Source organism: Catharus ustulatus, chromosome Z (genome assembly GCF_009819885.2).
Source record: "Catharus ustulatus isolate bCatUst1 chromosome Z, bCatUst1.pri.v2, whole genome shotgun sequence".
Classification (NCBI taxonomy): Eukaryota; Metazoa; Chordata; class Aves; order Passeriformes; family Turdidae; genus Catharus; species Catharus ustulatus.
This window is the reverse complement of record NC_046262.2, coordinates 10,290,499-10,578,856: the sequence shown is the minus strand read 5'-3', so window position 1 is coordinate 10,578,856 and position 288,358 is coordinate 10,290,499. Positions and strand designations below refer to the sequence as shown.

At 41.1% G+C, this 288,358-nt stretch overlaps 4 protein-coding genes, 1 long non-coding RNA gene and 1 other non-coding gene across 8 annotated transcripts; 5 read left to right on the top strand and 1 right to left on the bottom strand.

Annotated features, from left to right (window-relative positions):
• Positions 1 to 127,697: 127,697 nt before the first annotated feature.
• Positions 127,698 to 139,521, bottom strand: SUB1 (SUB1 regulator of transcription). Its single transcript, XM_033085637.2, has 5 exons — positions 139,415 to 139,521; positions 137,442 to 137,514; positions 136,086 to 136,205; positions 130,308 to 130,416; positions 127,698 to 128,031 (listed from the first exon to the last, which is right to left on the bottom strand). Exons 2-5 carry the CDS (start codon positions 137,511 to 137,513, stop codon positions 127,952 to 127,954), a joined length of 381 nt encoding a protein of 126 aa, XP_032941528.1. The 5' UTR covers position 137,514; positions 139,415 to 139,521; the 3' UTR covers positions 127,698 to 127,951.
• On the top strand, positions 137,521 to 144,072 carry LOC117010728. The gene is made up of 3 exons (XR_004420753.1): positions 137,521 to 138,877; positions 140,578 to 140,683; positions 142,933 to 144,072. It is a non-coding gene; the product is annotated as an uncharacterized LOC117010728 (long non-coding RNA).
• Positions 144,073 to 148,114: 4,042 nt separating this feature from the next.
• On the top strand, positions 148,115 to 194,467 carry ZFR (zinc finger RNA binding protein). Of its 2 annotated transcripts, XM_033085580.1 has the most exons (20): positions 148,115 to 148,225; positions 148,438 to 148,522; positions 164,758 to 165,040; positions 167,371 to 167,515; positions 168,293 to 168,511; positions 169,536 to 169,786; positions 171,901 to 172,092; positions 174,130 to 174,418; positions 175,301 to 175,494; positions 176,802 to 176,921; positions 177,353 to 177,498; positions 178,338 to 178,500; positions 179,761 to 179,966; positions 180,179 to 180,329; positions 181,706 to 181,847; positions 186,772 to 186,869; positions 187,691 to 187,786; positions 191,123 to 191,234; positions 191,326 to 191,423; positions 192,104 to 194,467. In XM_033085580.1, the coding sequence occupies exons 1-20, from the start codon at positions 148,189 to 148,191 to the stop codon at positions 192,281 to 192,283; spliced, it is 3,207 nt and encodes a 1,068-aa protein (XP_032941471.1). In that variant the 5' UTR covers positions 148,115 to 148,188; the 3' UTR covers positions 192,284 to 194,467. The 2 variants fall into 2 exon arrangements, with proteins under 2 accessions (XP_032941471.1, XP_032941472.1); XM_033085581.1 differs by lacking the exons at positions 186,772 to 186,869; positions 191,123 to 191,234; positions 191,326 to 191,423; positions 192,104 to 194,467 and having other exon boundaries at positions 187,691 to 187,781.
• LOC117011126 lies at positions 162,114 to 162,251 on the top strand. Its single transcript, XR_004420866.1, has one exon. It is a non-coding gene; the product is annotated as a small nucleolar RNA SNORA66 (small nucleolar RNA).
• An 11,068-nt stretch (positions 194,468 to 205,535) lies between the features above and the next one.
• On the top strand, positions 205,536 to 238,072 carry MTMR12 (myotubularin related protein 12). Of its 2 annotated transcripts, none has more exons than XM_033085834.2 (16): positions 205,536 to 205,676; positions 213,554 to 213,608; positions 214,166 to 214,305; positions 215,984 to 216,056; positions 217,239 to 217,369; positions 217,961 to 218,054; positions 220,499 to 220,622; positions 221,775 to 221,850; positions 224,778 to 224,884; positions 226,998 to 227,122; positions 229,656 to 229,734; positions 231,317 to 231,387; positions 232,362 to 232,534; positions 233,224 to 233,391; positions 234,188 to 234,349; positions 235,345 to 238,072. In XM_033085834.2, exons 1-16 carry the CDS (start codon positions 205,599 to 205,601, stop codon positions 235,918 to 235,920), a joined length of 2,232 nt encoding a protein of 743 aa, XP_032941725.1. In that variant the 5' UTR covers positions 205,536 to 205,598; the 3' UTR covers positions 235,921 to 238,072. The 2 variants fall into 2 exon arrangements, with proteins under 2 accessions (XP_032941725.1, XP_032941726.1); XM_033085835.2 differs by lacking the exon at positions 205,536 to 205,676 and adding an exon at positions 205,979 to 206,093.
• Positions 238,073 to 254,484: 16,412 nt separating this feature from the next.
• GOLPH3 (golgi phosphoprotein 3) lies at positions 254,485 to 286,385 on the top strand. The gene is made up of 4 exons (XM_033085868.2): positions 254,485 to 254,776; positions 274,489 to 274,620; positions 278,973 to 279,087; positions 282,524 to 286,385. Exons 1-4 carry the CDS (start codon positions 254,561 to 254,563, stop codon positions 282,946 to 282,948), a joined length of 888 nt encoding a protein of 295 aa, XP_032941759.1. The 5' UTR covers positions 254,485 to 254,560; the 3' UTR covers positions 282,949 to 286,385.
• The last annotated feature ends 1,973 nt before the right edge of the window (positions 286,386 to 288,358 follow it).

The following is a 288,358-nucleotide window of genomic DNA, read 5'->3' as shown; positions in this document are numbered from 1 at the left end:
GATATGATTTTTGTGCAAGTTGGAAGTCATCTGAATAGGTCAAGGACAGTAGATTTCTTATTTATTCACTCCTGCAATACAGGATCAAGGGCACATCTAACAAAATTGAAAGGCAAGTAACTCAGAACTGTTGAAGGTGAGAAATACATAAAAATAAGCTCTTTTTTTCAAGAATAATCCCTTAAGTATTACTAACCTGTTACAGGAGAAAGTGAAGGGGAAAGCCACTATAGGACTCATAAAAAGGTTAAGCATTATGTGAATTATGTAAGTACCTTCTCTTGCACAAAACAGGATTAAATTTTGGGTCCTTGTTCCTCAAATAAGCAACCAGTAAGAAGTACAATTTGGAAGTTGCCCTTCGGGCATGCTTTACAATAATTTTCCATTCATGATTTTCCTGTCGATTCTCTAGATATTGCTCATGGATATCGCTGGAGCTAAGATACAGGATTACGTAAATTTTTTGTGTGTTCTAAGAGACTCCTGCCAAAAAATCCTTAACAAATTATTCAGGTTCTTATCAACTATGAACTCGATTTGACACTTGTAAAGACTGTTAAAAATGTCATGGCAGTCTTCCAAAGATAACTGAATTCAATCCAAAGGAGAAAAAGTACTATTGAAGTAAATACTAAAAGCTATGTGAAAGGTGGTAAAAAATTAAAAGACAAATTTTTCACTTGCTTTTCTATATCATTCCTAACTGTATTAGAAACTATCTAATTAGACTATACAATTTGTGTGAATAATTTGATCTTTAAGACCTATTTCTATGCAAAAGAAGCTCTTAAATTTAACTCACTAGCAAGACAAGACAAAATTTTAGAATTTACTCAGTATTAATTAGAATAAGTCAAAACACATCCAAGAGAACATGAAATAAACTAAATTAAGTTCAAGAAGCAGTACATTCAAAATAACACAGAGCTGAATGACACCTTCTTTAAGGGGACTGGGAAGCCTGAAATGGTATTCTGAAAAAACTGGTCCAACTGAAAAAACAAAAACATAAAACAACAATACTTTTGAAAGATATGAACTAGCTGGATGTTGTATCCCAGAAAATTGGGATTTTTGAGCTTTCCGTGCTTTCTGGCACTGACTCCCTGGGGAGCACTGCTTTTGACCTGAGGCCTTGGAGAAGGCTTCCAAATTTGAGGGACAGAGTTTGAGTCACTGGTGTGTAGTTAAATAAGAGTGTGTGATTTCACATGGTGAAGGGTTTTGAATTTGAGGTTTTTATAATGTAGTAATAGATATGGGACTAGATGGAGTATTTTAGGTGTTGTTTCTTTCTGTGTTCATCTTCCTTCTTCCTTGTGGTTTCAGGTAGTTTCTGGCAGGACAGTTAGTGCTGCACTGCAGATCACAGGAGTTTGATTATTGGGCCAAAGTATAAATAATATAGGTGTTAATTCTCTCTTGGACTGTTAAACTTTAAGAGACCTTGTAACTAGCTAGGTTCATCTCCATTTTGCTTGCTTTTAGCAGGTGGCTAGAAGTGCTGCAGAACTCTTTGTCCTTTAGATAAGATTTAATAAACAACCAAGCCCAAACACAAGAAAATCTACCTCCTTTGTGTTTTTTAATCCTGGTTCTGAGTGAAGACAGAAGAAACTTCAGACAAGCCACTAATTAAGAAGTACAAATACCACCATTACACCTGGGAGAATAGAATAAAGAGTATAAAAAAAAGAAATGCTACAAATGAGCTTGAGGACTTAACTTTCTTTAGAAGAAGGGTGACCAAGAAGGACATGATTGCAGCCCTCCAATACCTAGGAGATTCACAGGATCATAGAATCACAAAATGGTTTGGGTTAGAAGGCACCTTAAAGCTCCCTGTGTTCCAAACCCCTGCCATGGGCAGGGACACCTTCCATAGACCAGGCTGCTCCAAGCCCCATCCAACCGGGCCTTGGACAGTGCCAGGAATGGGAGGGACAGCCATAGATTCTCTGGGCAACCTGTGCCATGCTCTGAGTAAAAAACTTCTTCCTAATATCTAATCAAAGTCTCTTTCAAATAGAATGATGCCTCATTGTTCCCTATAGCCCTGCACTTTTATCATTTTGTGGTACATTCCTAGGCGGAATCTCAAGGGAAGACTCCTTGTTCTTAGTGGGAAATCCCAGTAGGCACTGCCAAGGAGGACAAAAGAGAATTTAAGACATGAAAAGATCAAGTGCTTGTCGGTACACTGGAAAAATTGTAGCATACCACACAAGCAGCTTTTGTAATTCCCAAACCTGGTATGTATTCTTCGTTCAAAACTAACATGACACAGACGCCAAAACCTACATTGTTTTCTGTGCTGATTTATATTGTGGTTAAAATAGAGAAAGTGCCTACATTTTCATACAAAATACTGAATTCATATACAAAACCTCATTTTTTAGTCTTTTTAGTTAGTGAAAAGCAAGGCCTTTTGAGATGTTTTAAAGTTGTAATCCAGCCACTTCAGGGACAGACAGTAAGGGCCTCTCAGCTGTCTTACGGAAAAATAAATGGAAAGGCTTAAAAGATAAAGGATGAAAATTCAGTGGCAGAAGTTGCTGCATTATCATAGGCTAATTTCAATGTTTAACATCACATTATGTTACCTTTCAAAATACTAAGATTTAAATAATTTGATTTTATAAAGAAAACTTAGTTTCCCCATAATTTCTCAGTTGATTTAACTCTCAAATCTGGCTCTTCTTCTCATATGCTTCTATTAAAACTGCATCAAAATCAGATCCATCTGAATTTCATAAAAAATATATTCTAAATCTTACTGACTTAAGCAAGAATCTCTGCTATTTCATAATAATGTGTAAGGAAAGACTGATGAGAAGAACATTTTTTATCTCATTCATTTTAATTCAGATTCTTCCAACAGTAACAGGGAAAAGCACTTCCCTTGGACTATTAAAGAAATAATAGTGAACTGAATTCTTTCCATGTCAGCCTTATTAAGAATTATTATTAAGATAATGATTTTTCAAGGAGAGACACAATGCTGTAAAGACATCATATTAAGGCAAGACAAGCCACTGCTCATCTAAGAAAACCAGCTGTTCATTTGTTCTATGACGGCTATGTCACTTTTTGGGTGTTTAGCTCCTTACCATCTTGATGATGCACTTCAGGTAAGATCTGGACACAGGAGCAGCTCTGCAAATGATCTGTATAAAGGTGAAGGTATCAATCACATTGCAGACAACAAAAGCTGAGGAGCTGGGCAATGATTTCATGTAGCAGGAATAAATATAATTGCAAAAACGTCATGCAAGCAGATAAGAGAGGGTCGGAGAGAAGTGTGAAAGGTGTATACACAAGTTATATTTATATAATTTGAAGATTAAGTTGAAAATTGTTGCAAAAAACTCAGAGACTCTTTCAGTTGGAAGGGACCTATGGAGACCACCTGCAGTCCAACTGCCTGACCAGGCTGATAGAAGTTAAAGTTTGCTATTCAAGGCATTGTCCAAATGCCTCTGAACACTGACAGACTGGGAATATTGACCATCTCTCTAGGAAGCCTCTTCCAGTATTTCAGCACATCATTTTCAGTGAAGCTGCTTTATTTGCCAGTATCTATATTTATTTGCCAGCACCAGTAGTGCACCAGAAGTCATGTTCTCTTTGGTATATTTCATCTCTTTGGCATATTTCATCAACTTCCCAATGTGTTCATTGTACATATACATCATTAATAAATGGTCAATAAATAAAGTAGGACATACAGCATGCCTAAACTCTGACTTACAGAAGAATTTAAAATGTAACAAAACAACTACTTTTGGTACTTGACTGAAATTCTTAAACTTTACACATCCTTCAATATCCCTTCTCCAGGCACATTAATATTGAGTACCTTGAAAATTGGCAAACTATGGAATGGAGTGTTCATGGAGCTTTGTAGGGCACAATCAACTCTTTAAGCTTTCTGCCTCACATGCACAGCCAAGTCAGGGGCAACTTACATCCTGGTTTTGCACTAAAATATCTGTTTTAGAATACTTGTAACTACATCCCCCTTTTCTACATAGACTGAACAGCAATAGAACTAAGAGGTGGCCACTCCATGTAATTCTGTGATTTTGAAATGGCGGTTGGAAGATAAAGAAGTCTAGTCAAAATAAAAAAAAATATTATTTTCAGAGGTGAAGCAAATGAATTAATTAACTTGTAATGGTTCTCTAGGGTTCCTCTGAATTTCATCAGTTCTCTGTTCGGCGGTTATGGTAAGGGCATTCAACTCTTCACAGTCAGTAGGCAAGGAAGGTACTAAGGGCTTGATCCTGCAAAGGCTAAGTTTTTAAATTATGCATGTTTTTGGAATCCCAGGAATGTGCAAAGATTTAGAATTTATACTTCTTGGATTACATTTTTTAACCCAATTAAATCTGACAGTGCCAGATGCAGTAGCTGAAATTATAGATTTGGAACAGCTATTTGGAGAATGTTCCAAAGTAGATGTAAATCAAGCACCATGATTATTTTTAAATGAACCAAGAAGCAATTTGTTTTGTTTAACAGAAGTCTTTTAATACCACAAATTCTTGCATATTTGCATGTGTGTTAGCTGGGGTCCAGATTACATCTACATTGCAAAATAAAGGACCCAGGAAGGAGCAGAAGCAGTGAGAGATCACTGCTGTTCCCCTATCACAGGATAGGCAAGGAAGGCAGTAGGAATTGTACAGCATGTGCAGATGTGTAGCTGAAGTTCATTCAGACTATTCAAAACCTGTGGAAATCTGAGGTTGATAATATGTATTTTGAACAACTCTACTTCTGCAAGACCTAGCATACTTCACCAAGCTCAGTCCTGGTTCCTAACTCCAGCACACTAATTCACTAATCCTGCGAAAGTCAGAAGGCAAAAACAAGAGTGAATGTGTTAAGATTATTTTCATACTTAGCACTGTTGACAAAACTGGGCTATCTTATCACTGTGGTAACCACTTTCCTAACAGAACCAGGAGTTACGCTCTGTCACTTAGGTAAACACATTCAGAGCCTTCAGCAAGACTCAGTGTGTGGAAAACACAGTTTGTCCCTATTTTTGTTATCCCGAGCTTGAAAAAGCAGAGAACATGCTGGATAATGCCAAAAGACATTTTAAATTAATTGCAAACTTGTTCTGTATCAGCTTAAGTGGTATTTTCATTGTAATTCTGGATAGGAGATAATTCACTAAGAAGGCAAGTTGTGAAAGAATTTGTTGGTTTTATTTGTCATAAGTTTGCATCTTCTTTCAGCAGTAGAATAAAAAATTCTGACAAGTGAATTAGTCAGGTAAAAAAGCTACCTCAGTCAATGACTTAATCTTTCTATATAGTTTTGGGAGAAACAGCAAGAGTCAAGTAGAAACAATATTACCAGACTTTTAACAACCTACTCACTGCACTGATGGGTTGAGACGGATGCATTAGGAGACCAGAACCCCCAAGGAAATCAAGGATTTTCCATGATGCCATTATTGCACAGTTTCAGTTTCCAGTTGACAATCCCTTGAAGTCGTCCTTACAGCCGGCAGAACTTGTTCTCAGGCACAGCCTATCACTATGCATTCGTGTTAGTCACAAATCCAAAACACTGGACCCTGTATCTTCCCATGCCTTCCCTGTGGACTTTGTTCTGTACATACCACAACAATAAATAAAACTAAAAAAACACCAACGACAACAACAATTAAAAAAATCTTTATAAAAAGAACCCCTCCCCACCTAAATTAAAACAAACAAACCAACCCCCACCCCCCCACCAAGAAAACAAAATCAAATCACCCACCCAAGAAACACCCAGGAAGGGAGATGTAAATATCTTCTTTTTCCAAAGCCAATGTTATTACTACAGTCATGTTGGAGATGGAGATCCTAGGGGCACATATATCAGCAAACGTGTTAGGATTGTTCAAGTGGGGAGAAAACAAACAAAGAAAACTAAGTATGGGTGCCATCCAGCTGCCTTACAGAACTGCACAAAGTATGGGAAAGGGGATGGCTTGAAGCAAAGATTTCCTTATTAATTTATTTAGCTTTTACAGATAATGCTCCTGCTCTTCTTTTTCCAAACTCTCTGAAGTAGATCAGAATGAAAAAGAAAAATTACAATTTTATTCCTGGCATGAGCTTTTCCATCAGTTCTAAGACTAGAAGCTGTTCAGATTTAGTTTCCAAAACACTGCATCCAACAACTCCTTTACTTAGACTTCTAGGCAGCCTATTTGTTCTCATATGCAAAGAACAAATTTGTTCCCAAATGGAAAGACTTATGTTAACAGATAAATATGTCCAGGGGAACTGTAGAAACTAAGAAGACAGAGGGCCATGACTGACTTCTCTTGATGCAGCTACAACTTGCCAAAAAATTATTTTACTCAATCGCAGAATTGTTGAGGTTGGAAGGAACCTCTCAAAACCATCAGAGTTCCTCAGAGCTCGTATCAAAGAAAATTCACTGAAAATGCTTACAGAGTCAGTTCTAGACAACCCCCTATGGTGACCCATCCAACACAGACGTGAGCAGGTAAAAGTTTTCACAGGAGCTAGCCAGAAGGACAATTCCTCAAAAAAACCCCAGTATTTGTTGCAGGAAAGAGCTGACTCTGATGACTCTACCTGGTAAGTCATGCTGCTTTCTGTAGAGCCTGACACACAGCTAAAAGCCCATAAAATCTTCAGGATTTTCATAAAATCTTAGAATGGTTTGGGTTGGAATGGGATCTCTAAAGGTCATCTAGTCCAACCCTCTGCAATCAGCTGGGACATCTTCGATTCAATCAGGTTGTTCATAGACCCAGGCAACGTAGCCTTGAACATTTTCATGGATGTGACATCCACATCTCCTCTGGGCAACGTGTGCCAGTGTTACATCACATCATAATAAAACAACTCCTCCCTACTTCTAGTCTCAAGCTACCCTCTTTCAGTTTAAAAATCATTATCCTTTGCCATATTGCGATTGGCTCTGCTAAAATGTTTGTCCCTATCTTTCAGTTAACTCCCTTTAAGCACTGAAAGGCTGCAATAAATTCTCCCTGGAGCCTTCTCCTCCCAGCTGCACAATCCCAATTCTCAGCCTTTCCTCATAGGATATGTGCTCCAGCCCTCTGATCATCTTGGTGCCTCCTCTGGGCTCACTCCAGCAGGTCCCTGTCCCTCCTGTGCAGGACCCCAGCTCTGGGTGCAGTGCTCCAGGTGGGTCTCAGCAGAGCAGAGCAGAGGGGCAGAATCCCCTCCCTGCCCTGCTCTGGTGGCTGCCCACAGGGCTCTGGGCAATTTAGAGAGAAAGTTTTACAAGGAAGACATATCTTGCTCCTACACAGACGTTTCTGTGTAATATTTCAAAACCAGCACTCCCAGGATTGGTAGAGCTCAGTCCAAACTGAAAATACCATCTATGGAATAGTGCTGAACAGCCATATCCTCACAATGATGTACATCCCACACACACTCATTCTGGTACAGGTGTTAGTGCTCTTGAATTATGTCAGAAATGGTGTTTGGGAGGTGGCTCCACAAAAATGCTTGTTATCTCAGCTACTGAAGTTGGCAACTAGTCAAAGATGGATGGAAAGAGAAATGGACCTTGAACCTCACCTCTGCATCTTATTGGCAATTAGATTGGCAATTAGGATTCTCATCCTCATGTGACAGCATTCCAGTTGTGGGCCCATCAAAATAAAGAGAAAGGGAGGCTGTTTGCTTTAGAACTAGTTTAATCCCCAGCCTGCTTTATTACCAGGGAGCTGATCTAGTACATTTAATGTAAAAATGACAAAAAAACAACCCCAAAAACTCTTTGGAATGACTGATACACCTCTGAGCAGATTATTACCCATTTTCTTTTGCAGCTGGCTATTGAAAGAAGTGAAATATCAAGTCCACAATCCAGCTGTGAGAGTTGGCAACAATCAAGACATTCCAGCATAAATAGAGACAAAAATGCATAATGTCTAATTTCTTATTGAATTTACTGAGATTCTTGATGTCAGTGGCATGATGAGATTCAGAACTGAGTCCACTAGTATTTCAGAAGTAAGCCAGAAAACTGAGAAAAAGTATCTACTTTTTTCACTGAAGCTTGATGTATACAAAGATACTGAACTTTATTCAGATGTCTGAAAGATTAGATTTCTGATATTCAGTGGCATTCTGAATGACCATGAAGAATGTTCCTTTCATCCAGTAATATGCATTCATACCATCCTCAGGAAAAACAGATAGCCCCATCCATATCAGAACATGGACACTGTGCCTAAAAATTAATTGGAATGCTTTGCAGAAATTGGCAAAAAGCCAGTAAAGAAAATAATTTGGTTGCTCATTGAATAATCCTTTTCTTAAATTTTAGTAAATACGAGCCTAGAAGGTGGGTGGTAATGTGTGGTTCTAAATCTCAGTAGCCGGTTATGTGCAAAGGTAAAGAAAACATGAAAAGAAGGCTGAAAAACACAGCAATTCACTATTGTATTTTATCACTGGATCATATTTTACTTAAATGCGCACAAAATGTTTCAAATTCTGAAGTTTAAAAAAATACTGCAGGAATCCCAGTGGGTGGGGGGGTTTCATAATAAGCTTATATAAGTGGCATTTTCTAATTTGGCAGCTATTTACCCACTGACCTCTCTCTGTGCTTTTTTCCATGTTGCCTGGAATGCCCCTGAGAGAAATACTTGTCTGCAAAATCTACCTGTGCTCTGAAGACTGAAAAAATGCACATCTTGGTATACACTTATTTTGTATGTATTACTAGAGGAAGACGAGAAGCATTGAGCTTCACATGCATCACTACAGGAGGCAGCTTCAAGTATCTCATGTATCCAGTTTTACTGATAGCTGACTGTTAGTCTTATTTTCCTTCTTTCTTGTTCTTTGCAAATGGTAGCTCTGTTCCATCCTATGCCTTGCCCCCATGCAGCTAAATTAATTTAAATTGTTCTGAACGCGATAAAGTGGAAATTGCTGTGATCCTAGCAAATTCAGCTTCAAAATCTCCTTGTTAAAATGAGCAGTGAGCTGAGTTTAGTATTCATCTCGACTTTTGGTGTCACCATGTTTTAATCATCTTTTAGAAGCAGCATTTATAACACCTTATATATCATTAGGGTATTTTTTATCATCACCCAGAGAGTAGCAACAACTGAAGAAAAAAAACCAAAACATATTTCCTTAATACAGGGGAGCATCCCAGACAACTTTTATATGAGAGTCTTTAAAGCACAGCCAGATATGTTTCATGCCAAGACACAATGGAAAATTCACCTGAAATACTGTGTGCCATTCCCATCTCCCATGTCTCATCCATAAGAGCTTTGGTGAATTGCTATCAGGAGGACACATGGGAACTAGGATATTTGTTTTGTTAAGTCTGAAAGGAGAGTATTACTCTCTTCAAACACTCAGATAGACATCAGTGATGGAGAAAAGATATTTAAACTGAAATACAACCTTTGCGATATTTATTCCATGACATATCAAAAGCATTAGCTGGTAAGAATCAGTAGTGAATGACTAAATCTAAACATTCCTCTTTAAAAGAGCTTTTGGAGATGGCTTTCAGATGAATCAGACAACAAAATTCACTTAGTTTCCAGACAGGGTTTAATCTGCTTTCTCTGCCTTTCTCTATCATATCTAGGAAACTACATTTCATGGTTCCTTCCTGAAGTGTCTTCCTACACAGCACAGCCATGATTCACCCATTTAAAACCTTGGAATAGATGTAACATTTTCAGATAGTTTATTGATTTGATTTTACAAGTTGGAACTTGGGAAAGATTCCTTTGAATATTTTAACCCACCATATCTTTCTGTTATTGGAAGCATCAGAAGATATTCTTTGTTATTAATATAAAATGAGCATTCTCACCTCTTCATATATGTTAATTATATACCAGAAATTACATACAGGACTCTCTACATCATACAAAGGCAAATAAAAAGTACAGGAAGAGATTAGGAGACTCTTCAGAGAAGGTCAAGCATATGACAGATTTTCTCTAATGACCATTTACATGCCAAGGTAGATGCCACAGTTCTCTGAGTTCATGCAAAATTCTTCAACCAAACTGGATCTCTGCTACACACTAGTCTCTACAACAAAATGCCAAGCCAAAACATCAGTTAAAATCTTATGTCTTGTTTTCAAAACCTATGTTTCACATCCAACTATCCTATGAAAATACTGATCTGAGCAGGAACTTACACCTGCCTCGCTGTGATTTATTTTCAAAAACACCATGCTGCCAGTACACAGTAGTACAACGCTTGTATAACAAAGTTCTTCCCAGAGAACATATTTTGGCAATTACTAGTTCACCCATGACTGGGAGACACAGGTACTGCACAAATCACTAATGCTGTAGCTGTGTAATGGAGAGATTTGTCCCTCTGTGACTTGAATTTCAATAGAGGAATCAAGATAAAAATGAAACCCTGAAAATTAGTTCAGCTTTGGTGCTCCTTCTCTCAATACAGTTTTCAAAGGTATGCCTCTTGATGATTTAGACCAGTGTTCCAGTTGCATAGTTCAAAATTTAGAAAAAATATTATGATTAGATGCTCAGGCATTTCTGTAGTGCAAGATAAACTTCACTTAATAATTCATACCCTAAGACCTCAATTTGTGATGAAACCAGAGCATTTGTTCCAGGAAGGACTCCTATATTTTTTTCAAGAGTCAGGAATTAAGAATATCACAGTTAGTTACCCTCACAGGGAAAATGAGACCAAATCTCTGCATTTTGTCATGCCTATACTAAAGTTAATTTTGTGAAGACTTGTTTTATTTCTGAAATTCCTTTGTGAATTGTGCTGTCTGCAAAGAAGTGTAGAGCAGTAATTCCATTCTTTCACATTGCACCACTTGGATTTTTGCTCTGCTTTAGTAATAAAGACTGTGGGGAAAGTAAATTGGAATAAATTAATTTAGAGACTACACTTCATTTGGGAAGAGATGGACAAGATGACAGGGTTTGTGGGTCTGGACAGATTTTATTACTTCCTTGTTATTTATGTCTAAAACCAGTTTCAACTTTCCTGCACACAGCTTTGGTGAGCAACTGGATACATTACAGTATCTCAGAATCTTAGTCTATTTCTGAGAAAATCTAGGTGTTGGAGGAGATGAGATAAAGTAAATTAGCATGGCTTCTGCATGACAAAATTGAATGACCAGTCCAGTGGAGCAATGAGGAATCAGAGCTTCACAACTATTGAGAAGTTAACTGGAAAGGACACTCAAACACTTATGCACACAAGTGTCTCAAAAGATGGTCCTGCATGACATTATTTTTTCACAGCAATCTCAAATACCACAGATCTGTGTACTACAGTATATAAATTTACTACAGTAAATGTAGAAAATAATTTAGCTGTGAAAATCGAGAAAAAAATTAATCTTATCCCCTTTCCCTGAAAGCCTTCCTTATGTTGCTAAGATAATTATACTTTTTGTAGTAGTAGTAGTTAAAAGAAAAAGCTCTGACCTCTGTGGAATCTGTGAGTTCCCTGAAGCAGAAAATGTAGGCTTTATTTTACAAAATTGAGGGCACTTATGTTGGGGTTGACAAGCCAAGTACAATTAATTTGCAGAAACAGGATTCAAAAGCGGGCATCAGTCCAGGAGAAGGAAGAGTTCCCAATGGGAACATTTGCAACCTGATGCTTTTGCACATAACAAAAATTAACTTAGCTACCAGTAAATCCACTACCGGTTCTCAGCTTTGAGGAGCAGAGGAAAAAAATTCTTCCTCTCCAGACACTTCCCCTAGAGATGCAGTCAAAGCATGCAGGAAATGCAGAAACACCAACGTGACTCATCAACACCATTCCTTCAAACCTCAGCTCTCACGCTAATGTGAAGGATTTCGAAGCACTTGGAAAATTTCTGTACAAATTACTGACATGGAAGTCATGTCTAGGATAGGTAAGACTGAAAAAGGTGCCATGAATCCCCTTATTGATGTCTTATTTTCTGCTGCTCTCATCAGCACTGTTACTCTGTTACAACAGAGGACAGTTCAACCTAAAGAAATGGACATTCTTAGTCACTGTTTTATGAAATCATCATACTCAGAGGTAAGAAGAAACTAGTAGGCTTTCTTTTGTAATACTGGGCAGTCAGTACAAGGGAACTTTGGTGGTCTGGCACCTTGACATTGATTACACAGGTCACATTCATACCCAAACAGATAACACACTGTGGCACCTCCAAGAAGTGTAAGACAAAAGGCTTGCACTGACAAAGTCATGAAATGTAACCTCTTCCACACCTTCCCCCAAAGTGCACAAAATGAGGAGTCTTATCACCGCTTTTGCCCGAGCTGGTTTAATGAAGTGAAGGCAATGCTACTAAGATTAGATAGGCTGTGTGCTTTGGTTGCAACGAGTATCATACTCAGTGAAAATACATGATGGAAAATCATTAACTCTGAAGAGTGAGGGAAGATAGTTAACACAGTCACTGTTGAACAGAGATATAAGGTCTACTAACTGAGAAAAATTTCCAAATGTGGACCCTAAAGTAGAGTGAGTAGTTGAAGTGATCCTGTGAGATATGGATGTACAAGCCAATTTAACAGACTTCTCAGAATAACAGATTCACATACTGAATAAAACAGTCCTTTATAGTGTAGTAAGCTATACAATACAAACTAACATTTTGGGTGATTTTGTAATCACAAGAGAGAGGACAAAACAGGAGGATTTATTTCATTCTAAATAATGGCAATGCTACATAATTTAGTTATACTATTTCTGCATTAAATTGATGCTTTTCAATAATAAGTGAATGTTATGCTTTGCCTAGGTGCCCATATTATTTTTTACAGTAAATTCTACAAACTGTAATATCATGGAGCATTACAGGGATTCACTTGGGAAACCTGAAAAATAAAGGAATATTCTCTGCTGGCAACAGCAGTTCAAAGGACGAAGATGGGTTATAGTGATAGACAGCAGATTTAATTCCCATGGTTATGAATCCATAATCGACGGTGGGATGACAATACTCTGCAAAATGTTCCAAATAAGGAAATCTTGCCTTTGATGTTATTCTAGATAAAGCTAACTGCATGAGAAAGAGTTTTTTATGAAAACCTCCCTGCTTCCAGTTTCTTGGAAACTTAGCACAAAATGCCTTTTGCCCTCACAGGGAGTGAGGCAGGGCTTGCAGAACAGAATTCACGGTGCACCAAGGGAGGGCTCAAGGCACTCTGTGACAAGTGGTAAGAGCCATTATTAGGCCCAGGGCTGTGTGAAAAAATCACCCACTGGAAGTGCACTGATGGTAAAGAAATGGAAGGTTGAGTCACCTATGTTATAACAAAAAATTACAGTTATTGGTATAGTTACCTCTGAAATCACCATTCAAGATCAACTTTACAGACAACCGACAAAGTAAAAACTTCATAAAAAGAAATGCTATTTAAGAGGGGGAGGAAAAAAAAAGGAAGAGGGATTTCTGTCTATTATTTACATGAGGAAATCTACTGATTTTTTCCTGGAAGACTATGGATGGCTGGAGAACAGGTGGGATTATCACCCCGGTAGTGTATAAGTAAAGCCTAAGTAATAGAGAGGGGAAGTGGTTTATTATTCGGACTGTTTAATGCTTTGAGTTATTTTTATTAACACCTACTTAGCTCAAACACTGAGAGACACCTGGAAGAAATATCTGATTCATTTGCAGTTCAGTGGAGGACTGAGAAACCTCATAAAACACCTACAGGATTTCCAAAGAGCCTTTCATGGAAAGCAGGAGAGATCTGATTTAATATAGCTAGCTGATACTTTTAAAAGGAATGGAATCCATTATTACAATACCCTACAGGCATATAAAAGACATCACAGCTTCTTTCCCCTTATTTTTCACTAGTTTGGCTGAAGTTCATAATGCAGGAGGAACCAAGGAACCAATGCCCTCTGATGTTATCTCACAGGGTAAGGATAGAGCAGTCTGCTACACCACGCCTACACACCAACAACTTCAGACCTTCATTTTGCCACACCAAGACTTCTGTTTTGTTTCACAGAAGCCCAACCTAATCACTGAAGGTTGTCAACCAGTTAGATTTCCCCTAGTAGTTTCTAAACTGGCATGAGCATTTTGATTGTACTTTGGAAGTGTTTTGTGGAAGGCCAGGATCAGGAGAGATCAGGAGATCACAGGGGAGAAAAGAGTACTAAATAGATACCTTAACTAACTTAACCTTAGTTAAAAGAGTTAAAAATAAACACAGTTAAATTACTTTTAGTTGTAAATAATTATAATTAAAAGAGTTTAACTCACAGTTTGCATTGAAGGAAAAATCTTTTAATAGGAACAAAGTAATTTGGCAAAAAGAGATAGAGAAAAGACAACAGTTTAAATAATGCAATGGAAATAATGATACTGAAAAATACTGAACTAGGGACTAAATCTTTTGGGGAAAAAGGGAAAATACATAAACAAAATAGCATTCAAGACCTAGACTAACAAATACCATATCACAAACACATTCTCACTTAAAGGCGCCTTCAGATATGAGATTAAACAAAGTCATGTACCCATTTTAATATTTAGTCTCAATTAAAAAAATAGGCACAGGTTAGAAGCTAAAATCTGAAATTTGTCTACATCTGGGATAGACAGACACTGACAACTAAGTAGGAGGTAACACATCTCTAGAGACATTATGGTTAACTGTATTCTTTCCCCTTGACTGGGAGTACCTGTTTGAAACAAGACACAAAATAAAATAACCTTTCAGATATCAGGACTGCTTGCTTCTCCAAATCACAGCTCAAGACAGTGTGAGGTATAAAAGCCAAACAACACTAGAAGAATAAACTTATGGTATTCCTGTCACCAGTAGTATTTTGCAGTTTAAATGCTGCAACTTATGGATTAACTTCCTTTACAGCAAGTAAAGTTGAGCTTTATTTGCACTGCAAATATGTTAGGCCAAGGGTGCAGAGTATCTAATAAAAAAACCTGGATAATCAAAAGAAAGTGTTAAAAACAATCCTAACACCAAACCAAACACAGAGATTTATTTACTGGTTACCTCAATAGGACTGGCAAGCAAGTGGGTTTTTTCCCCCAAAGCACACAAGTTGTTTTGGTAACACAAACCGTGTTCTCTAGTTATTCATATCCAGTTTACAGGATGTCTGGTGCCTACCAATATTCAGTTTTCCCAACCTTTGTTTATACCAAATTCCTTGAATTAGCTCCAGAAAGGTGAATGGGTTTAGGCTAAAACAGCCACAGAGCATTTCAGTTCTCTCTGTCAGAGTAACAGCATTTCCTAATCAATGCCCACCATTAAGGTAGATATGAGAGCTAGCGTTTTCAAGTGTCATATTTTGCAAATTTTTCACTCTGGAAATACTTAGTGAAAGAAATATAGCAGTCTATTCATGTCTTAAGAACTTTGCATTGTTTATCTTTCACAAAGAAGCCATAGGGACAATGTATTGACAGAAAACCAAAACACACATATGCACACAGAAAGCTCACAAATACAAGAAAAGTTTACAACAGATCTACAGTGGAGCCTTAATAAATTTTGTATGCTGGTGGAATTTCAATGTTTCTTACCTGAAATCTTAATGTGATCTTATTTTCATACCACTACAATCTTACCAATTTCATTACATGACTAATGTAAGTAGCTGACTAGCAGCACAGCCTTCAGGTGGATCAGCCACTCCTCACAGATCCATATTACCAGCAAACTTTCTGAGGATGCATTCTACCCCTTCATCCAGGTTGTTGATAAACAGGTTTAATAACCTGAGGCTGGACTCAGTATTAATCCCTGGGGAGCACCATCGGCCTCTAACTGGATTCTTCTCCACCGATGACAACTCTCTGAGCTCTGCCACCTCTTGATGCACCTCAGGGTCCCTTCATAAAACCCGTATTACCTACAAGGATGTTATGGGAGAGCCAGTGTCGAGACAGAAAACATCCACTGCTCCCTGCTCATCAACCCATTCTGCCATGCCATCATGGAAGGCTCTCAGATTGACCACAAGCATGACTTCCCCATGGTGAATCCATGCTGATGGTCATGGTGATGCCTCTTACCTCCCTCTAGGGAACCGGGGTGCTTTACTGCCTCTCTGAGGTGCCTGCATACAAACACAACATGGAGAATATAAAAGAACTAGCAATCCCTGTGTGTTCACGGAGCAATGATCTTATTGGAATTACTGAGACAGTGGGACCACTCACATGACCAGAATGTTGTCATGGATGGCAGTGTACTTTTCAGAAAGGACAGGTCAGAGAGGCAAGGAGGTGGAGTTGCTCTTTATCTGAGAAAGCAACCAGAATGTCTCAAGCTCTACTCAGGGACAGAAAAACGCGTTGAGACCTTATGGGTGAGAATTAAGGGCCAGGCTAAAATGGATGACACTGTTGTGGGTGTTCAGAAATCTGATCAGATGGAGGAAATCAACCAGACTTTCTCTTTTAAATCCCTTGCAGATGCTCCTGGTGATGCCCCCTCTGTGCCTGACTGGAAGAAGAAAATGGGAGGAAAAGAGCAATTACATCTTCAGGAATAGTGTTATGGAAGACACAAAAGGAGGACAAAGCAAGGTAACTAATAAATTCCTTGGTGCTTAGATTGACCTCTACACACTAGAAGAGGCAGAGCGCAGAAGAGGGGAGAAAAAACTCCAAATGAAAAAATGGTACCTGATCACGTATGTAGAGAATGTCACACAAATAATGCTCTCAAGAGCACCAGCCTCAGGTTTCATAGGCTTTTCTAATCTCAGTATCTGACTTCACAGCTTTACTGATGTATTTCACTGGAAACATCTGTGTGAACCAGCTATGTGACTGGAAATACACATAATGCTAGACAATAAGAGGGAACTTCAATTATCCTCTTATGCAGTTCTAGTTTTTGACACAGCCCAGTTTAATCAGTTTTTCAACCTGACTGCATTTCACATTCACAGCAATTCATATTTTTACTGATGAGCAGAACAAGACTGTGCAATAATGTATACCTATAGTACAGAATCTACTTTGAAACAATGACAGAGCTTCTAATCCAATTGTGTCTATTTCCTGCTTTTTCCCCCATCCAACTTCTTTGGTTTTACAATCAGACAATGGCCACAAAAGTACGTCTGTGAATCCATGCAGAAAGTAATAACTAAGACTTCAGATCTACATTTAGTAAGCCATAGTCTTGGGAAAACCGGACGTGAAGTAGAAACTCATCAAGAAAAAGATTAATTGAACCTAGTCCTCTACAGCTCTCTTCCCCAGAATGTAACACCTGAATTACTGCATAAAGAGCATTTTATTACTTTGGCAGAAAGAAGCTGTTGCATTTTGTGGAGTTGAAATGCTCTGAGAAGACTTACATGATCAGGAAAGAGATAAACACCTTCTGGTGCAATTCCAAGTAAACTGAGATGTGGTTATTGGTATTTCTAGTATTAATATTTTTGGCTCCTACAGATTTAGGCACCTTCAGGATTAGGCAACAACTCAATAAGGATTTTGGGAATCTAACTGTTGGGTTTAGTCACCCAAATCCCACACCAGCATCTAAGGGCTTTTGTAGATCTAGGCCTTGATCCAATAGCATCTATTGCCGGGAAACAGAGCAATGTCCTTTGTTAGTAATAACAGGGAGGAGAGTTATTGCAAAGGAAAGATGCTGTTTTTCACAAGACACAAGATGTAGAGAAAAACAAATATATTTTCCAATCAGGTAAATAGAGATTAATCACAATCTTTAGACGATTGGTTGTGCATTACTTACTATTTTCTCAGGCCAACTAAAACAGAACAGAGAACTCCTCCAATGGGTTTCGCAACCAACTTAACAGAATAGTCCTTCTTCTTCACATTAGCAAAATTCTTACAGCCTCTGTTAAAACTAGTTTGTTGTTTCTTTAATTTTGTGTGCGTCAGAAACACAAAAAGTCAGTCCCTAAACAACTCTCAGAAACTATTAAAAACAAAGAAAGTTCAGAGAGAGAGCACTCATAAAACACCAGACAGAACAAACAGGTAGAATTATTTTTTGCATGAGGTGAGCCAGATGGAAAGTTATTAAAACTTAGCCATAAAGCTTGGAGGCATTCCCCTTAAATTAATTTTTAGTGAAATGGAGAAGGAACAGAGAAGCACCTTAATAGGATGACAAATTGCTACATTGCATTTATCCCATGTTTTTATTGTTCTTTTTCTGAAGAGTCCTCTCCCGTTCTCCTGTTTATCAGTACTTGAGCAATTAAAACAAGTACGGCAACTTAATGAAAGGTAGTGCTAGCCCTCTCTCTAGCTCTTATCTGAGTTCCCCAGCCTCCAAGACCCAAATGACTAAATAACCACTTCAAGTGCATTTGGAAAAGTGTTCATTAGGGCTCACACAAAACAGTTTCTTTGCTGGGATTAATAAATGAAGATCTAAAATATTTCAGCATTCAACTGCATTTTGAAAATAAGATTTGAAAATAAATTGTGTTCATGTGCTAAAAATCCTCCTGCATTCTTTTACATAAGAAGGAACACTTCAGGAAGTCTGAGATGGGACATCATAAAAAGATCCTAGAGAGTTGCCCCTAAAACTAAATAAGCCTATCACAACCTGGGACACCAACCCAGGAAGTTGAAGTTCAATGGGATGTTTTCTTTTCACCTGCTTCTGTTCTCAATGAACACAGGACACAAAAGCTGTAGAGCTATTCCTGTCCTCCTCTGAATGACAGAAATAATTTTCTACTAAATCTACTAAAATAATTTTTACAGATATTTATTTAGATTCCTATTATTTCTGAGAAAATTATCTTTTTTACTGCTTCAAAGTCATGAACTTTCTCAAAAAGATTTTCAATTTCAAGATAAAGCTGTTACTTGGGAAATAAGTAGCTTCTGTGTAAGCTGATTTTTCCTTCCTGAGAAATAAATTTATTGCAATAGAGAAGTACAGACTCTTTCAATGAACACCACACCACAGCTAAAAAATCTCCTCTATTTTTAAACATTCTGGAAAATTAATTCTTTATGATGCTCTTTTTCAAAAACTTGTGCAATAATTCTGTCCTGAAGATCCTTTTTTCTTCTGTTTTAACAGACCAGATAAAACGGAAAAGGGTAATGCTAGCTTAGTCAAATGGTATAAATTGTTTCAATAAAATCTTTCACGAAATGGCTTTTAAACAGTTGTATTAGTTGACAAACTTCATGGACTTTGCTCTGTTTCCCTTGTTCTATCCAGAACTCCTCTTCTGCAAACTACACTGTGATCTTCTTTCTCTGAGGTTAAAATGCACCTTTCATTGGCAGGGGAAAAAAAATATGAAGGATTACAAGAAAGAAAAAAAACCCAAAACAAACTATTTTTTTTTCTGGAAATGTTGGACATATATACTTGTGATCACATTCCTGATATTTTCCCCCAGGTACTTGCCAAGTCTTAAAGCCAAGAAGTGCCTTTCACTCTTTTCTGGCATTTCCAAATAGTAGGCATTTGTCATGTCTTATAACTCTCCACCTCCACTGAACTGTCATGCTGGAAAAAAAAACACATTAAAAGATGCATCTGTTCAAGTTAACTTTAAAACAACTTCTAAGCCCACAGTTATGAAAATGGAAAATACATTTCTCTGTAAAGAAAACCTGCATGTTAGCTAATCAAGATTTAGCCTCAGGGGTTCAGACTGGTGTCACTAAGGGGTTTTAACATTGCACACATAAAATCAGCCTGTAAAAATAATAGAGACCTAAGCCATACACCATAGTGTGACTCATTTCCACTTTGTCCAGCTGCATGTTCAGGGTGGTACTCCAGACTCCAGCACAGCGTAGAAATACTCGAGCCAGCTTTAAATACACTGATTCAGGGAACCAAATCATACTAGGCTCAGCAGTACTGTGCTTGGCAAAATTTGATTTGCACAGGTAGACAGAAGGCGGCCAAGGTAATTTTAATAGTTTCAGACTCTTCCCCTTCCATCCGTGTCATCATTTATTTTCTTTGTCAAAGAAACACCAGTACAACTGGGAGGTGTTTTCTTCTCCATCCATTGGAGAGCTGGAAAAAAACATACTGCTGAAGTTTGGCAACAACAGTTTTTAACCTTGTTTCTCCCTGTCTTAAATTTGAAGCTGACTTTTCATTTTTGGGTCAAATTGCTGAAGCAGATCCATATCTAATTTCAAAACAAGTATGGAGGGTCTGTTTCACTGGTCATGCAGGGACTTTTTTCACATCAGTTTAGACAGTTCAGGGTTACACTGCCTTTTACAAGCCATCACAGAAGTGCTGGAACTTCTGGGCACTTCATCCCTGGCTTCTCACTCAGGAGGAGGTAAATCAGCATCTGCAGATGGTGAGAAAATTAGCCTGGTGTGATTCCTTCAGAGGAAGATCCTGTACTGAACTCTGCAGAGCACACAGGCTTCCCCCGCTGAATGCAGGCAGTGTGGCAGAAAGTTGCTTCACCATGGGGAAAGTAGGGGCTGGCCCACCATGACAAAAATGAGAAGCTTCTGAGAAGGAATGAAAAACAAAAATTATTGGAAGATGCAAGATGGGTTGAGATTGTAAAACCCAAACACTGCTGCTGTCTTTGCAAATTCACCCAGCAAATGAGACCTTGGCATATTTTGGTTGTGACTTACCTTTCCTTTGCAATGAAACCAGACACCATTCCCTCACTGAACAAAGCCATTTTAACTGAAAAAAAAAAAAAAAAAAAAAAAAAAAGGCAAAAAAGTTCTTTATTTCCCTCCCACGCCCCTCAATTTGCCATCTGACCATGTGTTTTAAATGTTTAGAAGCATGAAACAGTAAATGTCAGGAATCAGGTTTTTCATATGTTTATACTGGAGGCAAATCCCAGGGCTTCCAAATAGCATGTCCAAATTCAGGTTGCAAGTATAAAGAACCTAACTGTAAATCGAAGTGTTCACTTTATTTAAAAGGCTCTGTGACTACAAACACACAGTTTCAGCATACATTATTTTATTAAACTGAATTAGAAAATTTTTATGATCTTAAAAGAAAAGGCATTCAAAAAGAATATTGATGTGGTTTAAATTTTGAAGAAATGCAATACAGTAAGCAAAATTTCTTTATGTGGGGTTTTTATGTTTAGGGTTTTTTTCACCAGACACCTGCTTCCAAGTATGTGGACTAACATATTCAAGGAATACCTTTATATGTTTTGAGGCCATTGAAAAGATAACACTGGTCATTGAATGAATGGCTCATTATTAAACTGAATGATTGCTCATGGTGAAACTGGTTTTCTTATGGAACAGGTAACATTCAGAAGCTGATTCACCTATAGTCAACATTAAAGCAAACCAACAAGGCCACTGCCAGTCCTTTTGAGTCATCAGGCTGATGACAGCTTACACCAGGGTCTGTAATCTTGTTCTGAGTACAAAAACCAAAATGGTGACACCTGTTTCATGTCTAGCTTTCCTATTTCTTTTTTATTGCCCGCAGTGAAAGAGATTAATGTATCCGATTTTGCTAAAAGTCTGATCACAGTTTGCATAACCATGCATTTTAATGTGCTGCTCATTTCATGGCAATACTACCAATTCTTACATTATTTGTCCAAAATCTTTAGGCTAAGTTGCCTTTCAGCATCTAATATAACAATAGGCAATTATATTTAACTCATTCTTTCTGATTAAATACTTCAGATTGTTATACTATTTATAACAGTTTAAGCATGCTTTCAAAAGGATCAGTATGAACTATAAAGATATGTATTATCAGTTTTTCATTTTTAGGGTAAAATCCACAATAAATAGATGACTCACAATAAACTGAGAATTAATAATACTGATTCCTAAACTATCTGAATAGGATGAATGCAGTAACTGTGTGTTAGTTGAAGTGTATTCATCATGGTTTTTCAGCAAGTCACCACCATATAACATGCAGATATAGACAGAAGAAGCATAAAAATCTGTTTGTGTTGGTGTAAAGTTGGTGAGGAGTAATTATTTAGAGAGAAATCATCTTTCTATTGTGTACATTTATTGTGTCCAGACCAAAAGGCCTTAAATTGTGTTTGGAGATTCTAGACATCATCACAGAAATTCAAATAGTATCACTGCCACAGGTTCTGTGTCTGTAAACTGCAATACTTACAGCCTGATAAAAGATATAGTTTAAAACAGGGGTGAAAGTTTACTTGCAAAATGGTTGTAATGCTTTTATTTTTTAATCTACCATAAAAAAGTATTACTGTGACAAAGGTTACTCCTACATTTATGTGGGAAAAAAAAATAATTATCCCTCACTTTAAGAACCTAAACTACAGTACCTATCACCCATCCTCTCTTGTGTTTCTAACAGGAGACAAATAAATTTCCTGTAGATTGTTTCAACCTAATTCGTTCTTTTCTAATTTTTTCACTGAACTCCCAGATGGAGTTTGCTCACGGCTGTCCACGGGTAAGGGCTATGCTAACAGTTTTAACCCCCAGACCTATCAAACAGAGAGGTGAGTAGCAATCTACAGGGATGAAATCAAGAGTCACACACACTTCCTGCCATCTCATGAGCCCACACATTAGAATCACATTGCAAACAGGTGAATGGTACCACTGCTGACATGTAAGACACGCAGAACAGGAGAGAAGACTCCATTCCACACACCCCAAAGACCCTGCTCACTGGCACATCTGCTCCTGCTGGTGGAACCCCAGAAAGGCTGAAACAGGAGACAAGTTATGTGTGCACCCTCCAAAGAGAGACAATGCTATGCACTATGGCAAGCACTGCTTCCAAATTAAAGAACATTTGTTCTGTGCTCACTCAATGTCAGAACATACAGTGTTCCTTCAGTCCAGCTCACTCAGCCTTAAGCAGAGGGTTTAGGGCTTAGGTCTAAATGAGTTATTCACATGAAGGGGTAGGGTGTGGGTCAGGTTTTCAACAACAGGCATTAGAATACTCAGTACAAGACTACCACAAGATTGAATAAATCCAAACATTACCATATTTTCTGGGAAGAAAATAAACACCACCCAAGAGAAAAAGTGGTCAGAAATCAGAGACGTGTCTGACCTGAGTTGTACATACCACAGTGTTGTTGCTCAGGTTGACATTCCCACTGAATCACTGGCCAGATCAACACTGCTGCTGGGTTCAGTCGCCGCACTGTGAACCCAACTCTTAAATACTGGGAACTCAAACAATAACCTTTCTAATGCACTGAGATAGTTTTATTCCCACCCAACTTTCCTATCTGCCCTTTCACTTTATTATTTAAGGATCTATTACCATGAGTTTGCACAGCAATTTAATCATACAAGGCCTGATCTTGTGAGGTGCTGAATACCTTCAGCTAGCACCACACATCACTAGAGGAATGTTTTGTCTTTGGCTGCATTTTCAGCCTGGCTGTTTCCCCTGTCTTTTCCACATAGTGGTGCTACATGATCCATGTAAAGGGTATTGTCAGTCTTCTTTGTATGTCTGATACACAGAACTTTTAAAGTAATTAATTTAGGCAAGCGATTATTGTAAGAAGTAATGAAACATGTTTTTCCAAGTTTACAAGTAGAAAGTATTTTCACTGACTTCAGGGAAACTACTCATGCATTTGATTTTGTTAATTAAGGCAGATCTATTAATTGATGGGACATTATTTGCATAGCAGTAAATAGATGTAATGGAGATCAAGATTTGCTGGGGGAGAGCACCTATCCATCCCAACCCTGCCAGTCAGATGCCAACACCTGTAATGGATGTCTGGAACAGTGTAAAGGCATTCCAGGTACTCCAGCCAGTGAGTCAGCTTTATTTAGGGCCTGGCTCAGATGCCTATCCACAAATGCACATAGTATGGAGAACAAACAGGAGTAACCAGAGATGCGTGTGGATGATACTACTGGTATAATGGACACATGGTGGGATGGTTCCTAACACTGAACTATTGGAATGGGACGTTTCAGGCTTTTTAGGAAAGACAGGCTTGAGAGGTGGGGATGGCATGTAGCCCTCATGTCAATGATCAGCTGGAGTGTATGGAACTCTGCCTGGAGGATGATGAGGGGCCATCCCAGAGTTTGTGACTGAAGTCTGAGGGGAGGGGAGGGCAGGGACAGGAGTTGTTAAGAGTGGGAATCTGCTACAGGCCACCCAGTTGGGAGGATGGTGTGGATGAGGCCTCTGCAGACAGCGAGAGTGTCTTCATGCTCACAGGCCCTGATCCTCATGGGGGACTGCAACCATCCTGACGCATGCTGGAGGGACAACATGGCTATACACAGGCAACTCAGGAGGTTCCATGAATGTGTCAACTACAACTTTCTTACCCAAGTGACTGAGGAGCCAACAAGGAGAGATGCCATGCTGGACCGTGTGCTCATCAACAGGGAGGAGCTGGGGATGCTCCAAGGCAGCCTTGGCTGCAGTGGCCAGGAGATCCTCAGGGCAGTTAAAGATCCTCAGGGCACTGAGGAGAGCACATGGACATGAGGGGTGCAGACTTTGGCCTCCTCAAGGATCTTCTTGGAGAGTCCCATGGCATGGAGCCCTAGAGGGCAGAGGGACCCAAGAATGCTGGCTGAATTTCAGGGATCGCCTCCTCCAAGCTTGGCAGTAATGCTTCCCGACAAGGACAAAATTGGACAAGAAAGCCAGGAGGCCTCCATGGATGCATAACAAACTGCTGAGCAAAGTCAGAATGGAAAGAAGCAGCTTTCAGGGTTTGGAAACGAAGACATGTAGCCTGTGAGGAACACAGGGAAATTGTCTGGGAAGCTAGGGATAAAGTTAGTTCCGTACCTTTGCAGTGACATGGACAGTGGGATCAAGGGCACCCTTCACAAATTCGCTGATGTTACCAAGCTCTGCAGTGTGGTCAATACACTGGAGGGAAGGGATGTCATCCAGAGGGACCTGGACATGCTTGAGAGGTCTGTCTGTGCAAACCTCATGAAGTCCAGCAAGGCCAAGTGCAAGGTCCTGCACCTGGATCATGGCAATCCCATACTAAAACCTATCAATGTGAGCAGTGTTTACACCTATTCATATCTCCTCTTGAAAACATGAAGAACCAAAACCAATCATTATTAAAATCACTGCTGGGAGGTTGCCTGTACATTAGAGTGTTCTGGTCTCAGGTTCAGGGAAATGCCAAGCTACTCTTTAATTAAAATAAATTAATTTTGTTTTTCTAGCCTGTATGAAATACCAAATGCTCATATGGGTATTGTAACAATGTTTGATCACTAGCTAATTGCAGTGTCTGAAATTAAAAAAAAAAAAAAAAAAAAAGGTAAAAATCTTCCAGATTAATTTCTGAAGTGGACATTTATTTTCCTGGATACAGTTAAGAAAACAAGATTTAACATTTACCAAGTCATTGACAAAATACAGTTTAGCACAGAATCACATTTTCCATGAATATTTTTGATAAATGATTGATCGTTTATGTTATTACTATAGGCAGTAGCTACATATTTTTAAAAAATAAACCTTACGAAGAAAGAACGTAGAATATTTATCTCTAATGAGAAGAGGTTATGAATTTTCAGATGAAAGTGGTCTGTATGTGGAATGAGTAGATCATGTCAATGGGATTTAAATGGTTTGAGTGGTTGTGTAACACATCTAAAAACTACCTAAAACTGTTGCAGAGCAGAATAAGTTAAATGACATGAACAGTACACTTGAATTGCGAAAGACTGTACAGCAAGAACTATGAGAAAAAGTTGTGCAAAAAATCTGCAGAAACTAAGAAAGATACATGAAGAACTTCAAAAACCGTGTCCCCTCTCTGAAAAAACGAAACAAGCTGCTATGCAGTAATTTCACAATTATAAGCCGCACTGAGTATAAACCGCACTTCCCGGTGCCAGCAATTTTTCATTCTTTGTCCATATATAAGCCACATCTGATTATAAGCCGCACGTTACAATACAGAGTGTGATAAAAGGTATCTATTCTATCACCATCTGGTGAAGGTGGGGGCAGTGATCCTTATCTCAACGGCAGATATTCTGCTAATGGGCCATCCATTGAAACCAGGCAGGGCATTGTTCTTTATCTTTTCACAACCCATCCTTCCTCCAGCCAGTCATTTTCTGCTAATGGCCATTGAGTCCCACTGTGGGACTGATAAAATTACTGCATCCCATTGGAAGTTGCTCCAGCCAGGGGGAAGAGCGCAACATTTCTTACCAAGATAAAAACAGAGGTTTTGGGACACTAAGGGAGCCCCTTTCTCCCCTGGACTCCAGAGGAAAACCGGATTTCTCCACATCACCACTGGACCTCCGGAGGGAAACTGCACCTTCTGCAGGAGCACTGCTCCAACTGAATCACATCTGTCACTGCAAGGGGACTACAGCCACCATTTAATGGGACTGCTACCAACACCCTGCCTGACGGGGTGTCAGGCTGTACTCTGACTTTGTCAGGGTTTGGTTGTAGTACTGTATTTCTATTTTAATTTCCCTAGAAAAGAACTGTTATTCCTAATTCCCATATTTTTGCCTGAAAGCCTCTTGATTTCAAAATTATAATAATTTGGAGGGAGGAGGTTTACATTTTCCATTTCAAAGAGAAGTTCCTGCCTTTCTTAGCAGACACTTGTCCTCCAAACTAAAACAGCAACTTCTTGTTCATTGTCCATATATAAGCCACACCTGATTATAAGCCGCACTTCAGCTTTGAACCAAAATTTTAGTCAAAATGGTGCGGCTTGTAATCGTGAAATTACTGTAATTGCACAAAAAAAAAAAAAATAAAAAAAAAAAAGGTGTACATTATGGCATGCTATGTACTAAATAGAAATTGTTATGCAGAAGCTAAAACAATATAAATATCTGTGCCTTTTGATGTGCCTTTTGTCAATAAACATCCTTGCAGAATCACACTGCTCAGTTCATCTTTCAATTGCCATTACAAAGCAATTAACATTCTTTGAAACTGAAGTGCTCCTCAATTGTACAAAGATTGGAAACAATAAAATGGCATTGCAAGTACAGGCAGAAAATACTTTAATACACTTCCAAAATCCAGACAGAAAACAAAATGTTGTTACCTGCAACAGTGAGTTTTATGCAGAAAGAAGTGTACAAATAGTTTATCTTTTCCTTAAACTGTACTCTTTCCGAAACTGGATTCGACACAAACTTACAGTAATTTCACGACCATAAGGCGCACCGGACTATAAGGCGCACCCCCAGGAGTCGGCAAAATTCGCAACTTTGTAGATCAGATAAGGCGCACCGGACTATAGGGCGCACTTTTTTTTTTTTGCAGCGAGGCTCCGCCCCCAGCCCCCCCCGCGTGTTTGCTGGACGAGGCCCCGCCTCCATCCGGCTGCCGCGGCACCGTGGCCCCGCCTCCACCTGGCAAGCCCGACCCCGCCTCCAGCCAGGAGCCCCGACCTCGCAGCCCCGCAGGCACCCAGCAGCCCCAGTCCCGCGGGCACCAGGAAGCCCCGGCCTTGCCCCCACCCAGCAGCCCCTGTCCCGTGGCCCCGCGGGCACCCAGCAGTCCCGGTCCCGCAGGCACCCGGCAGCCCCGGTCCCGTGGTCCCGCAGGCACCTGGAAGCTCCTGTCCCGCAGCCCCGCGGGCAGCCAGCAGCCCCTGTCGGGCAGGCACCCAGCAGCCCCGGTCCCATGGCCCCATGGGCACCCAGCAGCCCCGACCCCGCCTCCAGCCAGGAGCCCCGGCCTCGCAGCCCCGCAGGCATCCAGCGGCCCGGGTCCTGCAGGCACCCAGCGGCCGCAGCCCCGCAGGCACCCGAAAGCCCCGGCCTTGCCTCCACCCAGCAGCCCCGGTGCTGCCGGCACCTGGAAGCCCCGGTCCCGCGGCCCCGCGGGCACTCAGTAGCCCCAGTCCTGCAGGCACCCAGCAGCCTCGGTCCTGCGGCCCCACAGGCACCCAGCAGCCCCGGTCCCATGGCCCCGCGGGCACCCAGCAGCCCCGACCCCGCCTCCAGCCAGGAGCCCCGGCCTCGCAGCCCCGCGGGCACCCAGCAGCCCCGGTCCCACGGCCCCGCAGGCACCTGGAAGCCCTGGTCCCGCAGGCACCTGGAAGCCCCTGTCCTACAGCCCCGCGGGCACCCAGCAGCCCCGGTCCCGCAGGCACCTGGAAGCCCCGGTGTGCGGCCCTGCGGGCACCCAGCAGCCCCGGTCCCATGGCCCCGCGGGCACGCAGCAGCCCCGGTCCCACAGCCCCGCGGGCACCCAGCAGCCCCGGTCCCATGGCCCCGCGGGCACCCAGCAGCCCCGACCCCGCCTCCAGCCAGGAGCCCCAGCGTCGCAGCCCCGCGGGCACCCAGCAGCCCCGACCCCGCCTCCAGCCAGGAGCCCCGGCCTCGCAGCCCCGCGGGCACCCAGCAGCCCCGGTCCTCCAGGCACCTGGAAGCCGCGGCCCCGTGGGCACCCAGCAGCCCCGGTCCCATGGCCCCGTGGGCACCCAGCAGCCTCGGTGCTGCCGGAACGTGGAAGCCCCGGCCCCGCAGGCACCCAGCAGCCCCGGTGCTGCCGGAACCTGGAAGCCCCGGCCCCGCAGGCACCCAGCAGCCCCGGCCCCGCAGGCACCCAGCAGCCTCGGTGCTGCCGGAACCTGGAAGCCGCGGCTCCACGGGCACCCAGCAGCCCCAGTCGGGCAGGCACCTGGAAGCCCCGCTCCCACGGGCACCCAGCAGCTCCGGTCCCACGGCCCTGCGGGCACCCAGCAGCCCCGACCCCGCCTCCAGCCAGGAGCCCCGGCCTCGCAGCCCCGCGGGCACCCAGCAGCCCCGGTCCTCCAGGCACCTGGAAGCCGCGGCCCCGTGGGCACCCAGCAGCCCCGGTCCCATGGCCCCGTGGGCACCCAGCAGCCTCGGTGCTGCCGGAACGTGGAAGCCCCGGCCCCGCAGGCACCCAGCAGCCCCGGTGCTGCCGGAACCTGGAAGCCCCGGCCCCGCAGGCACCCAGCAGCCCTGGCCCCGCAGGCACCTGGAAGCCCTGGTCCCGCAGGCACCTGGAAGCCCCTGTCCTACAGCCCCACGGGCACCCAGCAGCCCCGGTCCCGCAGGCACCTGGAAGCCCCGGTGTGCGGCCCCGCGGGCACCCAGCAGCCCCGGTCCCATGGCCCCGCGGGCACGCAGCAGCCCCGGTCCCATGGCCCCGCGGGCACCCAGCAGCCCCGACCCCGCCTCCAGCCAGGAGCCCCAGCGTCGCAGCCCCGCGGGCACCCAGCAGCCCCGACCCCGCCTCCAGCCAGGAGCCCCGGCCTCGCAGCCCCGCGGGCACCCAGCAGCCCCGGTCCTCCAGGCACCTGGAAGCCGCGGCCCCGTGGGCACCCAGCAGCCCCGGTCCCATGGCCCCGTGGGCACCCAGCAGCCTCGGTGCTGCCGGAACGTGGAAGCCCCGGCCCCGCAGGCACCCAGCAGCCCCGGTGCTGCCGGAACCTGGAAGCCGCGGCTCCGCGGGCACCCAGCAGCCCCAGTCGGGCAGGCACCTGGAAGCCCCGCTCCCACGGGCACCCAGCAGCTCCGGTCCCACGGCCCTGCGGGCACCCAGCAGCCGCGACCCCGCCTCCAGCCAGGAGCCCTGGCCTCGCAGCCCCGTGGGCACCCAGCAGCCCCGGTCCCACGGCCCCGCAGGCACCTGGAAGCCCTGGTCCCGCAGGCACCTGGAAGCCCCTGTCCTACAGCCCCGCGGGCACCCAGCAGCCCCGGTCCCGCAGGCACCTGGAAGCCCCGGTGTGCGGCCCCGCGGGCACCCAGCAGCCCCGGTCCTCCAGGCACCTGGAAGCCGCGGCCCCGTGGGCACCCAGCAGCCCCGGTCCCATGGCCCCGCGGGCACCTAGCAGCCCCGGTCCTGCAGGCACCCAGCAGCCCTGGCCCCGCGGGCACCCAGCAGTCCCGGTGCCGCCGGCACCTGGAAGCCCTGGTCCCGCGGCCCCGCGGGCACCCAGCAGCCCCGGTCAGGCAGGCACCCAGTAGCCTCAGCCCTGCAGGCACCCGGAAGCCCCGCTCCCACGGACACCCAGCGGCCCCAGTCCCGCGGCCCCGCAGGCACCCGGAAGCCCCGGTCCCGAAGGCACCCAGCAGCCCCAGCCTCGCCTCCACCCAGTGGCCCCGGTCCCGTGGCCCCGCCTCCAGTCAACAGCCCCAGCCCCGCAGGCAGCCGGCAGTCCTGGCCCCGTGGGCACCCGGCAGTCCCGGCCCTTCGGCCCCGCCTCCACCCGGCAGCTGCAGCCCCGTGGCCCCGCCTCCACCCAGCAGCCGCAGCCCTGCCGGCTCGCCCCGCGGCTCGCAGCTCTCACTTCCGGGTTTGCAAATTTCCGAACTTTGCACATCAGATAAGGCGCACCGGACTATAAGGCGCACTTCCGGGTTCAGGGGAAAATTTTAGTCAAAAGGGTGCGCCTTATAGTCGTGAAATTACTGTATTTTAAAACCTATAGGAAAAATTCCTTTAGATTACACTTTGATCTTCAACATATCAGGTCAAGAGATTTAAATAAGAATTAAACCTTCTTCAAAAGACATCAAATCATGAAAATTAGTGAAATTTCTGTCCACAATTAAATTAATTTCCCAATCAGAAAAGGCAGAATTTGTGCTTTATACTATTTAGACAAGAAATAAGATGCGACTTTCGCTGCTGAATGAAGTACACTAGTAATATGCTCAACTACAAATTTAACAGTCTTGAGTAAACTCACTGGTCTTGAATTAGGTGCATCTTTAGGAGTGTTGCATGATTGAAATGGAAGGTTAACAAGAATTTTTCTATTTTATTTCCTTTGTCTTTGTATTAAAAAATAATAATTATAAAATCATACTTTACTAATTTCAAAGTAAATTTCTTTCCACATTCAGCATATAACACTATATGCCAGTACAACTGCTGTCAGGTATCTAAAAGAAACTACTTAGAAGAAACAGAATAACATGCAGAAGGAAACTCCAAAAGAGACTGGGATTTGCAGACCTTACAAGAAAGCAAGGTAATAAAACCAGAGCTCCTAAACAACTACTCATAACTGAAACTACTCAGCACCCATTTTTCCTGGAGCAGAACCTAACACTGCTCAGCACTCAAAGCCAGTTTGAACCCAAACTGCACCTTTCAAACCCTGCCTTTTCCTCTGTAAGTATCTTCAAAAATAATTGCAACAGTGGGATAAGCCTGATTTACAGAACTACTGCCAGCCTCAGCATCTCCAAAAACTTTCAGCTGACTTATTTTGAAATTAACAATTTAATGTAGTAACTCAACCTTCCCTTGAGAACATCTCCATGGTATCTATGTGTATAAAGTTAATTTCTGCAACAAATTGCTGTTTCACTGCTAACCTCTCATCTTTCAGGACCCTTTACTTAAATTCCACTTCTGAACTGACGGTGAGAAATCCATATTGAATGCAAATTATTATTTTTTCCCCAATCTAGTAACCTGATCCAATATTTGTGAGGAAGTTTCTTTCTGATCAATGTTATATTACTGCCACTTTTGAAAGAAAATAGTGCGTAGAAATGAAAAACTTACATTTTGATCTACAAAACAGTTTGAAATAATATTGTCAGTCCAGCTGTGGGATTTTTAACATATACATTTCTGTCTGATTTTCTCTATAAAACTAGCACCACTAAAATCAGCCCTTTTTTAAAGATATATTGAAAATTCCCCTGAAACAATAAATCATCCTCTCCTAAAATGTTTCACCTGTAATCAGCAGTGTGGAAGGAGGTAGTGTCTCAAGGCTGTTGAAAGGCACAATGATTGTTAAAAAGCCCATCAAGTTTTAAATCATTGCCATAATGGATGGGTTTCAGTAGATGCTATTTTGATTGCCCTCATCTCCCATTTCTAACTGCCCTACTCTCACTTTCCTAGTAAAAAGGGTAAGCAGGAAGCCTGCTCTATCTGATCTTTTTCTTTGCAAACTATTATACCATACTTCAAAATTCCAGGAAGGTGATTTCAAAACTTTTCAGCTGTTCAGGAACCCAGACTAACCCACTGAAATCTACTGATCTCACATATGGAAAATAACCAAGTAGGAACTGGTGTGTACATCCTCTTTGAACTTCCTCTTACACATTTCAGACTTAAGAAAAGGGCTGTAAAGGAAAAACATTATTTCCTATAAACATTAAGCTTTACAATACCATTTGCTTTCTGTTCTCAAATTAAACCAGAGCCCATATTTTGTTATGATTATAAATTGTCTGCAGTAATAACACCTTGCTCCCTTCTAAAATTTAGAAGGCAAGCATATCCAGGATCATGATGTTGGGAGTTTTTAAACCATATAGGAAGTCTGCAGAAACAGCACTCCAACAACTGCTTTCAAAGCCTTAGGAATTTAGTTTGTATATTTTTAATATATTTGTAATCCTGCAGTTCTTTAGTGTATTACTCTAAACTCCTTATACAGTGCTAGCTACTGTCTTCACATTTTGGTCAGACAAAACAATTCCTCTCTAGGCCTGGGAATCAAGGACACCTTACTGTCTCAGGCCACAAGAAGTGTAAACAAAATGAGTCGGAGGGGAGAAAACTTGGGGTGAAATTACAGTAATTTCACGAATACAAGCCGCAGCAATTTGACAAAAATTTTGGTGGAAACCTGGAAGTGCGGCTAATACTCGGGGGCGGCTAATATGTGAATAATTTTCTGACATTTACAACCCCAGACGTGCCAGCTAGGGCGCCGAGCCAAGCACCTGCCAGTAAAAGCCGGCATTCCGCGATTGTTACAGTGTTACTCTGTTGCCCTGGCTCCCTGCAGACAGCACGGGGGGCGGGGAGAGAGGCAGGAGAGCTCTCTGCTTCCCTCCTCTGCCGCAGCCCAGGGGAGAGACGGGGGAGGTCCTGCGCCACCATTGCCGCGGCTCGGGGGGGGGGGGGGCCCTGCCCCCGCCCTCTGCTGCCGCGGTATGAGCGGGACGCGCTCTCCGTGCCCGGCCGGCACCGCGGCGGGAGCGGGGCCGGGGCGAGCGAACCCAGAGGCAGCAGCCGGCCCCAAGCAGCACCACCGAGCTGGGCCACCTGGCCCCGTCAGCAGCCCCTAGCGGGCCGAGCCTGCACAGCCTTAGCTGAGCCAGTAAACCCCGCCCTGCCGCGGTTCTGTTACTAATTGGCAACTTTGTTGCACGCGGGTCCTCGCTGCGAACGACAGAGTGGCTTATATTCAGGTGCGGCTTATTTATGGACAAAAAATGAAATGTTTGCCAACACCCAGAGATGCGGTTTATACTCAGTGTGGCTTGTATTCGTGAATTTACTGTACTTCATTATCTGAAGCTGTAATTGGAAGATTAACCCTCAATATGCAAATGGAGTAAACTTACAAAAGTGTGAAAACTCATGACCTGCCGTCCATTTTGGATGTAGTCCCAGGGGATGCTTCCTCTGCCTGAAATGTACCTGAAGGCCCTTCAATAAATATACCCACTTTTTATTCCCTTAACTCTGTCTGGTCTCTGTTGTAGGTAGCCCCAGAAAAGGCATCACTTTGCGCTGGGAGGAAAATAGGTTCCCAAAAACAATAAGAAGTCTTTGTTTTAAATTGTTTAAGATGCAAAACAAAGGAAATTCTTTGATAACAAACAAGGTTCAACAGGCCTTCAAAACAACCAGAGAAGAAAAACTCCAAACCTTTCCCTTGCAATAGAAGAAAGAAACAATTTCTTAAGTTTTCTACGTTTTTTCAAGAGGCACTACCTGAGATATTCCCAAAGCTACAAAGGACTCCCCTCCTAAAAAATGTGTGCATTCAGTGCCTGTCCACTGCACCGTATCTCTTAGGAAGTGCTCAGAGAATTGCACACACATTGCCAAAGTTCAGCTTCCTGGATATTGGTGCACTGCTAATTCTCAGCAGACAGTTTTTCTTCCCTAAGTGCGCAGCTTTCTCCTGGTAAGTGTGATATCTTTGGCTGAATGCAGCCTTTTCCAAACAGACTCTTTTTCCTGAAAGATCAAGTCTTCATTTGTTGTTTTTGTTCCATTCACTGAGAGACCAGCTGAGTGTCCTGATACTTCTCTTCATCATACTTCCATTATTTTGCAAAAGATTTTTGGTGCTCTCTTGCCTTTACAGTTGGTTCTACATGATTTAAATGTCTGGGAGTTTTTCTACTGCAATGCATGGGAGCAAAAAGAGGTCCTCAAAGCAAGGTAAGCTAGTCAAAACCCAGCTCAGTCGCCCTTCTGACCAAAAAATGCATTTACTCTTTGTATTTACTGGTTTTGTTTACAGCATGCATTCTGGCCTCTAGTAAGGATGTTCTGAAACAACAGAAGACATAGAAACCCCATAGATATTTCAAACTCAGTTAAACTCATAAATTACAGTAGTGAATTTTACAAAGCTTTTCTTGACTTCCAGCTCCAGAACAGTATTTCAAGCAAGTGAAGAAACCAAACATTCACATTTGAAGTCTGAACTAACAGAAGGGTTTCATGCATTAATTCATCCCCAACGCAATACAAAATTCACCACTACATCACCTGTGCCTTCTCCCTCTTTTTACAGGAACCAAACAATATGTTGTAAGTAGATGCAACTCAGATGAGTGTATTGGAGCATTGAAAGCACCATTTCCCTCACTACAGTCCTGACATGAGTCAGTACAAATGCATATGCACAATATCTCCAGTGAGTTTAAGTTAGCAATGCTCTTCAGACCCCACAAAGGGATGATATTCTTGACCTCCTCACCTCCTCAGCAAAAACAACAACAAAAAGCTTAATTTCAGCATATGATTCAAAAGGCAAATTAATGCCTTTCCTCCAGGATCTGGAGAGGCAGTCCCAAGAGGGACTCAAGGGCTTTGGTTGCATCCAACCCTTACAGACGCTCCTTTTTCCATTCATAATGACAAATAAGGAAATATCTATTCATGTGTTTCTTTTGAACAATCTGTGGTATTGATGGGATAATGAGATAAGACCATCAGGAAAAGGCATATCTTCCATACTCTTGTCATGACTTAGGAATGGTACTCCCCAATTTAGTCCTCCCACAGAAACCCCAAACCATGCTGCCATCTTCCTGTTCCCAGTTCCCTTCTCCCTTCCCCCACCAGTGGGGTGGAGAGAAATATTGAGACACAAAAGGTGAGGATCAAGGACTCAGAAACAATTTACTGCAAACAGCAGTGAAAGACAAAAACTACCAGTAACAACAATACTACAGAGAGATGGTACAAGAAAAAAAACCATTATTGCTCACCTCGGAAATTGCTGGCAAGACACAATGCCCAACTGTCCCCTCCAGCTCCAGGGCCAACCCACCAGTCCCCTGACCATGCTTACAGGATGGGAAGAAACCCCTTACCCTTGGAAAAGAACTTTCCCCTTCTCCCATGCAATGACTTGGGTGGTACAGACTCGCCTCTGGGTCTAAGCCAAGCTCCTCCTGGCTACTGCAAAAATTAATGCTCCCCTGGCTGCAACAAGGACAGCACCTTGATATACAGTACAGGACAATGGCTTGAATTTACAAGACAATCACTGAAGGGAATGTAAGAGGAATGGTGCCACAGCTGCCACTTCTGTCTCCTGGACTATCCAAATGTCAGGAGCAGTCTCCATGAAAAACACAAGTCAACACATAACTGGCAAGGATGGCCTGATGACATATTTTGGTTCTATGAACTAAACAAGATGAAATGAAGCCATCTAACATTTTAGCACGCAAGGCATGTCTTTAAAAAGCTGCGTCAATGGCTGTTATATGCAACCAGCTTCCCCAGCATGAAAAGGCAGCATGGCTAAGGTGATGGAGGCAGCAGCAGAGCAGCAGGGGCAGAGAGCCCAGAAAAACACCCCACACAGCCCATGGCTGATGACCTGTCTGTGCTGGCCACGGCAGAACACATCAGCTGTGAGGTCATGGGCAGGGCTCTAATAGTGATCCAGGGACCCACGGAGCAGGCACAACAACAGAGGGACCTGGAGCAAGGCTCCAATTAAATGGTAAGAGCAACAGACCTGTCCAGGGTTTGATAGGTCTGAAAATTCCAGTAGACCCATTCTGTGGCCAATAAAAGTTGATTAAAGAGTCACAAAGGGCCGATTGAAGCGGGGTGGGATGGGTGGCAGTGATGGGCGAGGTGGAGAGGGGAAGATCCCATCTGGTCCCTCGCTGATTGGAAAAGCAGGACACGGGGGAGTCCCCTCAGGCCTTGGCTGGGGCAGAGCGGGAGCGGCTCCCGCCTCAGCAGAGCCGCCCTCGGTCACCGGCTGGGCCGAGGAGCGGCGCGGAGCCGGGAAGGGCCTTTGTGAAAGCCATGGGCTGCCACGAGAGATGGAAAACACAAGTGTGCCCACTGTGTGGAAAGGGAGAGGGAAAGAGAAGGGAACAAGCAGAGGACTCCTCAGTGCTGGCAGGGGAAACGTGCTGTGCTCCAGAGGACCCTGAGGCTTTGCAGAGGCAAACAAACATAGTTTACTTGCTCGTGAGTTCTGCTGGGCTCAGCACTGAGTTCAGTCCCCCCTCTCTTCCTCTGATGTTGCAAGCAGTTGCTGAGGTTCCAGGCAGGTCTTTGAGACAGATGGCAGCTGGCTCTCTTCTGCTCCAACAGCCTACTGCGTCTTAGAGACAAGATGGTTCCATGCTTTTAAAACAACAAAAAAGCTGCCCCTCAGTAGTGTCCATCTCTGGAAGCACCCTCTAAGCACAGCAGTGCAGCTGCTGTTTAGGCATCACTATGAGGACTGTAAAACCCCTTCACCTGACAGGAGTTGAACACGAGCAGCATTAGACACTCCTGTCAGCAGGCTAGGGACCTGTTAAGACAAGGAGCAGAGAAGACAAAATGAAGCAGGGAGGAACTGCTGCTGTTGGAAAATTAACTTCTATTAGCCCCAAACTTACCTGTATCAAATCCTAGGTAAGTATGTTGCTCTTGTCACCTAATCTGAGCTTTGTTCCAAGTCCCTTCTGCCTGTCCTTGGGTCCTTGGATCACTTATTACAGCCTTCCCCACGACCTCACACCTCAGGTACTCAGAAGCGTCCAGCTGAGCCAGACCATGGGCTGTGGGGTCACGTGGAGCAGGTCCCTGGTTCTCTGCCCCTGCTGCTCTTGTTGCCTCCATGGGAGCAGAAGAAGCTGGTGGCTCGAGGGCAGAAGAAGCTGGTGGCTCTGCCTCCTCATGTTTAAAAGGCGTATGGTGCTCCTCTTCCTTGGGAAGTACGGCAGGTAGGGCAGAATCAGCCAGCTGGGCATCTGCAGGATGCACTGGGGCAGGAGATGCTCTCAGCAGTTTGTCAGCTGCCTCTCCTGCAGCCTCTCTGCCCACACTGCTGCAGCAGCTGGGAGCCTCCCTGGGACCAGTGTGAGAGCCTTTGCTGTTCTCCAGGTCCGAGGAACTGACCCAGTGATGGACAGGAGGTGACCCAATGGCATCTGTCCGTTGAGACAGCTCTGTATCTATTCTGTGCTCCTATTCCTCTTACAGCCCAGTGTCAAGGGGATCTTCCCATTCCTCTTCCTCAGATATCTCTCCATTAATGATGCCACTGATGAACAGATTCCCATCTGGGGTGTGTCCTCCCCATCCTGTAAGTGACTGGGGCAGCATATAACGTCATCCTGTTTGCCAACACCCAGTTCCTGTCCCTGGCAGCCTGCCTCCATATACAGCCCAGCAGTCCTTGGACTCTGAGTCTGATGAGTCCAAGCCACTCTCCTCTGCAGAGGAGGATTTAGGTGGGGACCAGATATGGGGTTTCCAGTACACTGGAATTGTCTGACGTGGAGTGGCAGTGGACACCAAGATGGTGTCCTTCAGGTGGCCAGCATGACCACCGCCGTCACCAGAGGCGTGGGAACCCAAAGTGGGTAGGCTGTAAAGGGCAGGGCTTCCGGTAGATGAGGTAGGCTTAAAGGATAGGGAGGCGGAGTCCATGACCTGAAAGGGATTCCTGATGGAGAGGGGAGGTCCCAACATGAACACACCTCCCAGCACAAGAGGGGAAGTGTGGGGCACAATGATATGCACAGGAAAGGGAGGAGAGCCAATGGCGTCACATCCAGTGGGGAAATTAACTTTGTGGCCATTTTGGGAAGCATGGGTGGAAAAACTCGAGGGAGAAGGGGACAAAATGGCAGGGCACCATCTTGGATAGTAACTGGCGTGGAAGAAACTGGGTAAGTGGGTCTAGGAAGAAGGGTTAGGGGAGAGTCCAGATCAGTGTGCACACCTCTGACTTAGCAAGGGTGCAGAGGGGATAGGGAGATGCCAGGAGATGGTAGCAGCCCTGTGCCTGTTGATAGGATCTGTCTCCCAGTCATCCCTGAGATGGGGGAAGGGGCTCAGGAACACCAGGGGAGGAATGCAGGGAAGGGGATTTCAGTAATGATCTGTCCTAGTTTGGAGGACAGGTGTCTGCTGAGAAAGGCAGGAGCCTCTCTCTGAAATGGAGAATGTAAACCCCCTCCCTCCAAATTATTATAATTTTGAAATCAAGCAGCTCTTAGGCAAAGATATGGAAATTAGAAATAACAGTTCTTTACTAGGGAAATTAAAATAGAAATACAGTACTACAAAGAAACAAACTTCAAACCTTGACAAAGTCAGAGTACAACCTGACACCCCGTCAGGCAGGGTGTTGGTAGCAGTCCCATTAAATGATGACTGCAGTCCTCTTGTAGTGACAGATGTGGTTCAGCTGAATCAGTGCTCCTGTAGAAGGTGCAGTTTGTCTCCAGAGGTCCAGCGGTGATGTGGAGGAGTCCCGTTTCCCTCTGGAGTCCAGTGGAAACAGGGGCTACCTCAGTGTCCCAAAACCTCTGTTTTATCTTGTTAAGAAATGTTGGGCTCTTCCCCCTGGCTGGAGCAACTTCCAATGGGATGAAGTAATTTTATCAGTCCCACAGTGGGACTCAAGGGACCATTAGCAGAAAATGACTCACTGGAGGAAGGATGGGTTGTGAAAGGTAAAGATCAATGCCTCACCTGGTTTCAATGGATGGCCCATTAGCAGAATATCTCCCATGGAGATAAGGATCACTGCCTCCACCCTCAACAGATGGTGATAGAATAGATACCTTTTATCACATCCTGTATTGCAACCCCAGACTTGATCCCAACAGCTTCCCCAAATTGTCAACTGATTTAACAATAAATTAAATAAAGGGTAGAATTTAGCAACTGGAAAGCCTCCAGTAGCTTCTAAATTATACAACTTTCATCCCACTAGATCCCAGAACTCATTGGACAGAACTGACCTCTGAGAAGCATTACAAAAATGTTTAAAGAAAAAATTTTAAAAATGTTTTAACTCCCCTTTTGAAAAGCAAAAATTTTCCCCAAGGGGGGCATTCCAAACCTGGATCTAAACTTCCCTTTATGATAGGGTCAGTTTGACACCCATCTCCAACCTTCACCCAAACACCCAAGAGGAAATATAAAACAGAAGGACAAAGGGTGACCTTGGGGGAAAGATGCCCCAAAATACTCAAAGAGTCCAGTGGGTCAATGGAAAGCTCTCAGGCTGGTGTGTCGAGTCCCACCAATCTTCTCCCAGGAAGAAAGTTTCCAGTGGCCCCTTGGGTTCTCATGACAAAATTCAGAAGTCCCCTCAGGGATCTGATGACGCTGACTGCGATTACGTCCAGTGACAGGAGTCGCTGGAGATGCTTTCAGGGAACCTGCAGAAGAGGTCCATGTTTGGGTGCCAGATATCACAGTCCACAGTTGCTCAGTGGTTGGAAAAGGCATGAGGGGCAGCGGTGCCATGACCTTCCCAAAAGCATCTTTATAAAGTTGCTTTGGGTGGCACAGGCACTCTCACACACTTGCATACAATTAGCTGAAGTTGAAGAAGAGGAAAGGGTCTTCGATTGGGGTTCCAAGGAGGTTTATTGGCATCCACACTCAAAGGGGTCCAGGGATGGAGATCGGGAATAAAGGAGGGTACAGGAGCACGGGAGGGCGGGGCAGAGCATTAGGGCATTGGATGAGAGCTCAGGGGAAGTACAGTGGGCAGGGCCAAGGGTAGGAATCAGTAGGAAAGAGGGGGCAGGGGCACTGCACCAAAATGGGACCAATGGGTGAGCAAGGAAGGGAGAACTTTCTAGGGTGGATACATACAAGGTTACATTAGAACATGAACCAAGGAATCCTGGAAGACGCACATTTTTGTCACTACTAAAAAAGGTATCTTTCTCACCTAGGGACGACAGCTCTCTCCATGGGACAATGGCTAAGCTTTGTATGGTGGGCTCATCAGTCCCCACACCTACCTTTTTCGGTATCCATACCTGTTTCCTACATTCTGTGCAATCCAATAAATTTGCATTCCTTGCTGACATTTGGCAGGTTTACTAGAATAGCACACTGCAGGGATATGGAGGTGGTGAACAAGGGCCTTAACACTCTGTTCAGCAATTTCCAGAGTCTTTGAACATTGAGGAGTACAAGGATCAATGAAGACAGAGTTACTCATCATTAGGATTTCAATCCCAATTATAAAAAATCAGATTCTTCATTTTTTATTCCTCTTTTTGTCAAGATCTGCAACTTGAGGGGTTGCAGCAGTTCTAAATCGGTAATAGTGTTAGAGGTAAACATTTAATCCATGATAATATGGGTTCAATCATTAATTTGGTGATATGGTTCTTAAGGATACTATTCATTCTCTCTGTGGCAGTTTGATGTGCTGCCACCTTGGCACATCAGCCGAGGCTAATGTGGCTTTGAAATAAAAGGACAGAATCAATGGATTCTCCTAACAGCAAAATGGTTTTATGATAAAAATCACAAACAGGATGATGTGAACAGCTCTATGGGAAGGCTCCAAAAAGCAGGGTCCAGGCTGCATACAGAGTATATAAAGGGTAGGTTGGGGCAGAATCTGAGGGTGAAGATCCAATGGGAAACAGTGATTACAAATATGTAAAATACTGCAGCAAAGTACAACCAATCAGGGAAAGAACTGGGAACCTTCCAGAAGAGCAACCTTATATGCGCAGGCCTGTCAGCATACTATATTATATACTATAGCATATCCACTTCCTTCGGTCCTTGCTCCTCTAACTTTGCCCGTCACAACTAAAAGGATTTCTGCCATGGCCTTAAGTCTATGGTTACTTCACATTGGTCAACTCCCATATCTCTCCTCGTATCTGGAGATTTGAGGGTGTCACAGGGTATGAAATTTCCAATTTATGTCTAATGCAAGACATACAGTATGTAAAATCTTTGAAGTAAAATGCATTCTTTTGTCTGAGTCTATTCTTTCAATTTTCCCATATGTGGGGATGATTTGTTGTGACATGGTGCTGAAGTTCACCAGCTAGCTCCCAACCCCACACCAAGAGTGGCTGCTCCCTGACAGACTGGTCTGGATAGCAGCAGAGCAAGGTTTGCTCTCTACAGCACAGTGATACACCGAAGCACTGAGGCCAGAGGCAAAGATGAGAGAGGGATCTTTCTCCTGTAGAAACCAAGGCAGCTCATTCCAAGGAGGGTCCAGGGAAGAAAGACAGAGAACACAAGTGTACAGGAGTATATATATGGGGAGGTCTCAGGGGGAGGGTGCAATCTTTAACCAGTAGGGAAGACACGAGGGAGGACAATAGATCAAACAAACCAATGGGGCTTCAAAGATAGGGCATTTCCAAAGCAGGGTGTTGGCACAAGGAGGGATTGACAGGTAGGGGGAAGGGCAAAGAACATTCCACAACAAGAGGCGGGGCTTTGTGTATGACAGGCAGCTGGGTAGGAGGGCACAACTTAGGCTAAACTAGCAACATAGGGGGGGAACAGGAGAAAACTATTAAAGAAAAAGCACGCTACAATATTGTTCGAGCAGAATTTTAGGTGGTAGCAGTTGCAATGGGAAAAGCCTCTAAGTAGTGGGTAAGATTACTATTACCAGTAAGTATCTCCATTGCTGCACCTCGGAGAGTTCAGTACAATCTACCTGTATACCCTGGAAAGGTCTAAGACCCAAGTTCTTCCACCATTAGGGGTTTTTCTTATCACTTTCTTGTTTATCTTTTGAGAAATCAAGCATTGTTCAGTCACAACAATAAGTTCTTAAAAATTGATTACACAGCGCTTGTGTTCTCCAGTGGGATCCTTAGTGTAGTTTAATTAATATTTTTCTAGTAATGGCTTTATTCAATATTTGCCTTCCATCTGATATTAACCACTTTCCTTCCTGAGTCTTTACACCTCCCATCTTTTGTAAGAATTCCTTTTCAATCTTAGTAAACATCAGGAATTTTATATCATTTTTTCACTTCACTGTTAGGTATTAAAGCAAGCACTTTGTTTTCTTTTTCCATCACAGCTTCCTTAACTAGCTCATCAGCCAACTGATTTCCCCTTATTTTCCAGAGTCCCTCCTTTTTGATGTCCCATTACATGAATTACAGCAATCTCCTCTGGCAAATCAAGAACTTCCAAAACATCTAAGAACATGTACTTATTCCTTCCCTCTAGAGGAAATTAATCCATGCTCTTTCCAGATTTTCCCAAAACTTTTATTTGGTTAACCATGGGGAAAAGGAATCCTTCCCCTCCAACTCCAATTATTTTGGCCTGTTCTGTTCTTGCTTCATATCCTTGTGGGATTTTAATTATACTCAATGTCTCAGCCCCTAAAAGTGATCTATTTCTGATGGTGATCCCCAGGGGTCTTCTGACGTGTTACTCATTTCTCTTTCAAATTCTCAAACTTGGGTACTCATCAGTGGTCCATTAACAAATTCTTTTCCCCCTTCTGCTCTCTGCATGGGTACCTCTCTCTGAGGAAACATGGACCCATATGTATTAGCATCTGAGGTGGTACTTGAAGAAGGAAAAATGGGACATTTTGGACATGTCTCTTTAACTGTGCTAGCTCCTGTAATCCTTGTCCTCTGTGACAATTGATCTGTCTTATTATAAAATTTTACCATCTCAGTAAAACCAGACAGGCCATGTGGGCCCACCATTTCTGGGGACCAGCCCCACCACAAAGATCCATGATTTCATTGGGACCAGCCCCAAATTATCATTCCTTTGCCGCTCAGCTGTCTCTTCCTCCGAATTTGGATCATCTGGTCTCCTGTCAGGCATGTAGGGAGGGGGGTTGGTGTTCTAGAGAGTCCCATTTTTCCCCCTTTCTCTTCCCCCTAAGCTAACCCTGACCCTAACCCTTCTTGGTTACAAATACATATGAATATTTTTCCAACAAACAGCATAGTCCCTCTGTTCCATATTGCAAGGTGCTTTGTTTTAACATAGACATTTAAATCCTGACATACCCAGTCTTCCAAAGAGCTGTATCTTGGCCAGTACAATGGATCTGGTCTAATGGGCTCTTTAGTTCGCTCAAACATAAAATTTTGGATCATTTTTCCCTGATCCTTCCCCTCAGTACAAGTCAGCTGCTTTTGTCCCCAGTCTCTGAGCATCCTCCCCAAAGGACTGTCTGGAGGTATGTTCGAAGTGGAGTCCTTAAGTTCCTTCTCACAGCAGCTGTTTCCCATCTCAGAGTATTCCTTCCCATGATTCCTTTTTTTCAGGAATGACTCACTTCATCCCTTCACTGGCTTCATCCCTTGCAGAACAACAGAACTGCTGCTAGAAGCACTCCACAGGCAATTCTGCATCTCTAGCACACACAGAAGTCCTGCTCCTCCCAGCTGCCCAGGTAATATTTAACAGTCACTTTCTTAGCTGGGTGCTGTGCACAGGTGTTACCAGCTGACGCACATAAACTCTACTCTCCCCCTACCTTCCTTTCCTTTGTTTTTGATTCTAGAGTCCCCTCTCTGTGGCTCACCTGCAAGCCCTCATGGGCCACGACAACAGGGTTGCTGAAATCAGCAGGGCATGCCTCCCCCTACTCCGTTGTCCTGTTCTGCAGGGTCAGAGGTCAAGGATCCCGGATGAGTCCCCAAATTGTTGGAAACAAACTCATTTTTTGATACAATTAAGTGGGGACAAAGCCTTTGAAACAAAAGAAAACTGTTTATTTGTACTGAATCAGCTGAGTTAGGAGCATGCTCTCCCTCAACAGGTGAACGCAGACACCCTCCAACAAAATGGCAACTTTTTATATCCTCTCCTAGCTGGGGCAGTCCCTGTCCCCTTTCCCATTGGTTGGGCACTCGGGGACTTATTCTTATACTCTCTCCGAGCTGCCTACTCTTCTGTCCCCTCCCCTGTCATTTTTATCCTTTTTTGGTTATGTCTTCAACCTCACTTCCCTGTTGTTTCCCAACAACACTTAATTGGTGCAAGGAACAGATTAAACAAACCACATCTAAACCAAGCATGAAACAGAATTAACACTTTTCCTTCTTTTATTCCATAGTCCCTTTCGGGCTGAAGCAAAATGCTATTTCCTCTCTCATAGCCCAATACGTCGCAAGTGAGACTTGAGCATGGCTGTAAGTGTGATCCAGAGATCTGAGGAGCACACAGAGTAACAGAGAGACCTGGAACAAGGCACGGATGAGGAACTGAGAGTAACATCCCCAGCAGAAGGACGGAAAGCCCAGGACATGCCTTGCACAGTCCCACAGCCATAATGCTGATGGGCACAGAGCAGTATATCAGGTATGACATCCCAGGCAAGGAAGCACTCCAGGGATCTGTCAGAAGAAGAGTGGGAGCAGGAAAAGAGCATGGACAAGGTGACAGCAGCAACAGCCAGAGCAGCAGGAGCAGAGAGCCCAGTACATACCCTACACAGCCTCATAGTCAATAACCCACCTTTGCTGGACACTTCTGAGTACATCAGGCATGCAGTGTTGGGCAAAGGTGCCATAGTGATCCAGGGACCCAGAGAGCAGGCAGAAGAACAGAGGAACCTGGGAAAAGGCACAGATTAGATGACAAGAGCAACAAACATGTCTAGGATTTGATACAGGCCCATTATGAGGCTGATAAAAGTTAGTTTTCCAACAGTGCCTCTTGGTTTTGTTTTGCCTTCTCTGCCCTTCCTCGTCTTCTGAAGTCCTCAGGGTGCTGACATGATGTGTCATGGTGTCTTCGTGGGGTTCATGTTCAGCTTCTGCCAGATGAAGTAGCTGAGGTTTGATCCTAAAACTCAAATTGTCCTTCTTGCCTGCATTTAGGAGAAAGCAGAGGAGATATTACTCCCACTGCAGCACTGAGATCCCCCAGGACATGGCAGGGCTGCAGCCAGCCTCCAAACAGCCCTTCTGCCCTGCCCAGCCCATGAAGAGCCTCTCTGCATAGGAATTCTTCCAACATCTATCTCTAACCTCTTGGCAGTGAAAACCCAGAAACCTTTAAAGAAAGTGTCATCTTCTCAGTTCCTTGTGAGGGTAACAAGAAGCAGTGGGAGCACACGACCTTTGCTACTGAGCCATAATGGCTTGACTTATTTCAGAGCAGTGACTGATAGTGACATTACAATGCACACTTTGCCACATCTTCTTTTCATCTTCTATAGAAAATTTCACTGCATAGTATTTTACTTACATAAAATTTTGCAAAACTTACCTTTATGTCTGAAGAGAGGAGCTGTGTTCCCATGCCAAACCTAACAAACTCTTTCTGAGAACTGGAATAATTTAATTTAATATATAGAATCATGGAATATGCTGAGTTGGAAAGGACTCAAAAGAATCATAAAGTGCAACTCCTGGCCCTGCACAGCGCACCCAAAAATCACACCATGTGCCTGGGAGGATTGTCCAGATTCTTCTTTAGCTCTGTCAGGCTGATGCTGTGACCACTGCTCTGGGAAGCCTGCTCCAGTGCCTAATCACCATCTGGGGAAGAACCTTCTCCTGATATCCAACCTAAACTTCCCCTGACACAGCTTCAGGCTGTTCCCTTGGATCCTGTCCGTGGTCACGAGGAGAGCAGAGATCAGTGTCTGCCCCTTTGCTTCCACTTCTGAGGGAGCTGTAACTGCAATGAGGTGTCCCCTCAGTCTCACCCTCTCCTCACACAGCTTCTCCTCCAGACCCTTCACCATCCTCACTGCCCTCCTTTGGACACTCTCTAAGGGTTTAATGCCTTTCTTACACTGTGGCACCCAAAGCTGCCCCAGCCCTGGAAGTGAGGCTGCCCCAGCTCAGAGCAGAGCAGGACAATCCCCTCCCTTGTCCAGCTGGTGATGCTGTGTCTGATGCCCCCAGGACAGGGTTGGCCCTCCTGGCTGCCAGGGCACTGCTGGCTCATGTTCAACTTGCCATGGACCAGAACCCCAGGGTCCTTTCCATGGCACTGCTCCCCAGCATCTCCTTCCACAGTCTGTACACACAACCAGGGTTGCTCTGGCCCAGGTTCAGAATCCTGCACTTCCCCTTTCTAAATTTCATGTGGTTGGTGATTGCCTAGCCTTCTAATTTGTCACTGTCTCTCTGCAGGGCCTTTCTGCCACCCATTCTCCTGACAAACAAGAACCCCCTGTGAACATGCTTATCACAATCCATCAAACAGAAGCTAGAAGAGCCTCTAAAAGTGCCCAAGCCCAAGCTCACAATGACCACAAAGTCATGCCATTACTCTGAAAGAGACAAGCTACCTTTTACCTCTGAGACGATGAAGTGATAAAGATTTTTGCAAATGTAGCCAGATATTTTTTAGTGTTTTGTTAAATCTTAGTATATAAATGACACTTAAAATACTTTTTATTGCAGTTGACATTTTACCTAAGGTCATAACAAGTTAGCTGCACTGGTAAAACATTGATTTTTCCTAACAACAAGGATATAATTGAGACTTTCTAGTTTCTTTAACCAGGAGTTAAAGTGTTAAAGCAAATTGCCTATTGAAGAGAAATCAATCACTTCTGTGTAGTGATCTGGCAGGACACCAGGGCTGGTAGTACTTCCTAGAGACAACTTTTCAAAACAACTTTTGAAAGCAAGACCCATTTTTTAACCCATTGAGGTCATCTATGATAACATCAAACTGTAAACAAAAGGAAAACAAACCAAAGGAAGTGTCTCTGCTGAGACATAGGGTGGCCCGTTATGTACTGGCAATGAGAAAAACTAAGAATGCAGCACACAATGGTGTCCAGGCAGACAGAAGCTCTCTATGGTGCAGAGTAACAGCTGTAGCCAGAACTGATTCCCATTAAGATTTCCACAATGGTGTGGAGGAAGAAGTGGAATTTGTTTTGAGCAATTGGACCAGAATCCTTGTAATAGCAAGCTGAGTTTTATCTGTAAATAGAAAATCACTGTAGAAATTAGCCGGTTGCAGTCTGACTGCTTGCTTAGAATCATTTTCTGAATGGGGCTCTCTCCCTGCCACCAAAATCAGATTATGAATCTCAGTCTGTTTTTGCAATTACTCTCTATACCTTATAGATCTTCCTCTTTTCAGGTCTTACCTAGGCTTTTGCATTTCTAATGCAAGTTTCTAGCAAAGCGTAGCCACTAATTAGCAAGTCACAGAATATATAGAGGTATAACTGAACTTTGCACTCTTTCCTGCATGTATTTTATATATCATTCTCTCAACTGCACCTGTTTGATGCTGCAAATTCTGCCCGGGTATTGATGTAGTTTGAACAACAGCATGTACACTCAGGATACTCTTTCCTACTGTATATAGGTCTTTAAAAGCTCTGTGGCCCGTAGAGCAAAGGTAATTGAGGAAGCCAGTTGGGTTTTAGGCATCTGGCCAACATCATCACCCTTGAAATCCCAGAAGGTGTTTATCTACAACCTGCAGCTTCTAAACACTTTTGCAATCTGACAGTATTTATGCCAAAGAGAATATTTTGCCAAAACACTGCAAATATTCTGTTTTTTCATAAAGGTAATGTACATACTGTGTTTTATACCTGTTGTGTAGCTATGTGAGTTAAAATGGTACAAAACTACTCCTACTGAAGTGACAGGTTACAAAGATTTAGCTTACAAATGTGCAGTGGTGGCTATACTGAGCATCCGTGGCAGCACACATCCATGCTCTACCACTGTCCTCACTCTCCCTTGCCAGGGAAAAGCTGAATTTCATGCAACCACATTTTATAAGAGCAGCTATTCCTCAGGCACCCAGATGCAGTGCACTGTTATATATTAAGGCATTTTGGGCTTTCTGAATCCTCTGCAGGCAGTCACTGAGACAATGCGCATACTCTGTCCAGCTCCTGTTCGGAAAATTGCCACATGAATGAAAGCAGATGAACTGCATCCATCCTGTCCTTGAGACATACTTAAGGAAAGGAGGACTCCTAATGAACTTCCCCTTACCCTCTTTGCAAAGGCCAAAAACATGTTTCCCATGCCTTTATAAGAGGTTATTTCTAACCCAGCAATTATAGAATAAAATTACAAATTCCAGATTGGATCAAAAACAATCAGGGAACTGTCCTTGCCAGTATTGTCCAAATAAGAAAATAATTAGCTGCCTATACAGCACAAGCTGAAAACAATCTCTCCTATTAACATTTTTGATGCAATGCCCACTTGGAATCAGGAAGATGCTGTATAATTCTCCGGATGGAGAAACCACAGTCAGTTGACTCTGAGTCCTTCTTCCTGGTGTTCTTGTGTACATTTTTTAGCCCATATCCCTGTAAGTTTTTGGTTTTATTTTCAATTCCTACATTCTCCTTTACCTGCCTACCATCCTTATATACTAAAGTTTTTTCTTTTCTAAATTTCCTCCTAGAGGGTGGTGCCAAAAATGTACTCGGTGCAAAATTTGTATTGGCTTTTGTTTTCCTTCTAGTTTGTTTGGCTGGTTTTTTAAATCTTATATGGCTATACATTCCAGTTATATACATTTTTACACTCCCTCATTATTTATACTGAGTCCTAGTTATTACTTAGCATTCCTTTAATTCCCTTCCATAGGTTCATATCTTTCTGCTCTACTGTGGAAAAAGTGAGTGAGCTCTTCAGAGCAGTTCCTCTAGGTGGTTTGGATGCCTTCTATTCTCTTCCAAAATCACATTGGAATTGTATCTTTCAATCTTTTGCTGCTGAAGCTTCACTTTTCTTGGCACATCACGGTGCGGTAGGATGTCTGGTGTGGAAGTTCATCTTCTGAAGATCACCTCTGAAGCTTCAGAATGATTTCTGCTTGCCCCAGGATGCTTCAATTCAACCTGCACTTCTGAAAGCTTTTAGTCAGTAGGAAATACAGTAATTTCACAACTAAGAGGCGCACTGGATTATAAGGTGCACTTCCAGTTGTCGGCAAATTTCCAGACTTTGTCCATATGAAAGGCGCACCGGACTATAAGGCGCACTTTTTTTTGCAGCAAGGATCCGCGCGCAACAAAGTAATGAATTAGTAATGGAAATGCATGATCGTGGGGCTTACTGGCAGGTGCTCAATTTGCAAACATTTTTCACAAATTGGTGTAGCCTTTAAACGCAGCCCCGGGTGCCCTCCCTGTGCGCACTCCCGCCCGCCCCTGGCACTGGCTGGCGCGGCACAGCTTGTGCTGCGGCTTGGGGCTCCCACGGTGCTGCAGCGGCTCACACTTCTGGGTTGGCAAATTTCCCAACTTTGTCCATATATAAGATGCATCAGATTATAAGGTACACTTCCGGGTTTCCATGAAACTTCTAGTCGAAAGGGTGTACCTTGTAGTCATGAAATTACTGTAATATCTATGCTTTACCTGTAACTTACCGTAAGTCTTGCATATACATACACTGTTCTTCATGGAGTTCAATACTGGTGATTTCTTTAAAATACGGTGGTGAGGCACTGGTACAAGTTGCCCAGAGAAGTTGTAGATGTCCCATCCCTGGAGGTTGGATGGGGCTTTGGACCATGTGGTTTAGTAGAAAGTGTCTCCGCCCATGGCAGGAGAGTGGAAGTAGATGATCTTTAAAGTCTCTTCCAAACCAAGCCATTCAGTATTTATTTCTATTATATATTTTATACCCAAGCCATTCAGTGATATATTTGTATGTTTTTTGTCTAACAGAAATAGTTCAAATTTAAAACCTCTGTTGACAGGAGAAGTGCCAGCAAACCTTCAGGCCTGGACATGAATATAAACAGTAAATAGAGTCCCCTGGGAAAGTGCTGGTGCAGATGCTGGGGTCCATCAGTGCTGTCATTTTTTAAGCATCACCTCCTAAGGGAACATGAGCAGACAATTCCCAAGTGTTGAAAGTAAAGCAGATGAGGCAGAAGGCCAGTTTGGCTGAGCAGGGATCTTCTGTTAGAAATAAAAGGAAAAAGGAAGGTGTATGCCCAGTGGAAGGAGGGTCAAGTAGCATGGGAAGAATACAGAGATGCTGCTTGCCACTGCAGGGAGGAAATTCGTTGGGCCAAAGTTCAATTGGAGTTGAAGCAGGACTACAACAGTGGGGGATGATAGGAAGAGTTATTTTAAATACAGTCAAGAACTGAACATGGTAAATAAAGGGTATAACCTTACCCTTAAATATGGTAATTTCCCATATTGGCTAAAGTACCAGAACAGGATGCTGTAAGGGGAATGCCCTGTTTATTTCTGTAGTGTGTATTCATCCCTCCTTTTTTACTCAATGGGGACTGCTTTTTTTATTTAGGGTCTTGTGGCAGAGGTAGCTGGATAGAAACTCAAAAGAGCTACCAGTGACTTTTGCTTGCATGCACTGAAGCTTTCCTTCATCACTTTCCTTCCTTTGCACTGGGAAGGATTTTGTAACTTAGGAAGCCACCCTTAAGGTCACCTGTAAAGGTCACTTGCACAGAGGGACAGAATCACAAAAAGAGCTTAAAGCACTTTTCCTACTGAAGAGATCAAGAGTGTTCAGGTCAGCTGGAACATCAGAAAAGCTGGACCACAGAAAATGTGTTTTTGAGTACCAGTAGCAGTAAGCTGATGGTCTTAGCAGAAAATACAGACTGTCAGATAGAATAGAAACATACATACAGAATCATTTAGCTTAGAAAGTATATATACTGCCCTTATTGAAACCTTGGTGTTTAGCACAAAAACACCTCTTAAAAATACTGAGGTGCCTCAAAACATTTTTATAAACCAGCAGAAAAATCAGGGTTGTGTGTTCCCAACATTATAGATGGAAAAACCTCCCAGAACAAAGCCCCAGACCTTATCACAATTGCTTCCTGAAAGGAAGTGAAGCTGAACAGTGCCTAAAGCCAATTGAAGTCTGCTTGGAAACCTTGTCTCTTGTTGCTCTAGGTATCAAAATAGGAAGTAAACAACTTAGAAACAGTGCTGAGAATGGTTTGGAGGAAGTACAACTTCCTCTCCCTGCACTTGTTAAGTTTGCTTATCTTCCTTTCTCTCAGCATAACCCCTTCACTCATCCAGCCAGAAAATGGCAGAGACCTTGAAGAAATGGCCTAGAAAAATAATGTTCATGCAAAAAATCTATCACCAGCTCACAACTCTGAGAAGCCTTGCAATACTCTGCCTAAGAAAAGAGCTTGAGGATATACTTCACATGACTCAGACCCTCTCCATTCAAACACCAAAATTTTCACCAAAGATACACCTCAAGCAGCAGGTGGTCTTAGATCTTTGCTAAAGAAGCAACTTGATTCTGATTTGCACTGTGTTTACATACATGTGACAGCAATGGCTAAAACACTTTGAAGTACTTTACTGGGTTTACATAAAGGGAAAGCGTTTCAGTTTTCTCTGGATCTTTGTTGGATTTGGGGAAAAAAACAATCCCAAATCTGCTCAAGCTCGTAATGCACAAAGACAACCAGAGAATTCAATGCTCTTTTCATCAAATCTAGAGGTATTTATGAAAGACATGATGACAGGAGACCTTCAAATGGGAAAGGATGAAGGGCCATACAAGTCAGCAAGGCATCAACCCTACAGGCAGAGATCAAAGCAGAACTGGCAGAACAGTGTCACTGGTCTCTGTGGTCCACTGACCCAACTTATTAGTGCATTAGGGGGGTTAAAGTTATTTTTTTGTTAGGGTAAGGAGTAAATACATGATTTTTAAAAGCACCATTCTGGTGAAATTCACATGAGGTAGTGATGTGTTTCAGCTGCTGAGCTGCTAACAGTTCTGGCATGAAATGATGGACAGAAAGGTATCCCCAAAAGCTGCAAAAAGCAGAAATGCAGTATTTTAGCAGAGAGGAAAATGAAAAAGGAGAAGAAAAAAAAAATTGACCTGGTCAGCTTCATTCTAGTTACTAAGAAATATAAGGATAAAAAAACAACTCTCCCCAAGATAAGGAGGTAATAGATTAAAGGACACATAGATTTGTTGAAAACAAATTACATTAAACCACTCCAGTTTTCTTTGTGGCCAAACCAGGCATTGGGTGAAGAGAAGCTGAAAATATCATTTATATTGATTTACACAAACCCTTATTAGACTTTCTCAGAAGTTAATAAAAGAAACATTTTCTAGGTGGATCAACAATTAAATGGGTGCTAAAGAGGTAGAAACCAGATAAGGTAAATTACAGTTTTTCACTGAAAGGCAAAATCTAACAGGAAAGCTGGTCAATTTTCCCTAAATGGGGACCGATTTGGAATTTTCGATATTACTATTAATAAATAGCTGCTGGCTGGGAGGAGGTGTGGCCGTAAGGAATTCCAATATAGAGAGTAAATGAGCACACAAAGAAGGGAAAAAGGTTGCTTGTCCAGAGGAAAGGAACACCGGCTGAAACATGGCAACTGCCTTCAAATACATGAAATGTACAGTACTTTCATGACTATAAGGCGCATTGGACTATAAGGCGCACATTTTTTTTGCAGTGAGGATCTGCGCACAACAAAGTAACGAATTAGTAATGGAATCGCGCCATCACGGGGTTTACTGGCAGGTGTTCAATTTGCAAACATTTTTCACAGATTGGCGTAGCTTTTAAACAGCACAGCCCCAGGTACCCTCCTCATGCTGCGGGTCCCAGCACTCCCACCGGCGCCGGCACTGGCCGGCATGGCTCGCGGCTCGGGGCTCCTGCCGCACAGCCGTGGCTCGGGACACGGAGCTCCCAGCTCCCACCGCGAGGCTGTGGCTCAGGTCTCCCACGGTGCGGTCCCGCCTCACGGCTTGGCTCACAGCTCGCACTTCCGGGTTGGCAAATTTCAGAACTTTGTCCATATATGAGGCGCATCAGATTATAAGGCGCACTTCCGGGTTTCAATCAAAATTTTAGTCAAAACGGTGCACCTCACAGTGGTGAAATTACTGCAAATGCAAAGCAGGAGGGCAGAGCCTGTTCTCCCTAAATTTCAGCACAGGCAAAGCTGGCTGTGGCTCTAGGGCATCTAGGTCAAAGGAGCTTCTGTTGGCAGTTGATACTGTCTGGGGCTAGCACAACACTCACCTCCCTCTTGCTCTGTAGTTTCTGATTTAGTTGCGATGGAATATTTCTCTAAGCTATTAAAAAAAAAAAAAAGTTAAAATCTGAGGTAAATATGTAGGTTGAACAGACCCAGTGACCTCAGCCTCTCCTCACACAGCTTCTCCTCCAGACCCTTCACCATCCTCACTGCCCTCCTTTGGACACTATCTAAAGGTTTAATGCCTTTCTTACACTGTGGCACCCAAAGCTGCCCCAGCCCTGGAGGTGAGGCTGCCCCAGCTCAGAGCAGAGCAGGACAATCCCCTCCCTTGCCCAGCTGGTGATGCTGTGCCTGATGCCCCCAGGACAGGGTTGGCCCTCCTGGCTGCCAGGGCACTGCTGGCTCGTGTTCTACTCACCACTGACCAGGAGCCCCTGGTCCCTTTCTTCAACACACCTGGTCCAGCCCAGATAGTCTGGAATGTGTGCTACCTCGGGAAGCCTGCTCAGAGTCCCAAAAGTGGGAAATAAAATGAGGGACATGCGCAATTTGGTGACCCAAAGAATAAAATAGCTTTTAATATCAAAACAACAAGCAGCATAAGCCAAGCTCAACATGGAGATGCACCAGAAAAGGCGAGGGTCAGGGTAGGATGCAAACTTATATAGGGGAGGTTAGGGGAGGAGTCTGAAAGGAAGAATCAAATGAGAACTGGCAATTATGAATATGTAAACCAACGCTCCATTATTTTAACCTATGGTAACAGGAAGAGCAAAGAACTTACTAGAAACGTTAACATAACAGTTCCCAGGAGGCAATGCAGGTAAGTTTCTACTCACCGTGACTACAGGGATTTTTCCCACAGCCTTAGGCAGAACTCTTCATCCTGCTCAACCCCAACACCTTACTGTGGCACTGCTTTCCCAGCAACTCCTTCTGCAGTCTATACACACACCAAGGGCTGCCCCATCCCTGGGTGCTGCAGAAGCCAGCACCTATCTTTGTTGAATTTCATACACTTTGTGATTTCCCATCTCTCTAATTTGTCAAGGTGTCTTTCCAGGAACTCTCTGCCTTGGAGGGAGTCGCCAGCTCCTCACAGTTTTGTATCATTTGTGACTTTACTTAGCATCCTTTCCAGTCCTAAATACAAGTGATTTATGAAGATATTGAGGAACATAAGGCTAAGGATGGAGCCCTGCGGAGCCCCACTGGTGATAAGTCACTATTCACTGTAACTCTTTGTGCCCCACCCATGAGCCAACTGCTCACACATCACATGATGTATTTGTCCAACTGTGAACTGGACATTTTGTGCAGAAAGATCCTGTGAGAGACAGCACCAAAAAAATTGCTGAAATGCAAAAAGATTAAAATAACATCCACTGGCTTCCCTTGATCAACTAGGTGGGTTACCTTGTCATGAAAGGAAGTTAGGTTTGACAAGCAGGGCTTTCCCCACATGAAGCCATGCTGGCTGTGATCAGTGACTCCATTGTCCTCCAGGTGTTTTTCTGCACCTCCCAGAACCTTTTCTGTGTTTTTACCAGGCAATGAAGTGAGTTTGACAGGCCTGTAATTTCCTTCTCACCCTTCTTGAAAATCAGGACTTCTCCAGATTCCCAAAACTGCTCAAAAATCATCCAGAGAGGTTTTGCAATTACATCAGCCAGCTCTCTGGGCATTTTCTGATGAATCCCTCAACAGATGTGTAGGGATCCAGATAGAGCAGCAGATCCCACACATGTTCAGAGTCAAAGGGCAGTTGATCATTCTCACAGCTGTGGTCCTGCAGCTCAGGCCACTGAGACCCTCTTGGCTAGTTTCCATGGGGAAGATGGAAAGACTGCAGTCAACACACCTGCCTCGTCTGTGTCCCTGTTGGTGAGCTGACCACCATCTTCCTATTACAAAAAGTAGAAGTCTTTAAAAATGAGAGTTCAGTAGTTTAAAACTGATTTGCTGGTTCTGCTTCAGGCTGAGATTAGGAGCAGAAAACTGGAAGGGGCAACTTCTGACTTCTTTGACACTTGTGTGATTACATTAACACACACAGGAATGTGCAATGAGAATTGGGAATGCCACAAGGTAAAGAAAGGCTTTTAAAACATACATCATAGATCCTTGGATTGTTATGATGTAGCTGAGTGTTTTCTGAACATTCCTCATGTAAGGTTGTAAGGCTCACTGCCAATATGCAGTCACTGAAGGGAATATAAGAGGAATGGTGCCACAGCTGCCACTTCTGTCTCCTGGACTATCCAAATGTCAGGAGGAGCCTCCTTGAAAAATGCAAGTGATGGCAGAAGTGGCAAGGATGGCCTGATGACACATTTTGGTTCTATGAACCTGAAGAGAAATGAAGCTATCCAACATTTTGGCATGCAAGGCATGATTCCAAAAGGCTGCATCAGATGACTGTGGTATGCAACCAGCATTCCTCAGGATGAAAAGGCAGTATCCGAGAGTCTTTGTGGCCCTCAATCCAAGACAAGGAAAAACCAGGAGCTAGGCAAAACACATTCCTCAGGAAGCCATATAGTTGTGCACATCTCTATATTTTTTTCTGTGGCATACACTGTTCGCTCACCAACTCACCAACTGCCTGTTGCATTTTTAGGAGCATCCAATCAAGTCATCCTGTATGAGGCAGTAACTACACTTGATACTCTGGTTGTCATTGAGATTGTTGCTTTATGTGATCTCATGTAATCACCTGCACTGCCTCTGGTCAGAGATTTGCTAACAAGGAGCAGCTTCAACACATTTTTTCTGTTCAGTGAAGGAACAGGAACTTTGTGGCTATGAGAAATGTAAGACTGGCCATGTTTGTGATGTCATGAGACAAAATCTCCTTGAATTCATGCCAATATTGGTAAATTGATCCATTTCAAAAGGAGTAGGAACCTTCTAGCCAGCCAGAGCCAGGGAGTCCTACAAATACCCTGCTTTTTGGAATACTGCATTTCTCTGGTCAGCATCTCAGAGCAGCAAGTTCAGCCCAATGCAATATCCAGTCCAACCAGGGCATAGTACTACTCCTCAAAGGCTCAGTTCCCAAATTCATCTCTTTCTCTAATCATCATATGAGATTTTAAATACTAAAAGCTATGGCCTCTGAACAAACTTTTCCATCTCTGCCCTGCCCAGACCTGACAACAGTGCCCAATGACAAAGGTCTGGAGCTTGACCTTCCCTGACTTTCTGGGGGATACAACCCAGACCGGGCTCTCAGGCAGGGAAAGCAACAATCTGGCTTCCCCCTTTTACCTTCCCTTGTGCCATGACTCAGGCAGTGGCAGTTCACAGGACCCAGCCAGCATCACAGAGATCTGTTCTGCCCTCGAGGGTGATGCCAGGGCATGGCCCTTTGTGACAGTGGCCTATTGTGACAGTGGCTGTTTGTGATGCAGTTACCTAGAAGAGCACCTCCCTCAGGAAGCAGCAGCTGCCCAGGGCAATACTAACAAGTCTGGAGCAGACAATGCCAAAGACAACCATGGACAAGAGGGAGCAGCTGGCAGCATGGCCAGCACAGGCACTTGGCTCGGCTTTATCGGCATTCCTGAGCAGGGATGGAAGAGCGGGGACAGGCCACCAGCAACAAGCAGCGCAGCAGGAGCCACCAGGGCTGTCAGTGTGCATTGAGTGCTACCAAAGCGCTGCATGGCTGTGGGGGCACAAGAAGCAGGGGCCCTTTGTGAGGGAGGTCGTCGTGTCCTTTAGGAGGAGACCTCCCAAGGACGTGGATGGGAGCTGTCCAGCCAAAAGCACATGCAGACAGGGCCCCCTCTGGAAAGCCACTGTGTCCCAGCAGGATGGCCTGCAGGACAGGGCGCTCCAGCAGCCAGAGAGCCAAGGACAGAGTTTCTCCCTGAGGTGCTCTGGGGGACTCGATGTCACACCTGGGCAGGTGAGTGCCGAGGATAGAATGGGATGGCCTGAGATGGGACTGGACAGGGGCACAAGCCTCTCATGGGTGGCTGGCTGTGCCACACCACAGGTGACAGGGAAGTTCACAAAGGGTATCTTGGATAAGCAGGTGATACTGGAGCAGCTGGGAGCCCAAGCTCCAATCATCGAGCCAGTGGCCTTGACCAGGGAACAGGAGTGTGAAGATGCCATTGATGCAGAGCTGTCCGAGGAAGAGGAGTGGGCAGATGCCATCTACGCAGAGCTCTCAGAAGAAGAGGAATGGGAAGATGCCTTTGACACTGGGTTGTCAGAGGAGGAGGAATGGCAAGATGCAACAGACACAGAGCTGTCCCGAGGGACAGATGTTGTTGCATCACCTCTTGAGTGTTGGGTCCACTACTGTGTCAATTCCTCTGACCTGGAGGGCAGCAAAGGCTCTCACACTGGTCCCAGGGAGGCTCCCAGCTGCCGCAGCAGTGTGGGCAGAGAGGCTGCAGGAGAGGCAGCTGACAAACTGCTGAGAGAGTCTCCTGCCCCAGTGCATCCTGCAGATGCCCAGCTGGCTGATTCTGCCCTATTTGCCGTACTTCCCAAGGAAGAGGAGCACCATACACCTTTTAAACATGAGGAGGCAGAGCCACCAGCTTCTTCTACCCTCGAGCCACCAGCTTCTTCTGCTCCCATGGAGGCAGCAAGAGCAGCAGGGGCAGAGAACCAGGGACCTGCTCCACATGACCCCACAGCCCATGGTCTGGCTCAGCTGGACACAATCCAAACCATGGGGGCTGAGGACCTGGACAAGGCTGTGCTTGTGGTCCAGGGACTTGACAAGGCATCAAGAGAAATGTGGGGTCAGGAACAAAGCAAGGACAAGGTGACAAGAGCCACGGTCACAACAGAAGGGGCAGAGAACCTGGAAGTTAGCCTGCACAGTCCCATATCCAGTGCTGTGTTACTGCTGGACTCAACTGATTACATCAGAACTGAGCCTGTTCAGAGGGCCTGGCTTATGATCCAGGAACCTGTCCATCAGCCAGAAGAAGAACGGCAGCAGGAAAAAAGCATGGATGATGTGACAGCAGCAACTGCCAGAGCAGAGGGGCCAGAGAGCCCGGCAGATGCCCCGCACAGCCCCACAGTCTATACCCCACCTCTGCTGGACATGGCTGACTACATCAGGACTGAGGTTGTTAAGAGGGCCTGGCTTATGGTGCAGGAACCTGTCCAGGAGCCAGAAGAAGAGTGGGAGCAGGAAGGAAGGGGGGACAAGGTGAGGACAGCAACATCCAGAGCAGCAGGAGCAGAGAGCCCAGCACGTGCCCCGCACAGCCCCACAGTCGATAACCCAGCTCTGCTGGACATGGCCGACTGCATCAGAACTGGGATTGTAAAGAAGGTCCCTTCCAAGAGACCCTTCCAAGAGATGAAGGAGGAGCAGGACTGGAAAAAAAGGCCAGTTGAAGCAATTGGCATACCTGCAGGATGTGGCTACAGTCTCCTTGCCACTACTGTCCTCAACACCTCAGCTCGAGAGAGATGGCTGAGCCGTGCCCTCAGCCTGCGGCTCAGGAGAGAGGCAGAAGCAGGAACTTAGAGGTGATTCCACAGATCTGCTGGACACAGCCCAGGAGATCAGAAGTGAGATACTGCACAAGGGTATGCTTGTGGTCCAAGGATTCCAGCCTGTGAAACAGCAAAATCTGTGGAACTATAGGAGCAAAGCAGCAGGCAGAAGAACAGAACAGAGGGACCTGGAAAAGGGCCCAGATTAGGAGAATTACAGACCCATTTAGGGTTTGATGTTGATGCTAATAAAAGTTGTTACATTACCAGTAGTGCACCTCTGCTTCTTTTTGCCTTCTCTGCCCCTCGTTGTCTTCACAGGTCCCCAGGATGCTGACATGAGGTCGTTATGCTGCTTATGCTCAGCTTCTGTCAGATGAAGTAGCTGAGGTTTGATCCTAAAACTCAATTTGTCCTTCTTGTCTGGATTTAGCAGAAAGCAGAGGAGAAATTACTCCCACTGCTAGCACTGAGATCCCACAGGACATGGCGGGGCTGCAGCCAGCCTCCAAACAGCCCTTCTGCCCTGCCCAGCCCATGAAGAGTCTCTCCAGAATTCTTTGAACATTTATCTCTACCTCTTGGCAGTGAAAACCCAGAAACCTTTAAAGAAAGTCTCATCTTCTCAGTTCCTTGTGAGGGTAACAAGAAGCAGTGGGAGCACACGACCTTTGCTACTGAGCCATAGTGGCTTGACTTATTTCAGAGCAGTGACTGCAGTTCAGTAAACACACCTGCCTCATCTCTGTCCCTCTTAGTGAGGTGACCACTCTCATCCTGTAACAGGTTGATGATATTTCGTCACAGCCTTTTGCTATCTGTGTATGTGAAGAAACCTTTTATTTCCCCCCACATTTCTGGTCAACTTCACTTCAAACTGGGCTTTGACTGCACAAATTTTTTCCCTACAGCAGCAGGCAGCCTCTCTATGTTCTTCTCTGTGGTGCTTCCTCTGTCCATAAACCTTTCTTTTCCACCTGAATTCCAAGAGAAGGACCCTGTTCGGCCAAGCTGCCTTTTGCCTCATCTCCTTGATTTATGACACTCAGGATTTGTTTGCTCCTTCGGAAATCTGAACTACCTCCATCATAACCTCTCTGTGACTAAGAATAATTATCATCTTTGTTCATTTTATAAGGGACAAAACTGAAATGGGCCAAATTATTCAAAAAATGAAATGGGAAAATTATCCAGATGACAATTTGCTGGAAAAATGAGACCATTTTGAGTATGTCAGGCTTTTGAGAAGGTCCTGACATATTGAGCAGGCTGATGTCAGTTGAATACTAAATATTGAAATCATATAAAAAGCATTACACATTTTCCCCACACAGACAGCATCTCTAAAGACCTGCTGGAAGCAGAGACCAGTTATTTCTAAGTGGGACATTCTCACATGTGTCTTCAGATTTCACTAGGAACTGGTAAATACCCAAAGAGCCATCCCTGGAGTTTGGAACTTTCTGTCCAGACATAAAGTGTGAGAAATTTCCTGAGAAAAATGGTGGAGCAAAACTCCATTTCCTCTTTTGAAAATGTAGTTGCTCTTCTCCAGACATGGCTTTGTCCAGAAGAGAAGAAGCATCCTACAAGCAAGAGGATCCGTAAGCTGCAGCATGGAACAAGTATGGAATGTTTTCTTCTTACTCTCGAAAAGGCTTCAAATGGTCTTGTTTTCATCCTGCTGCAGGAAAGTAGTACGTTGAAATATTTAAAAATAAAAGGAGACAGCAGAACAGTTTCTTTCCAAGCTTCAATTTAGAGGCTATTAAGGCAAACCTTTCTGACCTTATTGTTTAAATTTCATATTTGCTTGGCCAGACCCTGGTCTTTTGGATGGGAATTACTTACCTGTGGAAGCAACAAACTGCAAAGCCTCTCCCCAGGAGTCGCAATGGCACCTAGAAACAGACCTTGAACTGGATCAGTGCTCACAGCACATAAGGAATTCTTCAAACACACATTTTGCTTGCAGTCTAACATTGTCTTCTCTTTTCTAGGCCCTGTGGTCACCTTGTTGGAACTTACCTTATGCATCTTTATTTGGAATTCTTTTATATGCAAGGGAAGTTCTTACAGGAAAGTAATAATTCCTGTGCAAGTCACAAGTTTTGTGCTGGAAATATGGACATCATTTCAGGATTTTGGCTATGTAACAGTTTTCATCACAATTTCTGATGATAAAATAACTCTTGCTACAGAATGGAAGTTGCCCAAAGTAAAATAAATTATATTTGCATTATGTAAAGCATTTTGTGATGTGACTATATAAATATATACACATACTTCTATTAAAATGAAAGAAAAATCTCTTTTAATTAATGTTTGGAAGTTTGAGTTAAGTGCCCAGCTTTGATTGAAGGGAAAGCTTAATCTGAACACCTGAACCAACAATGGATATTTCAAAATCCATCCATACATATTGCATGGCTTTTATATGAAAGTTCAGAAAATAATGGTGGTAAGAATTTAAGTACCATGTTAAATCTTCAGCCAGTCTTTTCACTCAATATATTTGTTAAAATAATGTGCTGAAGCAGCAGGAATTTATTATTGGGCTTTTCCACACAAGACACACCTTGGATTTTTCCATTCTAAATCTTTTAACAGATGCATAAAGTAGTAAAGGGCTTTAAAGAAAAAGCTTCATGTATGATGTAAGTTCAAACAGCAATGTAATGAAGATATGAAATATCTACTCTTTACCTGTATCATAATTAGTTGCAGATTTTTAGAACAATACTTTTAGGTGGTTTTGATATCAACAATTGTATAAACTGAAATCTGCAACAGACATTACACTATGGAGAGAAGTCAGTTATCATTAGCATATATTTGGAGTAAGTTTCTGGATTAAATTTTTTTAACTAGCTGGGTTTAAGTATGACTTTTATAAATTCAAAACACTGGTATACCAAGCATTTGTCCTACACAATTGTGAGCTAACATCGCACTGTTGCTGTTGGATTTATTGACAGACTGAGTAGTATCTGAGACACAGAAATCATTACTGTGTCACAAGAAGTAACTAAAAATGCCTATTTTGTCTGGATAGATGAAATCAGATGATAATACAGAGAGCCTGCAAACCTAATACCTTACACACTGTGCCTTTAATTTCCAAAATGTACATGCAAAACATTAGAACAAACATAGAGGAATCAGACACTTACACAGCAAATACACAGGTACAGGGGGAGGTGCAGCTTGCAGGTTCCACTGGCACCACTGGCACAGTGCAGCTGTGGCACAGCTGGCACAGCACAGGAGCTGCAGAGATGGGTTAGAGCAGATTTCCTCCTTTCCCTGTTGACTGCAGCACAGACATTGGCTTCTTGCTCATGGGCCCCTTGCATGTCACCCTCTTTATAAGACACAAACCTCTCCTGATGACCATATGTGTCAACTTTGACTTTAAAAAGGATGGCATTGTGTTACACAAAGAAACAGCCGAGCTTTCCTGAAATTACACTACAATTTAAAAATTTAAGTTTTCTTGATTTTTCAGTGTAAGAATTAATTTTCTTACCTTACTTATTTTTAATCCTACCTCTCCTCTAGTAGCATCCTAACATTCCTTCTCGGAAAATCACATGGAGAGCATGTTATTAAGTCCACATCTACACAAATCAGCTTCCAGACTCAAATCTGGAAAAGGCAGACCTCTGTGAAGCTTGCAAGATTTCAGTCATAAGTCCTAAGTTTTAAGATATGTCTGATGGCTCTTTTTTTCATCTCCTAAGGGGTATAAAACTGCTGTTTGTACGGATACTGAAACAGAAGTCATTGCACACTGAGATCAAACAACTGTTGAACCAGTAAAGCCAGAATTAACCCAAAGACTTGCAATCAGGTTTGCATTTTTCAGAGCCTCTCATGTTGCGCATCAGCTGGGCTGTGTGAGGTAAGCCGTGGTATTTAATCAGATTTCCAACACAGCTTCTTGGGCAGTGAGTGAGCTCCTGGCAAAGAAATTATGTAAATAAATTAAACTTCTATAGTGTTTGTGCAATACTGGAAGAGTTCTTTTTGTGGAAAGAATAGAATGAAACATTTTATAGGGAAATAAGCAACACAGGCAGCAAAATATGGGAATTTCAGTAATTATGTCACTATCATAGAGTGCTTCTGGAAGTAAATCACTTTTTTTTTTCTCCAGCAGGCTACTTATTGCTGGGTAGAAGCCACTGCCTGTGGGCAAACAGGAAAAATTCCTGTCAGCTCAGGGCCCAGTTTGCCATTTCATTTAACTCACTATTTGGAAAAGAGAAACCAGCTGTTGAGAAAGGCAGAATAATGCCTCCAACAAGATTAGCCTTGCTTATTTTTATGTTTTGAAGTTGTCAAAGAATTTGTGCTTGAGCAATTAAAGCTTTGGTAAGGACTTGGAGCTCAAAGGGTGTTTAGAAAATGGCTTGAACAACTTCTGAAGTATTTTGTGGCAAGAATAATTAGGCAGTGAGGTCAGCACATGTAAAAACAAAACAAAACTGCAGTTTCATAACTGCTCCTAAAAATCCCCAACCTGCAAAGCTTGTATAAAGTTTTCATCAATCTCATAAATTTTGGTAACCATTAGAAGATCTGTGCTATCAATATTTGGTAGCACTGAGGGCAGATTAAGCTTTCATAGGCTGCTCAGTGAAGAATTGAATTCTGATCAACAACAGGGAGACAGGATACTCTGGAATGCAGCTAGCTACATTCAAAATTACTGAAAAGATGAAAATGTGATCAGTGAAAATATTGATCTGGTTTAGCATCTTAGAGGAACATTTGAAGGGGAAATGGAAAAGAAGGACTTATTAGTTAATACCAGAGCTGAATCTCTTGGCAAGAAGATGGTTCTGTTCACAACAGATGTTGAAACTACATGTATGAGAAATGTCATCTCTTCATTGCATTTGTATTTAAATATCAAAGTGTTTCATCTTTTGGGGATGAAGTAGTAGATCTATAAATACATGTTTTATAAGATATGTCCTCTGCCCCAAACATGGCATGTGGATTGCAAGTCAAATTGACCATCTTCAAAGAACCTGGCAACCAGAAAATAGTCACTGATCAAGGGGCCAGAAGGCCTAGAAGAAAGCACAGCTGTTTGATTATATCATCTGGGCAGATTTAACCCCTAAAATACGATCATTTCCTGGCAGAGCACACATAGTCAAAGAGGGTGATTTTTAGCTGGGTTGTCACTCCTGTCACAGCTTCGAGCCGCTGTGCAAGACACTTGGGAATGTGTGATGTCTGCACTCACTCTGGCCCCAGTGAACTGCTTCTTCCTTTCTCAGAAGCTGCACAAATTTGGCCTTTTCTTAAAATTACTCCCAAGCTATAAGCCAGTATCCTAGTTTTAAGAAAGATGACTTGCTGCTTAGGAATGTAAATCACTTTTCATCCTAGTCTTTGAGAAACGTGAGTCAGCCCATGGAGTGGGAGAATGATCCTCCTTGTTCTGCCCCATCCTGGGGGTCATGGGGTGGGTGACCTCACAGAAAGCTCCGGGCACAGGAGCAGGCAGGAAACCAGGGCAGGTCATTTTGAGCTGAATGTGTTTCATTATGGTGGTGAGGGCATGCACTCCAGCAGGCTGCAGCAGGGAGAAGGTGGAGGTTGAGATGGCAGACAGAGCATTTCAGTGCCTTTCAAAAAAGGACATTTGAAGATCTCTTCAGGGCTTTTCCCTGCCTTTTATTTCATATACATAGGCATTACATGTGTAGAGGACTGACTTGCTGGAAACTCCTGGGGTAGGCAGAAACATTGCACAAGAGAAGGAAGCAGAGGCTCTGCTGAAATGTTTTTAAAATGTTTTGTCAAAAGTTTTAACCTACTAGTATGAACAGATTATCACAGCTTTTAAACAAAGAGCACATCAGAGGGTTAGGGCAGCTACCGGCAAAGTACCACAGCAGGAAAGGATGGCATTGCTCTGAATCCACAGGAATACCCTTCAGCCCCTGTAGATCAGCAAGAGCTGAAACAAACCAGGCAGTGCTTTCTAATCTTCTCCCCCAGGCACACACTTCTTTCCTGTGACTGTGAGGCCTTTACAGTAGAATCTCTACTGTGACAGCATATCTAGGAGCAACAGAATATTTCACAAAGATGTTGAGGATCACTTTATGTGATTCAAACTGCTGAAACAAAATTTTAATGTTCATAGTCAGATTTAAATAACTGCCCCTCTCCTACAAGGGAAACCTTAAGTAAACAACGGACTTATCAATAGTTACCACAAAACAAAATTCACATTCTTACTTTGCCCTTTCATACATTTGAGAACTGCCAAAGTATTTATTTATTTTTAACTAGATGCCTTACTGATTCCAGCAAAGCCAGTAAAACGTATGCTGAGTTATGCAGATAAACAAAGGGAAACAATTGAATAATGTGTTTAAAAATATTTTTGATTGTGTACAACTCTACTATCGTATTTTGGCAATAACTACCAGCCAGCAATATCAGAGTCTTCAGTGAGGACAGTAAATAGTAGTTAGTTGCTTAGAGCCCAAAATCTAATTCACATATTTATGAATTAACTGAAGTAGACTAATCATAAAGTCATTTATCGTGAGTACTAACAGGCTTAATTGGTAAATGTGATTGTGAAATTTTGCCAAAGAACTACAAGGAATTTCAAGTAAAATTCAACTCCATTAGAGGCAAATCAGATGTAATTTCATATTCAGATCTCTTAGAATAACGAAAAAACTCAAATTCTTAAATAGATATGATGTCAATTGCTTAAAATCTCAATATTGCTATTATTATATAACTAAAAACAGCTTTTAGGGCTCCTCTAAGGAAATCCTTTCCTAAGGCTAATGCTAGGAATACTAAGATAGTGTCGTATAAAAATTGCTGCTCAAGGCTATAGAGTACTTCTGTTTACCGCTGTAGCTGAACATTTTCTCATTGTAAAAGTTCAAATACAGTAATTTCACTACTATAAGGTGCACCCTTTCTACTAAAATTTTCCCCCGAACCCGGAAGTGCGCATTATAGTCCGGTGCACCTTATATGATGTACAAAGTTGCGACATTTGCCACCCCAGAAGTGCGAGCTGCAATGGGGGGGTGGTGCCGCGGGAGCGTCGAGTTGCGAGGGTGGGGCGGGAGCGGGCGGCCACGGCCGGCAGGAGCTGCGCAGGGAGGGAGGGAGCCAGCGCCGGCCCCGGCTGCCGTGCAGAGAGAGAGGCAGGCGGTGCCAGCCCCGGAGGCAGCACGGGGAGAGAAGGAGGTAGCGCCAGTCCTGTATGAGCTGCTCAGGGAGAGAGCGGAGCGGCGCTGCCCCGGCCCCGTACATGCCGCGCAGGGAGAGAGCGGCGCTGCCCCAACCCTATGCATGCTGCGTGGGTAGACAGTGGAGCTCCACCGCCCTGTACGTGCTGCACGGGTAGAGAGCAGCACTACCCTGGCCCCGTATGTGCTGCGCGGGTTGAGAGCGGCACTGCCCCGGCCCTGTATGAGCCATGCAGGGAGAGAGTGGAGCGGCGCCGGCCCCGACCGTCATGCGGGGAGAGAGGGAAGCGCCACCGCTGGCACAGTGTGAGCCGTGCAGGGAAGGCGGGAGCGGGCGGCCACAGAAACCACGAGTTGTGGCCACCCCAAGCCAACCCAGACCACAAGTAGCCCCGAGCCACCCCAGACCGCCGCGAGCCATGACCGCCCCAAGCCCTGTCTCGCCAACCGGTGCCATGGGCAGGCAGAAGTGCCGAGGCTTACGGCACGGGAGGGCGCCTGGGACTGCATTTAAAGGCTACGCCAATCTGTGAAAAATGTTTGCAAATTGAGCACCTGCCAGTAAACCTGTGATGGCAAGATTCTGTTACTAATTTGTTACTTTGTTGTGCGCCGCGCGGCTCCTCGCTGCAAAAAAAAAAGTGCGCCTTATAGTCTGGTGCGCCTTATATGATCTACAAAGTTGCGAATTTCGCTGACTCCCAGGGGGTGTGCCTTATAGTCCGGTGCGCCTTATGGTCATGAAATTACTGTAATGTAACTTCATCCAAAGAGATCAGTACAATAACATTACAAAATAGAAGAGAAATAGTATTGCTTACATTGGATTTATTGCACACACAGGTCCTGGACAAAGCTTGGAATTTAATCTTATCTTTATTTTAAAAAGCTAAGTTTTTCCCATCAAGAACACGTATGTATTACTTTTGAAACTCAGGGGATCCCTTATGGAATCTGAAGCAAGAAGTGTTGATTTATCTGATTTCTCTGATGCTGAGCCAGCTGGGTGGACTCCATTACCACACCAGTTCCCCAAGTGACCATGGGGGGCTGGTCAGAAGAATAGTAGGAAAGTTCTTGGAGAATGAGAGGTTCCTGATCACTCTGATGTTTGAAAAGTTAATACTTTTCCAGAATTTCTGACAACTTAAAGGACTCTTAGGAGAATCATAATCTTTAGCTGGGGAATTCACTCCCTTCTTCACATCCTACTTGAGAAGAAATTTTGCTGTGAGTGGATGTCAAACTGTTTAAGCCAAGCTCTGGTCTTTAGCATTTCTCTGATTCCAGTTTTTTGTTTTTGAATCTGAAGAATATCAGAAGGGATCAAGAGAGGAAATGTACTGTTGCAGTTGCTGCCCAGGAGCAGGTCTCTTCTTCAAACACAGGAGGACTGTATTCCTCTTTTGTTAAACAAGCCTCATATTAATTTTAAAGTATCATAACCATAAACTGTATGCCCTAAATAGAAGATTTCATTTGGAGGGTCTAACAGCCTAGAGAAGTCAAAATGTAGGCTGCTAAAAGTATGGTCTTTGACTGGTAGCACCTCCTGTGGTTACTTCTCTCAAGAGAGAAAATAGGTACTTTGATTTTTTTATGATTTGTATGTGGGGGGGGGGGGGGGGGGGGGTTGGTGTTTTTTGTTGTGGTTGGTTGGTTGGTTGGTTGGTTGGTTGGTTGGTTGGTTGGTTGGTTGGTTGGTGGGTTGGTTGGTGGGTTGGTTGGTTTTCTGTTGGGGTTTTTTTTGTTTGTTTGTTTTTCTGTTTTTCTGTTTTTGCATTACTGCCTGAATAGGAACTCCCAAGCAGAAAAAATATCCCATAGAGACAATAGGTGCAAAAAGAAAAAAAATTAGCTGTGTGTTCATTTGGAGTTTCAAGCTTTCTGGTAAGAAATAACTGATTTACACTGTTTCAGAGTAATTGTTCACTCATAGAAAATTTCTGTTTCTGAATAAGAATTTCTTAGTATGTAATTGTCTGGTTAAGTTTGAGTTACTTATTTAGGAGCTCTTCTATATATTCACCCCTTTCATAGGAAACTTTACAAACAATAAACATGGCACCAAACTTTCTGATTCCTCAGTAAGGAAGGATTTTCAAATGCTAAGCTTCAGTATTCCAGTAATAACAATAAATTCTTGATTGTAGCCTTCCTGAGAGAATCATAAATAATTTTGTCAGTGTACAGCTCTACCATTTGCTACACGATGCAATGTTTGTGGTAGTATCAAAAGTCCAAATCATGATATCTTGCCAGGAAGCTTTCAAGCAGCTCTTGGGCTGCTCTAAGGTTTCTGTTTGGTGTCAAGCAAACATAATATCAGCATTTTCCCTGTTGACTACTATTTAGTGACATGATTTTTTGGATGGCACAACAAAAGATACAACTTACAGAACATACTATTATGAAAGAAAGCAGAAACAAATGGAAGTGTTATTTATTTGGTAGTTTAAATTATTTTATGCCTAAAGAAAGAAAGGACATCCCTGCACACAAAATAGGGAACAAATTCCTGGGGAGAGGAAGAAGCCCCAGAAGCCCAGCAAAGGATTTACTGCAACATTAATTCCCTGTGTATGCTCTGTGCATGTCTGCACAGCTATGACGAAAAGCAGGGTGTGATCCTGGCAGAAATTAATTGTAGGTTGAGTTTTTAATTTGAAGCTGCAAATTTAAAGAAAAGTGTGCTGAGAACATTCATGCATTTGATGCTACAGAATTATGCATGAGTTGGCTGCTACATATCCTCCATAAGCACAATCCTCCTTTATATATAACCCCAAAATATTGAAAGGTTGATACATTTAACTAATTCCCATTAGTTGTTAATCTTTGTGTGACATATGTCATAAAACTCACTGATTTATAGTACAGCTCTTCTTTCTCAAATCAAAATTAGCCATAAACTTGAGTTTAAATGTTTGATTTCAGATGTGGTTTTATTTATCCTATTCATTATTTTCTACACAACAAATTTTCCATTAATCAGTAATGCGTGTTGTGGAAGAGATCAGAAGTGTGCAATAAAGTGTGAGAACTAATAATTAATAATAACTTTATTGAAAATATTGCTTCTCCATCATTTCTTTTCTCAGAGGACAAACTGAAAGACATAAAATTAATCCTCTCTGCCAAAATTAAGCAACGAAACTTCCAAGGGGAATTTTCAGTGAAAGCAAAGCCAAGCAGGAAAGTTGAGTGTTTTTGTGGTTCTCTAACCATCTGTGAAGCTGTCATATAAAGTTTTATGGCCCTTTTTCTGAGATGCTATAATTCTCTCATAAGTGCATTGGAGATAAACCAAACTCTTGAAAGTATTTTTTAGGTACCATGAACATCAGTGCCCTCTGTGCTAGCATGAGTTGTGTAGAAATACAGCAGATACTTTCCCTCTCTTTAGACAAAAAAGGGGCTCTTTCTTCACATGTAAATGGGACCCTTCTTGAGTACTGTGTGTATTTTTTAAGCATTTTAATATGGGCAATTAGTTCCTTTGTGAAAATCTGACTTCTATGTTGTGAAGCAGAAGCTCTTGAAATGTACAAAGTTGGATATTTAGTAAAATTTGTCCACTCTTGGTGGAACAATTAGGAGTTCCTGCAGCTCTCAGAGCTCCCCTCTCTCAAGTTAGTGTTTCATCTTCTGCAAAACTAGGTCTTTGAAAAGATGTGAAGTGGGGAGGGAGGGAGTGAGGGAGGGAGGGAGTGAGGGAAGGAAGGAAGGAAGGAAGGAAGGAAGGAAGGAAGGAAGGAAGGAAGGAAGGAAGGAAGGAAGGAAGGAAGGAAGGAAGGAAGGAAGGAAGGAAGGAAGGAAGGAAGGAAGGAAGGAAGGAAGGAAGGAAGGAAGGAAGGAAGGAAGGAAGGAAGGAAGGAAGGAAGGAAGGAAGGAAGGAAGGAAGGAAGGAAGGAAGGAAGGAAGGAAGGAAGGAAGGAAGGAAGGAAGGAAGGAAGGAAGGGAGGGAGGAAGGGAGGAAGGAAGGGAGGGAGGAAGGGAGGAAGGAAGGGAGGGAGGAAGGGAGGAAGGAAGGAAGGGAACTTTCTAACAAAGTAAAGATAATCATGTTTATTAGAAAGGCCTGCCAGTCTGTCAAATCAGTGACTAGACCTTCTACATCTCATTTCTTTGTTCCTAGACCATGGCTAGATCATGAAAAGACTAGTCAAGGGTAAGGAAAGGATCTTTAATTAGCCATTGCCCTCTGCAGATGGGGTGACCAAGGCCATGAGCTTACTCAGCGTCCACCAGCAAAATGTTTTGGTAAGAAGTCAAGCCATAACCACATGCCAGGCTCTCTCTAGCCCCAGCCACACCTCTCCCAGAGGGACGGCAGCTTCCAAGAGTGTTTTCCTTGGCAGGGTTAGCTCTGAGTCATCCTCCAGCCTCCAGGTCCCTATGATAGCCTTAGTTTTGGGTGCAAGGAATAACAATAGCCAAAGAGAGAAGTTTACACTGGTCTTAACTGTACTGTGCACCCTTCTGGGTGTTTTGTCTTTACAGTCTAGCTCTGCTCTGTTCCCAGGGACCAAATCCCCACTTGTGTCTCTAGCTGTCCTGAGGTACTTCCATCCTTGTAGCATCAAAAAGAGAGCCCAGTTCATACACCCTGACACTGCTCCATGATGCAAAACAAAACCTGGGAACCGAGAACAGGACATTGTCTTCAAAAGCACTCTGCCAATCCACATACCATGCCTGAAGGTCAGAGTCAGCCTCTCCCAACAAGTGCACCCACTACCCTGCTGGGGCAGCCATTCCTGGAAAGGCTCTCTCACCTTCTAATTTCTTTTCTAAGCTACACAAATACCAGTAATTAGCAGGAGGAGACGACTTGACCCCATGGCACCTCATGATTTTTTTTCTGTTCCTCATGGACTTTTCTTCTCTCATCCCATTGGAAGATCAAAGCCCAAAGATAAGCAGAAAAAATATTTCCAATCCACTTTTCATTATGCATCTGGAAGAGGTAGGGATCAGAATTAGGAAGCAGTTAATTTACTATGTATTGTTTTATCCCTTCCATCTAGTGGGAAGAATTTTTTGTGTGAAGGAAAGAAGCACTTCTCTTCGGTTTTGTAGCCAGCATCTTCCAGCAACCAGTGGATGATCTCAGTACATCTGTTTTGGAGTTCTCTATGTAGAAAAAAAATATTGGCAATTACTTACACTGCTTTCAATTTCTGCCTTTCACTTTAATTATTGTATTAGGTATTGGTATTGCAAACTCTTGGTGACCACAGTCACAGTGGGATGAGAGCAAGACCCCACGGTGCTACGGCAGGACCAGAGGGGAAGGAAGTGTCACAAAATGCAGCATTACACAATTGTACCTTTCTCATATCCCCAGTGCCCAAGACACATCATCCTTTAAAACAGAATTATTTTCAATGGGGAGGGTAAACAAAGGTATGGTCTTTAAAGGAAAATAATTTGCTTCATAATATTTTGGAGCCTTAAAAGAAGACTGGCCTAAAGCCTCTGGGCAGCAGTCTGACTGGCTACTGTAAGCCAGCAAAACAGCCAAAATGCATTTCACTGAAAGTAAACAAAACCACAAACGTAAGCATTCAAAATAAATTTTGAGAGCATAAAATAAACTTCTGCCAACAATACGGTGTCTATTTCAATGAAAGTCTTGAACCACTTTATTATTTTAAGGAGAAGGTTTTCATGATGTGCAGTGATATAATCCAAATACTGCAGTAAGCCTTGCTTCAATTAGGAACTCTGAAATTCTCCCTTCTGAAGGGAAAAACAAAGGTCACTTTATGCTTTAGCAGAGGTGAGGAGCAGAGGAAGCGTTTCTGTCCCAGGGAATTTGCTCTTTTTTGTCCTGGAATGTACAGCCTGTGTGACTAACCTTCCTTTGATTCTGAAATACCTCAATGACTTGAATGGGAATGCCCTTCTTTCCTCCATGGACCATCCTGATACCATTTCCTTATGCATGGTCTTTGACATTTCCATGCAATTCCTAGAAATCTCCCAGAAAGCTGCCTGCAATATGCTTCTCCTTGAGGAGTTTCTCCACTCCAGGTGCAACACATCTGCCTTGAACTATCCAGCCTGAAAACATTAAAGTCCCTTCCACACTCATGTCTCCTTTCTCTGTTTTCCTCCTCTTTCAGCCACGGGTGCAGTGCAGCCAGCCCAGAGCTGCTCTGATGGACCCCAACAGACTGACCCTCTGCAGATGGCATGAAAAGAGTTCCACTGTGAAAATGGAGGGCAGCTTTAATTCTTTAAAAGTGGAAAGTGTAAAGTTCCCTGTAACTCATCCTGTTCCTCTGGCATCAAATCTGGTAGTACCAATGGCTCTGGAGCAGATGATTGAAATCAAGAGCATTCCCTGCACTCAGTGGACATGGAGCTATAGCCAATATCCTACCATATTCCCATTCCTTTCCCAACCTGTTTAGCCCCCAAGTTAGCCTAAGAAATCTGTTTACCTATTTCTCTTCATTACCAAGGAAATTGAGTGCAGCAGTGCAAACATTCAGGTTCAAAATGAGGAAAAGTACAACAGAAAAGCACATTCTACAACAGATTCATCTTGGAAACAATTGGTTAGAAATATTACGAAATGCTTTTGTTCAATCTGCATTTGTGTTAGAAATAAAAAAAAAAATAATAAATTTTTTAAAAGCAGCCGTCTCTCCCCTTCTCCACAAGTTCTTATCCACTACTTCTGAATCAGGCCAACGTCTCTTCAACAAGTTTACAAAATTCTTGTTTGTTTCAGTCTATCCATTTTCCTCTATTGCCCCACAGCAAGGTTTGCTTGCTTTTCTGAAGAATACTGTTAAATACCCATTTGCAATATATGCAAAAAATTGGGAAAAAAAAAAACAACAAAACAAAAGACAATGACCCACAGGAGGCCTCAGCAAGGTTTCGCTGATGACTTTTCCACAGAAAAATGCTGCCCTGTCATTCTGAATCTTGTGGTTCCATCCAGGGGTGCTGAGACCTCCAAAGTCAGTTCTGGAATTTTAGTGCCCATACCCAGCCATGCTTGAGGGTTTCCTCATTAGGGCTCCATCCTCTGTGGTGCTGGTCACCTCACTACCACCAAACTGCAATTCCTACACCTCAGAGGGCCTGGGACAAGCAGAGTACATTCATAACCATTTCCCCTCCATGCTCTTCCTTTTGGCTCTTTGGTGAGGATTAAGGAGGTGAAGGGAAAGGTGAGCATCTCAGTGAATGTGATGAGTTACTACTCAGATGAGAGGACTTCTTGTTTTGTTGAGTTTTTTAAAACATGATCAGCACTGGTAGCATCTGGGAAAGGACTGAGAGGCAAAATGTCATTTGAGCAAACAAAAAATGGCTTATTTACAAAAAATCTCTACAAACAAACCAAAACCAAAACCAGCAAACAACAAAAAACCAAACGTAAACAAAACAAAAAAGCCCCACAAAAACATTTAATAGAACTGTCAGAATGGCACAGTGAAGCAGAATTATAAGTTAAACAACTGTGGGTTCTTCCTCAGGCTGGTCACAGTTGAATGCAATAGACATGGTTTAGTCAACACCAAAAACAAATTCAGGGTTTTGTTGCCATGGTTTCAGCATGGTGTAATTTCTATACAGGCTGATGGGAGAAAGAGAGACATTGCCTTTCTTCCCAACAGTATGAAAAGTAAGGAAATCATAGTGAGAGGCAAAGAGTTATAACTAATAAAGTATATGTGCACATTTATCCCTTTTCTTCTCTGAGGGATGTCATAGTGATTTTATGATGCTGCTAAGGAGAACCTTTGGCTTGGATTGATTTGGAAACACAAATTCTTTGCATATCATAGTCATTAAATAGTTTAAAATTACACAATGTTAACCCTGACCTACATGCATTGGAAACAGTTACCCCTTGATATTAAGAGATATTTCATTCAATAACCAAAGAAAGCTATTTTCCACCCTGGACCCACACTTAAATAAATAAATAAATAGAACAAAAGCCAGCCCAAATGCTAAATGCAAAAATTAACATTTACACTAGAAGCAATTTGTCTAAACTGATGCAACATATTTTCTTATATTAAATTTGGAGCTATTTCAACAATTGCTGGAGAAAAACAGTGAGCCTTGGAGCTCAGAGTGCTTAAGGGCTGCTGTGGCAAGTTTCACCATCTCACTGCTGTGCGTGGAGAGTGTTGTGTCATCAGAGTGAGGCACAGCTGCAATGTTGGAGGGCTGAGTACGTAGATTTGGGTTTGGCTACAGTCCTTGCTGCCCCCAGCACGGCACAGATGTGCACCCTTTTCCCCTTGTAGTAAATGCTTGAGCCACTGCCAGCAGTAGGGAGTTCCCCTTCTCGAGGGGAATTTGTTCAATGTCTCTCTGGCCTAGTTAACAAAATGACCAAGGAGTCCAGGGTTTAAGTATTTCTGTAAAGAGATTATCACTACAAGAGTTTGTTTGCAGAAACAGAGGTTTCAAACAACCAATTTTAAGTAATGAGTCAAGGTGCAAGATGAGGAAATAGTTGCTACTTGTGTTGTTCCAAAAATTGCTTATTCACATCCTCATGCAAAACTGCCTATTCCACATCTCTTGGGTATTTTAAAATGAACGGGTTTTTTGCCCATCAACCAACAGTGATAAAAGTTTCCTACGATTTAAGTATGTAATAGGAGCATGACACACAGGTTTCTGGTAAGAAGCCGTGTTCTGGTCTCCAGCCCAAACCACAGGATGTAGTTCTGGGCTAAGGACGTCACTGCATGGCAGGTGTCACCCACTGGGGCTGGTAGGACAAGAGGTTGAGGGGTCAGTCCTGGCTGGGGGCATATGAACACTGCTGGGGCTGCAGCCATGGGCAGGGATACAGAAACCCTGCAGGATGGCCTGCTGAGCCAAGGGTTTGAGTTTGTATACAGCCAGGAGCAAGAAAGGATTTTAGCCTAGATTAGAGGATGTTTTTTAGCCTGTGCAGGAGAGTTTCTTGTCCTTCCATAAAGAATGGTTGAGTTGGAGGACAGACACAGGGGAGGAAAATTAGCTGTGGTAAACTGCAGAGACACTGAGGGAAATGTTTCTGATGTCTCTTCTGTGTAGAGAGGGAACATGAATCAGGGTGAAAGACAGAGCAAGTTGGTGAGGTGAACTGGTCACATGTGCAGCAAGAGTCAGAGCAACAACACTGCCTGCTCTTTGGATTTCACACAGCTTACACAGCTCCCTCCAAATGTGAGGTAGCCACAGCAAGTAAAACATCAGGAGCAAAAGATCCACTGCAGAGATATTTTACCATCTCCATTTGAGATTAATTTCTTGGATGTTTTTTTGTTTTAAAATGACATTGTTTTCTGGCTCACAACTCGTCATTAATTTTGCCTGGAAGCTGCAGGGAAAAGCAAGAGAGACTTGACAAGGAATGTGACAGTTGCAAAGCTTCTCCAAGTTTCCTGAGCAGAGCTGTGCTCCTCTGCGTTCGCTGCCCCTGTGGTGCTTCTGTGGCTGATGAATCTGGGCTTGTTCAGAGGCCGTGTGGGGGCACATACAAGGATCTCCCACAGAAGACAAAAAAGTCTTCCACAGATTTGAGTCACAATGTGACTCCTTCCCACAGGCTGCAGCTCTCCATGAACTGTTCACCCTAGGTCCCCTCTACAGGGTACAGTCCTTCAGGAACAGGGTGCTCCAGCGTGGGCCCCCCTCAGGGTCATAGGCCCTATCAGCAAACCTGCTCCAGCATGGGCTTCTCTCCACAGGTCACAGGTCCTGCCAGGAGGGCTCCCCATGGGCTCACAGCCTCCTTCAGGCACCCACCTGCTCTGCTGTGGGCTCCTCCAGGGGCTGCAGGTGATCTCTGCTCCCCCAGACCTCCCTGGGCTGTGGGGGCACAGCTCCTCACCAGGGGCTGCACCAGGGGCTGCAGGGGATTCTCTGCTCTGGCAGCTGGAGCAGCTCCTGCCCCTGCTCCTGCACTGACCTGCTGCCTGCAGAGCTGCTCCTCTCTGTGTTCGGGTTTCTTCTCCCTTCTTAAGTCTGATCTCACAGAGGTGTTGTCAGTGTCACTGGCTCGGCCTTGGCAGCAGCGGGGCCATCTCGGAGCCGTCTGGCACTGGCTCTGTTGGACACAAGAGGAAGCTGCTGGCAGCCTCTCACAGGAGCCCCTCTGTTAGCAAAACCTCACCCTGCAAGCTCAATACAATAAGAAATCATTAGTTGTGTGGTATTGGACCAGATTACATGCAGATTTTTCCTCTGTTGGAGCTCAGTTGTATTTTGTTCCGCTTGGGTAACAGCCCTGGGCCTGTCTTGGAGGGGTGGGTTTGCATTTTGGATCATTGCATGATAGCTGGCAGAGCAGGACCCCTCCTGCAGAGCAGGTAGCTTGTAGCACAGGGGCTCTTCCAAGGGCATGAGTTGTGAGAGAGGGAGAATGTTACATTTTTTTTCACAATACTTGATGTATAGTGACTCGGAAACCATTGGGGTCTCATTTTGCTTCATTCAGCCCATCCTTAACTTTTTATCCCTTTCTCTAAAAGTCAAGGGTAGGTGACACATCAGTTGGCTCTGCAACTCGTGCTGTGGCTGGAATTGAACAAAGTAAGTCTAACTGGTTCAAGTTTGAATTGAACAGAGAGAGTCCCGAAAGCAAAACTGGCTTGAGGGTTTGTGGGTTGGTTTAGTGGTTAATGGTTTGTTTGGGGAGCTTTAGGGGGTTTAGTTTTTTGTAGGTTTTTTGCTCCCATTTGTCCATGTGGGTATTTTGCTTCTGCTAAGATCTGTAGGCAGGAGCTGACACTTTAAAGATGCAATCAAGGTCCTGAGAGTCCCTGACCAACATCCCACAGGGCCTCCCTGACACACACAGCACCCTGAGACTAGTCAGTGGATGGATGAAGACAAGGATGGGACCATTCCTCTGCCCTCATCTTGCTTAGCTCACTGCCAAAAATGCATGCAGAGGATGAGTGAGAACTGGCGGGAAAAGTAACCAGAAGAAATTAATTGAGAGATTTGTAGGGAATGTAAAAGCACAGCAAACTGATGTTTTCTGATTATTGTGAATGCAACATGCCACAGAAATCCTCTATTTTCTTCTGATTCCAGTAGAATTTACTTAATAAGCTGTCATGTCACAGACGGGGTCAGGACATGACCTGGGAAAGCTCCCAGATCTCAGGTCTGTAGCTCATAGGGATTAAAGGAGTGTCTGAGTGGAAAGCAGCATTAAGATGTTCACCAGCAACAAACTGCATGCAGTTGTGAGGACTGTGACTGCACCCACCCCAGTGGGACAAGGCAGGAATTTAATGGCCAGAAGGGTCACCTGGTGCTGTTACTCTGCTGATAGTAACTCTGAACCTCCTCCAGGCAAAAAAGAAATATTTGGCTTTATATACAGCAGCACAAGGGAAAGAAAAGTAAAACCAAAATATTTTTCACAATGGCACTGTCTCTTTTTAAATGCTTTAACTCTTCCACAAAAACATGTGTGGTTCAGAGAGCCCTGAAATATATTACTCAGCAAAGCCTGGAAACGCAGACCTGTCTGTGGGCTCTCAGGTATCACTGGGTGATTGGGAGTTTATTCCTGATGAACCTTCTGCGCAAAATGTACCTCATTGATTTTCCAGTCTGCAGCAGGGCTCCCAGCAGCAACTCCCATTCCACGGCCGGCGGTGCCCTCTGCTGCCGGGGACGCTCCTGATCCCGCCAACCTGCTCTGAAACAGCGTCTGCCTGGTACCCCTTCCCCTGGAAAACGCCTTGTTTTCCACTCGAGCCATAAGATAAAAGCCTAGTGTTTCTGCGCAAGATGTGTTCTGCTGCATTTTCATTCCGCTCATATTTTATTCATCCTACTTCTTGCCTTTCTTCTGATTTCCATCAGTTCCGATTTTAGTCAGATGCTGTTGTGATTGACTCTAAACCTTTCTACAAGCACTAGAAATATTCCTCCCTCTCCTCCACCTGCAAATTATCATCAGATCCTCTCTAATGTCCCAGTAAGCTGACAATAAAGAAGATATTATCTATTCAGGGTTTTATATTTCTGTACCACCATTCAGGGGAAAAAAATAAAAATTAAAAAATTTTTTAAAAATTGAAAAAAAACCCAACATATGGACAATAAGAAAACCTTTTTATGCAGATGAGTACTGTTACTCATGAAAGTGTCAGCAGTTCTAAACAGGATTTCATTGTGAATGTGTTCACCTCCCAGCAGACTCCATGAGTCACAGAAGACCTCCTGGACACTCCGATCATCAATGGATCCAGGCTCCAAAACCATCCAACACCTGTGCAAACAGCTGGTGTTACACAGGCAGTGTGCCCTGCCATAACATCCCTGTGCTCACATCTTTCCAAGGGGAGCCAGTGCACTGCTCCCCAGGGATGACAGTGCACCTACACAGTGAAAAACTGACATTAATTGATCTCAGGTCTTACAGCAGCATCAGAGGATCAGCATGTTTCTACCATGGCTTATTTGTCCTGAGGTACTCTGAGCTGCCAGCCAGCTGGCCATGGGGGAAGGTCCCATATTCTGAGTCATACAGGGCAGATGTGAAATTCCTGTAGCTCAGCTGGTGCACGTTAGCCACTCATTACCCCTTCTGCCAATTCCAGGAACCAATCTATGCCTGCAGAGTATGGCCCATGCACCTGCCATGGTGTGAGAAATGCAGACAAAAATTCAGGGACTGTGCTTGACACTCAAAAGGATCCACTGGGAAGGGGCTGAAAAATCCCAAGATATGCAACATTATCAGCCAGCTGCTCTAATTTTGCTCGAGTATTGTCTGTACCTGTGCATTCATTGCTCCAGAGCATGACAAGGCAGAGGTGTGTGAGAAAAGAAGGAAATGGATGGCTGAGTTAAGGACAGATCAAGTTGATTGAGCTGAAAACAGGACTATGTGAATTAGCTGTTGCTAACACATTTGTCAGAAAACTGGAAACCTCATTTATATGAAGTGTATTAATGAAAGTAGACAAGTCCTTCAGACTTGCAGAACTCAGAGAGGGGGTCTGTAACCCCTGCTGTCCAAAGCTCCTCTATGCTAGAAATTCCTGTGTATTACCAAATGTTCATCCTAACCAGTTTCTTCACTATCAATCCCAGCAATTTCCTTCTGGATAGGATGGAAAGCCACCCCCCATGTGCATCCCTGCTCTGTTTGCAGCACAGGTGATGAGGCAAAATGTTGGGCTGTGACTGCAGGTAGGACCAGAGGCCCAGCCTTTCACACTACAATGAAAGCTTGATCCTTTGGACTGTAAGAGCCTATTTTCAAGCACTTACAACACTGCCAAACTATAACCATTTGGAATGAAATTTTCCATGCCAGGTATCTGCCTCAGGCTGAAGTTTTTGGAAAATGTCCACAAACTTAGCCGTTTCCAATAATGAGGGTAAGGAAAAATTCAATATTTTGTCCAAGTTAAAAAGCAATTGTGACCTTTCCTTTGAAAAGCTCTGGCATCTCTCTTCCTTGGAGAGGGTTTCCTTTCATCGGAGACATCCCCTTGGCCCTCCTGAAAACCTGCCCAAGTCTGGCTATGTTATATGCCTTTAGGAAGCTGAATTTGGACATGCTCAGGGGATAACTATGAGATTCCTTTCATTTTAGCAACTGAACTCCTAAAGTTTTCATCCTCTCTGAGCAGGCTCCAACCACAGTTCAAGTAGGACTTCCCTTGCAGTTTCAACTGTAGACTTTCCCAGCCCATGGCTCGGCCAAGCACCTGAAGAAGGAGAGCCAGGAGTCTGTCTCTTGCACTTTCGGTGATGTTCATTGGGGTGAGACAACGTGGAGGAGAAAAAATTCCTGGATTCAAATGCAGAAAGGAAGAACAAGAGCCAGACATGTGGGTGGTGATGGGGGAGGGAAAACTCAGGATTCCTCCCAACAAGAGGAGCAGAAGGACAAAGCTGGGGATGGCACATAGATGTGACCAGCAGTGTGGGGTGCAGGGCAGGATAGTGGTGGGAGGCAGAAGGATGTGGTAGCTGTGGAGAATGGAGGAAATTAAGCCAGAGGGGAAAGGAGGAGCCCAGACAAGTTTTTTCTCACCTGGGACCTTGGTTGCCTGGAACAAACCACAGAGCCTGGAGTCAGAATTTTTGCCTGCCACATCTAATATGTGAAATGCACAGCCTCAGCCCAGACACCAAAATTAGTACGTGTTCTTTCCATTAATCTTCACTAGTGAGTGAAAAGAGACTAATTTCCTTCACATTTGAATGATGCTGTAGAAATTAATAATTTCTGAGAGCTTGACTATAAAGGCAGAATATCGTGGGAAGAAAAATACATTTGAAATCAATAACTATTTAGGGAAAAGCATGAATAGCAAGACATAATGAAAATGTGTTTTACAGCAGAGGACAGAGTTGAAATTACACAGCTAACTTTAATTCCAGTGTTTCCTTAGCTGTTTGCTATTGAGATATCAAAGTCATGTGATATGTTTGTAATGTTGCCTTTCTTTTACTGTCTGATTTTGTTGTCAGTGCTGCCATTGTCCACAGGTAGTGGCTGCCAGCTTCTGCTTCAAAATGTGGAGCAAAAATGAGCATCGATAGCAATGCAAGCTGGGATCTGGTGTTGGGATGGGTTATTCAGAGATGAAAAATTTGTGGCACAAGTTGTCCAGAAGGGCAGGCAAGACTGCATCATATCTTCTGGAAGGCTGATTTGGACTGAAGAAAAGAGATCATTATTTCAGAAGAGGAAGTGATTGTGGGAAACTCTCCTTCTCTACATTGCATTTTCTTCTAAGATTTTTTCCAAGGATACTTAGAAAGGTACATTTGAAAGATGCACATCTACACCAAATAATTAAATTCACTACATAGGAGTTTTAATTTCCACTAGAAAATGTCCAGACTCCTGCAAACTAAAAACGTTTTGAAAACTCCAACTAACAATTTTGGAAAAAAAGTTTTGATGCATTGACAGGTTTGTGCTGACAAAAGGAAGTATTACAGCCCTCAGCATGTTTGCCTGAAGTTTTTTGTACTATATTCAATGAATGCTTAGAGCTCTACCACAGGCACCCACTCTATTTCCTAAAACAGGGACTGGGGATGCTAAGGACAAGCTCATGACCCACACTTCTGGAGACTGGGCTAATGGCAAGAACTTGTTAGCATTAAAGTGCTGATAGCACAGTAAATGTTTGGTACTGAAGGATTGATTACATAACAAAGGGGAACCTGGACTTTCACTGTTGTCGAAGTCATGTGAAGGAGACTTCCTCACTGCGTGACTGCAGGGAGGTTTGTGTGTCCTGCTCAATGGCAGGACATAAAACCCCTGTCTGGGAGAGTGACCTCCATCAAGCCCTGCTACCTCCATCAACTTTCCATGCAGCAATAATACTCTCAGCTCCTTGCTGCTGTGATGGGAAGTGCATAGGGCTGAATGGGATACATTTTTTCTTGTGGGAGATATGTCTTGTATGTGCAGTAGTGGCAGTAATTATTAGGTAATTTTTACCTTAAACCTTCACCACCAAAGCAGCCTCTATAACTATTATTTCCCAAGGGATCTCTGGACTTGGGGAGTGTTGTGGGTTGGCGAGGTTTAGAAATTTTTCCCATTATTATATTAAGCTAGCCGGGATGGCTCTCCTATTAGCCGTTAAGAGCTGGAGACAAAGGACTAGCTGAAGCAACCTGATGGCTCCATTAGGGAAAGGTGGAGCCCTGCTTTTTTTTTTTTCGGCAAGTAAGAGGACACTGGGGGTAGGAGAACTCTTACAGCTCGCCAGCCGAACTCGAGGAGAGAGGTTCCTTTTCTCCTGTTGGGATCAGGCTTCTTGGATTTGGACTGCTAAAGCTTCCTGCTTCCTCTGAACAACTGGGAACTGGGACGCCCACGGTGAGCAGAGTTCCTTCCTCACCTTTTCTTCCACCTGGGGCAGTGAGGCCACCTCGCCCCCCTGCTCCTGCAGCAGCCGCGACTGAGAGACCGCCTGCCCTGCTCCATCGGAGAGCCATCGGTGACTGAAAAAAAGGGACTGGGACTGAGTTCCGTTCTGTTCTGTCACTGTTTTTTTTCTTTCATATAGCTGATGCTGGTTTTGTTTGCCTTATAAATATATCAGTAAAGAACTGTTATTCCCAACCTATACCTTTTTTGTGCCTGAGAGTTCCTGAATTTCTTTTTCCTGGTAATACTGTTCCTTTAAACCGGGACAGGGAGTTTTCACAGTCACTTATTTACACGTCACAGGGGAGAAGGCATTGACCATGCTGAATTTATCCCATCCTTCAGCCTTTGTGCAACAAAATGTACTTCTCTTTATCCAATATACTAACTATAAAGGGGTAACAGGTTGTTCATTTGGTTTTTTTCTCACTGCCTTCATGCTTCTAGAATCAGTAAAATTTTTTCAAGCATCAGAAGCTCAGAAATACAGGAAACTATTCACACCACTGTCTGGAGTGTGGGTTCAGCTTGAGTGAGTATTCAAATGCTTCTCCAAAGCTTATCTGGCCTAGCCAAAACCTCCTGAATTTACAAAATTGGGCTGGGCATTTTATGAGAACAGGACGTCTTACAAGATTTTCAGAATTTCCTCTGCTAACAGAAAATACCGTGAGATCAGCTTGGAAACCAGAATAATTTATTTTGATTCAAAGTGGACCGTAATGTTTCCAGATCCTAAAAAAATTCAAATTGGCTTGTAGAAATTAATTGAGAGTGGAGGAGAATGACTCCTTTTATTTTACCTTCCTTAATCCAGTTTGCTCTTCTCCAAAGACATCCAAAATAACTCCACTCTTGGCAGATGTGTTTCCCATTTCAAACCCAGCCCTCCCCTTGCTCCAACATTGCCTTGCTGCTGGAGCACCTTCTCTAGAAACAAGTTTTTAACTTTAAATTCTAAGCCAGTAATTAGTTCTCTTAAAGGTCAGGCAGATCAAATTACTTCCACATCAGCTCAAAGCTCCTCCATCAAAAATGAGATGAAAGCACTGGTGTTCCTGATCCTGATTCCAGTCCTGCATCCCAGGTTTCAAAGGCTGCCCTTTGGTTTGGAGGCTGAGGATGGGCAGCTGGATATCTGGAGGGGTTTTGCTGTGGTGCTGATGATCTCTCTGCTCATTGAGCACATAGGTCAGATCTTTAGCATTTGTGCTCTTTAAGGTGGCCTTTCTGTTTGGTGTGTCCACAACTGAGCTGTGTTTATCTGGAGCAAAAACTGAAATGCCACCTCCCAGCAAAGCCCAGGTGAATCTGTGCTGAGAGATGTGGCTGGCAGGGTTCTGCTGAAGGGGAGGCACGGCAGCTACATCACAGCGCCCATTACACCTGCACCTGGCATGCATCACCCAGGCTCCTGGGGCATGTTCAACAGCACAAACGGGTACTTGCAGTTCTTACAGACTTTCCCTAGAATAGACTGCTTTCCTGTTCTTGCCTGTAAGAAGGAATGCAGACATTCTGGTGGCTGCAAACACATAAATGTAGATGCCAAGTGTGGTAGAGCTCAATCTTGCTGTGACCCACTGGATAGGGCTGGGAAATATGTGGTGGCTCCTCACACCTGCTCTGCCTTTCTGTTTTCAGTTTGCTTTTATTATTTGCTTATTCTCTGGTGGTTAGTTGATTTTGGTGATCCAGTTGTCCCTTTGATGCCCCAGAACACTGTCAGCCCTAATTGTCTGCTTTGTACAGACTGCCCGTTCCCCTCTCTGTGCCAGGGGGATAACAAAGGTGACCAGAATGGGGCTGCTCTTCTCCTGCAGTGCCAGTTGAGAAAAACGTGGGTGTATGCACCTCTCCTGAGTGGCAGTAGCTGCAGCATTAGAGCTTTTTTCACACTCCAAGAAAAGCCAAAGCCAACTTGAAAGAATAAAACACAGTGACTGTGACTATCTCAGTCAACAGAGAGAACTGGCCATGCCTGGACTGCATCCATGCATCACAGCAAGAGAAGCTGCAGCCCTGCCATGACGACAAGAAGCAGTCACTGATCCCACAGAATAAATCTGTAAAAGGCCACTTTAATGTCCTGCTTTGAACTACAGCTTTTTATTTTAAAAAACTTGCTCAGTGTCAGAACTTGGTGAAGTTAAAGAACTTGAGAGGTAGAGTCCTGCAGCTGCAAACAGATGAGAGAGTGAGTTCACTGGTCACTGAAATGGGAACAGTAGAGAATAATGTACAGCAGCACTGTAGGTGATCTGCAGTGCTTTTTCCAGTGATTTAATTTGTACAGCCTGGTTTCCTAATAGTGATGTGCTGAAACCCAAAGTTGTACAAAACCAAGTCCTTGGGAAAGCATTTTGGAGGGGATGGTGTTTGGCCTGGTGATTTCAGATGAACAAGTTGCCATGGATTTAATTTTACTCCAACATAAATAAGTCATCCTTTCAGGACATCAGAGATATATATTTGCAAATGTCTGTCTTTCTATCAATATATATTTCTACCAATATATAAACTCTTCTGACAAGAAACTACTTAAAACAAAAAGGGAAGCTCCCTTTAGCCAATAGACCAATTATTTCTCCCAGTACAAATCTGAGATCAATGAGACTGACTTGTTGGATTTATAAACTAAAACAATGGCATCATACTGACCTATTTCCACTTACTGAAAACAGGTGTTAAATTACTTAACTGGAAATTGAAATAAAGATGTAATGATAAACAGAACTATTTACCAAAGCAGTGTATTTGTGAGGTGGATACTGTGTTACTGGAAATGCAAATCAAAATTCTCTTTAAAAATATCCTCTAACTCAGGAACACATTTTCAAAACAGTGGTTAACACAGGGAATTCTAAACAGATCAAGCTAAATCATGCCTAAGACTTTCTGGTGTTAGAAATTTGTAACAAATATGCAGCAGCAGAGAGGCTCTTCTTGGGTTTAAGTGGCCTGTTAGTTCCTAGTGCTTGAAGCTGAAGTAGCATCTTTGAAGCTGCAGCTTAGGTGTTAAGAAATCATGCAGGTGCAAAAGGGAGGGTTTATTCAAATTCCTTTCTTCTGTCACACCCTGGTGTGGCCCAGGCTGCTGGAGAGGTACAACACTCCCTGTACATGGTGGTGCCACCGCTCAGCAAATACTTGCTGACCAAAACAGAGCCTGGGATCAGATAGGGCTGAGCACAGCAAAGAGCCTTCTGAAAGGTGAGATGTGAGTCCTTTGAATAGCTGTGTCTATCCTGCAGTCATCCCCTTAAAACACAAAGAACTGCCTCCCTCCAATGCAGTCTAGGTAGGGAAAAGGCAAGAAAAGACCACTCAAAATGCAAGTCTTTATAAGAAGGCATTTCCTAGTGTCTCCCTTTCCATCAGTCCCTGAAAATGTCTTTCAGCAAAACAGAAAGCCCATCTGTAACCTGAGACTGCACAGGGCACCCTGGCAGTAAGTGGAGTTCAGAGGACACAAGGGAGCTATTGTAGGGCAGCTCATAAGGAGATTTCTCCTTAAACAAGCTGTATTTCTCCTTGTTCCTAATTATAGTGGAATTAGGGAAAATTAAAAAAAAATTGCCAGAAAAAAATCAGGAAAATGCTGAGGGCAAGGGAACAAAAAAATGAACACAAGCTGGACCTGTGTCACCCTCACTGCCTGATGTCTGTCCTGTGTCCCCTCTCCTGCACACAGCAAGGTTCATGTTTCTTCTTCTTGCCAGAAAACCTTGGCAACCAGTTGAATGATCCAGGTTAATTTTCAGGAAATGGCATCTTCCGTGTCCTCAGATAGCACACAAGCCTCACAGCTCTTGTGGTAATGTTTAACTGAGACCTTTTCACTGTGAGCTGATTGTTAACACCGATTTCACACCCCTGAAAGAATGTTCGAAGCCTACAAAGGAAGACATTGTCTGCTTTGTTTAACAAATGACACTCTTTCCCTTCTGCCTAGCCTGAGGATTTGTAACAGGGAGCAAGTAGGGTGAGCAGGACAGAGCAACTTAAACTAGTAAATAAATCTCATCCCTTCATTGCATGAGCTAGTAATAAGATAAAAAAGCATGTCTCTCTCAATCCAATAACTGTAAAATAACTCCAGAAACTCGGATGCTTACCAATCCATCAGAACTGTAAGAAAATACAGTTTCCAACACCATTTCAAAATACATTTTTTAAAAGATTGAGTGCTTTGCATATATTTCAGTGCAGACTATATGACCATCACTTTATCCTGCCCTTAATTTCCACGAGTGAGAACTAATAATGTAACACTGACACTGTAAACATCAACAGATCCCTAATTCTCTGGCATTTCTCTCATGTCTTCAAAGTCATTATTCTCTTTACATCTCTGATATACTGAAACTGAAAGTGTATATGCCCTTTAAAACTTCCCTATTTTATGCCTAGAAGTGATTAAACTTGTTCACAGCCAAGTTGTATGAGTCAGGCTGTGCCATTCACACAGAGGATGCAGTGGATGAAGGAAAGAGTCTGCCAAGGACTGAAACTGTCAGTTTGACCAGCTGCTGATGTGTTGTAGCTGCCTTAGAGCTGGGGAGGAGAAGGGGAGACACTACTGCAATATACCTAGATTCGTTTGTCAATCCAGAAAGACATGACAACTTGATAATGCACTGGGGAGACCACAAGGCATGCCAGGAAATAGCAGGAGCAGGATGCTCTGCAGGGTACAGCAAGCCAGAGCCAAGGGTGACAGCAAGGCCATGAGGGAGGTGACACCAAAAGCCCCATTTCTCAAGTCCATGAATGCTCAGACAGGGTCAGCCACAGCCCTTTTCACGGGGGCATATAGTGACAAGACAAGGGGGAATGGCTTTAAATTGAAATAGAGTAGGCTTAGATTAGAACTTTGGGAGAAGTTCTTTACTCTGAGGGTGGTGAGGCACTGACACAGGTTGCCCAGAGAAGCTGTGGATGTCCCATCCCTGGCAGTGTTCAAGGACAGGCTTCATGGGGCTCTGAGCAACCTGGTCTAGAGGAAAGTGTCCCTGCCTACAGCAGAGGGACTGGAACAGGATGGTCTTTAAGGTCCCCTTCCAAGCCAAACTATTCTATGGCTTTATGATTGTCAGACAGGTCCACAGTGATAAAGCAGAGCAGAGGCCAAGCTACAAAGGTGAGCCAGTGTTTTTTGGCGTCATGAGCAAGGTGCAAAGCTGAACACTGTCATTTCCACAAAACAGCTCAGAATGGCACCAGTGGTCTGCGCTTGACTGGAGCAGGTGGGCAGAGCAGAGGATCCTTAGCCAGGATTCCCACTGCTCTTTCACAATGACTGTTTTCTCAGTATCCTGGGAAAGTGTCCATTTGCATCAAGGATCGCTGGCCAGGAGCCTGTGCAGCACAAACCACAGACCCCTGGGTGTGCACAGGGCGTGTGCAAAATGTGTGACTTGACACCTTCCCAGCTTCTTCTTGAGATGGAAGGAACTGAGAAGTATCGACTGTGTTCACAAAAGGTCTCTTTGGGTCATTAAAGACCTCAGAATCTCCTGCCAGCAGGGCTTGAAACACCCACGTGGAGGGCAGCACTTGGTGTCCTCACCAGCAGATGCTGTGACAATTGTGAAATGTAGCTCAGCTAGAGGGGAGGTCAGGCTAGTACTTAGAAGAGAAATCTGTTGAGGGTTAATAAGTGCACAGAAAACCCAAGCAGCTGAAGAAATTCCCAAGCTGAAGGCAGAGGCTGGGAGGATGCTCCAGGGAAGCATCCCATTTGCTTTTCCTGGCTTCGCTTCTCAGTATTTATCACAGTTTATCACTGCTGGAGACAGGATACTGAATTGGAGGAGACCTTGGTCTGACCCAAGACAGCTGCTTTGATGAGCACACAAGTCACACTAAAGGACCAACTCCATCCCTTTTAGATTAAGAGTGATTCAGACTCCCAACACAGAATAACCTCAGTGAAAGACTCAGCCTAAACTAATTTTCCTTCATTCATCATGCAAAGACCATTCCCTCAGAATCCTGTGGCTATGTAGGATGAATTCTGGTCTTAATGTTGTTTCCAATCCTACTGCAAATAGAAGACAATAAAAAATAATTTGCCAAGTTCTTATCCCTTCAAGAACTGCAGATGAATTTTTAAATATCTTATTTTCTCAAATAATTGCAAAACTGGACAAGTAATTTGACTCCTGCTATGAATTATACAGTATTGTAAAAAGCTCCTTTGAGGATACATGGAGTGGTATTCATAAAAGCAATCCTTAGATATGTAAAAAACTTATCATTTGTACAGATAAATGTTCTGGTTTGTTGTATAAGTTGTCAGGCCAGATGAGAATTTTTTTGCAGATATATTTTTCTATGCTGTTACATTATCTCCTGTATATGACAGGTAAGTTCTAAACAGGCATGGCCCTATGAATGATCTCCATTTGCTGTTTTTTATTGCTCTGCCTGAAAAGGCAGGTATCTGTGCCCAAATAAACAAACTTCATTAGGGACAAGCTAAACAAAACCCAAAAAAATTCAAAAATGTCTGCTAGTGGCCTAGCACAGCATGCCCCAGCTGGAGCTGTCTGCACTCGGTCAGCCAGAAGACATCAGAAGGTATCTGCAAAATAGCTGGAAAAAAGCAATGGCACAAGCAGGCTCTCAGAGCCACACAGGCAAGGGACAAAAATGAGGGGAAATGTAAGCTTCAAGTGAATGTTCAAAGCTTAGCCCAACTTCCATTTAATTTTAAGTGAAAGTCATTATTGCAGTACAGCACAAGATGGCCTTGAATTTTCCTTTCCCCAAACTTAGGATGGTTCTGCAAGCTTTTGAGCACTACGATAAAACTTAAACCCAAAAATACTCACTGTGTGTGGGTTCTCTTTCATAAACCAGGATTTAGAGTTTAGATTAAGAGCTAAGCAAGTAGTGCAACCCCAGGTACTGGATAATTAAGCAATATATTTACTTTTGTTTCATTGGTAATTCATCTATATAGAGGGGTGCACACACGTGTGCAAAGTAGCAGTGAACTTCATTTTTGTCACCCACATGCCACGGATTCTGTGATTATTTTAACAGCAACATTTGTTTTTCCTTATTCCCATTGTTTAATTGGAACAAAAACAACCCGCAGTCCCACTCACAAACAGCATAAATCTCCCAGTTCAGTAATCTGTTCAGTCGAATTGTGTTCAGCTCTGGGGCAGTATGAGAACTCAGGCAGACCAGGAAGTGTTTATAGAGATAAGAGATTTGCAGAGGCAGGAGGGGTGTGGGGTGAAGAGAACGATTCTTGTGGGATTTCAGTGCTCTGGTGGTGCGAAGAGGCTGCAGGACCACACAGCCTCGGTCCCCTGGAGGGGCTTTCTCCTGCCTTGAGGTACCCGGGGGATGCACCGAGCACCAGGCTGGAAAGGTTTGGTCAGATCTGCCTGTCCGAATTGAGGGGCTGCTGGCAGAGTGCTTCACCTGCAGGCAGCCCGACAGCAGCATCCCACCAGGAATCGCACACAGGCGCTTGGGGAGACGTGAGCGCCTTCCACAAACCCGGAAAGCTTGTGATGGGAGAGTTAAAGAAACGCAGAGCGCATTGCGTGGCTTACAAACAAAGGCCAAAGTAAACAAAAAGCAATCACTTATCCCTCAGTAGTCATCGATTTCCCCTATTCTCACAGTGGAGTGCTGCAGCGTCAGGAATCTCTGTCCGCAGCCAGCACCAGGAAATCCTGACTCCCGCGGTCCAGGGCTCTACGGGATCATTAACTGTGCAGATCAGCGCACAGCTGGGAATGAGACATGCGGGAGCCTCCTGTGGGCAGAAACAACCCTAGAAAAATGACAGTGAATGGAAAAGGGCGTCAGGCTGTGTCCTTTGCTGCTTTCACACCGGGAGAGTGAGCCACAGGTTCAGAGGGCGGTGGGCAGGGAGAAGTGTGAAACATGTCAAGGTGCTGAGAGTTTGAACTCGGCACGTTGGTGTCATGCAGTTATATGCAGCAGGGAAACAGGGCTCTTTCTAAATTGCAAAAATAATCAAGGACAACTTAATATTAAATGCTTATTAACTAATTTAAGATGTATACAACCAGTTTCCAAATGAATTTGCTCTGGAAAGTTTGGGAACTCTTGGAAGTTGTTGAATCCCAGGTCAGAAGAGCGCAGGAGTACAGCGACAGGGTCTGCCTTCCTATTTGCATACAGTGAGCAAGTAATTTAATTTAATGCAAGTAATACAGGAAGTTTCCTGAACCCAGCCAGGGGACACATTGTGATCCTGGAAAGGAAGGTGTTGAAGAGTCGCAAAAATTGAATAAATTACAAATTTCATGGTCTCTGTAAAAGTTGTTGAGAACTAGGTAAACAAACTCATTTTCCCAGTAACTTTAATGTAGTGGGAAATTAAGGGATTAGTTTGATTTAACTTGGGACAGAGTGCTTATAAACCATGCTAAGGGCTTATGCCTTGCAGATGGGGTGTTTTTAAAAGCATACCCTTCTAGCTGGGTTGCCGTGGCTCTTCAAAGCTGAAAATTTCTAAAGACATTTCAGGGAATCTGGTTTAAATGCTTGCCTGGAGATGTGGAGCTGTCACACAAGTAAGGCTGCCTTGAAGCTTTTCAAGAGTAAAGGCAGAAATCAATGTTCCTTAAATTATGTAGATTATCAGAGAGGATGAAACAAAAGTACCAAAGGGTACTACAGAACCACTAGGATGTCCTGGTTTCTTAATTTGTGTAACTAAACGGAACAAATGTTAAAGCAAGGTTTCCAGGTTTGCTGTTTGGACTTGGCAAATCTCTGCTCAGATAAAAAAGGATGTAAAAGCCTATCCAAGTATTTGGAACAAGCAGCTATCAAACATAATCCAGAAGAGATAACTGAGGGACAATAAGGCTGGAAGCAAAAATTCACAACAGGAAATACATGTTTAAAATGCAGGTGCTGTATCTGATTGACCAGGGACATAAGATTGAGTTATTACAGATGAAGTCCTTAACTCAATGTACAGCTGCAGACAAGAGCTGCTTTTGAGGTGATAGCAAACACACTGCACTTCAAATTTAAAGAGACAGGCTTTTAAATTATCAATTCAAGATACACCTTTAGCGGTGAATTCCATCTTATTGCTTTCCCAGTGTTTTCTCACAGTGGTTGGCTCTTTCGTTTATACAGCCAAAATGGAATTGCTGGGCACCCAAGACACCCTCATAAGGTTCACTGCCATCATCTCCTGGCTTCCTTTGGATCCCCCTGTGGTTTTGACACAACAGTTTACAGAGCCATCTAGATACAGGTGGACATGATTTTTCATTATGAGATAGAAAGGGTGATACAAAGCTCTTACTTGGACAGTTTATAACAGACCTCATATTCTCTAGAGGAGCTGCTGAACACAGGCAAATACACATGGATCTTTTAATTACACATCTACATTCTTCACATGGCCCAGCAGCAAGGCAGAGTGCTGGTGGTTTTACTGTGCCACCAGATTGTCCCAGGATTTGCTTTGCTGTGTCAAGGAACCAGGTGTACTGGGACTAGCAGGCATGATGTCTTGTCTGCCAGTTGTGTGCAACAGGGCACACAAACCCCACCCTTATCTTTACCCATTTCTCCTATTCCAATTCAATTCAAGCTGGCATTTTACCTCCAAAGCTCCTCAACTAAGTCCTGACAAAACTAGGAGTCAGCTCCTCAGCTGAATTGCAGATACCTCTAATTCAGCTGAATTGCAGATACCTCTAATGTCCTGATCACCTCAGGCCAGGTTTCCTCTGGTGCTTTCTGTCTGGGAGGTCTCCACTTCAGCACAGGGACAGTTACAAGAAACACATGCCTTAGGTTCCATAGCCTGTGACCTGCTGTGGCACAGCTGCTGACTTCCCACTGCTCATCCTGGATACTTTATCCTATGTCCACCTTGAAGCTGCTGGGATTCTTTTGGGGTGTTTTGCTCTGCTCACAGAGCAGCCAGCCTAGCTGTGCTTCCTTGGCACACCTGCAGAACAGGAAATGGCCCAGCATCTCACAGAAGAGAGGGCAGAGGCCACTGTTGGTGCAGTGCATAGAGGAGGACCAACACCACAGCTCTTCCATGGTGCTCTGAATAAAACCAGAGCCTGGTGGCTGGGCCCAGCAGAACAACCCATGTCATTTTTGTGTGGAAGAGCCTTCAGCTTGACTATCCAGTCAGCAATGGCCTGCTCCTACCACATCGCCCTGCAAACTGCTGTGTTCATTGGCATGCTCCCCTGTTTATTTAGGTGTGACAGGTTTCCGTTGTTATTTGGATCAAACCTGCCTCATTATGTTCATTCCAAGCACTGCTTGTGTGCTGTTTTGTTGACATCTCCTAGGCATGCAGGGCACCAAGGAGATTAATAACATTCATCCAAATGTTTTCACAGAGGTCGGTACAAGAAAGAAATACTGATTCTGACCTTGCAGACATGAGATATAGATAAGAGGCATTTGGAATGTGAAGGGACTTAAGTCTTATTGCGGCAGAGGCAGAATGTTATGATCCAGGGGATTTCAAGCTGGTTTTCTTTTCTGGAGGCTCAGTGCTTCTCCCTGCAATGCAGGACCTCAGGGCAGAACTGCTCTGTGCAGTTGCAGCCTACAAAGGAGGGTAGTTGAGAACTGCAGAAGAAGCCTCATGCAGTGAGTCTTCTCAGAGTATCACCTCACCATCATCTTCAGCACACAGACTGTCCAGTTCTGTTCATTTTTAATCTATGCCTTTCTTGCAATAATCTGGGACACTGGCACACACAGTAGTACTTTTGGATCTCAGTGTTCAAAAGCTTGCAGGAGGTATAGCAGGAACAACCACAGCAGATTTTAACTCTCTGAAGCCAGAAAAGACATCATTTACATGCTCCCTAAGAAGAACCTGTGCTGGCACTCACAATAATGTAAATTAAAAAAAAAAAAAGCAATCTAACTTTGGAGAATAGAATTGAAAAGGAGGAAGATGTATATGCAAGGCTTCGGATGGGTTTCCAGCATCATCAAGACCTCCCAGGAGTTTTTGTATTTCAGGATTCAACTTTTAGAAGTGCACTTATATGTGCAGTTACATGTACACAGATTTCACAAACACACAGTGGGGCCCCATCCTCAAATATCAGCCCTTCCATTGGCTCTGCTCCCAAATGCCAAGGGGAGTCCAGCCTGCCTGACCCTGAGCATACATGGCACAGCACTCGCAGGACTGAGGCCTCTGACTGACCCCACGATGGCCACCTTTGGGGATCTCCTGAGGGTAAGGTCTGAGTTTTGCACAGCTGTGTACCTGGCTCAAGGAGTGACCTGCTGCTGGGAACATAGGAAGGCTTGCTGCTTCTCTGCCTTCTGCAGGTACAGCAGCCCTGTGACATCACATCTGATCACCTGATGGCAAAGCCACCACTCCTATAGAGCCACTCGTAGCTTCAGAGCCGTGGAATTGCCACCAATGTGTGCCACCAAGGCTGTTTCCAAGCAGTGACTCAGTTACAGACTCCTTTCACCTGACTTGCTTCCTCTTTCCCTGCTTCCCTTAAAGCCAAATTTGCCTCCTGCATTAGAAGAACTAAAGAGAGATTTCTTCCTGCTGCCAAAGTGGGATTCATTGTCTTTCACCATGCTATTCTGGCCCTTGACACCTTCTTGTGCATCCTGTTCTCCCTCAGATGCATCCATGTAAAACCAGGCTCAGCATTCAGTAAATTTCCAGGTAAGAAATACCTGACTTTCAACATGTTACCCATGGTTCAGTACCTGGGGTCCCTGCATCTGAATGATGTTTGTCCCCTTGGCCCTTGGTGCTAGCTTTGCCATCTATGCCAGAAACTGCAGTTTCTCAGCAGCTCCTGCCCAAGGTTCTCGTTCTTGATTAGTTTGAGCACTTCAGCTGAGGAGGTATCCCCTTGTCCTTTCCACCCTCCAAGATTTGCCTACTCGTGTCGCTAACAACCTGATCTAATTAGATTGGCTTAGAATGGAGGTTGGATCAAGTGGCCTTTGGAGGCACCTTCAAGTTTAAATCACTCCTCAATTTTGGCGCCTGCAACAGAGATACAAGAAGACTAGCAGTAAATTGGATGATCAAGGATGAGGTTAAACATGCAGCAGAGGTGTGTGAGACACTCCTGAGGTGATGAAAGCAAGACTGAGAGGCCTGGCAGCTGGGCAATGGAGCCACTTGAGAAAGGCTCAGCAAGCCATTTGGTGCCAAGAAGGTTGAAGGACAATCTATGATGTGGAGCCCCTCAGTACCAGGCAGGAAGCTGATAAAGCAATCTGAGCATTTAAAAAATCACTTGAGCAGTATTTGGGAAAAGAAATATAAAACCATAGTAAGGGCCCATTACATGATCAGGATGGGTTAGAAAATTGACACTGCAGTTATAAAGATCAGGGATGTCTCTGCTTTTCTTGAATGAAAACAAAACAGCAGTTCCATGGAGAAGCTAAAAGTTTATATGCATTAAATACAATACAGTCTGTGCATACACAGCACTCCATCAATACAGGAGAAAATGAGGTAGACATGTGTAAGGACTTCAATACGGTTGACTTAATTATTTTATATTTTGACCAGCACAGATTTTAAAGGTATTTGTTTCCTTTCCTTACCAAGTACAAACCCAGATCTACCATTATCAAGTCCAGAAGAGAAGGAAATATTAAGGTAAGGTAAGGTTCATGCTGGTTTTGGATGAAAAAACAAGAAAAACCCATGAGTGACTTCATTAAGAAAATAAAGATTTGCAAAAGAATTTACCAACACACAGGCAACAAGTGGAAGAGTGCAGAGTTACACTTCCAGGGCCAGTTGGGCATGAGACATACGGAGATTTTAGGCTTTGTTTTCTTTCTAACAAGATGTGATTCCACGAGTGGAAATCATGTTTATGATCTTTTTCATAAGGCATTAAAGCCACTTGTTAGTGTTGGACACTAAGTAGGATCTTGGCAAAGAAGTAACAAAAGAAGAACTCTAACAATCATTGAATCATCCCACAAGAATAGAGTAAAACATATATGCCTTGTGACAATTATTACCCAGAAAAAATTAATTCCTCTTTGAGGGATACGAGTGAGGTGCAGTGATCTGCGCTGTCAGTGAGGGTAGGGAATGGAGAGCCACAGAGCAGCAAAGACCCAAGGGTTATTGATTTGTTAGAAACCACAGGAGCACCTGAGACTGGTCCCACAGGAATTAGAGCTTCTTGCCACAAAAAGGCTGTAGGATCAATGTCCCAACTTAATACTTTTACACCAATGCACGCAGTGTGAGCAAAAAAATGGGGGCAGCTGGAAGCCCAGCAAAGTTGGATATCTAGCAAGGAGGAAATCCTAAAGGTACAGAAATATCCCCATGTGCCAAAAGTTGAGCCAGCAGGGGAGAAGATTGGCTTGGCTGGACAAAGAATTTTGGCTGATAGTCATGGAAAAAAGGGAGTTCGGATCATCCTGAATGCCGTAATGGATGCACTCAGGAAACCAGGGGATTTGTGAAAGGTCCTGTCTGACCCAGCTGACCTCCTTCTGTGGCAAGGTGACCAGGCAGTGGGTGAGGGAAGGGCTGGGAATGTGTCTGCTTGGACTTCAGCAAAGCCTTTGACACTTTCCCACAGCATCTCCTGGGATAAACTGCTGCTGGTGGGTGCACTGTTCACAGGGTGGGAGCTGGCTGGGTGGCCAAGCCCAGGGAGTGGTGGTGAGTGGTGCTGCATCCAGCTGGTCACCAGAGGTGTCCCCAGGGCTCAGAGCTGGGCCCAGCCCTTTTTATCTTTATTGATGATCTGGGTGAGAGGGAATCAAGAACACCCTCACCAGTTTGCAGAAGGCACCAAGTTGAGTGGAGTGCTGATGCTGGAGGGCAGGAAGGCTCTGCAGAGGGCTCTGCACAGGCTGGATCCATGGGCTGAGGCCAATTGTGTGAGGTTCAACAAGGCCAAGTGCTGGGTCCTGTCCCTGGGTCACAACAACCCCTGCAGCTCCAGGCTGGGACAGAGTGCCTGGAAAGCTGCTGAGAGGGAAAAGCCCTGGGGATGCTGATCAACAGTGGGTGAACAAGAGCCAGGGTGTGCCCAGCTGGCCAAGAAGGCCAAGGACATCCTGAATGTATCAGCAATGGTGTGGCCAGCAGGACCAGAGCAGTGACTGGGAGCTGGGGAGGCCACACCCAAATCTTGGGCTTAATTCTGGGCCCCTCACAAAAAGACTGGAGGTACTGGAGTGAGTCCAGGGAAGGGCAACACAGCAGGAGAAGGGCACAGGTCCTGTCTGGAGCAGCTGAGGGAGCGGGGGGTGTTTATCTTGGACAAAAGGAGACTTAGGAGGGACCTTGTCACGCTCTACAAATGAACTGAAAGGAGGATGTAGACAGATGGGGGTCGGTCTCTTCTCCCGGGAAAACAAGCAAAGGAACAAAAGCAAATGGCCTCAATTTCTGTCAGGGGTTGTTTACATCAGATATTAGGAAAAGGTTTTTCTCTGATATGCTTGCCAAGCACTAGAACAGGCAGCTCAGGGAAGTGGCTGGAGGAATTTAAAAGTTGTGTAGAAGTGACACTTAGGGACATGGCTAAGTGGTGGAGTTGGCAGTGCTGGGCTAATGGTTGCACTTCATGATCTGAAGTTCTTTTCCAACCTAAACGACTCTGTGACTCCATGATTCTAAGCAACAATCCCAAGCAGTAACCATCTGCACTGACAGCTATATTAATTCATCTGAACTTGGATGGATAGAGGGACATCAGACCTTTAACTTCAATTCAAGTTACTTTCCAAAATCAACATTCACCAAAGTCTCGTTGAAATGAGCAGGCACAGAGCCAGGATTGCACATTCATACCACTATGCTCAGCTCCTATTGAAGCTAACACAAGATCTGCTATTAGCTGGAGTTGAGTTTTTTTGCACACAGCTGATGTCTGGTGAGATTTGGGAATGTTATTTGAAACGTGATGACTCTGAATCTGGTTGATTTATTATATCATTAACTTGTGTTTTTCATGCTTTTAAGATCTAGTTGTGATAGCTGACAAATCTGTTTTGCTTCCCAATTTCACATCCAGCTTTTAGATGCCTAATTTTACTCTAGTAGAATCACACTGTGTATTAACTGAGACAGTCTCATGCTTAAAATTCATTCTGGACCTCGACCTTCCCAGAAAAGGCGTGTGATGGACTGGTTTCTTCGTTGTTTTCTTACATCACGCTGCACAAACTGGGCATGGGGCTCTGAAACCAGGTACCTCTTTGTTGTTGGATCTGTATCAGCAAGACTGTTCTTGTGGACATCCAGCTGGCACGTGCTCCTACAGGTCTCTCCTGTTCCAGCACTCTCTTATCCAGACTGGGGTTCTGGGCTGTACCTTGGCAGTCTTTGCACCTTGCTTGCTGACATCTCACCAGCCTTGCCAGAAGTTGTTTCAGGGAACATAAAGCAAGACTGGTGTGTCTGTCCACCCCAAAAGTGGCACGAGCATCCCAGCCCTTCCAAAGCCTCGTGTGCTGCTCACAGGGAACCACAGTGCATATTCCACCACCTTGTGACCACTGTACTTTCCACTGCTTTCATAGGATTATAAGCAACTGAACCTTCATTAAAAGCTCATAATTGAGCTTCCTATTTCTTTTCTGTTTTCCTCTACGGCTCATATATTTCAATGCATTTTGATCACAGACTGTAAAGGACTGGGGTGAGAAGGAGGGTGGAGTAAGATACTTTCCTCCTTTCCCAAAACTGCAACCACATCAAAACATACCATATTTTCTATGGCAGAAATTGCATTTGTCACAGGAAAAATGCATGCTGCTGTTTCGCCTCGTGGTAACACTGTTGAAAGCCTCTTCTCCACACTGTGGCTCTGTGTTTCACTTTCCTCCCCTCTGAAAAACACTATGGGTCTATCTCAAACCACACCCCTTGGTCATCACCCCTGTTTTGCTCCAGCAGGGCAGATGCACCATGCAGATCAGGACAACTTGTCTGACTGTCCTGCTCCAGACTGCAGTGTTCATTCACACATCCAAATGATGGGGATGTCCCTGCACGGCCCTCATCTGCTGATTTGCTTTGCCTGAGTTATTTTCTCTCACTCCCAAGTAAGCAATCCATCCTGTTTTAGTCACCTGGGATCCTAGCTTTGCTTCTTTTATACCCTTATTTTTCACTTTGTCCTTGGTTAGCAACTCCATTCTGCATCATTCAAGTAATGACTCCTTTCACATCTTTTGTCTGTAAGTTTCACCCAATTCTTTAAGTAGTTTAACCCTGCGTTGGGTTGGTTATGTGCTTTTCCTAATGCCCAGCAGTTTCTCTCACTGCTACTTTGTTAGTTGCCCTCCAGTGGATTCTCCAGCTACAGAGATTCAGGCAGATGCATTGAATTAATATTCAGTGTTCAGGCAACAGTTCTGACCTAAGCAGGAGGCTGGACTGGATCACTGATTACATAGGATTCTCTACACCATTATTTCTATGATTCCTGCAGGACACAGCACCTGCAAGGGTGCCCTCTGTCACTCTGTGTTTGGGATCGCTGAACAATTACTCATATAGTCCTTGAATTACAACTTTGTGCAGAGTCTCTGCTTTGTTAGGCCTACTTGCTCATGCTCAGAAAAGGACCTTCACAGGAGCTAAAATAGTGTAGGATTTCAATGAAAAAGGATGTTCTGCTAAAACTCAGCCACACTGACAACCTGTCTGCCAGGGAATAGATTTAACAACACTCCTCCATCACTTGATCACGCGATGTAAAACTTCCAGCAAGCTGTGTCCTTTCCTGCCATCACATAGTTATTTTGTTGTTGGTTCCAAGCTGGAGAGCCAGTGGAATGCATTCTTGCAAATCCTAATCTTAAAACCATTGAGATTTGTACAAAGTATTGGATCAGTTCTGCATCCTAATTCCAGAAATGGGCAGATGGCAGAGAGCAGAGCATATTCTAAGAGAACATATTGGAATGTCATAAGAAGCAATAATGAGTAAAATTTGTTTTCATAGTGAAACATTTAATATGCATGACATACACTGCACAATTACTCACATTCTTAAAATGAAATGGATAAATGTTTCCAGCAGGCATCATCTTCCAACAATTCTTTCAAGTTGATGCCAAAGGAAAAAAAAGTAAAAAAGCAGCTAGTAAAATTTCTGTACAGAACATACCAATATTGTCTCCAAAGCTATCAGACATGTTTTCATGAAGATTAAAGTCAGGTTAGAAGAGAGGCATCCAAAATATATTTTTTCTAAGGGTGGGGATTAGTAAGTGACTCACGTAGGGCCACTGTTTCACGTAACATATTCTGTTTCCATTAGAAAAGGGCCATGGATGAGTTCAAGTTCCAAACCATATTTGTCTTTATTTGCAATTCTAATTTGGCTTAAGCTAGGTCCAGATCTGATTAAATGTCCCACTAAATGTGACTCCCAAATGAGTGAATGTTTGCAGAAGAGAGTAAAACACTGTTGGTCTCTCCTGTTAGTGTAGCTGGCAACACCAAAATCTGTCTATGTTTAAACAAGGTGCTTCCATCCCAGGTTTGCAGAACCAAAAGCAAAGAAGCTGATAAAATACTTTCTGAATGCCTTTATGTTAGTAGTCCTGTCCTTCTTGCACACACAGTACTCAAAGCAATCCCAAACACTGTCTAGTTAATGTCTATCCATCTTTCAAATTCCTTTATCTATCTTTTCAGCTGCTATCTGTGCAACTCTTTCCAAGCAGTTTTAGAAAGTGTGCTCCAATTTTTTTGCTTTAATAGGTTGGTGCTAACTTTACACTGAAATAATATGTTGTTATTGCCTCACCCCTGCATGTCTGCTGCTCTGTCTAACCAATATTTTATAATTTCTTGCTTGTCTATAAAAGGCCCAGCACATGCCAGATGCTGACACAAATAAATAATAATGTTCAGTTTGCAGGCTGGGATCATATCTAGGTTTTACAAGTGAAAACAAGATTTTAGCTACTGCCCACAATTACTGATCTGCTTCTGAGCAGTGATTTCAGGTGGCACCTTGGCAACATTGCAAATACCTCAACCAGGAACCTTTAAAATATGGGCCTGTGGTTGCTGAAGTGGTGAGTGCAGGGCAACAATCAGCAGCCAAGATTGAAACAGGCTCTCTAACAAACCAGCTGCCCTGGATACACACACAGCTATGCAAAACCAGCAGGGAGATCCAGCCTCAGGACTGGCAGGGATTGTTGCAATTTCAGCTCTCGGGTTCATGCATACAAAACATGCACAGATTCTTTGTTATTCTCACTTTTCACAGCTTTTTCAAGACTTCTGCTTGAAGCTGGTAGTGTTCTTGCTTATTTCAGTCGTTGTTTTTCCTCTCTCAGATGCTCTATCACTCTGTGTATTTTTTCCAAGATGCTTTCCTCTCCTTTTCCGTCTCTTCCTCTTACATATTTTTAATTTGCTCAGTCTTCTTATCATTAGATGTATCAGTCACGGTTGCTACCTATTGTTTGCAGCAGTAACGTAGTGCTTGCCTACACTTGTAGCTGGACACAGGTAAACACTGAGGAATTTAACCCTCTTTGCTCCATCCACTGACTTTTTCCATTTCAAAGGCACGGACACCGACACAGCTGCAGATTCAATTGCTTTGTCCTACTTTTCTTTCCTTGAGGAAGCACCTGTGGTGGGTACCAACTGGTTTACAGCCTGCCCTGTGGGACAGGCGTAAGTGATCTGGGCAGTAAGATGTCTGGTTCTGTCACACACAAATGGATGCTGATACCACCCACATGTGTCATGCTCAGGGCCTCATATCCCACATCAAATCCAATTTAGGAGAAATTATTAAGTTAATAAATTGCTGAGATCAATAGTTAAAAGGTAGATATTGCCTGTGATTTTAAAGCACGGCAAAACAAAACATTATCTCATGCTATAAACTGTTGGGTCAGACAATCCACCAGCCTTATTAGACAATTCTAAATGTGACTAATGATGTGCCAAAAGTATCAGAGGGAATGAATAGCCTATAATTTTCCTTCAGTTTTTCTCTCTCTAAAAATGATCTGTAACATTTCTGCAGTGTTTTCTGGTGATTATTCATTGGGTTACTCATTATGCACTAAACTGCCAGGTAAGTAACTCCCTGTCAAATGCTGGCCCACTCTGTTCTCATGGCATGTCACCCAGCCATGTACCCATAAGGAGCTAGAGCCATAACATCTCCCTGACCTACCCTGTTCATGATGAACAATGCCCTGTGCTGCAGCATTCATCCCTAATGCTCCCAGAAAGAGCAGCAAAATATTTAGAATCAAGTGGCAATTGACAGTCTCTGCTGAATTCAAGGTCACTACTTCATCATTAAAAGATTCTGAGTAACTTCACACAAGAAGGACCAAAAAAGCTAAGAATTTTATTTTCAGGCACTTATGGTCAACTTATTTCAGACTTCTTCATCTTCTTCTGGATTCTTAACTCTCTTAACTCTTCTTTTCTGCATATTTTCTCCTTTACACAGTCCAAAATTCTTCAGACAGGGATTGTCTTTTTTTCCATGTAAGGAATGTACCTACTGTGCCCTCAGCTCTCCATCCTGAGGCCTCTAAACATAAAGAAATAAAAATATTATTACTTAGGATAATAGAATAATGAATTGTCCCTAGAAACCTCATTAATTCCATGTGCCCCACTGTGTGTCCTGTTTTTGTCCCCTCTTTTTGACCAATGACAGCGCATATGAAAGAAGAAGCTTGATTCAGGGTTACCCTGCAGAGACTGGTTTGCTATTCTAACCAAGTTCTGGGAATAACAGCACATTTTTCATCTTGAAGAAACAAGATACAATAATAAAGAATATTAATTAAATATTGTATTGTGTTCTCCTCCTTGGTGAGCCTGAAACTATTCTCCACACTAAAAGAAAATAAATAATTAATAAAGAAAGCTCTTTTGTAGAGGAACACAAGCTGAAAAACATCCTATAAAGTTACAAAGTAAAATGCAGGGTGTTTTTATAATGGCCCATGAAATGCTTATAAATATTGTTTATTTTCAGTACCATGGACCTCTGAACATGCAATAGATGACAATGAAGTATCTGATTCATTTTTATAGATATTTTTCTCTACAGAGCCTGGTTGCATATTTATTGAAGCACACCACACGCCAATTCTTCTCTGTTTGTCATTGTAACCACAGCCAAATGCCATCTCAGCTGAAAAAAAAAGTGTCCTACAAAGACTGGAATGCATCACTCAACTCAAAAAAATAAGGGGTTGTAATGCCTGTGTGTTCACTGTTTTTGAAAGGAAAAACATCATGTTTTAAAGAATTCAATATATGCAGGAAGCATACTTCAGAATACCTCTCCTGGTGTTTTTCTTCCCTTGCTGCACTGCAGACAACCCCATGTTGTTATTTCCCCTTTTTCCCATATCCTAAGTGTAGTTTCCCCACTCCAGATACATTTAAGCACAATGGGAAATATATTTTGTCCTGTGCAGTGTGTAGCAATTTCCTCTGAAATGCCCTCTCACTGGAGAAAAAGAGCCTGAGTCTGCCTGGCAGCACCAAGTCCCATTTTCCAGTGGTCATGCACAGCTCACAGGGTCCTGCTTGGTTCAGAGACCATTCTCCCAGGAGGAAAACTGGTCTTACCATGGGAAGGTTGCCTCAGGAAGGACAGAGGAGCCCTTGTGTCCCACCCCAGCCAGAGGGAATCCTGCAAGTTTGAGTGTTTAACACCCTGGTTACACAGCTCTGGTTCAATTACTCTGCATGAGACAGTACACAAATACACAGATAAATTAGAAACTCTTACTAGTATGACTCTGGCTTCAGGGAGGCTGAGCCCCAAACCAGCCCAAATAATCAGACTTTTTGGCCCTTGTCTTTAGGAACATTTTAAAGCCTAGCTCTTCATCTTTTGATACATTAAGAGCCTGTTCATTGATGAGCCTTAGGTGGGTTCAGATGGGTTAATTTATTTATCTGATCTCCCAAAAAGCAAGAGCAGAGCCATTCTCCAGGGGTTTACAGCACATTATAGTGAACATTTACGTAAAAGATTTTAACAGCTATACAAAATACATGGTAATTGGTTATCTTCTCCTAAACCTCAGGTTTTTTGGCTTCTTGTATCTATGTATTTGGCATAGGCTTCAAGGAAAAGAGTTTTGCTTCTCCTGATGCATTTCTGACATATTTTGTTAATAGGTTCTTAACAGTTCATTGAATTCTGTGGAATACTCTAATTTCCTGTTTTTATTATGTTCTTAACAGTTCATCGAATTCTGTGGAATTCTCTAATTTCCTGTTTTTATTTGTTGTTTGCTGCATAACAGAGGCACGTGGTATGAAGGGATTTAGCTGCAATCTTAACATCAGCCTGCTCTTCTGAGGAAGAAGAACCTGGGCTGTTCTGGAGTGCCTTGGCCAAACTTTTTATTGGAGGGTGGGAATGACCATTAAGGTAAAGTGGCAGACTAACTGAAATAGTGTTACAAAGTAAAAAGGTTAACTCAGATGGAATGCGTAGATGGTACCAGATTTATCAAAATAAATGAGGAGATGTAGCCCTTACATTAACCACAAATGATTATCAAGTGGCGTGCCATGACAGCTGCTGAATTGTCTTTTGGAGACATTTTTGTCTTGGTGGCTTTCTCAGGATGTCTCCTCAAAGCTGATCTGGGTCTCAAGACCCTCAGTGTGGCTGTGACCCCCCTCACACAAGTCCCAGTTGGCCACTGAGCCGTGTGAGCTGGAAGCCCTCCAGTGACTATGGGCACAGGAGAGGGCTCTGTGGCTTGAGCAAGTAAAAAGGGCAGAGGACACCTTGTTTGGGAGGTGATGAACCCTGCTGCAGCAGAACTGAGGACAGGGATCCCTGGAGGGTGATTTTCACAGTGAGTTTCACTGTTTGCACCGGCAGGGTGTAGAACAGAGCTGCATCCTCGAAGGGTGGGTGAGCCCTGCACTGATCCAAGCTGCAGGCAGTAGCAGTTATAACCAGGTACACGAGAGTTGTGCTAGCGTAACATCACAGATCCAGTAAAATTCACACCATCTGACTGAGTTTGGATTGAAGGAGATGGCAGGACAAGGGAGCCAGCCATCTGTAAGGCTCTCACCTTCAACTGTAGCTAAGACACCTGCAGGGTGTCTGCAAACCCAGGGGAGTTGTTGGCAATGATTCCAGGGTCTCTGCAGCTGGCAGGTGGGTGGGCTACCATTAGCCAGGATTGCTGTGCATGCATTGCTGATCTCATCTAAGTCTCATCCGCCCCTCTCCAGGCAAATGGGGCAGCCTATGCAGGAGCAAGTGGTGGAGAGTGCATTTAAACATGTCTCAGTTTTCTGGTTTCTTGGTTCATCAAGACAGATCTGTCTGGAGCATTCAGGTTTTGGTCACAAAATTTGGACCTTGCCCTGTGCAGATTTCAGATGTGACAAACGTGCACACTTACGTGTCAGAGTTCAAAAATGCTTCTGCATTCCTTGAGCTAATCACAACCTGAGAGCCTGGTGCCCCAAGAAGAATCAGGAAATATACTGAAGCCTGAGCTCAGGAATAAAAGGAAATTAGACCTGTCTGGTTACTTGCATGGGAATGCAGTGCAATTCCAGTGCATTAGCTCTAGTCCCATCTACAAGGAAATGGTACACACTAAGGAGAGCCAAGAAAATGCTCCCAGCAACAGCAATGTGAGTCTGAAGTTTAGTATTTACATTCTTCTGACAACTCAGATTACTCAGTATTTCAGTTAATGTCCCTGTGGTCTAATGATGACTCTCTTAACGGGGTTAGCATGTATATGAGAACAAAGTACATTTTATTGCATGTTCATAATGTGAAGTAGTTCACATGCTGGGCCTAAAAGCTACCAAGCACAATATCAAGTACCAAAGAGTTATAGTCTCTCAGTAATTTATGTTAAATAGGAAGAATATAACTATGTTTTGAAGACAGTTTGGTAGAATATGAAAGGCATATCAAAGGAAAGACAGCATTCAGGAGTTCTGGCCCCTATCAGTGAGGAGTTACTCTCTCATACATTTTTAGCACTCGTATTTTTTAAATAATTAGACATGTGCCACATAGCTAGTTATCTCCACATCAGACAGGTACAAAACAGCCATTACTTCAGCAAGCATAACATTTTATCATGTAAATGTGAGCCAAAGAAAGGGGAAGAAATAAGTTTAACTTCTGATTAGGTCTCAGACTCCAGAATAAAAATCCTTCTTGAGTCTTTTCAGATAGGAGAAAAAAAAATTTACACAGTCTGGACATGTTTAAAGTTCAGTGTAACCTTTCCTAAGGAAAGCTGAAAGCCACTAGAACAGCACTGCAGACAACCTTGTACCCTTGCAAACATTTTTCCAAAGAGCCTGGTTTACTGTGCCCAAAGCAGCACTGAAGTCCAGAGAAAATAAAGTAACAACCCACGTGAGACACCATCAGTCACTGACTCCAGAAGATTCATGTAGCCCATAGAGATTACACTAAAAACTGCTGCAACTGAGAAAACAAGGTTTTGTTTCAAGAGTGTTTGATGGAATAAATGATCAGTCACTGGCTTTGGCCTTTCCCCCTGGAATTGGAGCAGATTTTTTTGGTTTTGTGCTTGTATAAAGCAATAGGCTGAAATAGGACCTATTTTCAGAAGGAGTAACATAACACTTGTTGCCAGAAGATGAACAAACATCTTTGATTGCTGAGGAGCTGCTGCAGCAATGCAGTGTGGATCATTTGGGTAGTGAGGAATTGGGTGTGTTCAATGCAGCACTCCTGTGCACTGACTTTGCTGATTTATATTAAGGGATAATATGATGAGCATCAGCAGAATAGCAAGCAATTGAAGATTCATTTTTAGCAATGGGAAAATCTCTGATCCCAACAATTTTTACTTCGGAAAAAATTAAGAAAACTAATTGCCTTTCTTTGCAGAGCAGTGAGTGGGACAGATCCTTCCACTAGGATAAACACTCTGAACATAAAAAGCTGCCAAAATTGTTCCTAATTCCTGTTTGCAATGATGAACCAGATTTAAGTAGCCAATATCTAGGACTCAAAAAAGGCAAAACTAATCATATGTGAGTCAGTTACTTCACCAAATGTAATAGCAAATGAGGGTTGTGATTTTCAAACCTGACTGTGAATTGGATGCTGGTTTCCCAGTGAGTGCCAGAAGGATTTGGGTGAAAAGGATCATGTGGTAAGAGAGATGAAGATTAGCATTTTAGTCTCTGTGAATTATCTCGTTGACCTAAGGAACACCCTTTTAAAAAAGGGTAGATGGTATTATGTGGCTCATATCACACCAAAGTAATCCTCCTGAAAAAGTTTTCTTCTTTTTCTTCCCCACTTGAACCCCCACACGCAAGGTGTGCTGGGGGTCACTTACCCACTGTGTAGAAGAGGCAGTAAAAGAAAGCACTCTGTTCTTTCTCTGTGGGTTTGGTTTGTATTTTTTTTATATTTCACAGGCATAAATACATGACAAAAGATTATGAGATATCAAAATGCACATTTTTGTGGGGACAACAGAGCTTTAATCAGACACAAACAGTCCCAAGACTTTACTTTCCAGGTTACCCTGCTCCTTCCAATGGAATTCAGTCCCCTAACTATTCAAAACATGCAAGGATAAAAAAGATTTTACCCCTCATTCATATTTTTTAAACTGGTTGAATGTCAGGGTGTAGTTTTAAAAGCCAGATAGAGCTGAACTATGCCTAAACCACTAACAAAAAGAATGAGCTCACTCTCTACCCCATCCCAGGTCCAACCTCCTACTCTTTCCTCACAGCCTCCATGGCCACACGCACTAAAATACCTGAATACTAGCCCATATCACCCCCAAAACCTAAAAAAAAAAAAAAAAATCATCTGAAGCTGATCTTAACACATTGTCCTTTATTTGTCTCTGGTCACCCCTGCAGCCTGGGAGCCCACTGTTGTTCCTGTGGGACCAGCACTCCCAGAGACAAGGGCAGAGAACACACAAGAGGTGAAAATCAATGAGAATATTTATCACACCAGATTCAGAGAGCTAAGAAAGAATGCAAGATCATGATGGAAATTGAAAGCTGTGCAGGAGACAGCAAGAACAGGTGAGGACAGGAACACAAAATAAAGGGAAATAATCTGCCCTGAGGAAGGAGGCAGGGAGCTATATGCTGCATGCACAGAAATGCAGTTTGCTGGAGGCACAAGAAGCAGAAATGAAGAAAAGCAGCCAGCAAAGCTCCCCACAACAGAAGAGGTGAGGAAGAGCCAGAAAAAGCCATTTGCAACAGATACAATTTACCAGTTAATTAAAAAAAATTAGAACGCGCTAAACATTGAGTAATGCACTCTGTACCTGTTAAATTTATTAATAGATGGAGAATTATATTCTCTGTGCTTCCTCAAAAGAATACACTGAAACATACATGGCTTAGTGCTCAATGTAATGTAAACTAAGCAAGGCTTAGTGCTCAAATTTTCAGTTTTGTCCAGAAGAAAAGATGGTCCTGGGTATTCTGCTAATTAAGATTATGGCCTGACTGAGCCAGTAAGATTGAAGTCAACAGGATTTTTGCCATTGAATACTCCTCATTGTTTGCTTCTGCTTTTGAAGACTGATAGCCAACAAAACCTGTTCAAGAAATATAGAAATATAGATAAAGTGGTGCTGAAAGAAGAGATTCTACCTCCAGGTTGATTGATTTTAGAAAAGAAGAGAAAATAATTTGTATTATTAAGAGATAATAAAGATACTGCCACTTGGACTAAATTCTTTCTCCTTTTCCCTTAATTAAAGTTCACCAACTGGGGCAAGTAACTTCATAGCTAAGAAAGAAGTCTCTTACTCAGCACACTCAAGAGTGAAAGATGTTGTCGGATCATACCTCCTGTGGAAAACAGAGGTAGCAGAACAGTTGTAGAAAGGCTGAAAAATTTTTTAAAAATGTCTCTGCTAGGCCTTGGAAGAAAGATTTTTCTGTGAATTTATTTCCCCCATGAACAGACTTGTTTGTACCATGTGTGTGATACTATGAAAGGGCACATAATGTATGGTCAGTAACATTCAAATCTGGAAGATAATTGACTGTGCCATTGACACATTACATCCGTGTTTCCTGAAAAAAAAATATCATTTTTTAAGATGTCGCAAGGCCTCCTTACCTTGCATTTTATTAATGCAATCACTTATTCTCAAATTAGAATGTATTATTTCATTCCTTTTGGGGCTTTTTTTTCCCCTCTGGCTATGAAAAGAAATTGCATTAACAGCAAAGTAAGTGTAGTCTGTAGGATTCCAAGCTGGAACATAGAAAATCATAATGAGTTAGAAGCCTATACCTAAATGCTTGCTTTTCACTGTGACACTCAAGGATCCAGATTATTTAACAAGGTATTTTGCAAAACTGAAGAGAGGAAGTAATTGCTGTAAAAATGGATACCAAAGATCCACATGGATCAGGTGGATAGAACAAGTAATAACTTATTGAGAAAACATCTAAGCAAAATCACAAATTAGGAATGATCAAATTTTATAGGGTCTGTGAATCAGCTCTGCACAGGAAGCAGACTAAAAGGAGTTGGACAAACTTGGACAAATGAAAATGAAATTTAACCTGCAACCAAGTTAAGGAGAGCCACAGAAAGGCACATGTACATCTAAACATTATTCCATCTACATATTTAAGATAGATATTGATACTTGTTCAATAATATGAACTAAGAAATTGCTCTGTAGCTACAGTCACTTTTTATCAGTCAAATGTTGCTTAATTTGTCAATCTTCCAAAAATAAGAAAAATATTATTAAAAGCTGAAATAAAATATTTTAGAATTATATTTCAATAAGCTAAGAAGAGATACCCAGGGCCAAATCAATCTCTGTTGCCATCACACTGACCACAACAGAATCACATTTGGAAACTTCTGCGTCAGTCTTGCCAGCCATGTATCCACATCTTGCAAAACCAGGAACTAATCCAACAAGCCACATTTCTGCTGCTATTCACTATCCTGAAAGTTCATGTGCTGTCACAGCTACTCAGAAGGAAACTTTAGATTTCAGTTCTGTCACTGCATAGGTGAGAACTGCCAGCAGAGCAGGGGAAGGGTCTGGAGCTCAAGTCCTGTGCGGAGCAGCTGAGGGAGCTGGGGGTGTTTATCCTGGAGAAAAACAGGCTCAGAGGGACCTTATCACTCTCTGCAACTGACTGACAGGAGGGTGTAGCCAGGTGGGGGTCAACCTCTTCTCTCAGGGAATAAGTGACAGGACAAGGGGAAATGGCCTTGAGTTGCACCAGGGGAGGTTTAGATTGAACATCAGGAAAAGTTTCTCCACAGAAAGAGTTGCCAAACACTGGAACTGGCTGCCTGCAGAAATGGTTGAGTCACCATCCCAGAAGGTATTTAAAAGATATGGCACTTAGGGACACGATTTAGTGGTGGGTTTGGCATTGCTGGATTAATGGTTGGTCTTAGAGATTTTTTCCAGTCTTAACAATTCCATGATTCTTACACATGAGGACCTTGTCTCTCTGCTTCATTAATGAGTGAAAATGTGCGACAGGATCTGTAAGAGTTCTGACTCTGTTATGAAACTACCCTTGAGTCAGACCAATGGTCCATTTAGTCCATTATTACCTATCTGGCAGTAGTAAATGAGATGCATGGCCTCATGAGAATGGTACTTTCTGCTCCCCATCCCCCTATCCTTTACCAGCATCCAGGATCAGGGATTTAGTGAGTACAATTCTTTGTTTCTTCCAGATCCCCATTATGCATATGCTTTTGTCACATCCTTTTGAACCTACCTCCACCATCCCCTCTTACAATAGGCTCCCGAAGTGTTTTCCTTTTCCTAAAACTGGCTCAAACTATCTTCATCCAGTGCCACCTACTTCTGTGTCATGGGAGTTGTGAGGACAGCAAGCCTCTATTCAATTTACCCACCGCCTTCTCTGTTTCCTAAATTTATTTGTAAATCTTCTCAGCCACCTCCCCACGGACTGGGCAGTTACAGTGTTTGCTGGGGCCTCACACAGGTACAGATCTGTCTAGCTGTCCGAGAGTGTCTGCCTCTGAATTAAACTAGTGAACGTCTCAGTTTATGGCAAAAAGAAATAGGCAAGAATTGCCATTTATTCTGTAAATATATATTCACAGTGAGTAAGGTTTAAAAGGCAAATATTCAAGATTCCATTTAGACCTTGAAATACTTTCTTCTGCTAGCATACAAAGGAATTCATCACTCATAATTAGGGACTCATACTAAAGGTACCAGTATTGTTTTTAGGAACAGACAAAATGGATTTAGCTAAAATAGGAAGTTAAAGCACCTCCCATAGAAACTCTGTGAAACCTGTGACCACAAAACAGCCAGCAGTGGTAGATTAGAATGCCTACATGGAGCTGAATTATGCTGTCAAAGAAGATGAAGCCCAAATAATAGCCTTGCCCTGGGAACACTGAAATTGCACTAAAGATCTCTGTCATCACCTTGTCACATTAGCCCTTTGGAGCTGAGTCTAACAAGGCACTCAGAGCAGTCCGGCTCTGCTAGGTAAAGCAGTCATAGTAAAATGAAATGTTTAAAGATCCTCTAACTGCAATTACAGTAATTTCACGAATACAAGCCGCACTGTTTTGACCAAAATTTTGCTCTCATACCGGGAATGCGGCTAATATTCAGGTGCGGCCAATATGTGAATAATTTTCTGACATTTTCAACCCTGGGAGTGCAAACCAAGTCAGTGCAAACTGCAAAGTCGAGCTCCTGCCAGTAAAACCCTGCATTCACGCGATTGTTACAAATTGTTACTCTGTTGTGTGGCGGGTGGAGCTGCTCCGTGCAGGCAGCACAGGGGGTGGGGAAGGCGAGGCAGCTCTCTCCTGCTGGCCCCGCGGCTCAGGGGAGGCAGGGGCAGCTCTCTCCTGCTTGGCCCTGCGGCTTGGGGGAAGCAGGGGCTCTCTCCTGCTTGGCCCCACGGCTCAGGGGGCTCCTGTCCCCGCGTGCCGCCGCCGCAGGAGCAGGCAGGCTACATCCCCACATCCCATCGCCGCCGCAGGTGCCGGTGGGCTCTGTGCCCCCCTGCCGCCGCGGGGCAGCGTCGGGCTGGGGTGACCGAGCCCAGCCGTGGCGGCGGCTGGCCCCGAGCGGCCCCGCCGAGTGGCAGCGCCAAGCTGGGCCACCCAGCCCTGTCGGCAGCCCTGAGCCCTCATGGCCCGAGCCGAGCCAGTAAACCCCGCCCTGCCGCGATTCTGTTACTATTTGGCAACTTTGTTGCATGCGAGTCCTCACTGCGAAGGACAGAGCGGCTTATACTCAGGTGCAGCTTATTTATGGACAAAGAACAAAATGTTTGCCAACACCCGGCGATGCGGCTTATACTCAGTGCGGCTTGTAATCGTGAATTTACTGTACTATTTAGAAATTGTCAGTGAGATTCATATATACATTATAGGGACTGCCAAGGAATGAAGTCCACAGTAATTCTGAAACATCACAAATGTTCTGATAGGCTCAGTGGTAAGCAAAAATCACATTTATCTTATTGACAAGCCTAAACAACATTCTCCACATCACCTAACTTTTCTAGCATGACATACTACTTTGTAAAACAAATGGAAAACCAGCTGATATTTTTTCCCCTTCCAGCTGCCTGCAAAGCCAAGCATCTAAACCAATTGCACTCACCTTTCAGAAGTCACCAGCCTTCCAGGCTGAGCTCTCATCTGCCAGATTTTAGACTGAAAGATATTGGGGGGTGGGGGAAAAGATACCAAATGTAAATTCCACTGGGGGTTGTAACAGAAGCACTGGGAACACAACAACATAAACGTAACTCTGTCATCTTGGATGCCCCACAGGACCAGCTCACTCTCTCAATTCCTGATTCTAAATTGGGGTCTGCTGAGATGTGTCATTTCCAACTATTCCTTGTGTTACTTGCACTCAGTGTAAACTCCTCCTGAGGGCTCGGGGCCCCATTCCTGCAAGTTGATTCTTGTGAGCCTGCACAAAATCCTATTATCTTCAACAGGGCTTTGCGTGGGTGTAAGGGTTTGCCTGAACAGATCAGTTTGCAGAATTGAAGCCTAAGAGACTGCACTTAAGTGCATTTTCATCTCTCCCTCCTCCCTGCACCTGGGCCTTACTTATCTCTCCTCCTAAGACATCCCTTCTCTCCAACACGGTGAGTCAAAGCTCAGATCCCAAGTTTCTTTGTGCTGAAGTCCAGACACTCCATCTTTTTGCACCGAGGGCAATATACTTCATTCACCATTTTTAAAATTTTCCTCATTACAAGCCACTTCTTTACTCCCCATTAAAACAGACCAGCCTAGAGTCAGCCTCAGCTCCTGATAACCTTCAGTCACAAAGACAGGTCTGAATCATAGCTGACATTTTCTTGAACAGAGCAGACTAACAATAAGAGATTTGACTCTTCAAAGACATGTATTTATGGTGAAATTCTATTCCAGAATACACTTTTGGAGTTAGTTTTGAACCTTAAAAATATTTGTTTGTACTAAATCCTATAAAATGCATTTCTAAAGAAAAGCTATTTGGTTTCCTGTTCTTGAAGCATTGTATATTAGACTTAATCTTGAATATGTTATCCCAAGACCAAACATGAAAAACTACTGGCAATACCAACACTGAGGTTGATGAGTCTCCATGGTTTCTGAGTCTAGTTTTCATTCCATTTGTTGTTGATTGTGATGGTTAGATTCAGGTTGGTTTGCTCTGATTCAGAAGATCTTTTGCTGGAAATTATTTATTATACAGAAATTTGTATTTGTTTAATCTTCCATAAGGATCAAAATTTTCTGAAACCTTATATTGCATGTGAGATCTCACTTTGTCTTGCCAAATTCTGTACAGGGGGGAAAGCCTAAAGCATTCCACAGTCACTGGGTTTTGAATGTGAGGAGAGTCTGTTTTATTTCTTCATATTTCACTGTAAAAAGATGAACATCTTTTTTGAGCTAGAACTCTCTGTTGGTCAGTATTAGCACAGTTATTCTCAGCAATTACTACATCTGAAACTCCTAACTGCACAGAATACTCGCTCACTGAAATGCATCTTTGACATAATCCCACATAGAATAGGCAGTTGAAGTTTTCTGTGAGTGTATATGGTAAGAAGTACATTGATTAAGGCAGACTCTTAGAGGCACTTTTTAACAAATTCAAACACCAAAACAATCCTTTTTGCTCATTTTTCCTGTCTTCATTCCTACAAAACCCAAGAATCACTGTAACTCCAGTAAACCAGTGTGCTGGCTTTGGTAGGGGCAGTTAAGTTTTCTTCACACTGGCTGACAGGGCTGTGTTTTAGCTCTGTACCAAGCACATCGATGGTAACACAGAGATGTTTCAGTTACTGCTGAGCTGAGCTTACAGAGAGCCGAGACCTTTTCTGCTTCTCAGACTGCCACGCTGGCAGGGAAACTGGGGGTGCTTGGCACAGTGGGAGGAGACACAGCCAGGAGAGGTGACCCCAACTGACCAAAGGCCACTGTCCACACCATGTGACATCATGTTCAGGATAGAAAGGGGAGGGAAGAAGAGGCAAGGGAGCATGTTTGGCATGATGACATTTGTCTCCCCAAGTGACACTTAGATGTGATGGGCACTCCTCTCCTGGAGATGGTTGAACTCCTGCCTGCCCACAGGAAGTGATGAACTAACTCCTTGTTTTGTTCTGCTTGCATGTGTGGCTTCTGCTTTCCCTATGAAACTCTTTATCTCAACCTTTGAGTTTTCCAGCTTTTACCCTTCCAATTCTCTCCCAGTCCCACTGGTGGGGTTGTGAGTGAGTGGCTGCCTGGGGCTTGGCTGCTGGCTGGGGTTAAGCCAAGACAACCATTTATAAATCACTCACCAAACAGAGGTACTTTAGACCCTACAAACAAAGAGGACCTGGCCATAATTCACCTAAAGAGAGGCCCAACCTGGAGCATCCCAAGTCCCTTCTGTCCATTTGCTGTGCCCAGGAACATGGTGCACACGCACCTACCACAAAAAATGGAATAGCTCACTATTACCATTCTTTGATTCTATGTAATCCTGCACCCCAGACATAGTTATTCTGCATCATAGCTTCTGAGACACATAAGAGATATAACAAAGTCAGGGGCAGTGGCACTTTGAGATTGACAGGATTTAAAGTTCAGAGCAGAGTGGGCACTCTCAGCTTTTGATACATGCTGAAGGGATAGTACCTGCACACCCTACATGCAGGGGTAGGCATTAGATTCATCCCTTCATGCATATTCAGACGTGTTTCTCTTCCTCTTTACACCTAACTGATAAAACTATAAACAACTGAAGTGTATTACAACTTAACAAAATGAAGAAATTCTGATTTTTTCCATCATTTAGTTGGTCAAAGTTGAACAAATTTTAGTGCACACTGTACCATTCTTTACCACTAATTTTTTTTATTCTTTCTTCTACTCCCACAATAACACATATTACATTGAAAGAAAATGTTGGTGTTTTTTTAATTACTTCTGGGCTAAGACCAAGTTTCTAAGTGGAAGCAAATTTTCATGTCCAAGTTATAACCTCTAAAAACAACTTATAATGAGAATGCTGACACAATTATAAGTGGAGTGACATGAGTGGCGCCAATATAATGTAGTCAAAACATGTGGGAAATAAAGTATTTTGTTCCAGAAGGATATGAAATTCCCAACTCGGAATAAAGTATACGTCTGGTATTTACTGGATTCTAGCAAACATAACAATTTTGCAAACATGCAAGTGCTTTGGGGAGTATAGGATTCAATCAAATTGAATCTAAACCTCTGCATATCGGGTACATTTGAGACAAAGGGATTCGTAAGCCATGGGGACTAACTTCTTTCCTTCCTCCAGAAAGTCAAGTGGGATTTACCCTGAGTGAATAATGGTAACAGGTAAAATAAGAGTTCAGCTAAAGATCTACCTAGAAGAAGTGTTCAAAATCTTACAGAAAATCAAAAATGTTGTAGAGCACCAAAAAGGATGCACTGTGTAGTAACATGGGAACCATAGGAACACACCAAAAAGGATGAGAATGGGAGTTTATATGTCCTTTGTGAGTCAGCAAACGTAGTTTCAATGCTGACATGAAGCAGAGCCTGAAATGAGCTATTACTATGTTATTCTTTATTAGTTGTTAAGCACTGACATTTTATTCAGCCCTTCACCAGAGAACCTTTGTCCTATTGGATTTACAATTGCAGGCCCTCTGCCATTTGTTCCAGCCAACTCTTAACTCCTCTCAAACTCCTAATGTCAAGATGGATAAAGAGATCTGCCAAGACAAACCCAATGACTGCACAAAAAACTACATTGAAGCACTGATACAAGGCTTGAAATAGAGAAAGAGTTAACTGCACTTCTACAAATTACTTACTGTGGGAAATAGAGAAAAAGGAAATGTTTAAGAGGGATGTGAATGGGAAGAGATGGATTAGTAAAACAATGGATTAGTCCTCTCTTGAGGACAGGAAAATTGGCACAGAGAACTGCAGAGAACACTCAAGCTCTACCCAGGAAATAGGAAGGAATAGCTGTCAAAGTAAAAGGAGTAAGAGGATAGAAATCAAGTCTACAGTACAGGTAGATACTGTGCCTCCCAGGCAAAGAATGCAAACACAAAATAGGAAAAACCTAGTGGGTCACATTTGTTACAGGGTTGTCCCTCTGCCTTTCTTTAGTCTTGCCCTCAGCTGCAGTCTCACCCTTGGGCTGACACAGGCACTCGTCTGATGAGAGAGGGACCATCTTCCCAAAAGAAAACTCATTGCTTGTTCCTGTTGGCTTATTTTCTATCAAATTAACCACTTGAGGAGCAATTGACAGAATATATGAAAGACTGTATCTTGCCTACACCATCACTAAACCAGTTTAGCTAGTTTCCCCCCTAAAAGTAGCCTTAATGAGCACAATAAAATTCTGCCTTCCTCAGGGGCTCCCTGATGTAAAAGCATTTTTTTTTCTGACAGGGAGCTGCCTCATTCACTCCATTAACAGACTCACACTTGAATGCAAGCACAATTGAGCTTCAGAAGTCTAGATATGAAATCCTACTTTGCTCTCAGCCATTTTAGCAGGTACTGGTGTCTTTTTCGCCATGTCTAAAAATGTGGGAAGTTATCAGCATAATAACTGGTATAATAGTGTAATAAGTTGACTCTGGTATGCTGCTAGCCACACAGGTGTCACTGAGTATCTCATAAATACGAAAGCCTGTAGCCTCTAGGCACAAGTTAACAAGTCTCACAGACTTCATGTCAGAACATTTTAAGCAGGAGCGGCCAAAAGGTAGCGCAGCTGTTTATTTTTAAAATAATGCTGACATCTAGTGGCTGGATGCACTCACAGAGGTCTGTGCCGGTCTGAAAGTTTCATATGAGTCGTTAGCTACCCTTCACCCTTTGGAGGCAAGAGGCTCTAGCTGGAAATGTCACATCTATTCCAACTATTCAAATTGTGCACTATTCAAACAAAAAAATGCATAGTTCTGCAGAGAACACGAGCTAAATTAAAAAAAAAAAAAAAGAAAAAAATATATACAGGCAGGGAAAAAAAATCCCCTCTTTTGTAGTTGGAAATCACTGTGTGATAAAAGAAATTAGAGGCCAAAAGGTTTAAAGATGATGGGGTCAAAACTGTTGCCAGGTGGAACTGAAGAAAAATTAAGAATAGTTCAGATTTTCCCACAATTATCAGATACCTGAAAGCAGTGAGATTTGTTGATCTAGAGCAAGGCACATTGAATACTAACCCTACCCCAAATCCTCCTTACTGTCAGCTAAGAGCACTGCTGCTCCTGGGCTGACCACGGAGGACACTTCCTGGGTTAAAGTGTCTGAAGTGACTCCCATACAAAGAGAACACACACAGAAGAAGCCAGACCTTGAGAAACCCCAAATACAGACAAAGAGGAGCCTGAATCATGGCCAGGGCAAAGATTAACAGTGTCTTGTCCTGTCCTATCTGAACAGCGAGCTTTCTGTTGAGACACCTATAGGCTACAAATGAAATAAAATTATATAAAGTTGGCCCTCTTTCTTATAAAATTCTGCAAAGAAAAACTGTACATATTTCATTTTGGCCCCATACTGCATCTCTGCTCACTTGAACTGCCAAAAAACTGGAAAAATATTATAGATACATCTCCTACAAATGATGACAACTGTTCATACACCTGTTTCTCACTGATGTATCAGAAAGCGAGAAGAGACCTCTTGCTTATGCAGTACTTTCAGGTTTTCCACAATAACAGAAACATCTGGTCCTTGAAGAAAAGACTGGAAATATTTGTATATCCACATGCCAACTAAACTGCGCGACAGTTCTCTTTCTTCAGAGTTAAGCAAAGCACGTCTGAGATTTTCACAAAATGTTGATTGTTAAGAAGAGCATGGGAAGATCCTGCCTCTCTCTTGGTGCAGGAGTAAACAGACAACCCAGAGATGAGCAAGCCAGCATTTCTCATTCCCAAACTGCAATTGTGCCATTTTCTCATTACAGGAAGTGCATGTTCATCTGCAAATGAGTTACTGGAGTAGGAAATGGACTCCTATCTGGCGTACTGTGCCCAGCTCTGAGGTGCCCAACATAAGATCTTGGATCTGTTGGAGTCCAAAGGAGGGACATGAAGCTCAAGAAAGCTGAGGTACCCCTCCTATGAAGACCAACTGAGAGAGCTGAGGTGGTTTAGGCTGAAGAAAAGAAGGCACCAGGGAGACATTATAGCACCTTACAGTACCTAAATGGGCTACAAGAGAGCCTGAAACGGACTTTTCACCAGGGCATAGAGTGATAGAACAAGGGTTAATGGCTTTAAACTGAAAGATGGCAGGTTTAGATTAGATATTAGGAAGAAGCTGTTTACTCTGAGGGTGGTAAGACAGTGGAACTGGTTTGTCCAGTGAAGCTGTGGATTCCCCATCCCTGGAAATGTGCAAGGCCAGGCTGGGCAGGGCTCTGAGTAACCTGGTCTAGTGGAAGCTGTGGCAGGGGAGTTGGAATTAGGTGATCTTTAACGTTCCTTCCAAGCCAAATTATTCTATGATTCTATGAAACACACTTCATACACCTATTGCATTACTTTTTTCCCCATCAAGAAAGGTCCAAAGTGACTGTTACTGTACTTTGCAACAGTACCTGCTTTCCTTTCAGATCAGACTTTGCTGGAGGAAGGCTAGTGTCTACTTCTTCCAGGTGCCAGGAGTGCAGGAGAGAACAGGGAGCAAAACAGAAAACAGGATCTCACAGGTGCCATTGCTCCTGCTATCCCAGGAAGCACACAGACTGGCACTGAAAAGCTGACAGGGACGGAAGTTTAGGGAGAATCATAAAGAGTAAGACCATACCAAGGTTACTGAGCATTCAGGAAAACCAGCATGTAGTTGAGAAACGAATTCACACTTCACGTCACAAAAAATATTGTATTTCAGTACCAGAATAACAGATAAGAGTTGAACCCATCTCACTAGATGACAAACCAAGAAGTCCAGATGTAGCAATCCATCTTCATCAAAATTGTAATTTTCATATATAGCAAAGTCCTGAGGCAATAGAGGCACTATGCTACCCATGTGATCTGTGCTTTTCATCTCATTGCTCTGGCAGCCTTCCTACAGGTTGAAACAGAATTCTTAGCCACAGTAGACATATTATTCTAAATATCTTGAACAATGAACATTGTCTTAACATATTGCATAGCAAGACAAAAAATATATCTGCAAAACACTGGGCAATTAACTCAAAAAAAGCAATTGACACAGGAACTTTTTTCCTAAGCACTAGCAAGGTTTGTTCTCTAAATTCCCAGTCCCATCATTAACACAGTAAGAGGGTGTTATTTAAGACAATGTTTTTAATTTCAACACTCTCTTACTTTGAAAACAATTACAGTAATTTCACTACTATAAGCCACATCCTTTTGACGAAAATTTTGGTCCCAATCCGGAAGTGCGGCTTATACTCCAGAGCGGCCAATATATGAACAAAGTTCGGGAAATTTGCCAACCAGGAGGTGCAAGCCGCGGGCTGAGCCGAGCCCACGAATTGAGAACCTGCCAGTAAAACCCGCAATCGCGCAATTGTTACAAACTGGTTACTCTGTTGTGCGGCAGGGGGACTGGGCTCCCGCTGGCACCGTGGGGCAGTGCCAGGCCAGGGCGAGCCCGGCAACCGGCCCTGCTGAGCACCAGCAGGCCAGGGCAGTACCAACCACCCCTCCCCGCCGACCCTGCCAAGCGGCAGCAGCAGCAGTAGCACCGCCTGGCCAGCCCCGAGCCGAGCCAGTAAACCCCGCGATCACACGATTCTGTTACTAATTTGTTACCTTGTTGCGCGCAGATCCTCACTGTGAAGGAAAGTGTGGCTTATAATCCGGTGCGGCTTATATATGGATGAAGAACAAAACGTTGCTAACACCCTGGAAGTGCAGCTTACAATCAGGTGTGGCGTATAATCGTGAAATTACTGTACTCAAATCCCCGTCCAACCAAATTCAAAGTATCTAGTATTCATGTGTCAAGAAGTGGGAAAAAACCCTCCCACAGATGTTTCATTTTCGAGCGCTGCAAACGCCTCAGCACTATTGCCAGCCAGCAGTACACAGAATTAAACTAGCATTATTCACAACTATTTGCCATCCTTACCCAACATTCCCTGTGAGGTGACTATAATGTCTTCCCAACAGAGTCCTCCACAGAACAGGAGGAGGCTGACTCTAAAAGAAAGTATCTATAATGTTTAGAAACACTTTCAGAATGAAGGACTCCTACACAGTAATGCGGTGTAATGCCATACACAAATCGCTGTCCAGTTCTACAATAAATACTTGCAATGACCTTTTCTACTCTACAACAGCCAAGAAATCCAAGTGCGTGGATTGACACCTGGGTATCACTGGTGATTTATCAAGTCATTGTTCGGTTGTTAACTAAAAGAATTTGATTAATGATTTAATTATGATCAAATTATAAGTAATTGATAATCAGCTAGGAATTAAATGGTAATCAAATGGTGATTAAGTGATCATTGAAGGATAATTAATGAGTGATCTGACAAATGATGACTTAGTAATTCAGACGCACTGTGCTGTCACACTCGTAATAAATAAGAGGATATTGTAATAAATAAACATATGTGTGTGTATATATATATATATATATATGTGTGTATATATATATATAAATGTCACTAGCACAATATACCTTTAGGCTGAAAGGTAAAACGCTCCTTACCTCACTGTAGAGCTCAGACACTGGTAAAGCGTCTCTCAGCCCAGAGGAGTGACCAGGAGAGCTGTCCCTGCTGCCAGGGAGGTCAGGCCCGGCAGCAGGAGAGGAGCAGAGCTCAGTGGCTCACCAACCAGTACACATTTGCTACATTAACTTATTACTTCATGTCTTAGGTTGCAATACAGGATGCGACCAAAAGTATGTATTCTATCACCATCTGTTGAAACCAGGTGGGGCAGTGATCCTTATCTCAATAGGAGATATGCTCTGCTAAGGGGTCATCTGTTAAAACCAGATAGGGTAGTCATCTTCATCTTTTCCACAACCCATCCTTCCTCCAGAAAGATATCGTCTGCTAATGGCCCATTGAGTCCCAGTGTATGACTGATAATCATCCCACTGAGAGATGCTCCAGCCAGCGGGAGGAGCCAAGCCTTTCCAACCTAGATAAAAACTGAGATTTGGAACATCAGAGCAGCCTTCTTTCCACTGGACCTTCAAAGGAAAACTGCACCTTCTACAGGAGCACTGCTACAACTGAGCCACATCTCTCACTGCAGGAGGATGCAGCCACCATTTAATCAGACTGCTACCAACACCCTGCCTGACGGGGTGTCAGATTGTACTCTGACTCTGTCAGTGTTTGGGGTTTGTTCTTTGTAATACTGGATTTCTATTTTAACTTTCTTAGTAAAGAACTGTTATTACTATTTCCCATATCTTTGCCTGAGGGCCCCTTAATTTCAAAATTATAATTTGGAAGGAGGGGGTTTACATTCTTCATTTCAAACAGAGGCTCCTGCTTTTCTTAGCAGACACCTGTCCTCCAAACCAGGGACTTCCATATTGCTGCCACCACAAAACTTGAATTTAGTAGCCCCTTATACGGATGTTTGTCTGAATATTTGTTAGGGAAAATAGAAGTTATTCAAAAGTCATTGAGATTTATCCAGGTAAAAGGAAAAAATCTCACTTCTCTGAACTGTTACATACACTGTGAAGATTTGCCAACAGGTTGTTGTGCTCTTTTACGGGAAGGTTTTCAATTAAGATCTTGCACACACTGAAGTGAAAAGCAGTTATATGAGTTATTTCATTCCACTTCTCTATGCTTTCCATACATCTGCATTCAAAAGATCCATAATAAAAAAAAAGAGATGTCTGGAAACAGAAAAGTACCTTGCACAAGGACTCCCATCCTAAATGCTATACTGATCAACGATTCCTATGAAAGTACAATAGCTATGACTCAAGCAGAAATAAAATGTAAAACAAATCTGAACATTATCTAAACTGTATTATCAACTGCAGAATTAGAAATTTGACTAGGTGCTAGTCTCAATCCTCTTGAAGACAAAACCACATTAAAAATGCTAAATATCCATGCAAATTTTACTTCAGTGGAATACACAAAAAATTCTTAAAAGTAGTCCGTTGTACCCGTCATTTGATACGTCAGACCAATGGTATCAAGGCTTTGAGGTGATACGTGACCTAACACACACCAAACTCATGGCACAGAGGACTGAGCAACCTATTTGTCCTAAAAGTTCTACACACGACGTTAACAGCCTTCTTCCTTAAACCAAGGAAATAACCTCCACATGTGGAAAGCTTCAAAGTCCTCACAAAGCTTCCTTGAAATTCACCTATTTAGTTAATTGTTGCAAAGTGTCAAAACCACAAAGTCAGTTAAAAAATATAAACTGGTGCAAATTCACTTAGCTTTAAGAATGTCTTGGTAAATGTTTATCTATGAAGATTTCTTTATAAAATTCCAAACATTGCTATTAAGTTTTTCAAAAACATTTCATAAAAAGGACATTTGATGAACTTGTGTTTGAACAGCAGCTTCAAATTTAAGTGCAATGCTTTTCAGTGGTTTTGTGGTTAGTTTTTGCCTTCAAAAGGCAAACATACAGCTTCTGGATTATGTTCTGAACAGGTTCTGAAAAATAACTTATTTCTTTATCTGTGCATTTCTCTCACCTCACCTTCTCCCATGGCACTACCACAAACTTGCAGTTTAACAGACCTTTCAACAGTTGCTCAGACTACAAAGCAAACAGTCTCAGCCAGATAACAATCTAGTCATCTAACAGAAATGCATCCAAGCATGACCTCTGAAGGTTAATTTTCAAAATCCGAAACTGCAGCACGTTAAAAACAAGGATTTTCATAGCTCCTTAAGGATCACAAGGCAAAAAGTTGAGTTTGCTGAAAAAAATGCCACAAAACTAAAACACCAAGGCACTAACATATTTATAGGATTGACGGAAATACCTAGATAACTTGTCTACAAAATTTTCCCCAAACCCCAAAATGTTTGTTCCTGAACAATTTAACAGATAAGCCACAAATACTCTGCTACAATGAATTGTTTGGATAGATTAACAGCACACTACTATTAAATATTAACAAAATAACCACCTGTGTGAAAATAAGGTAGTACACCTTCCCCCTCCAGTTGCACAGGAATGACTCAGTCAGGGTTACTAGTTCTACTGAAAGGGGACTATACAACATACACTGACACATCTCTGAAGGAAAAAAAAAAAAAAGATAACAATCAGGTTATACAGAAACAGGCTTATGGCAAATTAATACTGTTCAAAGGTTTCTTTGGACAGGAGGGCAGTCTTTACATCATCATAAAAGATACTCATGTACTACAGGTCACTTTAGGAACTTTTCAGGTAGCCCACACAAAGTTTTCTTTCCATTAACCAAACTATTGCAGTTACAATCACCCTCACTTATGGCAAGGATATCCATTCATGTGATAGCTCTTTTCACTTTTCCCCCAGGAACTATCTCACTGGTATTCTCCAAGCTGTTCACGATCATTTCAGGGGGAAAAGCCTTTGTCCAGTACTTCCACTGTAGACAATAATCCAAGTATGAAGAAAATTGCTTCCTTTGGGAAGTATGCACATTGGTATGAGTAATTCAACTATTTTAAGCACACTTTTATCACAGTGCTAAAATATATACACACTCATATTATTTGACCTTTTTTAGCAATAGCAGTTCTATCTGCCAAGTACGACTAGGATACAATCTTTGAGATATTCCTGGTCTTGTGATAGCATGAGCTTAGCCAGATATATCTGTGCTCCAAGAGGCAGATGGATGCTTCCAGTCAGAATACAAACAGTACAGGAAATACAAAAGGAGCTGCAGATCTCAGTATGGGATTGCAAATGTAAAGCAGAGGAAACAGCAAAGCCATTTCACACTGAAACAGCTAGCAAAAACCTTTAAATGTTACAGAAAATCAACGTCACAAACACACCGCAAAGTGTTACTGCTAACTTTCATTTCAAAGCAGCTAATAATGTTAGGGACATGCCAATCTCAAATTTATTCTTAATAGACCCTCATTCACCTCTCTCTTAGATCTAGGCTGTGAGAGTATTTTAGTGGATAAACTGAGGTTTAAGATGAACGAAGATGAAATGAGCTTTGTTTTCAACAGTGTAAAAATCACTCTGACACATTAGCCTATTAGCAAAAGTACAAAGCATTTAATTTCTTAAGGTGTGAAACAGCTCTTCTTTAAATAACACAAGTAACAGTTATGTAGAATCTCACCATTTCTTTACTTCAGCAGTTTTCAGCTCATTAATTCCTGCTCAAGTGAGTAAGTGCTACCTAACAGCAGTCTATTAGGCACAGCTGACCAAGCAGGCACATTTTCTTATTTAGCTTTATCAAATACAGCTAGAGATTTCCTAGAACAGTCTTAATTGCACCAGCTTTCAGCAAGCCCCTTTAACCTTCAGGATTGAGAGCCCACCTCCTTGTGATAGGTGACTCAAAAACCTGAGTCCTCAGCACAACCTCAGTCTGTATTCATTTCACATCTGATCATGGATGAGCATACGAAATCATGAAATCAAAATGAAAGTGCAATACAAAGCAAATCAGGCAGATCTTATAAAAATATTACATGTCTGTTAAATCAAGTGCAATACCAAGGGCACAGGTGCCAGGCTCTTAAAGTACCTCTATGACTGGTAGCCATTCCTTCTGCTCACATAATAGCAGAATTAAGCTTCCCTGATAAACCATCATTAAGCCAAGGACCATTTACTTCAGTTCCTCATCAAATGCTTTCACACTCCTATGTTAACGGCGAGCAGGGGGACATGCAGCCTTGATTCACCACAGGACAAACAGTACCTATTGGAAAGCTCTTCCATGCAGTCACCAGATCTACATCAGCAGGGGGAGGGCAGTGAATGAAGATCAGGGAGGACATGATGACCCTCCATCAACCCCTCAGGCCACTTCTTCCCTTTGAGTCAGAGGAACTTCTGTTTCTGTGATTAGACTATGCAAAATTACTTGAAGAATAGTCTCTTTGGTTCAAGGCTACAATCTGCTAATTAATCCACTCCCTACAGATCAGCCACATGAAGTATATGAAAAATAAATAACCTTCCTGAAGCAGCTATGCAGACATAACTGATCAATAATAAACACGAGATTTTTCTATCTCATCTGTGATAACAATTACAATCAAAGAGAAACTCTACTGAAAAAAGAGAATCAGCCAATCTCGTGACAGTAACAACTTAACAGGCACTTTCTTCCTACGTGATGTTTGAAAATGTGTTTCTATCTGCTGTTTCCATATTTACATGATCGTTCTTTTTATTCTAGCAAAAAATTTCTTATCCCTCTGGGCTACACAATCAGTTTCCCACCCGCAAACACAGACCAAATTAAGAGAATTAAGTTTTCAAATTTCCAAATTACAACAGCTGCAAGAAACAAACAGCAGGTACCATAACATTATAGTGCAGCTAAATTTCTATTATAAATAACACTATGTTAACAGAAGTCTTTTTTTATTTCCAAACACATATGCCATTTAACCATTTTTTATTTTAACATTAAGGTAATTACAGTTGAAGGGCTTGTATTTCCAGTGTTCTCTCCACACTGGACACCACCAGCGCAAAACATGAAACATGCCACATGGCTAACAATAAGACATTTGAGTTACCAGAATTACAATCATTAACTTTTTTTTTGCTAACAGATCACATATGTACATAACCAGGACCATTTCCCTTAGAAGAAATACCAAAATTAGTACTGCATTTGCTTATTTTTAATATGAACATCTCTACATATGAGCAACATGATACATGACAGTTTGATTATCACACATACAGTACTTTGGCAGCTCATTGATGTTTTTTCCCCTAAGCTCCACAATAGGCTTAATTTATAAAACATATTGCTAATATGCCCTGCAAAAATACCAAGAATCAAATGTATCTTTCATCATCTAAATGGAAGAGGGAGTAGTGCTTTTATCTTGCATTAGACAGCCTCATCATACATGTACAATTTTCTTCCATGGGTACTTCTACACATATCCTAGCTAACACTGTCTGCAAAAAATAACCTTTATTCAAAAAAGATTGCATTTTCTTCTCAAATTAGAGAAGCTACAGATTATTACATTACAAATCACTATCATTTATTTAAAAATAATACTGAATGTGTCACACTTTTATCAAGGTTACTTGCATATTACCATCTTACAAGCACATCAGTCATCTGATCAAGTCATCCCATTTTGAGTTCATTTGTGAAACTGACTTGTCTCTTTTGATACCTACTGATAACTCATACTTCATGGTTAACAAATACTAATTTTTTTTATACCTCTACCATCAATTTCCACATGAAAACTAATCACTATATTAAACCTTTTCACTTACTCTCCCCAAATGAATGATTTTAATTTCCCACCTTCTGAACACAAATGATCTATTAGCACAGTAATCTAAGTGAGAACAATCTTCCCTCTAATATAACCATGCACTTTTAAGTAGCCATTTCAAAGTTCTGAGGTAAAATGCATGAAATCTGGTTGCAAAATTTCACACTTAAAAGGAACAAAATCATGTTATACATACTGCAATAAAAAACACCTAAAACCTGTCTAGTGATCTGAAGCAATTTATGTCACTCACACATCGGTGAAATTTTAACAGCTATTTCATATTTGTTCTATTTGGTCCACAAATAGCCCTATATGTTTTAAGAGTCACTCAAAAACCAATGTTCTGCCCAAAACCACATCTGCTACCACAAACATCTCTTAACCCTTTTATTCACCCTCAAGCAATTCTTAAAAACTTAGAGATTTCTTATACAAAAATGGATCTTAATTTTCTCTGCAATGTCAACAACAGGTAAGTTAAAAAGGTGAAGATATGTGACGTATTTAAACTAAGTAACATGCACTTAATTTGATGAAATCTCTCCTCCTCAGATTTAATGCTTATTTGCATTGAATTATGAACTCTGTAACACATAAACAGCGTATGGCACTTACAATAATGTCTGCAATATAAACAACTATATCAAAGTGTTCTGTAACTAAACAAACAGTAAATCTTGTTTATGTATACAAAATTTAGAGACTGTTATCATTAAATGGGAAAATTACACAAATGAATTAAGTCAGACATCCACTAATCTTGAAATGTCCTTTTTCATGAAGTTGTTTTATCTTCTTGCTTGGCTTAATTATGTCAGAAAATGAGCTTCTCCAATTCTGCTTCCATTTCTTCACTGTAGTTATTCTGTGCCAGTAATCTTTGATCTCGCACCATTAACTTCCACTCTGGTGTGCCCCTTACATCTTCAAGCTCTCCATCACATTCTCCCTTCTCCCTTCCATTGTCTGTGTCACCCAAAGCCCTTCTTCTAGGGCAGCATCTTGGGTGACAGAGATCCACGGGACTTTTCTGCCCAGGAGGTACCAGGGCTGACCAGCCAAGCTCGCTGGGTCATGGTCTGCCATGTACCGGGTAAGCTCCCTGGAAGCGCTAAGCACCTTCTGCTCAAAGATAAGCCAGCTGTGCACACGTGAGCCACCCAAAGCAACCTGAGGGTCAGTGGCCTGGGCAGGCAGCATGGATGGGGCAGAAACATGACACAGATATTTTGGCTGCAGCAGTTTTGACCCTGTTTGATTGTTTTATCTGTGTTACAGTCCAATTTAAGCATCACTGTTTATGCAACAATTTCAAAGTAACAAAAAGCCTACAGACAGGTAAATCACTCCTTTTCTATAGAATAACTGGTTACTATGTGTTCCAGAAATAATTTAATGCAAACCATGAAGAGTGTACTAACTAATAAGCACATCTGGAACCTTTAAATACTGTTTTACTCTGAGGTATACGTCTATTACTGTAAATGTTTACTCTTCACATCTGAAGTCCAAAAAAAAGGCTACTTGCATTTTCTAGGTCAAGCAAGCTTTAGAAAAACGGGGAGAGCATGTGTTTTTGTGTTCAAGAGTTATTGTTTAGCATAATCTTTCATGCAAGTGGTGCAAAAAAAGCTGCATATTCAAGACTGCTTACATCTGAATAAATAGGGTAAATTAGCAAATACAGTATTGAAAATTATCTACAAAAATGTGTTTTTCCAAGTATTCAGTGTTTGTATCAAGTCTTAAAGCAGAAAGATGCAGGGCAATACCAAAGAAAATGGAATAAAAGGAAACATGAAACTGCAACATTTTAAGAAATCCCCTCAGAAAACAAATTCATATTTACTGTAAACTAAACTAGAATTAAAATAATGACTAAAGCTATTAGGTGTCCTTATCAGCAAACACCTTCAATCAAAAGGCCATAAACAAGTATGCTTTACTTATTACTTGGTTTGTTTATTTTACACAATGGGGTAAAAGCAACACAATTCCTTTTAGTAAAGTATACACAAATAGCCTCACTCAGAATACACTTTTAAAACACATAAAAAAAGTATTCATCTTACAAATTGTTTTGCAATCCAAATATACAATAGCTTGGAAAACAATATTTTAGAAAACTAAAGCCAATGTAAAAAGACTGCTTAATACAACTAAATGATATAAGTTTTTGTATGGCTCTGTCTTTAGAGTTTTCTTACTGCATCATCAATATCAGAAATCTGTTCCTTCAGCTGGTTCCACTGTTCTGGATTTAAAGAAATACCTGAAAAGTATTAAAAACAAAAATAACATTGTGGTGCAGGATCTTGTGTAATTATTACAAAAGCTGCTTTCACACACTAAACCTATGTTGTAATATTAATACTTGAGTTACTTCAACAATCATCTTATTTCAAAGTGAAACTACCCACTTCCAATGCTTCAACTTCAGGTTATCTCTAAACAAGTTTGCAAAGAAAATGCATGTAACACATAATTGTACAAGTACTAGGCTTTACACAAGGAGTGAAATACAATTGACAGAAGGGAGTACTAAAGCCCTGGGTGGTAAGAAATCATTTGTATTCCTGTTATTTCCTAAAAGCCGTACCTATGCAGACAGGTCTGTTGTACACTTTTCAAGTACTGTAATTTGGGGGGAGCCTTTCCACCTTTTGTTTTTTAAAGCACTGTAAATAAGAGGTGCTATAAGTAACCTTTTGGAGAGACCCTCTATTACTCCCTAGCACTCACAAACCAACACCAAAGTTACTTCTTACTTCAAGTTCTCATAGTTTCTAGTGACATCCAACCAATAATCATTCCGTACCCCACAACCCACCACTTCAGTTCTAAATTAGATCTCATCTTCCCCTCAAGCCTGAGGACAGGCATATGTTTCATTCGTGCTTTGGTCTACTCATTCTTACCCTAGAATTTCTACAACCACTCTGTGGAAAGTGCAGGCTTCCACAGGTCCCAGTCCTCTCATACTTTATCCTGTCAAGCTCTTCCACTAACTACTCCCGCTCTAATCTCCCAGTGATAGTTTTCCTTCACTGCTGTCTCCCTGAAGGTGCAGCAGGACCTGAAAACAGCTGAAACTTTGAATTCCATTTTTAGAGCCTGTAGCTTTTCCTTTCTTTACTATCACTGTCGTACCAGAGCACCACCACAATTTTAAGCAGCAGACAATGTACGCAGAGTTTCTCTAAGCAGTCTTCTACCAGCCTCTGGAGGGCAGGTTTCATCCAAAAACCAGCCAGGTGTGCTAACCGTCATTACAGGATTAAATGTCACGAAGATGTCCCTCAACCACAGACCAGATGAAGAAAATAAAATTTAGACCTGCTGCTTCAGACACTGACAGTAATTTAAACTTCCAGGTTTATTTTTGTTTTATTATAGAATGTTTACTACTCATACTGGTTTGCAAGACAGCTAGATGAGCAGCTTATGAATGCATCAAGGAAATATCAGATTCACAAACTGCACCAGATTATTTTTAATTTTACAATAACAAAATTGAGTCTTTTGCTGCATTGATAAACATTTTTATGTACATCATATAATTTTTGTTACTTGGCCCACCCATCAAATCCTGTTGTACCTTTCCATTCAAAGTGCATATACTATTGAATTCTACCTTAAAACACAGAACATGAAGTCCTTAGAAGTCACAGTAACCTTTTTCATTAACTAGCAACAAATCCAAAACAAATTTCCTGCATACCTGTGCATGCAAACCCATTCTCAGTAGCTATTTGAGAAGAGTTGAAAATGTGTCTCAAACTTTCTAAATTACTGTTTACTGAGATGTTCCTGAACAGACCAAGAATGTAACAAACTTTACCATGATTTGTACAGTACATTTCTTCTAAATTCAAACTTAGCAGTCTGCCAGTACCCGAGGCTGACTTCTTGCAACAGCATGTAGTGACAGGACAGGGAGAAATGGCTTGAAACTGGAAGTGGGTGAATTTAGATTGGGTATTAGAAAGAAATTCTTTACTATGAGTGTGACGAGGCACTGGGAAAGGATACCCAGAGAAGCTGTGGATGCCTCATCCCTGGAAGTGCTAAAGGCCAGGCTGGATGAGGCTCTGAGCAACCTGGGGTGTCCCTGCCCATGGCAGGAAGTGGGATTGAATGAGGTAGGTCATCTTCAAGGTCCCTTCCAACCCAAACCATCCTGTGGTTCTATGAATCCACAGGGCACAATGTTTCATACTTACCTTTCACTGATGCTACACGAAAATGGACAAAAAGTAGGCTTTTCAAAGAGAAGCAATATAACATCAAGCACAGCACCACTGCTGCAATTGTCCTGCAATCCCCATCTTGAGATGCCAAAGTTAAGTGGCAACTAGAAGTGGCTTGTGCTGTGCAACAGATTACAGACTTGGGACACTTGAGATACTTCCCCCTCTACTAAAATATTTTCAACTTTTTTTTTCATAATTATTCACATTAAACAAAGGAGAAAAATATGATATAGGAAGTTCTACTGGAAAGTGCAGACCATGTTTTAATACAAAGTAACATGAAGCAGAACAATACCTTTTCTGCCAGGCTTCATTTCACCTTCTTGATCCATCCAATATTCTCTAATATCAATTAAGACTTTCCCTTTGAAGTCCCGAACACTGACATACCTCATTTTGCCAATCTGTCAAAACACACACAGAAGTCTATTAGGTATTTTACATATTACAGCATTCACTTTCCCCAACAGCATTAGACTCTGACATGTGACACTGCACACAGCAGTTTATTTTAGACACCACAGAAATAACTAGATTAAAAGCTTAATTCAGAGTAGTCAGTAGGCTAATAAATAACGACTTAAAACTGGTTGAGCAGGCAATACTCAATGTAGAAGTAGCTCTCCTAGAATAGAAACACTTGTATTCTTTACATGCCGGCTTCTAGCAAGTCATTAAATTTTCTGAAAAAAAAAAAAAAAATCCTTTCTTCACAATAGTTCTAAACAAAGAAGGAAAAAGGGAGAGCTACTCCCAAATCTAAACTAATCTGTACATTCCCCAAGTACAGAAAGTAAATTAGATGTTCACACGTGATACCTTATTTTTTTAATAGAGTAAATACAGATGTCCCAAGTCATCATGGATAACTCATTGAACCACGAGGTCTTAAAAAAAAATTCACATCTTTTAAGTTCACAAGTATGTAGCACAGTACGAAACTTGGAAATTCTGTATTTTTCAAACCAGTGTCATAACGGAATTACATAGGAACCTCTTTTTTTCCGAGCTGGAGTCACAAGATGTTAAGGAAGAATTATACCATCAACTATGCAACACACTACACATTTGGCCTTATTCAGTATCTCTACAAATATGATAAGCTATCTATTCACATAAATTCCATTAACAAGGTGAATCTGAGAACCAGAAACTAGGTAACTAAAACACATTCAAATAAAACTTCTTATTCTAAGAAATCCTTTGAATTCTGCATATACCTTCTGGATATGTTTTATATAACAAAATAATAGATTCTAAAGAAAACTATTTTCAAATAAAATATTCCTTCTTGGTAAAGAACTACCTTTCAATTTCAACTTCCTTTGTCTCTGCATGTTGCATTTTCATACAATTTAAGGATGGGCCTACGCTTCCGGTCCAAAAACACTAGAATGAAGTTTGACCAACAAGACTGAAGAACTCTCCAATCAACTACAATAAACCACAGATATTTAAGTCATGTGCCTTATTTCACAAAATAGATATAAATATGAATTCTTCTTCTGCAGATACTATATTACATCTAAAATTGATCTTAGAACAATTAGGACATTTAAATAATTTAAGTCTGCAGCATTTGTCCTATTTGAAAGCAATCTTTTTGACAGACATTACTGTTCATAAGACAGTATTTTTAATTGATAAAATTACAATACAAATTTAAAACTCAAAAATGAAAGCATAATGTTATGGCAGCTTAGCTCTTTCACATCAAACCTGGTACCATGCCTAAGCCCATCTGCACTCCTGGCAAAGAATATTCTAAACAGCCTACATGAAGAACATTTCTTGGTTTTACCCTTTAATGCTCCAATAACTTTTAAGGTGACCTCCAGGCACAGCTCCAACCAGTAGCATTCTGCAGCACCTTTGTTTTCTCCCCACGGCTACTGAAGAATATTAGCTCCTTGCCAAATAATTCCAGATTTTATAAGAAATAAAATCTAATTCAATATAGCAGATTACAGCTGCAAATACAGTAAAAGGGTTTAGAATGTGATTTTTAAGGATAAGAGACTATGTCTTAATTCAGCTACATTAAGGTGAGAGGCAATAACAAAGTTCACATTCACTTTGTGTTTAGTCTCCCTTAGATAAAAGTAATTTCAGCATTTACATAGAGAAATAAGTTAGATTTCACATCACATCTATATTTCAGATGAACGTTCCCAATAAATTTCAGATATTTGGCTAAACTCTATGTAAAAGATGCCGCTATAACATCTTTAAATAGGCTTCTAAAGTACATTTCCAACAAACATCTACACTGAAAAACACAAACAAAACCCAGACTTAACTAATTAAGTAAAATGACAGTTAGCTACCTGTAACTCTGGTACAGGTTCATTTTCCATGCACCAGCTGATTATGTTAAGAGTAATTTCAGAGATTGAAGGTATTTTTGTATCTCTATAACCAGTGCAGCATTCCAAGGGTTGCTGCACTGGGAAGAATTAGTTTTCTTCACACTGGCTGATGGGGCTGTGTTTTAGCTCTGTACTGAGCACACTGATGGTAACACAGAGATGTTTCAGTTACTGCTGAGCTGAGCTTACACAGAGCCGAGACCTTTTCTGCTTCTCAGACTGCCACGCTGGCAGGGAAACTGGGGGTGCTTGGCACAGTGGGAGGAGACACAGCCAGGAGAGGTGACCCCAACTGACCAAAGGCCACTGTCCACACCATGTGACATCATGTTCAGGATAGAAAGGGGAGGGAAGAAGAGGCAAGGGAGCATGTTTGGCATGATGACATTTGTCTCCCCAAGTGACACTTAGATGTGATGGGCACTGCTCTCCTGGAGATGGTTGAACTCCTGCCTGCCCATAGGAAGTGATGAACTAACTCCTTGTTTTGTTCTGCTTGCATGTGTGGCTTCTGCTTTCCCTATGAAACTCTTTATCTCAACCTTTGAGTTTTTCAGTTCTTACCCTTCCAATTCTCTCCCAGTCCCACTGGTGGGGTTGTGAGTGAGTGGCTGCCTGGGGCTTGGCTGCTGGCTGGGGTTAAACTATGACAGTCATCATGATTTATAGCCCAGTACTTAGTGCAGTTCAAGCTTCACAGCGAATTTAATACACTTTTTATGAAATAGTACAGATCCTTAGATTATACTAATCTATTGAGACTTACATAAATCAGTAAACATTAAAACCATTATTTCCAGGTTTCTATTTCTTAGATTAAAAAAGCTGAACTGCATCTCTGCTCCTTTCTGAGATATGTAACTGACTTCTTGTGTGAGTTTCAGCAAGCACCTTCTTCATCCTTATTCCCATTTCCAGTTTTTCTGGATTAAACAGTACACCCACAGCGCAAGCATAAACAGCAAAAAACCCTCTCTCTGCCCTAGCCAATAACCATATGTAAGGAGCACAACACTCCTGTAAACAGTGACATCTGCAACAAAGTAAATTGGGAAATGCATCAGTGACCATCTAGGTTTCATAATGAGTATGAGAAACCAATCAGAGTTTCAGACCATCATAAATTTCTATGCTTACCTTATTTCATGAGCCTATGATAAGAACACTGGGAAATTACACTGGAAAAAAATCAAAGAACTTATTTCTCACAAGTCAATGCCCAAATATGGTGAAAATCCAAAAAAAAACCCAAAAAAGGGTTTTGGAGGTGGACAGGGCAACAAAGAGACAACTTCTGAAGTCACAATTTCAGTTAAATGCATGATCATGAAATGTGGTTCTCTGATCTAGGTAGTTATTAATGAATACTGACAAACCCTATCCAAATCAGGCACAGGTAGATGATAGGATTAGTCAAACTAACCAAAGCACATGGAGTAGACCTCAGGTTGGCCTGAAGCCACAGACAGGAATACAGTGCATCAAGGCTAAACCCTTCCACATTAGCACAAATAACACTTGTACTTAGGGCCTCAAGTAATACATCACACATGAGAGTAACAAATTTTTGCAACCTAACAGCACACAAATCCTTCATCAAGTCGCAGAGTATACTAGGTTCCCTATAAAACCTAAAAAGGCCAAGGCATGCAAATACACAGAATACATTTTGTCTCTTATATTGTACAAATTGTCTTCTACTTACATTAATGCTATTCTTTGCATGTAGTTGCAAAAAAACCATTACACCAATAAATTCAAACAAAAATACAACATGTAAGTATTTATGAAAATGCTGCATCTTCTGAATACAGCAGTCACAATGAGCTCTATACAAACAGAACCTGTATGCATCAATAACACAGCCTGAGGGTGTAGAACAAGAAGACTCTTGGCTTCACATCATTTGCAACCACTCCCATACACAACATGGACACCACAGAATTTGTGACTATCCTATGAAGGCTTTACAGCCTGATTCTCATTACCTGAAGCCATTCTTGTAAAGCTATCCTGCAAAGTCACTTCCACGTCAGAGATCATTTTACTGTCATGAGACAGAAACTCTCCAGAAAGGTTTCTAGTATCACTAAGAGGCCTAGAACAAACAAAACTATCTAAAAAATTAATGAGCATGCCCTCCCATGTAGAGGGGAAGAAGGGGGAGTATCCTCAGACCTACTGTAGTTTTATTTCTGTACTTCAATATTTGCATGTTAGTTGCTGCACAAAAGTTGTGCTTCACCATAACTCAATGAGTAATCTAAAAAATATTTTATTGTTGCTTACTTTGAAGGTAGGCACAGACTGCCTAATATTTTAGGTCAAGGTGATAGTCAAAGATCTGTATTCTACTCAACACCGGAAGAACCTTGTTCAGAGTAAAAGGAGTCCTCTACTGTCTGTTTTTAGTAACTTTTTATTATTTTAGGTTGAAGAGGTTTCAAGAAACCAAAGCACGCATACTTTTGGTTTATTTGAAAGAGTCTGAGTGTGGTTTTGCACCAGGGGAACACTAAAAGTTTTTAAGTTTTCTCCAAGGCTGGAATTTCTGAAGTTACTACAAATACAGTATTAAGTTTACACATAATTCTTTAGCGTTCCATCTGCAGTTCACCTCAAAAGTTGTACAATTCACTATTTCATTTTTCCTACAGGATTCAAAGCATGCCCAAGCAGAACTAAAAATACTGCACACTTCCCTCATACAGAAGTCCAGGCACAGCCTTCAAGCAAAGCTCTCCTCCTGAACATAATCGGAAAAGTAAGAATTCGGACATTAAAAATAACTGCCCTGTATGACAGTACCAGTTAAGCAAGTTTTCTCTCTAGAACAGACTTTTCTTCCCCTGTATTACTTCGCACAACTACAGCCCAGAACCATTTCATTTACATTACTCTGCACTTGGGTCATCTCATTAGGCACCTTTCCCATATCCTTTCACAAACTCAAGAATCAAAGCCTCAAGAATTCAAGTTCCTTTCCAGCCATCTAGTCAGAGACCTTTAATAAATCTTGATCCACACCCCCAAAACAGCTAATTCTGAGCTGTGCATCTGCTTTCTCCGCACAGACTGCTATTGCCTCGGCTAACCCTAGGAACTGCAATACCCTGAATTCACAAATGAATCTTTCTACTGAAAAACAGACATTCATCTCTTCTTAAAAACATGTCAACACCACAAGTTCCTATCTTTATGGATGTTCAGTGACAAGACCCCACATCGTAACAAAAGGAACAAACAAAACTTAATCCAAGATGCTGTCATAACACAGGAGGCCAAGCTGCCCTTGACCTAGTTAAACAGGAAAGAAGAGTCCACACTTTGATTTCCAATAACTCTTTTTTTTCAAAAGCCCCAATTAAAATAAACACTCCCATGTAGAGACAAACCTGATCTAATATTTAAAGTATACTGATGGTAAGAGCAGTGTTTGCTGACAAAATGACTACCCAGGGATACCAGTAGCAAAGTCATGAGAATTAGATCAATTGATACAACTCAGATTCTTTTACTCTATTGAAACCTGACCAAGCTTTTCTGAGTATCTCATCTGAATGCCAGCATCGTAATCTCCTTCAGCCAAGGATTCAGCAGGCCAAGTATTACACTGTGAAGAAATTCGTAACACCTCATAAAACTTATACAGCATATAATATAACATGGTAACTTAACCAGGCTCTATGAGTCATCAATTTTACCTGAAACATATTCTCATCTCTGTTACTGCTTTGCTTAGAGGAAGCTGCACCTTTTGAACTTTCACCAGTCTTTTGCTTCTTTACAGGTTTTTCTGCAGTCACTTGCTTTTTCCGCTTTGCCTTGGAGCGAAACAAAAAAAAAAAAAAAACATGAGCCACAAATCACTATGTATGCAACAGGTAAGTTTACGCCGTATGTCACAACCAAGCAACATCATCTTCTTGCTGTGTGTGAAGGCAGAAACCAAATACTGTCCGTTTAGAATTTAAAAACTTCAAAATGAGCCTGATTCTGTTCTCAGTGAAGTAATACTTTGGCTTTAAAGAGAATTTAATCAGATCAAAATATATTTCAAAAATCCTTCTCTTTCTGCACAGTAACACCGTCAGTTCACTAGTTTTAATAAAAAATTTAAGTCTGACGAAAATGGCACCCTCTTCTCCACTACATGGAACAAAAAGTACAGAACAGTTTGCAACATCTCCAAAAAACAAAAAAAATTAGATAAGATAATAAATAATAGTTCCAGATTATTTATTAATATAATTAATAAGATAAGAGAGGATCTGGAAACCACCTCTATCGGACCATTGTTTTTTTAATAAGCATCTAATCACTGCCCACAGCATGATAAATTATGTGACTTTTTAAGACATTCAGACAATATCATGTGAAAATCAGATTACCCAGAGAAACTACAAAGCTACTATTTCTACTCATGTAAAAATAGAAAACCAGACCTCTGCATGTACTGTACTACATCAAAAGACCTAGCACCTATGTTACCATCTAGCATTTCTGTAAAAAGATAAAAAAACTATTTTTTTAAAAAAAAGGATTGGTACATCTAAATTTCTAATTTAAATAACTATTTAAATTAAATGGGAACATTTGATTTATACATTTAAAATAGTTATCTTACAATTTATCAACTCAGAGAAACTCAGATTGGCTCAGCTTTTAAGTGAGAAACTAGCAGATAGTGTAACAGCAAATAAAAGAAAATGAAGGATAGAAAAATGTCCATGCAAACAAGACATGCAAGTGACACAAGGAGCATAGAATCACAGGGAATTTGCAACTGTCATATGGAATGGCATGAAGAAAACAAAGTGTATCTAAAGAAAACAGCATTTCTTCAGGGCAAAAAATTATGCAATCCACCCATACTTGGAAGGTGGGTTGTTTGGTTTTTGTTGTAGTTGTTGAGATGGGTGGGTGGAAGAGAAAGTTTCTTAAAGTGTGATAAATCATATGGAACGACATGCATTTTATGACATAATGCTCACCTAATTCCTTAACCCCAGCCTGAAACAAAAGAGTTAATACAGTAATGAACTGCATATATTGTTCACCTTTTTGTCAACTTCACTATCTGAATCACTGGCAGATGAGCTTGAAGATACAAGTTCCTTTGATTTAGGCATTCTGGGAAAAGAAAAATAACATGAGAACACTATATAAGGAATGACATTCCATTTTGGCTGGAAAGCAATCTTCAAACCTGTTTGTACTGGCTCATCTTCTTCAAGCCCTCCTAAAGATTTTCCTGCCTTTTCATTTAAGCTTTAATATGCACTGCAGATGCAATTCCCTCTTACCTCTTACTGTTTTTGCTGCAACTGCATTAAAACACATTAAGAGCACAGTGGGTTTGGCTTCTGAATTGTCTACAGCAGAATGATTTTTTGACAATTTTCATATATCCCTAGACATGACAAAATCCACAATGTAAAATACACACTATAATACTGTATAATATAATACTGTTCTCCAGCTGAATCCTTTCTACTACATCCACAAATATAAATCATTAACATTCTATCAATATCTATACTCTGATATGGCCATTTCACCTAGCTGGATTTGCGAATAACATGCTGCACAGTTGTTACACACATGACACTGGAGCTCCCACCTATAATCTAACAGTATGAAATACACCTCAGAGAGCCACAGCACTGCAATCAATATTTTCACTGCAACTTCAACACATCAGCCACTGGAGACAATTAATTTGCCAGACAAGCAGACGTTCAGCATTCCTTGAATGCGTGCCGCCAGGTGTCTTTGCGTGTCACCCTGGTATGCAAACATGTGGTTAGTTATAGCGGTTACGCATCGTCTCTGCTGCTAGAAACTCTTTGTAACAAATATATATATCATTTGGTCTTTTAGACTAAAATTAAGCATCCCTCAAACTGCAATAGAAACCTGAGCTAGGAAAGGCCAAGATAATATTAGGAAGTACCTCAGGAAAGAAAAAGGATGCAATACCATTCTTAAAAAGGGTAGTGAAAGAAAGCCCACATATGCAAATTTAAAAAAAAAAATAAAAACCCAAAACAAAACAACCAAACCAGAGTCCAAATAATGCTAATGGATCAACGTGGTTCTAAAGTAGGGCAAGACCCGTGGTAATAGCTTGTAGCACAAGGACGGAAGCTGTAGCACGGCTCAGGATACAGGGTGTGAGGAAGCACACACAAGCCACACTTTAGGATGGAGGTAGAGGAGCCCTGGAATGGGGCAATACGAAAATAAGCAAACGGATGACACTGAGTCGGTGAGCTAAACGATGCTTCGGGGAATGACCCCGGGGTCCGCATGGGAAGGAGAAAGGGACAATATGGAGGAAGGTGTGGGCGGAAACTGGAGGAAAAAGAGATGTGGGGTGGTGGGTGCCCCCCGTGAGAGACTGAGCGTGAGGAGACACCGCAGCACCGCCGAGGGGACAGGATAAGCCGCACCAAGGGAGAGCGGGGAAAGGAAGACGAGCCAGGAACTCCAGGTAGGCGGATCCCAGCCGCCATTTTCCTCCCCTATTCCTCTTTTCCGCGGCTCGTGTCGACCCCCGAGGGAAAGAGTCGAGGCCCGAACAAGGATGGGGGCGAGAGGTGGGCGGGCGAGAACGCCCGAGTCTTCCCGGGCCAGAGCGGCAACGAAGGGACTGCGGGTTACCCGTGGCGGGGGGAAGGAAAAGGACAGCACAGAAACCAGCGGACCAGGGGTCGCGGGCGGGCTGGGGCTGCTCCCGGCGCCAGGGGGAACGCGGCCGGGCGCCATCTTCTCCCTCCATCAGACTGTGCCCCCCAACATGGCAGCTCCCCCTCGGCAGCGGCGGCTCGCCATTCCCGCTCTACAGCGGGGTATCCCTCCCGCTGGGCACTCGAGGAACAAGGGGAAGCCAAGTCTCCGCACTTCCCGGCTGCGGCTGCCCCAAATCGGGCCCGGGAGGTGCCGCGGCGGTGGCGGCCAGGCCGCGGGAAGAGGCATAGGGGAGAAGATGGCGGCGTGGCAGGGGCGCGCGAGGGGACCCAGTACTCACGTCCTGCCCCGCGCGTGGCTCCTCCGCAGCGCGGCTCCTCCGCAGCGCGACACAGGCGGAACTGACGCCGCTCGGAACGCCCGCCCCGCGCCGCTCACGTGGGACACTGGGGGGCGGCTTTAAAGAGAACGCGGCCCTTTGTCCCCGCGCCTCCCCTGAGGGGCGGGGGAGGAATCGTAGTGCTCGAAAGGAGATTTTACGGGATCACGGGAAATCCCAAGTTGGCGGAGAGCTGCTCAGAATTTGTGTACAGAGGACGTCGATTCGATTCGAAGTCCTGGCCCTGCACAGGACCCCACCCCCCCGCATGGTTTACACCCTGTGCCTGAGAGCGTTGTCCGAACACTTCTTGGTGCTGTCCCCACCTCCCTGGGGAGTCTGTTTTAGTGCTCAATCACCTGAGTGAAAAACCTTTTCCTGGTATCCAACCTAATCCTCTCCTGACTCGCCATCGCGAGTGAAGAGGTCGGTACTTACCCCTCCGCTTCCCCTCGTGAGGGAGCTGTAGACTGCCATGGAACTTCTTCACATAAACGATTAGGCATTGGAATGGGCTGCCCAGGGGATTGGTGGAGTCATTGTCCAGGAGATGTTTGAGGGAAGACTGGACATGGCGCTTGGTGCCATGGTCTGGTTGGCGTGGTGGTGTTGAGTCATAAATTGGACTCGAAGGTCTTTTCCCAATTGTTTATGTGGTTCTCTGAAGTATCCCCTCAATCTTCTCCAGGCTAAAAAAAACACCCTATAATAATTCATAAACAGCAGATTTTTTTTCACGTGCTGCGGCGGTTCCTCGATGCCGCTCGGAGCCGCCGGGGCAGCGGCGTGAGGCGGGCCGTGGCTGCGGTGGCTTTGCATAGCGAAACCACGGCCTCGCCACACCTGGGGCGCCGCTCGGGAGGCCCCCCGATGGTTCCCCCCCTGATGCTTCCCCTCCTGATGCTTCCCCTTCTGCCACCGGATCCCCCGTCTGCCTCCAGTGCCGCGGGTTTCCTTCTCTTAGCTCGAGGCTCTGCAGCTGGGGACCATCAGGGCACTCGTCCGGGCAGGCACCGCGGGGCTGAAGGTGCCTCAGCGCTTCCTTTAAACACTATATTTTAAAAGCTGTCAGTGTAAATGAAGAACCTTGAAAACATACTGACCATGTTGCTTTTTTTCTGTAGTTCGTTCGCACGGTGATGCATCCCGAGCACATAGTGAGGAGGGCTTGACGGAGTTTAGTTCACCTGAAGGAGTTCTGCTTCTGAGAGGCGCTGAAATGGAGGGGAGGTGAGGAAAGGGCCCTCTGCTCTCAGCTTTTTAAGAGGCGATAGGCCAGGCATGCACAGCACGGAGCGTCTTCATGTTGTGTCTTCTGTGTTACCTGTTCGAGCCTTTCAGTTTATGATGAATGAAATGTTATGAATATAAAATTAATATAACTAATTTAATGTTATTACTAACGTTAAAATGCCATCTTGTTTCACACAACACTAAAACAGCTTGCTCTGATTTGCTGGTCACTGCATCAATGGGTCATGTACTTTTGTCATGAGCAATGACAATTCTTCAGACACCCAGCAGCAATTGAGTCCGTTTCTCATTCTTACTAACTCTGGACTTACGCTTTTGCTACCATGTGAGCACAAGTTTTTTGTAAAAAGTGCAAGCAAACTATAAAAAATAGGAAGTAATGCCAATCCTACCTTTCAGATGAAGTTGATACAGGCTGAGTGAAGTAATGGCTGATTGGCCTCCACAGTTTCAATAGCAAGCACCTATTAATAAAGCATTGATAAACAAAAGCCTTTGGCTTTTTTTTTTTTTATTATTGCAAAGATCTCTGTTTATTAATATGGGCCAGAGAAGCAAACATCATGTTTCAAGAGGGAATAATCCCCCAAAATCAGCATGAGCAGCTGCAAGTTCTAAGCAGTGTTTCTGAAAAAGTACTTAAAGTAGGTGGGCAAGGAGGTTTCTAGAGGGGATCCATGAGGTCCTTAGAGCCCTTATCACGAAGTAAACTGGCTTTTGCTGAGAGAAGTCACTTTTACTTCTTCACTTTAATAGCAGGAAAATAGGAAGGATATACCAGAAATAGGAAGTGTACTCACTTAAATAATCCTTGGTAACTTGCAGTTTCACAATGTCATGTAGGTCACAAAATGAAAAGAAAAATAGAAAAATATACAATTCTCACTATATCTCTGACCTTTGGAAAGATAAAAAATATGGTTGTTTATACAAACGGGAGTCAAAGCACAGTAAATGATTAGCAGTCAATATAATAATTATTATTACTGCACCAACACCTGGCTTGTCAAGCCACGTAATTGTGGAAGATTAATAGATTATATTGCAATACTTGATGGTTAACTCCAACCACAAGATCATCTCCAAATATGGACTATTAATTTGTAAAAAAACCACAGTTACTCTTTTCAACTAACTTGCACTAACTTTTCATCATTAGATTTCACATGTGTGTATGCTGTATATGCCCTATATGCTTTGCTTTTTTACAGGTCAACACTTGGTACACAAAGAATATTCAGGTTTTAATGAAATAATCCAGGAATTGTTTATTCAAACGAACAATTCTTTATTATTTTTAATCAATTCTTTCCACCTTTGTGACAGGCGGCGACCTCTTTTATGGTCAGAGATCACTCACCTGCACATTAGAGGGTGGTCTGAGAGTTCTTATTTTGCAGGCAGGGCGCAGTAGGGCACGAAAGAAGACTCGAGAGCTGATGTTCTGGTTGTTTATTCTTCCTTATCTAAGGAATTTTCTGTCTACCTTACAGCGGTCCACTCTGCAACTCATCCAAGGCTGTTCTCCTGCCCTCCGGGGCAGGACTTAACTTTTATACCCTAATTTACGTCTACTTTATTTACAATTAATCACCAATACTTTATACCCACTTTACACACAGCAGTTTTCCCTTCACCAATCCCGAGTTGGCATTCTGACTCAGAAGATGGATGCCATGAAGAAGAAGAATAATTTTTTACTATGCCACAAATCCTCCATCTTGTGTCCAAAACCCCCTAATATAAACAATCTTTAAAACCTTATTTTTCTACCTTTTAACACACCAATGTACACTCTGCTTATTTCTGTGACTCTGTAATTCTGTATATAAAGATGGTAATTTCTCCCAGGGACTTAGATAGAACTCACAGGGATTTTTGGCACCTTGCCAAGGCTTCTGAGCCCCCTGTACAGGCTCCAGGGAAGCCAGGGGAATATCCTGGGTTCCCACACACCTTGACATAAATTAAACTAAAATAAATATTTTCTGCTGGCTCTTAATGAGTTAATTTCAGTATTTCCTCCAAAGCAAGCACCAAGTTTATTTTTACAGCTGAATTCCTAAATAGCAGGTCAGTGAGGGGAGAGGAAGGTTTGCTGCAACTGAGGTTTTATGTTCTGCTTTTCAGGAACGATACATTTCTTTGAGAAATATTCTGTCATTGACTGTAGCGGTGGCTTGAGCTCTTGGTGAATTACCTTCACTATTTTTGATTGTATTTAGAAAAGAAGAAAGAAGTTACTAAGAAAAATGCTGGCTTTAGAACAGTGGGAAAGGAGCCATAATTTTTCCAAGGTAAATCTCTGCTGTTACCTTCTGAGTGAGTCATCTATCCCCCCAAGGGGTATAGTTCACTTTCTGAGCTCTTAAAATAGACTTTTGTAATGGGTTTGTTCCTTCATCAGACACTTTCCTTCTGTAGCTGCCTTAAAAGGGCTTAAATTCTTCTAGTTACTGCCTGATTGCCTCATTTCATATTCCACATGTCTTCGGCAGAGAAGGAGGTTGAAGCATTCGTTTTTTCTTCAGTAACAGATTTTGGCATGCAGATTTGAATGGGAATGCTGAAAAACACAAGCTCGTGTTCTGATTGCATCGCAATTACTAACTGCAAAGGATGACTCCTCTGGTTAGAAATAGTAGAGCTAGCAAGAAAAGCATGTTGAGGCAAACCTAAAGTGGGAGAGCTTTATAAGTTTTGGTGTTTGTGCTTACTAGTTTAGAAGGTGGAAGAAGAAATCTACCGTGAAAGGGGAGGTATAATATGGACAGTAGTTGTATTAAAGTGTCATGAAAAAAAGAGTAAGCGATGCTACCACACAGTGGTTTTGCTTGTGTAACTGGAAGTGGTTCGTTTCTCATGTGTATCATGTAATTTGAGTTTGCATCAATACTTGCATAACTTTCTATTATGTTTGGGAAGTGGTTTTTTTTTAATGTTGCAATTTAGTAACCTAAACTGTAATAGCTTCCATCTGTGGTTTAATAAATTACTTTTATATGTTTTAATATGTCTGTTGTTATGGTCACTGTACAATGTCTAAACCCTGTTGTTAAAAGTAACAATTTTTTGCTTTATAATTCGAAAACGTGGGGTCTTGGTCTTTACTGCTTAAAAAATGTAATTTCACTCTACAATATGAAGGTTGATAAGCTGGTGAATGTCTTGCCTTTCTAGCTATCTGAAATAGTATCCATATGCTGATTGTAAATCTCTTTCTATCTAGAGCATTTACAAAGAGAGCACTAAGTATTAAATTGCCTTTTCAGGAAATGGAAGCAGCTTTTGTTAACATGGTCTGTGCTGTGCTTTCACCTTCTGCTGCGTGGCCCTGCCCTCTGGTGGGCACGCAAAAGCTGGCTGAGAACCTGCTTTTTTTTTTTTTTTTTTTTTTTTTTTTTAAATGTAAACTGCAAGGTTGCCTCCAAGAAATCTTACCTCATCTTATTTAGCCAATCTTGAGATTTTAAAACATTTAATTTTCCCCTTTTTGTTTCAGTTTTGTAGTCCTGTGGCAGCAGCAGAGACATTATCCCAAGTGTCTTGGGACATTAAAGTAAAATAATGGGATTGATGACACTTGTATGTTATTATGGTGTTTTCCTCTTCTCACCTTATTGTGGAGACCTCTTCTCGTATGGTTGAAATAAAGGTCAAAAATGTGTTTTCTGAATGCTAGGTTGCTTACCATTTTTCTCTGTGGTATTTTTAGACACTTTGAACATTGCACAGATAAAGTATCTGTTGTATTTAATTCCAGTTTAAGGATTTGTGTTCCAGCATATGTTTTCATTCTGGAACTTCTTGGCTGTTCTTCTGTAATCTTATTAGGATCGGGGACAGAGAAGTTTCTTTTTCCTATTTTAAAAAATACCTTTTCCATGTATCACTAAAGCTTTTCTATCTTTCTCCCCATGCCAGAACTTGCACTTTTTCACTCCATGCATTCTCCTTCCAGCTAAAGACACAGAAATCAGTAAAGGTCAAAATGCCTTTAAGGATCTAATCTGAATTTATTACTGTTTCATTTTGAAGCAGTCTGATACATGTCTTAAGGAGATAGAATCTTGTTTTATAAGCCACAGAGGTTTTTTAAGTATAGACCATGAATCTGATCCTGCAAGCTAGTAGTAGCATAAATAGATGTTATGTAATGGTTCACAAAGTCACCAGGAAGCATCAGGTTCTTATTAAGAAACTGCTGAAGGAAAGAGTTGTATCGTACTAGTGGGGTTGTTTTTTTCTTTCAAGGAGAAAGGAAACCTTAGTTTTTAATTTTTTTTTTTTGTCACATTTAGAAAGTATGACTTTCCATAAAGTGCGTTGTAGTATTTTTAAAGTGATATATGCATTGAAAACTCAAGATGCAAAATTCGCACAGGCAAGTAATCTGAAACTTCTGAAATTGCAGCTGAATTGGACTGCCAGATGGGAGTTTATGCTCAGAAATATGCAGGGCTGAAATCACAACATAAAGGGTGTAGTATTTGAATTATAACTACTAGAAGTTACTTGGATGAAGAAAAGTTATGAAACTTAAGTCAAAAATTTCCATTGTGAGTAAGAAAGATTTGGAGTTTGGGGGCGGGAGGTTTGGGGGGTTGTTTTGAGGTTTGTTTGTTTTTGTTTGTTCTTTTTTGTTTTGTTTTTGGGATTTGTTTTGTTTTGTTTTTTCTGCAGCGGCACAGTTGGAAAGAGGATAACTATTCCAAGGTTATTTGGAACATTTTAACATAATACTCATCAGTAGTGCATGTTAATAATGTGGATGTATATCCATAAAGAGAGTCCACAGGAAGATCACTGAGCTGATCAGAGGGATGGAGCACCACTCCTATGAGGAAAGGATGAGAAAACTGGGGAAGAGAAGGCTTTGGGGGGGCCTAACTGGGGCCTCCCGGTACCCAAAGGGACACTACAGGAATGATGGAGAGAGACTGTTTACAAGAGCCTGGAGTGACATTACAAGGGGGCTTCAAACTGAAAGACAGTAGGTTTAGCTGAGATCCTAGGAGGAAATTCGTTACTGTGAGGATGGTGAGGTGTGGATGATACAATTTCTCCAAAGCCTTCTGCTCCTGGCCCTTGGAACTTGCTGTCATAGATAAGGTATCCTAGATACCGAGGTTGAGCCAAATTCCTTAAGAATTTGGTCACTCTCCTAACACTTCGGAAGATAATTGGTTAGAAATTAGGATGTTTAATAGGTTAATTTACCTTTTGAACTTTTCACTTAGATTGGATGCTGTTCTTTGTATAAACTTCTATTCATTGTAGTTTGAATCCTCCCTGAACCTATAAATATAGCTGTCTGCCCTTTGTTCGTTGAGAGAATCTGTGCTTGACTCCCTTTGTGTGAAATAAACTCTTGTGGAAATAGTCAAGCATGGCCTCCGGTCTTTCTTGGCTGATGAAAATGTGAGTTTTCTGAGAGTTAGCTACATGTTAGCACTCTCTGGTGTCGCTGAAATCCATCAGGGACCAAAAGAGAAAACAACAGTGAGGCACTGGCAAAGGTTGCCCAGAGAAATTGTGGGTGCTGCTTCCCTGACAAAGTTCAGGGCAGGGTGGAGGGGCTCTGAGCAACCAGGACTAGTGAAAAGTGTCCCTGTCCATGTCAGGGGAGTAGGAATTATCTTTAAAGTCCCTTCCAACCCCAGCCAATCTGTTTCTGTTGTCCTATGAAGTTCACTTAATAAATGAACAGCAATGGCAGGCCTACCTACTTTGCAAGAAATAGCTGCAGTGATGCAGTGATAAAAGGTATGTGAATGTCTGTGTGTATAGATGCTTATATTTTTAATAAAACATGTATTGAATATTGTCTATTTATCAGTATATTGGAAGGTTGATAACTGAAAAAAACTTGAAAGACAATGGAACAAAAAAAACTTGTTGTCCAAGCAGCATGATCCAGTGGTCTAATTACGAAAAAATTTTAATCAAATTAAGGATAGATAGAAACATCTATATAAATCATACATCTATTTATAATTTGTATATCCTGAGTCAATTGAGACTTCCATGGCAGAGGCCATATCTTCTAAGTTCTTCTACAGAAGGTTTCTGTCCCATAGAACTGTGGATTAAGGCTTTTCTTTCCTAATCATGGCAATTAAATATTGACCCCATAGCCACTTTCTTCCTAGAAAAGCACTTTGGGTAGAATAAAGCAGATTTCTTTTACTGTTGTGCTTGATTAGGATAAGAATGAACAGGAGATACATTAATATTTAGTTCCTATGCAAAATTAATAATAATGACCAACAAATTATGTTCAGTAAATTGGGAAGGATGTTTGGCATCAGAAGTGGGACTCAATGGGCCATTAGCAATAAAAAACTTCCTAGAGAAAGGATGGGTTATGAAAAGATAAAGAACAATGCCCTACTGGTTTCAATGGATGGCCCATTAGCAGAACATCTCCCACGGAGATAAGGATCACTGTCCCCACCCTCAACAGATGGTGATAGAATAGATACCTTTTATCACATCCTGTATTGCAACCCAAGACAATGAGAAAGTACTTTCCTCTTCTCATTTTATGAACAATAATACCCTTGCAGTTCTACTGTCTATGACCACAGCTACTATAGGATAATGGGAATTCCTCTTTTTGTGAGGGCTTCGGGAGGACATCCCAAACAGATGTGTTTTGAATAGGCTTGGCTTACAGTAAACAAATACTTACAAAATTATACTTTTTACTTAATCCAGGGTTTCTTCATCATTTTATACGCCTTCATTAGTTTACGGATAATACACACTGTAGCACAGGCAAAATACATAAATGGGATGAAACTATTTAAGCATTCATCAAGTTCTGCTTTGTTCAGAGTTTTGGGGGACATCTGATGCTCAGAGGGAAGGATTTGCCGGAAGGAGGGGCAGAGCCATGGGGCACGGACGCTCGTTCAGTGCCTTCGAACCGGAGGTCACTGCAGCGGCTGCAATGTGCTGCCCAGCGCGTTTCAGGAGTGCTCTGACCGATAGCTGGCTTCTGGAAAAGTCACACGAATGGGCCCTGCGTAGGTGAGGCTGTACCAGCGTTGTACGTACAATAAGCACACAGGAGGTATGGCAGGATTCTACACATCATATGTATATACACATCTATGTGTGTCTGCGCGTGTGCACATATTCTGTAGGTGCCCAGAGCGCGGCTCCCTATGGCCGGCAAACGGGACTACAGCTCCCAGCGAGTCCCGCGCGACTCCCGCGTACATCCTGCGCCTGCGCACGCGATCGCCGGGGCGGAGGCAGCTGCCTGTTCCACAAGCGGGAGCCCGGCCGCAGCCGGACTACATCTCCCAGCAGTCCCCGCCCACATCCCGCGCCTGCGCAGGCGGAGCCGGCCCGGCCGCACTCCGCCGTTGTCGCCGTCGGTGGGTGGGTGGGGGAAGGGAGCGAGCGGGAGGAGGAGGGAGGGGGGGGAGAGTTGAGAGTTCACCCGCCGCCGTCGCTGCCAGGCCGGACTCATGATTCCCATATGCCCGGTAGTTTCGTTCACCTATGGTGAGTAGCGGTGCTCGGCGTGTCCGTGCCTGGGGAGAGGGCGGCGAGCGGGGGTCGGTCCTGAGGCGCCGAGTCTGACCTGGCGCTCCCGCGCTCTCTTTCTCGCTCCCCGTTGTCCCTCTGTGTGTCCCGTTCTTTCCCCACCGCCTCCTCTCGCCGGGCCTCCTGTCATGGCCCCGGCCGCCGCCGCCCCTCGGTCGCCGCCGCCGCAGTGCCCAGCCGGCTGGGGGAAGATGCCAAAATGGCCACCGGCAACTACTTTGGATTCACCCACAGCGGGGCTGCTGCCCAGTACAGGTGAGCACCGCCGCGGCCCCCCGGGACCTCCCCAGGGCCCCTCTCCCCGGCCGGGACCCCGGGCAACTCCCGCCCCTTGCCCCGTGCCGTGGGTTGTGCTCGGACCCTCCCGCCGCGCCTGGGGTGTGTGTTCTTATCTCCCTGTGTGCCTGGGGGTGGGAGGTGGGGCTGGGCACCGCGGGGAGGGAGGAGGAGGGTGATCAGCAACAGCATCGGGGCCCCAGGCCCTTAGATTAAAATGGCCACTCGCAGTCAGCAGCACCGGCGAGTCACCGTGTGCCGCCCCCAGGCCCGTCTGCTGCCTCGGCTTCGGGGAGCACGAGCCCTGCTCCCCAAGGCTTTGCTGTCTCTGTGGGAGCACAGGACCCCTTCTGACATAGGCTGGAAGGCAACCTAAGGGAGGCTGGATGGATCAGGGAGAGATGTAACACCGGAAAATAGCAGAGGGCTTAATCCAGTTGAAGTAATGTTACGATCAGTGTGTTTAAGAAAGTAGAGAGAGTACTTTCAGGGACAGGTACCTTTTTAGAAAAATGTCCTGCTCTAATTTCTAGGACCAGGAGCAGTATTCTAGTGGAACTTGAGGACCTGTGACGGTATTAGACAGTATACATACCTGTGTCTTGGGTGTCTGGGTAGATCTATCAATACAGCTCTCGTGTAGACACACTGCCACAAGTCTTTGTACTTCTAGTTTTTGTTCATCTAAATTGTGGCCAGAGTGTTAAAAATTAATTTGTAGCATCTATTATAGCGCATTTTCTGACGTCGTATTACTTAATTTGCTAAATGCAGTCAGGAACATTGCAATTCTGGCCTGTATTGGAGTGAATCTGCATACATTTGAATCTTGTGTTGTTCATTCTATAAATCTGTAAGAAACACCTTCCTCAATGCCTAAGTTGTGGTGTATAAGAAAAAAACCAAAAGAACAAAGCCAATCTGTCAGAGATATTAACAAACGAATGCAGGTGTATGATACTAGCTAATAAAAAATTGCATACCTAATGTAGTTTCTGTTGATTTTTTTTTCCCTGAAAATGGATGTAAAATACATTTAATTTCATTTACTTTGGTGTTTAGTAGAGGTTTAAATTTAGCTAATCTTCTTGTTCCTTTGGATGCTCACAGTGCATGTATGTGTTTGCATTTTACATGACGGTTATAGTGAATAGATAGGACATATATTTAGAATTTCCTTTTAGGTATAAAGTTTAAGTGAATAATAAACCAAGAGCTGTATGTTTGCAGTTTTGAAGTGCAGATGAATTTTTAAAATCATATTTTATTGCAGGGCTGAGGTGATCTTTAGTCTAAAGATCTTGGACAATTCCTTTGAAGTGATGTAATTGGAATAATATTCAAGTTTAATAGTTGATCCTAAGTGTGTTTTTGAGAAAATGGAAAACAGATCAAAAGAACCTTTTTCATTTGCTATTATAAGTTTAAGATACTGTTTAATTAGCTGTCAGTTAAAGACTCTACATCCTGTAAATGATTTGTGTGTTTACCGCATCTGGAAGTGAAGAGACACAGCAATCTGTTTTTAAGCAGACCTTTCATAAGAAGGAATTTAATATTTTGAGCTGAAAACATAAGAGTCACTTTAAACATCTGAAGGGAGCTTACTTTCACAAGGCTTACTTGGTAGGTCCTTACTAATGTGTTTTTCAGAGTGCTACAAGTCATGTATTCTATATTCCACTCCAGTATATTTGAGAAAAGGGATACTGGTTGCAGGGAAAGATGGTAAGATTTGATATTACAACAAGTCTTTAAGGTTTTTTTCCCAGTATTTGAAGTTCATAGAATAAAAAAACCATATTCTTGGAAACCAGGGCAATAGATAAACAAACAAATGTTTTTCTACCTACTTAATACATAGCTGAGCCTCATAAATCTTGAAAAATAAGTGTTTCTGGATGCTGAACTAACCTATGGATTTTTAAAAAGTTGCTCAAAGTAACAATTTGTTTTAAGAGAGCAAATCACACTTGCAGTTGAAGTCTTTAGTTCTTTGTGCATACAGCATTTGAAAGTTCTGACACTGTAGATTTTATAGCAACGAAGAAAAATTTTCGTAATAAAGACAATACCAGTCACATCTTTAAGGGCTCTATCTTGCCAAAATGGCTGTGAAGAATTCTGATATGTTGGAAGAATATTAGTCTGCAATTTTAGGTGATCTCATGGCCAAGTTCCAGCACTTTGTTAAGGGCACTGTCCAAATGCCTTTGAGCCCTGACAGACTGGGGCATCAACCACTTCTCTAGGAAACTGTTCCAGTTCTTGAGCACCGTCTCTTTATAGAAATGCCTCCTAATGACCAGTGAAAGCTCTCCTGGTGCAGCTGTGAAGCATTGCCTCATGTTCTGTGCCTGGATTACAGGAAGGAGAGCTCAGCACCTGCCAGTGCCCTTCCTTTCTTCAGAGAGCTGGAAAGAGCAGTGGGGTCACCTTCAGCCTCCCTTTCTGTGAACTATAGACAAGCCCAAATTCTTCAGCTGCTCCTCACAGGAAGTTCCTTCCAGCTGTCCTAGCAGCTTTGTTTTCTTTCTTGGGACACCTTCAAGGACCTTCCCATCCTTCTTCACCTGCAGGGCCCAGGGCTGTGCCCCATGGGCTGTGCCGTGCTCATTGCATTTGAGCTTCTTAAATTTCAGTCCATTAATGGCTGCCTGATACTCCGATCTACTTAGATCACTCTCCTCTTGCCCCTAAAGAGGATCCACAGCAGCCCCCAGTTTGAATCGTCAGCCAAGTTGCTAATGGTACACCCAGCTCTTGATTGCCAGACAGATGTAGCCCCATTCAAAACAGCCCTTTGAGAGCTACCCTCCAGCCAGAGCACTGTGAGCCTGCTCATCCCACAGCCACACAACTTGTTGGAAAAGGATGCTGTGAGGGACAGTCTTAGCAGCTTTAGTCAAACTGGAACTGCATCCACAGCCTTCCCTTCATCCAGGAGGCGAGTGACCTTATGTTGGAAGGATAGGTTGGTTAAACAGGAGCTTTCCCTTTGTGGACCTTTGTTGACTGTGAGTGATGATTGCGTTCTTCTTTAACAATTCTTTCACCTTCCAGTAGCTCTTAGTATCTCCATAGTTTTTCCAGGAGCTGAGGTTACACTCATAAGTCTCTAGTTCCTTGTTTCTTGCCTCATGCCTTTGTAAAGGGGAATTACACTGGCAAGCTTCCAGTCAGCAGTGGTTGGCCCAGACTCCCAAGGCCTTTGGTAGATGATTGAGAGAGGTATTGCTGTAACGTGTGCTGGCCCATTCAGTACTCCAGGGTGAATCCCATCAGGGCCCATGGAAATGTGGGAACATTCAGTTTATAAACTAGTCCCTCAGAATTTGAGTATTCACAGTTGTGGGTCTCCTCCAGTCAAGAAGACTGAAAGGAGAAAATCTGCTGTACTAAGTGACTGCTGAAAGGTGCTGTTAAGGATGGTTTCTATATTTAATTCTAGATTTGTTGTAGACTGATATACACTCTTTTGGAATTGCACTTCCGCAAAATATCAGTGTTCTAATTTGCGTTATTAGTAGTGAATCAGAGAATCATAGGATATCCTGAATTAGAAAGGACCCAAAGAGAACATCAAAGTCCAGCTTCTGGCCCTACACAGGACATCCCCAAGAATCACACCATGTGCCTGAGAACGTTGTCTAAACATTTCTGGAACTCTGTCAGGCTTAGTACTGTGACCAGTTCTCTGGGGAGCCTGTTCCAGTGCCCAGTCACCTTCTGGGTGAAAAACCTTTTGCTGATATCAAACCTAAATCTCCCCTGACACAACTTCAGGTCATTTCCTTGGGTCCTGTAACTGGTCACCACAGAGAAGAGATCAGTATCTGCACCTTTGCTTCCACTTCTGAGGGTGTTGAAGGCCACAGTGAGGTCTCCCTCGGTCTCCTCCAGGTTGAACAGACCCAGTGACCTCAGCATCTCCACACACGGCTTCTCCTCCAGACCCTTCACCATCCTCACTGGACATTCTCTAAAGGTTTAATGCCTTTCTTACACTGTGGCACCCAAAGCTGCCCCAGCCCTGGGGGTGAGGCTGCCCCAGCTCAGAGCAGAGCAGGACAATTCCCTCCCTTGCCCAGCTGGTGATGCTGTGCCTGATGCTCCCACGGCAGGGTTGGCCCTCCTGGCTGCCAGGGCACTGCTGGCTCATCTTCAACTCACCATCAGTCTGGGGCCTTGGTCCCTTTCTGTGTCATTGCTTTCCAGACTCCTGTTCCCAAGTCTATCCACACATCCAACGTTGCTCTCTCCCAGGTGTAGAATTTAAATAAAAAACTGAAAAGACAGTGGAGCATAAGAGTTACTGTGTCTTCCTAGAATTCCAGCGTATCCATGGCCATGATGGATCATCTAAGTACAGTAATTTCACGACTATAAGGCGCACCCTTTTGACTAAAATTTTGATCCGAACCTGGAAGTGCGCCTTATAAGCCGGTGCACCTTGTATATGGACAGAGTTCAGAAATTTGCCAACCTGGAAGCGCGAGCTGCGAGCCGTGGGGGAAACTGGCAGGGCCGTGGCCGGCAGGTGCAGGTGGGGCCTCGGGGCCATGGCTGCTGGGTGGAGGCGGGGCCTCGGCCAGCAACCGCGCGGGGGGAGCTGGGGGCAGATCCTGGCTGCAAAAAAAATGTGCGCCTTATACACTGGTGCGCCTTATCTATGGGCAAAAGTTTGGAAATTTGCCAACACCCAGAAGTGCGCCTTATAATCCAGTGTGCCTTATAGTTGTGAAATTACTGTACTCTGTCATCCTTCACATAAAGAAGAAATTAAAATTTGACAAGTCTTAACATTAAACACTGATATTTGAAGCAGTTATAAAGGCCGGAATTATAGATATCTAGCTGCTAGACCTTGGATTTGGAAAATTCAAGAGTACTGGGTTTTTGCTGTTTAGCCCCAGCCAGCAACTAAGTACTACACAACCTCTTTCTCATGTCCTACCCACCGGTGGGGAGGAGAGTCAGAAAAGTGAAACTCCTCGATTGAGATATTAACAGTTCATAGTTGAAAGAAAATGAAGTATAATTACAGTAAATTCACGAATACAAGCCGCACTGAGTATAAGCCGCATCTCTGGGTGTTGGCAAATATTTCGTTTTTTGTCCATAAATAAGCCGCACCCGCGTATAAGCCGCTCTGTCGTTCGCAGCGAGGACACGCGTGCAACAAAGTTGTCAAATAGTAACAGAAAGGCGGCAGGGTGGGGTTTACTGGCTCGGCTTGGGCTGTGCAGGCTCGGCCCGCTAGGGGCTGCTGACGGGGCCAGGTAGCCCAACCTGGCGCTGCCGCTCGGCGGGGCCACTGGGGGCCAGTCGCCGCTGCCACTGGGCTCGGTCACCACAGCCCGGCGCTGCCCTGTGGTGGCAGGCAGGGACGGAGCCCCCCACCACCTTCCCGAGCCACGGCAGGGCTGGCCCGGGTCCCCCGCCGCCTCCCCGAGTCGCGGCAGTGGCGGCGCGGGGCCCCCCCGTCTCTTCTCCGGGCTGTGGCAGAGGAGGGAAGGAAAGACCTCTCCCTCCTCTCTCCCCGCCCCCCCGTACTGCCTGCAAGCAGCCAGGCTCCACCCGCGGTGCAACAGAGTAGCGATTTGTAACAATCGCAAAATGCCGACTTTGCAGCTGCTCGGGTCGGCACTCTGGCTGGCACTTCTGAGGTTGTAAATGTCAGAAAATTATTCACATATTAGCCGCTCCTGTTTATTAGCCGCATTTCCGGTTTAGGAGCAAAATCTTAGTCAAATTGGTGCGGCTTGTATTCGTGAAATTACTAGGAGGACTAAAACCCAAGAGAAGAAAGCAATGCACATCACAATTGCTTATCCCCTGCTACTAATGTCCAGCCTGTTCTCCAGAAACAATCAGCAGCTCCTGGACAACTTGCCCTAGTTTATATATGCATGCATGATGTTCTATGGCATGGAATATCCCTTTGGCCAGTTTGGGTCTGCTCTCCTGGCCATGCTCCCTCCCAGCTTCTTGTGCACCTGCTTACTGGCCCAACACAAGAAATTAAAAAGTTCTTGACTGGGAGTGAGCCCTGCTGAGGAAGAGCTAAACCATATCTGTGTTACAAGCATAATTCTCATACTAAATCCAAAATACAGAACTGAACCAGCTACTGAGAAGAAAATTAACTCTACCCCAGCCAAAATCAGGACAGGCATGCAGAACTTGATGATATTTACTGTTGTAACAGTATAATCAGTAAAGTTCCTTCAATTGACTAGATAAGAAGAATAGATTACTGTCTTTATTAGTTTATAAATGCTAATTTCCATAAAACATATTTGAAATCTTGTTTCTTATTTAATCAAAGACAGCAAAAGAGCTAAATGCCCCTTAAACCTGTAAATAATATATTAGGAGCATTCTTGTTTCTTTCAGTGTTGTTGCTGCATAAAATTTCCTGCTATCCTACTAATTTAAAATTCTTTGTGTGCACTATCCAGTAATAATATCGTGGTTTACTGAGAGAAGCATTAGATTATGCAAATAGTAATGTAGGAAATTTCTCTGAACATTACAGGACCTTTACAGTTTGTTCTTTCTGCTAGTGGTGGCATTGGGGCCAAAGACCTGCATGCGATGCAAATCTCATTTGTTACTTATTTAATTGACTGTACTAATTCATCTGTTTAGGAAACTGAAAAAATGTGGAATTTGGTGATACTAGTCTTCTTTGTTGTTGTGTGTGCATGCTCTGTACCTCACCTGAGCCACTGTGTGACCATTCAGTTTGAAATTAACATCCTAATAGTGGCTTGTCTTTCCCATGTAAAATAATATTAGCATTACTGGTTCAGTGCTAGAGAGAGGTATAGTTATGCTTTTAATCTCAAATTGGCTGCTTAAAATGCAGATGGAGAGATAGGGGCATTGAGTTATGTTTGGACAGAGAAGTGTGCAAATGTGATGGTTTCATTTAATTGAGCTTGTATTACAGTTTTGGTTTCTGCTAAAAAGATAAGAATCTTTTAAGTGTTGTGAGTTTCATCTTGGTGGCATTCACAGTCAGTCTTGCTCTAATGAGATGGGACACTGATGGGAGATGCTTGGGTAGTTAGGAATGATTTGTTAACTTTGAATTGCCTTCAAGCAGCTTGAATATTACTGAGTGTGGTGAGCTGTCGCAGATAAAGGCAATTTTAGCAGTGCAAGTTCAGAGCAGACCACAGTACCTGTGAGTCCAGGTTAAGATGCAATTTTCTAGGCAGCAGTATGGAAGTGAGCTCTTGCAATTACAGCTGGTTTGGAATTCAAATGTAGTGCACCATTTTACAGCATATTCAAGTGGTGCAGAACAACAAAAGAAAGTGAATTGCTATGCATGGATGAGTTGGCTATTGAGAATTGATTGGGGGTGGAGTGTTCTTTTCACATTTGCTGATATTTCTAATTACTTTTGTCTTCAGTATCTGCCCCAGTTAACTCTTCATCTAGTTACTGGTTTGGAAAGTATTGAGTCTTTCAGAGATGTTAAGGCTGTAATTCACACAGGCATACCAGACCAAGCTAAGGTATCACTAAACATAATTGAGTCTTATGTTGGTGAAAACAGGATGGTAGGATAACAGTGGCTAGGACTTCTTCTGCAGTATGTACTACTAGAGTTGAGCAGTGAAAATAATCATTGTTTTACCACAGGATGAAGCTAAAAACTCAGAATGCTTGCTTTAGTCGTACTCTCTTGTGTTCCATCACATCTTGACACATACATAATTCTTAGCAGAAGAGACTTCACTGAGTATGACAGAGCTATGTGAAGCTGATTCTCTTTTGGTCAACAAATGTTAGCATTAAGTGCTATGGGAAACATGCTGTTCTAACTTGATGTACACAAGAAGTCTCCAGTACTGTTTTTTGTGAAAGGATTTTGATAGACTTCTTTTCAAATCTGTGAAGTCACACTCTCAAAGGAGACATTAGAAAGTTAATAAAGGGGCTCTGGGTTTGTTAACATGAGTTGTATGCCAGGATTGCAATACGCTGTAATAGGGAGAGAGAAAAGGTGGCAAATGAGGAGGAAAGGTGCCTCTAGTCATAGAAGCTTTTGTCATTTAAAGGAGGGAAGCCTGTCGCTGGTTGATACTTGCAGCAGGTGCTTGTCTTTAAGAACTGAGCACTTGGGGAAGATTTTCTGTTGATGGTATGGTCGTGTCCTTTGTAGCTACATCCTCAGAATGGGTTGATGGTTATAGGTTTAACTGTGGGGTGTTAAATTATGTGTGAAATTTTGTCTGCAACGAAAATACAACACTGGTAGCTTAGAGCATAGTTACATTGTTGGTGGTAGAAAAGCAAAGTAGTAGCTTAAGGCAAGAAATACAGAATGTTTTAACAATTCAGTACAATTTTCCATACTAGTGAAGTTTCCTTCCTTTTATGGAGAACTTGCCAATTTTAGCGTTTTTTTCTGTTTAGCATCTTCATTAACAGTCCAGATGTTAGGGCAGAGTGTACTCTCAGCAAGCTTGCTCATGACAGAAAATGATGAGGAGTGACTTACATGCCAGAGGGTTACAGTGACATCCAGAGGGACTTCAAAAGTCTGGAGAAAAGGTCTGCCAAGAATCTCGGGAAGTTCAACAAGGGGAACTGCAAAGTTCAGTATTAAAGAATGACCCCATGCACTAGTATATGCTGTGGGCCACCCAGCTGGAAAGGAAGAGGACCTGAGGGTCCTGGAGACACCAGACTTGAATGTGAGCCAGCAGGGGGTCCTTGCAGCAAAGAAGGAGAACAGCATCCTGGGATGCATTAGGCAAAGTATTACCTGGTGGGTGAGGGAGGTGATCATTCCCCTCTTATACAGCACCAGTGAGGCCACACCTGGAATCCTGTGTCTGTTTTTGGGTTTCAGTACAGGAGAGATCTGGAGACAATCTGGAGAGAGCCCAAGAGGCCCACCAAAGCAGCTGAGGAGTCTGCAGCATTTCTCTAATGAGAAAAGGCAGGGACAGCTGAGACTGTTCAGCCTGGAGGAGGGTGAGAGGGATCTTAATAAGTATAAATACCCGAAGGAAGGATGCAGAGAGGACAGAATCAGACTTTTTCTCAGTAGTGCTCAGTGCCAGGACCAGTGGGCACAAACTGAAACACAGGAGGTTCCCTCTGAATGTGAAGATACACCTTTTAAATACAAGAATGACTGAGTCCTGGTGCACATGGCCTGGGTAAGTTGTGGAGTCTCCATGCTTGGTAATGCTCAGAAGCTGCCTGAATAAAGTCCTGGGCGTCTGACTGTAGGTGACACTGCCTAAGTGAGATTGGACCCTCGATGACCTCCAGAGGTCCCTTCCAATCTCTGCCATTCTGTAACTTTGACTGGGATGATGTTAATAGTTGCTGCTTTTTTAAGCAGGGGTAGCCTTTCAAACTTAGTTCTTTTTGTTTTGTGTATTACCATTCAAGGCTGTTGAATAGACTTGAAAAAAGTAAACTTTTTAAATAAAGCAGTATAGGCAGTCGGCTTTCTGTTGTGTGTAGCTGAGCAAAGAGGAGTTGATACAAGGCATGTATTATTACACCATTGTTAAAGATACCTGCAGTATATGCAAGTAACAAAACATGGCAAATTTGATTGGATTAAAATCAGGTTGTGAGACTAAATGTAGAGATTATCAAAGAAGAAAGGGTGTTTTGAAAACATAAGGCTGTTAATCTTTCAGGTGAGTGAGTTATTGATAAGTATATGGTTTACCTATCTACTGGTAGTCCATAATTTGTAATGGCAAGATGCAAAGAAGTTTTTAGAACAAGGAAGTGGAAGGGAAAACTCAAAATGGCTACAAATCCCTGTCATTTTTTAGGCTTTATGTTGTTGAACCACAGAATGTGTTACTGCTGAAAATTAGCAGAATTCAGGAGGGTACAGCACATCTGCATGCCTTCAGGCCTCTCTGGATTCCTAATGAATTGCATTACAATGTTTGCAAATTTGTAAGAATAGGAAAAAAGTAATTTTCCTAAAGTTGTAAGAAGATACTCAAATATTGAAAATCTTATGCTTGTAGTGAGTGACAGTCTCCAGAAATATAGAGGCAAAGTCACTGGTAAAGTACACTCTACTGTAGTGTGATGCTTCATTTTGCCATTTTGTGCTCTTTGTTGTCAAATGTGTTTAGGAGAATAAAACTCACTTTTTTTTCCCCCTGTTAATTCTAATTTTGGTTTTCTTTGCTCTGTCCATGTTCCATTAGCACATCTGAATTGTCATCTGACCAGTTATTCAGGAGTGCCTCTTCCTAGGTTAGGATCTGAAGCAGTAGCAGATTGCACTGCTTCTAACAGTTTTTATAGAACTAGAACATACTTGTTTCAATCATCCTGTTCCTGAAAGAGCTGCAAAACTGTTTTTTTCCTATTCTGCTATTAATAGAATAATCTGTGAAACTTTGAGAAACCTAGCACTTAGATTTCACCAAATATGGTTTCCTGAATGCTAAAATGTTCCAATGTTCTTAAAAGGTACAAATAAAAAAATACATCCTAATTAGTGGAAGGTTTCATTCAAAATACTTGTACTTTCAGAACCATTTTAGAACTTAGCTTAATTGTTGTGCATGGAGATAAATGATAAAAATCGCCAAACCCTGCAAGAAATGTGTTTTACAAGTTGTAATTTCTGAGGAATACTGTCTTTCGGGTAGAGACATGCTTGGTTTTAGGCCAGATCCTAACTGTGTATTTAAACAGCACTCATCAGAAAACTGAAGCTGAAAAATCAGAGATGTTATTTGCTTCTTGGAAGAGCGTTTTCAGTGTTCAGCAACCTAAACAAAGATGGAATGTGTTGCTTGTTAGTACAGCAGTGTTGAAGATGACCAGATTATGTGCACATGAGTAACAATTAATTTTTTTTTTTAAATTCAAATAAATGAATCAAGTGTGTTGAAAAGCAGGTCTTACAGTGAATGTTGTATGTGCTTCCTGTATGCATACCCTTCATGTGCTATATATCTTACTTGGAAGTAAGCTACCTTTCTCTGAAAATGTGTTATTCCTCTGACAGTAATTGCCACTGCCAGATGGATTATCACATTTCTTAATGCATTAGTTACTCAGCAAATACCTTAATGTGGAAAATAAAGTATCTTACAATCTTCATTTATCTGGCAAAAAGATAGCATTATATCAAAACATTGTATTTTCTTTGTATTACTAACATTAAAAAAAATAAAGTTTTCTACTTCCCATGTAATTTCAAGCAAAAAAGCCTGCACCTAGAAAAAGGCAGTAGCTGCAAGTGAAAAAAGACATAAGTGTATTGCAGAAGAGATTTCAATATTTGTTTCAGAATTGTTCTTAATACTGTGTCATTCGTAGGTAATCCAGATCTTCTTTCAGTGTTGCTGTTGGGAAGTAACTAACAAAACTTCTCCTGTGTTTCATCTAACAAGTTCTTATCTAAACTTTTTTGGGGAATAATGCCACCTATTTGCAAATCTACCTTATATGGCTGTTTAGGTTAGTCAAACGCGTGGTTGTGGAGCTGAAGAACAGCATTTTGCCAAGTGGACACCTGTACTTCATTAATTGCTCTTGACCAGTAATTTCTGCTCTCTGCAACTTCTGACTGTTTAAATGTGCTGCCAGCTTTTTTTTTTTTCTAGCTCCACATTTTGTTTTTTTTAATCAAAAACACTGCTACAGTGTTCTTGCTGAAGGTCTTTACTTTAGACAATTCAGGAAAGTTGTTAATTGCTGCTTGAATATTCTGACAAGAGAAATTGCCAACAGAATTATGAAATTAATCTAGTCATTCTAATAAGATATACAGAGTATTGGTTGCTAATGCCTTCTGTTTTGAGAGCTTGTTCTCAGGGTGTGGACATCTTGTTGCTGATGTTTTAATATAGCTTGGTCAAATGTTCAAGGTAGAATTTTCCAGGCTGAGAATCTACCTAGAATTACACTGGTTTTTGTAAAGCTATGCTGTAGCTTGTTTGATTTTTGTGGTGTAGAGTTGGGCAGGAAGATCTTCATAATTGTTTGGTGCCTCAGTGTTTACAATAGGGACTTTGCAAACTAGATCATATTTTGAAATACTGTAGTATTTCAGAATGACAGTTCTGGGCGTACACAATGGGGTCCAATGTCAATACCATGCAAACAGCTGCTGTATTACTCTGACATCCAATTTAAAAGGTATCAGGACAAAACGTGCACCTGCTCTGAGAAAAGTTACTTGAATCTGATGAAAGGAGTTTTGTGCACATGACAGCGATGTGGATAAGCCAGTTTTTGCTTTGGCCTTTGCTCTGGGATGAATTTTTCTAGACTGAGAGACAGAATGTCCCCTAAACCCCAGCCCTAGGAAATCAGATTATCATGGAATTAGAGATTACTGTGGAGAAAGATACATGGTCACAGTTGACTGCAGTAATTCTTATCAATGTGCTGATGCTAATGCAACAGAGAGATTGGTATTTCCCATCCTTAGTGTTAGTAGAAATTAGATTATACTCAAAGATTTGAGTCAAGGGTGTTTTACAAAAAATACTTGTGCACAGTAATTCAGTGTTGCTAATAAAGAGTTAACCTCTCATTTTCTTGGAGTTATTCAGTTACAATGGGGAAGATGAAGACAAGCTAAGTATACACTGTGGTGTGAAACTTCTGAATAGAGTTGACGTTGTTTGAGAAGAGGAAATAGTATTATAGATGTGGAAGTTTAAAAACAGGAAAATGCTCACACAGAGCAACTCGTATGAGTACAGCAGGGATGCGGTGAAGAACATGCATGTGGTTTGTTACCAATCCTCAGCTGACAGACTGTTTCATTGATGCCTTAATAACTTGATGATGTGCCTAGATCTTTTGAAGACTTATTTATCAAGACTAAGATGAAATCCTTGATGTGATGCAATATGAAAAATGACTGCTTAAGGTAGATATTAGTAAAAGAATTGTAGAGAGGGAGCTGGTAGAGGTGATGAGTAGAATTAGAAGAACTATTGTCAAATAACAGTAATTGCAGTGGAGTTCACTAGGGATCGGTTGTGACTTTAGTATTTCTATTAGTGTGGCATGCTGTGCTATTTGATGTGAGGAAAATAGCGTCAGTGTATAGGTAACTTTACACGAATCTGCTCAAAGGAAGCTAGACTGCTGGGAAAGAAAGCGGTTGTCTGGAGCAGAGTGGGTGGCACAGCTGAAACTTCGTATGAAATGACGCATGAGATTCTTGCCATCTGTAGTCAGAGAAAAACAGATAATATTAAGATAGGTGCACAGATGAAGGGAGAGTGGAATAAGTTTGGCAAAATAATCTTGGAGGGGCTAAGTTCATCTCTGCAAACGTGATGAGGCACTAATCACCAAGTCTGGACAGAACTCTTGTAATTTAATTGAAGAAGTTGGCACAAGAATATTTTAATGTAAATTAATTACATTTAAATGCCGGTTGTCTTAATGTTAAAGGTTTTCAGTAGGACCATGGAGAGAAGAACGTCCCAAATTTAAGAGATGTCACCATTAATTTCTGTAATATAAAATGTAACACAACTTTCAAAAAGGAAGAGGCAGTCAGTTCTGGAATACTTTTCTTGCAGTCTTGCAAACTCGATCACTAGCTCTGCATGATGTTGCAGAAGCAAGGGGAACAGGTTTGCTAAAATAAACATGGTCATAGAACCTGTATTAGCCTTAGAAATCTAATTATTTGGGCAGTTAATTCTATGCCATGACAAGGAATTTTGCTGCTCAGTTGTGCAAGAAATGAAATTGTTTGTACCATAATCTTTTTAATAGTTCTGCTGGTAATGTTCATAATCTCTACACGATTTTAAATACTAAAAACTATCAGGTATCTTTAATTGTACATATTCTGAGAACAAAAGGGCTTTGCGAAATTGACTGGTACTGTTACTTTGTAGTGTATTGTGAGCACTGTATCTTATTTTGTAACAATAACAAACACAAGTTTGATGAAACATGGAAAAGCCAAGCTAGTGTTTCTGCCTAAGTCTTCTCCTCCCTTTTTTGATCGTTTCCCAGTATGTATATAATTAATATGGATTCTGACTCTCAGCAGACCTATTTTTTAAGCTGCTGTGTTTCTTAACATTTCTGCTGCATATCCTTTTTTGCTAGATTAGTAAGTTAAATCAGTGCAGTGAATGGCTTGACAAGTAGCAGAAGTAGCACTAGGGATGGAATAAGATGGCTTAGCCAGGATTTGGGAGAAGGGAAGACTAAGAGTAGGAAAACTGTGAAGGAAGACATACCTCGTTTGCAGTATTAGACTGTTGATGTTTTCAGCTGCAGTCAGTTAAGCAGTCTGCTGTCTGTTTACTCAGTTTAATGTGGTTTTAGTAGATGTATATGACCATAATTACCTCAGATTTTGTGGCTATTTTACACTTCCGTACTGTTAGTTATGTATATAATGAGGCCTAATTTTATAGACTGTTATTCCCTTCTGCCATCATACATCAGTCTTCCTGAATTTTGTGATGGAGTCCAATTTCTCATGTTAAATAAACAGAAAATTTTCCTGCAATCATCACAGACGAGGAGTTGTCACAAGCAGTGATGGGAGTTACATTAAAGTGGTTTAGGTCTTTTTCTTTTGCTCTTAGGTTAATAATTGAAAATAACTTAAGACATTATTGTAAGTACAACTCACAACTGAAGTAGAATTAGAGAGTGCAAGTAGCCTTTTAAACAGTGAGGGACGTATGGTGGGAAGAAAGTAGAGTCAGGCATGTAAGTCCATCAGTAGTAAAATTTTCTCTGTTTTTGCTGTGAGAGTGGTTTGGAGGGAGGAGAAGAGGTTGCATGTGTGTGGTTTTTTTAATTCTTCAAAGTTAGTGGGTTCTGCTGTAATTGAAATGACAAAATCAGGTTTTCTAGAAATAAGTAAGAAAAAATGACTGAACACAAGGGAGTTATGGAAATGTCTTCTGTGAAATTAAAAGTACATAGATACAGCTATTATTGAACAGCAGTGTAGGAAATGTACAAAAAAGATCAGAACTATCAATGACATGTCATTGTTCCAGATAGTTGTATTTCACCTGCTTCACTTTATTTGCTTAAAAATCAAAATAACTATTCTAAGCTTCTAATCATAATCCACAGTTCTACATCATAATTGGACAACATCATGCAGAGTTACACATCAATAATTCTAGTTTCTGTTCAAGAAATTAAACCTTTGAATCAATAATTTTTTTGTTTCTGCTGTTAATATTTGTGGATTTTTAGTAAATTACCATGTATTAGCGTCCTACCTGCAGATTTTAGAGAGACAGATTAGTCTCAGCATGTGTCTGGAAGATTGCCAGATCTCTGGTAGTGGCTTTCTTGCTCGATATGATTGTCTGCGCTTTTGATGCTTTGTGTCACATCAGATTTCTGCTTGTGCAAGTGGGGCCAGCTCCTATAATGCTAACCATCTGTTGAAGTCCCCTATCAGATACGCGTGTCTAAGTTCCAAACTGATTTTCGTGGAAGTCTTTAAAATTTCATTGCTTGAATATGATGTAATGAAAAACTTCATGCTAGTACAGGTCACCAATAAGTTCTCACAGAAAAGTAACATTTTTCTTAATTTGACAGGTGTGTCACTTTATTGAACTATTAAAGCATTTAAAGCTTGCCAGTCTGGAAAATCTCGCAGTTTGGGCCTGCCACATTATTTTGAATAAAGGACTTGTGTTCCACTGCTTAGAGAAAACTCAACACAAATGCCCCCCTAATGAAATAATCATCTGCATGAAGTGTTAAGAACTGTAGAGCTAGAACATGAAGTAATGGGTACAAATTGAAAGAGGGGACATTTAGGTTAGATGTTGGGAAAACATTCCTTACTCTGAGAGTGACAAAGACACCTGGAACAGGTTGCTCGGGAGGTTGTGGGTATCCCAACCCTGGCAGCATTCGCCTTGAGTGATCTGGTCTAGGAGTTGGCATGGAGATTGGGACCTTATGGTCCTCAATGTCCCTTCCTGTGCCTTACATTCTGTGAATCTGTTCTATGTGTCCATCCACAGAAATTTAAGACTCATACAACCTTTTTCATGGGGATGGAAGATGGTTAATAAAAGTCATTAAATAAGAGAATGCACAGGTAGAAGGCTGTTCCAGATCTGTCTGTAGAACAGGCAAAGTATTAATCAAATCTGGTATTTTGGAATGTGTAGGCATTAGCTTTTTACATTGGATTAATTACTTACTGTCTTCTGCCAATACAGCCAGCAGCCAGCTTCGGGTGTAGCCTATTCCCATCCAACCACAGTTGCCAGCTACACTGTCCACCAGGCCCCGGTGGCGGCACACACGGTCACTGCAGCCTATGCCCCCGCTGCAGCCACGGTGGCGGTGGCCAGGCCTGCCCCGGTGGCCGTGGCGGCTGCTGCCACGGCTGCTGCCTACGGTGGCTATCCCACGGCACACACAGCTACAGACTACGGCTACACGCAGCGGCAACAAGAAGCTCCGCCACCACCACCTCCTGTCACCACACAGAATTACCAGGTAGGTTCCTGCTGTGTGATTTTTAAAGGGTGCTTGGAGAAGAGGAAGCCTGTTGGGAAAAGAACATGTCATTCTGTGAAACTGCTGCTATAAAGAAAAGCACTGTCTTTCGTTAGCTTAGATGTTGGCTTGGTGTGCAGTAAACTGGGTCATGGAGCTGAAAAGATTGTTCCAGTAAGAATTTTCAGTAGAGCTAGATACAGTTCCTTTGTCAGATTTCTGGGTGCCACGGGAGTCTAGTATCAAGCCTGTGAGGAGAGATGACTGTCTTAGGAGATAAACTACCCTGTGGGTAGTTCTTGGATATCCTCTTCTGAGATCCCTGCCTAACCTTCTGTGGATGCAGGCTTTTGCAAAAGGGCTTTTGCTTTCTGTCCCCTTTCATCTTGAAATACTGTGTTTCTTATAATAATTTTTCAACTTTTTAATCCTGAATTTATCAGGGCATTATCTAGATTCTGATTAGCATTTTGATTTGTTTAAAAAGACTGTGTTATTTCTGCATGTTCTCAATTCTTTTGTATAGATTCACTAATGTTTTATATATTATGAGGTCAGTTATTTGATACATTTGGAAAAAAAGAGTCCTCTAAATGAAATAAAGTAATTCCTGTTTACACAGGTTGCATGAAAAAAGATTTTGTTGTTGTATTTCTTGAAATTAAAAACAATTTTAATACATTAGTATATTTCAACTCTAGTCGTTCATGCTCCCCCTCAGTTTATCAACTCTTTGGGCTTTGCCATAAACAGGATGAGGATGAGAGAATGTATGTACATGCATATGGTGGCTTCCAGGTCATCCCCTTCTAAGCTTACTAGAGATCTGCTGAGTTGTAAAGGTGTCAAATGAGCTACATACCTTGCCTTTATAGCCTGGTTATAGTTTCCTAATGAACTAGTTGATACACCAAAAAGTAAGGAAGGCTTTGAAGTACTACTTTCATACTCTAAAAAAAAAATAACCAAGAAAAATGTTGTTAATGATGAGACTTTTAAAGTCAATACAGGCTCATGTTTTACCCCTGAGAATTTATTTGGCCATGTAAATTAATGTTTTGTAGACATCCGTGGTGGTTTTTCTTAATATTTTACAGAAATGGAGTCTGATACAGTCACTAAAAACTATTGACAGTAATTTCACGATTATAAACCGCACCGTTTTGACTAAAATTTTGGTCCAAACCCGAAGTGCAGCGTATAATCAGGTGTGGCTTATATATGGACAAAGAGCAGAAAGTTGCTGTTTTAGTTTGGAGGACAGGTGTCTGCTGAGAAAGGCAGGAGCTTCTCTTTGAAATGGAGAATGTAAACCCCCTCCCTCCAAATTATTATAATTTTGAAATCAAGGGGCTCTCAGGCAAAGATATGGGAATTAGGAATAACAGTTCTTTACTAGGGAAATTAAAATAGAAATACAGTACTACAAAGAAATAAACTCCAAACCCTGACAAAATCAGAGCACAACCTGACACCCCGTCAGGCAGGGTGTTGGTAGCAGTCCCATTCCATGGTGGCTGCATCCTCCTGCAGTGACAGATGTGATTCAGTTGAAGCAGTGCTCCTGTACAAGGTGCAGTTTCCCTCTGGAGGTCCAGTGGTGATGTGGAGAAATCCAGTTTTCCTCTGGAATCCAGTGGAGAAAGGGCTACCTCAGTGTCCCAAAATCTCTGTTATTATTTTGGTAAGAAATGTTGGGCTCTTCCCCCTGGCTGGAGCAACTTCCAATGGGATGCAGTAATTTTATCAGTCCCACAGTGGGACTCAATGGCCATTAGCAGAAAATGACTCCTTGGAGGAAGGATGGGTTGTGAAAAGATAAAGAACAATGCCCTGCCTGGTTTCAGTGGATAGCCCCTTAGCAGAATATCACTGCCCCCACCCTCAACAGATGGTGATAGAATAGATACCTTTTATCACACTCTGTATTGTAACTTGCGGCTTATAATCAGGTGCAGCTTATACATGGACAAAGAACAAAAAGTTACCGACACCCGGAAGTGCAGCTTATAATCAGTGCGGCTTATATTTGTGAAATTACTGTACATGCTTTTCAAAAGTAATTTAGAAGAGAAAGGATTAATAGCATGAGGATAATTCCTGTATTGAGTCTGTAAAAGACTATTAGGGTTGTTTCAGGCCTGAAGTATCTATGAAACTAAATTTAATTTCTCTAATGCATTTATGTGTATATACTGTACATGTAGATAGGGAGTTTTTATTCTCCTTGAGTAGGCCAGAAGCCAATACATTGTTAATTTGGCTCTGCTGATCACTTCTGTTACTCTAGCTACGTACATACAGGTGGTTTCTCTGTTTTGAATCCTTAGGATTCCTACTCTTACGTTCGATCTACTGCCCCGGCTGTGGCTTACGACAGCAAACAATATTATCAGCAACCAACCGCAACCGCGGCGGCCGTGGCTGCTGCTGCCCAGCCACAACCCTCGGTGGCTGAGTCCTATTACCAGACAGGTGGGTGCCATGAATCAAGCTGCTCTCATTACTCATTCTTGTTGACTAAGACTTAAAAATAGTTGTTTGGCTGTTTCACTTTATCTTCTTTTTTTTTGTTTAAGTCTTGTCATGTTATTTCTTGTCATTATATGGGAAGTTTTTCTATGCCTGATACTTCAACGCTTGTGGCATTGCCATATGCAGCTGCCTCTGAGGTTTGGACATAAAAACACTTGAAAATAGACTTCTAGGCAAAGTTCTTACTGGTTTCTCTAGAAATCTTGCTGAAGTAGGTTGAGATAATCAGTGTTGTGTTCAGACAGTAACTCATTTAAAAATACTCTTTCAATTCTCTAGGTATTTAATGTATATCATTCTCTAATTATTCATATTATGATTGCTACAAAATGTGAATCCTGCTGGTTTTTTTTAACCTAGACTTAAGAGGAAAGTTTAGATGTGCTTTGGTTTGGAGTATTCTAGTAAAACTATTGGATAAGAAGGTTGTTTAAAACTGTGTTAAAAACATGATAGTACAGTTAAAAATACGTAAATTTAAGGCTTACTGCTGTGACTTGATTGGTTACATGGTATGCAATGCATAGCCATGATAATAGAGCAGTCCAGTGCACAACAGTAAAAAGCAAAAGAAATGAAACAAAACTCCCAAAACAAGCCCCCATTTTTTACACATTTGTTCACAAGCGTAATGTTATTTTTTTCTTAGTATGCTTTGCATTTCACTCGACTAAAACACGTCAATGTTTGTACACTTGTATTTTGTATCCTCATTAGCTCCGAAAGCAGGATATAGCCAAGGGGCAACTCAGTACACCCAAGCCCAGCAAACACGGCAAGTGACAGCTATAAAACCTGCCACCCCAAGTCCAGCAACAACAACATTTTCCATATATCCGGTGTCCTCAACTGTGCAGCCGGTGGCAGCTGCAGCCACTGTTGTTCCATCCTATACTCAGAGTGCGACATACAGCACAACAGCAGTGACTTACTCTGGTAAGAATTTTGCATGTTTTCCTACTGGGATCTTTGCAGTTGCTGCAGAACAGACTTTGAACAATCAGAATTTTAGCAGTTGGTGGTCAATTATATTATAGTCTGTTATGATATATTCATTCAGTTCATTCATTACAATAGCAGAATGTTTTGTTGTATCTTTAAAAGAGATTTTGTGTCTTACATGCTTATTTTGTTACATGTGAGAATATACAAAGGGCTGGCATTGCTACCCAAGCAGTCACTTATTGTAAGGTGAAAAGAAAAAGACAGAATATAAAGTGTAAGAGAATGCATCCACTCAGATGTTACTCCCAGGAAACGGGAAGGGTGCATGCGGTTACAAAGACAGGGAGGAACAGTTCAGTATAAATCTTTTAAGTTTGGGTTGTCCTGACCCAAAATGGCATGAGAAATGTGTGCTGAAAAGACTTATTCAATGTTTAGGAATCCAAAACATAGTTAAAGATGAAAATATGTTAACTTCATAGCCATAGATGGTAATTAACTGACATGTTACAGTTTGTCTTGTTTTGTTTCCTGCTTAAAAAGGGGTTTTAATATTTCCTTGAGACAGAGCCTGGTGTCCTTGATTTATTCAGCTAGAAATCAAGGACTGTGTAACCAGGTTTTAATGAGCAAAGCATCTTCTTTGTACCAGAACAAGGATTGCTTGCTTCATGTGACCTTTGCTAAATCTTTCACTAAAATTCTTCCATCATACCCAATCTTACCAGATGTTCCAGGAAATTTAATATGTTCTCTAGGGGTGCTTTGATATATCTAACTTAACTGCATGTCTGCAAAGATGTGTCTAGAGTTGAATATATTCTGACACAATTGGTGGCTATTTATTTGTCTGCTGTGAACCATGAAGCCAAATTCAAGACTGCCTGATAAGATCTCAGTGAATTACTTATATCTTGGCTTGCCCCTCAACTGTTATGCAGCATGATTTGAATTAGTGTATTATGTACTTGATAAATTATATATGGTTATGTAACATTTGTTTTTAATTTTTCAGGTACCTCCTATTCTGGCTATGAAGCTGCAGTGTATTCAGCTGCGTCGTCCTATTACCAACAGCAGCAGCAGCAGCAACAGAAACAGGCGGCAGCAGCAGCAGCTGCTGCCGCTGCAACAGCTGCTTGGACAGGGACCACCTTTACTAAGAAGGCACCATTCCAAAATAAGCAACTGAAACCAAAACAGCCTCCCAAACCACCCCAGATCCACTACTGTGACGTTTGCAAGATCAGCTGTGCTGGACCACAGGTATCTGTATTATGTATTATTCTACTTTACTTTATTCCTCTATACTTGATTCATAATTTCTTCAGCTAAAAAACCTGACCGTCTTAAGAGTCATAGAATTGTAGAATGGCCTGGATTGGAAAGGACCTTGAAGATCCTTGAAGATGTTTTGAGCTCTGTGCTGTAGGCAGGAGCACCTTCCACCAGAGCAGGCTGCTCAGAGCCCCATCCAGCCTGGCCTTGAGCACATTCAGGGAGGGGGCATCCACAGCTTCTCGGGGCAACCTGTGGCAGTGCATCACCATCCTCGCAGTAGAATTTCTTAATACCTAAACCTATTGTCTTTTAGTTTGAAGCCATTCCCCCTTGTCCTGTCACTCCAGGCTTTTGTAAAAAGCTTTTTTTCTCTCCATTTTTCTTATAAACTCCCTTCAGGTGCTGGAAGGTCCCAGTTAGGCCACCCCAAAGCCTTTTCTTTTCCAGGCTGAGCAAAACAAATTGTCTTACCCTTTCCACGTAGGAGGGGTGCTCCATCCCTCTAATCAAGAGTATTTATTAGTTTTTACACCTGATTCTCTACTTCTGCTAAAGGAATAATGAAATAAAAACATGTATGTCCTAGTTTGGAGGACAAGTGTCTGCTAAGAAAGGCAGGAGCCTCTCTTTGAAATGGAGAATGTCAACTCTCTCCCTTCAAATTATTATAATTTTAAAATCAAGGGGTTTTCAGGCAAAGATATGGGAATTAGGAATAGCAGTTCTTTACCAGGGAAATTGAAATATAAATACAATACTGCAAAGAAACAAACTCTAAACCCTGACAAAGTCAGAGTACAACCTGACACCCCGTCAGGCAGGGTGTTGGTAGCAGTCCCATTAAATGGTGGTTGGATCCTCCTGCAGTTACAGATGTGATTCAGTTGAAGCAGTGCTCCTGTACAAGATGCAGTTTCCCTCTGGAGGTCCAGTGGTGATGTGGAGGAGTCCAGTGGAGAAAGGGGCTACCTTAGTGTCCCAAAACCTCTGTTTTTATTTTGGTAAGAAATGTTGTGCTCTTCCCCCTGGCTGGAGCAACTTCCAATGGGATGCAGTAATTTTATCAGTCACACAATGGGACTTAATGGCCATTAGCAAAAAATGACTCGCTGGAGGAAGGATGGGTTGTGAAAAGATAAAGAACAATGCCCTGCCTGGTTTCAGTTGATGGCCCATTAGCAGAATATCTGCCGTTGAGATAAGGATCACTGCCCCCACCCTCAGCAGATGGTGATAGAACAGATACCTTTTATCACACTCTCTATTGTAACCCAAGACAGTGTACTATTATAGGAGGAGTTCCTATTGGAAGACCTAAAGATACACCTCCTGAACTTGTACAGAGAAGCTTCACCTGACTTCAGAATTATTTGAAACTTTGGATGTGATTTGTTTCTTTAGCATAGGAAACTTCTTGGAAAATACTGTTTTGAAAACTGTGGAATTACACAAATTTTTGTGAATGGGAAACCTGAAAATTAATTCTTCATTGTATTCCAACTCCCCCGTTTGGTGTCACGGTGGGTACAAGTGCCTAGAAAGTAGATACAAAGTCATGCAGAGTGTTTATATGTGAGTCTAGTGAACTTGTCATTACTTCCTACCCTGTCTGCTCTAGGTCACCAGTGTTAATATAGGAACTAATATCAATTTCAGCATTTCTCTTCAGTGTAGGTTTATTTGTGCACTACCTTCTTTTAAATTGATTTTTCTGTTTATCTGGATACACTCAGAATTTGAGGGAAGCTGAAAATCAAGAGTAATTGAGTGCAATGCAGGAAACTGCAGTTTTCTGATCCTGTTGAGTTTTCCGTGGTGGTATCTGTTGACTGCTACTTGATTGGGGAGTTGAGAAGTTAGAGGAGAAACACCTGTGTTGTTTTACCCAAGTGTGGTATCCTGATACTGGAAAAGAAAACTTTCTGCTCTTATAAGTGGTCTATTAATGCCTTAGAGTGTGCCATACCACAGAAAATTCAGTGTAGGAGGTGCTTCTTTGGTAAAACGTGTTTTTGCTGTGTTCTCTATTACGTGTATTCACAGGAGTGATGAATCAGTATTACAAAGAATTACTTTGTGTGTTTTGTTTATTTAAACAGACTTACAAAGAACACTTAGAAGGCCAGAAACACAAAAAGAAAGAAGCAGCTTTAAAAGCATCCCAGAACACCACCAACAACAGTACATCTGCTCGTGGAACTCAGAATCAGTTGCGCTGTGAGCTTTGTGATGTGTCTTGTACCGGGGCAGATGCTTATGCTGCCCATATCCGTGGAGCCAAGCATCAGAAAGTAAGAGTTTTCTCTTGTTCTTACCATGCAAGTCAGTATATACATTTCTCCCCATCATTTTTTCTCATTTTAAGAAAGGAGAAAATAAGTGGTAACAATATAATTTAAATTATTTTATTTAAAGATTTTAGTTTTTACTTTCCTTTCAAACTTGTCTAGGTTTACTATTAGAAGAGCATTGTTGAAAGAAAGGGGATAAAATATTGCTGTGGCATCAATGAAGAGAGAATATATTGGGATATCATGCAAATCATAGGAAAAAAATGTGGAGTGAAATGAGGGAAAGGTACCATTAAGGATATGTGGTATCAGGCTTGTGCCCCCTAACTTTTCTCAAGACTTTTCTTGAGATTCATCTTACTTGTCTGTCTGGGACAATAAATCTTGCGTTTCAACACTTGGAAACATTGTAAGTTGAGCTAGTGGAAAGAGCAGGAGTGTTAGGCATCATTGTTTCATAGTTCTTGAAAAGAAAACTGTCCCGTGGAAGCAAGGAACAGTGTCGTGTAGTCGACTTTATAATGAGTCTGTTTAGACTTCTGGTAGATGTTTTTCTTATTGTTTGGGTGCTCTGTTGTGGGTATTCTGGAATAAAAACTTTGAAATGCTGTGACCTGTGTTTTAAATTTGGCCATACTACAGTAAATGCAATGATAGGTAGAATATGTGTTTAGCAATTACAGATTTTCCTCGTAACTCTGGAAAGATTAGTGTCACTAACAAATACAGTGTTAATACTCTGCTTTTATAGCTCTTTGCATCTTGGGACACAGGCATTGGTAACATTGTTCCTATTAAAATAAATCTCAAAGCATGTTTAATCTTACTCCAGGAGCAAAGATTAAAATCTAGAGAGACTTGGCTGGTGTTCTTCCTTTAATAAACTGAGCCATTACTTTCATGGGTTGTGCTCCATAACTCCATAGTATATGGAATATAGTATATATTATCCCTTTATATTTAGATATAGTTTTCTCTTTATGAGTTGCAAACCATTTCTGGCTTTAGGTTGTAAGTGCAAAAATGGTCTCGAAGGAGTCTCTTTATTGCTACAGTAACTAAAGAACTGTGTGCATTCTACTGGGAAAAAGTAATTTTGAAGAGTTGCTTGAGCTTAAATTTATACTATTGTGTGACATTAATATGTCTGTATTACAACAGGGAGCATAAAAAGTAAGAAAAAAAGCCTAAGAAATTAATTTGAACAGTTGTGTGCCTATCATGGCTGTGTATATGTTCAATTTTAAAGCATGTCTCACAGATTTGAATTTTTTTTTTTTTTATTGCTGTTTTCAAAACTCAGTCTTTAATTTTGATTTTGCATGTGTTTTTCCTTATGGGTTACTTGTATTACTCTTGGATGCTGGTCAGCAGTTACCATAAAGAAATATTACTCCATGACAGACACGTTGTGGAAGGCCTCTGCTTATTACTTCTAAAAATAAGCATGTATCTCTTTACTTTCTATGATATACTAAAGAGCTCTGAAATATCTCTTGAATTCTCCTTAATTGTTTCTATACATTAGGAAAAAAAGGAAAAAAAAAAGGAAAAGCTTTGTCTAAGCAATCTCTTCAGCTTGGCTAAAGACATTCCCCAGGAAACCTCTTCAAATGTAGCCATCAGAAGATACAGTGTTGCTGAAGCTAAATTAAAAAACACTTCGTTGCAAATATTTTTTGGAACCGAAAAAGTGGCCAGGCAACAAAACAGACACAATGAAACACTAGGAGCAAAACTATTCTTGAACTACCCTGAGTTAAAAGCTTGTTGTATTTCTGGTCTTATCTAAACAGTTGTGGGAATAAATGCCTGGTCTTACTTGCCTAATGCAAATAAGAAATGTGAGGTAATGAATATTTATTTCCTTGTTACAGGTGTCAAGAGCTTTTACACATCTTTTTTTTTTACCAAGACCACTTTTTGTAAAAGAACAGTAGCTAACTTTTTACTTATATTGATTTTTTTGCTTGTGATACATTAATTTTATAGCTAACTCAGGGAGATCGTGTTGTTAATCTTTTTTCCTACTTACAGGTGGTAAAGTTGCATACAAAACTTGGCAAACCCATTCCTTCAACTGAACCAAATGTGGTTACTCAAGCTACTTCCTCAACTTCCACATCTGCATCCAAACCGACTGCCTCTGCTTCAAACATAGCAACTAGCAGCAGTACAGTGAACTCCTCTGTTACATCCTCTGCAGTGAAAATTCTTACTCCCACGGCAAACACACCACTTAACACTGCGTCCAACAACAAAACATCTTCAACCACTGCTAATATAGCTGTAAAGAAAATATCTACACCGAAAATAAACTTTGTTGGCAAGTACAGAAGTCAGTCTTTATTCTGAAACCCAACCTATTCTGTAAATTTTTCTTAAGAATTAGTGCAGCAGACAAATGTATTTAGGTAACTCCATGCATGAGTTACTCTGCTGTGTTTATGGGAATTACTGATAGGTGAGAATGTTTGTAAAAGTTTTGCTTCAAAACTGATGGTGTTTTCTGCCCAATTGTCTCCACCTGGCCCCTCTTAAATACTTTTCCCACCTTCAGAAGAAACTTCCAAGCTTTGGTTTCTTATGCAGTAGCTGGAGTATTGCAGTTTATAGTCCAAATTTCAGCTTACAGCCTCAGCTGTTAGTGCCTCTGCAATAGGTTGGCAGTTTGTGATGGGCAACTGAAACATGGAAACTGAACTGAACATAACAGAGATGGGAAGCGGCTGTTCCACAATAAGCTATCCTCCTCTTCAAGGAGAGGTCTATACAGTTGTAACACTAGGGGTATACTGCCTTTACGAGTGCAAACATTATAAAGTTTTGAAGTACATTTTTGGATAAATTTACAAAGTAACAAAAAAAGAGATTATTAAAATACATTTTCCGAGTTGTTCCCCATTCAGTCCCATCTTTTGCAAAAGTGGGAAAACAAATAACAAAAAAAATGGTAGTTTTATAAAGCAGAAGTTTTTCATGTTGCAATAAACAACTTCAGTGTTTAAGTAACCTGAATGTTGTTAAACTTATTGTTAAAATATTGAATTGTATTGAAAGTATATTTAAGTTTCAGTTGATTTTTAAAGTCTGATAGATTTTAAAAGACCTATAATTCTTTGTCCAGATGACGGACATTTGCAAACATTATGTTTAATCACATTCTCATTTTATGAAGGGTAATAATTTACTTTTTTTTTATTTCTAGGTGGTAATAAGCTTCAGACAACAGGAAGTAAAATGGAAGAAATGAAATCAGCTGAAAGTGTTAAAACACCTCCTGCTGCTACAGTACAAACACAGGAAGTAAAACCTGACACAGCAGCTGAACCAGTGACTCCTACAACTCTTGCTGCCTTGCAAAGTGATGTCCAACCAGTGGGCCATGACTATGTGGAAGAGGTATTAATATGAAAACGGATATTATTTTTTAACTGTTTTAGTGAAAAATAATCATGGAGTGGTTGAGGTTGGCAGGGACCTCTTTAGGTCATCAGATTCAGTCACCCTGCTTAAAAAGGACCACCTACAGCCAGTCACCCAGGACCATGTTTTTTGTGAATATCAGAGGATGGAGATTCCATAACTTCACAAAGCAGTTCTGCAAGAGCACAGTTGGTCACAATAAAACAGAGTGTTCTGATGGGCAGCTGTTGTTCAGTTGGTGCTAATTGTTTCTGGCACTGGGCACTATTGAAAAAAGTCTGGTTCTGTCCTCTTTGCATCTTCAGGTACTTATATGCACTGATCCTCCTCAGCCTCCTCTTCCCTAGGTGAGACGGTTGAGGTCCCTCTGGATGTCAGTTCAACCCTTTGACATATCAACTACTCCTTAGTTTTGTGTCATCTGCAAACTAGCTGAGTGTATTTTCTACCTCATCATCTAGAGTATTACTGAAGATGTCACAGGACTGTGTTGATCCTGGGGGTACATTGCTGGCTCCTGGCCTCCAAATGGGCTTCTTTCTGCTGATCACAGGCTGTTCAGACAGCTTTCAGTCCACCTTACTGTATGCTTATCTAGCCTGTCCATTAGCAGTTTGTGTAGGAGGATGTTGTGGTGAGACTGTGTCTGAGGTTTTACTGAAGTCCATATGGACAATCTTGACTGCTCTGCCTCCATCTGCCAGGCCTTCACCTTGGTGAAGTCATGCTGACTGTTCTTGATGTTTTTCTTGCCCTCATTTTACCTGGAAATGGTTTCCAGGATTAGCTGCTCCATTGCCTTCCCAGAGATCAAGATGAGGTTGACTATCTGTATTTTCCTGGGTTCTCCTTGAAGATAAGAGTGACAAGGCATTGAACCTGCAAAGGCTTGTGCATATGTGTACATTTTTGTATTGTGCATGTTTCTTTTTTTCTTTGTGGTTGGTATGAGATAGGTGGTTCAAGTCTGATGTAAATTTTGCATAATACACAGGTTTGTGATTTATTGGCTCACTATGTTCAGATATGAATTTACAACTCTGCACTCTTAGGAATGGAAGGATGTTGTTACTTTCTCATTACCAAGCACAATGGTGTGTCTGTCAGAATAGAAGTTTCTACTTTGCCTTCTTTCAGTTTACTGTGTGAACTTCTTAACTGTTTTGGGACAGATAGACATTATCCAGTGTCACTGCATAATTAAATTAATGGATAATTAAATTTCATACCAGCTTTATAAAATTTTTTTAAAAGACCAGATGTATTATAACTTTATTTTCCAGGTAAGGAATGATGAAGGAAAGGTGATCCGCTTTCACTGTAAACTCTGTGAATGCAGTTTTAATGATCCTAATGCAAAGGAGATGCATTTGAAAGGGCGGCGACACAGACTTCAGTACAAGGTAAAAATGCTAATGCTTCCCTGAAAATCAACCAGATATCAGCTAACTGGTCTGGTCACCTGTTCTTAGGTTTAAAGACTAGACAAATCTATTTCATAGGCAGTATAGTCTTTAAAGAATAATGCAAACTGTGAAATTGCATTTTGGTTGAGGTTTTTTAAAATGTTTTGAATGTTGCTTGTAATACAACTGATACAAATAACAATAGGTCCTTTGTGTTGCTTACCATGAAGTTCAAAGAGTATAAAATAGTATTGCTCAGTGTTTTTGGTAGGATAAAAAACACACACTCTCTTTGTGTTGCAGACTTCTTAATAAGTGCATTTGATGAGAAGTGCATATTAAATATATTAGAACAACTCCATAGCCTTGAGATGAGGATAGGAAAGCAACATTTAAAGCAACATTTAATTAATTATTTTCTGATCTAGAAAAAAGTAAACCCAGACTTACAAGTAGAAGTAAAGCCCAGTATTCGAGCAAGAAAAATTCAAGAAGAGAAGATGAGGAAACAGATGCAGAAAGAAGAATACTGGAGAAGACGAGAAGAGGAGGAACGCTGGAGGATGGAAATGAGGTAATGCATTATGTTGTATGAATGAATGTGATAAAGCTGCTGTCAGATTGTCTGAAATTAAACCCATAGTTACTTATTTTAAATACTTTAGGGAACTCTGTACTGTCTTTAATTGCCATTCTCTCACTGAGATTTTTGTTTGCTACTGTTCAATCCTTCTGAGGAATACAGAGTTAGTAGAATTACAGTAATTTCACATGTACAAGGCACACTCTTTTGACTGAGATTGTGATCGAAACCTGGAAGTGCGCCTTATACGCTGGTGCGCCTTATGTATGGACAGAGTTCGGAAATTTGCCAACCCAGAAGTGCAAACTTGCAGCAGCCCTGAGCCAAGCGGGGCTGTGGCAGCCCCGGGTGGGGCCCAACGGGGCAGCGCCGGGGGCCGGGAAGTGCCAGGGGCTGGGGAAGGAAGGGAGCGCCGGGGGCCTGCAACAAGGGGAGGCTGCCTGGGGCTGCGTTTTAAAGGCTATGCCTGTCTGTGAAAAATGTTTACAAATTGAGCACCTGCCAGTATTCTGTTACTTATTCGTTACTTTGTTGTGCATGGATCCTCGCTTCAAAAAAAAAAGTGCACCTTATACGCTGGTGCGCCTTATATGTGGACAAAGTACGGGAACTTGCTGGCAACCCGGAAGTACGCCTTATACTTGTGAAATTACTGTACTTTTCAATAAATGCAGACCTACTTTTGCAACAATAATTCGTGTTAGTTACCGTCTGTTCATTGGTATTTGCTTATGACTACTAAAAGTTGTTGAGAACAGAGGAGGATCTCTAGAGCAGTGTAAAGTATTAACTGCTATATAAAGGGAACACTTTTGATTGTTGCACTTCAGGCGCTATGAAGAGGACATGTATTGGAGGAGAATGGAGGAAGAGCAGCATCACTGGGATGACCGTCGCAGAATACCAGATGGAGGATATCCTCATGGCCCTCCAGGACCTCTAGGTCTCCTGGGAGTTAGACCTGGAATGCCTCCTCAACCCCAAGGACCAGCCGTGAGTTTCTTAGCTCAAGAAAAAAATTAAACCATCCTTACCAGGAGGCACAGTTAAGGATTATAAATTACTCAGTGCTACTTCACTTGTCTCCAGTGTTCTTTAATAAAGGATTTGGAAAAGGGAAGAAGAAATTATATGCTAATGAAATGGTGAAGATGAACTAGTGTTTCAAAATAAGTCCAGTGGAATGACAAGAGGATGCTTTAAATATTGCTTCCTATGAAATACAAACCACACTGGATTTTTCTGATTTTTATTTTATTGCATTATACAATATTATATCCCTAATTGTGGACAAATGCGTGGATAGAAAGTGACTAGGTCATCAGTCTGGGAGAATAATGCTCGTATTCTAGCAGTATGGAGTGCAGTACCACATGAGTTGATTCTGGCATTAGGCTGATGAGCACCTTATCAGGGATCTGAGAGGTGGTGGAGTGAGTGCACATGCTGGGGTTTGCAACTGACATGAACCTGAATCATCTTGGGGTGGAGAGAATAGCTGATGCCTTTGAGGGCAAGACCACCATGCAGAGGCACCTAGGCAGGCTGTAGGAGTGGAACGTTACAGAATTCAGCAAGTACAAATGCCTAATGCTGCACTCAGGAAGTTAGAACCTCTTGCATTGATACAGACTGGGTAGCAACTCTGCTGAAAGTGGTCTGGGGGTCCTGGCAACAGCAGTCTGGGCATGAGTCAGCGGTGTGCCCTGGCAGCAGAGCCAGAAGCAACCCAGGCTTTAGTAACAGGAGCACAGTTGATGGAGGGAAGCGATCAGCTTTCGTTAGACCCTAACTGAAGTACTATCTTTGAAGGTTTCCAAAAACCAGCAGGCTAAAGCCCTGAGCTACATGATGTGGTCTTAGAAGCTGACCATGTTTTGCACAGGAGATTGGACTAGATGACCTCCTGAGGTCATTCCTGTATGCTCCTGTGATTGTACAAAAATAGTCATGGATACTTCATTTTGGAGCAATATCTGAGTATGTCCCAGTTGTCAGAAAGGCAAGAGATACTAATGTTGAGGAGGCTTTTGGGATTTGGTCTTAGTTTAATTTTGATATATTTCGTGTGTTTTCAGACATGATTGATTATGACAGTGTAGACTGTTGAGAAGACTTCATGTTTTGTTACATTTCAGTGATGTGAGGTTAGACTATTCTGTTCCTTAGCCACAAAGATTTTGATCGTTTTGTCTCGTTTGTGAACTTGGAAGTGCATCTAGGTTTCAGAAGTACACTTTTTTGTCTGTTCAGCCTCTGCGCCGCCCTGACTCCTCTGATGACCGCTACGTAATGACCAAGCATGCTGCTATATATCCAACTGAGGAGGAACTTCAGGCAGTACAAAAAATTGTTTCTATTACTGAGCGTGCTTTGAAGCTGGTTTCTGATAGCATGACTGATCATGAAAAAAGCAAGAACAAAGAGGGAGATGACAAAAAGGATGGCAGTAAAGACAGGTATATTTTAATTACTTTTTAAAAATTTTATTATTTTTTTCTTACCCTGTTGTCCGTGTTTCCAGGATCTCATCTCTTTGGGCTTTTATGGAGTATTTTTGAAGTCTCAGAAAGATGTGGAATACTATTTTATTTCACTTTTCTATCTTCAGGATTATTTTTGTGATTTTTACATTATTATTTTAAGTGCAACTTTTAACTGTATTTCACAGAGCTTTGAAAGGCGTTTTACGTGTGGGCGTTTTGGCTAAAGGTTTGCTGCTCCGTGGAGACCGAAATGTCAATCTTGTTTTGTTGTGTGCTGAGAAGCCCTCCAAAACATTACTCAGTCGTATTGCTGAAAGTCTCCCTAAGCAACTTGCAGTAAGTAGAATTTAGGTTCTTGGATTTGAATTTTTGTAAAAGTACTGTAAAAATCTGTCCTCAAGTTCAATGTCTGCAGGATTCACTGTGCTGCTACATGACATAACTCAGGTTCAGGTTCTTTCCATCTTCTGAGTGTTCTCATTTGAATTCAGAGATTGCTGCATGTTCTGCTTCCTCTATATTGTGTCTATACAAGTGTGTGCTCTAGCAGTGTAGTATGAATCACCATTTAATAAATTTCATTTATCTGGAAAATAGAATGAGCACAAGAAAGATCATTAATCGGTTGTCAGAAGTAATAGAGATAGTTACAGCATGTTATATGTTACAACATGCCTGCTGACTCAAGGTCAAAGTTCTCCATTAATGTCAGTCTTTTGTACTTTTATTTTGTTTCATATTTGTATATGTCAGTGCTTTATAGTTCACAATTAGCCAGCTAAGTTTAGTGTGGGTTTTTTTGTAATTTGGACCTTTAAAAAAGTAAACATGTGGTCTTAGACCATTCAGTGAAATATAAACCATTTATAGAATTTCCACAAGAAAGTATAAAATCTCTGCTCTCTGCTGAGAGCCTGTCAAGAAAGCCTGTCACTGTAGAGTGCTTGTCACAGCATTAGTATTTCAGTGCAATCTAGTAAAATACTTGACAGAATCACAGGCATGATAGAAGCTTTAGCAGGATCAGATTAATGAGAAAATAGTCTCAAGTTTGCTCTTGTTTGAAGTAACAGAACAGAAGTAAATTTCACCAATTAACATCTTGGTCTGTCTTACTGTAAATGTTCACTGGTCCATGTATGTAGAAGAAGGTCACAGAGATGTCTACAGCTCCCTTTGGGGCTATTTAGAATTATTAAACAAAGTTGCAAATAGGAATTGAACATAAATAGATAGTTATGCTCATATTTTTTCTGTGGTGCTTATCTTGCCCTTTTTTGTTAGCGTGTTGTGACACCAAAGCACACGATGTACCCAGCAATATCCATTTCTAACTGTGAATTGAAAAATAACACCTGCATCTTTTGCTTTTCAAAGGCTTCTATGTTCCAGTGAGAAACACCCTGCAGACATTTTAATTGGCTCTGAAGCTTTTCTTATCTCAAACATCTGTTATGTAATTTATATTAATTTCCTTTCTGGGCAGTTTTTTGTACTGATTGCTTGGTTGTGTATTTTCATTAATGATTTGGAGACAACATGCAAGCCCACATATCTTTATAGTGTGTAGTGTGGTTCTATGACTACACAATTACCTGTTTAACGTAACTATATTGTGTTTCTGTTGAAAACGGAACATGCTGGAATCCTTTTTCTTCCTCGTACTTTTGATGACCACATGCTAATAGAAATTTCTGTTTCTCGATATTTAGGTAATAAGTCCAGAGAAATACGATATCAAGTGTGCAGTCGCAGAAGCAGCAATTATTTTAAATTCGTGTGTGGAACCCAAAATGCAAGTTACAATCACACTGACATCTCCAGTCATTCGGGAAGAGAACATGAGGGATGGAGGTTGGGAAGTTGTTAAAGATGTTACTTATTTCTCACCTGTTTTTTTACTTTTATCTATTCTGCTTAAGATGGCACTAAGGTCCTGGAAGGCAACATGCTGGCACACATATTTGATTGAAACATGTTTTTCAACAACCAGTCTCAGCAGAGAACAGTTGGTTAAAATAAATGTGTATGATACTTTTGTTTAATTTTTTAAAATTCTAACTTTGTCCAACCTCAGCTTTCTGGAAAAGGTACAAGCTTGATTTTTTTTCTCCCCCCCTCTGTTAAAATTATGTCGAAAATTAATTATTTTATAGCAAGTGGCTATAAACTGGCTTTGTAGCAGTCTTGCCTTGAGAGAAAGATTGTATGGATTTAGAAAATCAAATCACAGGTTTTTGGGTTTGAACTGGGTCAGTATTACCATCACTTAGACATTCTGAATAGTGCCACTTAAAATGCACTTTTACAGTACTTTTGACGGTAACAGTGCTTCCAAGTTTAAAAGATGATGTGATTTTTTCCAGCTCTCTGAGGTTGTTTTTTGGTCTGGAGTGCTTTTTCAGTATATTTAGGCTCCTGGTATTACAATCACTCTTCTATCCAACTGGCAAACCCAACTAGTACAATAAGAAATGGCTTTGTCGTTGAGCTGAAGCAGAAGGTGGAGCTTGAGAATCAATTTACGTTTCTGAAGTCTACAGTTTCTCTGGTGCCAGCAGTGTTGCTTTAGGGTCTGTTCTGTAACACTTTCAAAGCTCCAAAAGCTTTTAAGCCAACAAGCATGATTAATGTCTGCAGTACATTGGTTCCTTTTATTTACGGGTCAGATAAAATTAACTTTTGTTTCCTTTTAATCCTGTATTTTCATAGTTGAAAGAGATCATAGCAAACAAGGTTCTGGTGTTTGACAGTGAACCTACAAATAGGAAATCTGAGGCTGTTTTAACACTTCTTAAATACAGGTTGAAAGAAATTGTATGTGTGTATGTATACATGTGCTTGTGTATATACGTATTTATATAAGCCACAGAGGTTTTTTTTAATATTTCATCTCATCATTACATGTCCTCTAAAACACTTGAGGTTTTTATATTGCATTACTAAGTGTCCTGTAGCTGTGACTAGTGCATTTATTAGCAAGCTATGTTAACAAAGTCATCCTACATAATCAGAAAGAAAAATTTTCAACACGCATTCTGTGGTTTGGATGACTTCCAAAGAGTCTTAGAGTGCTTTTGTTTTAAGCTGTGCATATTATTCCTAGCTATAAAGGCTTTGTATGTGTACTGTCACACCCAACCAATTTTACTTGGTTTTGGACAATGTGAGTGTAACGTGACTCTGGGCTGAATCCAACTTTTCATATTATTTAAGTTTATGAAGAATGCATTTTATTATTAAATTAGACTAACCATTTAATTAAATTAACCTTAAACACCATGTTTATTTCTTGATGTACTGTGCAAAAGTGCAGTATTGATTCCTACTACAATACTCAATTTCAACTAAGTGGTTTCTGGCCCAAAATTTTGATGTGTACTAAAAATAAAACAAATTTCAAATTACTGCCACCACTCCCCTAAGTTATGCCACCAAAAGGAAACAAATCTGTATTTTTGTCTGACCCACACTTGAGTTAAATCATCTTTGTGAGTTTATTCACTGCTGAATGCAGTACTGCCTCTAGGCAAACAAAATCAAGTTAGATTTCTCTTCAAGACACTGAGCAGTATAAAATGGATGTGCAGAAAAGTTCACTTTTGAAACTGGAGCAAATAGAAGACTGAATTGCCAATTATTGCAGCAAAGAAGCTCCTTATTCCGAAGACTGCTGCTTATTTGCTGCAGAGTAACAGTATGTGTTTGTGTTTTTCTTACTGCAGCTTCTCATGCTCTGTGTCTTACATTGGTTTAAAGTTTCCATTTTCCCTAGCCCGCTTGGGGAGCTACTTCAGGTGTTAAGGAAGGCTTTACCGGAAGAACCAGTTGGAGTAAAGATGCAACTTGAGTCTTGGACGTGGAGTAGAATCATGTTTGATGTGTTACTTAGCCTATAAAAGGCTTAAAAAACCCAAAAAACAACAGTGAAATGAAATTGTTAACCGCATGGCTACTGTTCCATACAGTATTGTGCGTTTGACAGTTGACTGAATCTGGTACATTTGAAGAGCTCTAACCCAGCTGTGGAGTCTTCCTTCAACAAACAGGGTGTACATACTTACAAACACCTCTGTGTGTGCGTGTGTGTCTTTTTTATCCTTAGCTAACAGCCCCGGTGCAAAGCCTTCTAGCAGAGGGACTTGATTCCTGTCAGGGGCTGCTGCCAAGACATCGGAAGGATTTTTGACCAAGGTTTTCTAAAGCTCAGTGTCACACCTGCCATGCTTTACAAAGGAGGGGTTTGGATGCATAGTCCTAGCATCTGCTGTTACTTTGTGTTTGGTTTTTTTTTTTTTGCTTTTTTGTTTTTCGTCTTTGTCTCTCTCCTAGAATGAAGCAGTGTTCACACTAGTCTTAAAGTAGTTGACTGGATAAAATGTATTTTACATAATAAAACTTACCTAAATTGACATACCTGTTAACTTTTAATGAAGAGGTAGTGTGGACACAGCACATCTAACTGAAGATTAACCCCTTATGTTCAGGCTAGTAAAAAGTTATACAGGGTAAGAATTCATGCCCGTGTTTTGTAAATTAATTAAGTTTTTGTCTTAGTTTAGTAGGTTGAGAGGTTAGGCATCTGATTTTAGTTGCACAGTCTTTAAGGGGTTAATCCTGAAATGTGAAACATATGCAAAAATCCACAGAATAAATATTACAGGAGTTTCCTTGATATATTTTTTTTCAGTCAATGTTTTCTCAGTGTAGTACATGCCTCAGCAACTTCTGACTTCCAGAGTCTTTTAAAGTTCCAAGGGTATTCTTATGACAGCTATTAGTAATCCATTTTAGGTGAACATTTCCAGCACTGAGTAAGATTCTTTCCTGTACCTTTAAAATGCAATTTTTTCTCAGTAAAACTATTTTAAAAGTTGAAGATTTTCAGAGGTAGAAGTTTCAAAATATTAATGAATTACTGTGCTAAAAGTTTGCACAGTGTCACTTACTTTCTTCTAAAACTAATACGCAAAGTAATTGACTGATTAGGCTATTGACCCAACAGCACATGCTTGTATTATTAATTTTTCAACCTTATTTTTTCCTGTGATGGGTTTTCTCAGGATGTACTCCTTGTCTCATATCTGGGTTGTACTCCTTTCATTACTTAGCTTTGGCTGGCAATCGTCTTGTGTAGGATTGGAGGTGATTTTTTTTGTTGGTTTTGTTTTGGGTTGTTTTCTTTTTTTAATTGGCTTTGTTTTAAAAGAAACATCATTTTAAATGTTTTCATTTGCTCTGTAGTTGCATTGTTAGTGAAGATTTTAATTTTTCCGCTTTAGTATATAGTCTAAGTTGGAATATCTGTGTGAGAAGTTACCTATGTTCTTCTCAACTTTGTTCTTGTGAGGGCTTTACCTGTTTATCTCTGTGGAGAGGAATGGGACTATCAAAATGCTCAAATCTGAATATAGTACTTAACATTACTTAACATTAAATTTAGTTACTGTATTGCAAAGTGATACCACCATGTTAATTCATGGCCTCTTAGCTCTACATACTATAGAATCCTACTATTTTACATTTGTGGTTTCAGAGCACAATTTCTGCAACATTACTAAAAGCTTCTTGTTGCAGGCACATTTCATGAGTCTCATTATTTTTTTTAAATTTTATTCCTTGGCTTAACCTAAATTTAGATCTTGTAGGAGTAAACTGTACTGTTCCAAACAGCCAGCTCCTGTGAAATGTGTGCCATTGAATGAGGGTTTTTTGTTTAATCTTGTCTGGTGTATCACCAGATAGTGATAGTAACATCTACTGGTGACTAGACACCATAGCCATTTTCAGAATGAGTAAAAATGTAATTTCTAATGGTGATCACTGATCTGCTTATATCCATATAGTTTTCAAGTAACTTGAGGATACCATATCACTTCGTTTAGCGGTTCCAGTTTCACTGATTAAACCGTATCTGTGGTCTCTTCATTTTTGGTAGCAAAGCAGTCAGCTTGATAATTAAATTCTTTTCTAACATTTAACTAGGCAATGTCTGTTATGTTTTCTCCATCTTCCAAACATTTTGCTTTGTTTTATACTATTCCTTTCTTTTCTTTATTTTGGTGAGTCTTAGGTAAAGCAGTCCCTTTTCAGATTTTTCCTTGCATCCTAAGTGTTGCTGGAACATGTAATAATGGGCTGAAGATTTTATTTGTATGGGTAAGGGAGAAGGTACTAGTAAACAAGGAACTCTGTAATATTGAAGAACATGTCACATTCCTTTAGTCAGGTTTTTAAAGTAAAATAATTTCAAGTTTAAGGCATGATAAAAATAACATAATTACTAAACGTTTAGTGCTTTAAAGATTTGTTATACTTAGTTTTTCTTTCAAGAATAGGTCCAAATAACATGTGACAATTAAAATTTAAAAGAAACTAAGTTTGAATGTTTCTACTTGGTTAAAGTGGATTTTTGTGTTTCTTCTGTCTTGTGTTCTCTGTGCTGGTGCACTGTGTCCAACCATCCTTCCTTCGGTACTTAATTTTAGGGGAAATGTGTTTTTCCCGTGTTAGCTGAAATAAAGAACTACTACGCATTGCATAATCAGCAATGCAATTGAAAATAACTTCAGAGATGAAGTGCATTATGCCCTTGATCTTCCTACTGGGTCAATGCCCTAGTCCTAATTGAGCAACTACTGCTGAAAATTTACATTTCTTGTTCAAGGGTTTAAACTTTAAATGGCATGTGTGACATTGAAGCTATTTAAGGAAGTGTCTTGCTCACCTGGTCAAACACCCATTCCTCACTGCATTTTGCCAATTCAATCCATTTTAGATGTAACCTCGGGTATGGTGAAAGACCCACCGGACGTCTTGGACAGGCAAAAATGCCTTGACGCTCTGGCTGCTCTACGCCACGCTAAGTGGTTCCAGGTTCGGAACATCATTTTACTTTCTTCTTGTAGCCTTATGAGAGATTAGTTCAGTTGCAATATGAATGTTTAACTGTGTGAAAACACTCAGCGTTGTTCATGCTAATAATACTTAATATTTTCTGGTCCCTAAATTTAACTGTAGCAGGTTGAGTATGGAGGAGCTGCTTTATGCAGTTATTGCTCATTTGACATCATTTTTTTTTCCGGTCATTGACAAGGCGATGTTGAAAGCTTGACTCGCTTGGGGTGATCATATGTTGTATATTTGTTATATATTCCATAAGGCTGCAGAGTAACTTCGCTTTAAAGAATGGAATATGTGTTTAAAGCTTTGTGTTTAGATTTAAGACTTTTTTTTTCCTATTTCTTTAAATGCATTAAGTGTAGGGAATGAAAGGTGAGAAGCAACTGTTTGGTTTAGTGACTTTGCATTCTGGCAAAGGCACAATAAAGAAACCAAACAGATTCCCTTGACCTTTCAGTCTCTATACCTATTTCTTAGATCTTTACTTTATCCTTTTTATTTCTAATATAGAAAGATGCTGTATTTATTGTTTCAAATGGACATAGGTCAAAGTGTATAGGGGATCAAGAAATGTTATTCTTGTATAACCTGTGCACTTTGACTTCTACCACCTTAAATTACTAACCCTGTATAAAATACTGCTGTAAATGGCAGCTCACGGAATAAAGTTGTAGAATCATTTGTTTCAATCTTGTATCTGAGCTTCCATTGAACAGTGGTGTTTTAGTCTTTCAACAACTCCTGTTTGCTATGGGTGCAGGGGTTAATTAATTTGATTTTGTATTGCTCTCAAGGCAAGAGCTAATGGTCTGCAGTCCTGTGTGATTATCATACGTATTCTCCGTGACCTCTGTCAGCGGGTTCCTACTTGGTCTGATTTTCCAAGCTGGGTAAGTAGTGGTTTTTTTAATGGGTCTTCTTAATAAATGTGTTACTACGAGGAAATTATAGTGAAGTGTTAATACGAGTTTTAATTTCAGATTTTTTCAACACATAATGTAGGGTTTTGTTTGGGATTTTGGGCAGGTTTTTTGCCAACAAATACTCCAGATTCCATCTTAAAATACTGTTTTCTGAAGTTTTTAATTTGAAACTGGAAGTTGTTATTTTTTCCAGAGAAATTTTCTTGTTCTGTTCTTTGTGGTAGACGCCTATTCTAGATTTTAGCATTTTTTCCTTTACTCTGTACAAAAGAACTTATTTTTTTCTAACCACCTACTCTGAATTGCCTAGAGTTTTCTGCAACTTATTTAAAATAATGTCAGCTGTGCCCAGATAGTTCTTTGATAATAGAAAGAACTCAAAAGATAAAAATCACAGTATTCTTAGGTTTATTATGTCCATTTTGCAAGGTGAAACACAGTACTTCAGTACAGTCTGTGGTTGTGTCATCATATTTTAGTCAGTGTCACTTAAATCTCTGGGTTGTATCAGGTCACTTTTCTTAATCCAGTTGAGTGTTCTTGGAGCATTCCTTTTGCATTGACTACCTCACAAATGTTCCAAATACTAACAGATGTACAATCTGTGGATTGGGCAGTTGGTCTGAAACAAATGCCTGAAACATGTATCGTGTGAAAGTAAACCTAGCTCTGATTGTGTTTTGCAACCAAATCCAGTTGCACTGCACTTCTCAGTTTTGACAGGAAGAGTATTAACATTGTTTTGAGCAGTTGCCTTCATTTAGATGAGAAATGTTTTATAACTTCACTAAGTTTGCAGACAGTTTTAATAAATTACTTCTAATAATATTTATTGCTTCTGGAAAGGAAGTCAAGCAGTAATGTCTGTTTTTCTTAAATATTTGAAGGGAAAAAATTTAGTGCCAATTTCAGTACTGTGTTTCATGAAAAGTACACTAAACAAATACAGTTTAAAAGATACTTAATAAGTACTCTCTTAATATCACTATGATACTGAGTTGCCACAGAATGAAACTTGGCATACTTTCAGAAAAGTATCCTTACAACTATTGCAACACAGCGGGGACTTGGGTGAAGAACCAGGAATGTGGTTTGTTAATTCTCATGTTATGTGTTCCAAGAGACATCCGGAAGGGAAGAGAGGTTATGAAGCAGTGTGTCACTGTATCTCAGTTCTCTCCAAAAGTGATTCCTGATTTGTTCCTGGTAACCTGGTGCGTTGTCAGGGATCAGCTCTGAATTGTAGTCAGCTGTTCCTTTGGCCTGTAGGAAAAGTCTTACTGATAAAAACCATGACAAAATGAAAGTGGTGATTTCAGCCAGTATAGATGGAGTTTCATACATTGTAATACAGTTTTCTGGATACAGACATTCTCCTATTCTCTATACTAGAAACCTTTTACAAGCGAAGGAGATGACAGTGCTTTTTTAAGAAAAACATAAGTAGTTGTAGAAACAGAAGTTAATAGGAAGCCTGAATGTTCACAGCAGTAGCATTTCATGTGCCTTAAAGTAAAAACTAAATGATAAGAATTTTGTCAGGTTCCAAGATAATGATTCAAATTTGAAATCCAGCCTTTTGTGCATATAAACAGCAGGACGTCATAGTTCACGTTTTCCTAGGACTGAGTTACAGTCAGTGCATTGTATGAAGATCCAAAAAACCTAGATTTTAATAAATGCAAATCCAAGATCTGCTTTTTTTTTTCTTTACTGATGCACTTTGCTTCCTACTTGGAAACATCTAACTGCAAATTAGCAGTTAGATACAGCAGGAGTATGGAAATAACATGCTCAAGAATTGAAATCTGTCAGTTAGATGGAGCTAAAATAGAAAGGAATGGGCACCCTTAGTGATTAGCACTGCCTGTAGTTACTTACATGCATCAGAATAAATATTTATACCTTGAAAGGAAGAACAAAAGGTAGCATTTGAACAACTGTGGATGTGCTGAGGAGGACAAGGCCCAAACAAAAAGTACCTCTAAAAAACCTACCAAAAACCATTTTTGAGAATTTAACTTGCCAAAGAGGTAGCAGTGAAACATCTGTCTAATTCTGGGAAAGAGATCTAGAAGTTTGTCCTTTCTTTTACAAATACTTTTATAGGTTCCTCTGAAAAAAATAGTGTCTAATAAAAGTGAACAGTGGAAATATTCACACACAAAACACCAGTACTTCAAACACAGCTAATAATTTAAACCATTTTAACTAACATCAAATAATGTACGCATTTCAGAAAATATATTTATCACAGAGGTTTTTTTACACTAGTTTAACATCTGAGTTAGTGTTGGTTGATAACTAGGAGAAAAATTGCTGTGAGCTTCAGTTTTGCTAAACTGAAGGACTAGCACAGATATTAAGCATTTTAAGAACATTAAATGTTTACATTTCTGTACTCTTGTAAAAAAACCTATTTCTATTTTTCTATAGCATCCTCTTTCATTAGGCATACTGTGTACTGTATTCATGTAACTGACAGAATGAAGTGTCCCAGAGTGTTTCATATTCTCAAAAATGGCTGGACAGGTTGTCTACCTGCACCTGTAGGCTACTACTGTATAAATTTCTACGAAATTACTGAACAAGTTGTGGTGGGAAGGAGCCCATCATAGAATCACTGAATTGTTAAGGTTGGAAAAGACCTTGAGGATCATCAAGTCCATCTGTAAACTTGAAGATAAACAAGTCCAGCTGTTAATCACAAGCACCACTAAATCATGTCCTTAATTGCCATATCCACGTGTTTTGTGAACACTTCCAGGGATAGTAACTCCATCAACTCCCTGGGCACCCTCTTCCAATGCTTTACCACCCTTTCAGTCAAAAAATTTTTCCTGATATCCAATATAAAGCTTGCATGGTGCAGCTTCAGGCCATTTCCTCTTGGCCTATCACCAGTTACATGGGAGAAGAGGCCAATCCCCACCTCGCTAAACCCTTCTTTCAGGTGGTTTTACAGAACAATAAGGTCACCCCTGAGCCTCCTTTTCTTCAGGATAAATACCACCAGCTTCCTCAGCAGTTCCTAAGAGATCTTAGATCCTTCCCCAGCTCTGTTCCTCTGCTCTGGACTCACTCCAGCACTTCAGTGTCTTTCCTGTAATAAGTGGCCTCAAACTGAACCCAGGATTTCGGCGTGTCCTCCCCAGTTCCCAGCACAGAGGGGCAGTCACTGCCGTGGCCACACCATTGCTGATACATTCAGGATGTCCTTCAAAATTCCTTACTGAGGAACAGTAGCAGCTTTATTCTTTAGTCCATCTTCTAATTTGGCTGAATCCTCCTGTTGTTGTCTAGGCTATGGAGTTGCTTGTGGAAAAAGCAATTAGCAGCGCGACTGGACCACAGAGTCCTGGAGATGCACTGAGAAGAGTTTTTGAGTGTATATCTTCAGGAATCATCCTTAAAGGCAAGTTGTCTTTTTTGTATAATTACATAATTTGCTTAACTAACCTGTAATCTTGCTTGTAATAAGGTACTAATTAGCCTGATTATTGTAGGTGGTCCTGGCCTTCTGGACCCTTGTGAAAAAGATCCTTTTGATACACTTGCTGTAATGACAGATCAGCAACGAGAGGATATTACTTCAAGTGCACAGGTAAGGGAATGTGGGTGTGAAGTAACTAAATTGATGGTTTTGTTTTGGTTATGTTTTTTTTTTAATGGAGCTTTGTATTGGACATGAGTTTTGTTTTCTCAGAATGTAGTCAGATCTTACCAGTCTTAAGCTAGGCATTGAACATATCACAGAAGAGGATGTTCATAGTGTTCCTTATTGCACTGAAATGAATGTATTTTCCTGAACAATTTGCAGCATTCTCATCTTTATCTATATATGTAGATCTGTAAACAGGCTTACTCTACTGCAGTATGTTACTAGATTGGAAAATTTTGAAATACATCTTGTAAGATTCATATGACAATATGACAATAATGACCGTTCATGTTTGCAGTTACTGCTTCTGCCTCTTCCCTTGATCCTTTTACTAATCACTCCTGATCATGTGTCACCTAAATTGACACGTGACAAGCCTTGGCTGCTTCAGTGCAAGCTCAGAAGCCCAGACTCATGTATATTAAGCTAAACTGCTGCACTTACAGAAACAGCTAATGTGACATGTTTTATTTTGTTGATTTCGATGGGGGACAGAAAGATGGGGTAATTAGAGCTGAGGGTAGTATCACACATCACTGATGTTCTTCCCTAATTGTTTGACAAAGTGCTCAAAATGGACATTTGTTTGTAACACAAGTAACTTTTCTTTACTGTTTTTCTAGTTTGCGCTGAGACTCCTTGCATTCCGTCAGATACACAAAGTTCTAGGAATGGATCCGTTACCACAGATGAATCAACGCTTCAACATCCATAATAATCGTAAAAGGAGAAGGGACAGTGATGGGGTTGATGGATTTGAAGCAGAGGGAAAGAAGGACAAAAAAGATTATGATAACTTCTAAAAATGTTTCTCATCATTGCTAATATTGATGGTAATGAAAAGTCCATTTGTTGCCTTGCTTTCACTTCATTCATAATGGTGTCTGTTTAAAACATCCAAAACCAGCTTCTGAATTAGATTTGGAAGAGAACAACCTAGCTCTTCTGTGAAATTCTGAATATTTTAATTGGATGTACTGTACCAGACAAATTATGGATGGAAAGACTGCAAATGGAAACTTGTCATAGGAAGACATAGTTTTCCTTCATTGCATTTTCTTTAAATGTGTTGCTAATTTGAGTACCTTTTCTTCTTTTTTTTGTCTTTTTTATTAACAAGTGCATTGTCTTCCTATCTTGACTGTATTTAATGCAGCATTTGTGCTTCTGTTGCTATGTGTATTTTGACCTTTTCTTTAGAAGTATTTTTGTTTGCCTTTGACACTAGTTGTATGAGTTACTTTGTGTTAGAAAGTAAAACTGTTCCCCTCCCAATTAATATTTTACAGAAGGGGTTGTTTTTTCTTTTTTTGTAAAGTGACACTGCAGGATCATGTTTTTTTCTAAATGTGAAGGGGTTACAACACATAATTGTCCTGCCATTTGAGTGCTCAGAATTAAATGTTTTTGCCAATCTTGTGGCATTTGTCTCCTTAGTGTGATATAACGGTGTAATTAAGACAAATTTGTGTTAATCTAATCGAGTTTGCTGTTAGTTGTGCATTAGCAGTATAAAAGCTAATATATACAGTATGGTCTTGCAACAGTTTTAAAGCCGCTGCATAATTGATCAAAGATTTGCATGATGGGGTTTTTTTTTTTATTAGAAGGGCTTGTAAAACTATTATCTTAGGTTAAATGCATAGGTCTTTGTATGATTGACTTCGTGACATAGCAAGGCCAAAAAATAACTTTCTGAATTTCTTTTCTCAAAGGTGGGCATTTTCCATTTAGACAAAGTTAGTCATTCTTTTCAGTCAGCTTTGTCAATATGGTATTAATGCCTCTCAGCCCTTAAAATAAATGTTTGTCATATCAGTGCCTGTGAGGTTATTCCTTATATCTGTTCCTGTATAAATTTTCTGTGATTTTTTTCAATAATTCAAATTTAAAAAGTGAAGTATTACTTAAAAAGTGAAGGTTATCAAAGAAAAAAACCCAGAAAATTATTTGCTGTGGCCATAGTGTATGCTTATGTCTCTTTCAAAAATCTAAATATAGCAGTGGTGTAAGTACAGTTACATCATACTGTTGCTGTATGCTCTGGTACACAGGTGTGATTTGTTGTCACAGCACTACAGTGGAATACACAAATAAAAGTTAAAATTTATTAAAAGACTAAAATTCATTACACACTGGAAACTGAAGTTTCACTTACTCTGTTAAATGCGTATTATGCTTTGTTGCAAACCCATAAAACACAGATTAATGTAGACTAACATTCCGGTAGCTACTTTATTGATGGCTGTAGGGGAGTATCACATGTGACAAAGATAATTTGTTATTTCTGATACTGTTTATTAAGAAAAACCCAATTTCTGTTCCATTTCAAGGTCGAATTTATCTTTGACCTTTTTAATAAATAACTATTGGAGCAGGGGTATGTTTCTGCTCCCAGTATCTACTGCTAACCAACATGGGCCTATGGAATAAAAATACAATGTTTTAGAAAAATAGAGGGAATCTAAAGACTTAAAAAGAAAAACAATAATAGTGTTCTGCAAGCATCAGAGTGCAATTTTCAAGGGAGTGATTATAAGGGGTTAGCATATAAAAGTAGAGCTTTCTCATTGTAGGAAAGCTTTCTAAATAATTAGAAATAAAAAAAGCAGAAATGCTTTGAAGTTACTTTTAAAAATCACACTCATTTCATTGTCCAGCCTTCATACATAGCTCCAAGCATATGCTTGTTCTAGGGGATATCTTGCTGCCATCGTGTCTAGTTAGTCATTACTATTTATTTTGAAAGCTACAGGTGCTATTCATGTGGCTAGTTCAACTCCATACCAAAGTTTCTTTCCTCATAAGGCAAACTTTGTCTATTCAGGAATGTGACCCTAAAATGTAGGATTAAAAAGGTCAAAGATGTATTTTCGATTTTCTGTATTTTTGTTCTACTGGCTTTGAGCTCCTAACCAGTTTCTGGATCTTTTGAAATATTGTATACTTAAAGTGATTCCACATTAAATATGAAGCTGTGACCATGATTTTTGTGCTGTGTGATGAAAAGTGAATTTGCAGTTTGTTTCTGGTGTGCCTGCCTGTTTTAATGGATGACTTCTAACTGTTGTTAACAAATCTAAGAATATAAAAGCAAGGTTTTCAAAAGTACAGAGCTAGCTTTGACTTAGATACTACACTGTGCACTTAGGAAGGCAAAACTGACTAAATAAGCATTTTAATACCCTGTGTTTTGGTAGTGCTAACAGTTTACTAATAAGCACTGTTTACATTTTGTATTCAGCAGTGCTGTGTGTTAAATCCCACAACCACAAACACTATAGTCCTTTTTCACAGGGAAATGTACACAGGAGGGATATTCCTCCCCATGCTCACCTTAGATGAACAGTTTGTGAACATGCGAGTTGTTCTGTTTCAAAGCTTTTTCCAATTTTGACTTGTCTTCCTAGTTCATGTGTCCTGTCTGTGAACACATGGATCTGTGCATAAAGGCACTGCTAGAAATTAAAGTTTACTAGACAGTCCATCGACTAGTTGTCTTTTATGAATATCTAGATGAACAGTTAAACTTAGAGAACTATTGAATATGCAGCTTCTGTTTTTAGTATGTAAAATTGTTCTGCCTAGAAAACATCAAACAGTTGGAATCAACTTTAAATATTCCTGCAACAATTGTATGCATTTTTAATGTTCTTGTTGCTCATTGACTATCTGTTGATCATTAGTAGTCACACAATGCCAAATTAATTTCTTTATTAAGCAAGTAAGAACTTGTTTGCACTAACCAAATAGATTTGAATAGCATAGCATTAATAGTGGTGAGGGCTAGACACAGTAATAGCTTCTTCCATTTATATTTCAGTTTCACAAAGTACAGTGATGGATTCAGCAAAAATATCTGATTTCCTTAATTTTTTTTTTTTATTACAGCTGTAAGACTGTAGAGCCTTCTAGCTAAAAAGGCTAGCGACTTAAATTTCTCCTGAGAAATTCTCTTACACATCTCAGAAGATCTTTTTATCCTTCAGTGTGGCATTTCGCAGACTTTGGAAATTAAACAGATAGCTGGTCTTTTTGGGGAAGAAAAAAATATCCAAGGAGTGTTATCTACAGACTTAGTACAGCAGTTCTGATTTATATCCAACTAAAAATCACACTTCATTCTGTAAATATCTGTTAATATGTAGTCTTACATTTTGTTCCAGTTTTTTCACCTGCATTATGAAAGTCTGAGAAAAGTTTGCTGTTGTTTATTGAACTTTCTGATTGTTTACAGTTTGCATTTTAAGAAACACTGCCCTAATAATACTCAACAAGTGTCCAGTTGCTACCAAGGGCAAAAGTCACTGTTGTTCAGGGACTGGAAACTCTTCCTGGGATCTTGACTGCACAGTGCACACCTTCCCACATGTCATGGTCCTTATGTATACCTGTGTTGGTAAGGGTCATCATTTAGAGACATGTTTAATACTTGGGGTTTCTTACAGTTTTGCAAAGCCATGGCCAACAGTATTTGTTGCAGGGCAGTTTAAAGCTCACCAGCTTGCAGAGGCTCAGCCACTAGCTTAAATACTTTCACACATATTCTGCATTGGTCCTGTTTGAGGTTGATAACCTGAATCACAATAAATGTAGAATTGCATCAAGAAACCTTTGTGGATTTTTAATGTTTCCTTAGAAAATCTAAGACTGATTAATGGAGTAGCTGACCAAGAGAAAATAAATGGCTTTTTCTACAGTAAAAAGGTTAGTTTAACATTAAAAGTGAGACAAAAGTCCTCTTGTTTCCATGTAAGAATCAAAAACCTTGCTCCTTATATAACCTCTTTCCTTTTCTGCATGCTGTATTGTGTATCAATGGTATGCATATACAATCAGACTGTAAGATAGCCTTACCACAGACTTCACTTCTGGCACACATTTGCATTTTTCAGGAGTGTTCTAGTTATGCAAGTCAATGAACAATATTGGAGAGACGAAGGTGCTAGAATACAGGAGTGTATTGTCATGTTTTACACACTCCTGGGATATGTGCTGCTGCAAAAAGGGATGGGTTTCTGAGAGGTGCAGGCCCACAGCTACCAGTCCCATGCAGATACTCAGTATGGCTTAGGATGTCGAGAACGTCACTGCTTAGGTTGCCACTTCATACTTTCACACGTCAGAGAAAAGCATATTTAAGAATTGGAGCCAGAGTGATCCAGGATGTTGCCAGCATAGTCATGTGAAACTGCAGCTTCAGGAAAGGGGCTAATTACTGTGATATCAGCAGCAGAGTGTGCTTGTCACAAGAAAAGTGTCTGTAATAATTAAATGCCATCCCATCCCAGTTCTACCAATAACTTCAATAATTTATTTTATTTTTAAGTGGAAAGGGAATAAAATATAATAGAACAGACTCTTCTGGTTGGAAGGGACCTACAGTCATTGTCCAGTCACTTGCCTGCCCACTTGAGGGCTGGCCAAGTTCCAGCGCTTTGTTAAGGGCACTGTCCAAATGCCCTTGAGCCCTGATAGACTGGGGCATCAACCACTTCTCTAGGAAACTGTTCCAGTTCTTGAGCACCGTCTCTTTATAGAAATGCCTCCTAATGACCAGTGAAAGCTCTCCTGGTGCAACTGTGAAGCATTCCCTCATGTTCTGTGCCTGGGTTACAGGGGGGAGAGCTCAACACCTGCCAGTGCCCTTCCTTTCTTCAGAGAGCTGCAGAGAGCAGTGGGGTCACCTTCAGCCTCCCTTTCTGTGAACTGACAAGCCCAAATTCCTCAGCTGCTCCTCACGGAAAGTTCCCTCCAGCTGTCCTACCAGCTTTGTTTTCTTCCTTGGGACACCTTCAAGGACCTTCCCATCCTTCTTCACCTGCAAGGCCCAGCAGGGCCCACGCTGATGCTGTCCCAAGGCTGAGCCCAGCAGGACCATCCCCTCCAAGGGCCAGCTGTGCTGTGCTCAGTGCTCTCAGTACCCCATCCTAGGTGCAGAATCTAGCATTTGAACTTGGTAGATTTCATTCCATTAGAAAAGAGGGAAAAAACAAAACAACAACAAAAACAAGAAAAATGGGCAGAGAAAGAACTGAACTAATTAAATGGGTCCAACTCAAAAAATAAGATGGGGAAGGCCATTAGAAAGCTAAAAATCAAAGGTAAAATAAAAAGGAAAAAAATTACATCAATACTCAACAACAATCAACTCTGAAAATAGTGTAGGAAATCAAAGAGAAAGGCTCTGTTTCAGCAGAGAGAAGACCAGTGCGTGATTGGCCACTCATGCAGCAACTGCAGCGCTCCACTAAAACACTGAAGAAAAAAGCTCCAGGTGATCAAGGAGTTCAAGATAGTTAGGCCAGTGGAACTGAGATGTTAAAATATGTTACATGCCATGTATAGCAAGTGAGCTGTGGGAAAAGCTGAAGGAAAAGCTGAAGAGTTTTTACTGATTTTTCATGCACCTCTCCTATTTCACAGACTGAACTACATCTGGAGCCCATGCCTTGCTCCCTTGCACGTGAATGGAGAATATTAAAGAGTGTGTGAGGACACTTCCCCCAACAATTGGAAATCTAAGTGAGTGCTCCACAGTGCAGTTTTATGCAGCAAATCCACAGGGCTGTGTTTGAAGTGTCCCTGTGTGATCCAGCAGCAGAGAGCGCTGTGTCCTCAGCAGCAGCTCTCGCTGCCTTTCCAGTGACAAGCACGAAGGGAAAACTGGTGCTTTCACTATTACAGCATTCCTCTCTATTGCCAAAGAATGCATTTTAAAATAATTCTAAAATAATTCTTAAACCAAAGTCATCATGGCAGCAAAACCCCAAATAAAATCTGCTAGTGAAATTAGAAGACAGCGGCAGTTAGAAAAACAGCCAGGATTGTCTCGTGAATAAATTGGAAGTAAATACTCTAGAGGTGTAAAGAAATTGCACGTCAGAGTAGGCATAGCAGAATGGAGAAGAGAGATTAAATTTGAGTCGCTGATAGCTGCAAAGAAGAAATTCTGCAAGGTAAGAATTCCCACTGAGGAAGGCAACCTGAGAAAGAGGTTATAAAGGAAGAGTTGATAAAATGTGTGTCAAAAGACTGTATCTGGCAATCATTGAGAACAGGAGGAGAGGGGCATTTCAGATAAAAATCTTTTGTGAGGGGGTAGCGTGTGGTTTTGCTTTCTTGTATCCATTTCTTAAGACATTTGTTGCAGCTGTTGCCAATAGATTTGGAATAAGCATTCCTTATATGTCAGTGGTAAATCATAAATCAGGATTCTGGATGTTTTAACTAACATCCCCAGCAAGTTCTCCAGTATGTCCAAAGGCATAGGATGAACCAATTTACAAGCTAAGGGACAAATTTAGAGCTCCTGTGAGAACACAGGTCTGAAACCCAACAGTTTGGGACAAAGTCCATGCAATAAAATTCTGCCAGTCGTCTGCTAGTTTATATATTCTCCCTGAGGAAAAGTGCCCCTAAAATTTCACCCACACATCAGAAAAAATAGATTTAAAATACCTTCTTTCCTTAGAAAAACCTGGAGTTCTGGAAGTGCAGGTGACTTCTGGAATTCTCAAGAAAAATGTTTCCAAATACCCATCTGACATTCAGGCATGCCAGACTGCCATATAGACATCCGCATGAATATTTTAGTTCCAGCATGAATGGATTTTAATTCTAGAAAGTTTTGTCAAGAAACTTTCCAAGCATCTGAAGATGAACACCATAGCAATTGCAGAGAAAAATATTCTAGTAAATCAGAAATATTTGCTAACAGGAAAGAATATATGGATTTATGAGATTTCTTTTACAAGATTTGCTGCTTCTATGAAGTTCGCTGCTTCAAAGACTTGTTTGTCTTAGCCAAATAAAATTGTTCCTTGCTTAGACAACAGACTTTTTGAAGTCAGGGACAGTAAAGGGAAGCTAAAGCAAGGCTCTAGACTCATATTTGTGTTTTGCCAAGAGTTTCTGCTAAAGAGCATGTAGCCTTTGTGAAGGGCGTAATTTTGTGCCTGTTTCTCAGATTATCTGAGCTGGATTTTTTAGTTGCAGCATTTCTGTGGGAGGTGAGGATGACAGCACAAGCTGGGTGGCTTCTTTCATTACCGGACATCCATGATTACTGACACACACGTGCATTTTGCATTAGGAAATCAAAGCCAAGAGTAAGTCGAGGGCCTGGTGGGCAAAGTAAAATGAGCACATTTTTTCACCGCAGTCATGCACTAGATACAATGTTCACTGCTAAAGGAAAGAACAGCAGAGCTAGGACACAGCCAGCAAAAACTCAAGTCTTGTATGTGTCCTTCCAGGAGGGAAGAGGTTACTGTTTAGGCCTCACAGGGAGTATTTCTCCCCATGGATATGCTGGAGCCTGATCTGTCCTGTACCCTGTAATTTGGACACTGGATGGTTCTCACTAGGTTTGCTTTGCTTCTCCTCATGCCCAGCAGGAAGAGTCCTGCACACGAGGACTCCAACTAGATGGACCAGATTCCTACCTAGCTAGTGACAGACAGCTGAACATCTTTCCCAAGGACTTTTCATCCACATTGCAGTCAGAGAAGTGACTTGGGAAGAAAGACTCAGGGCTGCCCAAGGACACCTTGGCAGATTTTTTCCACCACCCAGCTTAGGGACTGCCATCAGATTGGGAGCTGAATGTTGCTTTTTTTCTTTTGTGGGATTCGTTTCAAGACAGAAGGCTCAATTCACATCTTTTGATATCAGGAGGGCCACACTTAAATTTATCCGTCTTGTTATCCATGAGCTCATGAACCCTTAGTACTCATGGATCCCTATGGACTGCAGGTTTAGAAGAAACAAGGGTGAGAGGACAGCCCTGACTAAACTTTGCCTCACATCCAGCCATGATGTAGGTTTTCTCCAGACACTGATGGGGTTTGGCTTTGTGTACTGTTAAGGCTGAAGTACGTAATTTCTGTTCACAGCATTTTGAAGAATAAAATAAAGAAGTTCACCACATGACAAAGAAGTCTGTGTAAGCCCACAAACAAGTACATGTGTTTGCTTCAAAAGAGCTAAAAAAAGGTGGGGAACTTCCCTAGCCCTTGTATTTTTGTTTGTGACACCCATGCTTTCCTGGGTGAGTAGAGCTATTTAAATGTTACTCACTTCCTCTTCTACCACTTGTAGCTATTAAGAGAAGGTGATGTTGACGTTTGATGTGAGGTGCTTTGTTCCCTGAGTTTTCACAACTCTCACAGCAATATTTTGTTTTCCATTCTCAAGTTTAAGACATGTAATTCCCAACTGCATCTCTATGACTAAAGTAAACACTCTGGTCCAGGGTGTGTTCTCAGCAGTTAATGCCTCTGTCCCACTCTTCATGGTGTAGTTAGTTGTTAATTTGATCTTGCTCTCTTCTGTGTGCATGTTTTGGGGCTGTATGTCCCAAACGGCAGCTGAACCTTGCTGGCTAGAAGGGTTAGGAAGGTTAGCTCTGGAAGGCCCTGGTAGAACAAAAATGTTCAGTAATTAAGGGATGGATGCAAAATGCCATTGGTGTGTATTGCTACCCCTGAAGGAACTGCTGTTTGCCATCTGAGTCGTAATACGTGGCCATGTGGGACATCCCAGATGGCTTTACTTAAGAAAAAAATTGCATCTCTTCAACCACCTTCAGGGAGGAACTGGGCACATAATGTCTCAGGACTGAAACATGGGATAGAACAGGAATCATAGCCAGATATTTCAGCTGAGGAAAGGTAGAGTGGATCTGTTTTCCTTTTACCTACAGAGATTAGGTTCTCACAATGAGGAATAGAAAACTGCTTTAAAAATGGAAACACTACGATCAGTAGAGAAAAGCTACTGCAATAAAGATGAAACATAAAAAGCTCATGTAAGACATTACTACACAATCTCTGACCATATATTTCCAAAACTGAGCTCACCTGTAAGGTGACAGACAGCAATCTGAACAAATTTGGAAACAAATTCCTGAAGGACACTGAAAGTACTGGAAAATTATATCAGTGTGAACACAGTATTAGAAGTGGTATTTTAGAGCAAAGCCCTTTTCTGGTTTTTGTTGTTGTTGTTTTCTTTTTTCAAAATTGTCTTAATTTGCAGAAAGCTAACATTCATGACTTTATACAGAAAATTCTCTTAGCCTGTATAAAGCAGAGGTAGCTGCTGGCTGTCTATAGACTGATTTGGTGACCTTTTCACAGAGGACATCTCAGTATTTTCCTCATTTCTGACTTTTTCCATGATAGAATTCCAGCTTCATTTTAAGTCTTCTATATTTCTTGGATACTGATTTCAGACACTTTAATGCATCTCTTAAAATGTTTGAAATGCTAAAGTCCTAAACTGAGTTACTTAATTGAACATCATAAACAGGGAGTATCAGACGCAGCATGCATGGCAGATCTCTGTATATTCAGGGTAAATCCAACACTTTAGGCACAGCTCCTCCCTTCTGAGTTACACATAAGCATCTGTGATGCTCTGTGAAATGTCAGAGTAACTGCACAGATATAACAGAAATACCCAGGTTTGCAGACCTAAGTGCAGCTCTTCTGGTAACACCCAGACAAATGTGAAAATAAGAAAAATCAAATTGTACACCCAGGTGGATTTTCTGAAGAGAAAGATCATGGAACCTTGACAAATTATATTTGTTTGAGGTCCTCTTTTATGCTGCTGTTTCAAATTCTTTAGCTGTGTCACCACTGGAGTTGTATGTACTAAAAGTAGTGCCCAGACCTGGATCCAGCCATGATGAGAGTTCAAAGGGGAGCACAGCTGCAGATTCCTGCCTCTGATTTACCACTCTGGAATGGGAGTTATGCACACCTGTGACTTTGCAGGTCTGCAGCACAGCAAAGACTCCCTCTATTTTCTTCAAAAAGAGGAAGTGGGGAGTAGAAAATAGATCTAGTCATGCAAGTTTGCTCAACACTCACGAATGGCTTTAAAAATTCATTACATCTGTCCAAGCTGACATACCAAAGCACCCACAACACACAGTGGCCTGCACCTCTGAGTATCCAAGCACCCTTTTGCACTCCCCAAGGCATTGAGGTTTACAAAGGCCCAGAAAAGCTGAAATGTGATACAAAGAGCTGTGTTCAGTGGTCTTCACCAGTTGTGCTCCAGATACTGCCTAGGATAATGCCTTATCCAGGATACTTACTTCCCATAGCCAAGGAAATGCTGACAAGGAGGATTGCCACAAAGGAAAATATGAGCTACAACTTGCAGTTAAGAGGATCACTGAAAGAAAACTGATAGAGAAGCTGCAAACAACTCCTTCGCGTCTCCCTTCCATCAGCTGTTGTGCCACTGATTCTGGGCACAGCTGAGAATTCAGACCAAAGAATTATTCAAATTAATAGCATATGAATTTTTTAAACAAAGTAATCTCTGTTTATAGGAAGAGAAGAGCTGGTCTGTGAGCTTCCCTCCTGCAGACAGCACTGAATACTGTGATTATACTTCTAGAAAGAGAAAAGTATCAGGATGAAATAGCAACAGTGAAATATACTCTTCACCCTCTACAGACAATCTTGGCTTTTGAAAGGTTTTACTCTTCACTTTCCATTTGCATGATTTTCATTGATATACATATAAAATTGAACAAAATCAGATTACATTATTTGATATGCTCTTTTTTTAATGCTTTAACTAACTTTTTAAAAATGTATTGAAAGTCATTGGCAGCATGCATTGGCAACACTTCCCATTTAGAAGAAACATGGAAAGACAAATCCTATTAATACACCATTCCAGGATCCGTTTGTTGTAGAAATTCTATTTCAGAAGTCTTTATTAGTGAAGAGAGCAATCCCAAACGATGGAACACTATTGAACTATCTTATTTCTTCATTGGTATGGACCAATTTGCAACAACACAATTGTTGTGACAATGCTGAAGAGAGGGATCACATTAAAATTACCAAAAAAAGTAAATAGGTAAATACTTAAATAAATATATTAAACAGATATAATAAATAAAATGTTAAAAATAATAAAAATGAGAGGCAGTAGAGGACTATGGAAGGAGTGTAAGGACAAGGGGGGAAGGAGGGCACTCTGAAAGGCCAACTTCAGCCCAGCCAAGCTAACTTCCTGAGCTGCTCTGACCACTGGACAGTCTTTCGAGGCCGCTTCTGAACAAGGAATTTATTTGCTGCCCCCATCGCCTTCAGAAGGAACCTATTTCCCTCCACTGTCTGCAGGAGGAATCTACAGAGATGAGGTGGCTGGACTACAGCTGACTTTTGCGGGTACTCCTCACAGACGCTGCAGATTTTAGAAGAGAAAGTGAGAATACATCGGGGAAAGGGAAGAACATGGAAACCCTCGGTGCTTGGTAATCTGCTGGGCACAGAGTCAGGGTTGCAGCTGGCCCTTTCAGATGCTAATGTTCCTCTCTGAAGCAAGTTAAGTTGCTTGTGATACCTTTATTTCTTCCTTTTCAGAGATGAACACACTGACTAAGGACGGATCAAAATCTGGCACTCAAATTCTAGCTAAAATACTTCAAATCCCTTCTGCAATGGGTTCAGTCCCACACATTTTGCATCCTGGAGAGCAAACCCCGGGACGAAGCACTTCCTGTTCATCACCATGTGGATATTTTGCTGATGGAAAAGAGCAGATTTTTACATTCAGATTTTTTTTTGGTAGGGCTTTTTTGATGACAAGATGAAGAATGAATTCCCATGTGCTGTGTGGGAATTAAGGCTCCTTTTGCACTTCCCATCAGAGTTAAGACTCTGGCCTGGTGTCAAAACATCCCTTCCTCTGAAAAATGCTATGTCAGTAAGTAGCTGATTTTTGCCTTAGTGTGCTATAAACCTCATGGTGTGCTGAGGCACTCACGTTATTCCCACTCTAAATTCACGTACTTAAGAAGATTTTTTAATATGCTATTCTCTTTCTTTAAGTATTTTCATATGCTAGAGACACAGAGGTGGTGTCCCACATTTCCCCTCACCCTGAGTTTGCACCAGTTTAATCCCATGGGGTGTATTTTGACCTATGCAGCTGAGGTCAGATGCGATGTTAGGAATGATGTGGAAGCAGCTGTGGAGTGAAACATGAGAGCACTTCAGCGTGGGATCCCATACCAGAATAGCCTTTGTTGTAAAACTACTAATGAAAGCTAATCTCAGAGATGTTTTGGTTTTTTTTCCAGAGAGAAGGTGATTAAATCCAAAAGACTTCTCATTCCTTGACTCTGAAAACAAAGAAATTGCTTTAGTTCTGTATTGAAACACTCACTCCATTCAACTTTTATAAATGCTGTCTTACTATTCCATGTAGTCCTTTTTCTTCCTCCTGCAGTTTTCCTAGGTCTGGGTTTGGAGCAAGGTAAATAAAGTGAAGTATTAAAACAAAAACAAGGGGGAATGAAATGAAAACTGCTTATCACTAATATTTGAATGAGCTGTTAATATTCACGTCCTATAGTCTACTGAAGTTTGTAAAGTATGTTTTATTTTTGCAAAAATATTTCCATAAAGTCTACTCTGTGCACAAATTGTCACCTGGGTTACCATTCACCATTTGAATTGCTGGGTAGACTTGCTGCACTGCCACAGGCCGTTAACAATATTTGCATTGTTCTGTGTGCATATAAAAATGAGGCTTTTAAAAGTAACCTACATACCAGTTAAACCTGGTGTATATTTACAGGTCTGATTATACAGTGTCCAAAGATGACATTCCTAGGAGGCTGTGGCTGTAACGCATTAAACAGACATTGAGCAGAGGACTTCTCAGAGTCTCTCAGCAGTCACATTTTAGAGGGTCTGGAGGATTATTTAATGGAAAGCACGTTTTATGTCATTATTTTTCTTGCTCTTCTCCTGCAGTAAGTAACACAGCACATCTCAATGCCTTGTTTAGATTTTCCTTTATGCTGAGCTGCCTTCTAAGTGTGCACAGGTACAACACAGGCGTTTGGCAGCCGAGCAAGAAACAGTGCAATAGATGAGTTAAATTAAGTTAGATGCGATATTAGGAAGAAATTCTTCCCCGTGAGGGGGTGAGGCAGCGGCACAGGCTGCCCAGAGAAGCTGCGGAAGCCGCATCCCTGGGAGTGCTCAGGGCCAGGCTGGATGGGCTCGGAGCAGCCTGGATCAAAGGCAGGGGGTTGGAACCAGATAAGCTTTACGGTCCCTTACAGCCCAAACCATGCTGCGATTTCATGACTCTGTGGAAGTGACGGCTGGATCAAGCAACAGGCCAGGAGCAGGAGGTCCCTGCACAAAGGTCCGCGGTTACCCCGAAATCACAAAAGCGGCGGGGGATGGCCGCTGGCTCCAGCCGCGCCCCGCAGGCCGAGGGCAGAGCCGTGGGGGCACCGCCGGGCCCACCCGGCAGCCCCGACCCGCCCCGGGCGCTGACGGACGCGCGCCCTGCCCCGTGAGGGCGGGGCGGTGCCGCAGAAATGGCCGGCGGCGCGCGGGGCCGGGCCTGGGCCCGGGGCTGTGGCCGAGGGCGGGCATGGGCGGCGCCGGCTCCGTGATGCGGCTCGGCGTCGCCGCGCTGCCGCGGAATAGCTCCTTCCGCTGCCTCCCCGCTCAGGACGAGCGCTGGGAGCCGCCACCGCCGCCGCGGGCCGGGGCCATGTTGGGCGGCGGGGCCAGGGCGGCCAAGCCGTCCTTCGTGTCGTACATCAGCCCGGAGGTGCGGGGCCGGGCGGGCTCGGGGCCGGGGAGCGCTGCGGGGGCCGGGGGAGCGCGGCCGGGGCCGGGGCTGCTGCCGAGCACTGCGGGGCTCCGCTGCCAGGGCTGCCCCGGGGGTGAGCGGCGTGGAAAAGGGCGTAAAGAGCAGGGCTGGCTGGTCAGCCGAGTTGTTTCTGTACGCCGCGACCAGCTGTCGGGCTGTTCGGCCCGTAAGAGGGGACTTTCCGAACCTGTTGTTCTTATTGTCCCTGGGCAGCATCGCTTCGCGTTCTGCTCGGTGAGCTCCTTGCTATCAGTTCGCAGCTGGAGAGCCCTGGATATCGTTTCTTAACAGCTCGATGTTCAGTTCTTGGCAGCGTGTGTGTGTGTCTTTGGTATTGTTCTGCCTGTTGTCCTTTCACTTATTTATCGTAACTTATGCTGACGGTTTGATCAAAGTGACCTTAGGCTCAGTTTACTGAGTTCATTTTGTCAGCACATGGGATTAGGTCAGTATTGCTATTCTGTATTCTATCATTCTTATTCCTGATAAACAGCTGTTTTCTAGGAAAAACATTTGATGAATATGGGCCGTAAGTGTTGGGTTCCCCCCCCTCCTAGTTCTTTGTAATCTATGACAAACTGATTCTTCTTAATTCTCTTGAGAGCTTTCTAAGGAAGAGATTTTTGTCAATCTTGTTAGTGCGGGGTCTATCACTGATAGGACCTTGGTGAATCTGTTGTTTTTATTTTACACTAGGTCTGAAAGAACAATCAGAGTTGTTACGGCCACAATCAGCTGTGGTATTTAAAACTTAGGTCCTTAGTTGGTGATAGCAAATCCGGTTTAATATGTTTTTCAGTCCTGGTGGCTTGTAGTTTCATCAGTTTACTTTAAAAGTTTTCTCTCTTTCTTGTATTTCCAAGTGAAAACAGATGTAAATGATAGGTACAAGTATTTCTGGAGTCAGCAAATATATCCCTGTCTGAGGTCACTTTTTCACCTTTGGAAAGTACCGAGTACAAATATACAAGGAACTGGATTTTGTGAAAGAAACAACTTCACTTGTTGGACTTACTGTCATTTCACCATTTAAATGAGTGTGGTGTATGACTAAAGCTTGCTAGAAAAAATGGCTGGTTGAAAAGAGCACAAGTAAATATATACATAGCAGCACGATACCAAATAATAAAAAGTCCTTTAATTTGATTTTAAGTGCAGTGATGTAATGCTTCAAATATGATCCTGATGGCTGCAGGAAGAGTAACAAGGGTATTTAACACTAGAAGATGAGGCTTTTTATGAAATATCCTGATTCAGTAGACTTTGCAGTCATTAACTCTTTACGTGTTCTTGCTACCTCTCTGTATTTCACTTAAATCTAAGAATTTCATGCAGTCTTGCAACAGTGTTATAGACGTGACTTCTGCTGTACAATGGGTGTCCCTTTTGCTCCTTCAAAGACACAGTGAAACTGAGGTCTGATGTGATTAGCGAGTACATCAGGTTTGACTCTGCTACTGGCAGCCTATGACTGCTTTAATGGTGACACAGGAAACGGAAGACTCTAGTGGCTTTTATGAGGATTAAAAATAAAATTTTAGACAAATGATGAAACCTGTGAGGCTATTTTGGTGTCTAGAAAAAGCATGTTGATTAAATATCCTGAAGTAAGCAGAAGTGAGTATCTCTCACAGAGCTGTGTGCACCCAGAAAAACAACTTCCCGAACGCAGGTTTCCTGTACAAGTTAACTTTCATGTAGTTGAGTTTTAAAAGGAACTAGACTGATAAAACAGTGGAAATTCTAATTCCTTTTATGTGGAACATAGTTTAGTCAACTGGGAGCTTTCATCAAGGCATTTTAACTTCCAGGTGCTCGGGGAAGACGTACTGGCGACAGGTGTGATGCTTCCTCTGGCAGGCTGTGTCAGAAGGTGGGAAACAGCAGTTCAGGGACTTGATGAGCTTGAGATTTCTGCTGTGTAGGATTGGAGTTAATAGTGGACTTCTCCATGAATTTGCAAAGCCTTGCCTTGAATCTCTTAGTACTTCAGCCTGAGGCAAGATTTGCAATCAACCACTATGCAGCACAGAGCAATAGAGCAGTGTTAGCTGTAGCCTCCCTTGCTTGCAGCCTTCAGCTTCTGTGGTCTTGTCCTGGTTTGCTTGGGAAGCTGTTAAGGCCTTAAAGTGCTGCTTCCAGGTTAGGGGAGCCCTGCAATAGGGAAATTAACAGACAGAGCTGAGTTTTGGTTTAAACCCACCTTGTTCAGTCCACCTTCAGATACCTGAGGGACACAGTAGGCAATATTCTGAAAAATAAGATTAAGTCAGCTTTATGTTGCTCTGTGCACTAATTTGAATATGAAAAGAAACAGGAGCTCTGTTCGTGTCAATATATTACCAGATGGAAGCAAGGAGTGAAAAGAAAATGCTGTTTATTAAAGGAACAGAAATAATTTCTGCTATGAAACCCCAGAACGTCTGGAAAAGCAGCATTTTTAACATCTGACTAAATATAACCTAGTTAGGCTCTTCTGTATGGAACTGCAAATCAATCAGTGGTCTGTTGAGAGTGAGACCGTAGGATGTTGATATTAATGACATACTTCCCCTCAGGACAGACTTGGCTACCCTGCAGGAAGTGGGGTGAATACTAGGGTATAAAGTCAATGTTTTGACATTTCAGATCACAGACTTTAGAATATGTGTGTCTGTGGAGACAGCAAAACAAGAAAGTGAATTACTTGATAATTTCTAACTCTTTCCAACTTTGAAAACAGAAGTTATTTACAGGTCAAACAAGCTAGAACATGTTTTCCTAAAAGTCTTAATTTGCATAAAAAGTAGATTTCAAATTTGATTTCAAGCTTAAAGTTTGTGCTTTTGCATGCATTCTTTAAACTAAATTTTTCATATTCCTTCCTATGGGATGTTTTTTCCTGTGTTAGCCTTTTAACTATGAAAGAGGTTGCTCTGGTTCATGCTGCTTGTCTCTGAAATCTGGCATACGCCACAGATTGCTGAGGGTAACTTTAATACCTCATGTGCTTCATCTCTCAGATCCTGCTCTGTTGTTAGCTCATAACCATGGTGAATACCTCTTGCTCATAAATCTTGGTACAACATTGTGTGTTATGTAGTGTTCAGTCTTGAAAAAGTACATCCCTCCTTCAAAATTGGAGTGGTGGAGTTGAAGGGTGGAATAAGGAATAGAGTTGAAGTGAACAGCCGGGCTGGACATGGGGAAACCATGTCAGATGTCAGAGGGGATGGACAGGACAATGTAAGGAAAGAGGAAAGGATAAGAGATGAAACGGACAGGGAAAACATGTGCTATGATCTAATAGACTTCTGGATAATGGGGCTGTGAAAGGAAGGAAAACAAGCAGTTAGAGATTATTCTCAGCGGTGTTATTAAAGTGTAATAAGTATCTGCTCTGGGTTGTATGGCATACAGCATTGTTTGACCAATGAGGAGTCTTCAGAAAGTACCAGGTATGTAATGTGGTTTGTTTCTGGATGCAGAGGAGATACCCAGCATTTGCACAGGTGTTTAATCTTTTGCATGGAATTCCAGTGGAACTGTTCCACAAAAGTTTATTTTACTCACTGTGTTCACTTGTTGGAGTGCTACAATTGATTTGCAAGTATTTCAGTACACAGTTTGACTTTCACAGCTGATAACTTTCTTAAGTATACATTTATCTTTATCTCACTCCTCTTTTAGTGAAGTAAATATGAAAAACACAGATGGTCATAGCAAACCTCACCAGGATGTAGAGCTTCCCTGTGCAGAACTTACTTGTGGAAAACTATATAAAAACATCAAAGTATTCTATGTTGTTGCAGTACTATTTGCTGTCAACTTTGAAAGCTTTGTGCGTGTATATATATGTGTGTGTGTGTATATGTATATATATCTGAATGTCAATAATGATGAAAAAATCCCCAAACAGATTCTCTGTCAAGATCTGGATTCTGTAGGGAATGTTTTCCTCTCTTTAAATATTTCCAGTACACAGTTGTTTACCCTCCTGTGGAGTGAGAGGAATTGCTGTCAGTTGTGATGCCACTGTAGGACAAAAAGAAGTCCTTTGGAATTCCTTTCCTGCTCCAACCCTTAGGACCCTGTTAATGTAACATAGCTCCTACTTGATCTTATTGCCCTAAACTTTGTTGCCTCACTCATGCCTTCAGCACATGGGGAAGACTTGTCTCCCCAGAGAGGCTTGAGGGAAATATTTCTAACCCCTTTAAATACCTTTTTTTTGAGGAGAGCTGACTGTAGTACCTGCAAACCACTGCAAACTGTGCAGTTGTTTCTTACATTTGGGTAAAAATCAAAAAGAGAACTTTCCTTAAGAAAAACAGTTTTTGGTTTTCTGTTAGCAAGAATGAAGGTGTATTATGAATTAATTTGATGTGACATGTCAGCTTGAAGTTTTAGCAGGATTTGGTACTCTCTGCTGTTAAAATTGATAATTAAAGAGCATTGCTCTATTTCCTACCATGGTTTGAGAGCCTGGAAGAAGAAATGTTGCACAAGGCAAGTGCACAGGTGAGAAGCATCTCTTAGAAAGAGGATTCTAACAGCTTCGGCAGAGTTGAGGTCTTTGCCTTAGAAATTACAGAAACAAAGTTAATTTTCCCCATTTGTGTGGAGTCCTGTGGGTGTCTGCTTTTAGCTGTGGCTAAAGGAGGGCTTCCCATGTTGTACCTTAAGTAAGAAGTGACTAAATGCTGCTTGGTGCAATCAGAAAAGGGGAGGTACAGATGAAAAACTATCTATCTAGGGGTTTGCATGGCTTTCAGTGGTCACATATGGGAAGTACTTGCTTGCTTAGCTTCAACTAATGGTCAGAGGGTGGAGATTTCTGAGGTCCAAATGTATGCACTTGCAGAAGGGAGCAGACTTACTTCTGCTGCTTCCCTTTCTTTTGTTTCTGTGCTCATCTGACCTGTTGATGAGCCAGTTCTGCTAACAATAGGCACTAACAATAAAACCAAATGTAGGACAAGTACATACTTCCCAGCTGATTTTACAAACCAAATTACCTCACCATGTTGTCATACAAATCCCGGGATAAAGGAGTGAGTGGGTGACTGTGAATGTGTGACTGATTAAAGAGGCATTGAGCACTGTGACTTGAAGTGTCTGCAGGCTCTTCAGTTAGTGGCAAGATCTGTGTTGCCCCAAAACTTACATTCATTATAAAAACAGAGTTGAAACAGAGTGGAGATGGCAGCTGAATTTATATGTGTGTTTTCCTACACAACTTGAACTGACTCATGGTGAGTTAGTTTTTCTTGCAGATCTTTACCTTCTCACTGTAAAAGAGCAAATATAGAATGTGACAGTAGTAAAATAAAATGTTTTGTAATTAGTGCAGCAGCATGAATTCTTCAACAGGACTCATAACTTGAGGTCTGGCTATCTCTAGAATATATGTACCCCATCCACCTTTAATGTGTTTATGAATTTATTGTGGGAATATAAATGTTGAATTTCAAATAGAGCTCTTCTGGAGACTTAGCTCTTGACACCTGTTGAATATTTTAGGAATTCTGCCTATCATAAGCACTTCAGTGTCTGTAAGCTTTTTTCAACAAAGTGAAACTGATTTTTACAAGGGGATGTCAGTGTTTGTGGTCTCTAATCTGCTGTGACGCAATTTAATTAAACTTCTAACTCCATTCAGAAGATAACCAATTTTAACTTGTAACCAAAACCCAAACCACTTGTTCAAGATTATTTGCTGTTTGAAACCCATTATAAAAGCTTCATTACATTTTTAACAAATGAGTGTAAGCTCAAAGAACTTCTTTGGGGGTCAAATATTTATTTTTCTTCTGTTCAGTTCTGCCAACGCTAGCATAAACTGGTACTCATGGCAATAAGTACTAACTGTGTGTGCAAGAACTGCGGTTATTCCATTCTTTGAGGCATCTCCCAAAGTCAGAGGTGGTGGAAAAGCACCTGGCTGGTATAACTGCTTTACTGTTCTGTGGGAGTGATTGTTGGCATTCAGTTTTCTGAGCAGTGTGGCATGTTGTTGGTTACTGAGTGGTTGTATAAGGCAGAGCTGTTAAAAGCACTTGTAAACACAAAGTTTAGTTTGAAGCTGCCAGTGGTGAGGAGACAACACTGGGGGAAAGAAGGATGTATATATATCTCCTCTGAATACAGAAATACTCAGCTTAAGTCATAGTAACATTTTAGCTAAATTTTTTAGCTGACAAGCGTGAACTTTGATTAAATTTTACTTCTACAGCATCCACACTTAGAAGACAAAGGCAACAAACTGGGATTTGTTTTTTCTATTAGCGGTTGGCTGTAGTTATGGATTTCTTTCTTCACACCGCTACCACTTTCATTTTATAAGCTTTTTCTCTTTTTGACCTATCTTGAACATCTCTGTTGTTCTCATGACGTGGCTTCCTGGTGGTTTTAGCTTTGCTGTGCAGCCTTCAAACTTAGTTCTGTGTCTTGTGAGTGTGGAGAGCAAGTGTTTATATGAATGGTAGAGGCTGTTTATTTTTGTACTCTCAGGGGCTTTTGTTTCTCTGTATTTAATCCAGCAAAATTATTATTGCTTGTATCTTCTTTTGATTGCTTGCCTTGAATTGCAGTAGCTGACTCTGGATGCTGGTGACAAACTAAAATTAGCTTGCTTACTGCTGTGCCCCCAGCTGGGGGTGGTTCCAGTTAACTAATGGTTTTCCAGAAAGACTCCAATGCATGCAACGTGATTTGAGCTTGGAGGAGGAAGTTCTGAACAGGCTGAGCAGGAAGGGTGTAGCATGTCCTCTAGTTTAATATCTCTTGGCTGGAGATTTTAGGCCAACTGTCAGTGCCTGAAGGCTAGAATAAGTGACAAGGAGAATTTAATAAGTTTACTTTGTGCAATTTGGGTCCAAAGTGAAGGATATCCTGTCACCAGGTTTTACCTCTTAGCTCCAAGATCCTGAAATAACTTTCCATATAGTCTTGTTAGTGCCATTTAAGTAAGTTTTGTACTTAGCATTGAAATAATGTGTATAAAGAATCAGAAATGGAGTCATGGATGAAAGCTGGAGGGTACACTAGAAACAATACCATGTTATACATGGGAAAGCTTCTGAATGAGGTGGGAGATGGTGCTGTAATACTAAGTTTATGCACATCTATTTAGGTGTGTTGAGAGAATTTTAAAAATACTTGTAATGTTTCATTTCTGCCTGTGCATTTTTTGGTCTGCTCACAAATGCATATAACTGACACTGTGGATGTCAAAACACTGAATTACTTAGAAATAGACTTCTGACATTAAGTGGAAAGATCAAATTGCAGATGTATAGTCCTTTTGTTTAGGAGGTTTTTTCCCTTAATTTTAATTTGCCAGAATGTGAGGAATTAAAGTGAGAGGGCGTAGTTCTTTATAGCATGTGTTGAAGTTATGATCTTTGCAAAGTAATAATTAATCTTTCTCCCTTTAGGAAATACACATAAAGGAGCCCATAGAAAAGGAAGTAAATCCTCACTTATTACCAGGTAACTGGCTTTGCCTCTACTGTGAGTTACTTTGGCCTTCCAATGTTTCATTTACTCTTAAGATTTTCTTTTGTAATTTACAATTATTTATTTTGAAAAAATATTTTCTGAGATAAGGAAAGATGAAATACATACAAAAGTTTACAATAAATTAGTATTTTTCTGTTGGGTTTCCTACACTTTTTGGAACGACTAAGAGTCTATCTGATCACATCCATTAAAAGTTTACTTTCTTAAATTTGAACTTCAGTTCCTGTGAATTCTAACACGAGAACTTAATTCAGTGTTACTTATGCAAGTTTGTGTTTGAGACTTCCAAAATAGCCTTGGGACCTGTAAAATAGTCAAAGCTATGAAAAAATAACTATGATGAACCTGAAGTAATGCAAATGTTTCAGCATTCTTAAAGTTTAACAGTATGGAAGATTGGAATAATTTTCGACTTGTTTATTGACTATATAAACCGTTCTTGCTGTGTTTGATGTAACAGTTGAAATAATTCTATGGTATGCAATATATCCATTCCAATGTTGCAAGTCAGTGTTTCTTCTGTACAGGTGAACTGCTGCTTTGTGAAGCCAGCACAGTGTACAAATATATGCAAGAAGATGGGTCAAATCGTGGCACTTATGGGAAACTCGTGTGCACAAACTTTAAGATTTCTTTCCTTGATGATGATTCTGCTTCAGATGATAATGTAAGAAAACAAGTCCTCTAATTATGACTTGACAGGCTCTGCATAAATAATCATATCTTTCCTTTATATAAAGATGCAGAATGAACATAAATGTATAAAATTTCCTAATGAGTGCAGAATAACTTGAATCAGTCTGCATCTGCTTGATCCTTCCCTAGCTCTGATGACTATTTTAAGCAAAGGCAATGCAAGCACTTATATGGACACTTAGAATAGATATAGTTTATAACTCTTTTTTTTTTTGGTGAAGCTTAAGTTAAAAGAACACATTGTTTTGAAACCTAGTCAACAATTTGTTTAAAGCTGATTTCTGACTCTTTGTCTTGGTAGTGTTTGTGGAAGTGTGACTATCTCTGATGATGGGTAACATCTGCCTGATTTGACTTTGGGATACATCTGCAGAATCATTTCAGGCTGTACAAGACTGAGTAAGCTAATACTCAGCAGAAATACTCTGAAAAATTGTGGCTTAGTTGTGCTCTGAATTATTTCATTCAAAGTCTGGTGTTTACTAAAAAGATTTTACAATCTAGTGCTGTTGAGCTTGCAAACACTGAAAAAGCTAAAAACTCTCCAAATATTTCAATCTTTTTCCTTTAGTTTAGGTGCTCAAATTGAGCTGTCAGAGAAGAATGGTAATGGCACAGTGCTTTTGATAAGCTTAAACATTAAAATAGTTTACTCCATTTAGGTGTTAGAAGTGAAAAAGAGGGTCAGTCTAGTGGCTCCCAAGTTCAAGATGATCTTGTTTCTTGGGGTAAAATTTCACAAAGTTTAAACATTAAACTAAGGCTTCTGCAGCCAAGTACAGATTAATGGACCTTCTTTAATTAATTCAGACAAAGCTGCAGAGTCTTTTGACGTAAATCTCAAGTGATCTGTGGAAAGTTGGTAATGGCCATGCTAATTTCTGTTTCATTGCTGGCTTTGAACCTTGGGTTTATGACGTACCATGTCAACTATATTTCTTTTAACAAAAGTTCAGTATTAGCTACCTGCTTCAGAGTACTGTAGACCTGGAAGTAACTAAAATAAGGTTAACTCTGTTCACAGTAAAATATAATTTACTGATGTAGTGTACATCAGCTGTTTGGTAATATTGAAAATAATAGTATTTAATTGCAGCATCACTAAAATGCCATTTTTAACTGAACTCATGGAATAGTAGAAATGGGAACTCCAAATCACTTGAAGTTTGGTTACACAGTAGATGAGGTAATTGGACTGTGTGTGTCTTCACTTTACTCAGTGGTAAATCTGTCTTTAATGTTGGAATGTTCTTGGGATGCTTGTTCTTTTAAGAGACTTTGTATTTCCTGCCAGGTTCCCATAGCAAGGAAACTTGTCATAAAAGGGCTTGGATTACATGCAGTTACTGTATTTCCTGTTTACTGTAGTGGTTCTAGTTTGATAAGTGACTCTCAATAGAAATGAATGCTTTGAAGCTATTTGAAAAGTAAAAACTGTATATTTCAAGCATGGCTGAGACTTTAAACTATATTGTGTGTGTAACTTGTATCTGTCTGTATTTTAATAACTCTTCTTCAGTGTCCTGCCTTATGCAGCTTATAAGAATAAGAAGTAATGCTGATATTAAAACAATGTATGGAAAGCCTTTACTTGACAGAAGGTGGTATTGTAGTGTGACATTTCTATGATTTTTTTTTCATGTTTCTAGGAGCCACAATTTAAGAATAAGATTGTAGGAGAAAATGACATAACTCTGCAATGTGTAGATCAAATATATGGAGGTAAGTCAGCTTTCTACCCCTTGGGGTCTTACAGTGCTGGTGCTCCTTCTACATGTACATCCTTTCTAGAAAACCAGTAGATTTAAAGGAAGCAGCTGCAGTTGCATTTAATGATGAAATGACAGATAAGAAATTTATCAGAACCCAGTCTTATCCCTCAAACTTGTCAAATTAATTTATTTGATCAAATTAATTTGATTAATTGTCTGCTGGAATCAGACAAAATGATTCCTTCAAAATGCAGTGGTTCAAAGCAGAGCATGTACTATGAAAAGTCCCTAAATTTGGTAGACAAGGATCTTCCAAGGAACTAGTATGGACTATTTCTATAAATATGCATGTATTAACTTGATTTGAGCAATAGCACTACAGGTACCAAATTCTCAAACAATTCTTTTTGTTTGTCTAAGGGAACTTTGTTTTATGAGATTCATGATGTCTTCAGCATATTAAAGGAGATAGAAAAGGAGGCTTTAATTGCCAACTAAATTGAGTGATTTGCCTCAGGGCTTAGAGATGTGCCAGTATTGCTAAGAAAGATAAATGAGAATGGGGGTGATAATTTTAAGTAGGGGAAGGCTTTATTGAGAATCCTGTTCTTGGAGTAATTATGAGTATTCAAAGTGGTCATAAATGGTGGTGAGGATTTGTGAAGGAGTGAACTGGGGCAGATCAGTGAAGATGGTGATGAGACACTTCAGTTTTATGTACACTGGCCCAGCTGGCAGCACTTGAAGTTGTGAAATAGTACATCCTCAAAGATAAATGAGTAAAGGTTTGCCTTGGGGACTTCATGGTGGTAAAAAAAAAAAAAATTAAGGAACTTTGAATGATCTCAGATTGTCTGGGGACTTCCCCTTGAGTAAAACAACAAAATTATTCTTTATGTATCTTGAAGCTTTAAACTTAGTGTGCAGTCAGAATGTGAACAGATATAACCACTGAGCAGCTGGTTTGCTAAAATTTTGCCTTTTACCTCGTATAAAGTAATTTGGTGGGTTTTAAAGGAAAAGGTTGAGTGTATTGCACAAGAGCTTGCCAACCTGTGTTGTAGGATGTTTTTTTTATCTTGAGAAAACTTGGGCTTGAATTAGTTTCTTGAGAATTCTGGACAGTCAGGGACAACTTTTATCAACATACAAGTACTTGTTTGATATTCATTTTACTTTTTAATTTTTTCAGTTTATGATGAGAAAAAGAAACTTCTAACAGGACAGCTAAGAAAATACCCAGAGAAGTTAATTATCTACTGTAAAGACCTTAGAGTATTTAACTTCTGCCTGAGATACACAAAAGAAGAGGAAGTGAAAAGAGTATGTATAATAACTTAATTTGATTGTCTGTTTTTAATTTGGTGTTGGGTATTGTGGGGATGAGGGAAGGATGAAATTCTCTCTGAGAGATCCTTGAAATTTGGCAGTGTTTACTGATCATTCTCAGCTAAGACAGAGAGTAAAAGATTGATTTCACTAGACATTTAATTATGCATAACAGTTAAAAGATAAGTGCAGTGGCTCTTTAAAGAAAACTGGAACTTGGGAGTGCTACAGGAAATTAGCTCCAGCTCAGGCAAAAGCTGTAAAGCTGTTCTGTTTGCGACTCAATATAGTGTTACTATATGTTACTAGTGTTACTTTATGGATAACTTGAATTTTTTTGACAAGTTAGTCTGAGCTCCAAATTAAGAGTCAACTAACTTTATTTAAATAGGGTAATTCTGGAGGTTGAGCATGTATAATACTACTTAGGCAAAGTAGGTACAGTGTCTTGCAGACCACAGAGAAACCTTCAGTCAGTTTCAGCTCTTGGGGATAGAACCTATCAATTTTGTATTAAAAAAAAAGACCTTTTATTACATGGACAGTCTTGGTGTGTTTGGGTGTTAATTTTTGGTCCTTTTTTAGATCGTCAGTGGTATAGTTCATCATAGCCAGACTCCTAAGCTGCTTAAACGTTTGTTTCTGTTCTCTTATGCATCAGCTGCTCCAAACAACACAGGTAAATGTTTCTTCGTCTGTTTGTTGCGTAGTTAATTTGTTAAGCAGTCTGGGAGGTCTATAGTTGAGTTTGTGCTCAGCTTATGGCTCTGTCCTGCTGGCAGGTAGCCTCAAAAGATTAATTTTTCTTTTGTTGTACATTGTTAATCATGTTGCTAAAAACCTCTAAATTGTCTCCTGTTTTGGTTTTGGTGTCCTTCAGAAAGTTGCACAGGGATTTTCCAAGCAGGAGTAGCATCCCTGGACTGAAAACTTACTGTGATTAAAATGTTCAAATACTTTTCATTTGGTTCAATTGGGAAGTACTTGCTTGTTTTATCAGTGTGATTTTTCTGTATTACTGCTGTGAATCAGACTTCCTGCTCTTAATTCTGAAATTACTGCATTTGCAGTGGCATCCCATGAGAAAGTGTTTCCCCTTTTGCTCTTATTTGCAAGCAATACGCTTCTTCCAGGCAATTGCAAAAAAAGCATAGGTTTGCAAAGCATCTGACTTCCTCTTATATCTGACTTATTACATAATCTTCCCACTTGATCAAAGTTGGCTGAATAATACATTAGGCTGCAAAATTGTGGGTAAAAAATTGTCATTGCACTTTGTAGCGTTCTGTAATTCAGACTTCAGCTGAAAAAATAGTGCTGTTTTGAATTAGGAGCCTGACCCTTAGTGCACCAGCAACACCAATTCCTTTCACAGAGGGAGGTTTTGATGTATGCAAGGTATTAATCATACCAAAATATGTCAAGGAACTTCAGGATACTTGAGGTTAGAGGAAGCCTCTGGAGATTATCTAGTCATGTTCTTGTCCATATACCCTTCTTCACAGCAGGGTTAACTGCACCAAGCTTGGTCATGTCCAGTTGGGTTTTGACTATCTCCAAGTATTGAGACTTCACAGCCTTTCTGGACAGTCAGTTTCATTGTTTGACCCTCCTGGTAGTGAAAAACATTACTGTTATGTGTAAGTGGGATTTGCTGTAGTTCAGCTTGTGCATAATTGCCTCTTGTCAAGTCATTGAGTCTGGATCCACCTTCTGTACTGTCCTCCCATGTTCCACCTGCAGTGTTTATACTCACAGGGAGATTGGTCCCTGCTGAGCCCTCTTTTCTGATTGATCCCAGCTCTGTCTCTGCTCATATCAGGTGCTTTGAGCCCTTTAATGATCACAGGGCTTTCACTGGGCCTGGTCTAGGAGCCTTCACAGGGGTGCCCAGCACTGGGCACAGCTCTGCAGCTGACAGCAGTGGTGGCTTTGTGCAGCAGGAGCACAATGGCTTTGCTAAGGCAGCCCAGGACTGTTTGCTGCAGGGAAGGACACATTGCTGGCTCAGGGAGTTCCTGCAGGCTTCACCTGAAACTGGTGTTCTGTTTCAGCTACAAACAATGGAAAGACTGCAAGCTTTTCCAGGTAGAGACTGAGCCTGAGAGGAGCTTATTCTTTAAAGCAACATGGAAGTGCTGTCCCACAATTCTTTCCTATTTTAATAGCTGTTTTCAGTAGTAAGTGGCTCAGTGTCATTCTTCATGAAATTATTACAGGATAAGCCAAATAGACTGTAGAAATTGGTTTTCATGCCTCTCACAGTCTGATACCTCTAAAATCTTGTCTCAAAGAGCTCATCAATAATATTTTGTTCCGAGCTGTAAATTTTTTGTCTCCATTATCTTCTTAGAGTGGCAAGTTTCAAGTTGCCTGTGTATTTTCCATGGAAACTATAGTTGTGTTTGGTATTTCAGTGTTAGCTGATGTTGCAGAATGTTATTAAATTAGGATGTGTGCTTAAAACAACTGACATTACTCCATAAATGTTATGGCTATTATACAAGATTTGAGGCTAAATCAAGCTGCTGTCTTAACTGTTTCTGAGGTGAGTAAGTAGAATTACAGGGAAGATTCTCAGTTGAAAGTATTGAGGCTGAATTGCTGCAATTAATTTTCTGCTCTTGCTGAGTGCCTGAGATGTTCAATTCAATGGAAAACAATTCATGAGAAAATAAAAGTGAACTTTAAATGAAATGCAATATGTGAAATTTTTATAGAAAGGTTTTTGGTATGATTATTAATTCTGCTTTTAAACTAAAGGATTAGATACCAGTCAGATGCATTAGTATAAAGTTGTATTTGCTGCATAGTGTTCTGCGTTTTAGGCTGGGTGTGAGGACAGCCCCAACTGTATGGAAGTTCTATAACAACTAATTAGTTTCTGCAGGAGAAGCTGTTCCTGAAGTTATTAGTCACAGAGCAGTATTTGACAGAATGTTGCTGTTAAAGATCAGACAGAGGCAGTGTGGTGTACAAAGGAATTTTGTCTTTGATCAAGACTTTCTGTTCACAAGAGGGTCTGCATGCTTACCTTAATGGTAACTAACAGGTTTACTTAGGATTACTTTTGTGTTAGAGTTCCTGACAGTCTGCAAAGTTAATATTGTTAATATCTGACAGATGGGAGAAACCAAACTGTGATGTTTGAGACCCTCGAGGACTGGCGTGATGAATTGGAGCGGACCAAAGGGAATGTGAAATACAAAGCAGTGACCACCAATGAAGGCTACAGAGTCTCTGAAAAGTAAGCTTGCCCTAGTTAATAGTGAATTTTGGACTTGTGAAAATCAGTACTACCTTTGATGCTGGGGACTATACAGGTTTTCTGGGCTTTTATTAGGATCTGGGTTTCATTTTCATTATTGGAATAGTTTGGTTTGTAATCTCAGGAGGTGATCCTGCACAACCCCGGTTCAAGCACGGTTAACTTCAGCATTAGGTTCAGACTACTCAGGACCTTGGTCAAATCTTGAGTGTATCTAGGAGTGGAGAATAGAAAATATGTATATCTGGGACCTACACTTCTGTCATGCTCATTAGGATGACACTTTCTCAGTCCTGTACCTTTACTGTAATAAAATTTCAAATTACATGCACTGGAGATTTTCCACTGTTTTAATTGCAAGGGGGCTGGGTGAAGAAAAGGTAACTGGTGTAAAGTAAATCTCCAAAATACGCTGTGGAAGTTAAGTTGTGTTGCCTTTAGGAGGAGGTCAACTAAGTTTAGCTGAGTTTGGCCACCAGTTTAGCTGAGAAGCATTTATTGGTGAGCCCTTTAGGATGTATAAAAGGCATTGTTTGGTCCTACTGTAGTTTTATAGTCAAATTTTGAAGGATTTCACAGAGCTTGAAAATTAGTATTCATAGTCTTAACTATTTATTCAAGAACTCTGTCTTGGGAGACCCAAATTGAGTTTAAGTACTTACCTTTGTTGCTTCTCTGGGCCTTGACCATAAATAGTGTTGCTTGATACTGGAAATCCTTGATACATTAAATGGCATTCCTGAATTAGGACATGAACTGCTTAAGAGGCAGTGGAAACAGAACTAGTCATTTAATACTGCAAGGGTATCCTTTAAAACAGCAAAGTATGACAGAATCAAGGTGGTCTTAGCAATCAATCTTAGAGGTTACAATTAATTGCACCTTTACAAAGGCAGGGGAGTATTGCAATGAAAATAGTTAAGACCTCAGATTGGGGAAGAAAGCCTTATTCAGCTGAAAATAAAGGGACAGCTTTGCAGACAATAGAATTATCTAGTAGAAAAGATTATTGTAGCAAGGTGAATTTGTAATTAGAATTAGAGCTAAAGCACTCACTATCATTAAAAGGAGCTTGGAGATTGTCCATTTGTTTAATTTTTGAGACCGAGAAACTCTTCTTTGTTGTCTTAGGCTGCCTTTATATTTTGTTGTTCCCATGTGCATTTCTGAAGAAAATATCTTGAAGTATGACGGCAGAGGCATTCCTGTGAGTATATGTGCATGGCTGAGGGTAAGACTCTTACTGAAAAGGTGGAATTTCAATTAACACTGCAGATGTTACTGCATGTTGTTTTCAGAACTTTTATTTAAGAGTTTACATGTATACCTGGTCATCTACAGAAAAGAAACAGATGTTTGTTACATTCTGTATTTTGCTGGCTACTTTCACTGTGTTCACTATGAGCAGTGTAATATATAGCAAAACATATGACATATATATAACAACAAAATATATATTTACTGTTCACATTTCCCATTTACTAATGTCTTATTGCCTACAAGTATTGCTAGCTTGTCTGCCATCAGTCTGTTTTTCATGAGACTGTGCTGAGTGGCATCTGGCTTGGGGAAGATGTAGGCCTTGAAATGTTATTTTGATATTGAGGTGAAGATGGTGCATGAAAGGTGTAGCTGAACACCTCCAGTTACCTGGCTTGGGTTTTGGTAAGTGCTATGGCTACATTTTTACAAAATCAGGTAGCCCAACTGAAGAACTAGTTCTACCAGTCCAACAGAAAATGAAGTTAAATATGTACTCTTTTGCAGCCTGTAGCAAGCTGGGTTTGGCTTCCTGCCTTGTAGTTCAAGAGCCAGTAAGACAGAGAAAATGGAAACAAGGAGCAAAGTAATCTCACTTGTGAGGTCTTACCTTAGTTGCTGTGTGTCCATTAAATTTGCTAAGGAAAACCATGTTTGTTTTGTGCTCTTAAGTTAATTGGTACATGGAGGAGATAGTACTGTACTGTCCTGTCTAGAGGTCAAAGTAGTTTGGTTCACTTTTTCTCAGAGAGTCAGAGACCTGTTATCCTGGCTCTTACATAGAAACAGAAGTGCTTGGGATTTTTTATTCCATCTTGTGTTCATAGAATTGTTGAATAATTTGGCCCTTTAAATATCATCTAGTCTAATCCCCCCTCTGGATTGAGCTGAAACATTTTCTCCAAGATCAGGTTGTGCAGAACTCTGTCCAACAGGGCCTTGATTGTTTCTGGGGCATGTACCACTTTTGTGGGCATCCTGTTCCATCCAGTGTTCCAGCACCCTCCGTGTGCCACATATGTAGTTCTAAATCTACCCTGTTTTGGGTTTCAAACAATTACCCCTTGTCCTAGCACAGAAAGACTTATTAAAAAGTCTTTCCCCATCTTTCTTATATGCCCCCTTTAAGTAATTAAATGCCACAGAAAGGTCTCCCCAAAGCTTTCTTCAGGCTGAGAAGCCCCAGCTCTTCAATGTATCTTCACAGAACAGGTGCTCCATCCCTCTGATCATTTTTGTGTCTCCCCTCTGGGCTCACTCCAGCAGGTCCCTGTCCCTCCTGTGCAGGACCCCAGCTCTGGGTGCAGTGCTCCAGGTGGGTCTCAGCAGAGCAGAGGGGCAGAATCCCCTCCCTGCCCTGCTGCCCACGGGGCTCTGGATGCAGCCCAGGACACGTTTGGCTCTCTGGGCTGTGAGTGCCATGGCTGGGGCATGTCCAGCCTCTCACCCACAGCACCCCCAAGTCCTTCTGGGCAGGGCTGCTCTGGGTCTGTTCATGCCAGCCTGTGCTGATATATGGGGCTGATCTGACTCAGGTGCAGCACCAGCACTTTTTAAACCTCATGAGATTCCCCTGGGCCACTTCTCCAACTTGTCCAGGTCCCTCTGGATGGCATCCTGTCCTTCAGGTGTGTCAAATCACCTCAGCTCGGTGTTGTCTGGCAATTTGTCGGTGGTGCATTTACTATTACTGACTGTGTCATAGATGAAGGTATTAAATAATCCTGGTCCTAATACAGACCCCTGAGGGACACCACTCATCACTGATCTCCATCTGGACATTGAGACATTGACCACTACTCTGGATGTGGCCATTCAACCAATTCCTCATCACTTAACAGTTAATCTATCAAATCTTTATCTCCCCAATTTTGAGAGAAGGTTGTTGTAGGGGATCATGTTAAAGGTCTTACAGATGTCCAGATAGATGACAATATCTGTAGCTGTCCACTGTTCAGAGGCCTTGTAGAACTCTTCTAATTATTTCCAAACTCTTTCTGTAAAGCTAGTGTCAAGATAGCTGGACCATATTAAATTGGTTTGAGAAGGCAGTGGAAGGACAGTATAGTAGTTTTTCCACTCTTGATGATTGCGAGGTTTCTGTGTCTTTGTAAGGTGCACCTCTTGGTAACTGTAAATTGGTGGCAGAACTTCAACTTCTGATTTTATTTGTGTAATATCCCTGATGAAAAGTATTCTTATTCCCTGTGTCAATGCAAATATACAGATCATCTTGAGAACTTCAAGGAGTAAGTATGAATGAGGAAACTTTGTGTAAAGGGAAGTAAGAAGCTTTGAGGACTGATTTGCCACAAGAAATACCTGTGACCATGCAACCTGATTCAGCTGTGGAGTGTTTAATACTTTATTTCATGTGCCTAGATTACTCTTTGAGCATAGTTCACATGGAAAAACACCAGTGCATCTATTGTGAGTTATCTCAAGGATGAGCTATTAGAAAAGCCTACCATCTGCATGGAGAAACTGATGGAGATATATATATATGTTACTTATATGTTCTGTCTTGCTGTGGCATACATTCCAGTATAATTTGGCCATAGACTTTTCGATCAAATTTTTTTTACCTGTGAGGGAAGTTAAGAAAGTAATGTTTTGGCATAATCTGACATTTTATATTTCCCTGTGTCTGTGTAAAGCCTAACTTAAAACTTGCAAGTGGTAACACAGTGTACTCAGGCATATAATTTTGGTACAAGTCTAGGAGTTTGCTTCTATTGATGGTGTTATTAAATACACTAAAAATTCAAGGAAGCAAAAGCACAGTGAAATTTTGAAATCACTCAATGACCTGAGCAAATACTTTGTATAGGACAATTTACTAATTTTTCTCACCTGGTAAATGTCTTTCTGCAGATTTGGTGTTGGTCTTGCCATAATGGTGCTGCTCTTCTCAAAATGTCTGCATTCCCCAAAGAACAGGATGACAGCACTTCACAAACGCAAAAAGCCTTCTTGGATGGGTCAGTAATAGCTATTCTGTCCACAACACTTTGCTTGGTATGGACCTTGCTTCTCTTTTTCCATATATGCTATGTCTTTTAAGCTTTCACACATCAGGAAACAAGTTCTGTATCTGAAAGTAGCTTGCTGTAGTGGAATGTATGCTTAAGCTCTTGACCTTGTGGCATTGGTCACTTGTGCAGGGTACTTCACCGAGGGCTTGTTCTGTGGGAGCACATACAGATGTATTTCTGAGAAATCTGTAGAAACTGTGGTGTGTTATTTAGGTATAGCAGCAGCAAAGCCTGTATGGTTTAATGGCTTAATTTTTTGTAAGTAAGAGACTCCATCTCTAAACATGCATTTGCAAACTAAGTTTTTAAGACTCTGCCAACTTCATGTTCTTAAATAACTTGAGAAAAGGTGATCTAAAATGTCTGAGACAGCCTAAGTAATTCCCTACTGCAGCTTTCAGATATGAAGGGAGACAGCACTTTTTTCAGATGGGGTACTGAGCTGAATTAGTTCAGCAGTTTGAAAAGTGACAAGTTTAACTTAAGGGAAGGAGCACAGCTGTCTGACTGTTATGGCAATGACCTTTTGCCCTTTAATTTTAGCTTTTTTTTTTTTTTTCAACCTGTTGTTTGTCCTGGGCAGAACTTCTCTCTCAGATCAGACACATGTACAATCTGTACACTGAACATTGGCTCCTTGTTCCTCCTAGATGGAGACCTGTTAATCACACAGAACTAACAGAAAACTTGAGACCTTGATTGGACTCTATAAAGCTGCTTTTGGTTATAAAATTAATTATACTTCCATAGGAAAGAGTTGTGGCCTTTCCTGCAGGTACTCTAATATTTCTACCCTGAAATGAGAAAGACTGACTTAGAACTGTCCTTAATGCTATTTTGTGATATGAAAGTAAATAAAACTATCAGTAAGCTGTAACAAGGTATTATCTGATATTTTGATCCTTTCTCTGTGGCCATTTGAACTTGGAGCAGTATTGCTGGTTTTCTTTGCTGTGCAGTACTGGTGTTTAATCACTGGGGTCTGAAATATATCTGCAAATTGGCCATCAGGGTGTGTTAAAGTGCCATTACAGTAATAGTCTGAACTCAGGCACAGAGCAGATGTTTACAATTAGCAGTTTATCTTTCAAAAAAAGCTGTTCAGAGCCTGGTCTTCCAGCATAAGTTCTTTACTACTTCATTTGGAAGAAGTACTGTATTTGGCCAGCAATTGCTTTCCCTCACTTCTCTGATATGATGCATCTTCCTGTAGGTCTGGTAACCTTGTTTCTGATGTGGACCCCTGTAGCTTTCAGCTAAAGCAGTTTTTTGTGCTGCAGCCTGCAGGAAGCAAAGCACTCTGTCCTGCCTGGAGAATTGTCCACAAGGGCTCACTTCTGAAGACTGAGCTAGAGCAACTTTTCCCAGGCTTTGATAATAGAGGCCAGTGTGACAGCAGACGTAGTTACTATGTTGACATTCATCTGAACTCTGGAACCTGAATGAGAGGGAATGTTCTGAGTCTAAGCCAAAGCATCATCTGGCCTGGTATTTTTTCCTCTCCTTCAAGGAAAAAAAAAGTAGATATATATATAGGGAAGTGCAGGATATATTGTCTTGTTTGAATCCAAATAATTTCCTTTCCTTGTGTGTTTCATTAGAAGACCTGGCAGCTAGGTATCAGAATCTGCTTGGCAAAAGTCCAGAGAAATTGTAAGCTGCTGCTGGGAGGTTTGGCTGTTTCTATCTCTTCTTTCAGGATACAGCTTTAGCAGCCTCCTAGTAAAGTGATTTTGGTGTGTCCAGTGAACAAAATACTAAAGAAACAGTAGTAAAAATCAAGTAGTGCTTGTAATATTCATAACTGCACAAATAGGCACAAGTATAATTTTATTGGTGTCATGGTTAAAAGCATCAAATCTTGTTATAAGCCTGTAGGCAAGCTTCCAGACAGTATTAAAAAATGCATGGAGGTCACTAGCTTTCCAGAGTGTCTTATCTTCTGGTATTACAGCTCTTTGAGAAATCATGCCTATTAACTTTGTCTTCAGTGATAATAGTTGATGCATTATTTGACTTGTGAAGCGGAAGGCTTTAATCTCTTGATGGTTTGATTTAGAATCTATAAGACAATTAGCAAACCTCCCTATGAGCTCCTGAAGGTGGATGACTTGTCAAGCAGCCTTCCATCTCTGCAAGATATCCAGACTGCATACACAAGATTTAAGCAGCTGTTTTTGATAGGTAAGTCAGACTTTAAAGCAAAGCATAGCAATGATGTGCTGTGTCTCCTGAGTGCAGTAATTTTCTTGATTGGTGTCTTGATTTTGAGGGTGGTTAAGAGCAGATTTTAAAATATGTAACTGAAGACTGTGCTTATGTCTGGGATGACATAAGTGAGTGAAGGTTTGTAGTTCTTTGACTTAACCACCTCTTGCTAAGCTGTCACAGTATCTGAAAATTACTTTTGAAGGAGTGGAGTCTTAGGTGTTAGCTGGAATACACTAGCTGGAATGAAGTTCATGGAGGAGATTTTTCAGTCTTCTGTGGCCAGCCTTTCAGCCTTTGGGCTCTGTCTGCAGTAGAGACACTAAATGCTAATTAACTTTTGCCCTAGGTTTTGTTACACACTAGTCACATCACAAAACATAGGAAGCTACTTAAATTCTGTCCTTTAGAAAGCAATAAAATGGGAACCATGTGAAAGTGTGCTCTAGGCTTTCAGACCTCTTTCTTCTGAGACTTTCCAACTGTTTTGCTGTCATGAAACACTTCGACATCAACTCTAGAGATGTAAAAAGCTCCACTCCACTTTTTGATATGAGGTATTTGAGTTTCACACTGAAGATTTTGTTAGAATACATTGTCAAATCCACAGTGAATCTTCAGAGCTAACAATAATTACCTTTTTATGTGATTTCTGGTAACTGGTCCTCTGTAGAAAAAAGGCCAAAGCTTGAATTTAAGTCATTTAACCTATCTCAGAAAATACTGTGTATTTTCTGTAACTGTATTATTCTTTTATTCATGTGAAAGGCAATGTGTTGAAACTGCAATCTAGTAAGTGTTTGTTCTTGCAGTTTTTTGTATAAGGTTTGCTAGTGGTACTCACTGAGTGTAGCACTGGTCACTTGTAGTCCTAGAAAACCATTCAGGTAACCTTTTGCAGAAGTACTAAGATTTTACAGAAATTTATTATCTTATTACTGTCTTTTAAAGGCTGAACACATCAAACATTACTTTTGTTCTGTATGTGCCTAGTTAATATGGTATTGGCAACTTGCCCCAGCCATGGCACTCACAGCCCAGAGAGCCAAACGTGTCCTGGGCTGCATCCAGAACCCCGTGGGCAGCAGGGCAGGGAGGGGATTCTGCCCCTCTGCTCTGCTCTGCTGAGACCCACCTGGAGCACTGCACCCAGAGCTGGGGTCCTGCACAGGAGGGACAGGGACCTGCTGGAGTGAACCCAGAGAAGGCACCAAAATGATCAGAGGGATGAAGGGTCTCTCCCATGAGGAAAGACAGAATTAGGATTGTTCAGCCTGGAGAAGAGAAGGCTCCAGGGAGACCTTATGGAACCCTCCAGTGCCTAAAAGGGCCACAAGAGAACTGGAGAAGAACTTCAGATGAGGGCAGGAAATAATAGGGCAAGGGGAAATTGACAGGTTTAGATCAGGTATTAGGAAAAAATTCTTTACTGTGAGGGTGCTGGGATTTGGTGAAAACTATGTCTAATGGAACAGAGCTTTGAAGATGCATCCTCCACTTTCGTGGAGACTTAATTTCTGTGGCCAGGGTAAAAGAAATTGTGAGAGGAGTTTAAATTGTGTAATGAACAGGATGAGGTGCAGAGGCAGGGAGGCAGCACAGCTACAGGAATAAAACACGTATATGCCTGTGCATTTGAGGTGTAGGTGAAAGATGCAGTGGAGGCAGAAGTGTATGTAAATGTGCTGGAATTAAACACTTGGAAGTGTTTAGAGACTCTGGGAGGTGTTACAGAAACGTATACTGACGCTGTTGTGGAAAGGGTGGGGGAGGAGGGAAGTGTGTGTATCTGGTTTCTCACTAGTAGAACTGTTGTAGGTCTTGTGCTTCAAGGTTTGTCTCATGCAGGAAATGTAATCTATTCTGGTTTTAATTAACTGCATCAGCTTGTGAAAGCTTTCCAATACTTGTTGGCTGGCTTTGATAGAAAAAAAAGCAATGGACACTTAGGTGGCATTTGAAAACAAACCTACAAAATTCATAGTGAAATTCACAGGAGTTTGTGGTTTTGAACTTGGCCTCACTATTTATGTATTTTAATGCCTTTTTTAGTTGTAGCAAAAACTGTTTAAAACATTTTTCAGATAGTGTTACATTCCATACTTTTTTATAACCTACTTGTAAAACTCATGGATGTTTCTGGCTCTGATAGTAGTAATTTTCAAAATCCAGCCTCTTTAGGCTAAGCATGTAGATCATCATATCTGATTAAACTGCTTTTATTCCTTTTCCATTTTGTTAACAGATTTATTTACCTGATTTGATTACCATAAACCTTCAACATACTTTTTCTAAAAGGCTGTGGTGCTACAAAACTCTGCTGATATTTAGGATTGCACTTCCTTATTTAGTTACAAGTTGTCAACTTTAATAGTCATTGAGATTTGCTGACTTCATGGCATTGGTTGTTTTATACCTGTTCATAACTGAAGGGTGTTTCAGTGGATGGTTGTTAATTTTCATTGTGTACATGTGAACAAACCAATCTTTTGTTCGCTTTCTTTTGCAGATAACAGTACAGATTTCTGGGCAACTGATGTGAAATGGTTTTCATTACTGGAGAGCACAAACTGGCTAGAAATAATCAGGTTTGCTATATCTTCAGCTTTCTGTGTTTCAAATTATTGGTAATTGCATTTGTAGTGGGTTTTCTAGCTAGTTTTCTTGAAACTGAATCACATTCTTTACTTCCAGTAGGAAAAAAAATTAAGACAGACTTATGGTTCCATTTACATATCTTATTTCTGCTACTTGAGACAATGTTTTTAACAGTGCAGACTTGTAGTAAGCTATCCACTTTAAGGGATGTGAGAAGTAGCAGATCATTCTGATTACAGTTCTTTTAGAGAGCCAGTCAAAAATATAGATCCAGTAATTTCCATCCTGCACTGTCACCTTCTTTCCAAACTCAAGAATCGTGTTTGTCTCTTGCATGAAACTATTCTGTGTCTGACTGGCCTTGCCATTCTTCTCTGTATTCTCTACTTCTGTAATGTCCTTTAGGATGAGATGAAGTGCAGTGTTCAAGATGTTAGCCCACCAATTATATAAGGACATTTCTTCTCAGTTTTGTCCCCCTGCTGTGCTGATTGTTCCTTAAGTTCTCTTTTCTTCTTTCAGCAGTTCACAGTGAGTAAGTGTTGGATTGGCGTTGGCTAACTTAAGGCTTGTTGTAGTGGAATGTTGAGGAGTTTTGTTTTCACTGTTACTTTGTGCTAGCTCTTTTGTCTGTCAGTTTATTCTGTGATCAGCTAATTACTATGGGGTGCTTCTGCAGTCAGCTCCAGTCTCTTCTGGTCTTAATAACAATCAATAAATATTGATAGTTACTAACTTGTTAATTCAGAATTTAAATGTGTGTATTTATTGAAAGGTTCTAGTGAAGAATATACGTGTTGAGAAATTCATTGACATAACCAGGATTACAAGTAGTTTAAAGTAAAAGCCAGGCTGGGTTCCTATCCTTAGGTTGTTTTGAGACTGGTCATTTCCATACTTGGATCCAGTTGGTTCCTGGATCAGCCTTTTCTTGGCTCTTGCAGTTAGTAGGAATCCCTTGTTCTAGATGATAGAACAAAGAAGAATCTGACAACTCGGCACTTAAAAAAATAAACTATCAGCTTCTATTAGTGACCTAAGATATTGCAAGACTCCTAATTTGTGTGTGGGCCTTTGCTAAAAATAACTAACTTTATGAAGATCTAGAAACAAACAGTGTTACATTTGATTTTATGGGATCTGTAATTCCACTCAGTCTTCATTGTGTTCTCTGCATAACATTTGTCTAAGTGTTTACAAGAGCTGATTGCTCATCCTTCCCTCTGCCTCTTAAAACCAGATTTTGGAAGAAATATATTGTATAGTGCATTAGAACATAAATGTGGTGATGTTGACTCTTTCCAGGATAAAGATCTGGTTCTTAGCAATTGCAGTACTTCAGTGTGTGATGGCTGCTGTTGATCCAGAATAAAGTATTGTATCATAGCAACTGAAAATGCATGGTTAATGGCCAAATAAAATGGTCTTGAAGCTAAGCAATTCTTCATTTACACAAACTGAGCATGGGTTTTGTGTTTTAAAGAACTAGTCAAGTTTCAAGTATGGCATTCTAAGCCTGTCTAGGGGAAAGTATATAAGAAACTTCACTCAGCTTTTCCTCTACCAAAACAGGAGAGTCTTGAAGAAAGCAATAGAAGTTGCTGAGTGTCTGGAAATCCAGCATACAAATGTTGTCCTCATAGGTAAGAATTTAATCAAATAAAATTATGTATTGATTTATTTGAATTAATTTTGAAGTAGCTTAAGCTGTAAGTTTATAATTATGGTAGACACTTGCTGAAATTCATACTGCACTCAAGTAAGACACCTAAATCTCTCACACTCCTGGAAATGCTTCCTGTAATTAAAAAAAATGGTAAACACAGTTCCAGGATATGAATGAAAAAGCTGCTGATAAATTGGCAGGAGAGTCTTGCACAAAGAAGAGGTAACATTCCTGTTTCCCAGTTTATTTTATCTAAGGTCTCCTATGCCCTTTGCTTTACTTTAAGGGGCAGGGAAACCATATCTACACAAAGAACCTTATGAAAACCTTGTAAAATAACCTTTATATTTTTTACATACGTGCTGCATATTCTGCAGGCTCTTTATTAAAAATACATGGAAGAATATGCTTTCTGTAAACATGTTTATTTTCCTAGAGTGAGTAATCACATGTAAAACCAAACCTAAAGTTAACTATTAAATGACTCTTGGATTGGTAATTTAGTTGGGTTTTTCACACATATTGCCATTTGAGAAACCTAGCACAGGAAAGAGGTGTTTTCTGGAGGCACCTTTTGGAAAGGTGAAGAATGTGTGTTGCATGAGGAGGCAGTTTCACACCTTGTGAGAAGAGGTGTGGAGAACAGGAAAGATAAGGATAAATAGCTGGGCTGAAGGGTGTGCTTGTGGGAGGCTGAAGGGCACAGGCAAATTACAGCAGTAAAGGTTGGGGCTTGCAGGTTTTATTGTCAAAGTACTTTCCTGGGATAAGCATGTAAGTAACCATAAATTTGTAACCATGGATTAACTTCTTTTGGACTTGCAAAAATGTCTGTGCTGCTCTGATCCTGAAATATGATTTCATTTATGTGAACATGGCAATGCTTTGCTTTCTTACATAAAGTTTGAGGAATGGCTCAGTAAGGAATGTGGTTTCTGTTCTCCTTTGCAGAAGAGAGTGCAACTGATCTGTGCTGTGTGATCTCAAGTCTGGTTCAAGTGATGATGGATTCATACAGCAGAACAAAGTCAGGGTTTCAGAGCCTTATTCAGAAGGAGTGGGTAATTGGAGGACATTGCTTTTTGGATCGCTGTAACCACTTACACAAAAGTGAGAAAGAGGAGGTACGATTTTTTAAATTGATTTCTTTACTTACTATTTATAAGCTGACTCAGCATGAGGAGGGATTTAGCTGTTAGTCCAGAAGTTCTAGTTACTCTGAAGATCTTTTGTGTTCTGTTTTATGCATTGATGTTTGTACAGTGTCACTGTTCTTGCTGTTTAGAGGTCAGCTATGGCTTTGTTATTCACAAGAACAAATGTAAAATTTCCCCGTATTGGACGTTTTTTGAAAGTTGAGCCCTTGAAAATTATGTTAAATGGTAGTAGCATCCATAGAAATAATGCAAGTTAATTGCCTATTCCTGTTATATCTGGAGATGAACTTTATACTGTCTTGCTTTGGGATTAGATCAGATTGCTATTTGAATGAAAATAATAGGTGTAAACTGACTAATTCTGATCAAGAATTGCTATAAACTAGTTTTGCTTTGCCACCTTTAAAAGGCTGCATAGTGGCAACTTTCAAATTCAAAGTAGAAAGCGCTCATCTCTTCTGTCAATAATTGGCCAAGGGTAGCTCAGATAATACTTCTTCAGATTTCAGCCAAATATGTATGCAGAAGTTCTCTAGTTAATCAGGCTTCTTGCCTTAAGATTTGTATTTGGAGACATTAAATACTATAAAATAAATAGTTTGCATGATGGAACAACTTTCACTTTTTTAAGCTGATGAAATATTTTCTTTACTTAGGCTCCTGTTTTTCTGCTCCTGCTAAATTGTGTTTGGCAGCTGGTACAACAGTATCCTCCAGCATTTGAGTTCACAGAAACTTACTTAACTGTCTTGTCAGACAGCCTCTATGTGCCTATTTTTAGCACTTTCTTCTTCAACTCTCAACATCAAAGAGACACTAATAAGGTAAGAATTTGGTATTTTGCGGATGCAGTGTGTTGGAGAATGACTTTGACCAATAAACAAGGAACACTCAAGAAAAGCTAATACCCAACAGCACCTTTTTCCTTACTCGTTGAAGTGTCTTGGAGAGTGAACAAGTGCAATTTTGGCTATAGGGAGTCGAGGTCAGGACTTGGGAGTTCATGATGACAGAAGGAATACATTATCAGTAATATGTAACTGTAGTGTCATGTTTAGTGCCCTTCAGTGAAATTTGAGCTCCTTAACCTGCAAGGAATTCTGCCAGCTGTCTGGCAGAATAAGTTATCCATGAAATTCTTGTATAGTATATTCTGTTGTTTTCCAAAATCCGACATCTCCTGAATGTTGATTTTTATTTGGTTCATGCTCTTCTCTAGCCTAAGAAGCTGGGAGTGATGGGAGTGTCCTCTGCAAGGCTGCACAGGGACCAAAGGAAAAAGTGAAGATAACTGTTGAATTAAATTGTTGAACACAAAATCTAGGCTAGCAGCACTGCATGACTACAGTTATAGCTTTTGGTGTTTGGAATCCTAACAGGCCCCCTGTATTTAAAGAACCCAAGTGTCTGTCTCTTGCTCAACTTTCAAAATTTCTTTTTTTCTGAGTATACTTATTTTCATCTGTGAAAGTCTGATTGCACTGTTGTTCAGTTATTGAACACAGAAAGCATGAGTGTTGTTGCAATTCTGTGGCATTTTTCTGAAAACCCAGTTTCTTAACTTCACTTGGTCAGAATTCCCTTCTAGCAGTATTAAATGTGACCTGTTTGTTTTGGCAGAGTGGGGAAAGCCTCAAGACACAAAGTGGTCCTTTCAGATTCCTTACCGTGTGGGACTGGTCTGTGCAGTTTGACCCCAAGGCCCAGGCTTTTCTGAACAACCCTCTTTATGCAGAGAAACCAAAACCAGATAAAAGTCAACGGAAGACTACTCGGTTCAAAGTAAGATATATGCTGCTGAACTGTTTTTTTAATTCTAGAAATATTTTGCACATCTTTTATTTCAAATGTACTTGTAGTGAAAGGATTGGTGCAGACTTTTTTAAATTGACAAAATACATGTATAGCTCAGACCCACCTGGATCCTAAGAACCCATTTTGCATCCACCTCAGTTGTAAATAACTCTTTTATAGCTCATAGCCATGAAGTTAGGGATTCTTTTTCTTCATACTTCTATGCAAGTCTGTTGGTAAGTCATGAGATTCAATATTCAGATGAGTTACAATGATGTGCTTGAAGGGGGTTCATTTAGTTGTTCCATGGAGTACCTGACTGAATTACATAGGTTTGTGATTGCCTCTCTAGTTTTGTCTGAGTGTAACTGGAGTGTATGTGTGCACTTGGAGTGGGAGGGGGACCAACAACAGCAAAAAAACTGTCTGAAGTATGGAGGATGATGAATGGACCACCTCATTACTGGCATGTAGCACTAAATCAGGAGAAAATTTTTGGAGCAGCTTCTTTCTAATTCAATTCGTTAGTTAAATTCTGTCCTGTATAAAGCATTCTCATGTGAGACACTGCCAGTATGATCTACACCATTGATCAGAGATGCAGTGAGGGACCACTGGATAAAAACCTGTAAATGAAGTGCTCTTTGATTTCCAATTAGCTTAAACTAAACATAGACATTTGCAATACTTGAATGTAAGCAAAGGGTTTGCCTTTTTTAAAAAAAAATTGTTTTATCAGTGTTACTTTTGGTTAGTGCAGGGAAGGAAGCTGGCAATACTCAGTATGCTCTGTGAAGTACTTGATGTATTGAAAAATAACAATTTAAACACAGACACTGCTTTTCTAGATTGTTCAAGTGACTATTGCTTGCAAGAAGTTTCTGAGTACAACTTTATTTTTCTTCCTCTTAAAGCTGCTTTCTGAAGTCCCATTCCATTAATATTTAACTGGGTATTTTCCTCTTTTTTTTTTCCTCTTAAAGCATCAACGGCAGCTTTCTTTGCCACTGACACAGGCAAAGCCTTCCACAAAGAGAGGATTTTTCAGGGAGGAAACAGATCACTTAATCAAAAACATTCTGGGTAAAAGAATTGGTAAGTTCATAAATTGTTCAGATGAGCCCCCTAACAGCTTAAGGGAGTTTTATGAGAGCTGGCATAGCAAACCTGTTGACTACCACGGTCTTCTGTTGCCACGCATCGACGGCCCCGAGATCAAAGTTTGGGCACAGCGTTACCTGCGATGGATTCCTGAGGCCCAGCTTCATGGTGGTGGAACCATAGCTACAGCTGCCAAGATTTTGGACTTAATGGAGGAAGTGCAAAGCCTGCAAGTGAAAATGGATGAAGAACGCAGTCAGGCTGTTTCTGGAGATGTACATTCTGTTCCCATGCTGAGAAATTCTGCCCGTTTGTCATCCTTGTTTCCATTTGCTTTACTGCAGAGACAGTCTGTCAAACCAGCTTTACCCACTAGCACCTGGAAAGACTTAGAAGATGAAGATGACTTGGTCAAGAGGGATGATGAATTTGTTGATCTAAGCGGGGATATGTTATAATGTGTATAGGTTACAGTATGGATTGTATGTGGCTAAGCACTGAGTTTTAAATGTTGTGCTGTATCTTCATGTAAGGAACTTGAGCATCTGCAACCTGTTTAATGGGTTTGTGAGGTTAAAAATCCTTGATTTGAAAGAACTACTTGCTGTAATTAACTGAGCGTGTTTTGAACTTCCATTTCACTCTAACAATATTTATTGCAGAAACATATTTTTAGCATAGATGTAATAAAAATGGGAGTCTTGGCTGGAGTAACCATATGGCCACTCTGTTAAAATAAAGAAAAACAGCAAAATAACACTTTCTGCTATAAAGGTGGAATGATAAATGCATATGGCAACAAACATCCTTTCATAACAGAACATCTTTCCCCTTACGCTGAGTACTGTGGTGGAGTACTGTGACTTGCATTTCCCCCCCCACATGTAAACAGTGAAAGAGGCGACTAACTGTGCACTCACAAATCTCTCATTGACAATATTCTTGTGGTCACCAGGGGTTTTCTGTCTGCTGTTGGATAAGCAGAAGTCATGTGCTTGGCCCTTCCCTTTTGTCAGTGTTGGTTTGTGTGGTGTCACGATCACAGGTTGGCTGCTTGAGCCTGTGCATGCACTTATCTCAAGGGTCAGATGCAAAAGCTTAATGACACATTTCAAGTCTTAATGTACAGCTGCTGTGCTACATGCCCTTGCTGCCTTGGAATACTAAGTTTGCTCTTAATTCCTTAAAAGGAATGAGATTTCAATCTGCCATGAGTATTTTTTCTCCTTTTGAGTGAGAGTGAGACTTTCATTTTAACTTTCCCCCATTGATGCCAGTTGCCTTTAAGGCTTTCTGTAGCTTGCACTGAGCACTCCACATAGCAGGGAAGACTTTTTTTCCTGTAGTCCTGCAGCAAAGCAGGATTTGCAGTCTGTTACCACTAGTCATGAGTTGGTGGTACAGCTTATGAATGTGGTGTTTATAGAACACTTGTGTCCTGTTGCTGGATGTTACAACAGTACCTCAGTGAAAAAAGCCATAAAGAAATGCCTGTTGACTTGGATCTACTGTGTGTATGTTTATACAAATTTTTACTGCGAATAACTATTCTTTGTAAAGCTGAATATTATTTGACTGTCGGATCTGTTTTGAACCCTTAAATTCTGCAATACCCAAGAACAGATTCAAGTCCTAAAATCTGTTACAGTGAGAGGTTACACATTGAATATTTTTTCTGTTCTCATAATATAATTTAGAAATCCATGCTGGAAAACTTAGCTGGTGTATAAATTGTTGCTTAAATTTAATCAGCTCGGTGACACTGGGGATATTAAACTTTTGTTACTGACTTATCACTTCATACTGAGTTGTATTAATGTATAGCAACAATTCATCAGTGGCCCTCTGAAAACAAATTCTTGTAACTGGGAAAGGGGAGAGCTTGATGCAGCTATGCCAAACTGAAGCTTCCCAGCTCTTAATTGCCTTAAAGTCCTTAGTGCAAGGACAATACTTGAGTTGGTAGTGTTTTATTTAAAAATACACTAGTACTTAATGCTTCTTCTGTGATATGTATGATCTTTACAGCTAGCACTTGCTAGAATGGGCTGTGCACACCATTTCCTTCAGACTGAGTTGTAATTCATGTGACTCATGTATGCAATATTATTTGCATGTTGTATGAGCAGTGTATTATTACAGTGAAGAAATACTTGTCATTCTAAGGTCATTTGGGTTCAGGGGTGGGGTTTTTTAAAACGCTGCCATTAAAAAAGATATTAAAATGATTTTTCTATACTTTTGATCAAACTGTTGTAATATTTCAGTCATGGAGATTACATATTTGTATTAAAGAACAGATGTTGGACATCTTATTTGTACAAAGTTATCAGAAATATATATAGAAGAGAAGCATATATCTGGAATTGAACATGGGAACACTTCTAATGTAGAGTAAGTACCATTGTTGCTGGTTTTCTGCACTGAAGGATTGGAAATATACTTCATATTTTTGCTCCAGGCTTCTGTTTATACCTCCAAGTTCTAACACTGAATATAAGGTAGCAGTTTTACAAGTTTTTATCTTCTTTTTTCCTTTCTTTTTAAGTACTATTACTTCTCTCTAACAGGCTGTTTGAAGAGTGTCAATAAAATATACTTTGAACTATTCACCCTGAAATAAGAATGTGTGTTTAAGGTCCACTTTGCAAGTGATACAATTAATCACAGCAGCCTTGACAATCTGCAATGACAAGGCTTTTCTGGTTATATCCTGATTTTTGCATTCTGTTGCGCGGAAGCTGAGCAGCTTTGATCTGGCTGTACTTCTGGAGAGATGCCACCAGTGCAGGAGAGAGGACAGTTCAGTGCAGTGAAGTACGATAGCTATGGGAAGTTAAAGGTGATCTAAAAATTGTCTGCTGAGAGTCTGTATTTGGAGGGGTTATTAAAGTGTTTGTTTCTGTCTAAGTGATATATTTCCCCCATGTCCAGGGTAAAATTTGTTTTTGCATTGTTACACTAAGCAACTTCTTGAAATTGCCACAGGGGCACATTTCTCAAATCAGATGTGTGTTTGAGATGGACTGAGGTGGCCACAGTAAGCTGTGGAGTACAGCTTTTAAAATTCCACTGTTTTCAAGACATTACAGATTGCTAGCCCCTGGTCAAAGGCAGCACTAGTGCAAATTACACATTAAAAACCCATGAATGTTAGGAGAGTGTGCCCGCCTTGTTCTTGAAGGCCCACACAGCAGTAGCTGTAGGTCACATTGTATCTCAAGGTGTGCCTCTGCCTCACCCACACCTGCTAAAGACCAGGCATTGTACTTTGACCGCTTGGCTTTGATTTAAGGCTTTATTCACTATTGAAGAGGTCCAGCTATTGATGTGCAGCATAAAGAAATGCAAACACACACTTCATTAAGGTGCTTACAGCCAGGTTTGCCCTCCTGGCCTTTTGCTCCAGCTAAAGCTTTTTCCATTTGTGCTTGAAGCACAGAAGCATAACTTCTTCCAGAGGTCGGTGAATACTTTCTGCTGATGACTTCTTACAATGGATTAATTTTGTCACAGCAGAGGTCACCTTCATTCTAAACTACCTGGAGACCTCATGCAGTATTTATGGCTGGGTGCTTCTTTACAAAGAGCTAGGTTTTGCATAAAAGTCTATTTAAAAATCATGTGAAGGACTTCATTTTCTGAGACAGGAAAGTGATTTGAGTAGTGAACTTAGCCGAGTCTGAAAATAGCATACTGTGTACAGAACTATACATTCTCTTCCAGGGTGAATTGGGGAGGTGTGGGGAGTGGAAGGGGCAGAAACCTTCTTAGAGTCTTGCATCCTTTTTCTTTCCGTGTAATAGTCAACATGACAAATGGTTTTTGTCAGCATTTGTAGGATGGCAGAACTTGATGGGATAATAGAGTTAACTTGGAGAGGAGTGGACACAAGATAAGGAGAGCTGATACTTGAGCTGGAGAGACAGTCCTGTGGGGAGGGCACCACAATGTTGAGTACAAAGGCAGCAGCAATGGGGTTCTAAAGACTGTGTAAGAAGAATATGAGTAGACATTTACACACAGTTCTGAGCCCCAGAGGACTCCCTCTGCTTGGCAGGGTAAGTTTGACTGGGGTCACAGCTTTAAATGTGCTGTGGAGGCTGAGAAGATGTAATAGAGGGTGCTACTGTATTGGCAAGTGTTTGGATGGGCAGTGGATGCTTGGGGCTGCCATGGTTTGGCTGTTGTGGAGTCCTGTAGAACAGTAAAGGCTGTGCTCAACTGCAGTATGTTTCTCTGCTTCCAGCAGGAATTTAGTTTCCCTGGTATTCATGTAGCAACCCAGTAAAATTAAATAGGCCCTTCCTTAATGCTATCCCTCGATGCTTAAAGCAGGTGAATAGTGAATACGACATGCCTAGGAAACATGTTTGTAAATATACTTTGTGAACAGCAGATCTAGGAAGGCCGATTTCCTGCAGCCTTGGCTTGCTTGGCCATACCACTCAATCTTGTCCTTTCTTCTGGCATTTCCTGTCCTTGTTCATGCCAGAACATCTTCAGTTTCCATCTCTGTTCCTAAGTCGTGTGCTTCTTCCACCAGTTCACAAGTTTTTCACTGCTGCTGACTTGCTGGGCAACTCAAACTCTGTGACTTGGTTCCTGGGAGACCAGGTAAATATTCATGACTTGGCCTGGCCACATAGCCTCCAGCTTGCCTGTTGGAATATAGCAACTTCTGAAATAATTTTCTGTCGAATACCATCAAAATTATTTACTGGTTTTCAAAGCAGGTGGGTGGACAGAACATTGATTAGATGCCCTGTGTTTTTAGTAAGGAAATGAGGGTAGAAGAATGCAGCAGAAACCTCTGTGCCTGCAGCTCAGGCATGATCCAAATCTGCAGTTCTCATGCTGAAAGCAATGCTTCTCTCAAATAGGAAAATCTGCCCATTTACAGTCAAGTCAGGCACCCCAATTTTCTCTTAAAGCAACTTCTTTTAAATCTTGCATTTTTTCTGTTTCTGGGCCCTGAAATAAAATTTTTGTTATACTGTAGGAGCCAAAATTCAGTCTATGGAACCACTGGATTTCCTGGAAATCAGCTGATACTTCTGTGAGTTCTGAAACTTAAAAGCCTTATTGTTATTGCTATCTGAAGAAAATTTCCAATTAAGAACAACTAACACTATTAGAACTAATGTATGGTTTTGCTAATAGAGTGTAAACCTTCAAGTGTTCTTAAGACTTTTAAAAGTCAGTGCTCTGTGGGCTCACTTTGCAATCAGTGGGACTAATTTCCTTTTGTTTTAGAGACATTAATTGAAAGTATGTTTATGAATGAATGTGATGACAGAGATGCTAATTTTATGGAGAGGGTTTAAGTGCTCATTGTTTCATGTTTTGGTGATGTAAGAATATATTTCCACTCTTACCCTGACCCCAATTCATAAATCAAAACAGGATGTTCCTCACCATCTTCCTTGAGTTCACTGTATACATGAAACCAGTTTGTTTCCTACAAGGCACTTCCTGTATTGTCCAGTTTTCCATCCCAGACTTCCCACTGTGGATTAACCATTAGAAAATATTTCTTACTTTTCTGATGGCGCTTCATTTAACTTTGAAAAAGACTGGTATAAAAAGGCTTTATAGCTTTCAGCTCTGCTTAGTTTTTCCTGTTGGAGGTGGTGGGAATATTTGAAAGCCAGACAAGAAGTACCACAGATGACTTAAACAGTTCTTAAAGTACAAGATCTCTTACTTCTCTGCCAACACAGAGTGTGGTTGTTCTGGAAGTTGTCATGTTGTTGTTGTTATTATTTAGAATGAGTAAAATCCTCCTGCACAGCACTTTTTCACTAACAAAAACTGCATCAAAGAAAAAGCAGGGGTAATAATCCCAAAATGTGTTTTCGAGTGCAGCACATCTCTTCAGCACTTTGCCGTGATGCACAAGTGACAGCAGAATAATGGTCTGTCCTCCCAGCAGGTTTGGGACTGGGTTACACTCAGTATGCAGCAAATGCAGGGACCTGCCAGAGGAAGTCCTGCTAATCACTGCCCAGCAGTGCCCTGACACCCTTGCTGCTTCCCAGCTGATTTTATGGAAATCAGTGTTTTGCTTTTGTGGATTAGCTCTCCATCAAATCAACTCACTGATCCAAATCTTCCCGTGGGGATGCAGGCAAAACAAGAGAAGCAGATTGTTGGAGGATGCCCCTCTCACTTGGCAGCCCCCAGTCAGAGCAGGCGAGGTGAATGTTGAAACCACAGGTGCAGGAAAAGTCACTCTCCAGCTGCTGTGCTGCTGAAAAAGAGAGAAATCCTGGGAACCACCCCTAATGTGCAGCAAGCTGAGATGCTGTAAATAGCATGCATGGCCAGCTCCAACTGTTTAACACTTCTGAGGGAAAACAAAAATACAGGAAAGAAAAAAACACAGTCCAAACCAGCTGTGTTTTGAGGTTGCCTGTAGAAGCCTTACAGGATGATTTATAGTCCAGTTGCATTGGATCTGACCTGTTTGCCACAGCAGGAAAGTAAGTAAGGTGAGCAAACCCAGTGAACTGAGTCTACGACCATAAAATGTGTCCTGATGCTCTTCAGGCCTGTAGTTCCTTAGGCTGTGCTTTGGTTGGCTGGCAAAGTCTTAAATACCATTATGCTGCTTGGGCTGTGAGCAAGCAGTGATTGAGGGCAGCTGCTGAAAAGCAAATCTTGTTCTGACTTGCAATTTAAAAACAGCCATTGCTGAGAAAGTGGGTTTGGATTCCTGGTGCATTCCTAATGTTTTCTTCAAAGCTTCAGCCACACATAGATGAGCTGATTGGTTACTTCCCCACACTCCTTTAGCATATTTTACTTACTTACTTCTCATTTATATTTAGATCTAGATTCTGTTCTGTCTATAATATACCTATTATCTTTTTCAGGTGTAGAATCTAGTAGTTTCTCCAATTTTTCATGAAAATGTATCTACCTAATGTTGTTCTGAAAGCAATGGTCCTTTTTATGTTTCAAATTATAGCCAAATAGCTGTCAGGCAGAAATGATGATAAAAAGGGCAAGTTAGTGAAATAAAATACAGTAATAGTAAAACCATTACTCAATGGCTTCGTATTAAGTAGAGGCTGCATGAATATGGCAGTCCTCTGGATTTCTGCAGGCAATAATGAATGCTAGAAACAGCTGAAATAGAATTACCAGGGACCCAGAATGATTTAGGCAGCAGGAAATGACTGAATATAAACTTAAAAAAAAAATTTGGGTCTTATTAAAGTAATAGCCTTCCTTGTGTAAGTTGCTGACATTAATATTCTGTCTAGGCTGATGGACATCCTTCTCCTCCTTGAACATTTTCCCTCTCAGTTATTAATGTACAACTTGCTGCCTTCCAGCTCCAGCCTCAGAAGGCAAATGTCTCCCCAGCTGCAACACACTGAAGGAAAAGTTGACTGACATCTTTGCATTTGTCAGAGGAGCATTTAAACAGCTGAAATGGCTGTTCCCTGCCAAGAAATTTATTTTGAAAAGTTACATTTAGTCAGTAAAATAACACCTGAGTGTGCCAAACTGGAGTTGAAAAAAGGTAAAATTAACTATAGGACTGAAAAGGAATTTTATACACCTGAACTGAAGAGAAAAAAGAAAAATTAACTCTTTCCAGGGACAGGTGGGGGAAAAGACTGGTTGGCTTTGTCCCTGCAGCCCCTGGGGTTCCACAGGGGAGCAGAGATCACCTGCAGCCCCTGGAGGAGCCCACAGCAGAGCAGGTGGGTGCCTGAAGGAGGCTGTAAGCCCATGGAGAGCTCTCCATGGAGAGCTCTGTGGCCTGTGGAGAGAGCAGCCCATGCTGGAGCAGCTTTGCTGGCAGGACCTGTGACCCCACTGGGGACCCGCAGTGGAGCAATCTCTCCTGAGGAACTGCACCCTGTGGAGGGTACCTGGGCTGGAGCATTCCATGAAAACTGCAGCCTCTGGGAAGGACTCACCTTGGAAAATTCCATGGAGGACTGTTTCACTGGAAGGGACCCCACACTGGAGCAGTGCAAGAGTGTGAGGAGTACCCCCCATGAAGAGGAGCAGCAGGAACAACATGTGATGAACTGATTGCAGCCTCAATTCCCTGTCCCGTTGTGCCATTGGGGGCATGGAGGTAGGGAAACCATGAACAAAGCTGAACCTGAGAAAAGAGGGAGCACACCCTCCTTGTGCCCCAAAGGGGAAGGCCTTTTTAAATACTCACTCTAACTACTCATTAATATACTCTGATTTAACTGGCAGTGAGTTAACACCTGTGAGTCGAGTCTCTTTCAGCTGTGGTGGTAACTGGTGACCTCTCCCTGTCCTTATCCCAATCCATGAGCCTTTCATTTTATGTTCTGTGCTGCCCTGTTGAGGAGGGGAGTGACAGAGTGGCCTTGGCAGGCACCTGCTAGCCCGCCAAGGCCAACCCACCACAAACACTTAAACACAACTGCGCCCTTAAACGGAATCTCTTCAACTGTGTGAGCTTTCTGAAAGCCTTTTTAGCAGGATTTTCAATCCCTTTAGGTATGGCTGAGTTAAAAAGGTGTTTGCAACGTATTTCATGAGTCTCCATTAGCCTTTTTTCAATTAGTTTCACTATTGGTCTGCCAGTGGGGACCACCCAGGTCCCCACCATGCTTGCAGGATGATCTTGTTTAGCGAGAATCACCCACTGATTCATTTCTCCCAAGCCTCCTGAATGTTTCCCTGGGCCTCCTAGGAGAAGGTACGTTGCATTAATTACCAATTTATCTGAGTGTGGCCACCACCAAATCCTCCCTGCCGCGCTATAGCAGTCTAAGCAGTCTGTCTCATATGGGGCAGGGAGTACTGTAGCCACTTTGGAGGGCCGATTCCATCAGATTTTTGAGATTAATTTGTGGGCACTGAGGAGAATGAAGTGAAGAACTGCCCTGTGAAGAACTGGAAGAGGGGAAGACTTGCAAAATGGTGCTTGGGTCAGCTGCTGGCTCAAAGAGCTGTGTTAAAGAAGCTGTCCCCAGCTGTTTGATTTATCCTGTGCTCAAAGCAGCAGGGCTTCCTGCATTTTTGTAAGTAAACCAAACTGCATCAAAGATGCTTTATTCCTAACTGGAGTAACCAATGGGACACTGAGCTGGCCAACTTCCCAGATGAAGAAAGATCTCTTCCTGCAGAAGGAAAACTAGCAGATGAAGCAGAATTAGGAATCTTGATATTTTTAATTGTTGTCAACTGTGCTGAAAAGCCATAGTAAAAAGTATGCTTTGAAATAGTTTTATCTGCCTATGTATTTTCAAATTTTAGAGTAATTTCTGTGCAACATCATCTTTCAAAACAAACCTGCCAATGGAAAGCGGTAAAAATGTCATCTTCTTCCCTAAACAGTCTTGGTCCTTCATATTCTATGCTATATTTTCTGATGTTAATGGCAAAATGAAGTCCTTGCTACTTTCTGCTTGAAGCACACCTACATAAAAATAATTTACTGAAGTTTTACTTCCCATGCACTAGTGTAGCTAAGAGCAACATGGCCTTGCAAAGCATCAGAAATAGCATCTGTCATAAAATGGAATGTCAGAAATGCATAGCACTTTGTATTAACCTTGTGTTAATAATGATGAACAAACACATTTTCAAACATGACATTCATATCTGAGGCCAATTTATAACTTGGGGTCACGCAGATGTAAGTAATGCTTTGGTTTTGCCTGCAGGATGTTTATGACTAATGGTGAAGGGCAAGGTAGCTCTCTAGTTCCAGGCTGAATTTGCAGTGAGGGGAAGAGAATACATTTGATTTGAAGAAGAGGGAAAATCCTAATTTTGAGTTTGGGATTGTTTGGGTTTGGGTTTTTTTTCAGAAGTGTGTTTCAGAGTGGGACTATGCTTCCAGGATAAGGCATGCTTTCTTTGCTTTGGTGCAGCACCTGGTCCTGCTCTCCTGCTCTGAGCAGTGGCAAATCACCTTGCTGGGTTTCAGCCATAGGTGTGTTTTGACCATTAAGGCCGGTAAAAGCTTGTGTCTTCTTCTCGTGCATTTGTTCTGCTTCCACATTTCTTGCTTGGGTTGGGATTTTTTAAAATTTTCTTTCTGAAGGGCTTAACTGTGTAGTAAATAGCTGTTAATTAAAACCACTGTTTTATCCCTTGGCAAAGAGAATTAAGCTGGTACCTAAGTAAATATTAGGGAAAACACTTAGGGAGAAAAAGCCGCACAGACCAAAGTAGGACACCTTGATGCAGATGGCTGACTCATCACTGTGACATATTCTGTTAAATATGGAAAGTTCAGATGTCATTTGTACCTTAGCAAGAGCAGGAAGAGATACCTTTTTTTTTCTTTCAACGATGCCTTGTAAACCAGGCAGAGATCTTGATTTACTGTCTATGCAAGTGAAAACACAGATGCACTGTGCAGCTCTTCTCATTCCTCTGCTGCAGCCATGGGCCTCCCTCACAGAAGCATTCCTGTTTGGAGGTTCCTACACCATGCCAGGGCCATCTTTTTAGGTTGCTGGATGTATTTTTATTACAAGTTATCAGCTGAGTTTCTCCACTAAGATTTTGTTTCCAACTTCCATCTTAATTTGCAACCAGCGATAATTTAGCTGCTGATCCATTTCCAGTTCTCCTCCCTGGGGAAGTCATTGGAGCCCTGAAGGTCTAATCCTGACATAGTTTATTGCTGTGAGCATCCCACTGCCCCCAGGAGCTGTGGGAGGCAGATTTTTTGGGAGGCTGTGTGGTGTAGCCAGTTCTGAAGCTGCACAGGAAAGTGATCTGAGGGTCACCTGCTACACGCTGCTGCTGCTCTAAGCCTGAGGCTCTGAGGCAGACAAATACCATTGTTCTGGCTTGGAGTTTTACTGTAAGTGGATTCAAGGGGAAAGGAAAGCTTCTTCTGGCCAGATCAAGGTAACATTTGCAAGAACTTAGTAGCTTTAGAAAAAGATAAATACAATAACGCAGAAGTAAGGGGCCCTCAGCAGGACACCAGTGCACCAAACTGAACAAGTCATGCAAGCACATTTTCATACTTCCTTTCCTTTTCCTCCCAGACACAGAGAAGAGTTTTGGGGAACCATTCTCTTGCCAAGTTTTTCAATGCTATTTTTGTCAGGGTCACTGCTGCTGCATGTCTGGGTGCGCAGGGAAATGCACCAAGCTGCAAGTTCACACTGCAAGTGGTGAGGCTTCTGAGCAAGGAGTCCTCCTTGCCCATACCAGCATCCCTAGAAAAAGAGTCCTGTAATCTTTCCAGCTCTGATTTGTATTTCTGGTGTTGTTTTAGCTCTCTTTGCCTTGAACAGTGAAGTTTCAAATCCCCTATCTTCTTCCTCAATCTAGCTTTCAGGGGGAGAAAAAAATACGCCAACAGGGAGAAAAATGAGTATTCTATGGAGGTGCAAGGCTGATGGAAAAATTATCTTTTTTTTTTTTTCTGAGTTTTCTGACAGTCCCTGACTACTAGTCAGTTTTCTGCTCTGTTGAATTCACTGTGACAGCTACAAATACTAATTTTAAAAAATAGTAGACATTCTAGAATCACCTCACTCTGTGTCGTAAGGTTAAATATTGTACTTCTCAACCCTGAGATGTGCTCAGTTGCTTAGAGCACAGTGCTAATGATGCAAGGTTGTGGGTTTGATCTCCATATGGGCCATTCATATGACGATCCTTGTGGGTCCCTTCCAACACAGAATACTCTGTGATTCTGTGATCTTTACTTAGTTCTGTACATTTAGCCTTATGTTTAGTGCTATGTTAGTACATAGCAGGAGTACTTACGTATTTGTAGCTCATTAATGAACTCTTAAATGCAATCAGAATTTATGAAAATGTACTTATTCAACTGGTCAGCAATGCTAAAATGCTTATCAATCTCTATTATGTGGTTAATGTCCTAAACAGCCTTTGTCCCAACCATTCAAATTACCATGCCAATTTTAATTAGGAATGTGTTCTGCAGTGTAGATTCATTAAAAAAAATTATTTGCAGATCACCTATGAAGAGATTTCTGTTTGAATAGCAAGTCTTTTGCACCAGATTTATATATTAGGATAGATGGTAAAGTGCTTGCCAGTGAAATTGCTTCAAAAGCCATCCCATATAATGAAGTATTAATAATACCATTTCACAATACACTTGGTTTTTCACAAGTATGATGCATGCAGAATTAATTCCCCAAAATACTAGTCCATGTTTTACTTCTTTTAGTCCTTTGGGGATCAGTTCACAGGATAATACTCTGAAGCTCTCTGTTTTGCAGTCAGCAGAGGCACTTGGGTTACAGATCAACACAGAAAGGTAGCAGTGCTCTGATGCTGTCTCATTTCTGAACTTCCCCAGCTAAGGTCAAGTACATCCCCTCAAAAAAACATCTTCTGGAGTTTTCTCCATTGTCATAGTCAACCGCTGCAAGCCAGTTCACAGGAAGAGGGTGAGACAGAATGCTCCCTAGGACTTGACTTGGATTTTATTTGCCCATGTTTTCAAAGCTAACTTCAGCAAACTAATTAGACATGCATGCAGAGATGTCGGTAAAATTGATCTACAAATTTTATCAGTGTTTTTTGCTCCCTGGGTAGAAGGTACTATGGAAGGTATTGACATCTGTGCCAAACCTTCTGGCATTCCCTATGATCCCAACCTCTTGTCTGCCATCAGGAGCACAAATTATCCCGCACAAGCAGGGTGTGCCACCTCTGCCAGGAGCAACACAGAGAATGCAATGCACTTGGCTGATCACTCATGAGCAAGGTTGCTTGGAAATGCAGCTTTATCTCCCTTAACACAATTTTTATAGAGGCTCAGAGATGGCTTCTAGAGTTTTTCCTCTATTTCCCAGCTGCTCACACACCTTTTCTGAGTTAATGTGACTACCAGTTCCTGGAATCTGTACTTTTCTCCCTCACTGACCCCATGTCTCTTTTTGCCTCATGTTTGCAGTTCTAAAATTACCACTCATTATTTGATTCTCTATGCATGGGTCTTTGGTCATAACAAGAGGGTGTAAACCTACCAAGAGTATTCGACATTTATTCTACACACACTCAAAATGCACACAAGTACTCTCTATTTAGACAACATGAATGCTTCGCTAATCACTATTTATCTTGTAAATTACAACTCTGTGGAAACATTTTCTTTGCGCCATCTGGCTTGATGTATTTTTTAATCAGTTGATGAGTATTTTTATACATTACAAGGAACAGATAGTAAAGCATTTGTTACATTAGGACATGAAGTAAAGATTTTTCAAAGCTGAACTTGTAAAAAATTCACTGCATTATGTGTTTAAAATTTTGCCAAAATACCAAAAACAGTTTTGGTAAAGGTTTCGTAAGACTCATTTTGCACAATGAACATTTGTCAAGAAAATGACACATTTTTTCTAGGAATGGTGGTTGAACAGGATGCCTGTTAGAAATGAAAAGACATCTCAATTATAAAGAGCACTTTGACTGATAATTTTGCCCTTATGATTTCAGTACTATAATTGTAATATTGAAATAACCAGTGCAGATCCTTGCTGCTGAAGAATTTCACTCAGATACAAGGAGGAAAATTCAATTACAATACAAGGATTTCAGGGACTAGCAATCATTTGAACTCTCTTAGAGATAAGAAAATTAGAGTGTCTGGAAATACTCAAAATAAAAAACCCACTTTTTAAATGAGCAAATGTGCACAGCACTTTCTTATGTCTGCCTTTGGTCTTCCCAAAACGCCAGTCATTCTTCTTCTAAAAATTCACAATTTATTGTATTTGTAGATACAAAACTCAAAAGCAGCATGTGCTGATTTTTAACTCCAAGTCCTTTGAAGATAAGTTTTATAACAAAGTGTCTGCATCTGATTTTAAATGAGCTCAGCGTTAAACACTGGCATTTATGCTGCTGAAAGTAGTAATTAAATACACAATTTTTGGAGAAGCCTAGAACATTATCCTTGAATTATCCTAAAGAAGAAGCTTAGAAAGTGGCTATTGGAAAAGGTACATTGGCAAATTTTGGCTTTATAAATTGACAATTTAAACAACATTCAAACACTTGGGCATTAAGAGCCAAATGAGAGTTTGTTGTACAGCTAGAAAGAGTAATCACTAGGTGTTTTTTTACTATTTTGCTGCTAGTGTTGGAAAATCCATTCTTAAAACCAGGAAGAAAAACCCAGCTGGTCCACACTGGCTACTGAAGGATTTATTTAGCAATCAAAATCACAGCATGAGTAAAACAGGTGCAGCTGAAACTCAAAGAGAAAATGTTACATTATCACTGTGTACCAGACACAACTTCTGGGGTCAGTTGATGATTGACTCTGGTTCCTTCCCATGCACAGTATCATACACAAGCCTGCTCACTTGTCTCTTATCTCTGATCTTCTCCTTCTTTCATCACTCTGTACCTTTCAGCATCTTGATTCTTCTTGGCAGTGAAAATCCTGTTCTTGGAGATCACACTGATAATATAGGGTAGAACAAATCTCACAGCAGTTTGTTTCCAATTCTTTCCTGCCACAAATGTCTAGTCTAGCATTCAAGCAATATGTCTGTAATCAGCATGGTATTGAAGACTTTTTGACCTTAAGGAATTCTGTCACCATTTAGTCCTGATCCTTGTGTTTCCGTACTTTGTACTCCAGCACAGTACTCCTTCAGCAATGATCCTGTGCCTATTTATGAGGCTGGCCTGTCAACAGATCCCTGAAACTATACAGGGAACATGGCCTTTTTCTTGACTTTTGCTTTAAAGTCAGATCTCCACAGGGATTCAGGCTCCACCTGACACTTGTTTTTAGTGGCCTGATTGGGAGTGTCAAACTTTCACTGGGAGGGAATGGAAGACACAGGCAGGAATGTAAACAAGCTCGACTGGTGAAACTGCTGGATGGTGGAGCCATAGCAGAGTTAGCCTTCTTCTGGAAAACAACTCCTGTTTTCTTGCTGTCAGCTTCAAAACATTCACTCCCTGTTAATCTGTTTTTCAGGAGAAAATCTGCCTTCCTATATCCTGTAATTATACCGTGACAGGAGCATTAGGACCCTTTGTGTTTGAAGTTCCAGAGCCTGGCAAATCTATTAAGATGAGATCTCTGCAATTTCTCACTTCAGCCAGCTCTGTGTCATGCTCCTGATGTACAAATTGTGAAACACTTGTTTGTAGTTATAAGAATGTGAGCTCCAACCTCAGGTGTTAAATAAAGTTACTCTTTTCCTGACCTGATGTTCCAACACACACTTGGAATCAGTTTGCCACTCACTTTTCCTGCTGACATCACTGAGTTAATTCCTACTCCCAGGAGAAACCAAATCATGGCAACTGCAACTAACACAACAGGAAGTAAGACACTCAAATTCATGCCTTTGCTCTTTTCCCTTTTATTTCAACCTCCCACTTGGCTAGCAGCAATTAAAAATATCCTAGCTACCTGAGAAGACTACTGCATTCTGCTAGAGATGGGCTTAAGGATAAACTAGGCTGCATTACAAGGTCAGTTGACTGCAAGATGAACAACAGCCTTTTGCATTATTACTTCTTTACAGAGTGTCTTGAAGATTTTGGGCATCAGCTCTTGAATACCACTGGCATTGGGATGGAGGAGGAATGGAAGCCTGCACCCAATAAGATGCCCAGTCAACCCAAACAATACCAACCACACACCGCAGTGTTGGGGGATATAGCCTTCTGAACTCCTGATAAAGCCATGCAGGACTCAGAAATATTTTTCAAATACTGCTTGGCGCTGTAAAATAAATTGCAGTTATGAAGGTCATGAAAAAGGCTCTCCCAGGTGAATATCCAGAGAGTGCTCCTCTGTGGTACACCAGCTCTCTGCTGTGCAGAAAGGATCAACAACAAAATCATGTACTGAAACATGTCTTGTTTGCTATCCTTTTCATTCAGATTTTGGTTTGCTCTATCAGTGTTGCAATAGTGTAAAAAAATTTAATTTGCTCAAAGTTCAAGTGTATGTGTTCTTAATTTGATTCACGCTGAACTTCGTTTATGTTCATCAGGTAATGAGTCAGAAGTGAAATTAATTATTAAGAAATACATTTGTTTGAAATTACACCATTCAATTTGTGCAAACATCTGAGTTTCTAAGTCAAAAAAGTGACTGTTAAGTATAAGCTCATCATAATAAAAATGAAATTGATCAACAAAAAATGATTAACCTGTAAGTGATCCTAATTTGTTTGTTTTTGTAACAAAATACAGAAAAGTGGGCAAATCAGTAATACAAACAACAGCTATTCTTATTTTTACAAAATGGAAAGTAATGATGAGTCCTTTGAGGCCCTTCAGGAAAGGATTAAAAAAAATAGAAAAGCAACAAAAAACCCAACAACAACAACAACAGAACTGAAACAAAACAAAACAAAACAAAAACAAAAACAACAAAACAAGACAAAACAAAACAAAAAAAGAAAAAAATGAGCTAATAATGGACATTCCATCAGTAAACCTTTAAAATGCAATCAGGACAAAATGAAAATGTACTGAAATGCCACAGTAATCTAGTGGAAAAGTGAAAATAATTCTAACAGCCCAAACAGTGCATTCTACTGATAAAAATTTAAGATAGGAATTAGAGAAAATGTAAGTCATGCTTGAATGTGAATTGAATGTACGTACAAGGCAAATTATACCAATGATATTACTAAAGTCAGATGTAAGAATTGTTGACAGTCCTGTCAGAAAATGTAATCAACACCTTTGCATTCTGGGAAAACAGCTAAATATTATCAGACTTGACAAAGATTAAATTCTTTCCAGTAACAGTAATTTAAAAAAAATTTAAACAGCAGCACCACAGCTAAGTAATTTGTATCAGTAAGCGAGGATAGCTTACATACAAGTTTTTAAATAGCTTTTTGGAACCTCTTTTTTTTTTCCCCTAAATATGACTATCAATAAACCTTGGGAGCACCAAAGAACAGCAAGAATGCTAATACAGTGACTATGTTAAAAGAAGGCAAAGGGAATGACCCAGGCTAATTACATGCCTGTCATCTGGACTATAATCCTCAGGAAAATATCCAAGTTTCTCAGAGAGGACTAAATTAATAACTGTTTGAGTTTAATTAAAGCTCAGAAATGACATTTCCAGGAAATACATCTTGTAGTGCTATTGTGGTGTCCCTTCTTTGAGCAAACGTTTATTTGATAAAAATAACAGTGATGCTATATCCTTCAGCTTTGGTTTGGCATTTGAGTTGGTACAGAAGGACATTTTAATTAACAAAAAGCCGCAGAAAGACACAAAAAAAAGAACGTTGCACAGTAAGTGGACTGTGAATAATCAGCAGGCCTCAAAAACCAGAAGAAGAACAATCAGCAAAGACTCGCATGAGTGATCCAGATCCTCTGGGGTTCAGGATTGTCCTTCTGCTATTCTTTCTTATTCTGCACCAAATTGTGACCGAGTCACAAGAGCAGGGGATTCAAAAACTGGGAGTGTAGAAAATAATGAAAGCTAAAGTCACTTCAGAGTGACTCAGAGCTCTTGCTAAACAGTTCAGTTTAAAAGAGGGTCCAGTTAAAAAAACCACCAAAACAACAACAACAAAATAAAACACCAGACAACTCACTAAAAACAACCCTCTATTTATTCACATATTTTATTTATACAGTAAATACCTATTTTACATATATTTGTATTTATATATCTTGATGTGGTTAAATGCAATATTCTAACTGTGAACTAAAAAGTGTAAATCTTGCCTACTCCATAAACACCTTTATTCTTCAACAAATTCCACTATGTGAAAACTTACATGGGATTTAGCCTAGATAGGCATTTTTAAAAAATTTTTGATGTGCACATGCCAAAGGGCTAAAGGTTTGAAAAGGTGCCCGTCAACAGCAGAGCTGAGGGAATCCATCTCCAAAATCTGAAGTGAAAACTGTTGAGAGCCCACCTGAGTTCACCTGATGGGTACACGTACATATACGTAGAATCATGGAATCACAGAATTTGGATGGGAAGAGACCTTAAAGACCATCTCGTTCCAACCCTCTGCTATGGACAAGAACACAGAATCACAGGATGGAAGAGGTTGGAAAAGACCACTCTGAGATCTTGAAACCCACCTTATCACAGAACACCGTCGTGTCAACCAGTCCATGGCACTGAGTGTCACATCCAGTCTTTCCTTAGACACCTCCAGGGACGATCACCTCCCTAGGCAGTCCAGAGCAGTGTCTAATCACTTTTTCCGTGAAAAATGCTTCCTAGTGTTTACCCTGAACCTACACTGGCACATTTTGAGGTTGTATCAGCCTATCCTGCCGAGACAAGAGGCTGACCCCCATCTGGCTACACCTGCCTCCTTCCAGGCAGCTGCAGAGTGACCAGGTCCCTCCTGAACCTCCGTTTCTTCGAGCACCCCCATCTCCCCCAGCTGCTCCTCATCAGATCGTGCTCCAGAGCCTTCCCCAGCTCCCTGCCCTTCTCTGGACTGGCTCCTCAGTGTCCTGTGAGGGGCCCAGCGCGGTGCGGCCCTGGCCCGCACCTTGGCCTTCCAGCAGCCCCGGCCGGTGCCACATCCACCCGGCCTCGAACGCTTTCCCTGGGGGAAAGGGCTGGGGGGCTGCGCCAGCACTCGGACACGGTTTTGTGTCTGAACTCGAGTGGTCAGTCATTGGAACAGGCTGCCCAGGGACGTGCTGGAGTCACCATCCCTGGAGGTCAGGAGCTGTCTGGATCCGGCTCTGGGTTGTGTGGTTTAGGGGTTACAGGGACAGGTCAAGGCGGACGGTTGTACTGGATTGTCTCGACGGTCTCTTCCAACTTTAATGATTGTGCGAAGCCAAGCGGACTGGCGGCCGCCTAAACGAGCCGCTGGTGGAAGGGCACCCCTGCACCCGAAGGCAGCGCAGTGCCCGCCCCGGGTCACGGCCGCGCTCCCTCAGCCGCGGGTCCTTTCCGGCGCCGCCCCGCCCGCCGCTGCCACATCCTCCGCTGACATCAGCCCGCGCCGCCATATTGAGCCGCCGCCGCCGCCAGCGCGGCCGCCCCGGGACCGGCCCGCTCCCCATGACTGCCCGCGGCCGGGCCGCGTAGGGCGGAGCGGCTCCAGCCCGGCCCGTCCCCTCCCCGAGCCGCCGCCCGAGCCTCGCCGTGTCCCCGCCACCATGACTTCCCTGACCCAGCGCAGCTCCGGGCTAGTGCAGCGCCGGACCGAGGCCTCCCGCAGCGCCGCCGCCGCCGATAAGGAGCGGGGCGCCGGCGGCGGCCCCGAGGATGAAGGGCGCCGGGACGAGTCCGGCGACGACGAGAAGGGCGATTCTAAGGAGACGCGTCTCACCCTCATGGAGGAAGTGCTGCTGCTGGGCCTCAAGGACCGTGAGGTGCGGCCTGGGGTGCAGGGGGTGCCCGAGGGGACACTGGTTTTTGTGAGTTTTTTTGGGTGCTGTAGCCTGGTGGTGGGATGGGGCCGAGGGCGCTGCAGCGTGAGTGGCTGTGGGCTTGGGGGCAGAGGGGATGGGGAACGTTGTGTGGATGGAATAGGCTTGGTGTTTTGGAGGAGGTGAGGAAGAGGTGCACGGATTTTGGGGAGGGGGAACCCAGCATAGTTTGTAGCGCTGCCCTTTGGTTGCGGGGTTCGCAGAGGGGCTGTCATATGAATACATGTGAGAGGGAATATAGAGGGCCTGGGGCAAGATAGGGACCTGGATATGGGGGCCAGGTCTTCAGGCCAGCGTTGGGCTTGAAGGCCTGGGTGAACCTGGCACATTTATCCTCCTTCAACTTATCCATGGCTCTAATGTGGGAGATCCCTCTACTCCCGTGGGTTTTATCAGACAGAACTCTGGTACTTAAGAGGCCCTCAAGTGCTCTAGGATGCTGAGCAGCCCTTTTCTACTAAGACTTTTCAGAGTAATTCATGTGAAAAATATCTTAAAGTTGGGGGGAGGGTTATATGACAAAAATGGTCCGTGAATAATGAGATGTATGTCCAAATGAAGTAATGGCATTATTATATAATTCTGTGTTTTTACTGATTTCGTTGCTAAATAGTTTGCCATGATACTGTAAGTCATTGAGGAAGGTGTACTTCCACCAGTCTGTTGTATTTTTTTTTGTTTGAAAAAGGCAGTCCATATAGAAAGCACACACACTAGAGAAAGAGAGTTCTGTCAGGATATTGATAGTTTAATTTGATGTGGTGTATGATTAAAGTGTAATACACTCTTATTTTAGGTATAAGATGTAGCATGGATTTGATTAAGCAACCAGCTTTTCTTTTACTTTGTTGAGTAAACTTGCTTTTGTTTTTAATTTGTGTGACAAGTAAATTACCTAATCTAGTTCATTGATTTGAATGCAAGTCTCCTGAAACTGTGCCTGTTCAGGAGAATAAGATAATATGGGAGGGAGGCTGGTAAGTTACAGGTTCGTTGACAGAGCATTACTTCTAAAATAAATTTACTGGTTTGTAGTAAATACAGAGTGCTTTTCTTGATTAATGGTTGTTTTTTAACACGTGTCACAGCACAAATTCTGACTGAGTTCAAGCAGCATTTGAGCAGCATTTTTGGGCACACAGTGTGACTCTTGGGGATGGTGCTGTGCAGGGCCAGGAGTAGGACTCAGTGATCCTTGTGGGTCCCTTCCAACCCAGCTTACTTTGTGATTCTAGGATCTGTGTGTATACCTGCTACAATAGCATTTTGTTTCTCTCCGACTGTGTTTCACAACATGTTCTTGTAGTCCCATTTTTTCAGATGGACCTTGCCATGGCGTCCTGATAACCTCAGTTGATAGTGATCTCTGCTTCAATGTAAAATTGAAGGCTTGTTGAATTGAATGCATATGAGCATTTATCTTTCTACACTTCTGTTCTGCCTGAATAGTTGGGGAGAGTCAGTTAGGAGTGGCAAGAGTGATTGCTGGCAGGATTGGCTTCGGTTCCTTGAGGAGGGTGGTATAAACTGGGTGATCTCTCAGCCCCCAGGATTGTGTGCTAGATCTGCTGCATTGGTAGGAATTAGGCTGTAAAGATTTCAGGGTAGGGAGCATTGTGTCTGCCCAGGAGCAATATATGGCACAAGTCTTTGTGGTGTATTGAAAGACAATAGTTAACGTTAGGTCTGAAAGTCCACCTTTGCAATGGTGTGCATCAAAGTTGTAAATTGTTTGACTTTGCTAAACACAGCACTGACATACGTTGCAGATGATCTAATATTCCTTTGTATAGAAAAAGGAACTGAATGGCTACCGTGGCGTGGATAGCTGTAACTCCCTTGGGATTTTGCAGTGGAGACATCAGACAAAAAGAATTACAATGTCATCTCCAGAGCAGGTGGCTTAAATGCAGGAGCTGTAGCATACCCTCTTTGTGAGCTTTGTTAGACATGAAACATTGGGATTTGGACTTTGATTTTGGGCCTTCTTATGCTCCTGTGTACAGGCTATGTGATTTAAACCATTTGTCATGTGTTTTCCTTCCAAAATTGGAAATAAAACTATAGGCTGGTTTTCCAATATGAATATTTTTGTTCTCTGTTATTCTAATGATAAGTAAACAGAACTAACTTCCTTTACACATCTGAAAATGTTTTCACAAAGTCTTTACTTCCAGTAGAACTGATTTACTGTAGCATTTAAGTGAGTCTTTCTCAAGAGAGCAAGAAAAGAAGGGCAATGTAAGGTCTGTAAAGTGACATGGTGAAACTATATGAAGTCTATGGGACAGGCAAAGGCAAGTGTATGAGATACAAGCTTGATTGAAAACCTGTAAATTTAAAGCAGAGATTATCCTTCCTGTTTATTCCAACAAGGTAAAGCAATTTAATGTTTACTTTAAAGTAAGAAAAAAATACGAAAAGTAGACTGGGTTGGTCAAAGAATATATAAATAAAAAATACAAAAGCAAGGACTCTGTTTTGACCAAAGAACATGTTTTCCTAAAAATAGCTTTCTCAGAACACTCACTGATACATGCATTGGTAACATGGCTTTCAGATTTTTATATGGCTTAACTTCATGTAAAATGTATACAAAATTCATCATGTGTACGGAACTACCTTTATATACATGCACACCTAAGTGTACATGGGAGAGTCTTTTCTATTAGGACACAGTTTTTCAGGAAGATCCATTTAGTGATGCATTGATGAGTTCCATGTTTCCAGGAGATTGTTAAATACTCATGTGAATCCTGTTTTCACAGTGGTGTGATGGTCATAAACAATCACAGCAAGACTTTGGAGTTGTTGTCTGGTTGCTGCTGCAGTATGGATTCAGTGATGGGAATTTCTGGCAGCTGTAAAACAAGCACACCACCCCTCAATGTATTCCTGATGTCTGAATACAATTAACTGCTATTGTACCTGTTTCTTGGACGTGGCCTTTTTGTTTGTTAATGTTGTGTTCCCCACCAGTTTGGCCTAATTAAGTTGTACCTAATGTATGTGTTCTGGTTGCTCTTCTCCATTAGCAGTTCTTCTTCAGTCTGTATTTTCTGTGTACACATAACTATTCCTGTATTCCAAAGTCAAGACAGGTTATAAGGGATATGTGCTGAAATATGTACATGCTTGCATAGCGACAGATGCGGTGTCCTTGGTGGAGCAGGTAATAAACTGCAAGAAAATACACTACTAAAATTTTTCAGGGAGCCATCACAATACCTGAATGTATTTGAAAATCCTTCAGAAACATGTCTAGAAAAGAGAGGCAGGTTCATCCATTTAAAGCAGAGCAGTAGCCAGTTGCTATAGGAATGAAAAACATGCACTGAAAAAAAACTAGTACTGTATTAGGTAAAACGCTGGTATTGTGATAATGATGCCTTGGGTTTTAGCCTTTATATTTTTCAGAATCTCAGCTGCTTGATGTGTAACTCTGAAACTTCATATTAGGTGTTAGTAAGATCTCTTCACAGGGTAGTTAGACAAAACAATCCTTTCCTAGCTAGAGAATCAAGGACAGCCAGCACCCAAAAAGCATAAACAACGGGAAAGGGAAGGGCACAAGCAAGGGGGTTGAGACTTCATAACCTGGGGCTGTGGTTGGACAGTTCACCCCAATATGTAGATGAACCAAAACTTATAGAAGTGTAAAAACTCATGACCAGGAGCTATCTTGGATTTGATTTGGGTGTAGCCCTGGCCAGGCTCTTGCACTGCCCAAAGTGTATCCTTTCAGTCAATACCTATTTTATTCCTTTTGCTCTGTCTAGTCTCTGTTCCAGGTCAGCCTTTCCAGGCATCAAAAGGATAAGTCAAAGGCACAGCAAAAGGAAGTTATGATGTAGAATCACTGAAACAAAAAAAGGGAGTGATAAATATTGGAAGTTAGAATATAGCTTAAAAATGATAGGTAAGAGATGAGTGCAGGGTAGCCGTTTCATTACTGGTCCTCCTGGCATCTTGTAATTCAGTCCCATAAAAATGGAGAGGTTGTGAGGTGGTCCTGCTGTGCAACTCCACTGTGTTTCATCCTTGTAGGTTTTCTTCTGGTTGTGGATTTGTTTGTTGTTTTCTTTTATTTTTTTTCCCCCCTCCTTTTTAAAATTTTGTTTTGGTATTTGTTGGGAATCCGTTTACATAATAGCAGTGCACTCAGCTGCTTTTATCCTCTATACAGTTACCACAACTAAACAAATTGAAGCAGCTAGAGAGACCTAGTACCCACCAAGATAGAATGTTTATTTGGTCTCTAACTAATTCCTCACTTGTTGAAAGAATAGTCGTGTAAAGTATACTGAAAAACACCTGGCTACTGCAGTTCTACTGCAACATAAATATTTCTTAGAGTTTTTACCCTTTCTTAGCTGAAGACTAACATGTGATTTGTGAGAGTGAGGTAATGTTAATTCACTTCATTAGGTCCAGAAATTATCTTGGATCTTTGTTGCTTATGTTTGGCCTTCAAAAATTTCATTTATTGCTGAAAATTTGGTTTTGCAGAATAGCTATGTGTCCAAATAGGTCACGTGAAGGTCTCCAATTTATGGTATTTTTCATTGTATTGAAATAAGCTATTAGGGAACTAGCGTGCCTGGTTCAGATGGGCTATTTTATATTGATCTGATTAGTTTTAAAATGTAGTTTCTTTATTATTCTTACAAATACGAGTGCGTCAATTGGTTTCTGAATTTTATATTCTAATCCTAAAGGTACTTGCGTGAAAGATTACATAGGAATTTTGAAAATATTCAATATGTGGATGATGTTTTTCCTGCTCTCAAGATTTGACTTAGCAAAACGGATACTGTGATGCAAACGTCTTGAGGGGATTTGCCTTTGTAAGAAATTAACAGGTTTTGAAGTGTCTTCTTTGTATCCTTTTAGTCTTTTTTTCCTCTCATGGAAACAGTTTCAGCGAGGGGCTGAATGTCGACTTGGAAGCGCCTAAGTTTTGCTGGAAAATTTCTGAGACAAACAAGTGTAACTTGAAGAGGCATCTACTGGGAATTCATTCACGTTGCAGTTGAAGAGTGATGTATGAATGTGTTGAAACCTGGACAAAGACATGCTTTTTCTCAAATGTTCAGGGCCTAATAGCAACAAAGTGTGTAATGTCTGTGGTGAAAAATTCTTTCTTTCATAGTTGCCTACCTTTTGGGTCTTTTTTATTTTTCTGTTTCATGTCTATAGATAAATTACAGACTAGGAGAAGATAGGAGGTGTGGGAGGAGGAGTACCCCAATTCACTTTGCTACAAGATGAGTAAAGTGGCTCTTTACCATGCTGCTGAGTAAATCCTGCTTTTGGGCTCTTTTGAGGATATGCTGATTTTAAGTAGTTTGCATGCAGTTGGTGTGGTTATCCCTACTTTTATAGTACGCTTAATCTGTAATCTAGATTATTTTTCTATGGATAACTTTGAGTGTGGCAAAGTCCGTTTTTTATGGCAAGCTCTCTGGTGTAGGGCAAAGACAAAAGCATTGTCAGAGCCCTTTTAGCAGTGCTTTCCAGTTTTTAAAGTGCTCTTAAATGAAGCTTTAACTTGAGCACTCTTAAAAACACACCATAACTCTTCTTCCTCTCCCTTTAGCAAGCTGCTTTTATTAAACATTTTGAAATAAGTATATATATATAAGAAGGTTTCGCTCTTTACTGCTAGAAGAGAAATAATCCTGAAACTGAAAATAATTTTTTATATTAAAGAAGTAATATATTTTTTCAGGTGTTCTTTTACCCTAATGTAGATAACATTTACTGCTATATAGGTGGCATTTATTTTAATTAGGCAAGGTCCATGTGATGGACTTATTTGCAAGGGTAAATTGGCCAGACTAAGTATTGTGGACAGTATATTTAAAAATTACTTTCTTACTGATCAAATAATTACTACAGCACGTACTCATCTCTGTGTTGCATTAACAGGGAGAGGGGAAGCTAGTCTGGAGTAAATGTGTGGCTTGGTTTCCTCTGCACAGCATTCGAAGTCCATTTTTTCATAAATTTTAGTTAAAAAAAGAAAATAACTAGTTAACTAGCCATGGGCTGCTTTTAACTGGTTTTGTTCTTCTGGCTTTCAAACAGTCTTAGATAAATTTCAGTAGCTTACTTTCTGTCAGAAATATTGATAAAATGTTGCTGTGGAATGATTTCACATGTGCTTTACAGACATCAGAATTATGAGATTGCACATAAAATAGTTCTCAACTGCTCTCTTCCTCCAAGTGTGTAAACCTGGATGAGTAGGAGCACAAATGAGTAGCAGGAGAAAATCACTGTGCTGTTGGTCTGAGTGTGAGCCAGAACTGTGCATGCCAAGTCTTTCCCACCTTCCCCAGTACAACCTGTACTAAACTGCTGCATTTCACCCTTTTCTCCTTCCCTTTTTCTTCCTGTGTATGTGATGGACCATTGAAATAATATACCCCACAAGCTAGATCATTATAATGGGAGAGGTGTTACATTCAAAGCTCTTTTTTTATTTGTGGATGTCAGAGGGTTTATTCAACACACTGGGAAGTTAGTTGTCAGGCTTTTTGCCTATCTTTCTGTTGCTGATACTCTTTTAAGCATTTGTAAGCTGCTTTTTGCTATATACTTTCTAGTCATCTGCCTTTATGTTCTTACTAGATAGCATCATGTAGTTGTGTTACTTAGAGTCCTCAGCTGCCAGACATCTTTTATACGTGGTTTTTACCAGGAGGTTTGTATTTAGCTTGTCATTCTTGTACAGCACATTGCACTTCTATTTTTTGGGGTTTTTTTTTGTTTTCAACAGACACTTGATTTTACTGTGGCACTTCCACACTGGGCAGTCTCTACCTCGAGAGAGGCATTCTGTATGTATTGTGTTGTAATTTGAGTATTCTGTCTTCTGCAGTGCCCAGTGACCAAGGCAGGTATATGACACTCACTGTGTAGCTTGAGGTAGATGTCAGGTGGATGTTCTGTCTGTACTGATTACTCAGGAAGGGCTAACTGCAACTACATTGCCTGAGCTGGATCTTTAAATGGAACTCCTACTTTACCAACTTCTGCAAAATATGGCAGAGACTTTCCATTTACAGTTAATACATGTTAAATACTAAGTGGAGGAACTTGTTCCTTTCAATGTGAGAACAGTGCAGTGGGTGAACTTTTTGTTTAGCCTCACAACAAAGATGTTGATGTGGCATTGTTGTGAGGTACTCTGTTTCTTGAAAATTGTTTGCACCTGGGCAAGTGAAACAAGTGAGGAACTAGAAGCTGTTCTGAAAAGAACTGAAAGGAAGATTGGATGAGATATAGACTAAGAACAGAGGAATCTTTCTCCCTTATGTACACAGTTTTTTCAAGACTCAAAACACGACTCTAGAATTCCGTCCACATTAATGACCAGATGCAGACTATTCAAAATTAAGCATTATGCGCCTCCCCAGTTTGGAATGATGCAGTATTTTACACACTGTTTTTAATTGTAACTGCTGTAAAAGAAAAGGTAGACATGGGACAGGTAGATGTTGTATTTGGGTGCAGATACACTGTAGTTATAAACCTGGAGGATAGAATTATATTTTAATCAATGTGGCCTAGTTAGTCAAGTTAGTGAAACTTCCACCTCTTATTTAGTCAGTCTATAAGGGGCCTATTTTGTATGAGATAGACGTACTAGATTCAGGTTTTTCCTATTGTTTTTAAGTGGGGTGTACTGGACCTGTCTGGGGTAGAGTTAATTTTCGTCATAGCAGCCGGTATGGTGTCGTGTTTTTTATTTTTGACCAAAACAGTGGTGATAACACAAAGCAGTGGTGATAATACACACCCTGTGTTTTCTGTTGCTGAGCAGTGTTTGCACAGCATCAAGGCCGCCTCTGTTTCTTACTCTGGCCACCCCTTCAGTGGGGGGTGCAAGAGGCTGGGAGCGGGGACAGCCAGCACAGCAGACCCCAGCTGACCACAGGGGAACCCTGGGCTTTGCAGTGCCATGGTCAGCAGTAAAAAGAGAGAGTGGGGTACGTGGTCATAGCCAGGGGATCACTTGGGCATCAGTCTGCCTGTGGGAGGTGGTAAGCAAGTGTTTGGTATCACTTTTGTTTTTTCACTTAAGTTCTTCCTTTTCCACCCATGCCAAAGTGACTGAGGGAGCAGTTACATGGGACTTAGCTGCCATCCAGTCTCAGCCCAGCATTAGGGGACATTAAATTCTAATTAAACATTTCTTTCATATAAATACCAGATTTTATGTTCAGTGACAATAGGAGGTAGAGTAGAAATCAGTTTGTTGAAATCAAAGGTTATTGAACAAACTAATTATGTCTTAATTTTGAACCAATATGGAGCATAGAGATTGTACACTGATGGAAGGTAGCTTCGCAAGAGTCATGCAAATATTTGAAGTCATTATCTGCTTGTGTATACAGTTAATCATGAAGAAAGTTAGGCTTCTAAGTTTGTCTTTTCATCTCTAAATGAGCAGTCAGACTGTTAAATGTTGATTAATCAGAGGTTTCGTAAGAGTTCAGCAGTGTGTGTGTGCCCTAGTTGCCTCCTCTTTAGCAAATTTAGGGTTTTTTTATTACCTTCATTTTAATGAGACACATGGCTGTGTAACATATGCATGTGTACATGCTTGCTAACGTGGGCAGTAACATTTAGCTTTAGTGCTTTCAGCACCTGACAGCAGTTGCTATGTGTTGTTTATTCCTAAAGGCAGTGGCAGGTTAGTCAAATACCTGACAAGTTCCTTGTCAAGAATACTGTGCTTTGTAGAATATGTAAGCATGCTTTCCTAATGTATTTCTGTGTTTGACTGTCAGAATATTTCAGAGATTTCCCCCACTAACTTATCTTCTATTTATAGCTAGAGTGCAACTTATGTTCCAGTAAATGGCTAATGATTTCATTTGCATGAAAAGAGGAAATCAGGAGGGACTGGAGTCAAACATCAAAGTCCTTGCCTTGTAGTATTGCAATAATAAACACTCTTGCATTCTGACTTGACTTTTTCATCTTAATTTTCAGAAATTTCCTAGGTTTGGATGTATCATTAGATGTTTCCTGGACCTAATGTAATATGGAGAGGAATCCAGTTTATTTAAACTGCGCATGATTGAAGTTTGAACTTTTTTCCTTTGACACATGAGAACATCCAGAGTACTCCTGTAGCAGTGTTTTACTTGAATTTTTTTTTAGCATTTACAAGTTTTGGGAATCTTGTTTTTATCTTTTTCCTGGTGGCACCAACTTGAGAGGAGCTGTTGACCCCTGGAAGTCATAGAGGTCCAGCAGAGAGACCTTGACAAATCACAGGGTTGGATATCACCAGTCGCATGAAGTTTTAACAAGGGCAAGTGCTAGTTTCTGCAGCTGGGACAAGGCAACCTTGGATGCTGTGGGGAGTGAGATTCTGGAGATGCCTCTGGCACTTGGCAGGATTATTTGGGCTGTCCTGTGCAGGGCCAGGAGTTGTGCTTGATGATCTTTCCTCCTGAGGTTATGGGTACAGGATAGGATAGGTTATGATTCTGTGATTTCTGAGAGAAGACTGGTAAAAGGGATGAATGTCTCCTAAAATTATTTTGTTTTAACATTGTCTTCAAAATGTCTTTTTCTGGCTATTTCTTTTACTGGATCTGAAACTCCTTTGCTACTCATTTTAGAGATATCTGAAAAATGAACCTCTTTTGGTTATTAAATCTATTGTTTATCTATACAGTACACAGAAATCTATTCTTTATCTATATAACGCACAGAAAATCTTCTTTGTAATGCACTCATGTCAAGTGAAGCTGGATCGTGTCTTTAACCGAATGTTTTAAAACAGGTTGGTCTGTAGAAGCAGTGAAAATCAATGTATGAAGGACTGGTGTGAAAACCATTTACTAAGGAAAATGGAGGGTTTGTCTTTTAGTAAAGTCCTAATAATTAAGAGTTCTATTGAGTCATGTTGTTTTCTGAACCAAAATTCAGTCTTGTGTTTCAGGATTGCTTGGAATCTAAGCATGAAGAAAAACATTGAATGTGTTCTTAGCTTAACTATCATTCCTGTATTCCAGAATTGTGGAGGTTTTTTGTCTCTCTTGTTTGATAACTCTGTTGATGGGGGAAAAGATCAAAACTATTATTGAAGAGTTAGTCAAGCAAGACACCCTAACCCTGAACATTTTATTTCCAGTTTGGGCTAAGGCCACACAGTTCTTGCCAAGAGAAATTGATTTGGGACTTGCCAAAGAATGCTGCCACAGAAGCTGGGCTTGTGATTTTTTTTAAAATCTGTCTGGCATTATGCAGTACTGCAGTGTCGTGGAGTATGAGATTTTCTTAGACGTAATGTGTTGATAGGTATTAAGAGTTAATAAACTGAAATATGTATATAGAATATATATTAGAAAGTAGGAATTAATGGATCATTAAAGCATATGCATATTTGACTATGTCAGCTTGTCATGAGACTTACTGCCTGCTGCAGCTTCTGTGCTGTGATTACATTTAGGTTGATATAAATTACAGTAAACCTGCATTGGAAAGAAAATAACAGATCTTTTTGGTTCCCTGGAGATGAAAATGGATCAGTACCTATGGTGAGAGCAGTCTACTTTTACCTTGAGGATTCAAGTAATTTTGGACATTTCAGCCTGTCTTCAATGAATGTTGCAATATTTTTCCTTTTCCTTCTGTAATTGTTTTCTGTTGTTTGCATTTTCCCCACATTCTTATAAATATGTTTAGTTAGGCTGGCAGAAAGACTTTTAATTGGTTCTCACTGGGCTTCAAGGTGATTTATGTGTTTAGTCCATCTAAGGCTGCTGAAGCTGAGTCAGAGGTTCACAGAAGTATAAGGACCTAGCTGAGGTGGCACAAGTGGTGGCTGGCTTTGGAAGGGGAGTTCTAGTATTGACCAGCATTTCTGTTTGTCGTTGAAAACTTGGAAAAGTTTGTGGAGTCTTTTGAATGTTGTGTTCTTGTGTTACCAGACAGAGTCTGCCTGCTATTATGCTGTGAAGCAAGCTTCTTGTAGCAGTATGCTGGAAGGAAAGACTTCCCTTTTTTTTTTTTTTAATTTTAATTTTAAAGGGTTCCTTATTTCTAAGGCATAACCTAAAAATTATGTAATTGAAATTTTTGACTAAAAAGTCAGGTGTCAAATTTGTTGAACAAATACTCAGTATTAAATTAAGCATCTGTAGCATCAGTCTTGCTGACTCCAAGTCCATTCAAGAGATGCAAAAGTGTATTAGTTGTTCCTTATAACGTGATGTTAGTAATAAATTACTAACTCTTAACAGGTTTTTATAGCTAAATAATCTGTAAATTTATTGCTGTTTTATTGCCTAGTAACTCAGTTACTGACTTTGATTTGCCTGAGATTTCTGCTTGTAGTTGTTATCACAAAGAAGAGGTTTACTTACCTCAAGGATGTCAGACCATTTATCTTTCTGCAATCAGCAGTTCCAATCAGCAGTTTCACCTTCAGCTAGAAAGGATAGGAACAGAATCATGTACAGGTGTTAGAAGACATGCTTCATACTGTTGCTTGTCTTCTCCTAGTGCTGTCAGCTGGTATCTCCTTTTAATCCAACAGGATGTAGTGTTTCTGTTATGGAAGAATGCTGGTGATAGTTGCGTTTGGAATGCTTAAGGTTAGGCTTTTGCTCAACATAATGAATTGAAATTCTATGCTAAAACATTATTTGCAATAAACCAAGTACTATTGAAATCCTTTCTCTATATGTTCTGCTTATATTTTGTACTTTGCTTATTTGGATTTGGGAGCAGCTTTAAGGAGATATGTTGTAGAAGTTCTTCAGGTGATGCAAGTGCTTTCAAGACTTTGAAGTAATGTTAGTAGTTGTAGAGAGACTACATAAGGCAAGCAGTGTATTAAGATTGTGGTTGTCTTTTTTGGGAGTATGATAGCCCAATGCGTTTCACTCAACTCATACTCTTCATTAAAATCAAAATACTTTTAGGCAGTGTTTGTTTCATGATCAATCATAGTTGTAAAGCAGATTAAAGTTGTGACCAATTCTTACATTGGAGAAAGGATGCAAGGGGAAGAAAGCGGGCATCTCTATTCATCAGTTCATCTCTGACATGAAAACTGTGTCAGACCAAAGTTCTTAATAGCTCTTCACCTGCTGCAGAGCACCTGGACAGTGTATGCTGTTGATCCTTTCCCTTCTGTTCTTCCTGGCTGTCTTTGTCATCACAAAACCACTACTTCAGGGAGGAACTCATTGACTGAAAAAGTGACAGTTCTGTCACAATTGTGATTAAGTCCATTATGAAATACAACTTGCCACAGCCTCTCTATCAGGATAAATTGTCTCTTCTTTTCTTTTGCAGTAGGTTTCAAATGGGTGACAGATGATGTTTTTATATTATGTTCTTGATGTGCTTTGTGTTGGCTAATGATAGACTAGTACGTGCCTCTGAAAGAACTTGGTGTTACTTCAGAGAATCAGAAAGGGATACCATTGTCATCTACCTTGTCTGATTTTAAATATTATAACTTCTAATTTGTGATCATCAGGGTAGTCATTGCTGAAGTCCAAAATGGGGAGCTGAAGGTAATGACAAATAGTGCATGATGTATTAAGCTTTACACTTTTTGTCTTTTCTGAGCATATTTTGGTCAGGAATTGCTTCAGAACAGGTATCCCAGTGCTGTACCATTTTTTTCCCCCTTGTTCTTTCCCACAAAGACTAAGTTCTAACTGAAAGTATGCAGGTTATAAAAACTGTTTGGGATTTGGATGCAGTTTATCTATTGAAGTTTGTGTTGTCACAAAATGGGATGCTGTTATATTTTACTGTCTGTCCCAACCACGTTTCTTCCCTTTTCCATGCTCTCTTTCAAATTGGTTCACCTGCGTGGTGAATCAGGTGAGGGAACTGGCTATTAGCTCTCAGAAAAACCTCTTGCTCATCTGGCTGCCTACACAAATGCTGCTGTGGGCTCAGGAGAGTGAACAGCAATGTGCTTCCATGGAGTGAAGAAATACTTTGTCTTCAGCAGCAGTTCAGGCTTTGGACTGCTTCTTTGGGTTTAGTCCTCAAATGGCTAAAAAAGATATGGGGAAGGATGTACCTTCTCCAATTACATGCAAGGTTTTGTGCAAGGCTAAAATGAGATGTGGTGACATTGATTTGAAAGGTCAGTAAAACTGAAATTAATTTCTCCAAGGTAAAGTAGTGATTCACAAGAGCTGCTTGTGCTGGGAACGTAATTGAACACTGGGGTATCATTTAGTCCTGTTTTTTTCCCTGCTGTTTTTTCTGCTAGTGTTTCTCTTTGCCACTCTAGTACCTCTAATAAAAGAGATCTGATTTTGTGTATATATAGAATGTGAATCTTTCTCAGAATTAACTACAGTGAGCATGCAGATGCATTTTTCCTCCATGACACTGGTGTGTAAATGCTAGATATAAGTAGACTCTGCTAATTGTGCTATTCAAAGTGAAAAGAAGCTCATTTAAAATTTATACCAGCAGATGACTCAATTTACCTTGTCCAGTCCTACAAGTGATCTGAACCGGCTTTGAAAAGTTTTTTTTCCAAGTTCTACATTCACTTTAGTTAGTCCTTCTCAGGCTTACATTTCTTGACAACTGGTTCCTCTTATACTCATCTGAAAAGTAGAACTGAACGTTTTATGTTTTATGTGTTTCCAAACTGTGTATTTATTATTCTGGCATTTGTGTTTGGCAAGGGCCCCTAATTGGACCTGCAGATAATTGTCCTCAGTAACTTCCCCTGATGCCAGCAAGCATGGAGTATATTCCAATATGTTTGTCATCTCTGATTTGTGATAACATAAAAATAGTCTGCTGCACATTGGAAAGAATAGATGGCAAAGAAGAAACACCTTTTTGGGAAAGCTCAACAATTGTTTGTGTATAAACAAACCAATGGTTTTGTGTCTTAGAGCTTTTATGTTGCTACCCCCAACAGAGCGTGTGAGTGTGTCTATGCAGAAGTAATGAAAGTAACATTAAACTCCAGCAAGTTTGGGAAGTCTAATTTTAAAATTTTATCTTTCATCATCTTGGTAGAGTTTGTTGCAATTTTTTCTTCATAAAATGCTATTCTAATAGAGACCAGGGTGCCTGTAAATTCAGAATTTACTGTTTCCTATGTGAAAGCTTTCTGTAACCTGGATTGTGTTTCCTAGATGAGAAACCCAGAAGCTGAGGATTTGGTGTCTTCTGACAACACTGAGATGTATTACCTCAGAGTTGGGATTCCAGAACTCCTCAGGAGTTGTAATTGTTCACTTCTTTCTGTTAGTTGGCCAGCTTCCCTTGATCTGCCATGGCTGGAAAGAGTTTAACCAACATTTTATTTATTTTGTCTGTACATGAAGTTTCAGAAATTGCATTATTTCCCAAATTTCAAAGTCCTTTTGTTTATGTCTTTCATAAAAGAAAAATTTGGAATTTCCTGAGAACAGGAATTCAGGGGTTTGGGTAGCTGTAGTGATGTTTCTCCTTTAGAAATTCCTTTCAATTGTTTGATTTATTTCAGTTGTTTACTATAGCTGTTTTAGTTTTGTGCTTTGGTAGAGGGTGCTAGGTGAGGGTCTGAGGAGTACTATTAAGTTTAAATGTAAAAAGAAAAGGCTTTTAGTAAGAGAAGTGTAGACTGAGCAGTGTTACGTGCATTATCCCAGAGAAACTTCTGTTGTGATTCTTCATAAATGTAAATTGAATCTGAGTCGGGCCCAAAACTTCAACCTAACACTGACCTGTGATACTAAATATGAGTCTGTGTGGATCTGGGGATGGGCCCAAGGACCCTGTCGTGCTAAAATAAAGATTTTTTTTTTTTTTTTTTTTGGCAAGTAGGCATCAGTTGTCTTCACATACCATTGCATGACTTTATGATGCATTTTTAAAATAAACTGATTTTCAATTGCAATGTCTCTGTGATCTTCAAAGTAATCTGCAGTGGCATGAGACTCCTTGGTTTAGAATGCATGGGCAGCTACAATCTGTGTTCTCTAAACAGTTGCCCTTAAGCACGTGAGTTAAACATATATTTATTTATATTACCATATATTTTATTTACCGTGTATTTTGAAGCCTCTGAGTTGTAACTGTGCAAGCATTTTTCTTTCCTTTCTCTTGAATCTCAGGTATTTTCATGGATTTTTTTCTCTACCTTTCTCCTTTCTTGTCTGTGCCAAGCATAGTAGAACTGCTGTTCACCTATTCTGAGTTAACTGAAGAAGTGGAGAGAAAATATATATTTCTGTAGTGGGAGTAGATTTTTAGCAACTCTGACATATAAAATGAAGTGTTCTTGAGTAAAAGTTTACCCATTTTTTATGAGTCTTTTGTTCTATTTTTTGTTAAGAAAGTTGTTTGGTTTGGTTTTTTTTTAACTTTGTAATCTGTCAGGGATTACTTCTGTCTGTGTAAACACAAAATGACATCTACAACTTAATTGCAATTTTTGCACTGTTACTGCTGGATAACTTCAGATTGCACTTAGGAAAGAGAAAATAGTGATGTTCATTCAGCAGAGTATTTCTGTTTGTTTTTTTTAGTTATTTTTTTGTTTGTTTCCAATAAAGTTAGATGACAGTAGCCTGGAAGGTGTGAGAGTCATTGCTCTGTGAAGGTTGGCTGTTTTGTGCCTAAGTGAAATGATTTTGAACATTTTTGCAAGTCTTAAAGCAGTCTTAATTATGTAGAAATCACTAACATCCTTGGCAAAAACGTATCTTCAGGCATGTCTGATCATTTTTGTCTTCTCACTCTGATTTTTAACGTACTTATGAAATTATAATGGTCATGACTGCAGTGCCCTGTTGGATCAGAGATAGTGTGTAAGCAATCTTTTTTAAAGGAAAAAAATTTGAACAACCTTTTGAATTTTAAAATCTTTTGAGTAACTTAATGACTCTAAAGAGACTAAGTAAAAGCAGGAAGTGGAAAGTAAGGTAGTTTTGGTAATTGGCCTTTGTTATAAAATGTACTATTTAATAGTTGAGAGTTTCAAGGGATTAATGAATAACTGAACAGAAACACCTGTGTGAGCTGGACGTAGGTAAAAGGCAAGGGAGTAGGAGAAAGTGAGTAAATGCCATAGGAGCTGGTGGGAAAGAAATGACCTAATGAACATGGATTTCAAATAACTTATTCTTAAAGGGGGAAGAGGATCTTAGTCTCAACTCTGTGCTTTGCCATACCTGGGAAAGTCCAAGCTTTCAAAGTTAATATGGTAACAAGTATTTGATATAAACTTTATTCTTATTTCCCTTTATGCTTGTCTAGCAAAACTAGTTTTTAGCTGAAAGTTTCTAGGTCAGGTCTGTTGAAAAATGCTTTTGTGTTTTGTTTGTGTAAATAAACATGACAGTTGTAAACAGTCTTTTGATCTTTGAGTCATTGTAGATTTAAAATTTTGTCTTGCAAGCTATTCATAGCTTAAAGTGCTATTCTAGTGTGATTGCTGTCAGATAAAAATAATCTCCTGCTTTGTAAGTCTTACCCCCTGCTGCTTAGCAACTTTAATGAAATAAGTATTTCTTTGAGTTAGAAAGTTTATAAAGCTGTAAGACTTGCAGGAAGACGGACAAAGTAAAAATACTTGGTATTGTATTTGTGAGAAATTAAGTGCTGTTTAAGAGCATTAAATTGTAGGATGAGTTACATTTCTGAATAGTGGTGTTCAATCTTCAGTCAAGTATTTTGATACTGCTAGAAATTTGGAATAAATGAACAGTTTTAAAAACTGCATCCCTGTCTTGTTCCATGTGCTGTAATGAGCAGTGGCCAGGTCATATTGAGGAGAGGGTGGGGTCAGGATGACAATTCCCTCAGTGAACATTGACTTCATCATGGCCCACGATGGTACAGATCTGTTGCTGTCTGTCAAACTTCATTATTGATCTTGTTTTTTAAAGGATTTTTAAAAAAACTTCTGCCTTCCTGTTAAAACAATTGAATGGAAAAATAGAAATCAGCTACTGACTACTAACCTGTGAGCTAGCCTTGTTTATTGTCTTTTAGCCCTTGTTTCCTTTAAAAATACTGCATTGTTCTATATTGCAGTTCCACTTCTCCATAAATTATTAATCTCCACCCCTTTGTTTCTCTTTTGTGCACCTTTTCTAGTTATGCTGTATGCCATTTAAAGTAGGGTCAAGAGGGTGTTTGGAATGTCAAAGACAAGCATCTTCCATTTAGTTCTACTTACTTCAGGAAGATCGAGTTAATTTACAGGATGATTTAGTTGGACTGTTGTTGGAAAACTGATATTCTGTGAAGGTTCCTTTGATTGTCTGGTGTCTTCGCAGTTGTTAAAACTGACCAGTTAATCTATCAGAACAATCTGAAAAGATCAATTTAATGGATTGAAAATAATCTCTTTCCTAGCTCTATTAATAGCTGTGCAATTTCTGTGTGTGGAAGTATTATATTCCTTTTCTAGAGGATTACCTGTGAACTCTGAGCCTGGGGGACAGAAGGGAAATGAGAATATGGTGGCAACAGGATACATTCTCATGACTTCACTGTCATCTAATTCACCAAAACAAGCAGCTCCATTTATGAAGGATGTAATCTTTTTGAGGTGTTTTTCAGGATTAGACGGTTAAAAGCTGTTGGGTGGTTGTGCAGTCTCCGTCCTTGGACTTTTTTGAGGCATGCTTGAATAGGACCCTGAGCAATTTGACTGGACTTTGTAACTGAATCTGCTTGCAGCTGGAGGTAGGGCTAGAGACTCAGGTAGTCACTTTTGACATGAATTACCTTATGAGCCTGTATTTCTCTGCAGCCCTTGGCCTATGGCCACCCACGTGAACTTCTGAAAAAGAGGAGTTTACATCTGGTAATTGGTGCTGGGGATGGTGAGTTAATGTCACTTCATTGAAAAATAGTAATTTTAGAAATAAATTTAGCTTTCATTGCTGAAAAAGGGGAAAAGCATCAGCACTTTAATTCTTTGCATAATAATAGGAAACTTCCTATGAATCCAAAGAAGTGTAAATTTATTGTGAGTTTGTGCAGTAGATTTTTAGTTTGCCTATGTATTGTCTGACTTCAGAAATTACTATGTAAAGAGACTGATTGGAAATAGAATGTAGGAGTCATATCTCTTCCCGCTCAAGCAAATACTGCACTTTATTGTGTGTGTCATTTGGCAAAAATGTCTGGTGCCAACCAAAATCTTAATTGCAGAGCGGCATTATAGGAGTAGCTGATACTAACAAAGTAACAGCTCTAGAGTAGAAGGCTGATTAGATAGCTTCTCAAATACCTTTCCAAACTCATATTTATAATGTTTTAAATAAATATAAGGGACCTATTTTCGTAATTACCTTAGAGGTTTTGTAGACTTTTTGTAAGTATTGGTCATCTATATAATACAAAATATTATATCTTGAAAATAACTATGTGCAAAATTGAAGTAAGTATTCTTACGTTCCTGGAAATCTGTAATTTATGGCATTAGAGACTGGTTTGTAAATTTAGTGGACTTAGGATATGTACATCTTACTTCTTTATACACATTGGCATCTTTTGTCTGCAGAAATAATAAAATTGACTTACTCTTGATTTAAGCTATTAGTTATTGGTTAAGACAAATTTATAAAAAGCAGAGCTGTCTTGTGCTCTTCCCCCACCTTGTCTTGTGTACATCACCTTTCTCTAAAGTATCTCAAAGCTGATGTTTTCGGAAGTGCTTCACTAGAGGACTTTGGAAATATCTTTATGAATCATATCGAACGTTTCTCAGAACATTTCTGAATGATTTTGCTTTGTCTTAGATACTCAAATATTAAAAAATATGCAAAAATGTTGTTGGCTACTCCATATAAGAGAACTATTTTTGTAAGATTTTTTTGGTCATAGCTGTTGAACAATGGAGTACAAAAGTCAATAGTTGTGTTTCTAGATACTGATGAGTGACTGTATCGGGTCAAATGGTCTGTTCTGCCATTTAAACTGTCAATGAAGAACCAGATAAATCACAGTAGGTATGGTGTGCTTTGCAGAATAAATGTGGTATGCAGTTTTGCACTTTGTATAAGAACTGTGCTTCAAGCTGTAAGAGCACATGTTTGCAGAGGATTTAAAATGACAAAATAGAAGCTGCTATAAATATTTCTTTGAAAACTTTTATCTTTTAGTTTACTATGTCCAAGCCAAAAGAATTGGTTCTGTGATTTGTGCTGATTGCGGTGTTTGTATTTTCCAGTATACTCCACAGTTAATTTAATATCCATTTTTAGTTTATTATGCTTTCTCAGTGCCATGTTGTTTATGCATGGAAAGTCATGTTAATGTTTTTCGGTCACTCCTAAGGCCATGTGATGTCAGTAATCCCAAATGCTTGATGTCTTAGAAATGTGGTAAGTTTATTTTGGCTGTGTATAAAACTGCACTTTATACTTCACAATTCCTGGTACCTCCCTGTTTCATTCTGTATCATTTTCCTGAGGATTCCCAGTTCTTCACAAGGCTGAGACTGAGTGTCAAAACTAACAGAGGATGAGACTGTGTCTCTTTCATGTTTTCAGAGCAGGAATGATAGTGACTAGTGATGCCACTTCAAAAGTGTGAAAGCAGGAGAACTGCTTAGAGAGCACAGCAAGGCCCTTTTTCTGTTCCCTTTCAGGTAGAGATGGAGATATATTACTGCATTTCATTCTTCACAGGGTTACACATCATTCTGGAACGATTGCATCTCCTCGGGATTGCGTGGCTGTATGTTAATTGAATTGGCATTGCGGGGGCGTCTCCAGCTGGAGGCCTGTGGAATGAGGCGCAAAAGTCTGCTAACAAGAAAGGTAAGTGCAGGAAAATGATCGCATTTTTCTTGTCATGCTCCACACAATACGGGAACTATAAATTACAGCTGATTCTAAGAAAAAGGATGGGGTTTTTTTCTTTATGTGAGGATGGTGAGTAATGACCTAAGGTTGATGTGCAAAGTCAAGAAGTGTTTCAGTGCTGGAATGAAGTGCCTTAGAACATCTCTGGTACCTGCTCTGTGCCCATGTTTGTTCTCCGGATGTGTTGCTGGAACTGTTGCCAACCAACCGTTGGCAGTGGCTCTGGCTGGGGTGCAGTGGCAGCAGTTACTGGCAGTGGCACCAGCTGTAATCTGCCAAAGGAACTGGCTTTTGCAATGCTGGTGGGATGTGGGCTGCAAGGAGTGGGTAACTGCCAGATGTGTCCTGCACACCACCAGTTTGCTTCTGGTGTACACAATGCTGCAGTTTGGGCTGGCATTGCACAGGAAGGGAACCATTCTTGTTCTTGTGGCCCCTGAGAACACAAAACAATTTAGTTTCAAGCATGAGACTAGTGTGTTAAATTGGTTGTGCTCTCTGACCTTCAAGGTGGCCACATCTCTATGGTCCTGTGTAGAATTAGGCTGAAGATTTGAGGCCTTTATTTTTTTTACTTTTATGACTGAATTTTCTTTTTGTGCAAAATGTGCAAAGTCACACTCTTGGAAGAATTTTTACTTCATCCACATTAGAAGACACTTGTAAAATAAGCCTATTGAAAACCTGGTCAAATGTTGTCTGTCCACCACAGATAAATTCTTTTATGACACATTTCCCTGTCAATATTATCTTTTGCTACATTTTAAGGCAAGCTTGTGAATTCCCCAACCTTCTTCCCAGCCCCCTTCACTTCAGAAAAATCGAACCTCTGTTCCGACAAACAGTCCCTGCTTCTTTTAGCCTCATTTAAGCATATTCAGCATTGATTAGTTCGCACATTTTTTTTTCCTCCAGAGCTTTTGGCTTCTTAGGCATTCAGTAATCTTCTCAGGCATTCAGTCAGGAGTTATTTTCATTCTATGAAAACCTTGTCAGTTCTATCTACTTGAATATTAACTGTGAGGTTGCTGGGTTTGTTAGAAAAACGGAAAAATAACCTGTATGTATATTCACTAAAGAATACAAGCCAAATTTTTGGTCTGTGTTGTGATTGGTTTTTGTTTGATTGTGGTTGGGTGTTTTTTGTTAAATTTTATTATGTGGTTTTGGGATTGGGTAGATGTGTTTGTTTAAGGGGATCTAAAATCTAAGCGATTTAGAGGTTTTCTTTTTTTACTCTTGTAAGGTATTTGAGATACTTTTCACTTTTCAGGCAGAAGGGTTGTATAAAATTAGGCATTAATTTAAAATTTAAATGAAGGTTTAAATGAAGGTTTTCTGCTTAAGTACTTTCCTGCAAATAAAATCCCTAACTGCACACCTCCATCGATTTAGAAATCATTCTTGTGAATGACTTGTGTTGTTTTGCACTTTATTTGAAGTTTTCCATTAACACTTAATTTCAGTCTTGTTTCTGTGTTGGCCAGATTTCAGTGTTTCTACTGTCAAGTGTCTTCCTTGTCCTGCTTCTACAGGCTTTGCTCATCGTGCTCTTGGCTTTGGCTGTGAAATAAATACTGTGCCTAATAAGTAGAAATAGCTGTGTAATAATACATCCAAGGCTATAATTCAGGGGTGAAAACTAATTTACTTTGATCAGTTTAGTTTCTACTGGAACCACTCTCTTGATCTTGTCATCAGGTGGGACACAAGTGGTGAGGTGAGGATGAGAAGAAGATAGAACGAGTTTTTGGACAGTAGCACAGGTTTATAACCAGCAAACTGTGGCTTTGATCATATAATTAACTTGAAAGAATGATAGCTACAATGATTTCCACTAAAAGCCTTAAATCAGATTGATCTCTGCTAATAATACTTCAGAATGGATCAAGATGCATTAAATCTATGATTGAATATCATAGTCAAATGAGACTGAGAAAAGTGGACAAGGACTTGATGGACCTTAGTGAAACTTTGTAAACGAATGTGTTACATATTGCAACATCCTTGTAAATTTGGCGTGAGAGGATGTAATTGTTGCACCATTTTGTAGTTCTGATTATGGGATCAATATTAGAAACAAACGAATGTTGAGGTTTGCGAGCGGTTACTGATAATAGAAGATGGTACTCTACGTTGCCTTACAGGCGCAGAGAGCAAACCAAATTGATAGTTATTAAAAGCAAAAGGAATCCCAACAAATCCTTGGCAGATTTACTTCAGTATTTTATTGCTAATGATTCTGAGTAATTCATGCAAGAGTGAATTTTTGTATTAAAACTAGAAAATGAAGTTTACTTAAAAGTCTGTACTTAATATTTAGCTTTGCGTAATTGCAGAACTGTATTGTTAAAAATGCAAATTAAATATTCTGTGTAATTGAAATTTCTTTAATTGATAAGTACCTGATTAATCACTGAAAAATTGGAATAAAGAATATTTTCTTGCAATCAGGCTAAGGACCAGCATCTCTGAAGAACCAAGATCTTCCTTTTTCTATCTTAGTCCCTCTGTTAGAGGGGAAAAAGGTCCCCCCTTCTGAATGCTTAATATTCTGTGATGAGTCAACTCATGAGATCCCAAACCCAGCCAGTTTCCCACTCTGAAGAGAGTTAGCCAAGTGGCATTCACCACTAAATCCTTCAAAAAAGAGCTGATCTCTGGACTGGGCTTCTGCTGGTCCTCTCTCCATGTGCTGGGAAGGGGATGTGAGAGAAATATTGTGGAAATGTGAACCAACATACACTCATTTGAGGGAAAAAGACTGAGGAACAATGCCGGGAATATTCAGTGTGTAGCAGAGAAGTGGTGAAACAGTGCCAGTTAATTTTTGGTGATTTTATTGAAAATCTTAGTTTCTGTGCTTTATATAGACCATCTGGACTGGAAATATCATTCCAACTATGATCTGTTAAGTACTCACAAAGATCTCTTGAGCAATTTTAATCTCATAGGTTCTGTACACTTTTGCACACTAGCTGAGGATCATCTTGCTGGGTTGAAGTCTTATGATTGCAGCTGATTTCAGTGTCATCAACAGATGCTATGAAAATGCATTGCACCTTATTGTTTGTGGTAAGGATTATTAGCACTATGAAACAGAAATAAACTTGGGATATATTTCAGTATGACACCTACAGAACATCTTTCTGATTACTCTGAAGTGTTAGGAAAAATAAGAACTTTTACTTCCTGCTTTTCCTATGTTTGTGTGTGATATATATATATATATGGAATTGTGTTGATGTATTAATTTTTCTGTCACTTGCCTGCTACCTTTTACCTGATGTTTGTAAAGTGCTAACTTGTAAACTATTTTAGTTGCCAGACATAATAACAACTGTAACAACAACTGCTGCTATTATTATTAACAACAGTAGTAATTCTTCTACAAATAAAGGATGATTTTATTTAAATATGCTGACTTGAGCAAATTTAATCTGTAAGTTTTCATTTGGTGCTCTTGATTTTCTGTCCAGAAAAAAAAATTGTATTTCTGCATGGTTTCTGTAACTACTTACACTGGTAAACAAGCAGTTACTCAAATTTTTGAATTTTATTATGTTACTCTGTGTAATTTTTTTTTGTTGTGCTTTCCTGAGTGAAGAACTCAAATAATTTTAGAAGTTATTAAATATGACACTTAAATAGTAATTAAGTAATAAAGTAACGAATAGCATTTATTGTTGCATGTTTAGGGGTTTATTAGTACATGTGTGTTTTACCTGATGTGTGGTTTAACTGTTATTAAATGAAACTCTATTATCTGGCAGTGTGTTCTTCAGAGCTGCAAAACTTGCAGATGTTGACATGAACCTATTTTTATCCATTAGTATATTGAAGAAAACTGATTTTTCATCTTTTTTTTTGTTATTCTCATGCAATCTGATTTTTTAACTCAGGATTTTTAATAAGCTGACTTGAAGCAGTAAAATGGACTGTATTTGGAGACTAATTTAGTATAGTGTACTTTGTTTTGGGGAGATAGCAACAGACCTGGCTGAATAAGCGAGTTATTTTCTTTAAGAAAAAAAAAGATTTTAAGTTTGTTAGTAGTACTATAATTTTAACTCATTAAGGTTAATTTAAGTTGCAGATAACCTCAGACTTAACATATTTTGGAATAAAGCACAGGTAGTTTTGTGGGGATTTTTTTTAACAGCAAAGGTTTAGGTTTTTCAAAGTTCCATATTCTTGAGAGAGTTTTTTTTTTTTTAAATTCTTGTGGTTTTCATAACAGGTAGGTTTTTTTATCAATGGGTGTGTTTGTCATATATTAATTATGTCAAAATGCTATTCATTTGTAGGTGATTTGCAAGTCAGATGCTCCTACAGGGGATGTTCTTCTTGATGAAGCTCTGAAACACATTAAAGAGACCCAGCCTCCTGAAACAGTACAAAATTGGATTGAACTGCTTAGTGGTAAGCCTTACACATAACGTATTTGGTTTTTTATCAAAATAAAGCTAATTATCTGGCATCACTAGAGATTATATTGCAAGGTTTTATGAGAGAAAATATGCAAAAATATTAATTAGTCTGTCCTCTAGGCTAGTCTCTTGTTGATTGTAGCCTTTAATTAAATATAAATAACTGTTGCTTTTGACTTAACTTGGTACAGAAAGGATCTGTATGGACATGTATGAGGACATCTCAACTCAGTGGAAGAGGTGCCTTCCACTGACTCTGAAGTAAATCAGGACTGCACCCTGGAGGTGTAACTGCCTTTCCCTGTGTTTGGAAATGAGGGTTGGTAGAAGTTTGGAGACTGAGTGTGTGCACTGAGTATTCAGATCTTTCAGTAAAGGAGGTGAAACGCTCATAGCTCACACATAAAACTTGAGGGTGATTTGGCCATTAATGATGAAGAAAAAAGAAAGTGTTTTATTTTTTCAGGAACAGAAGAATAATAAATATTTTTAAATGTTAGATACTTCTTGTTGGTCAAAATGAAATCTTTGGGATGTGTACTCTGCACACAGGGCTCCCTGTAAAGCTAGTAAATAGTTCAGAAGAAATGAAATGTCAATTATCATAGAATTATGAATAGATTTGGTTGGAAGGGACTTTTACAGGCCATCTAGTCCAACCCCTCTGCAGTCAGCAGGGACACCTTCCACTAGACCAGGTTGCTCAGAAGACCATCCTACCTGACACTGGATGTTTCCAGGGACAAGGCATCCCCCACCTCTCTGGGCAATCCATTCTTGTGTCTCATTGTGAAAAACTTCTTCCTTGCATCTAATCTCAGCCGAGTGTCCTTCACTTTGAAACCATTACTCCATGTCCCAGGCCCTACTAAAATATCTGATCCTATCTTTCTTGCAGTCCGCCTTTAAGTAGTGAAAGGCTGTAGCAAGGTTTCCTTGGAGCTTTCTCCTCTCCAGGCTGAACTGCAGACAGAATTGATCACCAGCGTTCATCTGCTTTCACAAAGCATATAAATGCAGCTTGCTTGGAGTAGATCAGAGCTGTACTTCAGTTGTGCAAACAGCGCAGGAAAAAACCCTGTCTTGTCAACACCGTGACCGGGAGGTTGGGCGTAATGAGATTTGGAAGTTGCCTGCGTAAAATCTGCTACTTAAAACCAATGAGCTGCAGAAATGAGCAAAATCTCTTTGCCTTTCTCTGCTTTCCTGTTTTCTTTGTTCTGCCCGTTCATTCTGCACCACCTTAAACAGCCTTCCTTGCACACCAGCTCATTCTCAGGTCCTTGCCATCCCTCCTCTCCTGCTCCTTGGCTGTCAGGCAGTGGGGCAGACTGGGCTACAAAGCAGCCCATGTCAGGAGGGGCATGGCTGCTGCAGAGCTGTGTAGTTCAGTTCTCACTCAGCTCTCCTTCCCTCTTATGGCTGGCAAAAACAATTCATTTTTCTTGTCCCAAATACATAATTTGTGCTGACATTTCACCTCCTCTCCCAGAGCAATGCACATTAAGTTAGGACTGGCTCGAAAAAGGTCAACTAATGAATGAACCAGTGTTGTAGGTTTTCTTTGAGCTAAGCTAAGGTTTTCCTGGCCTTGCTGGGCTTTGGATCTGGGAAGACAGTTATCATCAGTGCTGTGGCTAAAGCTTGAATCAATCATTTTTACTAACATATGTTTATCAATTACTAAATCTTAGGTTACATTAGTGTTCTTTGTATTTCCCATGGTTTGGAGATGTGTCCTTATGAAGAAAAATATTTCAGTGGGTTTGGGAGGGGGTTTTTATTTTTGTTGGTCAGTTAGTTTTACTTTGTTTTGTTTCTTTTAATAAATTCATAAACTCTGTTAGAATTTTGTTTTGGGTACCAGGTCGATCCTGGAAAAAATCTACTCTAGCCATGATTATCAGTGATGCAGAATGCTGCTTGGAGTTACAGTACATGTGAGTTCAAAGCCATCATGAAAACAAGTGTATGGACGTGTAAGGTGATGTTTGCCAGGCTGATGTTTATAAGGTGGCCTCTAAGGAAAGCTTAAAGGTAGGAAATACAGAAGTTTGGATCGAAATGTCAGGTCTCCTGTAGATGTAGCAAACATCTCTCTGTGTCTGCAAGTGTCTGTGTAATTGATGAGCTTGGTCACAAGGTGTCACCAAAGCACTGACTTTCAGCCACATGGCAACTACAAAAATCTAGGAAATAACCTTTGCCCTGTGAAAGGTAGTAAGGAAAACCACACTTTTGTGTTTTTGTGATAGTTCTATTCATGATCAAACTGGAGAATTGCATTCGGTGCTGTGTAGTTGGACATGTAGTTCAGGCCTAGTTGGGTTTTCTGCCTTTCACTCTGCAGTTGGAGTCACCTCATTTGTTTACTTATCTTGGCTGTTCCTTGGATGCAGTATGTGTCACTCTCCATCATAGTGGGAGAAACCTGTGGCTTACTGTTGTTGTTGCTGCTATTATTTTATGCTAACCAATAAGTTTTTCAAAAGTTTGGTACAGAAATTCTCATAGCATTTATGAACAATCTCTATGTAAGAAATACTTAATGCTCTTCCTTTTCTTACCCCTTAAAATACACAGTCTTTTACATCAGGAGGGGATTATGACAAATTCTTAAATAAGCTGGAATTAAATTTTTTAGCCTGTTAAGCTCTTAAGCAAAGGTAGAATTCTCACTGCAAAGTAGTTTCAGTTGGAGCTGTTGATGCTGATTTTGTGCTTTGTCAATTTCCTCTATGCACACACAGTCACGGACTCTGGAGAGCCCAGTTCTTCTCTCTTAACAAAAGGAATTAGAAATAATTTATATAGAAGCATTAAGGACTCTGCCCAACATGTGCTTCCTATGTGCACACCTGTGCCACACACATTCTCACAGTGCAAGGGCACTGTTTTGTCTGGTGGAAGTAGGAAGGGAGAGATGACTGGAAACCTGTAGAAATAAAGAAATCCACTGGATAGGTCTGCATTAGCTTGTCTCTGTGGCAGAATAAAGGCAGGAACACTTCTTCCAGTGTCTGACGTGGTAAAAGGCTGGACTCAGAAAAATGCACAAGGACCATAGGAGGTGCTTGATTTTTCTTTATTTTATTGTTACTAGAAGTAAATTCATTCCTTGCAACTGGTTCATTTTTTGTTTTACAATACAAGGATTTTTAAAATTTTTTTAATATCTGTGATCAAGACATGGCTTAGCTATCATTGATTGCAAAGTTTCAATGTACTCCAGAGCTCCTCCAAGGAGGTTGTCCTGGTCTCTGCCTCCATGCCAGGGATCAGAGAAATGCTGACAGGAGCACAGTGTTTTGTAGTCTGCTGTATGATTTTGACAGCTCATTCTGCACCACAGAAGGGGAAGAAAACATCACTGCAGCAGTACAGCTTAAACTTTGTCTGACTGTTGTGTGGTTTTCTTGCTGTTTTAGGTGAAACATGGAACCCACTGAAGTTACACTACCAACTACGAAATGTCCGTGAGCGGTTAGCTAAAAATCTAGTGGAAAAAGGTGTACTGACAACAGAGAAACAGAACTTCCTTCTTTTTGACATGACTACACACCCTCTCACCAACAACAACATCAAACAGCGTCTCATCAAGAAGGTTCAGGAGGCAGTTCTTGACAAGTGGGTGAACGACCCACACCGCATGGACAAGCGCTTGCTGGCGCTCGTGTATTTAGCCCACGCCTCAGATGTCCTGGAGAACGCTTTTGCCCCCCTCCTGGATGAGCAGTATGATTTAGCCACAAAGAGAGTGCGGCAGCTCCTGGATTTAGACCCTGAGGTTGAATGTATGAAAACCAACACAAATGAGGTTCTGTGGGCTGTTGTAGCAGCTTTCACAAAGTAACTGCATTCAGACTGAAGTGTTCTCTCTTCTTTCATGTAAACCAGTTGTTTCTCTTTTATTGACTATTCATGTTTTCTGTAATTTGTACCTTCTCACATGATGAATCGGCTTTTGTTTAATGGGGATTATAAGTGGTGTATTCCCTACTTCTCTATCTGTATACAGGATTCTGCTGGTACAAGAGACTTTCCTGTTTAAAACAACAGAAAAAGGGTTCACTGCCATATTGGCATTCCATTTCCTATTCAGTTTGAGTTACCTTAAATACTTTGTTTAATTTTTCACCTCATTGTTATTGAAGTGGTTTGTCACCAAAGCTCCGTGTTGAAGTGTCTGTCAGGACATTTTATACACAGATGTTTTTCAACTCTATCTAACAAAATTACTTAAAAAGCAGAAATGCCATTAAGCAGCTTTGTCAATAGTTCCTGTAAAATGCCCCATAAACTTTAATTTCCATGCAAGTCTCTTGTGTACTTATAGTTTCATTAGAACGATAGCTGAGTCATAAGGCTAGTATAGAAAGGTCCAATTGTTTCATAAACCAGTTTTGGGAGGGGATACATTCCATTATATTGTATATATAGTTTGAATTGTATATTAACAACTGCTCCATCTTAGTATTTTTTCAAGATCTACTTACTTGTACACCTGGTGCCCCTTATTTGCTGTCAGCCATTGCCATCTGATGCAAAGAAAGGCCTCCTGCAGAAGTCCTGTGTGTGAAAGCTGTTTGTTTCCAGAGTCTCTGGAGTTTGCCATCCAGGTATTCTCAGTCTATGCATTGCCTGTGAAAATCAGTGAATGGAAAGAGACTGCTTTCTACAATTGGTACGTTTTTCTTTCCCTCCACTTCTGTGGGGAAGAGACTCATGACCAGTACAGTTCTTGAGTGCAATTTTTGGTTTTGTACACAAATTAATGTTTGTCTCTTAAACCTATTTTACAGTTTAAAAACAAAAAGTCAGTCCTAGCAGGTGTTGCATGTAAATGGTTAGCAAGTAATGGCAGCAGTTCGGACAATTCAGATTTCTGTAATGGGATGCTCTGCTATATTTTAATTTTTATATATACAATTATGCTGATTAGCACACTATTGTAAAGAAATCCAAAACCTATATAAAACTCTGGCTTTTTAAAATTTATTGCCTCTTTGCCACTGCTTGTTATTTCCCATTGGTTTCACAGTGTACATATTATGCATTGAAAAGATTAAGCATTGATTTCTATATTTTTTTCATCATAACGATGCAGATTTGTAGTGGGGCTTACAGGTGTTTAGAAATCTTTTGGTTAATATTCAGAGCAAGAATACTAGATGGTGTATAACTGTAGAGTTGAAATTTAAGAGATCCCTTAATCTGTATACTAGCTTTTTACCTACAGTAAATAAACTATGATCTTGAAAGTGCCTGAAACAGAGTAAGCATGTCACTTTTAATTTTTTGTTGCTAATTAGAAAGGTTTTATTGCCTAACTGAAAGCTTTAGTTAATATCCTTCTTATTAGAAAGGGAGAATTTATATTAAGTAGTTCAAACTGACTTAAATCAGTGGCGTTGCTCAGATCTGCTGGATTCATGGCTGGGACAGGCTGAGTTAATTTGGGGAGTGTGCAGCAGTGCCTGCCCTAGGTAGACCTCTTCAGTCCTGAGCACAGCTCTACAGCCTCATCTGTGTCTGGACTTCCGATTTTGCACTTCATTTTCAATCACTGAGATGCTTAAGTAGTTGACTTTAAAATGCAACTTAAATTCATCTTACCTCTATAACCTTTATAAGAAAGGTTTTTAAAAATACAGTCCTTAACATTTAATGGCACACTGTTCTTTCACTTCTTAATGCTATTTCTTTAGACAAATGAAATTAAAAGTATATTGTAAAGTATATCAAACTCTGGATTATAAATAAAAAGACAAACAGTGTTCTCTCACTTGTAAGGTGCTGTGTTGAAAACTTTGAGGGGCTTGGGCATGAACTTGGGACGTTGTCTTTTAAGCATTTCAAGCTGTGATTGCTTTTAAGTGGAAGAAAAATGAAAATTGCTGTGTTGCTCTTATATCTGACAGCTTACGGAATACTTTCTGTTTACTTGGTAGTAGATGCAGCTCACAGCTGGTCTGTTTTCTCATTTTCTGTTGCTCTTTGAGAGGAGATAGAAGTAATTAGGCAGAAAGGTCAGAAAAGTGGTGGAGTATGCAATAGCAAGTTATGTGCACAACACTTTTAAAATGGCTCTGAAAATTAAGCTACCTGAAGCATGCTTCAGGCTGAAAGTATCTTTCACAGTCCTTTTTCTGGCCTCCCTTCATTTTGTGAGTATTTTCCATTTTCCTGCTGGTTTCATGTTTGGTTGTGGGGGATATTGGAGTTTTATCACCCTTACAGCCTGCATAGGTTGGAAGAAGTTATTCTTTTTTAATCCCCTCCTTGAAAGATGATTTGGAGTTCTTTGATTTTTTTTTTTTACCCCCACACATTTCCAGAAGATAACTGCACACAGTATTTATCAGCTTTATTTTACTTAGATAGAACCTCTGACCATGATAGGGAGAGTCTGTGCTAGACGTGTCAAAGAAATTGGATGTGAGTGAGGAAGGATTTGGGAAGATCAGCAGTGTACTTTACTGGACAACCTGATGTAAACCTGGATCTGCAGGGGAAATAGATGAGCTTTTGGAGTCTTGAGTCCTAAAATTGTGCTTCAAAAAGCCCAAAGCCTCCAGGAAAGAAAGTTTGGTAGGTTTAACAGGAACTAATTTGGCTGATACAGTTGCCTTAGTTGCTATTTCAGGTTTTAGAGGAATGGTTAAACATGGGACACTGCATTGATGAGATTTGGGTCCTCTTCTAGCTGTGGCCTGCTGCTGCAGCTCACAGAGACCTACCTGGTCTCCAGAAAGTTCTGTCTGCTCCAAACCCTCAGCTTTCAGTGGCTGCTTCAAGTGAAGACTCTTATCCAAAGCCTGAACTTAAACATGTGCCTCAAGGAACAGCATGTATTATTCAGGGACACATTCTTCTGAATTCTCAAGTCAAAACCAGGATTTTGAAAGTTAAATCACCAAGCAGTGTGTGTATATATCTATATATCTATATATATATATCTATATATGTATGTACACACACACACACACACACACACACACACACACACACACCACACACATTTTCACAGTCCTTGAGATTGACATCCTTCTCTCCTGTGTTTTTAGAGCTGGTGTTACAGTGCTGTTACATGGACTGGTAGTGAAACGTGTGTACTATAAATGATGTTTTTGAGGCAAAATTTGCATAAGTGGCAGTAAAAGGCTGCTGACTGTGTGTTCGTGTGTTCATGCCCATTTCTCCTACAAAGTGAAGATACATATTAATTGATGTGTTCTGTGAACTGGACTGAATCTGTACTGTAACAAAATAAAGCACTCTTTCATGCTATCAGGTGCAGGTGGTTACTGCGTATCGCATGCATGCAATACCTAAAGGATTTTTTTTTTTCATTTGCTCAGTAATTTCCAGTTTTTCCTCAGGCTGTGTTATTCACCAGTTTGAAAAACAGAACTTTTTTTAAGGTTTTCTTCAAAGCTTTAGCACTGCCTCAGCTGGGCTTTAGGCAGCCAAAGTCTGTTATGTCCCAGTTATCCCTATTGTCTGTCTGTCTTTCTCTGTGGAGGGATGTTTCCAGCTTTAGAGAAGTATGAATTTTTTGGAAAAGTAATTTATTTTTTGAAAGAAATTTTGAAAAAATAAGTTTATTCTGTGGAAATGCTTAATGCACTTAACAGTTTAATTAATTAGGAAATGAGATGCTTATATGCTTTACATGTACTTACATGCTGTGTAAGTGTTAAATATAAAGTGGGGTCTCAGGTGTGTGTATGGGGTGGCTGCCTTGGGGCAGAGGGTGGGGAAGAAGCCTGGTTAAAGCTGCTGTCCTTCTTAATCTCTGAATAAGATCCGGACTTTCCTCACAGTGGGTTTTGCTTTTTCCTGCCCACAGAAGCCTGTGGAAAGATGATGGTAAGAAATGCCTCTGACTCAGGAGAAAGCTGCTGTAAAAACACAGAAAAACCTGCGTCCCAGGACAGCAAACAAACAAAAAAAAAAAATAGCAGCTTATGGTTTTTTCCCTAACCTCCACCTTTCTGTACATCCAGATAATTTGCTACTTCAACTTTTTTCTCCCCTGACTTTGGGCTCTGGTTTTCCCTGTTTCCTCTGTTGTTGCTTGGTGACTTCAGCAATAGTATGGCCAGGAGGACCAGGGCACTGATTGTCCGCTTGTACTCAGCACTGGTGGCGCCACACCTGGGGTTCTGTGTCCACAATTCAGTGGGGACGTTAGAGGTGCTGGAGAAGGTCCAGAGAAGGGGAACACAGCTGGGCAAGGGTCTGGAACATAAATTCTCTGAGGAACAGCTGAGTGAGCTGGGGATGTTTATCCTGGAGAAAAGGAGGCTCAGGGGAGACCTTGTTGCTCTGTATAACTCCCTGAGAGTGTAGCTAGGTGGGGGTCAGGCTCTTCTCCCAGGGAACAAGTGGGAGGACAAGGGGAAATGGCCTCAAATTGAGCCACAGGAGGTTCGGTTTGGACATCGGGAAGAATTTTTAATGGAAAGGGTGGTTAAGCACTTGAATGGACTGCCCAGGGAAGTGGTGGAGTCACTGTTCCTGGAAGTGTTCAGGAAACAACTGGATGTGGCATTTAGTCCTGTGGTTTAGGTGGTGTTTAATTAAAGCACTTTCTCCTCTGATTTGATTCCCCATCAAAACCTCAAGTAGCCTCCTCTTCTTCAGGAAATCTGTTTGTCAAAAGTACCTGTCTTGATGGCTGGAGCAGCTGGAGTTGCTACAGCTCACAACATCTGGTTTGTTAAGGTGAACAAAACCTGATGCTAATTTGCCTTGAAGCTTCTCTTTACCAGCTTCTAAAGCAAGTTATTGTCCATGCAGCAGGGAGAGCTTGCAGCTGGAGGTGATGATTTCACTAGTTCTCTAATGTAAGTAGATCTTGTGAGCCAGTGCTTCAAGAACTGGCTATCTCTGACTCAAGATTTTCCTACAATGAAAGAATTCTATACAAGAGTAATTTTCTCTTTTGGGCTCTCTGCTTATTAAAAGACTTGAGTTTGTGTTGCAGCTCAAAGAAGCAGCTCTGTTTAGCTATTTGTTTTTCCAAAGGTGTAGACACACATTATTTACAAGGTCTCTTTATGTGTATATTCCATTATTAAAAGGGATGAGTGGGAGAAAAAAAAGATACCGTTACAGTATGATAGAATAAGCCATTTTCATGGCACAATGTAACAAAATATTTTGGTCTATCATTTGTTTTTTTGATTACCATTTCATCATTCAGATCATGCTCATCTAGTGCATCTGATGTCTGCTCAGAAATGGTTTACCGTCAT

What these genes read in the sequence shown, in the direction of transcription:
- SUB1 (XM_033085637.2), bottom strand. Translation starts at nt 137,513, where the DNA reads ATGCCTAAATCAAAGGAACTTGTATCTTCAAGCTCATCTGCCAGTGAT. An exon ending in ATAGTGAAGTTGACAAAAAG is followed by an intron (nt 136,206 to 137,441) that starts GTGAACAATATA and finishes TTTCGCTCCAAG; the next exon opens with GCAAAGCGGAAAAAGCAAGT. An exon ending in GAGATGAGAATATGTTTCAG is followed by an intron (nt 130,417 to 136,085) that starts GTAAAATTGATG and finishes GTGTTTTGACAG; the next exon opens with ATTGGCAAAATGAGGTATGT.
- ZFR (XM_033085580.1), top strand. Translation starts at nt 148,189, where the DNA reads ATGATTCCCATATGCCCGGTAGTTTCGTTCACCTATG. An exon ending in TGAGTCCTATTACCAGACAG is followed by an intron (nt 167,516 to 168,292) that starts GTGGGTGCCATG and finishes TATCCTCATTAG; the next exon opens with CTCCGAAAGCAGGATATAGC. An exon ending in GGTCTGATTTTCCAAGCTGG is followed by an intron (nt 187,787 to 191,122) that starts GTAAGTAGTGGT and finishes GTTGTTGTCTAG; the next exon opens with GCTATGGAGTTGCTTGTGGA.
- MTMR12 (XM_033085834.2), top strand. Translation starts at nt 205,599, where the DNA reads ATGCTGCGATTTCATGACTCTGTGGAAGTGACGGCTGGATCAAGCAAC. An exon ending in TGTAGATCAAATATATGGAG is followed by an intron (nt 216,057 to 217,238) that starts GTAAGTCAGCTT and finishes TAATTTTTTCAG; the next exon opens with TTTATGATGAGAAAAAGAAA. An exon ending in ATGACGGCAGAGGCATTCCT is followed by an intron (nt 221,851 to 224,777) that starts GTGAGTATATGT and finishes GTCTTTCTGCAG; the next exon opens with ATTTGGTGTTGGTCTTGCCA.
- GOLPH3 (XM_033085868.2), top strand. Translation starts at nt 254,561, where the DNA reads ATGACTTCCCTGACCCAGCGCAGCTCCGGGCTAGTGCAGCGCCGGACC. An exon ending in TGGGCCTCAAGGACCGTGAG is followed by an intron (nt 254,777 to 274,488) that starts GTGCGGCCTGGG and finishes CATTCTTCACAG; the next exon opens with GGTTACACATCATTCTGGAA. An exon ending in AAAGTCTGCTAACAAGAAAG is followed by an intron (nt 274,621 to 278,972) that starts GTAAGTGCAGGA and finishes ATTCATTTGTAG; the next exon opens with GTGATTTGCAAGTCAGATGC.